General features: G+C 39.9%; 2 protein-coding genes and 2 pseudogenes across 4 annotated transcripts in view; 1 reads left to right on the forward strand and 3 right to left on the reverse strand.

Annotated features, from left to right (window-relative positions):
• Positions 1 to 1,557: 1,557 nt before the first annotated feature.
• On the reverse strand, positions 1,558 to 148,096 carry LOC118625191 (CD302 antigen). 3 transcript variants are annotated; one of them, XM_036253768.1, is made up of 39 exons: positions 147,956 to 148,096; positions 141,246 to 141,617; positions 135,459 to 135,629; positions 131,508 to 131,672; positions 122,016 to 122,126; positions 118,796 to 118,936; positions 116,353 to 116,544; positions 115,107 to 115,264; positions 113,139 to 113,249; positions 112,514 to 112,602; positions 112,198 to 112,367; positions 109,534 to 109,733; positions 107,992 to 108,134; positions 92,634 to 92,715; positions 91,632 to 91,700; positions 88,025 to 88,139; positions 84,341 to 84,376; positions 83,839 to 84,014; positions 83,012 to 83,082; positions 82,658 to 82,737; positions 81,655 to 81,794; positions 80,049 to 80,154; positions 79,404 to 79,564; positions 74,375 to 74,504; positions 72,912 to 73,138; positions 68,385 to 68,550; positions 66,106 to 66,273; positions 64,294 to 64,410; positions 62,351 to 62,545; positions 59,658 to 59,884; positions 58,264 to 58,432; positions 53,429 to 53,578; positions 53,018 to 53,140; positions 50,495 to 50,662; positions 20,365 to 20,475; positions 11,663 to 11,779; positions 10,846 to 11,019; positions 8,725 to 8,751; positions 1,558 to 1,966 (listed from the first exon to the last, which is right to left on the reverse strand). In XM_036253768.1, exons 1-39 carry the CDS (start codon positions 148,047 to 148,049, stop codon positions 1,764 to 1,766), a joined length of 5,625 nt encoding a protein of 1,874 aa, XP_036109661.1. In that variant the 5' UTR covers positions 148,050 to 148,096; the 3' UTR covers positions 1,558 to 1,763. The 3 variants fall into 3 exon arrangements, with proteins under 3 accessions (XP_036109661.1, XP_036109660.1, XP_036109659.1); XM_036253766.1 differs by lacking the exons at positions 1,558 to 1,966; positions 8,725 to 8,751; positions 10,846 to 11,019; positions 11,663 to 11,779; positions 20,365 to 20,475 and adding an exon at positions 47,548 to 48,460; XM_036253767.1 differs by lacking the exons at positions 50,495 to 50,662; positions 53,018 to 53,140; positions 53,429 to 53,578; ... (29 more) ...; positions 141,246 to 141,617; positions 147,956 to 148,096 and adding an exon at positions 38,048 to 38,137.
• LOC118625193 lies at positions 16,053 to 16,545 on the forward strand (annotated as a pseudogene).
• LOC118625506 lies at positions 38,936 to 39,398 on the reverse strand (annotated as a pseudogene).
• A 47,926-nt stretch (positions 148,097 to 196,022) lies between the features above and the next one.
• Positions 196,023 to 288,358, reverse strand: part of PLA2R1 (phospholipase A2 receptor 1) — a 113,511-nt gene continuing 21,175 nt past the window's right edge. Inside the window, exons 4-30 of the mRNA XM_036254539.1 lie at positions 279,576 to 279,749; positions 275,808 to 275,921; positions 275,165 to 275,308; positions 271,978 to 272,172; positions 270,033 to 270,190; positions 266,942 to 267,040; positions 263,468 to 263,580; positions 255,559 to 255,728; positions 244,357 to 244,559; positions 241,908 to 242,053; positions 237,855 to 237,939; positions 235,368 to 235,500; positions 234,500 to 234,535; positions 233,885 to 234,042; positions 227,778 to 227,842; positions 227,401 to 227,504; positions 225,462 to 225,601; positions 213,780 to 213,897; positions 212,994 to 213,124; positions 212,489 to 212,636; positions 208,668 to 208,906; positions 204,470 to 204,638; positions 202,586 to 202,726; positions 201,635 to 201,751; positions 200,140 to 200,316; positions 196,632 to 196,664; positions 196,023 to 196,512 (exon numbers count right to left, since the gene is read on the reverse strand). Of these exons, the coding sequence (XP_036110432.1) occupies positions 196,295 to 196,512; positions 196,632 to 196,664; positions 200,140 to 200,316; positions 201,635 to 201,751; positions 202,586 to 202,726; positions 204,470 to 204,638; positions 208,668 to 208,906; positions 212,489 to 212,636; positions 212,994 to 213,124; positions 213,780 to 213,897; positions 225,462 to 225,601; positions 227,401 to 227,504; positions 227,778 to 227,842; positions 233,885 to 234,042; positions 234,500 to 234,535; positions 235,368 to 235,500; positions 237,855 to 237,939; positions 241,908 to 242,053; positions 244,357 to 244,559; positions 255,559 to 255,728; positions 263,468 to 263,580; positions 266,942 to 267,040; positions 270,033 to 270,190; positions 271,978 to 272,172; positions 275,165 to 275,308; positions 275,808 to 275,921; positions 279,576 to 279,749 (3,728 nt within the window). The 3' untranslated portion in view covers positions 196,023 to 196,294. The remainder of the gene's footprint in view (positions 196,513 to 196,631; positions 196,665 to 200,139; positions 200,317 to 201,634; positions 201,752 to 202,585; positions 202,727 to 204,469; positions 204,639 to 208,667; positions 208,907 to 212,488; positions 212,637 to 212,993; positions 213,125 to 213,779; positions 213,898 to 225,461; positions 225,602 to 227,400; positions 227,505 to 227,777; positions 227,843 to 233,884; positions 234,043 to 234,499; positions 234,536 to 235,367; positions 235,501 to 237,854; positions 237,940 to 241,907; positions 242,054 to 244,356; positions 244,560 to 255,558; positions 255,729 to 263,467; positions 263,581 to 266,941; positions 267,041 to 270,032; positions 270,191 to 271,977; positions 272,173 to 275,164; positions 275,309 to 275,807; positions 275,922 to 279,575; positions 279,750 to 288,358) is intronic.

Genomic DNA, 288,358 nt, shown 5'->3' on the forward strand with positions numbered 1-288,358 from the left:
CAGCCATTTTGTAAGAGCTGCCATTAGGTAAAAGTTACCAAAATTAACAGAAGAAAAGTAGTATGTTGTATGGGAGTTCAGTGGAAGAGAAGATTCTAGAGCAGCACCCGCTGACCAGTGAAAATGGAAATATTGTATAATTTTCATTGCCTGGCATGGTAGCTAATACATGCATGTGATTTGAGCATTAGAAATGTGGTTAGTGCAATTGAAGAAGTGAACTTCATAAGTTATTTTTCATTTAAATACCCATACATGGCTACTGGCTTCTTATTTCTTAAAGGTCTGACAGAATTTGAATGGGAAAGCAAGAAGGAATTCATCCAGTCTAGTTCACCACTATTACCATTTAATTGCTTATCAATAATAGAGTTCTAAAACACTACATGAATCTTAAAAATTTAAAAGACCTTACAGAGCATAATTGCATAATGTATCTGTTGTAACATTTGCTCTTTAATAGCATATGCCACATCATCACTGTAGTTCTTCATGTCTCATTAACAATCGTGCCATTAATTGTGATGGATATTTGATTCATAGTGTGGCCAATGGAAAACATGGCACAAGCTGTGGACTGTGGGTTAGGGAGAGAGTATTTGAGTTTTCATGTTTCTAAATAGAGTAAAAATAATTTTATATGAACTCTATATATTCCTTATATTCTGTAACTTGTTTTAGCTTTTTTCTGGTGTCATTTTTTTACTCCCCAAATGATTACCTTCACCCTTAAATTGTACAATGCTTGTGCTAAAAACTTGAAGCATCATTGCTATAGTAGTACATAGTGTTTTCAGCATTTTTTGCTTAGTTGTTACTGAATGATAAAGTTCAATGCTGAGGGAGTATGAGATAACCTTATATATCAGTGGTTCTCAACCTTCCTAATGCCGTGACCCTTTAATACAGTTCCTCATGTTGTATGTAGGCAGACCTGCCTGGTGACAGAGGAGCGATGTCTCAGTTCCTAAGACCATTTGGAAATACGTGTTTTCCGATAATCTTAGGTGACCCCTGTGAAAGGGTCGTTCAACCTCCAGGTTGAGAATCACTGTTAAATAGGAACAGGTCTGATCACAGGAGAAAAACCCTTAAAGGGACATTATGAATCAAGTGCCCAGCTACCTACCACCTATCTGGTATGGATGGCTATAATACTTTTGTTTCAAAAAAATTTATTAAAATTCTAGCCATTTGTGATCAGTGCCAAACAACTGTTTGTTGTCCAAAAAGTAATGATTGTAAAACGATGTGACTTATGTGGAATACAGGTTGTTAAAATCATTAAAAGTTTCTACATTTAAATCCTAAAGGAAGATGAAAACATTAGAGGAATTATCTGCCATAGTAACTAGTATGCACTCATATATATAAATATATAGCATAAAGTCAGGTTTATTTCCTGTATCATGTTTATTAATAAAAGCAAGACGTGCTAAAACTATTGGTAGGTAGAATTTTTTTCCAACTATAAACTAAGGTGGTTCAATTAAATGGGAGGAGGGGACAGAAGATAGAGCAGATAAGTAGAGTAGGTTTTTAATTTTACTTGGGCTTCAAGCTTTCCTTCAAGTGAAAAGTAACATTTGGGGAGGTGGTTAAAACACTAACATCTAAGATCATTCCTTTTTCAAATAAGATGAGGTGTGTTCCTGAAATAAGGATATATACCATAAAAATGCATTGTCAAATTTTATGTTAAAAGTCTTGCATACGAATCATTGTCAGTGTATTCGACGTCTTAGTCTGAGATTTCCAAAATTTCAGTCAAACTGAACAGCATGCTCGTTTTCTTCTGCAACTACCAAAACACAGTCATCATTATAAGGTGATTGGGGTGCAGTTGAAAAAACTGTGGTGAAACCAGAATGCAAATTTCTTTTGTACAGGAACCAAACAATTGCTCCCAAAACTGTCAAAATTACTGTGCTAGCAATCACCAAAGCTGATATTAAAATGTGGTTATCTGAAAAGGAAAAAACAAAAGAACATATGGGAAATCAGGGTAAAGAAATTGCTAGTATTGTATTTTGGACACTAATACAGTTTCATCATGTAAATATTTGCCTATTTTGAGAATTTCACACACTGATGAGAAAATTATACATTTATTACTCAAGATTTACAGGTATTAGCTTGAACAACTCCTTTATTTAAAATTTTCAAGTAAAATTGCAATTCACTGAGATCCAAAAAAAAATCTCCCTTTTTGTCTTTTGAATTTATTCAAATAACTATATATTTTTTGTATTCCTGAAGTAATTACTTGGAATCTTTCTGTAAGAATTTAAAAACTCAAGCAAAATTACTGTTTTTGAGTAAGAAGGAGGACAACGCTTTGAGGAAGGTATTTGTATTTAGTAGTAAAAGTATATGAAAAGAAATCCCAGAATTGTTTCTCTTTACAGATGTAATTTTGCATTGATGTTTGAATATTTTCATAGTGCTCCTTTCAGCTGGTGCTTGTGAAAATGAGACTTGGAAATGTAAAACTTATCAAGGAAAATCTGGCCAAAAGTTATCTGCTACGGTGAGGGAAAGCCACTGATATTTTAAAAATAATGACAGGCTTCTTTTAAAAATGTTGGGTGAACTGAGGAAATGGCCACAGTTGAATTCAATTCTTTTCAGTCTTAAAATAGATAAGTTTTTGTAGTGATCACAATTTCTTAAGGTGCGTGGGTTGGTTATTATTAGAGCCATTTAAGTGAAAATATTTTGCAAGAATTCTGTAAACTGCAAATGGGATTCTTTCATAGTTAATTGTTTTCTCTGAATTTAACACAGCCCATTTGTGGTATAGCACTCTGACTTTACCAGTGTGAACATACTGATTTTATTTCAGTATATTAATGAATCTACATTATATTCATAATCAGTACTATGTACTTTAAATGGTGATTACATGACAATAGCTCAAAGAAAAAACAGTAAATTTTAGTCTTTGTAATTGAGACAAGGGCATTACAGACAATCATACCTTAACTAGTAAATTAAAATACCTAGTATCCTGAGAATTGAGCGGCATCCCACATTGGTGGGGTATAGTCAGTATATATGCTCCTTGTGTTTGTATATTCTGCAAGTGACTTGTGGCCAAGCTGCCTCTTTGGTTGGCTGGCTACATACTACCAAGATGTGAAAGAATGCAACTAATGAGTGGTGTGTTAAAACGATAAAGTTTCCCTGGCTGGTTTAGCTCAATTGGTTAGAGCGTTGGCCCACAGACCAGAGAGTCCCGGGTTCAGTTCCCACTAAGGGCATGTACCTCGGTTGTGGTTTATTTTTATCCTCACCCGAGGACATTTTTGTTGTTGTTCAGATAGAGTGGGAGGGGGGGAGAGAGAGACATGAAAGGGACACATCGTGTGGCTGCCACCACCCAAGTGACCAGGGCCGAGGACAAACTGCAACCGAGGTACGTGCCTGTAGCAGGAACCAAACCCAGGTCTCTGGACTGCAGGCCGATGCTTTAACCGCTGAGCCAAACTGGCCAGGGCTCGGTTGTGGTCTTGTGGGTGGCAGCCAGTCAATGTGTCTCTATCACATCAATGTTTCTCTCTCTTTCCCCCTTTTTCCCTCCCACTCTATTTGAAGATAAATGCAAAAAATGTCCTCTGGTGAAGATAAAAAAAATGAAACAACTGCAAAAGGTTTTCTGCCCAGCTGGTGTGGCTCAGTGGTTGAGCGTCGGTCCGTGCACCAAGAGGTCACTGGTTTGATTCCCAGTCAGGGCACATGCCCAGGTTGTGGACCAAATCCCCAGTGGGGGACATGTAGGAGGTGGCCAATTGATGTTCTCTCTCATTGATGTTTCTATCTCTAACCTTCCTTTCTCTCTAAAATCAATAAAGAAGAAAAAAACCAAACTATGTAAGGTTTTCCATCTGGAGTTAAAGATAGTTCTACATTAGAAATAACTATAAACAGCTTTTGGCTAGGAAGGTAAGTCTTGCGTAGCCTAATTAAAGGAAGTTTAGAAAGGCTCTAACAAACACTTATATTTAAACAAGCTATCACTCCACTCACATTTCTCAAACCCAAACAATCTGGCTTCTCAACCAAAGGTCACTAATGATCTCTTACTAAATGCAGAAACATGTATACTTTGTTCTTGTGTCTACTGCAACTGGACTGCTAGCCACTTAGACTTGACATACTCTCATTTGGCTTCCCTGACAAGTCCTCCATTTTTCAAACTGTTCCTATATAATCATCTTTGTGGACTCAAAATTCTGCTTAGTTGATCTGTCACTTGAGTCTTGTGTATATATTTATAGGTGAGTGTGTGTGTAGCAGATGCTTCTCCCCACTTTACTCCCAAATCCATACTAATAGAATTTTCTTTAATGATGACACCAGTACCACTGTTTAAACATCCAGTACAGGAATTACCCTCGACTTTACATTTACTAATTGGGTCCTTTTTCCAGTCTGACCATTCTTCTTCCTGTCACCATCGTACCCTAATTCTAACACTGATTGAGACCCAAACTACATAATCCACCTTTAAGAAATACATAATTATTGGACTTTATGATCATTACAGTGCTTGCTGTATACATACAATCCCCACATTTTTAACTCCTTTTTATACATGAAGAAACAGGCAAAGAAAGGGTTTAAATGACTTGCCTAAGCCCTTGTAAGTGGTAGAACAAAAATCAAACCATTCACCTTGGTTTATGCTGATCCATCTTGGATAACCTTTCCTCTCTTGCCTCATATTAAAATCTACATGTCCAAGATTTAACTCATGCATCATCTCCACTAAGTCATTGCTGAATCCAGCTTGAGCTAACTTCCCTTTTCCTGTGCGGCCACTTTCTCTTGGCAGCATTCCTCCCAAGAGGGTCTTGTTACCTACACCTGGTATGAAAGGCCACTCCACTTAACTGCCCAGCTTGTTTTAACTGGGTGGTACTATAATTACTCTGTAAAGTCACAGACTAAACAATCCCTTTATGATAGGCTTTCAAACATCCTTTCGTTTCCTTTAGGTATTCTGCACAAATAAGGCCTTCCTTGGCAGCCCTATTTTTAAAAAAACCTCCGTTTCTCTCTACTTTTCTATAGTATATGTCACCATATAATATGCCATATATTTGAATATATTTAACCTTTCCACTAAGATACAAGCTTGAGAGCAGAGGCTGTTTATGATCACTGCTCTGTCTTCAATGTCTGATTGAAGAAAGCCTCGTACATAGTGGTTACACATTTATGGGATGTATTTATAATGCATTCAAAGATTTTACTAACTACTAAAGACCAAATGTTGCCAGATCTTTGATCTATTCTGGAAACAGTTTTAAGACCCATCATAGACCTACCTGATATTTCTAATGTTTCAATTTGCATATCTTTCTTTCCCTAAGCATACATGTACCTAGCTTAAAAGTTCATGGTTCTGCAAGGTGTGCAATGAGAAATACTCTTGCCCCACTACTCCTCACCCCTAATTTCTGTTCCTCAAAGGTAACCACTCCTGTTAAACTGTTGTTACTTGCTTCTGTGCTTCTAAGTAACATGCTTACACTGCTTTTCTTCATTTAATTTTTAAATCATGGTAAAAGAGACAAAATGTACTATCTTAACCCAATTTTAAGTACAATTCAGTAGCATTAACTACATTCACATTGTAGTATTTTACTGCCATTCATCCATAGAACTCTTGTAAACCTGAAAGTGTACATATTAAACAATAACTCTCCATTAGCCCCTATCCCATGGCCCTAGCAACTACTATTCTTACCTTCTATCTCTGAGGTGTACTACTTCAGGTACCTCACATAATTGGAATCCTACAGTATTTATCCTTTTATGACTGGCTTATTTCACTTAGCTTAATGTCTTCCTGGTTCGTGCATGTTTATTTGGCATGTGCCAGAATTGCTTTTTTAAGGCTAAATCATGTTCCATAGTAGTGATATACACCATTTTGCATATCCATTCATCTGTCAATGGACACCTGGATTGGTTCCACCTTTTGGCTATTGTAAATGATGCTGCTATAAGCATGGGTGTACAAATATCTCTAATCCCTCACTTCTTTTGGTATATGCTCAGAATTACTGGATCATATGGTAATTTTTAATTTTTTGAGGAGCTACCGTATTGTTTTCCACAATGGTTGCACCATTTTACATTCCCACTAATAGTGCACAAGATTTTTGTTTTCTTCGCATCCTTGTCAAAACTTGTTCTTTTAAGATAGCGAACCTAATGGGTGTGAGGTATGCTCTGCTTGTTTTAGATGTTATATGTTGCTCCTATAGAAAAGAAATGCATACAAACTTAAACACTCCTCTTTCACCATAGTTACATTATCGTATGCCCCAAACAGAGAAGATATTCATGATACACATACCTGATAAAGCACCTTTATCCAGAATTTATATGAACAAACTACCAATCAGTAAGAAAGTGAATCCAACAAAATCGGGCAAAAGACTTGAACAGGCATTTCACAAAAGAGAGCCAAATGGCTGATAAACATGTAAAGGTGCTCAACATCATTATTCATCAGGGCTATGAAAATTTTACAATAATTACCCATCTGAATGGCAGAAATTAAACATTGACAAGACCATCTTGGGATGGATGAGCAAATGGAACTTGCATACACTGGCAGTAGGAATGTAATGTGGTTCAACCACTTCGAAAAATTACTCAGTGGTTTCTAATAAAGCTAAACATGTTAGCTAGCCTATGACCCTGAAATTCCACACTGGAATTTTTCTAAAACAGCAATTGGTATTTTGTGGGAAATTACTGCAATCCTTTGTTTAAAGAAATTGCACCTCAGTTACAACTCATGAAGCATCTGTCTTAAGGGTTTACTAAATGTATTTTTTAAAAGCTACAGATAATATATTTACATGGTCCACAAGCAAAACTATACAAGGCAAACACTGAAAAGTCTGTCTCGCATTTTGTTTTTATTCTACTCAATTCCACTCAAGGAAAATGAGAATATAGATCCAAGAAAACAGGAGAAACTTTATATCTTTCTCATATTAGTGCTAAACTAGAAATGATCCCCAAATACCCATAAAAAATAGAATAAAAAAACTGGTATATTTAGAAATACTATTCAATAACAGAAAAAGTACAATATATATGTACAACATGGATGAATAAAAATTCCTGAGTGAAAGAGACCACTGGAGTTACATTCAACTGTAATATGTGGTGAGAGAAAGCATAATGGTTACCTGTGCAGTGGATGCAGGCAGGGTAAACATTCATGAGAAGGGGCATGAGGGAACGTTTTGTGTGATTGAAAATGTTCTATATCTTCATTTGAGTGGTTTCACAAGTGTATATATAAGCAACCATCAAGCTGTACATTTAAGATTTGTGCTTTTTACCCTGTTTTTTATACCTCAAAATACAGAGATTAAAAGCAACTATCCAATTGGCAAAAATCTAAAAGTTTCATAACAGGCACTCATACATTGCTTCTGGAAAAGCAAAATGGTAAAATATCAATATCAATAGAAGTTATATGTTGACTTTCAGTTTAGGAATTACATTTCAGGTAAATCAGATCAACACATTTGTACATTTGTATTCATTGTTTATAATAGAATGTATGGAAATAACCCAGTAGTCTGGAGCTGGTTAAATATGTGTATCGATACAATGGAAGTGTATAGTTGTAAAAGAGAAGGCAGGCCCTGGCCAGTGTCGCTTAGTGGCTAGAGCCCTGGCCCAAGCACTGAGCGGTGGAGGTTTTGATTCTCAGTCAGGGCCCATACCTGGGTTGCAGGTTTGATCCCCAACCCCAGCTGGGGCATGTGCATGAGGCTACCCATTGATGTGTCTCTCACATTGATGGTTTTCTCCCCATCCCCTTTCCTCCCTACTCTCTAAAATATCAATGGAAAAAAATGTCCTTGGGTGAAGATTAACAAAAAAGATCAATCTATAGGTAATGATATGGAGAGCTCTGTAAAATATATTAGTGAATAAAGGGAAAAGTAAGTCAAATATCTCAATTTGCTTACTGGCAAAAGAAACACTAGGTGGTAGAAGAAACGGTGCCCAGTAAAGATAAATGTAGAATGGGGAAAAGATGGGAGGCACATTTTTCAGGGTTTGCCTTGTATAGTTTTGCTTTTGAACCATGTAAATATATTATCTGTAGCTTTAAAAAAAGCATTTAGTAAGCCCTTAAGACAGATGCTCTATGAATTGTAATTATAGCTGAGGTGAAATTTTTTGAACAAAAGATTGAGAGTGATTTCCCACAAAAACAGATACAGGAATTAAATTAGAAAATACAATTTGGTATTTTTAAAAATGCTCACTTAAGTCTGGCCGGTGTGGTTCAGTGGCTGAGCATCGACCCATGCACCAAGAGGTCGCGGGTTCGATTCCCGGTCAGGACACATGCCCAGGTTGTGGGCCCGATCCCCAGTGGAGGGCAGGCAGGAGGCTGCCAATCGATGTTCTCTCTCATCGATGTTTCTATTTCTCTCCCTCTCTCTCTAAAATCAATAAAGGAAAAAAAAATTTTTTTAAATGCTCAATACGCAACTTGCAGTTAATCATATTTAAAATGTCAAGTCTTATTACTAAGCTAAGAGACCTTTCAACATTCATATAAAAGTTGTTCTACTTTACATTATGTTAAATAATTTTTTAGAGGGGGTGGTCTTTAGTAGTATTTTAATATGCTGGAATCTGTAGGAAATTTTACAAAAGACCATTACTTACCTGATAAGTATTTCTTTTCATATGAGACTAAAACACAAAAGAAAAAGAAAAATTAAAATTTAAGTATGCTTTATACTAATATTGCCTTTAAATACTTCCAAAGCAGTTAAAGATGAACACTTTAATAGCTTAATAGTATCCATATGTCTATTGCTTGGTATTGCCTGAGTTATTTGTTTTGAACCTGTTTTTTTTTAAAAAAAGATGTAGAGATCTAACACAAATGCATTATTTTGGTTGGTGGAAAAAGAATAGGGGAAACTCAAGAAAAAGACAATAAGGAAGTGAGGGAAATAAAAGGATTTTGGTTGGACAGTCTGTAGAAAACAAACAGTAAAATTAAATACACAATTGTGACCTTACCATATTAGTATGGATTTACTCACAGTATCTGAAGTTTCAAAGTTATAGTTAAATTAAAAATTTGGTTTATATAATGTTTCCCTGCGGCACAGTAAATGAACCAGTTTTTTAAAAATCCAATAAATAATGGAAGTTGAATGCTACTAGCATAAAACTATGACAAGTTTTATATAATCACTATAAAACTGTAGTGAAGAACTCTGCTGAAGCAAGTAAAAAAAAATCTAATTTCAGATATAAAGAAAGAAAATAATCAGAGGCAGGTGTATACTTTTGGTTTACAGTTCAAGTAGAAGGGTCAATGCTAAAGATGCATAGTGAGGAAATGCTGTGTTAAACACTCCAAAATTGTATTTTGAAATTTTAAGTGTCTTTAATGAGAAAACAATTCTTTCTTTTTTTTTTTTTTTTAATCCTCACCCAAGGACATTTTTTCCATTTTTTTGTTCAGATAGAGTGGGAGGGAGAGAGAGGAAGGGAGAGAGAGAGAGAAACATCGACGTGAAGGGACACATCGAGTGGCTGCCACCCGCATGACCAACCAGGGCTGGGGACAAAATGCAACCGAAGTACGTGCCCTTAGTGGGAACCGAACCCCGGTCTCTCTGGACCGCAGGCCGACACTCTAACCGCTGAGCCAAACTGGCCAGGGCGAAAACAATTCTTTCTAAAACTTAGAACAAACTTAAGTAATGTTTAATAATATCAAAATGGCCCTGGCCAGTTTGGCTCAGCGGTTAGAGCCTTGGCCCATGGACCAGAGAGTCCCAGGTTCGGTTCCCACTAAGGGGGCATGTACCTCGGCTGAGCCCAGGTGGGTGGCAGCCACTGGATGTGCCTCTCTCACATTGATGTTTCTCCCCTCCCCTCTCCCTCCCACTCTATCTGAAGATAAATACAAAAAATGTCCTCAGGTGAGGATTTAAAAAATAATAATAAAAAGTTGTTTTTAAAAATTATTTTAAAAAATAATATCAAAATGTGGGTCAGGCCCTAGTCGGTGTGACTCCATTGGTTGAAGCTTTGTCCCCTGCATCAAAGGGTCACGGGTTCAATTCCCAGTCAGGGCACATACCCAGGTTGCGGTTCCATCCCCAATTGGGGTGTGTGCAGAAGGCAGCTGATCTATGTTTCTCTCTCATATTGATGTTTCTCTCCCTCTTCTTTCCTCTCTCAAACCAATAAAAAACATATCCTTGGGTAAGGATTAATAAAAATTTTTTAAATATTGTGTGTCAGGATAATTTTGTTCACTATAAAGTATTCTGATGAAAAGTCAGAAGAAAACTTTTAATCTAGAATAAATTATAAACTGCAAAACAATTTTTCTTTGCTGAAAGAAAAGACACTAGTTCTTTACAGAATCAAATTCTTTGTAAACTAACATTAAAATCCTGGAATCATTAGAATTCTGGACTCAGACATGATTCTTCACCACTTCCACTGTTCAATCAAGTCACATGCAAAGGGGCTATGATAATTCCTCTGTACAACAGAAGAAATTTTGACCTCTTGCAAACACTGAGAATAAGCAGACAGCATAAAGTATGTGTGGTACACCTGATCTGGCCCTAACTCTGAAATGTTGGAGAATAAATATTTGAAGTCCAAGAGGCTTGAGAACAACAAACCGTCCTAATATATTCTGAAGTCTCAATCCCCCTCTTGAGGCATACTTATCTCAAAGAAAATTATTTCAAAACCAGCCCTACTTTCCCACTGCTCTTAGATTGGAAAAATGTCTTCAATTATACTTACTTGCTGCTTTACAAAGGGTTCCTTGCACAGAAGAAACTTCACAATTTCCTTTTTTCCATTCACCGGTCATAGTGTGCAAAAAGGCACAGGTGTCAACTAGATCCTCCTCCTCATCTTGCTCTGTCCACTTATGAAATGTCATATTTGACTTATCAAACCACTTGAATCTCTGATCTGTCAGTTAAGAATATTTTCAACATTATCAGTGTATAAGCCAAAGGGTCTAGGATTAAAGGTGGGATGTTACTAAGGTATGTCTAGTCTAAACATTTGGTTGTAGAATTTAAATTAGAAGAGGCATATGTCCTTTGTACAGGTAAATCAAAGGTATTGGTTCCAGAAGGTTCTGAATATCTCATATTTATAAAGAAAATATATAACATTTTAATGGGAAATAGCCAAGAAAATAGTTAAATTATTAATAGTAACCTTAGTAATTTCATTTTGAAAAGAATTATATATGTATTTTTTATTTTCTACAGTCACAATAAATATTTACATGACATAACCTTGATAGCTGTCCATCTTTATCCTATTAATCACTAACACTAATACTGATTTTTATAACTCTACCAAAATTACAAAATTACCGAACCTAGAACCACATTTTAATCCAGACAGAACCTTGACTCTCACATGTGAAACACACTGAGCTGCTCAGGAAAAACCTGTGGTACAGTCATGGGTGCACACTGAAACTGCCGTGCCTGGACACCGGAGGGAATGTCAACTGGAACGAGAGAGCTGAGGACTCTAAAAGAAAGCAATCAGTTTTACTAATGTTAAGGAAAAAAAAAACCAGATAAATATCACTTACCATCTGTGTCAAAAAACATGCCTAGTAGGATATCATCTGGGCCTTTCCATTGTTTTTTCAAAGTATCCAGTATGAAAGAATTTTCTTCTTCATTGTGTATGCTTATCATGTCTGCTCCTTAAATTATTTTAGGAAGAAAAAAATCAGCATCATCCCAGAACCAGAATCGCATGGAGTATATAAAATTAATATATTATTAAAATCCATATATATTTTTACTTTTTTAAATTTAGCCTTAAAATCTGCACACCTGAAGAGGAAAGGAAAATAATGTGATATAAATTGAGCAGAATCATTTTATACTCTATTTCATTCACCTGGAGTTTGTAATCTCATGAATAGAAAAATAAACATCATGGGGAGGCATGAGCAGTAAAACACTATGCATCTCTCACCTTTTTCCCACTATCCACTTTCTCTAGCAGTCATGGGCCCTCCTGCCCTCATCTCACAAGTGGAGAGAGGAGTCGCTCTGACCACACTCAGGAGAGCTGCAAAGTAAGAGGGCAACTTGCCCGAACAGTCCCAAGACCAAGTCAAGTTCAAGTAACATGTAGTGTCTCTGACCTACCTCATTTAATTGGCCTCTATGCTCCTGCTGCCCAAAGCCTAGCCTGTTCCTTCCCATATTTCCCTCTGGTCATCTGTAGAACTAAGTCCTGGTTAATGACAAAAGAGGTCCTCATTCTCCCTGGGTAGTTAACTGATTTTTCCTGGGACTCCCATCTGGTTCAAGAATAAGGTGCAGCAACCACATACATATAATTTTGTTCCACATACATTAACTTTTTTATCCTTACAATCTGTAAGCTACATAGCACCCTATAAATATTAGCAGTAACTTCACTTTTCCAAGATACTTAACCTTGTTTCCTAACCCAAACTTTTCTTGCAAATGAAAAAATAATGCCACTGTCTAATACATATGAGAAAACACTAGTGGAATTAATTTCTCTTGTGATTGCATGTTTTTGCAAGATGAAATGGTGAATGATGACATCAAAGCCTGTAGCAATCAGAAATCTGGTGGGGAGAGTACATGAACCCCTCCCTGGTAAAGACAGAACTAACAAGTAACATCATTTCAGCTGTACTCGGCTAAATGAGAAATACAACAGAATGTTCCTAAGAAAAATGACTTAGGAAATTCTCACAACTGTCCTATTTTCCAAGGAGAAGTGGATCCTACACTTTTAAAAATTACCTTGGAGGCTTTGTGTACTACAACGAATTCAAGTACGTAAAGAGATGGGGAAGAAGTCTTTCCTACTATTGAGTTACATTCTTCAAAAATCATCCTGACAACAAAGGCTCCTGAAAACCTTAAAATACAGGCATACCATGGATATATTTTGTGTTAGGTTCCAGATCACCACAATAACGTGAGTATTGCAATATAGTGAGCCATGGAAGGTTTGCCTTCAATTTGTTAAAAACGTAACATCTGTGAAGTGCAGTGGAATGAGGTAAGCCGGCACTGTCTTAGATCAGTGGTTCTCCAACTTCAGTGTGCATCGTAATCACCTGGACACCTTGTTAAAACAGAGTGCTGGGCCCTACACCCAGAGTTTCTGATTCCGTGGGAGTCAGATAGGGCCTGAGAATTTACATTCCTAACAAGTTCCCAGGTGATGCTGCTGCTGCTACTGATACAAGAGGCCACACAGAGAATTATAGACTTAAATGATAGTTACTGTACTTTAAGACATCATTCTAAAATCAATGAAGAGTTCCTATTATGTCCTGAAATGGTAAGAAAACTCCATATTATGTTATTACTTCCACATCTGTTAACATAGGCTTAACCAAGAAATGTAACTACATGGGAAATAAAACTATAGGGCCAAAAATCCGCCCCAACGCATGCATCTATTAAAAAAGAAACAAACTGAGCAGATGAAAGCTCTATTATAAATCTAAAAAATCAAACACCTTAATAAAAGAAAAAGTTGATCTCAAACTGAAAAAGGCAATTCACCCTCACAAAAGGAAATATAACAAGAAATATGTGGAAAATGCAATCTTACTGGTGAAATAAAAATTAAAGTACGCAGACTTTCAGAATAAACAGTGTTGGCCTTCGGTGCAGAAAAATAGGAATTCCTAAGTGGTTGGAGTAAAAATTAGTACAACCTTTTTGGAGACAATTTGGCAAGATGTATGAAAAGCCCTTTAAAAAGTACACATTTTCCCTTTTAGGTATAGATATGTAGCTATTTAAGCAAACACTTATTAAAATATATTTCCTTAGGGGTGGGAGTCTAGAACGATCCCATTTCCTGAGGGTGGTGCGATTTAGGATGATTTTGTTCTATTTTTAAAATATTTGCATATGTGTTTCTCTAAGTTTTCTACAGTGACTGTGCATTAGTTGTGTAATTAAGAAAGAACTTTGAAGAGAAAAGACTGAACATTAAAATACTTAATAATATTTTAATTAATCCAAAGTCAAGATTCAGCAAGATTATCTCTCTGAGTCATATCTCCATTTCTAAAAACTCTATGATGGTTTTCTTATCAGTTCCAGCTGCTGTCACCTTCTGAATGTTAAATGTCATATAGATTTTTAATCTGTTTTACCCTAGTACTTACCTGTACTTTGAAATGTGACCAAAATGCCACACTAGAGAAATCCTCAAGGGAAATATTTACTACATTATACTTGAGGTTTAAGTGTTCGGAGATGAGTTTTTCATCCTTTTCTCTGACCTTGTAGCAACCATTGGAACTTTGATGATCTTTAACATTGTAATCTAATTAAACACTCTATACACTAACATTACTGTGTCAGGCAAATAAGATACACTTCCATTTTCTTTAACAAATGACAGCATAAGACCCTGAAGAATATATATGCACAAGCAATTTTTTTTCCCCACAATGTATTACCAGTGACACTACCTGCTGAGATGTGATTTGGGTCTTCAGTTCTTTTTATGGCTAGTGACATAGCTCATAGATCACAAAAAAGGAGAGATTGAAAATATTTATTTTTTTGCCTGGCTGGTGTGGCTCAGTGGTTGAGCATTGACCCATGTACCAAGAGGTCACTGGTATGACTCCTGCTCAGGGCACATGCCCAGGTTGTGCGCCCAATCACCAGTGAGGGGCATGCAGGAGATGGCCAATCGATATTCTCTCTTATCGATGTTTTTCTCTCTCTCTTTCTAAAAATCAATAAAGAAATTTTTTAAAGAAAATATTCATTTTTTTCTATTATAATAATATATAAATTTAGGGTAAATGTTGCAAAATAAGAAAAAATTTAGCTTCTCACAATTATTTTCCTAAATGAATAATAGTATCAAGAATAAGGAGAGGTAACATCAAGTAAATTAGAACAAAGCACAGGGAATATCTCTAAATATAGCTCTCTGCAGCCCAGAAGGTAACAAGTCCATTATTTTGTATACATACCCATAATGATAGCTTTAAGATATGATTTTGTATAGCTGTGAAGATTTAATAAATCCAAATGTAAATATTCTAGTATTCCTTGTGCTTTTCTTCTGCATACATAGCAAACACTGAATTAATGTCCCGCCTGTTCTAAACCAAAACACTATACTACCCAAAATTAAGCAACAGCATTATGAACTCATTTTTGTTAATTTCCTGACTCATTAATAAAATGGGTATTCCCAAAGTGGAAGCAAGTGAAAAGGATTATCAAATAAATGGTTATCAGAACTGTATGAGGAATTTTTAAAAATCAGTTAGACAAGCTTAATTTACACATTTTAACAGGGTGGGAAAAAAACTATTTTTCTTTTGACATTGGACAAACTGTACAAGCTAATTTACATACAAAAACTTAACATTCCTAAATGGTTACCCTGCTTGAACAAGTAAAGTTAATGGACTTTGAAACAAGCAATAAAAAATCAGGCCGCAAAGTTGCTGGGTATTGTCAATTTTGTTTTGCTTTGCTAAAGAAAATAGCAAATACAGCTGACTACAGTTGAGTCGTAGAGGAAGTCAGTCACAAGTATTAATTATGCCTCTGTATAGTAAGTAGTTGCTTAACTGCATAAGATAAGTATTAAAGCTGGACAATGAACTTCCACCTTGTGGTTCATACAAGCTAATAAGAGTGTACAAAGATGTCCTTTCTTGGATCTCAGCCTCCAATATAATTAATGCAATTGAAATCTGTGTTTATGTCTAAGTATACTAAATATAAATGGTTTTCTTAAAAAAAGATAGAAAATAGCCCTGGCCGGTTTGGCTCAGCAGCTGGAGCCTCAGCCTGCGGACCAGAGAGTCCCGGGTTCAGTTCCCACTAAGCCCTAGCGACTAGGGGCACATACCGCCTCCTCCCCCCCAAAAAAGATAGAAAATAGTTGAAGGGGAAATCCCATTTTTAAAGTCTTACAACTTTTTTAAGAAGATGGCGCCGAAGGCGAAGAAAGAAGCCCCTGCCCCTCCTAAAGCCAAAGCCAAAGCAAAGGCTTTGAAGGCAAAGAAAGCAGAGTTGAAAGGCGTCCAGAGCCACAAAAATAGAAGACCCACACGTCACCCACCTTCCGTTGGCCTAAGACACTGAGACTCCGAAGGCAGCCTAAATATCCCTGGAGGAGCACACCCAGGAGAAACAAGCTTGACCACTATGCCATCATCAAATTCTCCCTGACTACCGAGTCAGCTATGAAGAATATAGAAGACAATACACTTGTGTTCATTGTGGATGTCAAGGCCAACAAACACCAGATCAAACAGGCTGTGAAGAAACTCTATGACATTGATGTGGCCAAGGTCAACACCCTGATCAGGCCTGATGGCGAGAAGAAAGCATATGTTTGACTGGCTCCTGACTATGATGCTTTGGATGCTGCCAACAAAATTGGGATCATCTAAACTGAGTCCAGCTGGCTAATTCTAAATATAAAAATTTTACACTGAAAAAAAATAATAATCTTATAAGACCAGCAAAATTGCTATTATTCAATTTCCTTGAAATGAAACCAAATTGACATGTTGGACATTTTGTCTTATTTTCAAAAACACCATTTAGTAAGTCAGAGTTATTAAAAAAGAAACAAAAATTATGTTTTGAGTACTATGTGGCACTTACTGGAATTAAAAACTTCTAGGCTTACATTCTTTCTATGATAAATGAATATGATTTTAATTAAAGTATCCCTAATGCAATTTGATAGTCTTCTGAAACGTTATACTGGTTGGTTGTCAGAAATTGTTTTTTTTTTTTCAGTAAAGGGCATTTCTAAATGCTGGAGTGATGAACATACCAAAGTCAAAATGTAATGAAATTATCAACAGATCTTTAGATCTCAAACAATAAAAAGCACCTTTAAAAAATCGGTGACTCTCATCTCACCATCATAGATTTACCATTTGAAATAGATGCTAATTCACAACATTGTCGCTTTTTTAAATCATTTTTTTTTATTTTTCAATTACAATTGACATATAATATTATATTAGTTTCATGTGTATACCCTAGTGATTAGACATTTATGTAACTTACTAAGTGATTATCCCAATAAATCCTATACCCATTTGACACTATAATTATTAGAATATTATCAACTACATTTCTTATACTGTACTTTACATTCCTATGACTGCCTGTAACTATCAATTTGTACTTATTAATCCCTTCACCTTTTTCACCCATCCCTCCAACACTCCCTCCCATCTGGCAACTGTCAAAATGTTCTCTATATCTCCCTGGCTGGTTTGGTTCAGCGGTTAGAGCATTGGCCCTCAGACCAGAGAGTCCCAGGTTCGGTTTCCGCAAAGGGCACATACCTTGGTTGCAGTTTGTCCCTAGCCTCAGTTGGGGTCGTGTGGATGGCAGCCAGTCAATGTGCCTCACATCAATTTCTCTCTCTCTCTCTCTTTTCCCCCCTCTCTCCCTCCTGCTCTATCTGAAGATAAATGCAAAAAAATGTCCTCGGGTGAGGATAAAAAAAAGTGTTCTCTGTATCTATGACTTGTTTCTGTTCTGCTTGTTTGTTTTTTAGATTCAGCTGCTGATAGATATGTATTTATTTATTGCCATTTTGATCTTCTTAAAAAAGGCCCTTTAACATCTCATGTAATACTAGTTTGGTGGTGGTGAACTCCTTTAGCTTTTTCTTGTCTGGGAAGCTCTTTATATGTCCTTCGATTCTAAATGATAGCTTTGCTGGGTAAAATAATCTTAGTTGTAGGTCCTTGCTTTTCATTACTTTGACTATTTTGTGCCAGTCCCTTTTGGCCTGCAAAGTTTCTGTTGCAAAATCAGTTGACAGTCTTGTGGGAGCTTCCTTGTAGGTAAATAACTGCTTTTCTCTTGTTGCTTTTTAAGATTCTCTCTTTGTCTTTAACTTTTTGCATTTTAATTATGATGTGTCTTGGTGTGAGCCTCTTTGGGTCCATCTTGTTTGGGACTCTTTGCACTTCTTGGACTTGTATGTTTATTTCCTTCACCGGGTTAGGGAAGTTTTCTGACATTATTTTTTCAAATAGGGTTTTAATTTCTTGCTTTCTCTCTTCTCCTTCTGGCATTCCCATGGTGCAGGTGTTGGTAAGTTTGAAGTTGTCCCAGGGGCTCCTTACAGCATCTTATTTTTAGGTGGGGCAGGGTAGGGGGAAGGGAGGGATTCATTTTTCTCTTTGATGTTCTAATTGGGTGTTTTTGCTTCCTTATATTCCAAATTGCTGATCTGATTCTCAGCTTCACCTACTCTACTATTGATTCCCTGTAAATTAGTCTTCATTTCAGTTAGTGTATCCTTCATTTCTGACTGGTTATTTTTTTATGGTTTCCATGTGCTTTTTAATGCTGTTGATGTTCTCGCTAAGTTCATTGAGCATCCTCATAACGAGTGTTTTAAACTCTGCATCTGGTAGATTGCTTGTCTCCATTTCGTTTAGTTCTTTATCTGGAGTTTTGTTCATCTGGGACATGTTTCTTTGTATCCTCATTTTGGCAGTTTCCCTGTGTTTGTTTCTATGTTTTAGGTAGAGCTGTTAAGTCTCTCAGGCTAGGTATAATGACCTTATGTAGATGTTCTGCAGAGTCCAGTGGCACAGCCTCCCCAATCACTCAAGCTGGACACTCCAGGTGAGCCCCCCAGTGTGTGCTATGTACACCCTCCTGTTGTAGTTGAGCCTTGATTTCTGTTGACATGTCAGTGGGAGGGATTTGCCACCCAGGCTGATCATCTGGAAGGATTAACTGCAACAACTGACCACCAACCACCAAGGAGGATCAGCTCTGCGGAGCCCACCCCATGGAGCAGGACCCACTTTAGTGGGGCTCTAATGCCCATTGAGTCTGTCCCTTGAGTATGTCCATTGTGGAGGTGGCTGGGCGGTGCTTCAACATGGTCTAAAGCTGTCTACTGGGTGCACTGACTCTGGGGCCTCCTAGAAGATTCAGGCCAACATCAGCAACTGCCTGTGTTCTGCTCTCCGGTGCCTTTCAAGCTGCTACCCCAGCACTAAAGCTCAGAAGGAGTGAGTCTGAGTAAGTTCAAGCATGGGCCCTTTAAGAGGAACTGCCTGGGACTCTAGAAGCTCTCCATCTCACTCAGCCACAATCGCCACTGGTTTTTATAGGCAGAAGTTATGGGGACTTCTCTTCCTGGCAATAGAACCCTGGGCTTGGGGGCCTGGTTAGGGCTGGGACCCCTCACTTTTCAGGGGGGACCAGGGCAGTTAAGATATCCCTCCTAATTTTTAGCCACTACACGTGGGTGTGCAACCAGCCCCATTCTGCATCTCTGCCCCTTCCACCAGTCTGGATGTGGCCGGTTCTTTAATTCCCTAGTTGTAGAACTTCTGTTCAGCTAGATTTCAGGTAGTTCTGAATGATGGCTGTTTTGCAGCTTAGTTGTAATTTTGATGTGGTTGTGGGAGGATTCTAGTACTGCATTTACCTACCCTGCCATCTTGACCAGAAGCTCATATCATAGTTTAATTGTGAGCTGATGATGATCACAAGAACAGGCTAACAGCAAGATGCACTTTGGGTTGAACAGTCAAATATATAAAGAGCACCCAAGCACACATTTTTAAAATAACTTTTAAACTATTTCACAGTGTGAAGTTGGAAATGTATTTCCCAGAAATCATTGAGCATATCCTCTAGCAAATAGCCTTTTTCTCATTTTTTCTTTAATGTACACTTCTTTACCACAATCTTACTCCATGGTTCCATGTCACCTGACTTGTGCCCACACACGTGCCTGAAATAGCACTTTCAGGGCAGAATACAGGGGGATTAAGAATTTGGGTCCTCAAGTCAGACAGACCTCTGTGGTTTGAATCCTGGCTCTGCCAGTTAGGACCTGTGTGACCTTGACCGAATAACTGAACTAAATTTATTCTATCAAAAAGGAGGCTTGTTATAATCATTTAGGCCGACTAAAGTGTATGATGCGCTTCAGCACTGTGCCCGGCACAAAGCAGCACCTTAAAGAGACAGTGCTGTCTACCAACTACCTTCCACCCAATTCCTCTGCCTGTGGCTTGTGGACTGCAGAATAAAATTATTGTAAGGCCCCAGGTCAAAGTGACATACAACAAAACCATTGTTTTTAAAGAAATTTGTGGTGAACACTATTTTCTGATTTTAGAAAGAAAAAAAGAAAGAGAGAGAGGGAGAGAGAGGAAGGAAGGAAGGAAAGAAGGAAGGAAAGGAGGGAGGGAGGAAGTAAGGAAAAAGTAAAGGAAAAGAATAAACTCCTTACCATGGCCAGTACACTGATTTCTGACGTCCTCTATGCTTTCTACTTTGATGGTTTCTTGAAGAAAAATATAACAACTGTCTTGGAACTGAACCCAGGTGGATGAAGGACAGTCTATGTGGAAAAAGAGAAACACTATTAAATAACATGAAAATAAGAATTTCAAGAATTCCTAAAGATAAAGATATTAGATTTTCACGAAAAGAAAGAAAGAAAGAAAGAAAGAAAGAAAGAAAGGCAATTGCCCTTGTTAATTTAGCAACAAAACTTTCAATTTTGTTAAAATAAGAAATTGATGAGTGTGATAGTAATTTATTTTTCTCCACTGCATATGTGGGAAGAGAGCTGAGCAAATGATTATCCTCTGATTTTACAGAGCAAAGTTCCACGTCTTTGGGTTGCTTAGGAACTCAGATGTAAATTATAGCATTATTGCCAAGGCAACAAACTATCAAGGAAGACAATCAGAATTGCAAGCTCTTTATAAGGTTATCTTTGTGACGTGCAGTAACAATTCCAGAAGTCTTAGTTTTACAAGATCTTTTTGTTAAAATTATACTTCCATGAACAAAGAAGAAAACAAGTTGCTAGGTTATGAATATCCAGACAAGTTTTTATATTGCACCAAAAAAACAAAGTTGATGTTTTTCTGAATGTTCTTAATTTAGCACCTCATCAAAACAGATTCTTACAACTGATTCTAAGAAACAGAATCATATCTCTCCTCTACGACTATAAGGTAGAGGTGCATTTCCTTCGTTTCTATGTTGGTCTTTCTTGTTGTTCATTATAAAGGTGTACATTTGTAAGCCTTGACTCTGTAATTTCCTTATTAGCATTAGAAGCAAAAGTAGGCCTGTAAGAGCTTGATTTCACTGGCCAGAATGGATAAAAGATATGAGGAATTTACTGAATTCCAGTGAATAAAGGAGCATAAGGCATTAATCTTCCATATTCACTTGGGTCTCTATAGGGATAATCACAAAGATTTTACGTAGTTTTGTTTTTAAGTTCTGCATGTATTATAATTTTAACACAAACAAGTAGAAGAATGCCCTATTACAAAGATCATAACTTAACAATCAGCTAACATAAGTCTAAATTCAGCAACCTCGGCTTTATAGTACTAATACTGGAACATGGCAGGCACCGTGAGTTGTCCCCAGCACTAGACCTCAGCTTCTTAAATAGCAGAGTACATGACCACCAAGCTAGATTACTTCCCAGTCTTCCAGTAACTTCTGGATAATGAGGTGTGAGCAGAAGTGAAGTGTGTAAAATGTGCCTTTAACAGGAAGAAATGTGTTTGTTGGACCATATTTCCCTTTTCCCACTGGCTAGAATATAGTTGGCCACTTTTAATCCTGTAAACAATGGAAGCAGCCTGGGAATAACAGACCCACAAGATGAAAGGATCCTAGGTAGAGCCATCATATCACACTCAGGTTATAATGAGAAAGAAAATCAAGTTCTAGCTGGTTCAATCCACTGTTAATTCAGGTCACTGTTATAGGAGCTGGATCAATAACCTACTTAGTACAATGGGCTACTTAAAATTATCCTGATGCAGCCCTAGCTGGTGTTGCTCACTGGTTAGAGCATTGTCTTCTGCACCAAAGGGTCAGGGCATGTACCAGGTTGCAGGCTGGATCCCCAACCAGTTGGGGTGTGTGCAGGAGGCAAGCACTCAATGTCTCTCTCACATCGATATTTCTATTTCTTCCCCACCTCCTCCCTCCCTTCCACTCTCTCTAAAAACCAACGGAAAAAATACCCTCAGGTGAGGATTAACAAAAACAAAAAATTATCCTGATGTATGAGACCTGAGTTTTTCCCTGGCCTTGTGCTGCTTGCTTCATTTAGTAGTTAAACCATGCAAGACTCATTAGCATGAGGGTGGGTGTTCCAAGGTACAACTTATTCTATGCACAAGTTTTTTCTTTCCTGCCGTTTTATAAATACTTGCATTACACATGTGACCACCTTGGCTTGAACTCATGGGAATCTAGACCTTTCCCATTATGGTGGCTTAAAGGTAGTTGACTAGTTTTAGCAACAAACACTTTCTTTTAGGAAAATGCTCTTAATAAAATAGTAAGTAAAAAAACAAAAACAAAATAAAATTGTATGTGCACTATGATCCTAACATTTAAAAAGCAAGGCAGTCCAGAACGGTTCAGGAATTGGAGAGACCAGACACCTTTATAGGAGGAGGGTTCAGGGACGGCCTGAAAACAAGGCACTTGGGTGAAAGTCTGTATAAGGAGCTGCTAGACCCTTAGATCCCCTTCCGAGAAACGGTCCTCAGCCATCTCACTTTCATTACACATCTCTGCTGCCTTCTTTGAAAGTTTGGCCTTTACTCAGAACAAAAAACGTTCATTTCCCCAAGTCCACTTCCAAACCATCAAACATTATTCTCTGTCTGCCCATCCTTTGAGGTCCAGGCCATCCATGTACACCACCTCCTCCAAGACATCCCCACTCGAATTTATGTTGACTTCCACTTGCTATTTCATCACACAGTTCTTTCTCTTCTAAACCACCATCCACGGCTGGGTAAAGTACCAGAAGAAACATGGCTTTGAAGTCAGACAGACTAAGGTTTTTATCTTGGTGGTAAGACCCTGGACAACTTATTTCCTGTGTTTCATCCAGAAAAAACAAACAAACCCTCATTGGATTGTTGTTGTCAACTTACTTAGGTAGGAAGCTACAAAACTGCACAGCATAATGCCTAATTCAAGGAAGATGCTCAAAACATAGCTTTCATTGTTATGTCCAAGAACGGTACCCTTTCCCACTAGGCAATGACCTTTCTGACAATAGGGACTTACTAATCTTTAGATCTCCAACATCTCAAAAAGCTCTTGGAGTATAATAAGAATTTAAAATACTTGCTGAATGAATGAATCCTCTCCTTTTCATCCTTAAATAGCTTAATTTATCATCTCTTCAGAAGCTTCATACACTCTTTTTCCAGTGTGTTCATCTTTTCCTTCTAGAAGGCTGTAAGTTTCTTATAGCCTATAATATAACTGGATTGAACTTTTTATTGAAATACACCATACAGTGTGTAAGTCATAAATATATAGCTTGGTGAATTTTCATTAAGTGGACATGCCCATATAGTTATCACCGAAAGGTTGTGGGGTTGATTCCCGGTCAGGGCACATTTCCGGGTTTCAGGCTCAATCCCTGGTAGGGGGCGTGCAGGAGGCATCCAGTCAATGTACTGCTCTCACACTGATGTTTCTCCCTCTCTCCCCCTCATCCTTCTTCTCTTTCTAAATATCAATTAAGAAAGAAAGAAAGAAAGAAAGAAAGAAAGAAAGAAAGAAAGAAAGAAAGAAAGAAAGAAAGAAAGAAAGAAAGAAAGAGAAAGAGAAAGAAAGAGAGAGAAAGAAAGTGAGAGAGATAGAGAGAGAGAAAGAAAGAGAGAAAGAGAACATCAACCCCTTTTGGTCACCACTCCCCTCCAAAGGTAATCGCTATCCGAAGTTCTAACACCATAAATTAGTTTTGCCTGTTTTTGAACTTTATGGTGATGACATCGTGCAGTATGTACTCTTTTGTGTCTGGCTTCTTTGATAAACATGACTTTTACGAGATTCATTCATGTTGCAGTGTGTAGTCACAGGTGATTCTTTCCCATTGCTATATAGTACTGTATGAATTTATTCTTTCTTCTGTTGAATATTTGGTGGCCATTACAAGTAATCCTGCTATAAACATCCCATGCACGTCTTTTGGTGAACATATGAAAATGCTGTTTGTGGCTATATTTCTAAAAGTAGATGGCTAGGTCAGAGTGCATCCATGTGCACTTTGGCAGACACTGCCAAAAACTTTTCCTAAGTGGTTATAATTCTTATGAGCAGCAAATAGTTTTTTAAAAAATACAATTTGAGCCCTGGCCGGTTTGGCTCAGCGGTTAGAGCATCGGCCTGCGGTCCGGAGAGACCCGGGTTCGGTTCCCGCTAAGGGCGCGTACCTTGGTTGCAGTTTGCCCCTGGCCCTGGTTGGTCGTGCGGGTGGCAGCCACTCGATGTGTCCCTTTCACGTCGATGTTTCTCTCTCTCTCTCTCTCTCTCCCTCCCACTCTATCTGAACAAAATATCGAAAAATGTCCTCGGGTGAGGATTAAAAAAAAAAAAATACAATTTGATAATCTTTGTCTTTTAATTTGAATATTTCAATTATCAGTGGAGTTACTGATGTATGTGAGTTTATATCTACCATCTTATTTGTTTTCTATCTGTCCTACTTGTTTTATGTTCCTTTTTCCCCCTTTTGTCTTCTTTTGGACTACTAAACATTTTTTAATTCCACTTTTTCTTTTAGCTTATTAATCATATATTCTTTCAGGTTATTTCTGTAGTGGGTACCCTGAAAATTACAACCTGCCACCTTACCTAAAATTTATTAGTATCTAAAATAAATTAGTACTTTTACTGCTTCCGAGACAATGCTAGGATCTTATAATATTTTAATTTCATGGACCTCCCTTCCTTTGTGTTATTTTTTTTATGACTAGTTTGCATGATCAGTATTTCTTGAGATTTAAACATATTTATCTACTCTGTTGCTCTACATTCCTTCTTACATTTCTGTGTTACTAACTGGGATAATTTTCCGTTTGCCTGAAGAAACTCCTTTGGTGTTTCTGTAAGCGTAAGTCTATTACAAACGCCTTCACTTCTTGGTTTTCTGTGAATGTCCTCACACTACCTTCATGTTTGAAGGATATTTTTGAAAATACAGAATTTTAGAATGACAACTTACTTGTCATTTAAGATGTAATTTTATTGCTTTGGCTTTGATCATTCCTATTGAGAAATCCTGTCAGTCTAATTGTGGCTCTTTCTGGCTGCTTTCAAGATTTTCTTTGTCTTTGGTGTTCAGCAGTTTGACGGTGATATGACTAGTTTTGTTTTTTAATCCTGCTAATCAATGTACTTCTTGAATGTGTAGCTTATTTTCATTGGTCACTTTTGGAAAGTTCTTTGCTAATATCACTTCAAATAATACTTCTACTCCATTTTCTCCCTCCTCCCTTCCTGGGACTCACATTACATACATGTTACACTTTTCATCATGTCCCATGTGTTTGTTCTCTTTGCTCTTTTATATACTTTTGGCTCGCATGCTATAATCTTGTTCTTTCTGGTTTATTAATCTACTTTTCAGTTTTAACAAAAGGGCTGTGAAACCCATCCACTGAGTTCATAATGTCAGTGACTTTCCAGATACAGAATTTCAATCTGTGCATATTTTTATAGATTCTGGGTCTCTGGTGGAATTCTCAATCTATTATCTACATCCTTGAACTTATTACAGTTATTTTAAAGTCCTTATCGGATAACTCTAATTCTGAGTCATTTATTGGTCTCTTTTCATTTTTGTTTTTTCCCCCTTTTGGCCTGTGTCTTGTTATGTCTGGTAGTTTATTTTTTCAATTTAAAAAACTACATTGCTCTTTATTTTTTTATTAATTATTATTTTTTGTTATAGATGTTTCTCCTTTCTCCCCCCTACACACCCTCCTTCCGATCCCACCTATTTTATTTGTTTTAAATCAAATACCAGAAACTGTAAAAAAAAAAAAAAAAAAAAAAAATGAAGAGCTTCGGCCAGTTTGGCTCAGCAGTTGGAGCGTTGGCCTGCAGACCAGAGTCCAGGGTTCGATTCCCACTAGGGGCATGTACCAAAAAAAAAAAAAGAAAAGAAGAAGAAGAGACTCCTGATGATGTCATTCTTTTCTACAAAGGAGAATTGTAGGCAGCCAGAGTATTGAAGATTACCTTAATGCAATGAGGGACTGAGTTGACCTGAGGAGGTGGTTTAGCCTTTGTGAGACCCAATATCCATGAATCTCAATTGAAAGTCCTGGTCTTAACTAGAGCCTCTCCTCTTTGGCAAGATAAAACTCCAATTTTTGTCTCTTTAGACACCACGAGACTGCCAAAAACTCTGCTCTACTTTTAGCTGCTTTAAATTTTGGCAATTCTCTTAAAGGGAAGGCAACACACACTACTGGGCTCACCTCAACAAACTGCCTCAGCAGCTCTTTGAGCTGCAAATACAATTCCTATGGGATTTTAACTAGGGTTTCTAGTTGTCCTTAGTGGCAGCATTAGTCTCCCACTCCATTACAGTCAGGAGCAGAATTCCCACTTTCACACCTTGGAACAAGTTGTCAAAACTGTTTGTCCATCTAACCATCATCCATCCAACATATATTTGCTGAGTAGCTCCTACTGCGTCATCCAGAATGGATAGTTCTAAGGAGTAAGATGAAAGGGCTATAAGGAGGAAGGAGTCTGACGGGAGAGTCAGACACAGAAACACGACATATGTATGATAGGCAAAGTGCTATAAAACTACTGAAGAAAGAACAAATAACTTACAGAGTAATGGACATTTCAGAAAGGAGGCAATATTTGAGCTACAACTCACAGGATAAAGGAGGAAAAGACAAAAAAATTTTAGCAAATGACAGGCACCTGGTAAGGAATCCAATATCCGTTGAATGAGTAAACTAGACAGGTCTCTACCTCCTCCCGCTTCTCCCACCAGATAATGTTTTCTGTATTAAGACATAACAGAGAGCTGGTTTGGCTCAGCAGTTAGTGCGTCAGCCTACGGTCCAGAGAGACCCGGGTTCGGTTCCCACTAAGGGCACGTACCTCGGTTGCAGTTTGTCCCCGGCCGTGGTTGGTTGTGCGGGTGACAGCCACTCGATGTGTCTCTTTCACGTTGATGTTTCTCTCTCTCTCTCTCTCTCTTCTTCTCCCTCCCTCCCACTCTATCTGAACAAAAAATGGAAAAATGTCCTCGGGTGAGAATAAAAAAAAAAGACGTAACAGAGAAAACAGTCATTTCGAGAATAAAACTCAAACAGAAAGTTTCAGGGCAGATATTCTGAGTTGCAAACTTTGATTTTTTTCCTGGTTCCTTTTTTTTTTTTAATTTTTTTTTTGTTTCCTTTATTTATTTTAGAGAGAGAGGGAGAGAGAGATAAAAACATCGATGAGACAGAACATCGATTGGTCACCTCCTGCACGCCCCCCACTGGGGATCAGGCCCACAGTCTGAGCATGTGTCCTGACTGGGAATGGAACCAGCAATCTCTTGATACAAGGGTCGACACTCAACCACTGAGCCACACTGGCCGGACTTCCTGGTTCCTTTTGTTGTATTTTCTTGTTTTAAAGATTTTTTTCATTGATTTTTAAGAGAGAGAGGAAGAGACAGAAAGAAACAACGATGTGAGAGAGACAAATTGAATGACTGCCTCCCACACACGCCCAGGGATCAGGGACCGAACCTGTAACCAAAGTATGTGCCCTTGACAGGGAATCGAACCTGAGACCCTTTGGTCCGAGGGCTGCCAACCTTCTAACCGCTGAGGTAAACCAGCCATGGTTCTGCTCATTTTTTGATCTAATTGTTGTTATTGAGCTGTATAAGTTCTTTGCAGCATTATTTACAATAATCAAGATGTAGAAATAAGCTAAGTGTCCACTGATGAATGAATGAACAAAGAAGATGTGTTATATGTATACAAAGGAATACCACTCAGCCATAAAAAAGATAAAATATTGTCATTTGTGACAACATGGATGACTCTTGAGGGTATTATGCTAAATGAAATAAGTCAAATGGAAAAGGACAAAAACCATATAATTTCACTCATATTTGGAATATAAAACAAAAAAGTAACAAAACAAACTAACAGCCCTGGCTAGTTTGGCTCAGATGTTAGAGCACTGGCTCAAGAACCAAAGAGTCTTGGGTTCAATTCTGGTCAAGGTCACATACATCAGTTGCAGTTCAATCCCTGGCCCTGGAGGGGGTTGTATCTCTCTCACATCAATGTCACTCTCTCTCGCTCCCTTTCTCCCACTCTATCTGAAAGTCAGTGGAAAAATATCCTCGGGTGAAGATTAAAAAAAAACTAACTAACTAACAAGAACAACAACAAAACCGAACAAACACATAGACACAGACAACAGAATGGTGGCTACCAGAGGGGTAGGGGATGGGAGCAAGGCACATTGGGTAAATGGGGGCAAATATACAGTAATGAAAGGAAACTAGACCTTGGGAGGTGAGCATGCAATAGAGTATATAGACATCCTATCATAATGTTGTACACCTGAAATTTATATAATATTATTAGCCAATGTTAACTCAATTAATTTAATTTAAAAAAATTAGCCCTGGTGGATTTGGCTCAGCGGTTCCAGCATTGGTCTATGGGTTCCAAACAACAGCATATACCTGGGTTGCAGATTCGATCCCCAGCCCTGGTTAGGGTCAACCAGTTGGTTGTGGGAGGCAACCAATCGATGTGTTTCTCTCACATTGATGTCTCTCTCTCTCACTCTCTCTCTCTCCCTCTCTTCCACTCTAAAAAATCAGTGGAAAAATATCCTCTGGTGAAGATTAACAACAACAACAACAAAATACAAAGAGGGCTGCTTCCACAAATAACTAAAAAAAGAAAATTAGTAAGCTAGATTCTGCTCCACATAATAAGCACAGAATGAGGATTTACACATGCTTGCATTCACTCATCTTATGCCACCCATGGGAAATCTCCAACCCAGTAAACATATACCGATTATCTACTAAGTGTAGAATGCACCATTACAGAAGAACTTTTTAAAAGGAATACCATGGAACCTTAGGAATTTAAAGAATGTTTTGCTCATTGTAATTTTCAAGATAATAACTAAGAATAACATAAGATCACTTACAGAATAAACTCCAAAATACCAGAACAATAACAATGATTTCCATTTCAACATTAAATTTATACTTCATGCAGCAATACCATAGGAGCTTTCCTGTTAAGATCTGGCCATTCAGCTAAATCTGTGAAAACTCTGAAAACTCTTTCATGACTTAGTTTTAAGCTGATTATGATTCCTGATCTGGTCCGGATGGGAGACTTGGGAAGTATTATGATTAAAAACATTGAGATCCAAAATGGCGGCGGAGTGAACGGAAGATACACAGACCGTCTCCCAGGACCAAACTGGAATTACAACTATAACACAGACAAATCAACGGGAAAATGCAACAGAAAAGCAGCTTGCGAGGACCATATAACTAGGGACACTGACTTGATCCTGGTAGGATTGCGAAGGCACAAGACACGGGCTGGGAGCCCACGGTCGGCAGCTCGGCAGCGGCCTTAGCTGGGAGCAGCGCCCTCGGGTTACACTCCCAGGCGGCCCCACAGCGCAGCCGGGACAGAGGCTGAAACAGCCACAGCCACTCACCTTGGGCTCCGGCAGAGGGAGGGCGGACTAGACTGGAGCTGTGTGGGGACACTCGGGATTTGTAAGGCGCTCAGAGCTTTTGCTGAGTTGCTGTCACGCAGGACGGTGGCCACATTGCTCCTTCCCAGGGCTCTGAGGAGAGGCAGCAGCCCCTCCCTCGGAGATTCAACCCCACCCTGTGGCCATTGAAATGCTAATTGAGGCTCATTAACAACAAGCATCTGCCCCACCCTCCGGAAATCCCCTTATGCTGAGCACCCGAGGGAAACACAGACGTACAACCCAAAACTCTTCAAGTAACCTCGACTGCTAGCCTCCAGGAAAAAAGCTAGAGGATAATAGTGCCTTTCCTGGGCTAGCAACTTTAACCAGGAGAGTAAGACTTGTCAGTGGTGTTTAACGTGGGGCCTCCCTCACTCATCTAAACCCAGGAGAGAGAACCACAAACAGCAGAACACCAACACCCACAGGGAAAACTTGACAGGCTCCAAAGCCCACTGTGACAGCCAAAATGGTGAAATACAGAAACAGAAGCCAAATAAAAGAACAAGAGAACTCCACTGAAGATGAGATCAATGTGGAGCAGTTAGGCAAGTTAACAGAGCTAGAATTCAGAGCCATGATCTTGAGGAAGCTCAACAGCATGGGTAAGGACATGGAGATGCTGAAAATAAACCAATTGGAAATGAAAAACCACCAAGAAGAGATAAAAAATGACATACCAAAAATAAACACATTTGAAGGTCTAAAAAGCAGAATAGAGGAAACTGAGGACAGGATCAGTGAATTAGAAGACAGGGTAGAAAAAATCAACCAATCAGAAAACCGAAAGGAAAAAACAATTAAAAAACAGGAAGACAGCTTAAGAGAACTGTGGGACAACTGGAAACGTAATAATATTCACATCATACGAGACCCCGAAGAAGAAGAAAATGAGCAAGGGTTAAAGAATATATTCAAAGAAATAGTGAGAGAAAACTTCTCTAATTTGGTGAAGGAAGAAGGCATTCAAGTTCAAGAAGCACAGAGAGCCCCAAGTAAGAAGAACCCAAACAGGCCCACACCAAGACACATAGTAATTAAAATGCCACAAATTAAAGACAAAGAGAGAATCCTAAAAGCAGCAAGAGATAAGCAACAGGTTACCTACAAAAGAAACCCCATAAGGCTCTCAGCTGACTTCTCACAGGAAACACTACAGGCCAGAAGGGAATGGCATGAAGAAATCAAGGTCATGAAAAACAAGGATCTGAATCCAAGACTACTCTACCCAGCAAGGCTATCATTCAAAATAGAAGGTCAAATAAAGAGCTTCCCAGACAAAAAAAGGCTAAGGGAATACATTAGCACTAAACCAGCACTGCAAGAAATGTTAAAAGGACTACTGTAATTAGTAGAAGAAATAGGAAGAAAAATAGAACCACACTAAACAAAAATGGCAATAAACAAGTACATATCAATAATCACCTTAAATGTAAATGGGCTGAATGCTCTGATAAAAAGACAGAGTAGCTGATTGGATAAGAAAGCATGACTCATCTATATGTTGTTTACAAGAGACCCACCTCACAACAAAAGACTCACATAGGTTGAAACTGAAGGGATGGAAAAAAATTTTCCAAGCAAATGAAAAGCAAAAAAAACTGGGGTAGCAATACTCATATCTGATAAAATAGATTTCAAAATGAAGGCCATAACTAGAGACAAAGAAGGCCACTATATAATATTGAAAGGATCTATCCAACAGGAAGATATAACCTTGATAAACATATATGCACCCAATATAGGAGCACCTAAATATATTAAAAATCTTCTGGAGGACTTCCAAGGAGAAATCGACAGCAATACAATCATAGCAGGGGACTTCTGCTGACAGCACTGGATAGATCCTCTAGACAAAAAATTAGCAAGGAAACAGAGACTCTAAATGAAGCACTAGACCAAATGGATTTAATAGATATCTACAGAGAATTACACCCCAAAACTACAGAATTCACATTCTTCTCAAGTGTACATGGAACATTCTCAAAGACCACATGATAGGACACAAACTAAATCTCTACAAGTTCAAGAAGATTGAAATCATATCAAGCATCTTGTCAGATCACAATGGCATGAAACTAGAAATCAATTGCAACAAGAATATGCAAAGACATTTGAGCACATGGCGGCTAAATAGTATGTTATTAAACAATGAATGGGTTACCAAGGAAATCAAGGAGGAAATTAAAAACTTCCTGGAAACCAATGAAAATGAACACACAACAACACAAAATCTATGGGATGCAGCAAAAGCAGTTCTGAGAGGGAAGTTCATAGCACTACAGGCCTACCTCAAGAAACAAGAAAAATTTCTAATTGACTGTCTAACCTCACAACTTAAAGAATTAGAAAGCAAACAAAAAGAAATCCCCAGAGCAAGTAGAAGGAAGGAAATAGTAAGGATCAGAGCGAAAATAAGTGACATAGAGACCAAAAAAACAATTCAAAGGATCAATGAAACAAAGAGCTGGTTTTTCGAAAAGATAAACAAGATTGATGGACCCTTAGCTAGACTCTTCAAGAAACAAAGAGAGACAACCCAAATACACAAAATCATAAATGAAAGAGAAGTAACAACCGACACCACAGAAATACAAAAGATCGTTAACAACTACTATGAACAACTATATGGCAACAAATTTGACAATCTAAGCGAAATGGACAAATTTCTAGAAACACACAGTGTCCCAAAACTGGACTGGGAAGAGATAGAAAACTTGAACAGACCAATAACAACTAAGGAAATTGAAGAGGTAATCAAGACCCTCCCAGCAAACAAAAGCCCAGGCCCAGATGGCTTCACAGGGGAGTTTTACCGAACATTCAAAAAAGAACTAACACCCATTCTCCTCAAACTATTTCAAAAAATTCAAGAAGAAGGAAGACTTCCAAACTCGTTCTATAAGGCCAGCATAATTCTAATTCCAAAACTAGAAAAAGACCCTACAAAGAAAGAAAACTACAGGCCAATATCCCTGATGAACATAGACACCAAAATCCTAAACAAAATACTAGTAAACCGGATCCAGAAATACATCAAAAAAATTATTCACCATGATCAAGTGGAATTCTTTCCAGGGATGCAAGGCTGGTACAATATTTGCAAATCAATAAATGTGATACACCACATAAACAAAATGAAGAATAAAAACCACATGATAATATCAATAGACACTGAAAAAGCATTCGACAAAATCCAGCATCCATTTCTGATAAAAACACTCAGCAATGTGGGAATAGAGGGATCATATCTCAACATAATAAAGGCCATATATGAAAAACCTACAGCCAACATCATACTCAATGGGCAGAAAGTAAAAACATTTCCATTAAGAACAAGAACAAGATAGGGATGTCCACTTTCACCACTCTTATTTAACATAGTACTGGAAGTCTTAGCCACAGCAATCAGACATGAGAAAAAAAAAAGGGATCCAAATTGGAAAGGAGGAAGTAAAACTGTCATTATTTGCAGATGACATGATACTATACATAGAAAACCCTAAAGACTCCATCAAAAATCTACTAGACTTAATAAATGAAGCAGGATACAAAATTAATGTCAAGAAATCTATGGCATTCGTATACACCAATGATGAACTCACAGAAAGAGAAACTGAAAAAACAATCCCATTTACCATCGCGCCAAAAAAATTAAGATACCTAGGAATAAACTTAACCAAAGAACTAAAGGACCTATTTGCAGAAAACTACTGGACATTGAAAAAAGAAATAGAGGAAGATATAAAAAAGTGGAAGCACATATCTTGTTTATGGATTGGAAGAATTAACATCATTAAAATGTCCATACAACCCAAAGCAATCTGTAGATTCAATGCAATCCCCATCAAAATACCAATGACATATTTCACAGAACTAGAACAAATACTTCAAAAGTTCATATGGAACCAAAAAAGACCTCGAATAGCCACAGCAATTTTGAAAAAGAAGGACAATGTAGGTGGGATCACAATACCAGATATCAAGTTATACCACAAAGCGACTGTAATCTAAACAGCCTGGTAGTGGCACAAGAACAGGCATATAGACCAGTGGAAAAGAACAAAGAACCCAGAAATGGAACCAAGGCAATATGCTCAATTAATATTTGACAAAGGTGGCAAGAGCATACGGTGGAGTAAAGAGCCTCTTTAATAAATGGTGTTGGGAAAATTGGACATCTACATGCAAAAAAATGAAACTAGACCATCAACTTACACCATACACAAAAATAAACTCAAAATGGATAAAAGACTTAAATGTGACCCGTGAATCCATAAAAATTCTAGAAGAAAATGTAGGCATCATAATTTCAGACATCATACGCAGCAAAATTTTCACTGATACATCACCTAAGGCGACAGAAACAAAGGAAAAAATGAACACATGGGACTACATCAAACTATAAAGCTTCTGCACAACAAAAAAACAATCATCAAAATGGAAAGGAACCCACTGTATGGGAGAACATCATTGCCAATCATATATCAGATAAGGGGTTAATTTCCAATATATATAGAGTGCTCATACAACTTAACCAAAGGAAGACAAAGAACCCAATTTAAAAATGGGCAGAGGAGCTGAATAGACACCTCTCCAAACAGGACATACAAATGGCCAAGAGACATATGAAGAAATGCTCAACATCACTAATCATTAGAGAGATGCAAATTAAAACAACAATGAGATATCACCTCACACCTGTCAGAATGGCCACCATCAACAAATCATCAAACAACAAGTGTTGGCGAGGGTGTGGAGAAAAGAGGACTCTAGTACACTGCTGGTGGGAATGTAGACTGGTGCAGCCGCTATGGAAAACAATATGGTGCTACCTCAAAAAATTAAAAATTGAACTTCCATTTGACCCAGTGATCCCACTTCTAGGAATATACCCTAAGAAGCCTGAAACACCAATCAGAAAGAATATATGTACCCTCATGTTTGTAGCAGCACTATTTACAATAGCTAAGATCTGGAAACAGCCCAAGTGTCCATCAGTAGATGAATGGATAAAAAAGCAGTGGTACATATATACAATGGAGTACTATGCAGCTGTAAGAAAGAAAGATCTCTTATCCTTTGAGACGACATGGAGGGACCTGGAAAGTATTATCCTAAGTGAAATAAGCCAAGCAGAAAAAGACAAATACCACATGATCTCACTTATATACCGAATATAATGAACATAACAGTCTGAGGAATACGGTAGACCCAGAAACATGGAAGTAGGGCACAGACTGACATCCCTCAGAAGAGGGGTTGGGGAGGTGGGAAGAGATAAACCACAGAACTTATATGCATGTATGCATGACCAATGGACATGGACAACAGAGCCGGGGACCGGGGTGGGGGGGGGGATGGGGAGGAGGGTGTCAATGGGGTAAAAAAGGAGAAATATCCGTAACAAAAAAAAATTTAAAATTATTTAAAAAAAAAACAAAAAAATAAAACATTTATAGTTGTGTAGTCCTATATCATCAATATGTAAGAGAATGTGTTCAGAAACCATACACATCCAACATCCATCTACATAAAGTGGCACTCATGATGTTTTCTAGTTGCAATAATACCTTCATTTTGTATGAAGAGAACAAAGGGAACGAAACCAGGACGTCCCATGACTGTAATGGGTACTAGACACAGAGCTTTGACTTACTGCTCACAGTTAGCCTTGTAGGGTTTTATCTCCATTTTACTAAAGTGAAATGAATTGGGTAACTTGATCAAGGCCACACAGTTTGTACCTAACTCCAAAGCTCATGCTCTTTCTAAATCAATCCTTAAAGCCTCCTTACTGAGAGAAGTTGATTAATTAATAGCATTGATTTATTCAACATATACTTTTTGTTAAGCTCTCAAAAAGTCTATGTATTGACTTAGGGTGGTGAACACATAATATAATATACAGATGATGCATTATAGAAGTGTATACTTGAAATATATATATATACATATACATATATATATATATATATATATTTACTCCTCACCTGAGGATATTTTTCTATTTATCTTCAGATAGAGTAGGAGGGAGAGAAAGGGAGAGAGAAACATCGACGTGAGAACGCATCGGGTGGTTGCCTCCTGCATGACCCCAACCAGGGCTGGAGACAAACCACAACTGAGGTACAGTGATACCTCGGTTCTCGAACGCCTTGACTTTCGACCAAATCGGTATTCGACCAGGAGATTCGAGAAACTTTTGTCTTGGAATCCGAACAAATATTTGGAACTCGAACTTCCGAGATGAGCCGAGTTGAGCCGAATGGCGTTCATTCGGCCCAGCGCGCCTTGCTTGCGTCATCAGTGTGAGTGCAGAGAGAGAGTCACGCTTTGTGGAGAGAGTCACGCTTTGTGGAGAGAGTCACGCTTTGTGGAGAGAGTCCCGCTTTACACTGAATTTAACCCTTAGACATGGGTCCAAAGAAAGCCAGAAGTGGTAATGCAGACAAAGGTAAGCAGAAAGCTGTGAGAACAACTATTGAGCTGAAGAAAGAAATCATTGCCAAATATGAACAGGGCACACGTGTTTCGGATCTGTCTGCTGAGTATGGCGTGCCAAAATCAACCATCTCTACTTTCCTTAAGAATAAAGCTGTTTTTCTACATATTATATACAAATTAGGCCAGTAAATAGGCATTTTCTGGGGCTTGGAACGAATTAATCCAGTTTCCATTATTTCCTATTGGGTTTCATTGCTTCGGTTCTCGAACAATTTGGTTCTCGACCGTCCTCCTGGAACGAATTATGTTCGAGAACCGAGGTATCACGTGCTCTTGGCCAGAATCAAACCCGCAACTCATTGGTTCTTGGGCTGATGCTCTACCATTGAGCCAAACTGGTCAGGGCTAAACCTATATAATTTTATTAACCAATGTCATCCCAATAAATTCAATAAAGACTAAAAAAAGAAAAAGAAAAGCCTATTTAACCATAGTGGACTTATAAAAGGGAAAAATAACAAAACTGGCCTAAAATAGCTTGTCCTCTACTGCTGGTCAAAACAGCTTTTCTGAAGAGAGCGATCCAAATCTAGAAGTTGATTTTAAGATTGACAAGAAAAGCATTTTTTGACTAGCCTGAAGTGTGAAGGCATGCCCACCCAGAGGGTGGGTTAAATGGGCATTTAGGTTCCTGGCAAAGTTGAGGAGGGCATGCATAAAGAGGGCTCAAGACTGTCCAGTCTTTGCAGAATCGCCAGTCCAGCCTTGTCTTAGCCAAAACTAATGTGTCAGTCTGAACAGTGTGAAAATGGGCACATCTTGTTTCTGCTCCTCCACAGGCATCAGGTGGCATAACTGGTCACAAATGCTGTTGGACAAAAGGCTTCACGGAAGGAGCTTTGGGTCTGTGATCACATTCTGAGCTGCTTTCCCTACTGCTGCCTCCACCACTGAAATCCTTTAAAAACAGTCCTGCCTGTCAGCGGGCTTCCAGTAAGAACTTATAAAATGGCAGTGAAATCCGGGGAGGGCGGGGGTCAACCTCTTGCGTAATCATTTTATTCAAACCCACTTAGTTCTTGTTTATTTTGGTCTTTAATTCCTGGAATTGTTCATTCAGTAGTGCCTTGGGATGGAAGTGTTCCCCCAGAGTTGACCTCATCCGCATTTCTGACACACTTGTACAGGACATTTGTTAAAAACAAAACAAAAAACACATATTCAACAGAACTGTCTATTTTTCTCAGGAGTCATTTAGGAAGTAACTGACTAATCATGTGTGATTCTTCAGATGTCACTTGCACAACAGCAGACCAACTGCACGATTTTAAAATCACATGACAAGTGAAATCCAAGCTTGGCCTGTTCACATCCCACTTCCATCCCAGGGTTATTTGGCTGAATTGTCAACCGACTGGACAAACAACGCGGTGAGCAAAAGAGGGCCTGCTTCCCCCACCCCGCTCCATCCCCGCCGCGCTCAGCAGAGGAAATCTCCGCAGCCGACCTCCCCGCTTCTCAATGCAGCCCCAAGTGGCGCCGCAACTATTCTCGTCGTGCACCCTGCGTCCCTCTGCCCTCCTGTCAATTAGCCCTCGTTTTGGGGGGCCCCCACCTCTGAGTGGGGTCTGCGCTGAGGCTTGGACACCGTGGAGGGGAGAAGGTACTCTCAGAAGCTCGGCGACCCCCTCCCCGGGCGCTCTCCTGGAACCCCCTGAACCCGGAGCGGAGTGGGGGATCACCCGACACCGGGGCCCACGGGGGAGCTCGGGGTGAGCGCACAGGTGAGGTAGGGCGGCCCTCGGGCGGGTAGGGAGGGGGTGGGAAGGGTGGGGAGTCCCGCCAGGCCGGGGCGAAGGCGGGCTCTGGGGCCGAGGAGGGGGCGCGGCACGGGGGCAGCTCACCCGCGACGGCGGCGGCCGCGAGGCCCAGCAGCGGCAGCAGGACAGCGGGCAGCGTGGCCCCGGGCATGACTGCGGGTGCGGGCGCCGGGCGGCGCGTCTCGGAAATGCAGGGCGGCCCGACCCCTCCCACCGAGCCGCCCTCTGGAGGGCGGGGGCCGCGCCGCCCAACCGGCTGCGAGAGCCCCGCGGCTCGCTGCCCGCTGGACCGGTGCTCCGTCTACTCTGCAAGTTTTAAAACTTTTCATTGTTGCAAACATCGTACAAAGAATTTCTGTCACCCTCAGCCAACTTCTCCAAATGGTAACATCGTATATAATTCCAGTCCCCTGATCAAAATCATAACGCTGGTAGAATTTCGCCACTTGTCCCTCTAATATTCTTTTTCTGTTCTCAAATCCGATCCAGGATCAGACGTTGCCCTGAAATGTGATGTCTCCTTGGTCTCCTTTAACGTGAAGCAGTTCCTCTTTTTCTTTTTCTTTCCAGGTTTTAAAACTTTTTATTTGCATATTAAAAATATTGTGCATTCCATTAATCAAGCTCATTTTAACAGCAACAAAAGCACTTTGACTAAACTGCGTTTTACAGCCTGCAGGACAATGTGGACCAGCTTGGTTTTCACTGTAGATCTCACTGTCGTTCCACCCAGCTTCTTCCTTCACCAACATCACCCACATTGTAAGTTCTCTTCCTCCCCTGCCAGCCAGCCAGGCAGATGGGAGAGGCTGGTGCGGCCTTCCTGTCAGTTCTCTGATGTGAAAAGTGCAGCACAGGCATTTAAACGGACCCAGCCTCTGCATCGCACGAAGTTAAACAGCCAGAAGAAGTAAAATAAGAAGGCAGTGCTCGTGGAAGGAAGGCACCGTGCACACTGGCGGTGCGTGCCTATTACGATTCACCTGCTTGCTTCTCCTGTTCAGTCGTTTCTTTGGAAGACAGTGGATTTTTCTCTTGTGTGTCTGTCTTCTTTCATGTCGATTTTCGAATTTCTCAATTTCTGCCATATCAGGTTTGTCAGACTATGTTGCAGAGCGAGGTGCCTCCGCAAGAGAGTTCGAGCCGGTCAGTGACCACCACCGAGTCCTCCTCTGCTACTCTTTGTGTTTCACGATGTCAACAAGCTTGAAGAGTACTGGCCAGTTGTTTTGTAGACTGTCCTTCAGATGTTTGTCTGATGCTTCCTCTTGAGGGAGATTGGAAGAACAGGATTCAGATTGTTTTCTTTTCCGCAAAGGTACCACAGAGGGGGTGTGCCTTCCCCAGGAGGGGCGCTGCGTTAATGTATCACATAACTGCTGATGTTGACTTTGATCTCTTGGTTAACGTGGTGGTGTCTGCCAGGTTTCTCCATGGGATCTAATGGCCAGAAACCTTTTCAAAGGCTCCTCCCAGTGGACTATGCCCCTCAGATAACTTTTCTCTGTCATCAGAACATGGATTAAAGTTCTTTAAACTGTGTTTGCACAGCCTTTGGAAGAAACCAACTCGCCGATACCTCGATCCTGAACTTCTAGCATCCAGGACTGTGAGACAATACATTTCTGTTGTTTAAACCAAAACAAACAACAACAACAGCAAACTGTGCTTGCTATGATGCATGTATAAACCATGTAACTATAACTTGAATGGTGAGGGCCTCTGGAACTAGACAACACAATGCACAAACCAGGGCCGAGCTAGACTGCTTGTTTACATCCTGACAGTCTCCTATTATCAGCAAAAGAGTCCTCTAAACTGGAGTCTGAACTCAACAATGAAAACACAACTCAATTAAAAATGTACAAATGATATGAACAGACACTTCACCAAAGAAGTTATACAGATAACAAATAAGCATCTGGAAAGACATTCAACATCATATATTACCAGAGAATTCCAAGTTAAAACAAAAATGGGCTACCATTATATACCTATTACAATGACCAAGATCTGGAACACTGTCAACATGAAGTGATAGTGAGGATGTGGAACAAGAGGAACTCCCATTTATTGCTGGTGGGCATGCAAAATGGTCCAGCCACTTTGGAAGACAGTTTTGTAGCTTCTTACAAAACTAAATATACCCTTACTGTGGATCCAGCAATTGTGCTCCTTTGTATTTACACAAACAAATTGAAAACTTACACATAAACAAAAGCTACACACAGATGTTTACAGTAGCTTTATTCTTTATTGCCAAATGAGATGCCCTTCAATAAGTGAATGAATAAACAAACGGTAGTACATCCATACAATGTAATTTTATTCAGTTTAAAATAAATGAGCTATTAAGTCATGAAAAGACATGGAGGAAACTTGAATATGTATTGCTAAGTGAAAGAAGCCAATCTTAAAAAGCGATGTACTGTATGATTCCAATGATATGGTAGTTTGGAAAGAAGTAAAACTATGGTAGCAGTAAAAAGATCAGTGTTGCAGGGGTTGGTGGGCTTGGGGGATGGACTAGGTGGAGCACAGGATTTTTAGGGCAGTGAAACTATTCTCTGTGACACTGTAATGATAGATGCATATTATTATACATTTGTCAAGACCCATAGAATGTGCAACACAAAGATGAACTCTAATGTAAACCATAGACTTTAGTTAATACTGTATCAATATTGGTTCATCAGGGTTTTTTTGTTTTGTTTTTTATCCTCACCCAAGGACATTTTTTTTCCATTTTTTTGTTCAGATAGAGTGGGAGGGAGAGAGAGAGAGAAACATCAATGTGAAAAAGACACATCGAGTGGCTGCCACCCGCATGACCCAACCAGGGGGGCTGGGGACAAACTGCAACCGAGGTACGTGCCCTTAGCGGGAACCAAACCCGGGTCTCTCTGGACCGCAGGCCGACGCTCTAACCGCTGAGCCAAACTGGCCAGGGCGGTTCATCAGTTTGTTTGTTTTTTTAATTAAAAATTTTTTTTGTTACAGATGTTTCTCCTTTTTTACTCCATTGACACCCTCCTCCTCATCTCCCCCCCCCAGCCCCGTCCCCAGCTTTGTTGTCCATTGGTTATGCATACATGCATATAAGTCGGTTCATCAGTTTTAACAAATAGTAGTACACTAATCAAGACGCTAACAATAGTGGAAAGAGTGGGAGAGGTAAGGAAGTATATAGAAATTCTCTGTATTTCCTCATTTTTTTTTACCTTCACCCGAGGACATTTTTCGATATTTTGTTCAGACAGAGTGGGAGGGAGAGAGAGAGAGAGAGAGAGAGAGAAACATCGACGTGAAAGGGACACATCAAGTGGTTGCCATCCACACGACCAAACCAAGGCCAGGGACAAACTGCAACCGAGGTATGTGCCCTTAGCGGGAACTGAACCCGGGTCTCTCAGGACCACAGATCGACACTCTAACCACTGAGCCAACGGGCAGGGCTCTACTTATATTTTTTATAAACCTAACACTGATTTTTAAAAAATCCTCACCGGAGGACATTTTTGCATTTATCTTCAGATAGAGCTGGAGGGAGAGAGGGAGGAAGAGAGAGAGAGAAACATTGATATGAGAGAGACACATTGAGTGGTTGCCACCTACACGACCCCAACCAGGGCCGGGGACAAACTGCAACCAAGGTATGTGCCCTTAGCGGGAACTGAACCAGGACTCTCCGCAGGCCGACACTCTATCCGCTGAGCCAAACTGGCCAGGGCTGATTTTTTAAAAAGTTAAAGTATATTTTTTAAAAATCAAGTCTAGCCCAGCTGGTGTGGCTCAGTGGTTGAGCATCAACCCATGGACCAAGAGGTTGCTGTTTCGATTCTTGGTCGGGGCACATGCCCGGGTTATGGGCCAAATCCCCAGTGGAGGACATGCAGAAGGCAGCCAATCAATGTTCTCTCTCGTTGATGCTTCTATCTTTCTCTCCCTCTCCCTTCCTCTCTCTCTAAAACCAATAAAGAAAAAAAGAAATCAAGTCTAACTCATTCCCTTCCTTTCTAACCCTTTTCATGCCTGTGTAGCTCAGTCTGAAACGGAATGATTACACCAAGGAAATCTGACCAATGGGGTCAACAAGGAGAGTCATAGAGTGTTAGAAGTGATAGGGGCCATTTTCACTTACTGATAAGGAAACTGAGGTTAAAATAATGGGCATGACTACCCGTGGGCACACAATGAATGCTGAAAAGGAACTAGAGCCACATCTACTGAACTTGCCCATCCATTCCAGCCAGGTTCAGCCCCTTTGTCAAGGTGTAAGATCTTGCTCAATTTATTTATTTCCATTCTTCTTCTCAGGCTATCAACAAGGGGTTTATATGCTCAACACATATCCGAAGTGAATCCTTCCAAAGGTGCACTATGTTTATATATTCAAACATCCTAATTCTGGATTCTTCTGTTTTGCTAACTACAGAAGTAAAATGAACAGTTCTATGTGACTGTGCAATTGAAGAAGTTCTCTTCACCCCTCCACCCCCACCCAGCACCAAAGTATATTTTTATCTATGTGGATACTTTGCATTAAAATAGTTTTCAGCCCTGGCCGGTTTGGCTCAGCGGTTAAAGTGTCGGTCTGCAGTCCTGAGAGACCCGGGTTCAGTTCCCGCTAAGGGCACGTACCTCGGTTGCAGTTTGTCCCCGGCTCTGGTCAGTCGTGCGGGTGGCAGCCACTCGATGTGTTCCTTTCACGTCGATGTTTCTCTCTCTCTGTCCTCCTCTCTCTCCCTCCCACTCTACCTGAACAAAAAATGGAAAAATGTCCTCGGGTGAGGATAAAAAAAAACACAAAAAAACATATAAAATAGTTTTCAAATAATGGTTAGGTTTACAAAGAATTGACATGCTAATGAATCAACTTACTTTAAGCAAGTAACCCATTTCAATAGTGTTTTATTTCTAAGTCACTTTGAACTAAAAAAAGTATTTTCCCCCCACTGTTAACTCGGGTGCACACTTCATTTTTAATGCTAATATGACAAAACAGACAACTTCCTGCTTCTGCGTGGAATAATGTGGTCTTTTATTAAAACCTCTCACTGATGTCCTATTTTGCAACCACACCACATACCTTTTACTTTTCTGTCCCTTTCACTCCAGCTTAGCTCCTCTTTGACCTCCTTCCAGGTGCCATTCCCTTAACTTCATTTTCCCAGGGCTGTCATTTCTCCCTTCTCCACCGAGCCTGGATATCATGTTCCTCTGTTATATCTACCCGCCAACTCTTAACTGGAGGTCTCTTCTTTTTAAAAATAAAGTTGTTTTTCCAGCTTTACAGAGATGTAATCTACATACCATTGTGTAAGTTTAAGGTGTACAACATGTTGATTTGATACACTTACATATCATACAATGATTGCCACCATTAGCTAACACTTCTATCCCGTTACGTAGTTACCATTTCTTTTTTGTGGTGAAAATATTTAAGATTTACTCTATTAACAACTTTCAAGCACATAGTGAAGTATTGTTAACTATAATCACCAGGCTGTATGCTAAATCCCCAGAAGTTTGTATCCTTTGTCCAACATGTTTCCATTTTCCCACCCCTACAGCCACTGGTAGCCACTACTCTGCTCTCTGTTTCTGAGTTTGGTTCTTTTCGATTCCACATATACATGAGATCATACAGTATCTGTCTTTCTCTGTCTGAATTATTTCACTTAGCGTAATACCCTCAAGTTTTATCTGTGTTGTTGCAAATGGTAGAGTTTCCTACTTTCTCATGGCTGAATAATATTCAGTTGTATATATGTACATCTTTATCCATTTGTCCATTAATGAACTCTTGGGTTGTTTTCATATCTTGGCTATTGTAAGTAATGCTGCAATGAACTTGGGGGGTGCAGGTATCTCTTCAAGATCTTGTTTTCATTTCCTTTGGCTATACACCCAGAAGTAGGATTGCTGGATCATCTGGTAGTTCTATTTTTAATTTTTTAAGAATGAGGTCTCTTCTTCTTCATATCTCCTTTTCCTCAAGTTTACGGAACTAACTGAGGAAAGGTAGAGGAAATTTATCGATTCTGCCGATAATTGTCACCACAAATATATGGCTTTTAATTTCATCTGGGCCCTGTATGTCTTTTCCACAGTCCTATTTTGTCTTGGTCATTGTCCTCTCCCATCCCCCTTATTGGGTATTTCAATTTTTTATTACTCTCTTCAGGCTGAGACCCCATTTACTACTCATCTTTCTCATCAGGTGTAGACAAACTTTTAAAAATGCTTATCTGCCCTCCCCTTACTCTTCATGCAAGCCTTCCTCTTGTGGCCTCGAAGAGGAAGGCTTTCTTCCTCCCACCCCATCCAAACCTAGTCCTCTTCCTGTGGGCTCAGAACTGCCCCTCTCATCCCATCTTCTCCAAGATCTTCTTGCATGAATGACTCCTGTTCTCTCCCCTGCATCTTCTCTCTGTCCACCGTTCTTGTTTGTTTTGCTTTTCCCTTTCAGCTTCTAAACCAGCACATTTCTTTTCCCTCTTTTGGAAAAAACACTTCAACCCCCTTCTCCCTCTAGCGATGGTCCAGTCCCTCTCCTTCCCATCTCCATCACACTCCTCAAAATTCCATGTTCCCTATTTCCTAATTTCTAGTGTTAGCTCAGTCCCATCTGATTCTTGCTCCACCTCTCTGCTGCGTCTCCACTGGCTAAGATCACCAGTGTTTTCCTAATTCTTAGAGTCCGTTTCACCTGACTTTTCTTTTCTGTTGTTCAGCAATTGAAGCAACATTGACTTAATTCTATATTGTATTAAAAGGATATTTGGCCAAGGAACCAAAACCCTAGGACTTCTCAGGATGGATCATCAGCCCATGTGCGGTCACTGGGGTAGGTCCCTGGGCCGGGCATTGCTCAGCTCCCTTTTGGCTTGAGATAGTTAGGCCTACATACTTCGGAGCAAAAACAGAGGGTGAGTCCTCCTCTCTGTATTCTAGTTCCCCTGGGACCCGGGGTGCGGAAAATGGATGAAGAGGAAAGGTTAATGAGGAAAACCAGTAACAAAGCTGGTGCAACTAATCCAGGAAGAGAAAAAAGATACAGGCCTAAACCAAAACAATTAGTAATGGAGATAGCCACTCTGTGAGAAGTCTGCCGTAAAACTGACAGAATGTTGGATTAGGAAAATGAGGAGGACTTGAGGATGACCTCTGAGTTTCTAGCTTGGGAGACCAGGGGTATGGTGTCGTCGTATAACTGAAAGAGAATATAAGAAGAAATACTGGTTCGGGGGAGAGAAAAAGGTTCTAAAATTCTGCTTGTGATTAATTTAGCTTGGAAAAAAGAAATATATGTAAAGTAAATTTGTTAAACCAGATATTGGGAGAATGTTTTAGTTTAGCATATACAACGAATTAGAGATAACTTTGTACACATCATGAAGTCTCATAGAAAAAAATGTCTTTGAGATCTAGTTCAACTTTTTCTTCTTACGCATGATAAGATAGTTGTACTACTAATAATGAGAGTTGAACTAATAACTCTTTCTCCAAGAAGGTGTTAGGATTAAATGAATCTAAGATATAAGATAAAGGGATCTGAATCCCTGACTTTTCCTAGCATGAACTCAGTGGCAGGGTCAGGTCTAGGGGTTACAACACTACAGCCATCATTTTCAGGGGAGAGTTCCCAAATAGTTCAAGTAGCCCAGGCCCATTTGGCTCAGTGGTTGGAGCATTGGCCTGTGGACCAAAGAGTCGTGAGTTCGATTCCCATCAGGGGCATGTACCAAGGTACCAAATAGTTCAAGTATCTTGCCCTGGGACCAGGAGGGGAACATGCTATGTGTGGGGGGTTTGGGGGGAGAAGGTTGATCGCTGGTAAGACTTCTGAATTTGTCTCCTACACCTGATGGTTAGGTCTGTTTGCTTACATGTTAGATGCCTGGCTTTGAGAGATCAATTTTGTCAGGCCACGTATGGGGGCTGGGTTAGTTAGGGAAGGCTGGAGCAAGCTGTCTTTAGTTCTCCTGAGACATCTGAATGGGAGGAGATGGGATGGGGACACCATATGGGCAGTTCTGGTCATGTTGAGAAAGACTTGAGAGGGACTTGGAAATATGAACTTGGAACTAGATTTTTGCTCTTAGAAGTGGTTGATGAATGCCTTCGGGTGGGGGGGGGGTGGTTAGTGAACAGGATCTCCTAAGGGGAACACAAGAATGAGAAGTAAGTGGATCACAGGTAGAATTCTGCTAATCTGATAGTGAAAAGACATGCTGATTCAGACAAATCTGCAAAAGGGACTAAAATCCAAGATCAGAAATATAGGAACGATTGTATTTATCGTTTAAAAAACACACACAGACTCTAAAGGATGACTTGCTTTACAACAGCTGGTCACTTTATTTCCTGTCATACTGTGTACTTAACATAATAAAGTCCAATCTTTATTTTTTTAAACAAGGATCAACAGTTTTACCTAAAAGAAAAAGACAATTTTATTGCAGCATCACTACTATATATAGCTGTATTTTTCACATCAAATTGGTTTAGCTCTTTGAAGAAGGTCTTAATGACTAAAACTGTACAGATCATAGGACAAGAGAATGAGTCTAATAAATTTAATAAAAAATATTTCAGAACGACTATACTATAGTTTTAGACTATACTAAAACTGCCTTAGATAATTATTTACAACTTTGTCATAGTATAAACACTCTAAACTTTAAAATAAATCTATGGATTTTATACAAAAATATTCTTAAGTACAAATATAAGTTAAACACTGAATAAAACATTTATCTGGTCCAGTGGAAGCTGTTATTAAGAATATTTTCTAGGTGGTTAAATTTAAAGTGATAACCACAAAATAGTGTTTCCTTGATCATTCATAATTTTAAATATTTAGTAGTAATCACAAAGTTTAGGGTTTCACTGTATAATTTTCATTTTTACAAATACAAGATACACAATTTCCTTCACAGACCACTTCTCTTTAGCTCATGTAAAAAATCAACAAAATAATAAAAATTTGTTAGTCAAAAGTTGACATGCCATGTAAAGTATATAAACTGTAAAATTTTCAAAGACTCTTAAAAGGAAACAAGTATATGTTGCATATAAGAAAAGGCAAACCTACATTGCTACAGGATATCTAAGCAACATAGTAACAATGTTCTCACACTTTAGAAAAATAGTAAATCTAAATACTAAATCTTCTTTAAAAGCCACTGTTTTATGAATAGTTATGAACAGAACAAAACTTTTACATTTAAATAATTTTGTATAAAATATATTTGAAATAGTATAAGCTTCTTGCCAAAAGGTACCATTTTTCTATGTAAAAAATACACCTTGTGCTGGACGATTTGGCTAAGTGGTTAGAGCGTCAGCCTGCGGTCCAGAGAGACCCAGGTTCGCTAAGGGCACGGACCTCGGTTGCAGTTTGTCCTTGGTCCTGGTTGGGTCATGTGGGTGGCAACCACTCGATGTGTCCCTTTCACATCGATGTTTCTCCCTCTCTCTCTCTCCCTCCCACTCTATCTGAACAAAAAATAGAAAAAAGAAAATGTCCTCGGGTGAGGATAAAAAATATATATATATAAGCACACCTCATCCAGGTGGGTGTGGCTCAGTGGTTAGAATGTCAGCCACTCACTGAAGGGTTGCAGGTTCGATTTCCAATTAAGGAGTAGCACGTACCCCAGGTTTAATCCTCAGCCCTGGTCTGGACATGTGCAGGAGGCAACCAATTGATGTGTCTGTCTCACGTTGATGTTTCTCTTTCTCTCTCCCTCCTTCCCACTCTCTCTCAAGATTAATGGAAAAAATATCCTTGGGTGAGGATTAACAACAACAATAAAAAAGCATGCCTCTCATTTAATAATTTCCCTCAAATATTACAAATGACATTTTAAAACAACGTTGATATTACTCACAGTTCTGTTTTTACCGTGAGGTACTCATTTTGCATTTGGCCAGATGTTCATAAAAATTAAAAGGGAGGTGTGTGACTTATTGATATGCCAATATGACATTGTGTTAAAATGTCATTAAAACATACGTATTCTAGGTACCAACCATATTCTTACAGAGAAAATGCACATTAACTTTATTACTCTACAAACAATTTAGACTTTATTTTCAGCTTCAGTCCCTTTCCATTCTTTAAAGTGGAGTTATAGACAAGGCATTTTTGAATAATTAAATGTGGAGACCAGAATAGCAACTAAACAACTGAAAAAGTGCTTAAGACTTGTACTTGGGAACAGTAAATACTGACAGTGGGAACATTTTAAATGGCTCATTTTTTTTTTTTTTAATATGTTAGTGCAAATGAGCAAACATTTAGAAGCATTTAGTCCTGGAAAGAAGGAAGCATAATTTCATCTTCATTGACCCCTTGCTCATATCGAACGGAGGAGAAGCCAGTCCAGGGCAGACGGCTCCGCTGGAAGAGGAACCAGCCCAGCCCGCCCACGAGAGCTAAGACGCTCAGCACGGCGAATGTGATGGCTACTCCTCTGTAATCAGAGCCTAGGACAGGGGAAGTGTGACATGGGAGGAGAGAATACAAAAGTGATTATTATCGACTTTATACATTCAGCTATGTGTCGCATAAGTAAACCCTGTACAAATTAGACACACTAAGTACCTGACTCACAGCATGAACACAGAATTCAAAATCACCATCAAACACTTAAGTGCTCTTTTCCCCAAATGTAACTGTTTTCCTTTTCATTCAAGTCCTCTTCACTACTATAGCAATTTTCTTCCAAGGAAATTAAAGCGCTATCATTAGTCTCACTTTCTCTTCTCACTCTTTTGAGAACATCGCTCCCAGTACATTACCTTACTTTCATAGGAAACTGCTAAAAGCTATACATTTTTGTGTTCGACTTACCTAGAGACAAATAGAGTATTATTTGCTTTGAGATGATTGAAGCCTCTAGGATGGCCTCATCTAGTCCCCAGCGGTCCACATGCTATCCCTGGCCCGTCAGCGCATGACTGCTGAGACGGACAGGCTGTGTTCCATGATGCCACTACCACTTCTGTGCTGACCTCCCTTCTCTCTCACAAGTCCAACGACATACTGTACATTCCACGTGGATGGCGCATCTCCAGATGAATAGTTCCAGATGGCCAGGACAGAGCTCTTGCTTTATACCACCCTAACCCTGTGTCCCCTGCCCTCCCCAAACTTTCCAGTCATGTTCCGTTCACTCAGGTAGACCCACACTCCTGACCCTTGTTTCCAGAGCCCTAAGTTTCTGGTACCAGCCTACCTTCCAGCTCTTCCCTGAGCCTCATCAAGATTGTTCTGCCTTAGGCTCTTCGTGCTATCGGTAACTCTGCCTGGTGAGCCTTTTCCCCTGATCTTTGCTGGGCTGACCTTTCAGATTTTAGCTTCACAGCCTCCTGCTCTTAGACGTCATCCCTGAGAACCCAACCTAGAGTAGCTATCGCCCTGGTCGGCATCACATTGAATTCATAACTATTTGATATTGTCCTCTCTTTTAAATATGGACCCGCTTGGTGACGTATCATCTGTCTTCCTCTACCAGTTTGTGGAGGAAGAAAAGGTATTGCATTTGTCTTGTTCACAGGTGCACCCCAGCACACAGAACATGGCACAATGTAGATTCTCAAAATATCTGCTGAATCAGTGAATGATTATATAGATATGGGTGGACACTTTTAGGTTAGAGCTTTAAAAAGTTGCTGTGGCCCTGGCCGGTTTGGTTCAGAGGTTAGAGTATTGGCCCTCAGACCAAAACGTCCCCGGTTTGATTCCGGCCGAGGGCACGTGCCTCGGTTGTGGTTTGTCCCCGGCCCCAGGTGGGGTCGTGCGGGTAGCAACCAATCAATATGTCTCTCTCACATCGATGTTTCTCTCTCTCTCTTCTTCCCTCTCTCCCTCCTGCACTATCTGAAGATAAATGTTAAAATATCCTCGGGTGAGGATAAATAAATAAATAAATACATACATAAATTTAAAATTTTGCTGTGAAAAAATTTAGAGCTCTTTTGCTAGAAATGAAGTTAAGATTTTTATGGTTATTTTATATATCAACTCATAATGAAACATAAGTTCAAACTGTGAGTTCCTACAGATATCCAGGTAATTTTAATTAATTAAATCAAGTTGTGCAGTGTTGTTAATCGTGAGTTTTAAGGGAATGAGGAGAAAGAAAGCAAACTGTAGAATTAAATCTTTGAGCTATTACATATTTAAACTATAGACTAAAATATATCTTAAGAACATTTTCAAAGAAATGACCTGTCTAATATGCTGGTAGCTTCCATTTTTCTTAGGAAAGAATTGCACAAAATTTAGACATTTAGTCGCTTCCTCGGGAAGTCCTAGATATCTGGTGCATTTATTGCCTCTTGTAATCTATTTTTCCAAGGGAAAGAACCTCTATGACTTAAGATTTTTAAAAATATATATATTTTAGGACTAAATACTTCAGGACCAAGTATAAAACTTTGCATATTATTAAATTGTACATTTATTTCCTAGCCTGTTCTGCAAAAATGCTTCTTAAGGACAGTTTACATACTTACCCAAAGGAGCTTTGCAGACAACTCTCCCATAGCCCTGTGAACATTCAACTTTTATCCAAGTTTCATTTGAAGCTAACAAAATGCTACATTTTCCACCATCACTCTTACGTTTATTTGCCCACCTGGCAAATGTCACTTTTGGTCCATCTAACCAATACCAAGATTTATCTAAAAGAAAAAAAGAAATAAAACACAACTATGTTTCTTGCCACTAAATTACCAACGTAAAAAGGCTTGTGGCTCATACAATGTTGTGCCACTATTTAAAATAAAATTCATCAAAAGTGAAATAATTTAAAAAACCAGTCATCAGTTGCACTTGTCACATTTTAAGTGCATTTAAAAAACCAGTCATCAGTTGCACTTGTCACATTTTAAGTGCTCAGTAGCTCTATGTGACTAGTGACTACTTTATCGGACAGCGTGGAGGTAGGAAGTTCTGTTGACCACACTGATACAGAATGTAGTGTTTTGATGAAAGGGCAGAATTCTTGCACATTTTTTGCATGAGAGATAGATTTCTAAAGACCTGTATCTCCCTCCCTCTTCTGCCCCCAATTAAAAATCTCATATCGTCAAAGGTATGTTTGTAGGGAAGGCAGGTCCAGGAGGGTCTCCCCACCAAGATGCCATCTTTATTTTCCAGTTGAGGTAGCACCACCTTGTGGTCATAATGTAAACACAATTTACAATTCATTGATGGTCAATTTTTATTCCATTCTCTCTTTTTATTGAGTTTTTGTTTTTTAACTTTTATTATTTTCCTCCAAATCAATACATGACTTTTATTGCATCTTTAAAATATCGCAAATAAGTCTGATGAATCATTCAGCACCTTGCTGTTTCTATAGCTGGACAACTTAGATCTTATTCATCAGCCTGTTGAACTGTTCCTTTTTCAGAAATATAGACGCCATTCAAAATTTTCTGATATCTGTGTTTCTCACTATTATGGCTTTCTGAATCAAAGCAGCTGAATTTGATACAAATTCAATGTCATTTCCGTCAAGAATCAACTCATCTTTCTGGGCTTGAGAAACCGAACAAGCAATGCCTGACATCATCCGAACCCTGTGGATTATTTTTTGCCCATGAAATTTCTGATTTCAACAAGAGAGCCATACTCCTGCATACTGGTGTTGATGGGGAAGTGAGCGTACACAGACCTCATCCTGTAACAGCCCAGTGTAACTGACACCTTTGATCACGCTCTGCCGATAGTACCGATGGTGGCCAGTTCCTTTCTATGTCCCTACCATCTGCCGACCCAGAGCCTCTTCTTTTCCCTCCCAAGGAGACTGAGTTCTACATTGATACGATTGAAGTCCCTCCGCAGGGTGCCCCTGGGGCCCTCCGCGGTAACTGTGTGTCCCTTCAGAATGATGTTGACAGTCCGATTGCTGAGAATGGTTTTTATCCTCACAGTAGATATGGCAAAGAGCTTGAGTTTTTATTTTTGAATTAATTATTTTTAATTGGATTTTTGGGATGACATTGGTTCACAAAATCATACAGGTTTCAAGTATACAACTCAACAAAACATCAGCTGCACACTGCCCCACTGTCTCCTTTTGACGAGTACCTAACATTTTGGAATTCACATTTATTTCAAATATTTAGAATTAAACTGTGCATAAAATGTGAAACAGACTTCCTATCATTCTATTGACTTTGTACCCTGAATTCATTCTTTTTCCATTTGAGTTCACTCAACCCCTGTATCTGTTATTCTTTATTGAAATATTCTTCCACAGATCTTTTAGAAGCAATTCTTTGCAATTTTACTAAGCTAGTTTGAAAAAAAAAAAAATCAGTCCTGGCCGGTTTGGCTCAGCGGTTAGAGCGTCCGCCTGCGGTCCAGAGAGACGCTGGTTCGGTTCCCGCTAAGGGCATGTGCCTCGGTTGCAGTTTGTCCCCGGCCCTGCTTGGTCATGCGGGTGGCAGCCACTCGATGTGTCCCTTTCACATCGATGTTTCCCTCTCTCTCTCTTCCTCTCTCTCCCTCCCACGCTATTTGTACAAAAAATGGAAAAATGTCCTCGGGTGAGGATAAAAAAAAAAAGAAAAAAAAATCACTATGAAGATTTAATTTTGCTCTATGGTGAAAATGTTCCAAGAGGTAAGGGAACAACAAGAAAAGCACTTTCTGAAGAACAGAGTTGTAAGCTGGAAAAACTTGGGGAGACAGACATGAGAAGTGATAGGGTCATCGTGGGAGCACGGGGCACAAAGATACTGCTGTGGAAGAAAAATACATCCTATTGGTCCAGCTATCTTAAACTTCTAAAAATTCCAGTTGGTTTCCACTGATTTTCTATTTCATTAGTGTTTTCCATCATTACTAAGAAGTCATTCACTTATTCATTAGGAATTTTTAAGCCTTGAAAGCAGCCAGCAGACCTAGATTATTTAGCAATAAGAAGCATTTGAATTAGATACCATCTGACATTCTTTAGCAAGGCTGACTTGGTACTGAGGACAAGTTAGAACCCTGCATACTCCACACACAATGATGTCACTTACCAGCAGGATGTTGAGATAATCCAAGCCAGACTCTCATGGTGATATTATTATTTTCCCTCATCAGTCTGCTCACGAATTTATTCTCATCTTCATCCTTTATGGTAACAATAGTTGCAGAATGGCCTGTTGAAGGAAAACAAACCCTAAACCAGCGGTTCTCACTTTTATTTCCCATGTACTTATTCTTAGATTGATCATTTTTAATGGCTATTCCAATATCCCACTGAGGTCATATGTCATAAAATATGTAACCACTTCCCCACCACCGGGCAATTAGGTTATAATGCTATTATAAATAGTCAGTTCTTTAAAAATATTTAAAAATATATAATTATCATTTCAAACTATTTCTTTAAAAAACTCCAATGATTAAATTATTGGGTCAAAGAAAATCAATTAATTTTAACTCACCAAGTTCTGAACAAAACTGTCTGGCTTCCAAGAAACTGTACAATGCCTGGTCATGTGCATAGCAGTGGCCCTTGTACTGGACCCACGGGGGCCCGTTCCCGCCGTCTGCGGGACACCTCGATGAGCGCGTCGGAGAGACGGCCTCTTTAGCTACAAACACGTGAGACAGTTGTATAAATGCACAGCAAATAATGACGGACTTTTGAGTATATATTCTAATTAGCTTTTTGGAATACCATTTTTAAAACATAGAAGATAAAGAAAAGTACTTGCCCCGAAGATGGATTTAGACTAAATTAAAAACAGTTGGAAGGACAGAATAGGAGGAGAAGCAAAGACAGGATAGGCAGGCCTATAACTACTTGGAATAATAATTAAAATTCTTTCTTCGGATTCCTTTTTATTCTGATAATATAAACCTAGTTTTATCTTGCCATATACAGAACTACTTTTAAAAATCATGACCACAGCCTGGCTGGTGTGGCTCAGTGGGCTGAGCATTTTCCCATGGACTGAGAGGTCCCAGTTTTATTTCTGGTCAGGGCACATGCCCAGGTTATGGCCTTGATCCCCAGTAGGGGGCATGCAGGGGGCAGCTGATAGATGTTTCTCACATCGATGTTTCTATCTCTCTCTCCCTAAAAAATCAATGAAAACATCTCAAAAAATAAAAAAAAGTTACCACCACAAGTGAAAATTTGTTAATGTGTTTACAAAATGCAATATATCAGCAAAGAAAAAAATAGAGTAGGTGTAGCCCTCGTTGGTTTTTCTCAGTGGTTAGAACATTGGCCTGCAGACCAATGAGTCATGGGTTCGATTCCAGTCAAGGGCATGTACCTCGATTGTGGTTCATCCCTGGCTCTGGTGGGGTCATGCGGGAGGCAGCCAGTCGATGTGGCCCTATCACATCAATGTTTCTCTCTGTCTCTCTCTCGCCCTCCCTCCCACTCTTTCTGATAATAAGTAGAAATATATCCTCGGATGAGAAAAAAAAAAGAGTAGATGTAATTTCTTAGCTTTTAAAAACTCCCCTGGTTTCCATTTAAAATAATTAAATTTTAATTGCACTGTATAACACAAGAAGCTGGTGTAACAAAGCCTGTGCCTCTTAACATCTATTATTAATTTCCACAGAAGAGAGTATGAGAACTGGAAAGTACACTGTCAACATCCTACTTGTGAGGTACAGGTGACTGGAATCAAAGCTCTGACCTGGTGATGCGCACGCTCAACCCAAGCTATTCCTCTGTCTGTGTTCTGCATGGTCTGCACGTCCTTCAGTACCGGAAGGCTTTTCCTGCGTTCTCCTCCACATCTGTTTGGCAGAGTTCTTATTGTGGTCCCTGTGATTCCAGAAAAGGGCTGCTGCCATTTCCTTCTTCATCAAGAGACGTTCTGACTGCTCCAATTCCTTCTGCTTCTCTGTCTTCTGTTTTTCCAGATGGGCTTGATCTTCCTTGAACTTTATTTATTTGATTGGCTTTTGCCTCCATTCTTTTCATGAATGCCCTTGGTTTGAGGTCTAAGTCGTCCTTCAGTTTGACAGTGGATAATGCCTGGGTCAGTTTCCTAGTGACTGATGATCAAAGCTCATAGCCAAATCCATCTGTAGAGTCTATAAGACTGTGATGGTGCTACATTAATGCTGCTGATGGAGGAAGACGTTGCTAGTAAGTTCTTCCTTTAACCACCTTGTAAAAATAGTTGCTTTCTCAAAAATACACTGCTATGCCCTGGCCAGTTTGGCTCAGCCGTTAAAGCATCAGCCTGCAGACTAGAGAGTCCCGGGTTTGGTTCCCACTAAGGGCACGTACCTCAGTTGCAGTTTGTCCCCGGCCCCGGTTGGGGTTGTGTGGGTGGCGACCAGTTGATGTGTCTCTCTCAAGTCGCTGTTTCTCTCTCTCCTCCCCCTTTTCTCCCTCCTGCTCTATCTAAAGATAAATGCAAAAAATGTCCTTGGGTGAGGATTAAAAAAAAAAAGACACTGCTGACAACTCCATTGTTGCACAAGGCAATGGTGTGTGTTGCTTCATTAGATGCAACACACATTGAATACTGGCTAGGAGTGCATGGCTAAGCCTGGTGGACCTTTCTGAATAGCTTGGCTTAAAAAAAAAACAAAACACCCGACAAAACAAAACAAAACAACTCTTCTTATACTAGGAATATATGGAGATACTTTATCTTCAAAGTCTACTCATTTCTAGTCCAGTCTGCATCTGGGCTATCTTAGACTGCATACATTTTCTTTCTTTACTGCTAATTCATGGAGTTTTACTTCCAATACTTGCATTTTTTTTTTTCCTGCAAGGGCCAACATTGTGATGTTTGTTAAATTTCTGTTCAGGAATATTCAGTTGTTTTATTATGGTAAAATACACATAACATAAAATTTATCACTGCGACTATTTTTTTTTTAATCCTCACCCAAGGACATTTTTGCATTTATCTTCAGATAGAGGGAGAGAGGGAGGAAGAGAGAGAGAAACATCGACGTGAGAGAGACACATCGAGTGGTTGCCACCCACATGACCCCGTTGGGGCCGGGGACAAACTACATCCGAGGTACGTGCCCTTAGTGGGAACCGAACCCGGGACTCTCCGGTCCACAGGCCGTCGCTCTAACTGCTGAGCCAAACCGGCCAGGGCCATTGTGACTGTTTTTAAGTGCATAGTTCAGTAACATTGAGCACACTCACATTATTGTGCCACCATCCACCTGCAGAACTTCTTCATCTTCTCAGACTGAAAACTCATACTAATTAAATAACTCCCATTCCTTCCACCCCCTAGCAAACACCATTCTACTTCCTGTCTCTATGAATTTGACAGTTCTAGGTACCTCAAATAAGGGGTATCATACAGCATTTGTCCTTCAGTGATTGGCTTATGGTTCTTCAAGGTTCATTTACATTGTCAGATTTTCCTTCCTTTTTAAGGCTGAATAATACTTCATAATGTGTACATACCACATTTTGTCCACCCTTGGACACTTGGCTTGCTTCCACCTTTTGACTATTGAGAATAAGGCTTTTATAAACATGATTGCACAAATATCTGTTCAAATCCCTGCTTTCATGTCCTTGGGGTACGTACACAGAAGTGGAATTGCTGGAACATATGGTAATGTTATGTTAAATATTTTGAGGAAACACCATGCCATTTTCCACAGTGGCGACACCCCATTTCACATCCCCACAAACAACGTGCAAGGGTTCCAATTTCTCGACATCTTCACCAACACTTGTTACTTTCTTTTTCTTTCCGAAGATCCGGTGTTTGAGTTGCCTCAATAAATTAGCTGCCATAATAAATTAGCAAACTTGATGGCTTAAAACCACAGAAATGTATTCGCTTACGGGTCTGGGAGCTAGAAGACTGAACAGAGGGTCGCTCTTCCTGGAGGGTCTGAGGGAGAAGGTTTCATGCCTCCTCCTGTTTCTGCTGACTACCATCACTGCTTGGCTGGTGGCAGCATCACTGCGGTCTCTGCCATCAATGTCCTTCTTCCCTGTGTGTCCGTCTCTCCTCTAATAAGGACAAGATCACTGCATCCTAATCAAGATTGACCTTATTTTAATGAATTACATCTGCAAAGACTATTTCTAAATAAGGTCACACTCTGATGTTCCAAGAGGTCACAAACTTGGGGGGGACACCGATCCCCTCAGTATAGGACTGAATTTGTATTTGATGACGTTGACATTCCCCTTCAGCCTGTAAAGTGTGTTTCTCTCACACAGATGCCCTCTCCACGTCTGCATGCCTTATCATAGTTCTCATGTATTCTAATTGTGTTTTAAAAGATTGTATTTATTTTCTGTACCTAACAACTAAGATGTCAGTTCTTGAGGGTGCCTTGATTCCTTATTCCTTATATCATTCTCCCTTTCTTGTATCTGTTTGTTTCTCTAGATGAGGTTTTCACATTTTCCTCTGCCTGAATCCATTCAGTTCCAAAGGTTGCATCCTCTGTTGAAGATTCTCTGGAGCAGAAAACGTGGCCAGCGCTGAGGACCAGCGCTGAGGAGACCAACGCCGCACCGGGCCCTGCCTGCCCAGCCGCAGCTCCCGGGTAGTCTGGGGGCTCGAGCTCTTCCCCAAGGCTCACGCTGGCCCACCAGAAATGAACCCAGGTCCAGCCCTGATGGAACGGGCTCTTTCCTCAGATGTTAAGGATCACATGCATATGTTTGGAAAATGCTTAGTTACACAAAGTGCAACAGACTTCTTGACTATTGAAACTCTAAGCCGTCAATACAGTAGACCACCTGAGGCGTTTCCCATATTTACATGCTGTGGACGCCTCTTTTAAAAAAATTTTTTTTTTGTTTTTCTTTATTGATTTTAGAAAGAGAAGAAGGGAGAGGGAGAGAGACAGAAACATCAACGAGAGAGAAAATTGATTGGCCGCCTCCTGCATGCTCCCCACTGGGGATTGGGCCCACATCCCGGACATATGTTATAAGTGGGAATCAAACCGGTGACCTCTTGGTGCATGGGTTGATGCTCAACCACTGAGCCACACCAGCAGGACTGGATGCCTCTTTAAAAGAAGCCTCTCAGCCTTTGAAAATACTGCTAAGTAAAACTGAAATTCACCAATTCTAGAGTTAAAACTTACCTCGTGATAGAACTGAATATCTTTGAGAACAAATTCCCTGAACGGGTATGTTGTATTTATTTCTCTTCACAAAGTATTAAAATTATTTTTGGAGTTTGTGAATAAATAGTATTTACAATCTATAAGAATTCCTTTGAATACTTAATCAAATGCATAAAACAAATGCCGTGTTTTAGTAAATACATGGTTATTTGGAATCAAGTCTTACGTTTTGTAGGTTTATAGCAAATAGCGCCATCCTTGTAAGAGTCGCATTTTTCATGTTTCCAAATTCCTTTTGGGTCCAAGAGAACACAATTGCCAGCAGATTGTTTGTCTTTCCATGGGATGTAGTCAAGTGCACTGCCATCAGACCACTCAAAATCGGATTCCGTTCCCTGTTTCAAGAAGTACAGAGACAACCTGAGTCTAGATGCCTGACTTCAAAAGAGAGCATAAAGAAGAACATATATACTTTAAGAAATGTTGGAATGGAGCATTCATTATTTGCTCATAAATGCTGTAGGTCTGGACCTATTTGTAAAATCAGGGATTTACTTTTGATACCCTGATTTGAGACACTTTCCCCCAGCACAATTTTAATTACTACACTCTGTCTCTAGATTTTTTCTATTTAAGAACGAGTTTATGTTGCACTTGAAATTAAATGACGTGCAAATGGCTTCTATGTGTCACAATGATAGATTTACAATTCCAACATTGATATCATTCTAAATATTGTTTTTTATGTTATAGAGTTTTGTGGTTTATGTCTCTGGCTACATTTTTTCATATTACAGAAGCCAGCAATCAGCAAGGGGCTAGAAGAGAAAACTACTTCCCAAGGACCTCATACGTGAAGATTACTTTTGATTTTTCCTTGATTCTATAATCCAAATTTGCCATCCTTTACTTTATTTTCCCCACTTTGTTCTAAGATTATTTGAATTAGGCCTTCAATTCTTATCTCCACAGATGTCTTTTTTTTGTATACTAGACATTATTATAAGTACATGAATATACTCAAAAAGTGGCACCAAAGACGTGTTTACCAGCAGAAGATTACTCTGAAGTGGTGCTAATTTCAAGAGGGAAAGTGGGAAGAAAATATACATTTACTAGTCCTAAAGTGAAGAATTTTACTTGGAACCTTATAGCAATTTTTGTGTTAATCTTCACTATCATCCTAGATTAAGGAAAATATTATCCCTCCAGCATTTTACAGATGAGTTGTAAATGTCAACTTGCTCATGGTCACCCCAGTGCAAATGGAAGATCTGCCTCTGGTCTGGAAACTCAGTTTTTTCTGATGCTGAGCTAGTCCCTTTTCACCAGCTTTTCAACTGTTCTTCCCCAAACAGGTCCCAGAGGCAGGACTGAGGGACCCACCTGCTGGGCCCGGCAGTGTGTAGGGCCTCGGCAGCCCTGCCCGCGTGCCGTAGTGTCCTCTACAAACATAGTTTTCTATTTGTTCTATGTTGTGAAAAGTCAAGACAGCACTGTGCTCAGCAAATTGAGTCCCAGGACTTAATCTGCTGTTATACTTTGAACTGGTATTTTATGCTCCAAGTTCCAAACCTCTAACAGGTGTGGAAACTTTCTGGAAAACACAGCAATACTCACATCGTGACTCGAGAGCCCAACCCAGAGCGGAAATCCGTCCCGCTTCGCGACATCCTCCAGGAAGAGCTGGCCGTCCTGGTCGTGGACACTCGCCAGATGGCCTCCCCTCTGAGCACACGTGTTGACTGCTTCATACCACGTCACTGTTTTTTGAATAACGCTGTAAATACCATCTTTATATGGAATAAACTGTGGCAGAGTAGTATTATATTCTTCCTTGTAGTCAACTATAATATTGAAATGAAAAGTGTTAGTGGTTAAACGTAAATGATTTAAAATTCATATCTTGGGTAAGACTGGTCACAGAATCACTTCCAAAGTGAAACAAAGCTGGGTTTCTTATGCAGAAGGGAGGTCGAATGCACACTTCAGTGTTCTTATTGGCCCCTTGAAGGAGCTCATACATTATCTGTGGACAGAAAACAACGCCTGCTGTGAGGGCAAAACCCACTAGAATATGTGAAACCGACTAGAGAAGGAGCGAGTTCTCTCAATTAAGAGAGTCAGAAAGCTCACTTAAAAAATTAGGTCTCCAGAGGTTAGGGTAGGTGAAATTAGGACTAAAAAGAAATAATGTAAGAGAAAGTGAGCATAAAACAACCGCACAAATAGCAGCAACGAAACCACAATGATGAGGGTCTTGCAGAGGCGTGTAGACAGCAAGGGAAAGAGCTCCCAAAGGCCAGAGCTGGAACAGTGTCAGCAAATTTTAAATAATGTAGTATATTAGATTACATTCCCAGTATGCTATAACTAACCAGGAGCCCATACTAATATCAATAAATGACTGAATGTTTTTTTTTCAATTACTGTGTACATTCAATATTATTTTGTATTAGTTTCAGGTGTACAGAATAGTGGTTAGACAATCATAGTTTACACAGTGATCTTGCTGATATTTCCAGTACCCACCCGACACCATACATAGTTATTAAAATATTATTGACTATATTCCCGATGCTGTACTTTACCTCCCCATGACTAGTTTGAAACTACCAATCTGTACTTCTCAATCCCTTCATCTTTTTCACCCAGTTCCTTCAACCTTTCTGGCAACCATCAGTCTGTTCTCTGAGTCTATAAGTCTGTTTCTGTTTTGTTTGTTCATTTATATTGTTCTTTGGATTCTACATATAAGTGAAATCAAATGGTATTTTTCTTTCTCTGACTGACTTATGAAATGACTGAATAAATTTTAAAATGGGAAGGATAGATAAACTTGTGCAGTAGCATTCTGAATAAGGTGGAGAATACCTCTCCACTATGTGAGTGTGGACTGAGTCCAGTGACTTCCTTACCGAGAGTGTGGTATGGAAAGGGGGAAAGGAGTAACTCTGCAGTGGAAGAATCTGACAAACATTACCCAGAGTCAGGTGGTCCGGGTTAAAGTCAGTAGTGATAGTCATGTTGATAGCGTACTCTCCATACGCTGTGATGAGGACGACACCACTGCTGTGGCTTTTCCCTAAACTCCAAACCATAACCCAGTTTAATCACGAGAAAAGAATGCAGGACATGCTACAAAATGCATGACCAGCACGCCTCAAAACTGTCACCCAAAGCAAGAAAAGTCTGAGAAACTGTCGTGGCCAAGAGGAACCGAAGGAGACATGAGGATCAAATGCAACATGGTATCTTGAATGGAATCCGAACAGAAAGATGACACTAAGTAAAAACCAAGAAAACCTGAATAATGTATGGATTTAGTTCATAATAATTCATCAACATTGGTCTGTTAGTTGTGACAAATGTACTGTACGAATAAAAGACGTCAACACAAGGAGAAATTGGTTATGATAATACATGGGAACTCTTTGGATTATCTTTGCAACTTTTCTGCAAGTTTCAAACTTTTAAAATGAAAAGTTTGTTAAAGATATTAAAAAAAAACAGAAAGAAGGTGAAAGACTTCTTGGCAGGAAAATAACATAAATAAAGGTGCAAATGAGGATGGGCACACACTGTACATGGGACAATGAAGAGATCAGCCTGGAAGAAGAAATCTTTCCTGAGCCAAGAATGGGAGGAAAATGGGGGCTTGGAGAAAGCCTGGAATTTGAGAATAGACAGTGGTTTCTAAAAAGCCTCAAAAGCTTACATGGACTCAAAGGTAACGGAAAATTCCTGGAGAGTGTTGCCGGAAACGGTGCTCCGGGAAGGTGCGCGGCAGCTCCAGGAGGGAGGAGATAGACTGATGCTCCGTGTCAGCGGAGCGCTTACAGCGGGTGGCCATGGAAGAACGGTTTTTAAACTGTGGACATTTTAAAGCTGACGTGCATTTAAGGTTGAGAGACATTTGTTTTTAGCCTGGAATGTCAAAACTCTCCCTAAACACACTTTCTTATTTATACAAATTGTATCCATTCTTCAAAGTACAGCCAAGTTTTACCTGCTCTGTGCATCACTTGCTTTCACTGATCTACGTTGACTTCCCAATAAATGCAAACCTGTACCAAATAAGCTAAGACTAATCTACATAAAACAGTGATAAAGAATTGAATGCTGTCTCGCTGACTACCTTCTACGCCTTGAGATCAAGCCCAGAACACCAGGGACGGTGTCTCTTCCTGCCTCTCATAGGACTGAACCCAGGGGAGGCTCTCAGAAAACACAGCTGCAAGGTTCCTGCTAGTGGAGTTAACGGCTTTCTATTCTCTTTCCCTGGGGTGGAAACTCTACATCGGCATACTTACCCATTTCAATTTTACAAGCAAGAATGCTGTGCTGATGAAAGTGAAGTACTTCTTCAATGACATTAAAGGTTTTAATATCCCAGAAGCCATCAGTACTCAAGCCAACAAAAAAATGGCCATTTTTTAGAGCTGGTCTTCCTTCTCTCCAGTTCATATATGACAGCATCGTCTTATCAGACCACATAAGAGAATTATCTAGAGAAGAAACATTTTTTCTATGCTTAGAGATTAAATCAATACTTGAATTACAGTTATGACGTTAATATTTCAATCTCAACTTTTCTTTCTCCTGTCTCCATTTCTTAAAAGGTTGTATGAGTATGTGTATCCTTCTAAAACAAGTATAACAGTAAATCATGCTTATTTTCAATTTTGAAAGTATAAATTATAAACATGAAAGCAAAAATTTACTTATAATCCCACCATTCTGCAATAACTTTATATTTTGTTATCTTTCATTGAATAGTCATTTCTCCTATATGTGTGTTTGACTGCAATGACAATGAATGTAACTATTTTATTAAAAATAATATATTGCCCAGCTGGTGTGGCTCAGTGGTTAAGCGTTGACCCATGCACCAAGAGGTCACTGGTTCGATTCCTGGTTAGGGTACATGCCCAGGTCGTGGGCCAAATCCCCCGTAGTGGCATGTAGGAGGTAGCCAATCAGTGTTCTCTCTCATCGATGTTTCTATCTCTCCCTCTCCCTTCCTCTCTATCTCAAATAAATAAAGAGAAAAAATATTTAGGATGATTAAAAGAAAGTCTTGAGATCTGAAAATATTCTCTTTTTCATCTCGAATACTCAGAATATAGAGTACATTTTCAGTTATTTGTGATAATATAACTAACGAAGTGCATCAGAGGGTACAACTAAAATCTCTAAGTATGTTGTGGGTATGGTCTCCACTGCTCCAGATGGGACTGCTGTTTCCTCAGTCACTTTCAGGTACAGCCTGGGAAGTTTCTTCCTAGTTTCCTTTTTTTTTCCATTTCTAAATTTAAGGGTATTCAAATGTCACTGGAAAAACAAAAAACAAAAAAACAACTTGGGCAACTAAGTCCTACTATGATGAATTCACCTTCAACTGGCAACTATAGTCTTACCTATTGCTTGATAGCTTAATTTTCATTAACTCATTTACAATTCATAACATTTAAGAAAAGCCTTTGCAACTCTAAGAAAGACAAGTTAGATAGCAAAGAGAAGGATATTTTTAAATGGCCATATTTGAGTAATTTAGCTTAATTTCCTACCCCACCTCTGGCTATTACTGTCCTGTGCTCCTTATCAAGCCCTGTTTTTGGGGAAAATGTATATGTTTAATACTTAATGCCCACAGAGTGATTTTCTTTTTTCAAATTCCAAAACTCCTATGATTTTCCAGGACATCTCTAATTGAGTATCTTTCTAAATTGATTTTATTTCCCCTATTATTAGAATCTGTGTCTAAAAAATTTTTATAGCAATTATGTCTTGGATTTATGGTATTTGGTCCCAATGTCAAACATTCTATCCCACTATCTGACTGTGAGTCTGATTTCCCTAAGGTCTAACCCAGACGAGTGCCGTAAGGCCGAAGGTGCACATTAGAAGAGTAGTTCTGTTCTCACTTGCCCCACATACATAGTACAGATACAAAGTAAACACAGGAGATTTACATGGGAGTGTGATCGTGTTTAGTTAGTCTTGAACTGCTAGAAAGGAAGAGTAGAGAAAGAAAGTTATTTTCTACCATTTAACTCTAGGATTTGTGGTAAAGACATTTTAATAGCAGAGATACAAAAACTGTCTTTGTATTTATATGTTATACTAAGTGCATAATTGTAATTTTGTATATTGATAAGCATATACTTTGAAGAACCATACTTTTATAGCTTGATAAATAAGTCATTTCTAATGAAGTATGACTAAAGAGAAAATCAATAGATTTACAACTTACTTTCATAAATTATACCTAACACGACCCATGATGCCATATAATTAAAATGCAGAAGTTGCTCAAGAACAAAGATATTCTCTTTTTCATCTCGAATACTCAGAATATGTGATTTTGGATCTGTAAAATAAAAAACAGTCAATAATTTTAACAATTATTTATCTAGAACATTTTATTTTGTTTGATTTAGAAAATGGTATTTCCCAATTTAATATACTCCCAAATTTTAACAACAGCAGAAAATAAGAAAAATGTCAATTAAAATTGCTTGTTGTACTAAAATGAACAGGTTAAGAAATTTTAAAACATTTTGATGATAAATAAGGTGTTATAGAATAGTGACAAGCTAGTAGAGAAATTAAAAACGCATTCACTTCACTTTTCCCATTTAAAGCTTATTTGGAATTGGTACAAATCCACCTATATTAATGGTATATTGTCAAAGACTGTGATAAATAAAACATCCTGGTTAGACTCTAAGACAGATCTTCCTTTGTCTTAGTGATCACTCTTATATTGGTGTTAAAAAAGTTTGATATTTCCCATAGTGTGTTCCTCGGGGAATTAATGTGAGGTTCCTCAGAAAAGAGCAACATAGATAAAAACTTTGCAAAGACTGCTTAAACAAATCAACTAGTCCGTTTATGCAAGTATTTCTTACAGTATACGCAAATGCACATTTGATCATCTCTAACACGAAGCGATGGTGTGTAGTGTTTCTTAACCTGATAGTAGAAGTAAACTGCCATTTTAGAAAAAGCAAGTACCCAGGAGATAACCAAACCCTTTTGCTTCCTGCTTCTGTAAACTGCTTACCTCTCTCGCATCTAAAGAATATCCACCCAGGCTCTGGCCGGTTTGGCTCAGCGGTTAGAGCGTTGGCCTGCAGTCCAGAGAGACCTGGGTTCGGTTCCCACTAAGGGCACATACCTCGGTTGCAGTTTGTCCCCTGCCCTGGTTGGTTGTGTGGGTGGCAGCCACTCGATGTGCCCCTTTCACATCGATGTTTCTCTCTCTCTCTCCCTCCCACTCTATCTGAACAAAAAAATGTCCTCGGGTGAGGATTAAAAAAAAAAAAAAAGAATGTCCACCCAGCCCGCTATAAAGCTAGGCGTGCCCTGCAACTCGGGGCCCAGAATTTAGAGACTGCCTCCTCTGGGTCCGCATGTGTGAATAAAGGAGCCTCTTTGCTTCCTCCAGTGTTTTGAGTCTTTTCTGTAACAAACCTTGTTCTTTTTCTAAGAATCCCTTTTTGTAGAACATATCTCAGGACTAATGTTCTACAGAGCACACTTTGGGGGCAATGCCTTATTTGTCCACAGGAACTTTCCACAGAATTCATAGGTTCACTGTTCAGAAGTTCCAGATCCTCAGTGGAGCTTCTAGGAAATATCTGAAGAGTCTTCAAAATGTGAAATATGTAATTTTTCTGAAAAAGCAGAGCTGCTTCTTTGAGGCTTATTTAAGCGTTTGACCACTCAAATAAACTTATTTTCATTTTGCCCACCACCTGGCTTGATAGTGTCTGCTAGGAAATGTCATTTCTTTTCCTTGTTAAGTAGAACCCATTTTGTTTACACCTGTAAAGACAGACTAGCTCTCTGATGAGTGGGTGAAGAAAGAGGTAACTCCTATATCTTCCATTTCAACTAAACACAAACTTTAATACTATGTCACTGATAATGTCAAAATGAGAAGATGAATATTTTTGAGAACTTGGTTAGTAGTACCAATTAGATATATTTATCACACACTCAGGTGAGGTGTTTAAAAATGAGCATAATGCAATATATAGTGGCCAGGTAACAGACTCACTCAGTTTTTGGCATCTGGAATGAATATCGTCTTGGGTCACCGCCGTATATCTATTCTTTGCTATCATGAAATTGTAGCAATAGTTCTGAAATGGTATCCATGGAGTATTTAAAACAGGAGATGGACATCGAACACTGTTAACTGGGTTGACCTCTCTTTCAATCTCATCTAGAAAAAAAAAAAAAAAAAATGAAGGGTCTGAGTACTAATTTCAGATATAAATGTTAAATCCTGTTTGTAGTAATTAGACTTGATTAGTAGGAAATATTCAGGAAGCCAGGACATAATAGCCTGGCGCTGCTTGTTTTGTTTCTACCCAACATAATGCAACCTCTTCACTGGCTTTCTGCAGGAAAGAAATGGTCTAACACAGCAATTTTCTCTCCCCTGCTGTGGAGTGAGAGGAAGAACGTGAAAAATGAGGTGCTATTGAGTTAAATGTCATTTCTGTCTCCCGGCATCTCCAAACTTCAAATACAAGAGGCTGCCTCAGAGAAGCGACACAAACATAGGCACCTAACTGTAACTTTGAGAGTTTGTCTTCAAGTGTCTGATATCTTGTCTAATTTTAAAGGAGCATTTTAATGAAACATGCGATGTTCTAGATAAATTATTGCTTTAACCAAAGCAGACAGAAATAGTTTAAAATCTGACATCTAGAAAATCTGATTAGAGCTTTTTTTTTCTTTTCATTTTGTGAAAAGGCCAGACATGCAAAAAGATGCAAGTACAGACATGCACTACTCAGAGCCCGTCAAACGGCTTCAGCAGTTCAGCGTCGCTCCCAGCTCCCAGCCAGTCCCTTTGCCTGGGCAGCCATGTCTTCTCACCCCACACCCACACATGTAACCCCACTTGCCTCTGAGTGAGCTAGAGATTGCATACCTGTCAGCGGAGCCCTTCAGATTCTATGAAATTGAAAAGTGGGATTCAGAGAGAGTCACTTCACCTCCAGTGAGGTCACAGGGGAGCTGCAGAGCTGCCCGTTTTATCACGTGCAGAGAGGAGCAGGAAGTATGTAGAGAGGAGTGCAGATCCACAGAGCAAAGAAAGGGCACGCAGAAGACAGTTTGAGTTTCTGATCCCCCTTCCTCATGGGGTTTAGCTCTACCCCCATTTTTGAGGAACTAAAATTCTTTTTTGGTTTAAGCTAGCTTGAGCTGGGTGCTGTTACTTACTACCATGTGAATCTTAACAGTGAGTCATAGAAGAAATTTTAGTTAATGATAAGAATTACAAAAGAATTTCCCACAGCCTGGCCCATGTGGCTCAGTGGTTGAGCGTTGACCCTTGCACCAAGAGGTTGCCGGTTTGATTCCTGGTCAGGGCACATGCCCAGGTTGTGGGCCCGATCCCCAGTGGGGGGCATGCAGGAGGCGGCCAATCGATGTTCTCTCTCATCAATGTTTCCATCTCTCTTTCCCTCTCCCTTCCTCTCTCTTTAAAAATCAATAAAGAAAAAAAAAAGAATTCCCACAAATATAAGGTATTCTGTAAGAATATCGCCCTGGCCAGCGTGGCTCAGTAGTTAGAGTGTCAACCTGAGGACTGAAGGGTCACAGGCTGATCTCAGTCAAGGGTATGTATCTGAGTTGCAGGTTCAATCCCCAGCCCCAGTCAGGTACATGCAGGAGGCAACCAATCGATGTGTCTCTCTCACATCAATGTTTCTCTCTCCTTCCTCTTCTCTCTCTCTCTCTTCCCTTCCCCTCATTCCTTCCACTCCATAAAAATCAGTGGAAAAAATATCCTCGAGTGAGGAGTAACAAAACAAAACAAAAGAATATAAACAGAAAATATATCAAAATGAGGCTAACGGGGACTTAAAAGTTCAATAACCATTGTCAACTGATAAAAATAAAAAATGTCTAAAATAACAAATTAATGACAAAATATTTAATATATAACTTTTCAAAAGCATTCTTTTTCTTTTTTTTAATCCTCACACAAGGATATTTTTTTCATTTATTTTCAGACAGAGTGGAAGGGAGGGAGAGAGAGAGAGAAATATCGATGTGAGAGAGACACATTGATTGGTTGCCTCCTGCATGACCCTGACCAGGGCTGGGGGTCGAACTGAAACCGAAGTACATGCTCTTGACTGGAATCAAACCTGAGACTCTTTAATCTGTGGGCTGATGCTCTAACCACTGAGCAAACTGGCCAGGACAATTTCTTTAAGATTTTAAAACAAAATTTTACATAACCACTCCCCTCAAATTTCACTACACGTGAGACCGATAGTCACTTGAGAAATAAAATATTTGAATTTAACATACCTCCTGAATGGTAGCAAATAGCACCTGGTTGGTAAGCATCACAATCAGATGTTTTCCAGAACCCATCAGTGTCTAAAAACACACAGTCCTCCAGCTGCTCATTATTTTCAGTCCAGCGACTAAACTGAAGATGTTTCCCATCCGACCAAACAAAGTTGAGTTCATCCTGAAAGGAACAGAAATACGTTTCAAGTGGCAATGCTTCATGTTATCCCTTTGGTATTGTTTTGGTCCTCATGGTCAATCTAATGACTTTTAATTTTATCTAATATTTAACATACACATGGCACTTACTATGTGCCAGAGACTGTTCTAAGTGCTTTACAAATATTAACTTATTTAACCCTCATAACAACCATATGAGATAGGTACTATTACACCCATTTTGCAGATGAGGAAACTGAAGGCATGTAGCATGCGCCAAGTCACATGGAACATAAACAGCAGTGCTGGGATTGTAATCGAGGTCGTCGGGCCCTGGCGCCCTCGGTCTGAATTATTATACTATGAAGCCTCACACGTTATTGGCATGGTTGATTGTTGAATCAGAAAGTTTAGGTGGAGTGAGTACCTCTGTAAGCACTGATAAAGTTAGAGACAACATGTAGTCGTGGAGAGAACACAGGCTTTGGAGCTAAGCATACCTGGTTTTGAATTCTGGTTCAGTCACATTAGTTTTGATTGTGAGTTTACCTCACCAAGTCCATCCCCTCAGCTGTTATCAGTGGTTCTCAACCTTCCTAATGCCGCGACCCTTTAATACAGTTCCTCATGTTGTGGTGACCCCCAACCATAAAATTATTTTCGTTGCTACTTCATAACTGTAGTTTTGCTACTGTTATGAATTGCCATTGGAAATATGTGTTTCCTGATGGTCTTGGGTGACCCCTGTGAAAGGGTCGCCCAAAGGGGTCGCAACCCACAGGTTGAGAACCACTGTGTTACATGGATGTGACACCTAACCTAACGGCTGGAATTAACGGTATACCATGTGTAAAACATGTAACTCAGTGGCTAGCTAGTTCACACACAGAAAGTTACATAATCCCTCAGACCATGTGGATGTCACGCCAGTTTCCACACTTGTCTTTGGGGACATGCCTCCTTATCACTATGTTCTATTGTGTACCCACAGGCTATGAACATCTGTGGTTACATCCTGACAAGGGCTTGACCGCCTGCCTATCCTGAAGGAGGCTTCACAGAGTTGGTACAGAAGTCTAGGAGATGTGGGGTACAGTCTGAGCTTCTCCATGGTGCCAGAGCCCCAGGCCTTACGCAGCGACTCGTGGGGCTGAGACCTCCTGAGGCCCAAGGTAATTTGGTATCACCGGCTTCTTTGGAATACTGGGCAAAGGCCACACACCGTCTGGTTAGTGAACCATAAATAACAAACGTGGTCAAGCCTCAGCACCACCAATGGTTCATTCTGAGTTGTTCTCCACCAGAATGTAACTTGTCCCCAGTTAATTCCCAGGTCACGTGGCTTCCAGTGTGGCCCTTTGACCATGTGGTGTGGCCTGGACTCCGGATGGCCCTGTATCCGCCATGTTTTCTGTGCTCCCAACTGAGCCAGGCCCTTGGGCCTCTGGAACTGACATTGCTCATAGACTAATCATCCCACACCCTCCATCTCCTCAGTGAATATGAAACCTCTTTACATATCTGTTTACTAAATTCTTCATCTTAATTAAAACTGTCTTTTCCAAGAGAATAATTTCTTTTCAGCACACACAGGGAAGGCTGTATTTTTCATTCTCAAATCCCATAGGGCTGTGAGAATAGGGTTGTAGGTATTTTATCCCCTTCAGTCATTTCCTTTGAGGTTTATGCCCCTCTGGTCACTGCCCGCTCCCAGATTCCTGGCCTCTCTCCCACATCCACTGCGGATCTGGCCCTGGCTCTTCCCCGGCATCCACTAGGGAGATGCCTCATGTCTTGCTCCATCTCCTGGTCCGACCACTGATTTAGGGATATCTGTGCTCACGTGGGTGATTCATCCGGTTCCTAAGCTTTCTTGACATTCTCTACTTGTGTGCTTTCTTTCTAAGTACTCTGGTGACCTACCGCCACAGTCACACTCTGGACTTCATATATCCCAGACGGCGGCACTGCAGACCTTGTGAACGTGCCTTAGTCCAGGCTGACATCATGTTCTGCATGAATTTCTGCAAGAAACTCTAACTAGCCTCCTATCTCTAAATTACTCACTTCCTCTCCACGTTCTGCCCAGGATAATTTTTCTTAACTAAAAATCTGATAGTGTTGTTACCACATTTAAAATCTTTCAATACCGCCCTGGCCAGTTTGGCTCAGCGGTTAGAGCGTCCGCCTGCGGTCCGGAGAGACCCGGGTTCGGTTCCCGCTAAGGGCACGTACCTAGGTTGCAGTTTGTCCCCGGCCCTGGTTGGTCGTGCGGGTGGCAGCCACACGATGTGTCCCTTCACGTCGATGTTTCCCTCTCTCTCTCTTTCTCTCTCTCCCTCCCACTCTGTCTGTACAAAAAATGGAAAAAATGTCCTCGTGTGAGGATTAAAAAAAAAAAATCTTTCAATACCTTCACACTGCTTTCAATGTAAAGTTTTATTTACTTATACCCTGTCACGTCCCAAAGATTTAAGGCAGCTTCTGAAGATACATAATAAACAGCTGTATAGAATTTGTTAAAATAAAGAGAAACAAAAAAAAAAAAGAAACATAGATGAAGATTGAAAAATAAGATAAGAAAGAAGAACCAAAACATTACGTGGGGAAAAATGCTACAAAACAGTATGATCCCAATGACCTAAAATATAAATATGTGTGTACATGGAAAAACAACTGGAAGGCTATATACCCAAAGATGAAACCATATTTATCACAGGGTACTGTGATTACAGCCGATTTAAATATTTTCCTTTAATTTGCGATAACTTGACAAATTTTCTAGAGCGACAATATTGCTTTTGTTTCAGAAAGTTTAAGGTGACCGAAACTGGGAAATCTAATAGCTTATTACTTTCCTCACAAGGGACGCAGTGATGGTTCACATGATAACAAACACCACAGAGGAAGTGAGCTAAGGCGGTGCTATGAAGACCCATGATGTGAGGGGCAGCGATTCAAACCGACGATCTGGTTTGGCATGAGCCTACATTTTAAAATATCCAGTTGGAGAAACCATTCTTCAAGCAATTTCTAAATACTGTTTCTTTTAATTGAGTTTCTGTTCACGGCCGGTGGTGATGAATCCAAAGTTTGTCAAAGATAATGGTTACTTCTGAGCCTGTGCTCCAGCTCAGCTCTGGGTTTGTGCTGGGACAGAGTGGTCTTGGCTCACATTTTCTCCCTGCAGCCCTAAAGCTGTCTTGGCACACTGGGGGTCACCCTGAGGTACACGTAACTTAGGTTTGCTTCATGAGGCGGTGGACTCGTTCTCTCTCCTGCTCTGCCAGTCACCCTCTCGGAGAGCGAGTTAGGAGGACAGGTGTAGGTGACATTGGTCTAACCAGGGCTTCCACCAGGCATGCACTGTGCAGATGCAGGGGGCAAAGTTCACATCACAATGTGTAAATGGCACCCTCTATGTACTGCATAATGTATACAGCCTTATACTCTGGCCCGATATCTTACCCTTCAATACATCCCAGTGGGCAGGGTATCAGAGTATTGCAGAGAAGGCCCAGAAAAGAGGCAAAATGGCCTATAGTGCTGAGAGGAATACTCGTTTTATCTTTAAAATCCCTATTAATTATAACCAAAAGCTTCGGTAGCATCAATATTCCTATTGGTCTGTAGTTTAGTGTTGGGAATTACCAGGAGGCTCGCATTCCCTACGGGGCTATGACATGAGTGAGAAGTGCCCAAGAACATCTACCAGGAACAGGGCTTGCATTTGAATCCTTTCGTCAGGTGGCTTAACGTCACTCTGCTGATTCTGAAAGGGACAGAAAGGAGTCTCCATGCCATCCATGGTGCCTCTACACACTGACCCCACTGATTTTTAAAGTCTTCCCTTCCTCTCTTCGTTAGCTGAGGAGACAGGGCAGCTGCGGAGCCCAGCTCGGTCTTTGGTTGGAATAGATAAAAGAAGCAATCAGCCCTGGCCGGTTTGGTTAGCACCTCGGCCTGTGGACCAAAGAGTCGCGGGTTTGATTCTGGCCAAGGGCATGTATCTTGTCTGTGGTTCGTCCCCAGCCCTGGTTGGATCGTGGGGAAGGCAACCAGTCAATGTGTCTCTCTCGCATCGATGTTTCTTTCTCTCTCTCCCTCCCTCCCTCTCTATCTGGAGATAAATGGGAAAAATATCTTTGGGCAAGGATTTTATAGAAAAGAAGCAATCAGCTGCATATATCCACCATGACTTTTTCTTAGTCTAAACAATACAGCTCTTTCAACAGTGGAAAGACAACTGCCACTAAAAATTACATGCTTCCTGAAGTTCATTCCCTGGAGCGAGGTTGTATGAGTTCCGGTTTCCTTTAGTCGGGTAGGAGAGACCCTGTACACAACATCCCCCAATCCCGGCAGCCGGGGCTGAGAACTCACATCTTGACTGGAGAGGCCGATCCACAGCGAGGCGTTGTACAGGACCGCCTGCACGGTCAGGAACGCCTGCTGGTACGGGTCTGTGATGCTCACCAGCCGCATCTTCGCGTTCTGGCATTCCCTCAGCGCTTCTGACCAAGTCAGGCTCTTCCGGATTATTTTGTACAGATTATTTAGGTACTTGACCGTTTCGGAAGTATTCTGTGAGGTCTGTCTGTTTTCAACTTCTGTGAGTAAAACAGAAAGGAAACCAACACAAAAACTATTCACTCTGCAAGTCATAGGACATTAAAAACAAACAAACAAACAAAAAACTTTCCCCCATAATAGTGTATTTTAGATGTTACTTGTCTATTCACTTATGTTAGATTTTCGGTGGGAGAGCTAGGTATGTCTTCCTGTATACCTTAGGTAAAATGTATGAGCCCCAACATTTGTTTTATAAAATTAGAAGAAAATTCTGTTTTAGTTGATCTGATTTAGGAAGAAGGAAAGCTACAAATAAAAGTAGCCTTTGAGCCCTGACGGGTTTGGCTCAGTAGTTGGAGCGTCAGCCTGCGGACCAGAGAGTTTTGGGTTCGGTTCCCGCTAGGGGCACGTACCAAAAAAAAAAAAAGTAGACTTCAAAAAGATCTCCATTACAGGTTGGTGTCAAATACCTGCTTTGTCTGAACTGCTTCAACAAGAGGTGATCCATTGCCAAGTTTTCATCTGGGAGAGTTCCCATGAAGAAATGTACAAAATCACCCAATAAGGGAATATATTTAAATTATGGCTTTACAGTACTTTTCTAAATAAGACAGTTATCAGAAAGTCTGAGACAAATGAGCAAAGATTAATTTTGCAAAAAGTTCCTCAGAAGTACCTAGATAATCTACTTGAGATTTTCACTACATAAAAAAGTTTAAAAAAAAAATCATTTGTTAAAAACTTATTGTGATCAATGAAAACAATTTAATATTTCCTAAAACATCTTTTTGAAAATAGAGATGTTTCCTATTTTTTAAGTTTTATTTGGATTGTAGTAAGTCATTTTGGTTCATTTATAACGGCTTCACATCTAGTGCTAAATTTAACTTTGAATATTTATACTGAACTAAATTAAAAAATATTGTTTTTTTCCTCCCTTTCTCAGGATAGAAAGTAAAATCTGAAAAATGCCAGAGTAGAAAGGAGAATAAAATTCAACCATAACTGATTATCAATAGATAATTCCTATTAACAAATTCTCCCTGATACTTAATTTGGATATTTAATTAAGTATGGTAATAATACTTAGAAAAAGATCACATTCCATCTGAGATAACCTGACTCACTGAGCCCACATGAATTTAGTCACACTGAAATTTTAAGAAAGCTAAATGATTAAAATTAATATTGATTCACTTATAAAATCTTTGTGAAAAGTACTGTACATATGCAACATCATAAAGTACCACAGTTGTCTAGATAATGACCTATACCTGAGTATTTCTGGCAGAGAGACACAGTGTGTTGTTCACTGCAGGAGGTAAAATTCCATGTCCCAGTTAAAGGTGACTTTCGGTGGTTGAGCATTAGGGCACAGTGGTAGTGGGATTCTTCCTCAAACATCTAAACAAAAGGCAAATAGATACAAACAGTTATGAAACTAAGTCTGAAGATCCCAGCAAGAGAACTTTACATCCCAAATTGGATTTCTTCTCCTATAAAATATGTCATTAAAGAGCTGACCATGACGTCACCAAGAAAATCCTAATGACCTTCCAGAGCACAAGAAAAGGGCAATTAACTTCAGAAATTATAAAACAAAATAGTGGCAATATTAATAAATATGTCTTCAAGACAGATAAAGAAAAACTGTTAGAAATGAGACAAAAATACAAATATACTAATATTTAACACTCTGCTATCATTCTTGACATTTCAAGTAAGCAAAAAAGTAATGGTTATTAACTCAACCTATTAGATGTTTTAAATTTTTGACAGATTTTTGCTACACAATGGAGAACTCACCTTAAAGCTTTGATCCTATACTAGTCACTATAACAACTTCCATAAACAAAAGTATCTATGTAGATTTCATTTTCTGACCATACATCAATATTACTAGATGTGAAATTTTATTCAAGTATTTTGTCCCTATACTTTTCTGTATGTTTCAAACATAACACAATTGGAAAAATAAGAAAACCTTACCCCTGGATATACAGACTAAAAAACAACACAGCCCTGGCTGATTTGGCTCAATGGTTAGAGTCTCAGCCTATGGACCAAAGTTCCATAGGTTTGATTCCTCGTCAGAGGTGTGTACCTGGGTTGCAGGTTCAATCCCTGGCCCTGGTTGGGGCCCTCCAGGAGGCAACCAGTTGATGTTTCTCTCTCTCTCTTCCCCCACCCTCCCTTCCACTCTATCTAAAAATCAATGGAAAAATATCCTTGGGTGAGGATTAACAATAAAATAAAATAACATAAATAAAACAACAACAACGACACATATACCCATGCTACTCAATAAACATTAAACCAAAATTAAATAAAAAAATACAGGAGAGACTAATATTAGCAATATTATAAGGGTATGAGTAAAACTTTATGTGGAGGAGGCAAATGTGTATTATTATAAATGTATTCTATATTTTTTAAAAGGTAAAATTAGAAAATCAGCAAAACTATAACTCCATGAAAAAGAGGATAGGAAAATGTAGTAGCATTGGTAAAAATATCTCAAACAATAGGAGTAGAGGGTGGAGAAGAGAGAAGAGAAAACCAATAACATACATCAATTTTTGTAAAAACCTAAGAAAAACAATCAAAGTAAGATGTGAAGATTTAAAATATAATAACATACAGAACTTTAATACATTTGAAAATCTGAATGAAACAGACAATTTTCTTGAAAAATAAAAATTAGCACAATTGTTATAAGGAGATGTAGAAATACCAGTGTGTACTAGTAACTTTGGAGGAAATTAAAACTAAGTAATAAATAGCTCATTTTAAAAAGTGTGTGTCAGGTATTGTGCTAGAAGCTTTAAATGGATTGTCTTATGTAATCCTCACATGGTATGGCAGGTTCAACAGTATCAGATGAAAAAAAGTTAAGTGAACTTGCAAAGGCATACTAAATTGCTGAATGGAATGCAAACCCAGACAGTTTGACTCTGGAGTTTAGGCCGTCATCTACCGCACTAAATCCTTTTCTTATTAAACAGTGATCTCTGATAAGGGTTCTAAAATCACATGGTTTTTGCCCAGCCGGTGTGGCTCAGTGGTTGAGCATTGACCCATGTACCAGGAGGTTGCCGGTTCGATTCCTGATCAGGGCATATGTCCAGGTTGTGGGCCCAATCCCCAGTGCAGGGCATGCAGGAGGCGGCCAGTCAATGTTCTCTCTCATTGATGTTTCCATCTCTTTCTCCCTCTCCCTTTCTCCCTCTCTAAAATCAATAAAGAAAAAAATAAAAATAAAAATAATAAAATCACATGATTTTGCCAGTAGTTCTTCAAAGATAATTTCCCAGACTGAGGTCTAATTTCAAAACACAAAGGCAGAAAACTACCAAGTTCATCTTATGAAGCTCATGTGATGAGGAAAAAAAAAATCTGACAATATGGCATAAAAATTTTAACTCTATGAACAGAGGTGAAAACATTCCCAAATAAAATTCTAACAAATCTAATTCAGTAGAATAGTAAAATATAATCCACTCTGAGCAACTAGATTTTATTAGAAGATAAAGATGGTTTAATATAACATCTATTAATGTATTATACCACATGCCAATAGGCTGAATGGGAAAACCCATATGACAATTTCAATAGATGCTGGAAACAAGTTTTAGAAAATGCAGTACTTATTTCTGAATAAAAATTCTAAATAAGATAGCTATACAATGATACATCTTAAATGATACATGTATATGGCAACACCATATACGTAGTGTAACAACAGAACCCTGCAGACAGGCCCATCAAAGTGCAAATCAAGTCTGGGATGGTGTTTAGTACTCCTGGTATTTACCGTAGTTCTACCATGTGTAGTGAAGCATAAACTGTTATTTGAAAATTATAATTATCTCTTTAGGAAACATAAAAAAAAAAAACTGTGAAAATACTCTAAGAAGTAATAAGGGATTTTAATAAGATGGATGCCTATGAAATAAATATATAAAAATCCTGAAACAATAGCTTTCCTTCATATCAGTACAAAAATCAATAAAAAAGCTGCCATATCAATGACAGTAAGAAAGAGAAGTGCTATAAAAACGTCACTGAGAGCTAAAGGAAGACAGGAATAAATGGAGAGATATATTATACCATATTCTTGAATTACAAGAGTACTGAAAAGATGTGAATTTTCCCTAAAATGCTATCAGATCTTCATCAGAATTTTTTATTTAATTGTTTTGATTGGAAATTGACTAAATACTTCTAGTTTGTCTGGAAGAATGGACAAGAATAGCTAAAAATATCTTAATGGCATTTAATAAAATATAACTAGCTCTATTAGATTTTTAAAAATATGGTAAAATTACAGTATTTAGATCAGTGTGGTAGCTATATAAGAGTATATCTTATATATACACACTTCATATATGATAAAGGAGGCATCCTATATTGCTTTTAACACATGAAAATAAATGCAATAAACAATGCTAGATAATTAGCTAGAATTAAGAAAAAGGATTAGTCATGACAACATAGACCATATATCAATGTGTCATGCTGTGAGGGAAAAAAAGGCAATCTATAAAACAAAACAAAACAAAAATACAGGCAAACATTTAACCATCATTAATAAGATAGACTTTTAGACCTAAAAATAATGGAGGAAAAGGGAAATAAACAGATCTGAACACACACACACACAAACTCAAACTCATTTCTGTAATATTTTTGGTATTCAGACCTCACTAAAAAAACCTAGGGAAATATTTGCAATAAACGCAAGAAAAACAGGGACAGCATATTTAATATTTACATAGTCATAAAATCTGTGAGAAATACATGAAAGTTTTGATAGGTAAATTGGCAAAAAATAAGAACATTCACACTTGATGAAATTCAAATTATTATTGAATTTACACAGGCTTGTTTTCATTAAAAATCAGAGAACTATAAATGAAAATATGATATAATTTAAACTACCAAATTAACAAGAATGTTTAGAAGATAATGCTCCTTTGAGGCAATGTAGTAGAGATGTTAGGAATGCTGGCTCTGCAGGCTCCTGGACCTGGATTAAAACGCTAATTCCACACGTACAGGCTGTGTGATCACTGGTCAATTACATGAATGTGTGTCCCTGCATTTCTAAGACAGGAAAGGACTAACAGACCTTTGCACATCCATTGTGCTGATATAATGAAATAATGCATGTGATGCATTAGCAGAGTGCCTGATACATATGAGCTGCTCAACAAATGTTAGAAATTATTAATATGCAGGTATGGGAAAAAGGGCCATCATAATATTTTGCTGACAAAAATATAAACTCATAAATCTTTTTGGAAAAGAATTTGGTAACCCGAACTTTATAACTATTTCTTTTGATCTGACTATATAACTTCCAAAATCTATCTTAAGGAGATAACCTGAAACATAAGCAAAGTTCATGCACAAAGGTGTTTATTGCAACACCATTTCAGATTATGCACAACCGAGAAAAATCTAAATACCCACTAAATCCACTAAATGCCTGTCAAGTACATTTTTTTTTTTTTATCTTCACCCAAGGACACTTTTTTTTTTTTTGCATTTATCTTCAGACAGAGTGGGAGAGGAGGGGGAAGAGAGAGAGAGAGAGAAACATCGTTGACATGAGAGAGACACAACTGTTTGTCACCCACACGACCCCAGCATGGGTTGGGGACAGACTGCAACCAAGGTATATGCCCTTAGCGGGAACCGAACCCCAGTCTTTCCAGTCCACGGCCCGACGCTCTAACTGCTGAGCCAAACCAGTCAGGACTGTCAAGTACATCTTTTAACAGCATAAGAAACTACTTATGATATAATACTATGTGAGAAAAGTAGAAATCAATTATATATATAAATTATATATATATATATAAATATATATATATATATATACACACACACAACACACATATATATATGTACTATGACCAACTATGACCGTATCTATCTCAAGAAGACACTGTATGGAAAAACCCTAGAAGAAAATAATGCTGAAATATTCATTGTGAGTTCCTAGAGTGGGGAAATTTCTGTTGTTATTGTTCTTGTGACAGCCTTATTGAGATACAATTCACATACAATATAATTCACCCATTTAAAGCATAAATTCCATAGGTTTTAGTATATGTACAGATTTGTGTGACCATATTCTTAGATCAATTTTACATTTCACCTTCCTCAAAAGAAACCCCATACCCTTCTACCACCATCCCCAATCCTTCCATCCTCTTCAGCCTCTGGCACCAATAATTTATGGAAGACTCAAGAATTTCATAGAGCTACATAGATCATTAATGCCAAAAAACTTACATCTTTTGGTATTCTCAGCCTTCGACCAACCAAGAATGGGTGAAAGTTACTGTATGTCAACTCTCTGTTATCTATCCATTTATTTATCCTTTCATGGGCTGTCCAGCGCAAACCAATCCATAAGTCATCTTCCATATCCGGAAGCAAGGATGTAATAAAATCTGTCAGAAAGAGACCCCCACCATTATTTATTTACTTATTTACTTATTTTTTCATCTTTATTGTTGACTGTATTACAGATGTCCCTCCCTTTTCCGCCCCAATGACTCCCTCCTCCCCAATCCCGCCCCTCTCCTGCCTTCCCCACACTGTTGTCGGTGTCCATTGCTTATGCATATATGCATAGAAGTTCTTTGGTTTATCTCATCCCACCCTCCCTCCCCCAATTCCCTTTGAGGTTCATCAGTCTAACAACCAATTTGTACTTCTCAAAGAGATTTATTTTAAAAAGCATTTGAATTTTTCAAATTCAAGATATACTAAAAATGTCAACGAATCCTCTTGCTTATTTACGAAATAGTCTTTCACCTACTCTGTAAAAAAATAGTTTAATAAGACTTAAAAGATGTTGATTCCCCTCAGCCTCCCAAAATTAACGTGGCCCCCAGATCAGAATAAAACATGTTTCCAAAACAATTCTGCTACCTTGTTCTCTTTGGCTCAACACTGTAGGAAGGGTGCCACCGTAGGTGTGACAAGTGTCGCTTGCTCCAGAAAATGAGAGAGACTTGGGTTTAATCTTTAGAAAACACTGCAAACAAAGAACATATATGAAGCTTAAGATTCCAGATACAGGAAAGCTCACATAGGAAATAAGTGTACCATTTTTTCAGAGGGTTGCTCATTATTGGTCTGTGAGATATTTAAATTTATAACGTAGTACCATAACAATGCAGATCTACACTCTCAATTAAAACAACTAAAGAGCAGTCCTCAAACTATTTTTTTAAAAAATATCTCCCACTTACTACGTGGTTCCACTGTGTTAAACAGTTTGCATAGTATTGTCTGATTTAATTCTCACAACTGGAAAAACTTAGGCACTGGTAAGTTAAATAACTTTACCTGTAAGTGAAATAGCATAAAATGGTATGGTCAGCATTTAGACTCTGTTACATTTGATTTCAAAGTCTGTATTCTTAATCATTAACTCCTTATATTTAAAAAAAAACACCTCACATTTTCAAAAGAAACCATCCCCCTGTCCCTTGGCAGAATACTTAATTCAATTTACATCAACTGTATAATTTTAGTCCCAGTACACTGGAGGAAAAGACTGTTCTAATTTTAAAACAAAATCAAAATATACTCTTAATATTTTAGCCTGACTACAGGTGTTTTCAGCTGCCAGACACATCTCTTCTGTTTTCTTTTTGATGCCATGACCATGTTAGTGTGGAGTAGTATGCTTCAAATTGTGTTCCTTGAAACGGTCTACAAAATGTTGTCATTTTGGTTTCTATCCAGAATTAAGTGGCTGAGGAGGTATAAGTCACTGAGTAGCTTCTAGAAGACTGTAGAGAAAACACTCTGAGCTTGAGCTCAGAAGCTTTATGGTAAGGATGGCAGAGGAGAGAGACAAAAGGAGCCTGGTTTTGAAGAATTCACAGAGTTTATATACCAACCCCAGTCTGCTTACTTCAAACTTCTTTTATGTAATAAATAAATGTTTTAACATACTGTACCAAGCTCCTTTTTTAGCAGCCAAATACATTCCCTAAGAGATACTTATACAATATGGATTATGCATCTCAAAGAAGCAAGTATGGAAAATGCAGCATTTCCCAAATCTATTTAATCATAAACTCCACTCTGGAGGCAAGATCAGTGATTAACATTTGGTTAGCATATGTGTAGTTCCCAAAAAGCAGTTTGGGAAATGCTGCTCTAATTTGATTGGTAGTTGCTGGTTGGATGTTTTCCTTAAGGGGGAAAATTTATCAGCCAGAAATTGTTTTCTATATGCCAGAGAGATAGTCTTGACTTCAACGTATTACTCTCTGTTGACACATCAGCTTCTGCAATTTAAGTGTTTGCAGCAACAGAATAGGAACACACTATTTTGAAAGACCTGTAGGCATGGCTAACTTGAGAGTTAACTTGGTTTCTGACAATGTAGGATCAGGTAAGATACTAAAATATGCAGAGGCTGTCTTAGTGAAGTTATCTGATGGGTTGCCATTGTGTCACACGCCATACAACCATCATGAAAGCAATCATGGTTTGCACAATGTAGTGATTCTCTTTTTACCTTATTCTGAAAAGTAATCCAGCTCCCAGAGCATTGAATTTTAGCTGCAGAATCTGGACTATATTTCTCCAATGAAGATACATTATATTTTTCACAGATGAATGGCAACTTGGTATTACAGTCTGCTGGTTTATGTAAGTCTGAGAAATGAAAAGCAGGGTTACTGTGGTGAGATTTTTCTATTCAGTACACTTTATTTTATTTATGTATTTATTTATTTAATCCTCACCCGAGGATATTTTTACATTGGATCTTCAGACAGAGTGGGAAGGAGAAAGGGAGGGAGGGAGAGAGGGGGATAGAAGAGAAACATTGATGTGAGAGAGACACATTGATTGGCTGCCACCTGCTCGACCACAACAGGGACCAGGGATGAACCGCAACCAAGGTATGTGCCCTTGCCTAGAATCAAACCCAGGACCCTCTGGTCCGCAGGCCAATGCTCTAACCACTGAACCAAATGGGCCAGGGCCATTCAGTACACTTTCAAAAAAATCCAGTAATAAAGAAAGTCTCTTTAAATTAATTTCCAAATGGTTAAAATATATTTGTTTTCTTCTCTAGCCATTAATGTCTTCTAGGACTATTCATATCACTAGGTTGTAGTATACGAATATTGCCTATAAAAATGTGCACATGTGATGTAAAGAACAGAGTTACCAAGTTCCGGATGGCAGAAAATAGAGTTGAAGAAGGCTGATGAAGAGGAAAAAGACATAAACTATATTTTAGAGCTGCTGCCTATTTATCTTTGCAAATTGGTCTATAGGCTTATTATGTATGAAAGTGGTAAGTTTATTTCTAAGTAAAGGAAATAAAAATATTCACAATAAAAAGCACATTTATTTGCATTTGGAATTTGAACTATTGTCATTAGCAATAAATCAGAATAAGATAAAGTTATCAAACACATAATCAAAGGGACACAAAACTAGACTAGCAACTGAACCCAAATTTCACATATTACATAATTTGTAATTAGAGGGCTTGGAATTAGTTTTACCATGAAGCCAAGTCTTGGCAGATAAGTATAAACACTGCTCTCCAAATGTTACTGGAAAATGATGCCACGAATGTCGTGTGCTGGAAGAAAATGAGAGATTTGACAACTCAGAATGTAGTTACATATTCCATTCCCATGTTTACTATAAATAATTTTAATTCTAAAATTAATGTTAAACCATTTTTTTATACTTATATTTGATGGTAATATGCAAAAGGACTTGGTTTCTCTAGTCTATACAGTTTATGGATTAATGTTCAAAATTAATTATGAAAAGTAATCCATTTGGTAAAAGAACATTTGGAACTGCTTCTTTTAAATAACTTTATAAAGGTAGCATCAATGATTACATACTACATATAATGACGATCTATTATTGGCTGCTTAGGAGTTCTCACCCACCACTTCTGTTCATCACCAGATATCTGAAAAACAAATCAAACACCCATCCTTACATGTGCTAAGTTTTCTGGGAGAGTTTTGATTTAACCCTATTCCACCATAAACACAAAAAACGAAGATTTCAAAATATTCCATTACTTCGCTATCTAAATTACACAAATCAGATCCTTTCACCAACTGAGTCTTTTGAAAACTGCATACAGAAAATACGGTTGCTGTAACTATGGGCATACATTAATTGGACATATTGTATCTTATTGCAACTAATTATAAATTTAAAGATGTACAAATTAGTTTTCCTCCAAAAAGCTATTTTGTAATTCATTTTGTGTGTGTGTGTGTGTGTATGGGGGGGGGGGGTACATGCCCCTAGTGGGAACTGAACCCAGGACTCTCTGGTCTGCAGGCCAACGCTCAACTGCTGAGCCAAATTTGCCAGGGTTCAAAAAGCTATTTTGTAAAGTTAATTATTAGTAGAAACAGAAACTCAAGTTAACTGGAAAGTTAACTTTTAGTAAAAAAAGTGATATGGAATTAGAATACATTATCGATTGATGTTCATTTTATAAACTGATGTTTATAATTAATCTTGAATATTTTAAAATATCAAACAATTATACTTAACATTCCTAACAAGAAATGATGAATTTGAATATTAGGCAAATTTTACTTGAGAGGCACATTTAACTTCTGTAGATTTTGGTAAGATTTTGAAAATGTTTTCATGAGATAAATATAAAAATGAAAGATATACTTAAAAACACATCCTTTTGAATTACATTTGCTATTTTGTTTTTGATGGCTTTCAATCCTGCAAAAGATGTCAAAGTCGCCAGGGAGCTGTGATTGCTAGCACAGTACAGGACTGCTTCTTCATAGTTGAGGTAAGGATCAGCAACAAACCAATATTCACTCCCATCTACTACAACTGGAGGTCCATGAATTCCAGCTCGTTCTGAAGAGGAAGAATATCAGTTACGACTGTGTAAACCAAACTGCACCCTCTAAGTATAGACTGATGCTCAAAACTTTAATAAACTGTGATCCATTTAGATTACTGGCTCTCTCTGGCCAGGGCAGTGCTTCCTGAAAGGAACAAGGACTCCTGAGCTGAGTGACTCTGCCACCCAGAGTCACAGGGAAAGGCAATCAGCTTCCCTGCATACACATATTCCATCTCAGGTGAAGATGCTGGCACTTAGGCCTGGGTTTAAATAAACTAAATGCATTATTGAAAAAGTAAAGGCGGCTTTGGCTAAGTTTCAGTTTTCTTTAACTCACCTGGGTTGTACCAGTCCGGTGTTTTTGGAGTACGCCCTGTATAAGGAAGAAAGCAAGTGGTTTAAGTTTAGTGTTCAATTAGAGATCATCACGTACTGTAAGGGCCTTTCATCTACTTCAAGAGGACTTGCAGTATTGCTGAGGTTTGTCCATTTCTGGCTGAACCATTTCGTTCCATGATATGATCACTTAAATTTTGAATTCTGGGGCCCATGCTAAAGCTATTTTAGTGGCAATAAAAAAGCAGATCTATTAAATATTATTAAAGTAGCCTGGCCGGTGTGGCTCAGTGGTGAGTGTCGACCCATGCACCAAGAGGTCACCAATTCGATTCCTGGTCAGGGCACATGCCCAAGTTGTGGGCCAAATCCTCAGTGAGGGGCATGCAGAAGGCGGCCAATCCATGTTCTCTCTCATCAATGTTTCTATCTCTCTCAAATCAATAAAGAAAAAAGAAATATTAATAAAGTATTGCTAGCAGTTCTCTACCTTATACCACGGAAGTCACAAAGGAAGGCCAGATGGATAAACACAGGTGCATTCAGGAGTATTAGACAGAAGCACTAAGGAGTATGAACCGAGATGATCACCACTGTCGGGTGAGGTTATTCAGGAACCACTTCTTCGTCTAATGCAATTTGAGTAATTTTCTGTGAACCTGGGTGGGTAGAGTTTATTGTCTCCCAGGATATCCTTGGAAACAATCAATGTACAATGACCCAGTACTGAACCTTTTGAGAAGGTGAAAGACAAAACTGGGAGAAACATAATTAAAAATCACCCAGGCCTCCTGGATGGAAACAGGAAATATTAAAGTTGGATGGGCCAATTCCAAAGCCCTCAGACCCTTGGCGCTTTGGTACTGATCAGCTGTTCAACTCCGTGAGCCTCGCGCTCTAGTCTGTAGGAAGTGAGACTCTACCACCTAAATCACCAAGTCTGTGTGAAGATTCGGTGAGATCCCCCCTGTGGAAATGCCCCCAGTTCCAGGCAAGAGCAGTTTCTCCCAGGATGCTAGGTTTCTTTCTTCTCCCTTTTCATTCTGTTCATAGGTCACATTAGTTTCCAGTCAAAAACATAATTTTATGAATCTTAGAAATTACAGGATAAAATAACTGTTCCCAATTTTGTTGTTGTATCAGGGCCTAATACAAAAGACTGCCTATATATCCAGCATCTTTGCTTTCTCTCCCAGAGTCAGTTCTTTGGGTGTTGGATAATTTCTTCCTTTTTTTTTTTTTTTTAACAACAATGCTACCAACCAGTTTAAAATATACATAGTTTCTTGATTTAATCACGTGTTGGGGATTCTATGTCTAAACTTTAAATTTCTTTAAGTTAGTGAGAAAAGGACATACAGGAAGCAACTGATCGTCATTTCTCTCTCTCCCTCTTCCTTCCTCTCTCTCTCAAATCAATAAAAACATATCCTTGGGTGAAGATTTTTAAAAAGTACATCTGGTTATGGCTATTTAACATTTTTAGGTTGTCCACAGACAACAGTGTGGTGATTACTGGAGGGAAAGGGAGAAAGGGTGGTGGGGAGGAGGTATGGGGGGGGGGGTAAGTGGTCATAGGAGGAGACATGACTTGGGGTGGTGAACACAATACAATATACAGATGATATATTATAGAATTGTACCCCTGAAGCCTATATAATTTTATTAACCAATGTCACCCCAATGAATTCAATATAAATGAGAAAAAATTTTAGGTTGTCAAATATGTCTTTTAGAGAAGAGGAGGCTAATTAGAACCGGCCAAGTGTTATAAAAACGGCAAGAGCTAGAGAAAAGGTATGGTGATTTAGGCTTCTAAAGAGGTGAACTGCTTTGAGAAAACCAGAAAATACAGATTAATACAGAAGTATCAGGTTGAGCAAACTTTGGTTGCTCTAATAACCAACAAAATATCCAACCAGGTGAATGGGACACACTGTAACGTAGAAATTTAGAAACTGTCCAAGGGGAGTTACATTTAAACCTTGGATCAAGCAATCACTGATTGCTTCAGATAATTGGGAAAGGGCTGAGATAGGAAGTTCTTTAGTTTTTAATTTTGTTTTTGCATGGGAGAGCAGGGGTGAAGACTTTTTATTTGGTTAATTGATGTATGTTTGCTAAGTTAATTTTCTTCTCTTTTGTTTAAAATAAAAAATATATATAATAAAGGATAAAAACAAGAAAAAAAAACAACAAAAAAATGTGCTCTTTGTAATTTTTTCCTGTGGCTACTGGTTTGTCATTTCTAAGGTTGCCCCGGTGTAAACTCTTGGGTTTGAGCCATCACTCAAACAGGAGGCAGGGTTGCAGCTACCAGCGAGGGCACATGTTGGAGGGAGCAGTGATACTCTGTGGCATGCTAGCAAGCTACCAGAGCTCACCACCAATGCTTCAAACAAGAGACATTATCCAAATTAATTATACACATTACTTACTCTTCTGCTTCTTTAAAGAGTATCCAAACTGGTTTTTCTTTGTTCATCTTTCAGGTTTAATCAATAATCACGAAAAACTCAGGTATAATGTCTCCTTTGGACACCCCCCCCCCACACACACAGTTTTTCTTTTATTAATGGACTGACAGTTTGCCTTTGTGAGAGGGACTTGACCGTTACTGTATCAAAAGTCATGTCTGAGCTCTTTTAAAGGCAATATGTGCAGCATGGTGGCCTTTGTTAAAGGAAAAAGAACAATTTTCTTATAGACAGTCCCATGACAATCTTTGGATTCTTTGAGAACTTATAGAAGGATATACCTTTGGTTTCAATAATCTGTTTACATTCATTCAGAAATTCATTTTGGAACTTTCTGTACATTTACCACGAACAATTTCATATATTTAGTATTTGCTTAAAATAACTTGGGATTTAAAATCTTAAGATTTTACTTAAAAGTCCTTGACATTTTCCTAGTAAAAAGCTAAGTAAAAGGATAGCTATTTATTTTCCTTTCTCTCCCTTTTGTCACCAAACACTCTACTAATCAAGCTGTTTCTTGAATTTGAATTACATCAAGTATTAGCAGTTTTTGAGTTCACTGAAAATTGTTTCTAAATTTTCCAGGGAAGTGCTGAAATTTGATTTCCTGGTTCTTACTTCATTTTTCTTATGCTTATCTTCATTTTGCATCAAAATAAAAATGATTCCCTCTGCCACGTTGCTTCTTTTACTTAAAATTATCTTTCATTTCCAGGTCTAATCACCCTAAATTAGCCTTAAATTTTATCTTGTATACAAATTCTTTCATGATAAAAGAGGAAGACACCATTGATTGTTAATAATCTAGCCTTCTACAAGGGGTAGTAGTCAGGTGGGTGGAACTTATTGTATTAACTGCATCTTTGAAGGTTTTTTTTTTTTTTAAAGACAGTTTATTCCCTCTCTCAACATTAAAAAAAAAACAAAAACAAGACTTTATTAATTTTTACAGAGAAAGGAAGGGAGAGGGAGAGAGAAACATCGATGTGAGAGTGAAACATGAATTGGTTGCCTCCTGCACATCCCCTGACTGGGAACTGAACCAGCATCCTTCTAGTTCATGGGATGATGCCCAACCAACTAAGCCACACTGGCCAGGGCTTGAAAGGCTTTTTAAAATCATAATCATAGACCAAAATGCTCTCTTAGTTACATTTGGCTCTGGATTCATAATATTCACATGAAAGGAAATAAATATCACTCACCTTTTGGAATCTGACACACCCATTCAAGTTTTGTATCACAAGCAAAAGGCTTTAAATAAATATTTTCTCTGTCATAATGGTAATGCCAGCTTCTTCGCCAGTACCTCTGCATGACCTGAAAGAGGAAGAGGGTTGCAGCTTATTTTGAAGTTGACGCAACCTTTAGAAAATCCTAAACTGTTTTTAACTATTTTAGCTCTAGCACCTAAGGTATTTGTTTAATGAATGAACACATGCAGTGTTTAAACTGTAACAGCCTAAGCAAGAGGCTGACAAAGGTATCATACGATCATGTTTATGTCCAAACTGCAAATTATTATTATTTTCTGTTTTTGCTGATATGAAACTGTAGAATCTTGGACCATTACATTTGGGATCGATCAAGCTAGAAAAGAATATTTGGTTCAGTGGGTTCCAACCAGGCTGTATTAAAGCAGATCTGTGAAAAGTGATGTAAAAGTCTGACACCAGGGGCCCAGGCTCCTTCTTTGGTGTTGCTCCGAGTTCCTAGGATGTTGTCCTTCTCCGCACAGTTCAAGGTGGCACTCTACAAATTCCAGCCAGCAAGCAGGGGAGAAAGGAAAGGGGAGGGCATGGCCTGGGAGGAGCATCCATCACTTTTTGGACTGTTCTCTTAAGGCCAAGATTCTGATGGGTACAGTGGCAGGTGAGGTAAGATTCTCCTTCTAGAACACTGCCTGCATGGCTTTATTCCTGAAGCAAACAGCATCAGTGTTTAGCTTTTCTCACACATGGGGATTCCACCTACACAGAACATAGTTGCATCAGTGGAACTTCACAAGCTTCTCTGAGGTTTTCACCTTTCATGTATTAAATAGAGACTTCTATAAAAATGGCATGATACTATACAGTTTAGTACTAGAACAACTACTTTGAAAGTAGTGCTTTCCAATGGCCTTCTCGGTTCCTCGTCTCACCCTTCCTGTAACATTTCTTGTCAGTTGCCTTCTTGAATCTCTTTCTTGGGCTTACGTAGCAGAGGTATTATCTAGATATCTCTTTTCCCCTCATCTTCTTACGTTTAATGTGTTGGCGATTCCCCCAAATCGACTTCTTGGCCCTTTGAGCTTTTATTTTTGTATACATTTTCCCTCCAATTCCAGTCTCTTGAGTTCTACTTACTATAGGATATTTTTTACTGTTAACTTGGATTTGAAATATCTAAACTAAAATGCATTATTTTCTTCATAAATCAGTACCCCTTTTGAGTGTTTCTATAAATGCCTAGTCATAGTGTGTTAGGCTGTTAGACACCCATGAGCAGAGCAAGGACGATGGGCCAGGTACAGAAGGTCACCAGGGTGGAAAGCCCCGGGTGTCGGGTGGGGCCTCGCCCCCAGGGTGACCTTTCCTCCTCTAGCATGTTGATGGTCATGTGGTTTGGACCCCTGACCTTTCCTCCCTAGAGATGACATGTAGGTCTCAGTTGTATTTCAGCTCCAGGTCCAGAAAAGCAGCAGAACCAGACACGTGACCCCACGGCTGACCTCAGGACCAGCTGTATTGGATAATGATTCCCCTGCCCTGGTGCCAACCAATCAATCAGTGGAGACCCTGACCTTGAAAGGACACACCTGGAAAGCTGCTGACTAGTCTATTGAGATCTTCCCCTGGGACCTCCCCTAAAATCGCCACCCTTAAAACCCTTAGGACAGCCCTGGCCGGTTCGGCTCAGTGGTAGTGTTGGCCCGAGGACCAAAGAGTCACGGGTTTGATTCTGGTCAAGGGCATGTATCTTGGTTGTGGTTCGATCCCCGGCCCTGGTTGGGGTTGTGCAGGAGGCAACCAGTAGATGTGACTCTCACACATGGATGTTTCTCTCTCTCTCTTTCCTCCCTCCCACTCTATCTGAAAATCAATGGAAAAATATTCTCGGGTGAGGATAAAAACAAAAAACAAACCCTTAGGACAGAGGACCCAGCGCTCTCCCTCCTGGGAGCAATCCTCCCCAGCCTCCCCCCCTTCCCCTGCCGCTCCCCCAGGCACTTTCCCTTACGTCCTCGCTTCTGAGCTCCAAGGGCTTCCTTTACCTCTATAACTTGTGTCCTAATCCCGTTTCTTCTACAAATTACTTCTTCCACCTCTGTGATTTTATAAATAAACCGTCTCTTATAGTTTGAGTTTTGACTTTGAATTCTTTCCTAGCCAGAATTCAAGTGCTGAGGTTGCAGAACCCAGGTCTAGTCTGACCCCACCAGGCTGACTCCTGGTACCGTTCCTGCTGCCCCCAACAACAGGGGACATAGCATAGTGGACATGTGGGTTTAAATTTTAGTTCTGTAACCACATAAGTTACTCCGAGTTCAAAGTTCTTCCTTTTAAGATGAATAAAATAACAGTACCTACCTCACAAGGTTGCTTAAGTATTAAGTGAATAATATATGTGACATGCCTAATACCGTGTCTGGCTCAGGAGCCAACAGGTGTTAACAGCTGCATCATCATCACCATCTTTATTCTCCGATAAACCTTATACTTTGCCTGCTATAATTCTTGTAATTGCTTATTTACTTGTATTTATCTCAAACTAGGCTATTAGTTTTGTGGAGACAATGGCTGTTTCATACCTTGTCATAACTGTATCCCCAGAGCATTGCAGACTTCTTGGATACATTACTTATGGAATGAATAAATGAATCCATTCTGCAGAGAAAGATGCCTGACTGATTTTTTAATCTTTTGGTGCTATCTGTTGTATCCTGACATCTGTCTCAAGATGAATCTTCTCACAACCTCTTTAGTTCATATCAAAAACCTTGAAAAATACTGTTACCTATCAAAAAATGTGCAAACTCCTCAACCAGGCCGTAATCCTATTTCCCAACTTGGTTAAGTTGGGAACAACACCAGTTAAGACTTCTGGCGCTGAATTCTGTTCTTATCACTGCCTTAGCCTCTCCCTTTCACTCCCACTTTATTCTATGCACTTCCTCATACCCTTTTCCCATTAGAGAGCTTTACCTACCTACCGACCAACCCTAGCCCTCCTTAATGGCCCTATTCAAGTCCCACCTCTTTCTGGAAATAGGTCACAGGAATTGTTCCTTCTTTCTGAATTTCATCAGTCTCTTTAACTCATTTGGAGGTTATTACTGCATAGCAATAAGAGCTTTCTTTTTTTTTTTAAATCCTCACCCGAGGATATATTTCCATTTATTTTTAGATAGAGTGAAAGGGAAGAAAAGAGAGAGAGAGAGAGAGAGAGACAGACAGACATTGATGTGAGAGAGAGACATCGATTGGTTGCCTCCCACACAACCCCAACCAGGCTGGGGATCGAACCTGCAACTAAGGTACATGTCCTTGACCGGGAATTGAACCTGTGAGCCTTCAGTCTGTGGGCCAACACTCCAACCATTGAGCCAAACCAACCAGGGCAGAGCTATCTTTCCAGAATATGAATTTTACCTTCTCAAATTAAGAATAAGTTGGGTCTCTCAAAGGCTGGGCCTTGGGTAACTTCTCACCGCCCGTCACACCTAATCCCACGCGCCACATGCAGAAGGCACTCCCTGAATCTGCACCTGACTGCCACCGACGCCGGGTTTATTTTTAAAACATGCGGATTTTCTAGCACTGCACTGACCTTGATAGCCGCACAGTCTCTGACATCGTAATCCTGCTGGAACTCATTTTCCATCAGAAAGGTAGACACCTTAAAAGACAAGAGAGGGTTGAGAGTTTAAGACTGATGTATATATATTTGCAATTTAGATGTAATTTAGGCAGCTTTAATAACTCAAGTGTGTTCCTATACTGTGGAAGGAAAACGTTTCCATTTCCTTTTTTGTGTGAGGATGCTAAATCACGAGAGGACTTGGAAAATGTCATAATGTCATCAGTTTCCAAACAAAGGAGGATAGTTTTAGAATTGGAGCTTAATGATGTATTCAGTTCACAGTTGGAGTCACAGAATCAAGAGCTGGCAAAATACCTACTTTTTTTTTGCATATGTTGAAATGCTAGTTATTTGATGAACTATTCTCAGATATGCTCCAATTTGAAAATGAAAGCCAAGGAATTTTACATTTAAAAAGAATATATAATGAATGGACACAATGGTAATGTGGAGTGAATATTTAATATTTGAGAATTATTTGCTCCTATAAGTGTTACCTAAATGTCTCACTAGGATAATGTATACATTTGATATAATACTTAAGGACTTTTTAGGGTTCCTCCCCTAAAATTATTTCCCCCATAAAGGTGCTTTCTTTTTTACATAACTCTTAGAAATAAACATCAAGGCTTCCCATTATAAAAAGAGAAAAAAAGAAAAAACACAAAGAAAAAAAGAAAATCAGGTTTATTAACCAAAGTGATGACTATTACATCTACGTAGCTATATATATATATCTATATATATCTGTATATATTTTTATTATATAGAGAAAGCTTAAACATGTTTATTTTTTTAAGTTAGTAACTTGTTTTATCCATATGTCATATTTGTGAATATATTCTCATTTCAATAAAGACACATCTACAAAATTAATATAATGGTTGTATGGTATGTGAATGTATTATTTAATAATCAACTTACTTGTTATTGAAACAAATAATATTACCCCAAAAAGTTTAAACTTACTGGTGTTCGATCACTCCATTGCCACGATCCTTGTAAATCGGGGCTCCTTTTATTCAAACCTATCCACAGCCAACGCTCGCCGCTAAGTAAAAAGCAAGTGTTAAAAAAATTGAGCAAAGCCTTTGGCAAAAATATTTAGCATTCACATATCAAATGCTTAGGACATGTAAGTTTATTCAGAAGAACTATCACTCACTGAAAAGCACAGTTGTATAAAGGAGTCTTCGGAAATGACACCAAACCCTATGTATGGGGTAGACTTAGAAAAGTACCATAGATTTTAAAACTAAATTTTAAGTTATTTCTTTACATGAAAGGCAAAAAACTATTCTGCTTCGAACTTAAGAGGAAAAAAGTAAGTGATTATTCTAGAACTTTTGCTGCAGAGCTTCAGTATTGGACAATGGTGTCAGATACAGTTAAATGTGGCAATAGCATTTCTTTAAAGTATCTGTCAAATATTGTCTTTATTTTTAATTTTTTTATCCTCACGCGAAGACATTTTTGCATTTATTTTCAGATAGAACAGGAGGGAGAGAGGGAGAAAGAGAGAGAGAAACATTAACTGGTCGCCACCCACATGACCCCAACCCAGGCCAGGGTGAACTGCAACTGAGGTACGTGCCCTTTGCGGGAGCCGAACCCGGGACTCTCCAGTCTGTGGGCCGATGCTCTAACTGCTGAGCCATACCGGCCAGGACAAATATTGTCTCTTTAAAAGGCAGGACAGCCCTGCTGGTGTGGCTCAGTGGCTGAGTGTTGACCCATGCACCAAGAGGTCGCCAGTTCGATTCCCGGTCAGGGCACATGCCCAGCTTGTGGGCCCCATCCCCAATGGGGGGCATGCAGGAGGCCACCAATCGATGTTCTTCCTCATTGATGTTTCTATCTCTCGCTCCCTCTCCCTTCCTCTGTCTCTAAAATCAATAAAGAAAATAAATAAAAAGCAGAACAAACCATTTGGTTAAATTTTTATTAAACAAGATTTTAAAAAATTATTTAATTCCCACTGCCCATTAAATTGGATGTAAACAAGTATTTTCTAAATGCCAAATTCCACGGGCTACAGCAGAGCAATATAATTAAGTAACCACTGAAGTGATTACACTCAACTATTATACTCTATGTACAATGCACCGGGCTGGGTGCAAAGGGAGTACAGGGAAGTACAAGACCTAATATCTATTTTCAAAAGGCATATAGACTAGTCAGGGAGACAAGATGTTTATGTACAAAGAAAATATAGAACCATTATGAAAGACATCAAGGCATCAAATTTGCAAACATTTTAAATACTACAAAGGTTCAGGGAAAGGAGAGGTCATTGTCGACGGCAGGAAGTCAGAAAACAATTTGTGAGGTTGGTAGGACAAAAGACAGTCTTCAGAGGATGGCTAACATTTCTTTTGGGCCATAATTGGAGTGTTTACCATGTGCCAGTATTCAGATTGTCTGAGAAGAGAAAGGAAAAGTATTCCAAGGAAGACTACATACAATATCACATAGAGGCAGGGACATACATTATAAGTGACCTCTTTCTCTCAAAGTTATGCTTTAGCCAGAGAGATAGTGCCAATATAAATAGACGTGATACAGTCATAAAAAAATGTCTCCACCTCTAACCCAACTTGAAAATATTCTGTAAAATATACTACACGCTCTAAGCCTTAATAAGTAGGCCATTTTCTGTGTAATTTTTTTGTTTGTTTTGGTAATACTTGTTTCTTTCTATATAATTTAACCTTTTGATTGCATATGGTATGTATGATCAGTACATGAGTGTATATTACATTGCATAACTATATATGTATATATAAGTATTATATGTATATAAATATAACATAGAGAAGGAGTAGAATCAAAATCTAAATTTCTCACTCTCAAGCTCAGTAGAATATATAGAATATATGGAAGGTACAGCTACAAGACCACTGGAAATACAAGAAATCTGCATTTTAAAAATTTGCTAGTAAATCAAAGACAAAACTTAGTTTTAATTTAATTTCTTACTTTTAAATAAAATAATTGCTTTTCTTTATTCACTCAACATTTCCTCGTATTTCAATATAAATCGGCACCTTTTCAACTTCAAGCTTTTCAACTTCCTGCAGTGGTACCAGCCTGCCCCCTTTCAGTTTTGATTGTTATATTGTCTTGTTCCATAGGGAAAGATTACCAATTTGCAGACTTAAAAAAAAATCCCAGTGGAGACAATTAAGTCCAGTTTGAATTTAGCAGCTGTAAGAGGAATTTGCAGTTTGTATCTGTAACAAATCAGAGTTTTCTTACAGGTTTGAAAATGTATCATACTTTCTGATTGTTGGCTATGTAAACCATGGGGTAGAAATAATTGCCATATACCGTATAAGTAAAATTCAATGGCTAAAACAAAAAGAAGGTTAAGTTTTGGGGAATTTGTGCAGAATTTTATGTTGCCCTAAAATAATTGTTAGGTAGTTTATCTTCTTTACAGTCAACACCACCAGAAAGAGGATCCAAGGTCACCTGTCAAAGACTCTAGAGGTCTGTCTCCAACCTGTCCACCCAGTTTTCTCTTGGCTCCACCTTTTCACACTCAGAAATCTGCTTTCAGGTCCATTTCTGTCTCCTTTGCTGCATGTTGGGAAGTTTCCTAGAGAGCTGAGTTTGCCTGTTGTCCAAAATTTCTAATCTCACACTTTCTGAGATTGAACTTCGTTTCAACCCAGACATTTATAGTTTTCTGCTTCAGTTTCAAGAGATACATTCGTGTATAAGTTATAAATATAGAAAATAGTAGCTACTTGTGTGTGTTTTCTTTAAGAGAAGAGGTGGGAAATATTTCCTCAATTATAGCTAATTTCTGGTTTGACCTGGCTTATATATAGGCAGATAAAGAGAATTGGAAATCACATCAATCACTGCACACCTCTAATGTGGATTTTAGAAAAATTGAGGGGAAAAAAATGTATCATACTTAGGGAATCAAATCAACTGAAATTTTATCTCTTTATCAATTTCTTCTAATCTAAGCACTAAGCATACAATTTAAGGCTGTTAGTTTAAGAAGGCATTGCATAAAAGGTTAATGTGTGTATTTGTGTTAAAATTTCCACTCTCAGTCAAATTTCCTGCTGCATCTGGTTTCTAAGGAAACCAGCCATAACCTCCAATAAACACTATTTGATGAGGGTGCTTAGTTTGAAAATCTAGATTTATATCTAAATTCATTCACACCACATCACAGGAGGCAGTGCACGCAGCAGCAATGACATTGCAAACAAGGCTTTTCTTCTCTAATCCTGTAACTATTTTTGCTTTACAATGGCTTTCCCTGGTGGGCTGCCATTAAGAATTGCAAAGATCTTAGAGCTCTAATGACTTGGTATACCATGGATACTTTCCACTGAAATACAAATAGAGATGTAGAATGTAGATTGTTTAAGATATAGCAGTTATCTGACTGAACTCTTAGGCATTTAATACACAACTTGGGCAATGGGCATCTTGCTGAGAAAGGTCACTTCATGCAGTAAGAAGCTAAGTGTTCAAGGAGTAAGTTTTAGAATTGTTTTTTTTTTCCTGATATAAATAGGTTTGCTTTCTTCCTTTCCTTCAAGCCATGGTCACAATATTGCTTTTAGAATATGCTGTCTTTCTAAGCATAGAATGGGCAAACGACTTCTGTTAATGGAGTGCATAAGCAGACAACCCAGTCTAATTAATATGGCATTGTGTTAGCTGCTGGGATAAGAGTGTAATAAAATTTAGTCCCTAACAGTGAAAGGATTATGGTGATTTGTTTTTTTCTTGTGCTTTTCTGGTTTTCTAAATGTAATACCTTGTATGCATTACTTTTATGATCAGAAAAAATTAAACATCGTATTTTCTGTTACATGTTAACTATAACTTAGAGCTATGATGTAAGGTGATTTTTATTTTCATTATCATTTTTTATATTTCTCAAATTTTACGTAATGAAACTTACATTACTGTTTAAAGTGAAGTGGAGGAAACTTCAGCAAACGTGATGAGAAACTAATAAACAAATCAAGAAAGATTTCTTAATTACCTCTCAGACTTTAGTTTTGTTTTCTAATGTAATGCATTTTATAAATAGAAGCTCTCATTGATCATTTCTATTTTCCATCAATTGATTCCTACAAATATCTACTACCTCATTGCTTAGTACTTATCTATGGTTCCCTGTTTCAGTTAAAGGTTCCTAACCTCTTGCTTGTTTTTATTCAAATACCAGTGTATGCCCTGGCCAGTTTTGCTCAGTTGTTGGAGCATCGGCCCTCAGACTGAAGAGTGTTGGGTTCGTCCCTGCCCCTGGTCGGGGTTGTGCAGGAGGCAACTAATTGATGTGTCTCTCTCATGTCGGTCTCTCTCATGTCGGTCTCTCTCATGTCGATCTCTCTCATGTCGATCTCTCTCTCTCTCTCTCTCTCTCTCTCTTCCCCTCTCTCCCTCCCTCCTTCCCTCCCTTCCACTCTATCTAAAGAAAAATGGGGAAAAATCCAGTTTATGTCAGTATTTTACTTAAAATACTCTACCATAGACAGCATGACATGTGTGTGTCACGCTTGGGATCTGGGAGCCTGTAAGTTTCCTTGCTTGAAATTCTTACTCCAGGGAGGATCAGCAGGCTGTTAGAAAGGCCGTGTTCCAGGGGCAACCACCGCAAGGACATCTGCCATTCAAAGCCACACCTGAGGCTTTGGCAATTAGTAAAGTGAATGTCAGAAATGGGTTTACATCAGTGAATTCAGAAGCTTGTTAATCAACATATTAGAAACAGATGCTCATTAGTGAAACTGACGTTATTCGAGAGATGAGAAATGGCTAAAATACTTAGAGAAAGCGTATTAGAACCTGGCGAGGCCGGAGAAGGAAAAATGGCGGCGGAGTGAACGGAGCTACACAGACCGTCTCCCAGAACCAAACTGGAATTACAACTAAAACACAGACAAATTGACGGGAAAAAGCAACAGCAAAGCAGCTTGCGAGGACCATACAACGAGGGACACTGACTCCATCCCGGTAGGCTTGCGAAGGCGCTAGACGGGGCTGGGAGCCCACGGTCGGCAGCTCGGCAGCGGCCTCAGCTGGGAGCAGCGCCCTCGGGTCACACTCCCAGGCGGCCCCACAGCGCAGCCGGGACAGAGGCTGAAACAGCCACAGCCACTCACCTTGGGTTCCGGCAGAGTGAGGGCGGACTGGACTGGAACTGTGTGCGGACACTCGGGGTATGGAGGGCGCTCAGGGCTTTTGCTGAGTTGCAGCCACGCAGGACGGTGGGCATATTGCTCCTTCCCAGGGCTCTGAGAGAGGCAGCAGCCCCTCCCTCGGAGATCCAACCCCACCCTGTGGGCCATTGAAGTGCTAATTGAGGCTCACTAACAACCAGCATCTGCCCCACCCTGGGGAAATCCCCTTGTGCTAAGCAACTGAGGGAGTTTTCAATCAACTGACAACCCAAAACTTATCAAGTAACCTCCACTGCTAGCCTCCAGGCAAAAAGCTAGAGGATAACATTACCTTTCCTGGGCTGGCAACTTTAACCAGGAAAGTAAGACTTGACAGTGGTGTTCAACGTGGGTCCTCCCTCGCTCATCTAAACACAGGAGAGGGAGCCACAAACAGCAGAACACCAACACACACAGGGAAAACTTGACAGACTCCAAAGCCCACAGTGATAGCCAAAATGGTGAAACACAGAAACAGAAGCCAAATGAAAGAGCAAGAGACCTCCATCGAAGATGAGGTCAATGTGGAGCAATTAGGCATGTTAACAGAGCTAGAATTCAGAGCCATGATCTTGAGGAAGCTGAAGAGCATGAGTAAAGACATAGAGACACTGAAAATAAGCCAATTGGAAATTAAAAACCATCAAGAAGAGATAAAAAATGACATATCAGAAATGAAAAACACATTGGAAGGTTTAAAAAGCAGAGTAGAGGAAGCAGAGGACCGGATCAGTGAATTAGAAGACAGGGTAGAAGAAATCAACCAATCAGAAAAACAAAAGGAAAGAACTATTAAAAAACAGGAAGACAGCTTAAGAGAACTATGGGACAACTGGAAACGTAATAATATTTGCATCATAGGAGTCCCCGAAAAGAAGAAAATGAACAAGGGATAGAGAATATATTCAAAAAAATAGTGACAGAAAACTTCCCCAATTTGGTGAAGGAAGAAGGCATTCAAGTTCAAGAAACACAGAGAGTCCCAAGTAAGAAGAACCCAAACAGGCCCACACCAACACACATAGTAATTAAAATGCCACAAATTAAAGACAAAGAGAGAATCCTAAAAGCAGCATGAGATAAACAACAGGTTACCTACAAAGGGAACCCCATAAGGCTCTCAGCTGACTTCTCACAAGAAACACTACAGGCCAGAAGACAATGGCATGAAGTAGTCAAAGTCATGAAAAACAAGAATCTGAATCCAAGACTACTCTACCTAGCAAGGCTATCATTCAAAATAGAAGATCAAATAAAGAGCTTCCCAGACAAAAAAAAAAGGCTAAGGGAATACATTAGCACCAAACCAGCACTGCAAGAAATGTTAAAAGGACTGCTGTAATTAGCAGTAGAAATGGGAAGAAAAATAGAACCACACTAAACAAAAGTGGCAATAAATAAGTACATATCAATAATCACCTTAAACGTAAATGGATTGAATGCTGCCCTGGCCGGTTTGGCTCAGTGGTTAGAGCGTCGGCCTGCAGTCCTGAGAGACCCGGGTTCGGTTCCCGCTAAGGGCGCGTACCTCGGTTGCAGTTTGTCCCCGGCCCTGGTCGGTCATGCGGGTAGCAGCCACTCGATGTGTTCCTTTCACATCGATGTTTCTCTCTCTCTCGCTATTCCTCTCTCTCCCTCCCACTCTACCTGAACAAAAAATGGGAAAATGTCCTCGGGTGAGGATAAAAAAAAAAATTAAAATAAATAAATAAATAAATGGATTGAATGCTCCCATAAAAAGACACAGAGTAGCTTATTGGATAAGAAAGCATGACTCATCTATATGTTGTTTAAAAGAGACCCACCTCACAACAAAAGACTCACATAGGTTGAAAGTGAAGGGATGGAAAAAAATTTTCCAAGCAAATGGAAAGCGAAAAAAAAGCTGGGGTAGCAATTCTCATATCTGATAAAATAGATTTCAAAATGAAGACCATACCTAGAGACAAAGAAGGCCACTATATAATATTGAAAGGATCTATCCAACAGGAAGATATAACCTTGATAAACATATATGCACCCAATATAGGAGCACTAAAATATATTAAAAATCTTCTGGAGGACTTCCAAGGAGAAATCGACAATACAGTCATAGCAGGGGACTTCAACACCCCGTTGACAGCACTGGATAGATCCTCTAGGCAAAAAATTAGCAAGGAAACAGAGACTCTAAATGAAGCACTAGACCAAATGGATTTAATAGATATCTACAGAGAATTACACCCCAAAACTACAGAATACACATTCTTCTCAAGTGCACATGGGACATTCTCAAAGATAGACCACATGATAAGACACAAACTAAATCTCTACAAGTTCAAGAAGATTGAAATCATATCAAGCATCTTCTCAGATCACAATGGCATGAAACTAGAAATCAATTGGAACAAAAACATGCAAAGACATTTCAACACATGGAGGCTAAATAGCATGTTATTAAACAATGAATGGGTCACCGAGGAGATCAAGGAAGAAATTAAAAACTTCCTGGAAACCAATGAAAATGAACACACAACAACACAAAATCTATGGGATGCAGCGAAAGCAGTTCTGAGAGGGAAGTTCATAGCACTACAGGCCTACCTCAAGAAACAAGAAAAATTTCTAATTGACTGTCTAACCTCACAACGTAAAGAACTAGAAAGCAAGCCAAAAGAAAACCCCAGAGCAAGTAGAAGGAAGGAAATAGTAAAGATCAGAGCAGAAATAAATGACATAGAGACCAAAAAAAACCACAAAACAATTCAAAGGATCAATGAAACAAAGAGCTGGTTTTTCAAAAAGATAAACAAGATTGATGGATCCTTAGCTAGACTCACCAAGAAACAAAGAGAGAGAACTCAAATGCACAAAATCAGAAATAAAAGAGGAGAAGTAACAACTGACACCACAGAAATACAAAAGATCGTTAACAGCTACTATAAACAACTATATGGCAACAAATTCGACAATCTAAGCGAAATGTACAAATTTCTAGAAACACACAGTCTCCCAAAACTATTCCCGGAAGAGATAGAAAACTTGAACAGACCAATAACAACTAAGGAAATTGAAAAGGTAATCAAGACTCTCCCAGCAAACAAAAGCCCAGGCCCAGATGGCTTCACGGGGGAGTTTTACCGAACATTCAAAAAAGGACTAACACCCATTCTCCTGAAACGATTTTGAAAAATTCAAGAGGAAGGAAAACATCCAAACTCGTTTCATGAGGCCAGAATAATTCTAATTCCAAAACCAGAAAAAGACACTACAGAGAAAGAAAACTACAGGCCAATATCCCTGATGAACATAGACGCCAAAATCCTGAACAAAATATTAGCAAATCGGATCCAGAAATACATCAAAAAAATTATTCACCATGACCAAGTGGGATTCATTCCAGGGATGCAAGGCTGGTACAATATTCACAAATCGATAAACGTGATACGCCACATAAACAAAATGACGAATAAAAACCACATGATCATATCAATAGATGCTGAAAAAGCATTCGACAAAATCCAGCATCCATTTCTGATAAAAACGCTCAGCAATATAGGAATAGAGGGATCATATCTAGACACAATAAAGGCCATATATGAAAGACCTACAGCCAACATAATACTCAATGGACAGAAACTAAAAATATTTCCATTAAGAACAGGAACAAGACAGGGATGTCCATTTTCGCCACTCTTATTTAACATTGTACTGGAAGTCTTAGCCACAGCAATCAGACATGAAGAAAAAATAAAAGGTATCCAAATTGGAAAGGAGGAAGTGAAACTGTCATTATTTGCAGATGACATGATATTATACATAGAAAACCCTAAAGACTCCATCAAAAATTTATTAGACTTAATAAATGAATTTGGCAAAGTAGCAGGATACAAAATAAACGTCAAGAAATTGACGGCATTCTTGTACACCAATGATGAACTCACAGAAAGAGAAACTGAAAAAACAATCCCATTTACTATCACGCCAAAAAAATTAAGATACCTAGGAATAAACTTAACCAAAGAACTAAAGGACCTAGTTGCAGAAAACTACAGGTCATTGAAAAAAGAAATAGAGGAAGATATAAAAAAGTGGAAGCACATACCCTGTTCATGGATTGGAAGAATTAACATCATTAAAATGTCCATGCTACCCAAAGCAATCTATAGATTCAATGCAATCCCCATGAAAATAACAACAACATTTTTCATAGAACTAGAACAAATACTTCAAAAGTTCATATGGAACCAAAAAAGACCCCGAATAGCCACAGCAATCTTGAAAAAGAAGAACAAAGTAGGTGGGATCACAATACCAGATATCAGGTTATATACTACAAAGCGACTGTAACCAAAACAGCCTGGTACTGGCACAAGAACAGGCATATAGACCAGTGGAACAGAACTGAAAACCCAGAAATGGACCCAAGGCAATACGCTCAATTAATATTTGACAAAGGTGGCAAGAGCATACAGTGGAGTAAAGACAGCCTCTTTAATAAATGGTGTTGGGAAAATTGGACAGCTACATGCAAAAAAATGAAACTAGACCAGCAACTTACACCATACATAAAAATAAACTCAAAATGGATAAAAGACTTAAATGTGACCCGTGAATTCATAAAAATTCTAGAAGAAAATGTAGGCAACAAAATTTTGGACATCATATGGAGCAGAATTTTCACTGATACATCACCTAAGGCAACAGGAACAAAGGAAAAAATGAACACATGGGACTACATCAAACTAAAAAGCTTCTGCACAGCAAAAGAAACATCAAAATGGAAAGGCAACCCACTGTATGGGAGAACATCACTGCCAATGATGTATCAGATAAAGGGTTAATTTCCAATATATATAGAGTGGTCATACAACTCCACAAAAGGAAGACAAAGAACCCAATTAAAAAATGGGCAGAGGAGCTGAATAGACACCTCTCCAAACAGGACATACAAATGGCCAAAAGACATATGAAGAAATGCTCAACATCACTAATCATCAGAGAGATGCAAATTAAAACAACAATGAGGTATCACCTCACACCTGTCAGAATGGCCGCCATCAACAAATCATCAAACAACAAGTGTTGGCGAGGGTGTGGAGAAAAGGGGACTCTAATACACTGCTGGTGGGAATGCAGACTGGTGCAGCCGCCATGGAAAACAATATGGTGTTACCTCAAAAAATTAAAAATTGAACTTCCATTTGACCCAGTGATCCCACTGCTAGGTATATACCCTAAGAAGTCTGAAACACCAATCAGGAAGAATATATGTACCCCCATATTCATGGCAGCACTATTTACAATAGCTAAGATCTGGAAACAGTCCAAGTGTCCAGCAGTAGACGAATGGATATAAAAGCTGTGGTACATATACACAGTGGAGTACTATGCAGCGGTAAGAGAGAAAGATCTCTTATCCTTTGAGACGACATGGAGGGACCTGGAAAGTATTATCCTAAGTGAAAGAAGCCAAGCAGAAAAAGACAAATACCACATGATCTCACTTATATACGGAATATAATGAACATAACAGTCTGAGGAATACAGTAGACCCAGAAACATGGAAGTAGGGCCAGACTGACATCCCTCAGAAGAGGGGTTGGGGAGGTGGGAAGAGATAAACCACAGAACTTATATGCATGTATGCATGACCAATGGACATGGACAACTAAGCCGGGGATGGGGCGGAGGTGGGGTGGGGTGGGGGGTGCCAATGGGGTAAAAAAGGTAAAATATCTGTAACAAAAAAATAAATAAAAAATTTATATATATATAAAAAAGAATCTGGTGAGGCCAGTAGCCTACACCACTCGAAATGGACCTGGGGCTTGAGCTCCAAATGGTCCCCTGTTCTGTCACTGGGTCAGGTGGCTGGGACTGCATGATTCTGACAATAATGGGAACAGAGCCCTACATCTGGAACAGTGTCACATCTACCCCAAATAAACCTTCCACTCAACACGGTGGTTGGAACACCTAAAAGGACAGGCTGCTGGGATGTTGTCATGCTTATCAGACAGGTTGTATGAAACATTTTGTGCCTGCTTCAGTGAAGTTTTTTTTTTTTAATCCTCACCCAAGGACATTTTTCCATTTTTTGTTCAGATAGAGTGGGAGGGAGAGAGAGTAAGAGAGAGAGAGAGAGAAACATCGACGTGAAAGGGACACATCGAGTGGCTGCCACCCACAAGACCAACCAGGGCCGGGGACAAACTGCAACCCAGGTACATGCCTTTAGCAGGAACCAAACCCAGGTCTCTCTGGACCGCAGGCTGATGCTCCAACCACTGAGCCGAACTGGCCAGGGCCAGTGAATGTTTTTTAATAAGTGTCTGTATGTGTGGAAAGATTTGGTCTGAGTTTTGCATTCATTATAATCTACTCCTCAAGGTTGTGAGTAGTAGTTAAGAAACACTCACCTCAAAAATAATCCAAGACTTAGTATATCTAAATCAGCTTATTAGGCTGCTCTGCAATAAAATTTTGTATATTAATTTCTTATTTGTTAAATTTTTATTAAGTTACTATTTTTAAAAAACATATTTTTATTGATTTTTAGAGAGAGAGTAAGGGATAAGGATAAAGAGATAGAAACATTGATGTGAGAGAGAAACATTGACCAGCTGCCTCCTGCACATCCCCTTCTGGGGATTTGGCCCACAATCTGGGCATATGCCCTGACCAGAATCAAACCAGTGACCTCTTCATGCATGGGTCTACACTCAACCACTGAGCCACACTGGCTGGGATAAAATTTTTCTTTTTATTGATTTTAGAAAGAGAGAGGGAGAGAGATACATCAATTTGTTGATCCACTTATTTATGCATTCATTGGTTGAGTCTTGCATTGCCCTGACCAGGGACTGAACCTTCAACCTTGGTGTATCAAGATGACACTCCAACTAAGCTACCCAGCCAGGGCTATAGATTAATTTCTAATGCTAGAAAATAAACTCTAGAATACCCGAAATTCTATAATAGATGCTTAATAAATGAATACTTATGGAACACAGGTATTTTATTTTATATCAGGTTCTCAGCACACTGCAGTGAAATTTTACTTTCTTTAATGAGAAAAATACCATTGTGCATATGTTAATACACATCTAGGAAATGTGGAAAGTGTTCACACATTTCACACATTTAGAAAATCACTCAAAATCTTATCTCCCAGAGGAAATAATGATCTTTTTTGATGCATTTTTGCACTCTACTTTTTAATGTAAATAGTACTTTTTTTCACTTTTATAATTTGCTTTTTCAACCACTTAATATATTATAAATATTTAATGTTATAATATTATTTTTTAAAAATCTTAATGCACTAAAGGGAAGTAAAAGAAGGTAAAGGGGGGATAAATGGTGATGGAAGGAGACTTGACTTGGAGTGGTAAACACACAATACAATATACAGACGATGTATTATAGAATTGTATACCTGAAACCTATATAATTTTATTAAGCAATGTCACCCTAATAAATTCAATTAAAAAAGGAATATAAAAAATAAAATATAATTTTAATGCACAGGGAATAATTCCAAACAAATATCAAAGGTGATGATGATAGGTATCTTTACTTTTACCTTTTTTTGACTTTCACAGACATTTATTTAATGTTATTAAGTACAATATGGCTATTGGTTTAGCTATTCTTCTATTCTTTTTTTTTTAGAGAGAGAGAGAAAAACATCGATCAGTTGCCTCACGTATGCTCCCTGACCAGGGATCAAACCTGCAACCTAGGTATGTGCCCTGACTGGGAATCAAACTGAAACCTTTCAGTGCATGGTACAACACTCCAACCAACTGAGCCACACTGGCCAGGGCTCTTCTATTCGTAATCTAATTATCATGTATGTGTTAATTATATTAATTTAAAATGTTAAGTATATGCTATATTTATATATTATGCCAAGAAATAATAGTGAATTTTACCAGATGCATTTTGTAGAACCTATTAAGATGATCACATCATATTTTGCCTTGATATGTAGATCCAATATTATATTCTTGAAATAAATCCTACATTATCAAGGTGTGTTATTCTGAGGTATTATAATGTAGTAGGTTAAGAATGTGAGCTCTAATAGGTTCAACTATAAGATCCTTTCCTTACTAGCTATAAAACCTTGGGCAAGCTTTATTTCTCTGTGTTTCTGTCTTCTCATTTAGATATAATGGGCATAGTAACAGTATCTGTCTCATAGTTTGTTATAAGAATTAAATGAGCTAATAGACAGGAAACACTTAGGAGTTCAAGTGTTTGTTATTATATCAGCTGTTAGTATTTACTTTTATAAGTCTAGTCATGAGGTTGGTCTGTAATTCTTTCTGCAATTGTCGACTGGCTTTTTAAAAATAATTTTTGTGAGTTTATTTGAGTCAAAACTGTCGACAATTGCCAAATCTCAACAGGTTGAGGTACAGCTCGAGAATGGCAGTTATTTGCCTCATTTTATACATTACAATCAAAAGAGAAGATGAAAGCGAGTTACATGAATCCATTGGTGATAGATTAAGGAGGCGGAAGAAAGCAAAGTGGGGAAAACTCTGGGATTGGATAAAAAGTAAAATGATAGATACATACATTTTTTACATAGGTGGGTGCCGGATAGTTAATGGATAGCTAACAGTCAACAATTAATTTAACAAGAACTAGGGGATTTATAGTCTCTGCCCTGGTGCATTGGTTGTGCCCTGAGGGGTCTGGAACAAGGGGAGTTACCCTGACATTCCAAAAGTCTGTTATCATGATGCAAAAAGACAATAGGCTCAGAATTAAGGTGAAAGTTGACCTTTGTCAGGGAAGATGCCCTGCTAGGACATGACTACCTGCCTGCCATAAACTGCTTTTAGTTAAAGTTGTTTTTTTTTTGAGAAGTATTCTACTTTAATTTTTCTTTTCTTTTTTTAAAATCTTTATTGTTGAATATATTACAGATGTTCCTCATTTTCTCCCCATTAATCAGACTAGTTCATGAAAAAAAAAAAATGCTTGAATCAGTTTCTATCTAATGGAATACAAGCTCTTGCTTGTACTATTGAAATACATGGTAATGATCTCTTTTGTAAAATGTGAAGGAATTCACATATAGAACTATATAGTTCCCATTGCTTTATTGGAAAATATTCTTTATCAATGTTTTCTTTTTTATCCTCATTCGAGGATATTTTTCCATTGCTTTTTAGATAGAGTAGAAGAGTGAGGGAGGGGGGGTGAGAGAGAGAGAGAGAGAGAGAGAGAGAGAGAGAGAGAGAAAGAGAAAGAGAAAGAGAAAGAGAAAGAGAAACATCAATGTGAGAGAGACACATGGGGTGGTTGCCTCCCGTCTGACCCCCACTGGGGCCGGGGATCAGCCTGTAACCCAGGTATGTGCTCTTGACCAGGAATCGAACCTGCAACCCTTTGGTCTGAAGGCCAACACTCCAACGGCTGAGCCAAACCAGCCAGGGCTTGTCAACTTTTTCAGTTTCTTCCATGGCTATTGGATTATTTGGTTTCTACTTTTCAAATCAGTTGTATAATAATTTGTATTTCCCTAGAGATTGTTCATTTAATAATTCCACGTATAATAGCATAAAATAATGCATAGTAATCTCACCAATTAAATTTTTTTTTCATGAAATGGATTTTATAATCCCCTACTCAGGATTCATTTTAAGTATCTGTTTCCTTTTTTATTTTCATGGTTTAATCATCAATGGATTTTTTTTTTTTTGTATGTTCTGGTCTCTGTACCTTTGCTTACATTACATTCTGTTTTCCCTGCTCCTTCTCCTATTTTACCTTTCAAAATACTATCTTACTTTCCAAGAACATCCTTTTTCATAACATTTTTTCCAATTACAAAATCCTCCCAGAAATGCTTTCTCCCTCCTCTGAATTCCAATGGCCCCTTTTTACCTATGTGCTAGATTTTCCACTATAATTCTCTTATCCCCATGGTTGAACTTGATTACACTGTGCAAAGGGTGGGGCCTCTGTCTCCCTTATGTCTGAATCCCTCACAGTGTCTTACATACAAAAATACTTGATATTCAATGACTGCTAAGTACCGAATGGCCCTTTTAGATAATAAAACATGTCAATCTTAATACCCAGAAACATCTAATTTAGCATAGACAATCTCCTAAAAGAATTACCTGAAATGGTTCATTAAAAAGTGAAGAAATTCCTTTATTTCCTCCACATGAAGGAAGCTAGGAAGGTGTCCTCCAAGTGCTTGGCAGAATCTTTCAGCTTCTTCCCAGTTCCTCTTTCTTATAATTCTTTCTATGTGAAATAACTTAACAAAATAGAATGTTAATTTGTTTTCTGATATGAAAGATCCATAATTTAAAAATCAATTACAGTAAAATGTATGGGCCCCTGAAATGGATTTTTCAGGTGTAATGGGGATGTAGGTAAATGTGCATATACTGTGTCACAGACAGGTCCTACTGGAGTGTCACTGAAGGCCAGCACAGGTGCCAGCCACTGTTTTCAGAGCGATGACCTTCCTGTCAGGCTGGGGAACACCCCAATTAAATAGCATGTTCTCCTGCATTCCTAGGACCGGGAGAGGTCAAGTGAACCTCTTTAGATACGGCTTTAAAGGATACATATGAATGGTTTGGGAGGAGACTTCTGTAAAGAAGTGCTAACAATATAACTCAAAACATAATACACTGAGAGCTGCACAGTAAGTACAGAACTATTTTCTGATGAAGAAGAATCAAAGGGCAGACGGCACTGATGTGTGAACACTGACAGAAGGTGGCAACAAAACTTGCAACTTTAGACCATTTCTTTGACTTATGATGACTGATTTTATGCCAAAAGAACCACAGTCATTGTAAAAGAAGAGGAGAAGCAGATGACACAATGGTAGATTGAATTATTGGTCCTGGTTTCTCAGTTCTCTGTGATATAATTATGTATTCTTGCCATGGTCTCCAGGTGGGTGAAGTAAACTTCTGTGTACATTCACTTGGGGCTCTGCCACGTGACTTGCTGTGACCAATGGGATATCAGAGGCCTCAAATGTGTTCACACGGTTGGGCTTGCCTCTCAGGCTCCAATGATTGAGATGAACAAGCCCCTGACGGCTGCTGCTCGCTCAGCCTGAGACCCAAACTGAAGGACAGCAGATCTCAACTCAGAGCCTGCAGCCCCGCAGAGCTGACCCACAGTGAAAGCAGAGCTGACCATTCAAGCCCAAACTCTATCAATCAAACACTCTCTGTCCTGTTTGTTGTCATAGTCCTTGAATTTTGGGGTGATATGTAATGATTTCTTTGTGGAAACAGTTAACTGACAAAGACCCTAAAATAATATATGTATTTTTTACATTGTAAGAAGTGACAGTGGCTATGATAACAAGAACTCATTTGCTAACAAGAACCAGAGGGGTATGAGAATCATAAGCAAAGTTTCAGCATGGCGTGAAGCTCACCCAGCTTCCCGGAACAAAAGAACCACCGGGAAGAGCCAGTCTGCCTCTGCTTGCTCTCCGGGCAGGACGTGAGGTCATGTGGGAAGGGCCGTCGGATGCCGGAGACCCAGTGATGCTCTCCCTGACAAGGACGCTGTGCTCCCAAACACTTGGGTAGGTTACATATATACCTCATTGTTTGTACGAAGACACAGACTTGGATTGTAAAAGAATAGGTTCACTGAGGGACTGAGTGAGAATGTTACGTTACCTTATAACAAGAAAGCCCCGAGGGAAAATTCTCCCAGCCTTCGGGACAGGGGTCTTCAGGCTTGGGGGCGGCCTCCTCAGGCTCAGCAGGCCCACCGACCGTCTTGCAGATGGAAAGTGCTCTGAAGCTTCTGCAGTCTTTTACCTCCCACTTCCCAGGAGACTTTCCAGTAGTCATAGCCACGCACCCGCCCGGAGAAGCTGGGGATGAATGGGAAGGTGAATTAAAAATCACATTTTAAAATGGAAGTCCAAAAATTTTCTAGTGTCCTTACTCTTTATGTGAGCCAAGGCGGGGAGAGAGAACAGGAAAGAAATGTGTCATTCATAACAATTATGTTGACATGATGACAACAAGGGTAATATGGAGAAGTGTTTGCTACTTGCCAGGTACTATTCTAAGAGGATTAAATGAATCGAATCCTCACAAAACACCCTGTACAGTGCATTCTGTTGTCATACCGAGGTACAGTGAGGATTAGCTGTGTGTCCTCATGTTAGCAAGTGGTCGATCCCGGACTGGAATCCAGGTGGCCTGTGGGCAGAGCTGTACCCTAAAGCACTACACTGCTCAGCAGAGCGTAAGTGGTTCATATTAGCTTTGAACCATTTTGAACAGTTTTTAAGCAAGGACACCTCAGAACAAACCTCTTACAGACTCAGATCCAAAGGAAGGGCTGGTACAATAAAGGTAGAGGAGGTATATATATGTTTACTATTTATTTTGTGGCCGCCAGAATTTTATTTATTCATAAAACATTAAAAGATTATTTGTATTATCAGATCCATTTTCCAGATAAGAATAAGTGATCTGCCCACAATCATAGCCAGTGGGTGGCAGAGCGAGGACTGAAACCCAGGTTAGTCTGGCAAAGTGGCATGCTCCCTTTTCCATTGCATCACACTGCCTCAAGGGGGCGGAAGACTAGAGCACACACTGGAAGTAATGAAGACAACTGTATTCCATCAGCAGGAAAACCATTTGGTCTCATGTCTCATTCTTACACATGGACAGCAAGAGGAGCAAGGACCTGGGAAAAATAATGTGTGTTACCTGGAGGAAGGTGCTATTTTTCTCCAGTTCTGCTTCCTATCCTTGGCTTATGCATGATAGACCAAGCTGGTTGAAGTTGGGAGTAATAATGGTTAAAAAAAAAAAATAAAAAAAGCTTAATGTGCCTGGCAGCCTATCATGTTGATGCTTCTCTCTCTCTCTCACCGATGTTTCTATCTCTCTCTCCCTCTCCCTTACTCTCTCTCTAAAAAAAACCAATTAAAAAATGCATTAAAAAAAAAGCTCAATGTCAGGCTTTCTGGCCACAGGACTGAGAGAATAGACACTACAGTTACTTCCTGAGCACCTCTCCAACCACCAAGGCTTATCTCTGAAGAATGTGACATTGATTTTAAGATGTCTGAATATCTATAAAAGAAATCACATGTGTTTTACATATAAGAAAATTTTAATTCAAGATGAAATTTAATCAGGATTAACATCTGTCTCATTCATCTTATACAAGGAAAAAGATGACTTTGTTATCAATATCACTCATATTTATGATGATGACCATATGTTACAAATTTTGTGGGCATTCTTTGTTTCAAATGTTGTGTTTAATTATACACTCACAAGTTTTAATTTCTGTGTTATGAAAATTGGTCTCCATAACCACATTGTACAAACACAAGAAAATATAAATAATTCAAAGGGAAAACAGTTGAACCCTGTATAGCTGCTGTCTTATACAAAGTGAAAATCCTCTAAAAAGCACTGGATTAGAAATCTGGAGATCTAGATTTTAGCAATTCAATAACCAGGTCACCTTTGTCAACTAAATCACCTTTTAAAACCTGTGTTTTCTCAACTCTAAGAACATAAGGGGGACTTCTGAGGTCCTCTGGGCTCAAATGTTCTGATTCTAAGGCTAATTATGGTCAATGCTACTTAGAGGGGGATGAAAAACTTTCAGAATAAATAATACCTACAATATATGGCCTTCTTAATTCTCACCCACTGAGGATAATGGAAGCAAACACATTCAGTTTTGGAGAAAGAAGTTAAGAAGCAGAGAGCTGAAAATATAAAGTGCTTCGCAATGAAGCTTCCAGATTCTGCTTGGGATTTACATGAAAAAGATTTTAAAAAACTGACACTGAGGGTTCTAGCTCTATGTCATGAGATGGTGGTTTCTGAGAATTGAGTTTTCCAGCTTCTTTTATTGGGTTATTATTCCCAAGGATTTAATAGGGAAGATATACTCATTTATGGTCCCACAGATAGAGTCTAGTTTTAAAGGCTGTAGTTTCCCTCACATTTCAAAGGTAAGTAAAGAACGTATTTGGGAGGGATGCTGCATGGCACAGGTCACTGTATTCTATTCCTTTAAAGGCTGAGACACTCTGCCCTGGTCTTTTTGGCTCAGTGGTTAGAATGTCGGCTTATGGACCAATGAATCTCGGGTTCAATTTCGGTCAAGGGCACGTACCTCAGTTGCAGTTTGTCCTGGGCCCTGGTTGGGTCGTGTGGGAGGCAACTGGTCGATGTGTCTCTCTCACAAGGGTGTTTCTTCCTTGCTCCCTTCCTCTCTCCCTCCCACTCTATCTGAAGATAAATAGAAAAATATTCTCGGGTGAAGATTAAAATAATAAAGGCTGAGACACTCACCTGGCTCAAGAAAATTCCAGTTGGAAAAGGTTACAGACCGCTTTACTCCACCAACACTTGCCCAGCTGTACTCCCCATTTGAATCTACATCTCTCAGGCCAATCCAGAAGTACTTTTCTGTAGATTTAGTATACTTTTTAATCATATCATTCAGGAATTCTTGCTCAAATCTACAAAATAAAAGTCAAATTAGTAGGTATTTTTACAATAATCAAATTACTAGTAAAATAGAAGATCCACATTTTTCTTAGGAAGATTATTTAGCAAAGGAATCCAGAGTTAAAAGTTCACTAGTACATGTTTACTGATCGCACACCTGCTAGTTATAGTCAGATTGCAGTTGGTTCCAAAAGGGACCTCATCCTTGTAAATCTTGTAACAGGTTTCTCCGTGTCTCTTCCAGCCCTGAATAAGAGGAGAAATACTGACTGTCACACCGCCTTCCAGATTTGATGATGCCCCCGTGACAAGCAAGATTCTGCTAACATCTCACAACGTATGAAAACTAAGGACATGGGCAATGAATTCCTACGCATGATAAGGGTGGGTACAATTTCCTAGAGAACCTCCACAGGACTGTGAGCCTGCGTGATAGAAGGCGTTGTCTTGACCCTTAGCGCCTAGCTCGTCATAAGAGTAGAAAGTTGTGGGTGGAATTATTTTTGAACAGGAATACATAAGTAAGGGAAGTAAAGATATCAGCATTGAGGATAGTAACCATATACATTTTTATAGAAATATATAAATAGGCATCTCTTTTTTCTTCTGTAACAACACTGATATGTCATAATTTACTGCACTCTGGCTTGCTCTAACATAAATGAACAGAAGTTATTAATTCTTCCATGTTCCAAATCAGACTTGTTGAAGTCTCAATCACCATCCCTTACCAAGAAGGTGTAATTCTGCTTAGAAAAATGTATGCAGGAGTTTTTACATACCTCACCTGGAGGACACATCTTATCAGCACTTGCATCGCTCATTTTTTCTCCCTTTTTCTTACATACATATCTACGTTTCTCTTCACACGACTGGACTTTCCACTGACCTAGCTTTAAAAAAAAATAGAAAAAAATTTTCCCACAGAGATATTATTTGCCATATATTTAGAATTGAACTCTAACTTATTTTAAGTCAAGATAGCTTCTTCTCACAAAACTATGGGGGTGGGGAGCAGAGGAGGAGGGGTAGAAAGAGAGCGATAGGGAGAGAATAAATATAAATGAAGGATAAAATCTGAGAACATACTCCTAGAAAATGCTACCCAACCAGGCTACATTATTTCAGAATTACCTCAAGGTCACAAGGGGGATGCATTCTATTTTCTTATAAAAGCAAAACTGAAATCGTCATAGGATAGAAGTTGGAGAGAGAAGAACTCAGCTCACAAACAGTTGCCCATGTTCTAATATTCTTCCATAGGACATGGCCAGAGTTGGTCCACAGGCTAAAGACTTTGAGCATGTCAACTAACCTCCCTGCCGGTGTCCTCAGATGTAAGATGATTATGGTTAGAAGAGCTACTCTCCAGGAATTCTAGAATCAACAGTTCTTCCAACTCTACTTCAGCTTCGAATTCAAAGTTCTCTCTTTCAAATATACTACTTAATATTTCTTTTTGCTTAATTGATTAAAACCATCCTGCTTTCTTCAAATTAAATTTTAGTAAGTCAGTTTTGCTAAGGTTTCTGAGAACAGAGCTTTCTAGTTGGACACTGGAATGCTGCCGAGGTATGTTATCAGTTCACACTTGCCAGTGGGAAGTCATTTCTACCTTTGACACTTTCCTAAAGGCATCTTAGATATTCTTTTAAATAGAACATTAAATGTGACAACCTTCTAAATTCATCTTTGACAACTTTCTAAATGCATCTTTATCCTTGAAATACTTCTAAATACAGATACCACTAATAGCCTCTACTGAAGTCTTTCTAGGTTAGGCAACACAATCAGCTTCCTAAATAATTAGAAGTTTACAGGAAAGTGATACAAACAAAATAGAGAGGCATACAGTCCTTCCTGCTAAGATACAGCTTGTGTTGAACTCATAACTAAAGCATGTGCAATGAATGTTTAAGCATTCTGTAAGAATAAGATGCTCTCTGAACGAGTTAGACCTAAATTTTAATAAAAGTATTTTTATTAAAAGTATTTTTACTTCTTTTATGTATTGATTGATTTTAGAGAAAGGAAGGAAAGGGTGAGGAGAGAGGGAGGAAGGAGAGAGAGAGAGAGAAAGAGAGAAACATGCGAGAAACATCCATCAGTTGCGTCCCAAACATGCCCTGACTGGGGATCAAACCCGGCAACCTGGGCAAGTGCCCTTACTGGGAATGAGCCCACCACCTTTTGGTGTACAGGACGATGCATCTTAATTAGAACCACCTGGCACAAGAATCTGAGTTCTAAAGGGATCCTCATGCCCTGGCTGGTTTGGCTCAGCGGTTAGAGCATTGGCCTGCGGTCCAGAGAGACCCAGGTTTGGTTCCTTCTAAGGGCACATACCTCAGTTGCAGTTTGTCCCTGGCCCTGGTTGGTCGTGCGGGTGGCAGCCACTCGATGTGTCCCTTTCACATCGATGTTTCTCTCCTTCTCTCTCTTCCTCTCTCCCTCCCACTCTATCTGAACAAACAATAGAAAAAATGTCCTCGGGTGAGGATAAAAAAATAAAAAATAAAAAAATAAAGGGATCCTCATGGTCTGTTTCAGACCAGGGCAGATTCTCTCAGACAGAAAGTGAATTGCTTAGTCATTGTTTTATTTCCTTTTTATTTATTTATTTTTTTCAGTAGCTACCAGAAAGACCATCTACAAGGCTCTTGCCTTTTATTTTATTTTCCAGCTTAAACACAAACATCCCCACCAAAGATTATTATTTGAATATAAATAACCCCCAGGAGGTTTCCTACCTTTCCTAAATAGGAAACACAGTTGGGAGTCTTATTGTAGGGAATGCTGGGCTCATTCTCATCCCAATATGTTAGAGTAACTTCGGTACCATCTGACCACTGAAATAAAGCTGGTGTGTTTATGTTCTTAAGACCTGTCCATGTTTCTTCTTTGGCATCTAAAAGAAAAACGTTTTGCTTGTTTGGTTTTACTCAATTACATACTTCAATGTGTACATTGTTACTGATTTTTACATTCTGATATGGGGTTTTAAGAACCTTGTTGGTATTCTTTATTTTTTTCTTTTAAAGTTTTAATTCAGAAGATGGTATTCTTTTTTATTTATTTATTTTTAATTTAAGTATATTTGGTATAAAATCTTATATTGGTTATGTCAGTTTCAGGTGTACAATACAGTGATTTGACATTTATATACGTTACAATGTGATCTCCCCCACGAATTCCAGTAACCCTCCGTCACCATGTAAATTTATCACAATGTTATCGACTGTATTTCTCTTCCTCTTTTTAACCATCTCCCTACCTCCTCCCTCTTGTAACCATCCCTTCGGCACTCTTAATTAACCTGTTAAAATGTTGATAAGTTAGGCAGGCAGAGTGATGAGGGCTTCCCAGGTCACTCGGGCAGGTAGAGCGCACAGGGGGGACAGCTGTACTGTGACCTGTAGGCTGGCTGTTCCCGACATCTGGGTTGGGCAATTCTTGTTTACGGGGAATAATAAAATATACAGAGACACTGGTAGATGCTCCAATTAGAATAAGAACATTGTCCATCACTACCCTGGTAAAACAATCCACACCATGCTGACAACAGAATAGGTATCTACTATCAGCTGTTATTATTAGCGAATCCTAGGAGGAGGTTATAATACTAGCAGTGTAATACAATTTTGTTCTTCAGTCTTTAGCTTTCAAATAATTACAAAAGTGAAATAACCATCACTTCAACTAGCTACCAAGGTGTCTATTTAAATTTGCAAATTAATGAAAATGAAGTAAAAGTAAAAATTCAGTTCCTCGGTTGCCGCAGCTACGTTTCAAGTGCTCAAAAGCCACGAGAGGGGTGGCTACCACACTGACAGCACGGATCGCGGAAAGAACAGTTTCATCTTTGCAGAACATTCTATTGGACATTGCTGAGCTACAAGGATCAAACTGTGAGCTGTTCATTCCCAGTAAGAGTTTGAAAACAGGAATACTTTAAACTGTGTTAAATCTCTCAAAGAGGATATATTTAAAACTTACCCCCATTATGAAGTTTTGTCACAACCACTTCCACATCTGCTAAAGAATGAATGCTGATGAGGTCACTGCCGAAGGCTTTGCATTTTGCATGTGCCAGATCCCAGGAATCACTTTCATTTGCCAGCAGATAGCAAAACCCATTATTCGGCAACCAGTCTGCATCGCAGCGAGTATCTGAGTATGTCCACACATCTGGGAGAGAAGCAGCTATTTATATTCCAGTAAAGGTAGATCTATTTTGAATCCACATTACAAATTCCTCTTTCTTGACTCATAAAGCGTCTGAAAAGCTAGGGAATGTGATGTCAGACAGTATAGTGATATGAATTTATGGGGGCGCCCAATGTCTACATAGCATCATAGAGTGACTGCAGGGATTCAGATAATGATCTGACTTGGATGCGATGCAAATGTGCTTCGTGGATGGGTTCTGACTACTTGAAGCGAGACTGCCTGTAGTCCTAGCAGGCAGAAGGAAGGTGTGGGGTAAGCCAGTTGCGCTCAGATCTCTTCCTTGGCACGGGATTTGCTAGGTTCCCCTCCAGTCTCGGCCTCTGAGAGATGATGAGGTCGAGCCTCCTTTTCATGTATAGTCAGCTTAGCCGGGGATGTGCATTCATACTCACTATTCAAATGAATGCTTCTTTTGTTCATAATGATGGGCAGGGACTTAAGGAACAGAGTGTGGGTATACACTGCACACCCAGGGAGGGCAGCTGTTGGGGGAGGCCAGTGTAGGCCTTCTTCTCTCCTCCTCTGCTTGACCGCTAGCCCTCACAAATTAGTGATTCTTCGTTTTCACCATGAGGAAACTCAACCAAATAATGGTAAAAAAAGATTAGAGAAAAAGAGCGGTGCACAAGACCACTCAAAATACTCTACCCCTCGCAGCGGAACTAGAAAGTAGCTCGGTTATTCCGATTTCATGGATCGGAACCATTTGGAATGTTTCTTGTACGAAACACAGAATCTTAAAACTGTGGATAATTTGGCAAGCAACAAAAAGTTCTCTGTATCTGTGTGTCTGTTTCTGTTCTGCTTGCTCATTTTGATAATTTGTTTTTTACTAAAGGATAAAATTCAGGTTCAGCTAGCTCACACTTGTAAGATAACTCAACTGTAAAGTTCTGAAACAGCACTTATTATTATATTTTACAATTATGATAAAGACACTGAGGGGAAAACCACCCGTAATTGAACTTAAAACAATCATCTTCCTATTCCAGTCTTTGTCTCTATGAATTCATATTTTTACAAGATTAAAGTGATAAATAGGCATATAATTTTGTTTTGCTCTTTTTACTTTCCTGCTGGCAGAGTTATTTTAATAAATGTATATTATTCAGTCATGTGGAAACATCATGATTTAGTTAATAATTACTACTACAGAATACTTATGTGATCTATATTTAGCCACCTTGGATTACTCTCATTTGCACTGTCTTATCTATTACGCCCTTTGTTATATAAACTAAATTTGATATGAATCAACTTGGAAGATCATTTCCCCCTATTATGTAAAAACATCCCCCTATATTCTTGATTCTATATACTTACTTTTTAATCTTAAAAATATAGCTTTATGCGCCTATGTGGATAAGAAGATATATGCTTTATTCCTTTCCCCCAGCATCCCTTAAGGCGTAACATTTAAAATCTCCCCCTTTCCTCCCAGTTTGGAGTATTAGTTTTTCTCATTCAGGATTTAATCAAATACTAGGGACATGGTAGGCACTGTGCAGGACAGTCAGGGCACCTCAAACTCTCTGCTCCTCAAAAGTTCAGCTGCTCTGTGTCCCTCTTACCCCCAAACGCCCTACCCCCCCCCACCCCGCACACATTTTGTCCTTTCGCACCTCTCCTTCTCTACCCAATGTATCAGCATGAAGACCTAGAGAGCCAGGCTGGCGAGGACAGAAGAGAGGTGGGGATGTGGGGAGGTGGGAAAGCTGGGAATGTTCTCGTGTCCGTCATGCATGACTTCTTACAGAGGCAGGTCATACTACGGAAGACCCGAGTGTGCAGAGACATCACCAAGACGCTTTATAACATACAGATGGCTGGGCCCCACCCTGAGAGTTTCTGATTCCGGGAATGTGGCCCAGGTCCTGAGCATCTACATTCAACAAGTATAGGTTGTGCCGACACTCTCAGTGTGGGGACCACCCTTGGAGAACCACTGCTCCAGAGAAAACAGAGCCACCTGTGCACAGAAATGTATTTCTTATTTAGAATACCTCTGTCTTTTTCTGGGGATATACCAAAGCAAAGCTTTATTCATATAGAGTTGATAACATCTAACCACAGGGTCAAAGTTAATACTCTTCAGCATTGGCAGTACTAAATAAAAGAACGGTAGAAATATACATCCAAAATGCATTTACTTGACTTCACAAAACTGTAATTTTTAAGACCTATTTGTACAAGTGAGTAGGAAAGGTACCTGTTAACTCCACTGTGGTATTTAATGATTTCTCACAGACGTAGGGCAGTTGAGCCTCACAGGAACGCCTCTGCCACAGACCAGAGGTGGCGTCCATGATTGCACAGCTGGACCCGCCTATTCCAGATGCACTGGGCATATCTTAAATGATAAGATTTTCAAACAGTGAAAAGGGGAAGTTTAGAGCCAGAGTGATAGTTAGAAAAAAATTATTTGTGTTTTTAATTTTGTACTTTCACGGGAACTCATGAAATAGTTAAAACCTTCTACTAAGTTGAAATGCATAAGCCTCAATGGACAATCATGTGCTTAAATATGTCTTTCTTCTAAAATACAGGATACAGGGCGAAAGCCTCTGATGCACTGTAGTTAAATCTAAAAACCAAAACCAAAACCAAACCTTTGCCCCCAGTCAACTTGGATGTCATATTCTTTTTTTTTTTTTACTTTGCTATATTTACTTCTAGTATTTTCTTTTCTGTCTTTAAATTATTTATTTATTTTTTTTGTTACAGATGTTTCTCCTTTTTTACCCCATTGACACCCTCCTCATCACCTCACTCCCGCCCCGTCCCCAGCTTTGTTGTCCATGTCCATTGGTCATGCATACATGCACATAAGTTCTGTGGTTTATCTCTCCCCCCCACACACCCTCTTCTGACGGATGTCAGTCTGGCCCTACTTCCATGTTTCTGGGTCTACCGTATTCCTCAGATTGTTATGTTCATTATATTCCGTATATAAGTGAGATCATGTGGTATTTGTCTTTTTCTGCTTGGCTTATTTCACTTCGGATAATACTTTTCAGGTCCCTCCATGTCGTCTCAAAGGATAAGAGATCTTTCTTTCTTACTGCTGCATAGTACTCCACTGTGAATATGTACCACTGCTTTTTGATCCATTCGTCTACTGATGGACACTTGGGCTGTTTCCAGATCTTAGCTATTGTAAATAGTGCTGCTATGAACACGGGGGTACATATATTCTTCCTGATTGGTGTTTCAGACTTCTTAGGGTATATTCCTAGAGGTGGGATCATTGAGTCAAATGGAAGTTCAATTTTTAATTTTTTGAGGTAACACCATATTGTTTTCCATAGCAGCTGCACCAGTCTGCATTCCCACCAGCAGTGTATCAGAGTCCCCTTTTCTCCGCACCCTCGCCAACACTTGTAGTTTGATGATTTGTTGATGGTGGCCATTCTGACAGGTATGAGGTGATACCTCATTGTAGTTTTAATTTGCATCTCTCTAATGATTAGTGATGTTGAGCATTTCTTCATATGTCTCTTGGCCATTTGTGTGTCCTTTTTGGAGAGGTGTCTATTCAGCTCCTCTGCCCATTTTTTAACTGGGTTCTTAGTCTTCCTTTTGTTGAGTTGTATGAGCACTCTATATATATATTGAAAATTAACCCCTTATTTGATGTCATATTCTGTGGTTAGCAGCTCTTCCTCTGCTACTCTATACATATACTACTTGATGGTCTGTAATGCCTTTAAGGCCTTGAATTACTCATGATGAAATTTTATTAAAGTAAAATGACTATTGGTATTTTATTGTACTTAGTTCATTTTTCTTATATGTGTGCAGAATACTTTTGTGCTGAAGCTAAGGTTCTACATTTGCCAGAGGCCTAAGATTTTATTTCTTAAAAAGGTATCTAAACCTTCCTTTTGGGAAAAATACCTTTTGGCTAACTAGGGTTTTATTTACTACAAATCTTTCTTTAAGGTATTTATTTGTGTTATAAAATATAACCATTAAGTGAAAGATACAATCATCAAAACGGAAAGGCTACCCACTGTATGGGAGACCATAATTGCCAATGATATATCAGATAAGGGGTTAATTTTCAATATATATAGAGTGCTCATACAACTCCACAAAAGGAAGACAAAGAACCCAATTAAAAAATGGGCAGAGGAAATAAATAGACACCTCTCCAAACATGGCTAAGAGACATATGAAGAAATTCTCATCATCACTAATCATCAGAGAGATGCAAATTAAAACAACAATGAGGTATCACTTCACATCTGTCAGAATGGCTGCCGTCAACGAATCATCAAACAAGTGTTGGAAAGGGTGTGGAGAAAAGGGGACTCTAGTGCACTGCTGGTGGGAATGCAGACTGGTGCAGCCACTGTGGAAAACAATATGGTGTTACCTCAAAAAATTAAAAATTGAACTTCCATTTGACCCAGTGATCCCACTTCTAGGAATATACCCTAAGAAGCCTGAAACATCGATCAGAAAGAATATATGTACCCCTATGTTTGTAGCAGCACTATTTACAATAGCTAAGATCTGGAAACAGTGCAAGTGTCCTTCAGTAGACGAATGGATAAAAAAGCTGGGGTACATATTCACAATGGAGTACTATGCAGCTCTATGAAAGAAAGATCTCTTGTCCTTGAGACTACATGGAGGGACCTGGAAAGTATCATCCTGAGTGACGCAAGCCAAACAGAGAAGGACAAGTATCATATGATCTCACTTATTTGTGGAATATAATGAACATAACAGTCTGAGGAATGGGGTAGTCCCAGAGACGTGGAGGTGGGGTACAAACTGACAATCCCCAATAGAGGGGATGGTGGGGGAGAGATAAACCACAGAACTTATATGCATGTATGCATGAACAGTGGACATGGACAACAAACTGGGGACAGGGCGGGGAGGGAGAGGGAGGGAGGAATCAGTGGGGGAAAAAGGAGAAACATCTGTAACAAAAATTAATTTAAAAAAAATAAAATAAAATATAACCATTATGTTGTCAGTAATTGACTGCTACAGAGGAAGCCCCCAAGAGTTTTAAATGAGGGAACATTTCCATGTTAGAGTTAAGCTGCAGAAGAAACACATTAGTCATAGACATGTCAAGTCCCTAAGGGACACAGAATGGCTCCTGGGCCATGTGATGGGGCTTATTCTGTTCTTACTTAAAAAATATAAGGTTGCTTTACAGGTTAGACAAAAATGCAACACGGTGTGGTTCAACTTGGCTATAATGGTATCAACTTGACTATGACGGCATAATGGTTATAATGACTAAGCCTAAGAAGAACTTAGAAAAAAGTTCTTCTGAAAGTAACCATTATAAGAATTTTCAAGGTTTGAAATGTTTATAAGATTTCAGTGAGTGGGAAGCTTTTTTTTTTTTTTTTTTTTTTGAGGTTTTTGCTCTGTGAATAGTAGGTAGAGAAGAGAGCAGTTACCTGGGTCCCAGTTGAGGAAGTTTAATGGCTTGTGGTCTGACCATTCCCAGCCACTAGAAGAGTACAACTGATTTAAGCCAATCCAGAAAATTTTTGCAATGCCTTCTTTTTCTGTAACGACATAATTTTAACAAGTGACAACGTTACCTAAGTTATTATATCAGACAGACTGTCTAGGAGGCTATCTATCCCACAAACCCCAGTGATGCTGAGAGGCAACCAAGCCTCAGGCTGCTGAGAGACCCAAGGGCTGATCAGTTCATTCCACTTTCCCATCACCCAGTGCAGTTTGCATTCTCTTTCTTCTAAGGCAAAAACAGGCTCTTCTCGGAATAGCCGTTTCACTACTTTAAATCCTTCTGTCAGAAGGCAGTTGTTTCGTCAGGGATGTAAAGTACAACACAAGAAATATAGTCAATAATTTTGTAATAACTATGTATGGTTTCAGATGGCTACTAGACTTGTCTGGGTGATCACTTTATAATGTCTGATCCCTGTGCTGTACACCTGAAAGTAACATAATATTGTATGTCGACTGTAATTGAAAATGAAAGCAGCCTTGTCCAGTTTGGCTGAGAGGTTAGTGTTGGCCCTCAAAGCCAAGATCGTGGGTTTGACTCCCAGTCAAGGGCATGTACCTGGGTTGCAGGTTCGATCTCCATCCCCAGTTGGGGTCATGCAGGAGGCAAGCAATCAATATGTCTCTCTCACATTGATGTCTCTCTGTCTCCCTCTGTTCCTCCCTTTCACTCTCTCTAAAGAGCAATGGAAAAATATCCCCAGGTGAGAATTAACAACAACAACAACAAAAAAGCAGTTATATATATAAAAGTAGTTTCCATTGAAAACCTAAATTTAAAAAATACATAAGTTTTTATTTATTTCAGAAAGAAAGGAAGGGAGGAGAGAGAGAGAAATCCATGTGAAAGAGAAATATCAGTTAGCTGCCTCCTGCACATCACCTACTGGGTATCGGGTCCCCAATCTGGGCTTGTGCCCCGAATGGGAATCAAACTGTTGTTCTTTCAGTGCATGGGATGACGCTTAACCAACTGAGCCATGCGGGCCAGCGCTAGATTGTGAAGATCTGACTGTATTTCAGACTGACAGTTTAAACTCATAAGTACAGCCTGGCCATTGTGGCTCAGTGGTTGAGCATCAACCATGTACCAAAAGGTCACCGGTTCAATTCCCAGTCAGGGCACAGGCCCAGGTTGTGGGCCAAATCCCCAGTGGGGGGCATGCAGGAGGCAGCCCACTGATGTTCTTTCCCATCCATGTTTCCATCTCTCCCTACCTCTCCCTTCCTTTCTCTCTAAAATCAATAAAGAAAAAAATTAAAAAAAAAACTCATAAGTACATATCATTAGCCAGATACTAAAGATAAAAACCAAAACAACAGTCCTGCCCTCTGAGGATTTTAATCTAGTAGAAACAGATGTGAATGTCCCCGGATGGTAAAGTTTTACCACTACTGTTTCAGAAATACGTACAGGAGCTGTTTGGTAGAAATGTACATCTGTAGAGTCCAAAGGAGACATTTAAACTGGAGATACAGAATGATGGACGCACACATGCGCACACGTATACACACAGACATACACACCACTGTGGAGAGATGTCATTTTAATTTATTGTTTGACAATAAGATGCCATCAGCAAAAAAAAAAAAAAGAGGAAGATAAAGAATCAGAAACAACTTAAATAGTGAGGCTAATTGCAGAAAAGCCACCTAATATGCATATGCCCATAAGCAATGGATCTAATCATACTTATATGGGTCCATTCGGAAAACATGTAAAAAATTGTAATTATTATAAGGATTTTCACACCACTGTCAAGGGAGTCAACAGAATTATTCAAGAACCTGGTAAGACTTCATCAATATCATGAAGGAATAATCTGAAGATACTCAGGGCTAGGTAGAAGAGACAGAGCAACAGATGAAATGGTCTACAGAAGACAAGGATGATATTGACAAACAGGAGGAGCTCACAGGTTGGAATCTCTACAGATTTTAAAAAATATTCTCAGCAGTGCCCTGGCCAGTTTTAATCAGTGGTTAGAGCATCGGCCTGCGGTCCAGAGAGACCGGGGTTCAGTTCCTGCTAAGGGCGTGTACCTCGTTTGCAGTTTGTCCCTGACCCTGGTTGGTTGTGCGGGTGGCAGCCACTTGATATGTCCCTTTCACGTTGATGTCTCTCTCTCTCTCTCCCTCCCACTCTATCTGAACAAAAAAATGGAAAAATGTCCTCGGGTGAGGATAAAAAAATATATATATTCTCAGCAGTAAAACACTTAATAACAGTTTTTTAATTCCTCCCAGGGAATTATATATACTGTATTATTGTATTACATATAATCATCGATATATACATATAAAATATAGTTAAATTTTATAGAATTTATATGTACATTAAATTACACAAACATAAATGATTCTTAAAGTATGGATATGTTTTGTACCAGCAAATCACACAGATATACCTGATATATATATATAATTTTTTTCATTTTATATATATATATATCTCAGATATATCTGTGTGATTTGCATGAGGAAAACCATATCTATACTTTACGTTTATGTAGATACATATTTATGTGATTTGTACAAAGAAAACCATAACCACATTATCTATCCATTTATCTACCTGTGTGATTTGCATATATAAAACCATGTCTATATATTAAGGGCATTTTAAAAGAGGGTAATTTTGACCAGATACAATTTTTGTCTTATTTCAGACTTTAGAGCTCAATGTCTAGAACAGGACCCACGGGCCCTGACACCTCGGGAAAGGACGCGTTCCCCTGGGTGGAGCAGAAATAGCAACAGCAAAGACCAAAGGAGCCCAGAGCAGTAACATAAACACCAATGTTCAAGGGATGGACAGGGATCTGGAAGGAGGATGAGAGGGCCAAGGCCCAATCATGGCTCCACCAAGGAGCAAATGTGAGGTTAAGATGAGAGTAAACTGCAAAAATACACTGTGCTTTCTAGGAGCTTGGCTGCGAAAGAAAGATAGGGCTCCAGGAACTAGGGTGTGGGTGTGTGTGAGTTAACGGTAGAAGTTTAAACAAGTTTATAGCCTTTTGGGGAAGAATCTGAGACAGTTGATGGAAATATAAGAGACAGAAGAAGCAGCTGGTGTGACCACAAAGAGCTTTGGGGAAGGAGTTAACCGTGAACAAGCTGGAGGCTGACAGTGCAGCCACGGATAGATTTGTAAGTATGCAGATGAGGAGTAAGGCTTTGTCTCACTTTTCTCAAGGAAATAGCTGGTGAGGATACTCTGCTAAGGAGGGAGAAGGTGGGTATTTGAGGGAATTTGGGATCTATCCTTTTTCTTTCACCTGTTAGCAGAAGCAAGGCTGCCAACACTGGTATTCAAAAACCTCGAGGATTTAATAAAGTGTAAATTTCTTCCTATTAGTAAAAGCAATTAATTTTCTAGCATTCCTAAAGAAGTCCTAGAAACTACAACATATTTATGGTACTACAGACTCGACCATACTTTGACGTTCAGAATTCCTTTTATACTTTTTTGTTGTTGTTAATCCTCACCTAAGGATATTTTTCCATTGATTTTTTTTTTAGATAGAGTGGAAGGGAGGGAGGGAGAGAGGGAGGGAGACAGAGAGAGAGAGAGAGAGAGAGAGAGAGAGAGAGAGAGAGAGAGAGAAACATCAATGTGAGAGAGATACATTGATTGGTTGCCTCTCACATGACCCTGGTTGGGGCCAGGGATTAAATCTGCAACCCAGGTACATGTCCTTGACTGGAATAGAACCCAAGACCCTTTGGTCCACGGGCTGATGCATAAACCATTAAGCCAAACTGGCCAAGTCTCCTTTCAGTCATTTCTAACTGGGGATACCACGGAGGGTCAACCCTCCCATTCATCCCAGTTTCAATGCCTTCCCTTCCATAAAATCCTTTCAGACATCCCCCAGCAGGATAGCTAAATAATCCTATTCCTCCTTCTAAGTTATTAATGCTTATCTGCACATGGCAAGTCCATAGTTATAACAGAGGAAAATGACCTTTGGAAGCCGTCAGGCTCCTACGGTGCTTCATTACGGTGTCGTATTTATGATTTGTATTGATGACCTATTCTTCACTAGAATCATAGGGTTTCTAAGTTGTGACTGGGTTAGCAAACAGGAATGCTTTTTATGTGTCTTATGCCATCTGGATGTGAATGAGAAATGGTTAAATAATATATTTTTATTATTTTTTTTATCCTTACCCAAGGACATTTTTTCACTTTTGTTCAGACAGAGTGGGAGGGGGAGAGAGGAAGAGAGAGAGAGCGAAACATCGACATGAAAAGGGACACATCAAGTGGCTGCCTCCCACACGACCCCAACCAGGGCCAGGGATGAATCACAACCAAGGCACGTGCCCCTGACTGGAATCAAACCTGCAGCTCATTGGTCTGCAGGCCGACGCTCTAACCACTGAGCAAAACTGGCCAGAGCGAGAAATGGATAAATTATAAAGGGCAGGCATTTCTTATATGACCTGAACGATATGAAGCTGGACTTTTTTCGACATATAACCCAAGGAAGGAGTTGACCAATTTGAGATTCTACTTACCCCCATCTTTGCCATCAAAAAATAGATAATTATTAGTATAAATCTTCATGCCTAATCAAATAGGCAAATCCACTGAGGTAGATATTCCTTGACTGTCCCCGAGACCTCTGTTCAGAGCTGACCTATGTTTCTAATCCTCTTTCTACAATAAAAGACTGCAGGGCCTGATGATGGTGATGCATCTAGGATGAGCCAGATGAGAGCCTCTTTAATGCATCAAAAAAGTATAACAGTCAGCAGAGGTCCTAGCCTTGGGGCACCTTCAAAATGGCTCAAAGTGAAGAGCCCCATCAAGGTGGAGGCAAATTAGGGAAAATGAATATGTGCTATCCCTGCTCCAGGGATGCAGGGCCCTCTTTTGTAGCTCTGGAGTGAATCTATGCTTCAAAGTCCCCATGAGAAGGTCAGAGTCATGAGATATCTGTCTCCCAAACAAAATCTAGTGAATATAAAGAAACCAAGTCCCCCACCCCCAGGTTCCTGTATCAGTAAAACAAAATCAAAACAAACGTAACTAGGTGCAGGGCAGGTGGAAAGAAAGTGAAAGCTCTTTCAGACTGGATTAGACTTATCTTCTGTTTTTTTTCTTTTTCCTGGCAGCAGATTCCCTGGTCTCAGCCAATCACTAGCTAACAAGCCAGAGGTTGTTAGGAATGATATTCTCCAATATGCTCTGCATACGAACAACTCTTATTTCCCCAACCGTATGTATCAAGCACTTTGATCATAAATCTGTCTGATTAACTTTGCTTGGCCTCCCTGCTCCCTGCCCAGTGCTTACTCATGGTAGTTTTCAGTGAAGGGCAGCTTAATAGAAACTATAAGAAAATTTCAAGATTTGGATACTCTGAGTTTCAGATGTTAAAGTACAGCTTTCTTGGGTCTTGGGAAATCAGAAATTATAATCAGTCATATTGATGTGTGTAAACAGCATTTCATAGTAAAAGAGGAACTTGAAACATCAGAAAGGGATATACCTCTCAAATAATTGATATACATAAAATGTAGGGAGTGTCTGGCCAGGGATAGGGGCAACTGGGCCTTTTAACATACTATCTCATTTATATGAGTTATTAAAGAAAAGAAATCCTGCAACATTCATTCTTCCAAATGCATCATTAAATTGTTTGTTAAGGTGTTGGTGGTCACCCCTCGACACTTCTCCTTCATTATAATTGTCACTTTAAAAATAATGTTCCAGGAGGGTTAAATTGATTGGCACTTTTCACTCTCAACCTTTTTGGTAAGGTTTCCGTGAAAAATGGAATAGAATTGCATTGCCAAACACTAGCTCATTAGGCTTATTTGATGGATTTCCATTCTAGAGGTCTAATTATTCAAGTACTAAACAATACAGGAACAGGTTAAAGTTATTCAGGTTAAAGAGGTATTCAGAAGGCTTTAGCTGAAAAGGATGACAAAAGACCAAGCAGACTTTTAATGATGAAGAGAAAGATATGTAAGAGGAGTAAGTAGTATATACAAAGTAAGTCTCTGGAGTTATATATGTTGATGTTCAAATCCCAATTCTGGTACTTCTTGGCTATCTGGGTATATTATTTCTAAGCATCAGTTTCCTTATCTGTAAATGGGCATGAAATATTTGTCTATGAGGTTGTAATACTATTAAATCATTAATTTATCTGGAGATATTAGGGCTTTGTCACAGTTAGCATTGGTCAAATATTTCCGATTATTATAAAACAATGTGAAAGGATTTCTCTGAATTAGTCAATAGGTATTTAATACATAGCAATAATGCTTTGAGTTTTGTGCAAAAGGGAAAAAACAACCCACCAGGCCCATTTCTGCCTGTAAAGAACTTAAGAGTCATATAAAAGGTGAATGTAGGTACATGCCTGATGCAACTTGTTTTCAAGTCAGACTGTGTTTATATTTTGGCTCTGCTAATTACTTATGTGTGACCTTGAACAAGTTACATTTCCCCTCTGAGTCTCACATTTCTTATCTGAAAATGAACATAATAAAAATAACACCTACCTTGTAGGGTTGTTATATGGGATTAAGTAAGATAATGTATGAAACACATTTAGGACTCTCTCTAACACATCATCATCATCATATATTATAATTATTTTTTCGCCCATTGAAGAAATTATCAGGGACTCAGTACTTGATTTTCTTAATTTTTAAAAATAATGTAAAACCTTTCTGTTAATAAACTTTCTAGTAAAAGATGTGCAACACTCCTACAGAATTTTACTGAGCACATAAAAGAAGTCCTAAAAAGTAGAAAGGCATACTGTTTTCATGGATTAGAAGACTTAAAAGTGTAATGACAGCAGTACCTTCCTAATTAATCTATAACTCAATGCAATTCTAAAGTCCCAATAGGGTTTTTCATCGAGATTAACAAGGTGATCCTTAAATTCATATGAAAGAATGAATGGTTAAAAAAAAAAAAAAAAGCCTAGGTGATTCAAGAAAAAAATGAATAAGGAAGAATTTGCTCACTCAGAAAATAAGATTTACTTTGTGAGGCAGAACTAACTAAAACAGTGTAGAATTGATACAGAGAGAAAAATAGACCAAAGGAATAAATGGAGAGCCTAGAAACAACCCACATATGATGGTTTATATTTATTAGGGGTCGCATAAGAAATCAGAGGGGAAAGTGTAATATAAGTAGTGCTTAGTAAACTTGACTATCCATGTAGGGAAAGATAAATTAGATTCCTAGCTCTACAAACTACCTTACAGATGGACTAAGGATATAAATGTGAAAAGCAAAATAATAAACTTTTAGAAGAGAACATGAGAGGATATCTTTATCATTTTAGGACTAAGAAAGGATTTGCTAAATGATATAAATAAGCACAAAACATTATGGAAAAGATTGGTGAGTTTAACCAAATTAAAACTAGCATATTTTTATGATGTCAACAAAAATAAAGTGAAAAGACCAAAGACTAGCTCTGGCTGGTATGGCTTAGCAGTTAGAGGATCTGCCTGTGCACTGATGGGTCCCAGGTTCAATTCCCGGTCAAGGCTATGTACCTAGGTTGCAGGTTTGATCCCCAGCCCTGGTTGGGGCATGTATGGGAGGCAACCAGTCAATATGTCTTTCTCATATCGATATTTTTCTCCCTCTCTTTCTTTCTCTCTCCTCCTCTCTCCCTCCCCTCTACGCTCTCTAAAAATCAATAGAAAAAATATTGATTAAGAGTTGAGCATTAACAACAACAACAATAATAACAAAAAGACCAATGGTTAGAAAAATATATTTGTAATTCTACAACAAAAGATTAATATACAGAATATATAAAGAATTATAAGAAATCAATAATATTTTTAAAAAAGGGTCAACAAGTCAATAGAAAATAAGCAAAGGACAATAAACTGGCAAATTCCAAGGGGAAAACCTGAATGCTTAGTAAACACAAGATACAAAACCACATTACCAATCAGGGAAATGTAAACAAAAAATGAAATACCATTTCACATTCATCTCATTGCCCAATTAATAAGTCTGTTAACGTCGACTGCTAGTGGAGGTGCAAACTGATACAACCACTTTGGAAAGCAATTTGGAAATTTGATAAGAGGTTAAGAGATGTGCAACCCACGTGTCAGCAATTTCTACTCTAGAGAGACTCATGCACGTCTGCTTGATGGGGCACACATGAGGGTGTTCTTTGCAGAGCTATTTGTGATAGCAAAAACTGACTATTTCTCAGTAGGGGATAAATTGTGGTTTATTCTTTCAGTGTAATACTATACAGCAGCAGTTGACAACAAATAAACTTATATGTGGGTGAATAAGAAAGTGTTTGCATGATTTTAAAACATACAGCAATGGCATAATGAAAACATATATAGGATTTATACACATATATGTTATAAGAGCACTCAAGGGATGGCTATTTTGAGAGGAGGGTATGGGGCTTGAACTCTGCTAACATTCTTTCTTTAAAGGGAGGGAAGCAGGAAGAAGAGAGGGATAAAGAGGGAGAGATGAAAGGAATCGATCCATGTAAAGCAGTATGACAAAATGTTAATGTATATTTAGTTAGGGTGGTGGTGGTGGTTACACAGGCGTCTATTAAGTTATTTTCTATTCTTGTCCATGTGATATATTTTTTTTTTTTGTACAGACAGAGTGGGAGGGAGAGAGAGAAAGAGAGAGAGGGGAAAACATCGATGTGAAAGGGATACATCGAGTGGCTGCCACCCGCACGACCAACCAGGGCCGGGGACAAACTGCAACCGAGGTACATGCCCTTAGCGGGAACCGAACCCGGGTCTCTCCGGACCGCAGGCGGACGCTCTAACCGCTGAGCCAAACTGGCCAGGGCTCCATGTGATATTTTTAAATTATGTTTTCATAATTAAAAGTTTAAAAATTATGTTCACCATCTCAGAAACAAAATAAAACAAAATTCTATACACTCCATGTGTCCAAGTCATTAAATCCACTTTAAGATTTCTGAAAATTCTCCTTGCCCTGAGGACTGCACTTGTCTACTCACACGTGAGACTTTTGCCTGAGGCCATCTCTCTGGCATGACTTGGCCATCTTCTTTACTTTCCTTGAGTTCCCACTTTCAATGTTCGAGGAATTTAATGTTTACCTTTCTAGAAATCCGTTTACTTAGGCTTAGGGTGGCAGTTTAATCTTGCAACCTCACCCTGTTTTCTGAACATTAACCTCTTTTTAGTTTCCATTACAAGATGCCGTTTCAATGGATGGAACAGGATTATATTCGGTACGTTTTTGCTTTGTGGGTGTCAGTGTTGAAGTTTAAATTCCAAGAGAAGAGAGAAGAAGGTATACCCAAAACAACATACCTAGATATGAAAGTAGAGGAAGACAGACAGCATCTTTATAATTTTGGAGACTGGCTCTACCACATGCGGGTCAAACCTACCTTCAAGGTAAGTTAGTTCAGCACCACTGCTGATGCTCAGTAAGTCAGCCCCTTGATTCTGACAGGAAACATAAGCTTCTTTCCAAGTAAGAGCTGTCTGAGTATTAAATTGGTAGCAACTTCCGGTCTGCGCATTCTTTTCCCAATTACCTTCACAGCCATTTTCTGTTGATAAAAAGGTATGTTAGTGATCATAAAGTAAGGGAATAATGTTTTCTATTACTTACATGCTTAGAAATACTGCAATTCAATTTGCATACTCTTAGGATATGCTTAATTGGGGGCTTATTGCTTGACTAGACCACATTTTGGTCACACAAAGGCTTTGAAGTCATAGGAGACCCAATGACTCAGCCCGATTAATGCTTCTACTCTCCTTTTGTCCACCCTCCCTTTACCCCCTATCACGTACAACGTCCTATGTTAGCCCATGCCTGCCCTCTGCCTAAGGGTGGGAGACTGCAATGGAGCTCACACTGTGAAACCCCCAAGTTAATGGGGAACTGGCTCACGTGAAGATGGTGGCAGACTGGAGAGGGGTTTGCCCACAGCCTGCAGTGAGACCATTGTCTGTGGATGCCTGTGTGCAGACAGGCTCTTTAAATGCTCAAGGTTTAGAGCCCAGTGACTACATGATTTGGGAAATAGTCCAAGTTTCTCCTTAAGATTTTAATAGATAGCCCTGGCTGGTTTGACTCAGCGGCTAGAGCGTTGGCCTGCGGTCCAGAGAGACCCGGGTTCGGTTCCCACTAAGGGCACGTACCTCGGTTGCAGTTTGTCCCCAGCCCCATTTGGGGTTGTGTGGGAGGTGGCCACGTAATGTGTCCCTTTCATGTCAATGTTTCTCTCTCTCGCTCTCTTCCTCCCACTCTATCTGAACAAAAATGGAAAAATGTCCTCAGGTGAGGATAAAAAAAAAAGATTTTAATAGATAATTCAATGTATGATAGATAATTAATATTACATAAATATCATTATATATGTATATGTACATAATTATGTGTATATGTACACAACTGTTTGCTCATTGTATAATGTACATATTATTTTCCTGAACAAATATTTAAAAAGCATGTATCGCCCTGGCCAGTTTGGCTCAGCGGTTAGAGCGTCCGCCTGCGGTCCGGAGAGACCCGGGTTCGGTTCCCGCTAAGGGCATATACCTCGGTTGCAGTTTGTCCCCAGCCCTGGTTGGTTGTGCGGGTGGCAGCCACTCGATGTGTCCCTTTCACGTCGATGTTTCTCTCTCTCTCTCTTCCTCTCTCTCCCTCCTACTCTATCTGAACAAAAAATGGGAAAATGTCCTCGGGTGAGGATAAAAAATAAAAAAATAAAAAGCACGTATCATTTCAGGCAAAAAAAACCTTCAAGTTGTTTTCTGGACACGTCATATAGGTCTCGATACAACTGGTTTAAAAATATACTCAGAGACTCCCATGTGCTCTCTACAAGAGGGAGAACCCGATGTACACGACACCAAGTGCACCCCAGCTTCACTCGGGGTGGGGATTCCGAAGGGCCCTCTATAACCAGTAACATATCACATGGCCTTTCAAGTTGGAAGGGCGCTTCGGGATCATCTTGGCTAACTGTCCGCCTTTCACAGACAGGAGCAGGGGTCTAGAGGTGTTGGTGGCAGAGCCATGGGCAGAGCTCTGGTCTTCCATCTGGTCTACGGATCTTCTGAATGGCCAACACTGCTCTGTCAGCCACGTTCGAACGACCTAAATAGCAATGGAGGTTGCTGTGACATGAGCTGAAAACAAAATAGGTGGATTTGTAAGCATACTGCCTAAAGGTTCCTTATTACCAGAGGCCCTATGCTTAGACATCCAGAAGCTTCCAGTGGAATAGCAGTGTGTTTATTACTATAAAATAAAATCTCATGACTTAGCAGTTCTTGGTTCTTCCAGGAAAAAAAAAAACTCTGGGAGGCATGTGAACACATTAAAAATCCACCCCCCTGCCAAGGGGGCTAGAGCCACTGAGACACATGCCAGTGAAGGTGGCAAGGCAGAGTGGGATAAATGCACTGGGGAATAAGGGCAGGATCCTGGGATCTCCACCAGGCTCCACATGAACAGGGTTTGACCCTGACAGGTCACTTTATCAATCTGGGTTTGTTGTCTCTCACCTGAGAAGTGAGGGTTTGCACTGGATAACCTCTAAACTCCCATTCACATCTATAATTTCTGATCCAGACTATTGTGATACTGAAATGAACTCTGTGTCTGTTGGACCAAACTCTGCTTATCAATTACAGCTGAAGCAAATATTAGCTTTTTTCTTTTCAGTAGGTTCTAGGTGTTTAAAATCCTGTGCCTCTACCTAGACAAGTGGTTATTAAAGTGTGATCCCAGACAGCATCATGAGCATTATCTGGGAACTCATTAAACTGCAAATTCTTGGACCCTGCTCTAAATCAACAGTTATAAGTTTTGGAGGTGGGCCCTAGAAATCGATGTTCCAACAAACTCTCCACGTGATTCTGTTGCATCCCGGAGTTTGAGAACCACGGGCTCAGCACAACCTCAGGTTGTTTAGAACTATGCATTTTGAAGCTCAGCTTCCCTCAAGGAAGGAATCAGCATGACTAGATCACCAGGTCGGCTGCTGAATAAGGCAGGAGAGTGTAGCTGTTTGGGACAAGGACTTCTGCACCGATTTCCTGGCTTTAAATCTTAACTCTGAACTTGATCAGCTATGCAACTTTAGGAGAGTAATTTAACTCCCCTGTGCCTCCCTTTGCTCATCTGTAAAATGAGATTGTGTGAGGACTGCAGGAGCTAACACAGGTTGGGCGCTTAGACTAGCGCCTGACACTTGGCAGGGCCCTATAAGTATTAAGTATTATTACTTAGGTCTGGAACTGTTCCCTTTAACTTTACTATAGATTCTTCCAATCTACTGCCCATTAAAAACATTTCCTGAGTATCTACCATACATCAGGTACTCTGATCCCCTGTAACTCTCATCTGATTGGTAGGAAAATCTGTTTATCATATACCAGACTATGATGCCACTGCTACTTTGGTGTCTTTCTCTGTCTGTCTCTCTTTAAGGAATAGTCACTTCTTTAGTACATTCTGAATTGTTTGCTTCAAGTAAGAAGCAATTAGAAAAAATGCTTTGATCAATATATAGGAATAGCTGGGGGAACAATTCACCAATTTGGAGAGGGTCAGGGATATGTCTCTTTTGCTACCCTGCCCCCACTCTTTGCTTTAGATCATAAACATATTCAAGTGTCCACCATCCTAAAAGTTTTTTCAACCTATATCCCCTTCAGACCACTGCCTTCCCTCTCTCTTTTTGTTTTCCATAAAACTTAAAAGGCTTGCCTGGCCAGCGTGGCTCAGTGGTTGAGTGTCGATCCATGCAACAAGAGGTTGCCTGTTTGATTCCCGGTCAGGGCACATGCCCAGTTTGTGGGCCAAATCCCCAGTGCGGGGCATGCAGGAGGCGGCCAAATGATGTTCTCTCTCGTCGATGTTTCTTCCTCTCTCTCTCACTTCTCTAAATTCAATAAAGAAAAAAAAATGCAAAAAAGGTAAGGGGCTTACTCCTCTTCTGTTCATGCTTCAGACCACTATGACTCAGCTTCTATACCCATTAGCCTTTCAAATTGCCCTGTTAAAAGTCAGCAGCCCTTTCCTAACCACCCATGCCTCTTCCACTTCCTCTCCCAGCGGTGTCTGTGCGAGAGAACATTCCCTCATCGTGTGTCTTCTATGACGCCATCCTTCCTTTGTTCTTTCCTGGCCTGCTTCTGAAAGCAGGTTCATAGCTTCACATTTAGTTCTCCTTCTTTCCTCAAATATATACTCCTTATCTAGGATAATATCTGTTGTAGTCATTTTTTAATCATCTTGGACTATTCCTTCTCCCTTCTGGCTTTTGGAAATGGTATCCTTTTCTTCCCATATATAAAGTTTACTAGCCCATACATACCTGGGTTTAAGCAGATACCCCACTTTTGATCATATTCATAGTTTAAGGTGGTTGCACACCATGGCCCACTGTGATCTTCATCAAGGATGCACTCATGATGCCAGGTCCCAGCAACTAAGAATGGAAATTCACAAGGTTTCCCATAGGAGTTTCCGTCTCTGGTATATACCTCTGTGGGTTGGTGGTGGGGGCAGAGGGTAGAGGAAAGGAGAGTTAATAACTGGATAATCCGCTTCAGTTAACTTATTTCTAAAAGTGCTTTGAAAGAAAGATGGTTGTTTTCACGTATGAGAGTACAGTATTTGGGTAGACTGTATGGTGAAGAAATTCAGAGCACAGATGCTGACTGCTCAGGTCTGGACCTGAATGTTGGCTCCCCCACTGACCAATGGTGCGGCTGTGGACAAGCTCTCCAAACTCTATGAGCTTCAGCCTCTGCATTTGCAAATTCGGAATAACAGTACCTCACTCACAGGTTTGTTCATGAGGATTCCATGAGATAATCCATGTAAAACTTCACTTATTGTGTTATGATGAAGAGCTAAAAGACTGTGGCTTGATCAAGCGAGGACCAATTGACTACCATGGTTGGCAGAGGATTTCACCAGAAGGGGCGCCCTGCCTGAGATTAAACGTACACTCTATCTTCTTTTTCTTAGTAAGAGTGGGGCCAGTGAAATACCATGGAATCCCCAAAGGTGGGTGTGGACTTTGGAAGTCAATGTGGAGTTAGGGAGATGGACAAATAGCCCCGTTCTTCACAGACTGGTGGTAGAACTGAGATTGTGGGTTTTGAGGAAGTGGGAAGAAGAGTTGCTGGAACTCTGAGTGGGTTTTTGGAAAGGAGCAGAACATGGTAATTCAGGTTTTGAGCAGCGAGGGAGCAGAACTAGCTTTTTCATCTTAATAATTTTCCATGGAGAGGAACTGAAAAATGATTCTAACCTCGGATATGTGTGGAAATGCTAGAGGAAATGCTCAATACTTATGTTAGTAATAGATCTCTCAGAAAGGTGTTTTTATGGAACAGGTAACCCTGTAACTATTTCAGTCACCTTTTTCCACATCTGTAATTTGTTTAAAACTATGGTCATTACCAGATTAAATAATGGCCATTAGTAAAGCCCGCGGATCAGATCTTATCGCCCTTTACCAGGCTGGGAGGTCACTCAGAATGTCTCATATATTTGCATGAAAGTGTACTGAAGATAATATTTGATTCCACATCTTTCATTATTCTTAAATATTCATTTAATTAAAATGTGATGTGGTAGGAGAGTAAGCAGCTAGGAAAATTCCTTGACAAGGGAAACTGAGACAAAACAATTAAACAAGGCCAAACAATTTGAGCAATTTACAGCCAGATAATCAATCACAAGGTTTTATCTTCCCTAACCAAGGACACTTAGGAGCAAATGGTTTACACGTTCTGGACCATGCAGAGGCAGACAGGCCTTGGTCCTGGTCCCTCTTCAATAACGTTCTTTAAAAATAAAACTAACCGGGGGAGGGGGAGCAGGATCGGGAGGAGGGTGTCAATGGGGGAAAAAGAAGAAATATCTGTAACAAAAATGAATTAATAAAAATTGAAAAATGAAACTAACCAGGAACTAACCCCGACCTCTCTCTATACACTTTTTGATGAATCAACAGTTTGAAAGACACACCTGAAAAGCTAATGAATATTCTATTAGGACCTCCCCTAGGATTCGGGCTGGCCAAAGACGAGAACCCCCCAGACAAAGGACCCACAGCACTCTCTCGCTAGAGCATGCCCACACCTTGCATCTATGCTGTTTTTCTCCTGAACTCTAAGGGTCCCCATGAGACTTGCAACCCGGGAAGCAGGGAGCAGCAGTTCATTCTGGGCTTACTCCTTGAACCTGTCTCCAAGGCCCCCTTTTCTCTGACTTTCTCCTGTTGCTTCTTAAACTTTAAGTTCTTCCTTCATTTCACTGTCCCCAGCTTTAATAAACATACTCTCAAAATCACCTTGGACTCGTGTTATGAAACTTTTCCTGCATGAAGTCAAGAACCCACACAGTCAGCCCAAGGCAGACAGCTCTGGGCCCAGACCCTGTGCAGTAACAGTGGGACTTGATTTAACAGTTTAGAATGTATTAAGCAGCAATACAGCAATAGGTAAGAATAGTTTAGATGTTTTAATTTGCAAAATATCTTTTAGGGAACATGGTTTTATTTTCTTCTGACACATAAATGGTTCTGAACAGGGTATTTCTGTTAAAGAGTAATTTGTCCCTATATGTTATAAGGATCCTGCCTACTACCTAAATTTTGTTTTTAACCATACCCAAACTCCCAAGACCGCATGACCAATTTCTCTTCCCATATTACAACACTTAACAGGAGAGTCCCTGAGTACAACGACAATTAGTTACAGAAACATCAGCTTTCTTTTTCCCAAATTCTTGTTTCTCATACAAAGTGCTTTCATTTACATTTCTTTCACTTTTTCCTTACCATAGCCTTTGTTACAGTCAGTAGGAAAAGTGTTACACTTGCTTGTGAAGTCCCCATTTTGCAGGGCAGTTAGCGAAATCAGCCAGTCACTCAGTGGTCAGTGACAGGAACGAGCTCTTGGATCAGAGTCCCTGACATGTAAGGACAATCTACAGCAGCAACGGCTGCCTTCTCAGGTTCCAAGTTATGTTTCATCGCTTGAAGCGGAGCTTCATTAAAAAGCTCTCCTACTCACAACATGCTCTGCAGAGTGATAAGCATATAACAACCACTGTAGCTGGCAGCCACTAAATTATGCTAACTATGCACTAAGAGTTTTATTGTCATACATTTCTTTGCTGCTGCTGGACCTCTTAAATCCCGCGGGTTCCTCCAGAGAAACAGGCTTTCCTGCGAAGACTCTTCTCCTCCGAACGTGTGGGTGTATGGGGATAGCAGCCTTTAACAAGATGAGGCACTGACATGAAAAACGAATATAAAACTTTTTGGTACCATCAGACAAAATGTCTTCAGTGGTTAAAAGAAGTTGGCAGGTTTCTAAGAGCTGCTCAAAATTCAGAGAGCTCTACACCCACAGCTCCAGTAAAAGTCCATTTCCCTGGCACAGTCCACCAAATATTGGAAATTTGAAGAGTGCTAACAAGGCCAAGCTATCTTAATGATATAAACGCGTATCTGGATGCTGGTCAAAGCAGTTTATTCACACAATGTAAACAACTAAAGTTTTCTCTGATGAACATGACTCACACAGGATGGGGGTTGGCGAGAGAGGCAACCCAGGACACAATGACTAATAAATGTTCTTGTATTAGAAGTAAAATCATTTATACAGCACAAGCCAAGGGAGAAATAAAGTAGCCATATTTGCAGAACAGGATGCTGGTTCTGAGCTGCAGCATTGTTGTAACAAGCTTGGTAACTTTGGACTTCACTTTGTTGGGACAAAGGTATGTTATTTTTTCTTTCCTCTATATACTTAGATAAGAAGAGGGGCAGGGACCAATATGGGGAGTCTGAGAGAAAGTCCGAGAGAAAGTCCCTAACTTAAAAACAGCACTCTCTAGCCCTGGCCGGTTTGGCTCAGCATTTAGAGCATTGGCCTGCGGTCTGGAGAGACCCAGGTCATGTGGGTGGCAACCACTCGATGTGTCCCTGTCATGTCGATGTTTCTCTCTCTGTCTCTTCCTCTCTCTCTCTCCCACTCTATCTGAACAAAAAACGAAAAAAAAGTCCTCAGGTGAGGATAAAAAAACCCCAGCAGTTTCTAACCTAAGAATGAGAAGGGACTAAATATATTTAAAAGAGTAAAATTGCCTGGCGGGTGTGGCTCAGTGGTTGAGCACTGACCCATGCACCAAGAAGTCGCCAGTTCGATTCCCATGCACGGCACATGCCCAGTTTGTGGGCCCAGTCCCCAGTGGGGGGCGTGCAGGGGGCAGTAAATCAATGTTCTCTGTCATCAATGTTTCTATCTCTCTCCCTCTCCTTTCCTCTTTCTCTCTCTAAAATCAATAAAGAAAAAAAAAAAAAGAGTAAAATTGCCAGGAGTTAATATTTTATGAAATTTGAATGGTGGGAGAGGAAACCAGGACAACTCTAGGGTGACTTATAGGTTTCTGACATATGTGACTTGGAAGGTACCAGTCACCAGGAGAGGAGAGGAAAAGAGGAGGAAGATTGGGCCCTTACCTCTGGTGCAAATTAAAATCTGAGGTATGTGTTGACAAATCAGAACTACATATAGCTTCTCTTAGAAATTCTTAAATTTCTTATTTTAAAATTTATATTTGGTAAGGTCAACACTTTCTGCCTGTTTGACTCTCTCTGGGGTGGTGCCCTAGATGGATTCTTAACCTTTTTGGGACCACCCTCAAGTATTTGGTCAGAGGGCCTCCTTCTCAGAAGACTATTATAAACACATAAAATAAAACATATAGGATTAAAAAAAAAACAAAAACCCTATTATATTGACATGGAGACATTTTGGGGACTAAAGGAACTTATAATTACAACTATATCCCTCAAAAGAATTAGGGGTAAGAGACAGAAAGGGCCCTGCCGAGAAACTGATCCTTTCTGATCCTTGAACAAACGTAATGAAACAAGTCAAATTCAGTTCAAAAGGTATTTTGTTTGGTTCCGTGTTTTTTTGTAGTTGCCAGGTTAGAGAAAGGCCTTACAGCACAATATTTAAACTCTCATTAAGTGGAATCCAGAAACCAACTGCTTTTCGAGGTTAGGAGGAAGCCGGGTAGCAGAAACAGACCTATTCCACCACACAAGGGTTGAGCATTAAAGGGAAACCCCATCCCTAATCCTCTAACATTTCCCGGAAACAGTAGAACCTGATACCGCGGAGGAACACGCCATCTGCACTAGAACCTAGAAAGGGGGTCCCCCAGGATAAAAACTTGTGCCAATAAGGGCACAGATGGGAGGCCAAACTGTGCTTAAATGAACTTTAAGAGAAGAAAAGAATCCCTGTAAAGCTGTGTGAATTTACAAAGAAGAGCAAAAGTGAGATAATAGTTAAAACTTATAGGATAATTAAATATATATCTCAACATCTGATGTAATTTAGAGCAACATATTGAAAAAAAGATTTGCTTGAGTGATAGCTATTCACATTTAGAGATTTAAAAAATAAATCTCATTCTTTTTTAAACTTGGAAATTCCCTATGATTCAGTCCCTAGACTCAGAACAATGTTCACAATCAAGTCCCTAAAAATCAATAATAATGTACTCATTTTTTGGAAGCAATTGAAAAAAAGTCCACTAGCAAAGTGTAATAGCCATACCAAAAATAAAAATAAGCACAAAAACTCACACGAAGCTCTTAAATTTTTTCCATTACATCAAAATCTGCAGATAAGAAAAAATACATTTCCTTGTTTTTTCTTTTTCTTCTTTTTTTTGTAACTTAAAATAGGTTCGACTTTACTACATCATTTGACTTTTATCCTGTAAAAAGGATGTCCTGTTAGTCAACTTTTCCTTTGTTTTGGGGTTCAAGATGGAATCATAAAAAGCATGTAAACATATGCTCAGGCATCAGGGAGATTTTCAGTTCCAGGCTACCACAGGAGGGCTGTGTGACCTGTGACAAGGCATGTGCCTCTCCTAGCCTCGCCTGCCACGGAGCAAATGGCACCAACCCCACGGGCATGGTTCAAAGTTACTGCCCACTGCCTGGAACTGAAGGCCAGCTCCCTGCCCTCACCAGTACCACTTGTGGCCAGTTGTGCATGTTTAATGGCATATTTACCAAACACAACAGCAAACATGTCCAAGTCCCTCCACTCACCACGGTAAGGCTGGTCACAGAGGTTTCCCCCTGAGTCTCCTTTCTTCCAGACGTCAGAAGCATTTGTACTTGCTATGGCATGTCCACCACTCAGAGCCAACCTGGACTGGGCAGCTCCGTACAGAGAGTAGTGCTCACATTTCCACCACAGCATGGCACTGGAGTTACAGCTGAACATCCTTAAGGAGTCCACGGGTTTGGAAATATCTAGGCCAAGACACTGCTGGGTCTGCAAATGGAAGAGCCGATGCTGGGACACCCACTTCCACAACATGTCCTCGGTTTTGTCACAATCCGTTGCCACTATCCAGTCATTCAGTGGCTTGATGCACTTTCCCGTGTTTTCATGGACGATGGTGAATGGATCGTTACCTGAATCAAGTTGGACAGTCAAAGAAGACATTTCAGGATTCTGAGTTATGTGGTGAATGTGCCTTGGCCCCCAAGGGCTGATGAGAGTATGAACACCATAGGAATGTATCAATGGTAGTGTGCTACAAGATCAGAGGACAGCATGGCCAGAGAGGCAGGCAGTGTGGGGAAGAGGCTGGAGCCCATCTGCCTGGGTTCATAGTCTGCCTCTGCTACTTGCTAGCCATGATCAGGGCAATTTATTTAACTGCTGTACCTCAGCTTCTTCCTTTGTAAATAGTACTTTATGAGGTAGCGGTGAGGATAAAATGAGCTCATACATGCAAAGCACTTAGAATGGTATGTATATGTGTTATTACTATTCCATGAAATGCCCCCCTCTTTATTTAACAAGATAAAGAAATCCCTTAGTTTTCATTTCCTTAAGAGAGGACAGTTGATGAAAAATGTCCTGATTTTGTCTTGCGTACACTTACGACAGCAGGGTAAATTATCACATGGCATTAACGTGTCTCAGAGGAGATGGGGAGACTTCTGAGGGCTGAGAGGAAATGGAGGTCTGAGGGTTCGGGGAAACTGTGCCCGGCTCCAACAATTTGGTCAGTGTCTTTACAAATAAACTTTCTTTGATGTTAAAGCACATGTTGATGAGAGTAAAGCTGAAATATATTAGACGAACTTAAATAATCATGATCGGTGAACCAGTCTTCAGCAGAAAATCCTATAAAATTTTAGTTCCCAAAAGGCACTTTCACTATGATGTCAGTTTTACAATCATTGGTTTTGCTAACACTAAAAAACTTTGCTAATAATAATTCAAAGGCTCTCAGAGTTAAAAATTTGCATACCAAGGACTTGCAGGGAAATTTAACTATGTACATAATAATTATAAAATTAAGTCCAATTCTACTTTGAACTTTGGACAGAAGTTTCTGTTTTAAATATCGGCAGCAGTGACAAGAGAAACAAGAGAAACAACAAAGATCCTTTAAAATGTTGTTATTTCTGCTTTCAAATCTGTATTTTAAAGTATGGCGTAGGGTTGCAGCTAAGTATGTTTGCCATAGTAGCTTCCATCCCTCACTCTTCCCTTCTTGACACCACTCTGCCATTCTCTACTTTGTGGACACAGATCGGGAAGATAGTCAACAAAAAAATAAACACACTGTCTTAGAAAGTTATCACTCATACTTTCTCTAATGTCCTTCTCCCACACATCCAATAGCTGCTCAGCCCCGGGAGGTATCTCTTTCCAAAACCATTCCCTCTCACCTCTCCAAAATAAGCCTTGTGTTCCCAGGTACCAGGAATTACTGCAGGAAAAAAGAAGTCTGCTCCTACAGAAAAGTGGGTGGCTGCCACTCTTGCCGAAAACGTCCCCTCTCCTGTAGCCTTACTGCTCTCTTTCCTGGCACTCAGCTCTGTGCCCCTTTACCCCAAACAGGTGAACTGGGCAAGCAGCAGCTTTGCCTACCTTTGCAGTTTGGAGTTCTAGATTTCTCAGGGTGCCTTTGCAGAATCCAAAGGATTAGTATGGGTCTCAGTACAGTGGTAGTGGAATAAGGAGTTAGGAATCCCAGATTAAAGACCCATCTCCACTACCAGTTAGGCAGGTGACTTTGGGGAAGTCACTTAAGCTCCCCAGGGTCTTCAAATCTCCAAATGTAAGAGGAAAGTAGTAGAGCATAAGATATCTAAGCCACTTTCAATTCTAACATCATATACTTCTCAGTCCATGGGATGTCGCTCAATCCACTGAGCAACACTGGCTGGGCACATATTGTTCTTTTTTTTTTTATCTTCATCCAAGGACATTTTGCATTTATCTTCAGATAGAGCAGGAGGGAGAGAGGGAGGAAGAGAGAGAAACATCGACGTGAGAGAGACACATCGAGTGGTTGCCACCCACACGACCCCAACTGGGGCAGGGAACAAACTGCAACAGAGGTACATGCCCTTAGCAGAAACTGAACCCGGGACTCTCTGGTCAGTGGGCCGACACTCCAACCACTGAGCCAAACTGGCCAGGGCATATTGTTCTTTTTAAAAAATTTTTATTGGGGTGACATTGGTTAATAAAATTATATAGATCTCAAGTGTACAATTCTATAATACATCACCTTTGTATTATATTGTGTGTTCAACATCTGAAGTCAAGTCTTTCAGTCACCACTTATACCCTTTACCCTCTTCTACGTCCTCCCACCCCCTTCCCTTTTGTAATCAACATACTGTTGTCTACGTTTATCAAATTTCTTCTTTTTTTTCTTAATTTCTTCACCTTTTTCACTAATCCTCCCACTCCCTCCCCTCTGACAGCTGTCAGTCTGTTTTCTGTATCTATGAGTCTGTTTCTATTTTGTTTGTTTGTTTATTTTGTTCATTAGATTTCACATGTAAGTGAAATCATATGGTATTTGTCTTTCTCCAACTGGCTTATTTCACTTAGCATAATACTCTCCATGTCCATCCATGGTGTTGCCAAAGGTAAGATTTCCTTCTTTTTAACGGCCCAGTAGTACTCCATTATGTAAATATACCACCGCTCTTTTAATCCACTTATCTACTAATGGGCACATGGGCTGCTTCCAAATCTTGGCTATTGTAAATAATGCTGCAATGAACATAGGGTGCAAACTGCATATTGTTCTGGAACAGACGTCCACAACTTTATTATGTAATTCTAATGTTAGCAGCCTTTTAGACCATTCTAATCACATTTGTATTGAGCATGTGCACTTAGGTGACAATGCTGCTTTATTATTACTCTTTGGAAGAGAAAAAAAATATGTATCCTTTTCCATTTACTATATAGTTTACTTCTGGGACCCCTGGGGACTTGACAAGCTTGTAGGAACTCTGAAAGACCATAGGAGAAGTGTGTAGTAGCATGGAGAAGTTATGTTAAAGAGGAGTTGCCAAGCTCCTTACCTAATTGCAATACCTATGTTTCTAGCTACTTGCCTCATTCTAAACCTGTCCTTTACCCTAGTACGAACATCAGTGTTTGACATCTATCTATATTAGTCACTTAGCACAGGCATTCATTATTGATATGATTTAACAAAACTTGTTATTAGCCTGCATACATAATGTATGTATAAGCATTCGTACACAATATATAAGCCAGGGAGAGTCTTGTTTTCTCATGATGTTTCTCCATCTTTCCTTACCCTTAGCAGGAGCTGTTTGTTCTGCCTCAGCATATACATATATCATGTATGAAGGATGATAGGTTGAAGAGTGGGAAGAAGGACTGAGAAAGTGTGAAAATAATTTCTCATTTAGAAAATTTGTTAAATAAAAGTAAATAAAATAGTTCAAAATGCATTACACTTTGTAAAGGTAATTACAGAGCAATTTATAAAAAAGATCCTTTATTAATAGCTTTATATTGCATCTTGTTCACGTAACAATTTTTTACTGGTCCTAAATGGATTTTGTTGCTGTTATTTTTCTTTTTTTTATTATTGATTTTAGAGAGAGAGGAAGGGAGAGAGAGATAGAAACACTGATGACAGAGGACATCGATTGGCCGCCTCCTGCATGTTCCCCACTGGAGATTTGGCCCATAACCTGGGCATGTGCCCTGACTGGGAATCGAACCAGCAACCTCTTGGTGCATGGGTTAACACTCCACCTCTGAGCCACACTGGCCGGGCTGGTTGTTGTTATTGTTAATCCTCTTAAGGATATCTTTTCCATTGATTTTCTTTTTTGTTGTTTTTTAGACAGCGTGGAAGGGAGGGAGGAGGAGGAGAGAGAGAGAGAAACATCAATGTGAGAGAAACACATCGACTGATTGCCTGCTGAACAAGCCCCAACCAGGGCTGGGATTGGACTTGCAACCCAGGGATGTGCCTTTGACCAGGAATTGAACTCATGACCCTACAGTGCAACGGCTGACGCTTTATCCACTGAGCCATACCAACCAAGGCCTAAATGGAATTTTAGTGTTTATCTCCAAATATAATATTGGGACAAGTCTAAAAGGCAGAGGTTGATAAACAGAAGCCTCAAAACCCTAGTAGCACTTTTTGTATGCTTCATGTTATATAAACATTCTAGTAGTTTTTGAGAGGAAATAGCTAAGTAGCATTACCACAAATTGAAAATGAATTCTTAGTATTTCCACATCCATCAAGGAAAATTATCTCTTATTGTCTGATTATTAAGCAATTCCTATCTTACAAGCCCTAAACCAAAGAGCTTTGCACAGTCCAAAGAGAAACTGGACATCAACATTTTATAACCACAGACAAATGGAGAGGGAGATGCTTGGGGAGGCCAGAAGGATGAAGACAGCAGCATTTTTTTTTTTTCAGGGGGACCTCCACAATTCAGATCGAGTGGTGTGGGCTGGTAAGGGACTCAGAAGTTCCTGAAGGATTGGTTTACTTCAGGGTGTTAGCTCTCCAATGAGGCAAAAAAGTAAACTAAGCAACTGGCATTTCCCCAAGAACACAGAGGTCCTCTTCTGGCATCTGAGTAACTGAGACCACCTGCATAAACCTAGCCGTGCACCTGGGATGAGGTGCATGCCATTATCTGCTTCATGAAGCTGACAGACTGCCAGACAAGCTACCCAAATGGCTGGGGTTTCAAAATTCCAGGGCTTTCTTGCCGTGGCTGGTTTGGCTCAGCAGTTAGAGCATCAGCCTGTGGACCAAAGGGTCAAGGGTTCGATTCCTGGTCAGTGACATGCACCTGGGTTGCAGGTTTGATCCCTTCAAGTGGGAGGCAACCAATCAACGTGTCTCTCTCACATAGATGTTTTTCTCTCTCCCGCTCCCTCATTCCCTCTCTCCATTCCACTCTATCTAAAAACCATAAATAAATAAATAAATAAAATCCAGGCCTTTCTTTAATAGGACCACAAGTCTGGTCTGAGAGTGTGAGAAAGCCAACCAGAGCAGCTGCTAAGGGGGAGGAAGGATGCAGGAAAACAAATGAGAATCTAGTGCAGAGGGAATGGACTTAACCCCTTGCTCTTTGCTTTGGTTGATAAGAAAGTCCAGGGATTGTAGAGATAGCAAACATTCAGGAAATCTTGACTTCTTTGTGGGAGACAAAATAGATAAGGTTATAATAGATGTAGATGGAAACCAAGAGTTTAGTGTTTAGTAATGAAAGGTTAGTGTGTTAGACTGTAGGTTAGTTGCTGTAGTAAAAATGTTTTCCTGGGATTGTGGGGCAGGCAGAATAGAATTCTCACAGCATAAAGGACTTTTGGTAGTTTCCAACACAGAGGGTTGAAGAAGGATGGCGAACTGTGAATCAGAGGTCCTTGATGTAGATACTCTGAGAAACCTCTTCTCAACCCTCCAAAAAAAGTCTAACTCAGATAGTAGCTTAGTTTAGCTGCAAAGAAAACAGGAGCCACACGCAATGTGAAGTTTTAAAAAAAATCCCCTTGACCACGTTATACTTCCTCATACAGAAAAGGTAACAAAAGTGATGGGTGGGGACTGCCTACAGATTGCACGTTGCCCATTGTGCTGTTTACGAAACAAAGTCTCCAGCACAACTTTGCCAGGGCAAAAAGAGAAAGTAAAAGTAAACTCTGGTCGCTGCCAAGAGGGATAGTGAGGCTGGCACTACCTGTAGCATCAGCTAAGGGCGTCGGTTCTTGGTCTTGCTTGCGCACTGAGAGGCAGGAAATCAGCGCGGGCGACCTGCTCTCCACGGTGCGGGTCGTGGTGATTGGAGCGAAACACCAATTAGAAAGAAGGGCCGCTGCTCCAGGCACTGGGGGAGGTTATCATAACAGAGTCACCAGCATGACCACCTCAGGAGAGAGGGATTAACTTGACTCCTTTTGACGTGCATCCGTGGGCACAGCGAAGTCAGGGAGTCATTACTCATCCTTGGTGCTATCGGTGGAAAGCGCCTCTGGACACTAAGAGGCAAAAGTGACCAAGGGGCAAAGGAGGAACGAGACCGGCAGGATGGGACTCAAGGAGCCTTGACAAGCCCTATACTCCAGGGAAGCAAGTTAGAGAGAGGATGAGGAAGGTACGGGGTAGGGAGGACCCAGAAAAGACTCAGTGCGTCTCCCCGACCCTGGGCTCCTAGCCTTAGCCCTCTGTCCCAGAAAGGCCCTGCCTCCCACGCCCCACCCGCATCCTTTCTCCCCCGCCCCCCCGCCCCGTATCCCGCCCTCCCCGAGGGCAATGAAGCACCCTCTCCCCAGACCTCTCCTTCGGCTCCCTTTGCCGGCTTCAGACCCCAGGCGAAGACGTGACCTGGAGCTCAGCCCTAACCGGAACCGAGGGCAGTCTGCGGGCCCGGCAGCGGCGAGCCCCCAGCCGTCTGGGTGACGGACGCACCCGCGTTACCTGCGCGGCCAGAGGGCTCTGCCAGCTGGAAGCACTGAAGGAGTAGCGCGAGGAGCTCCGCCGCGTAGCGAGGGGTCGCCCAGCGCGTCCTCATCCTGAGCTGGCCCTACTGGCTCCTCGGGCGCAGGTGGCACCCAGCCCTCCCGGTGCACCCAGCCCGCACCACCAGCGCCTTTGCCCTTGGGCTCCCGGGGCGCTCCGGCCCCGCCCCCGTCGCCCTCAGCCAATCAGATCACCATGACTTGGGTCCCGGGCAGGCCGGGCGGGGCGGGGCGGGGCGGGGCGGGGCGGGGGATAGAAGGCGGGAAGGTGACGCATCGGAGCTCTGCGCACCTGTGACAGGCGGGACCCACGAGGAGGAGGGAAGTTAGCGTAAAGCAAGAGAGCTGAGCCCCGCGCGGGACTACCGGGCTTGGGGGTCCTGGGCCCCGTCTCTTATCAGTCAAGCCCACGAGATGTGGCACTTGCTGAGACTTGGCACCGCCCGAGTGGGTGGGTCCGGTCAGTTTAAGACCTTGTTCTCTGCCCAGCGCATCTCTGACAGGGATGGCTTCTTCGTTGCGCGGCTGGGTTGGAAAGGCACCCGCATCTTCTCGTTCCTCCACGGAGGAAATGTGCACCCGTCGTGGGGCAGCTGTGGTAAAGCCAAATAATGCAGTCGTTCATGTCTTGAATATTTTGGTAGAGCAAACAAAGGTGAGGTAATGCTCACTGCAGATGACCCGCAGTGGTTAAAGAATTAAAAGCAAGAGCTATTGGAGTGATCCTACAATACTTCCAAGGATGATGTAGGCTTTATAACCATTTGATCTTTGCAAGTAAGCTCTTTTAAAAAAATAATCTAACAATAATAATTTAAAAACTAATAAGTAGGAATAATCCATTAGAAGAGTGGAAGTCTGCGCCCCAAACAGGCAATTGTGAGAGTAGGAGTCACCCTCTCCCTGTGGAGTATCATTATAAATAGGGTGACCTAAGTTGCCTAGATATGAAAGTCATATATTTTTTTAATCCTCATCTGAGGATATTTTTCCATTTATTTTCAGACAGAGTAGGAGGGAGGGGGAGAGTGAGCGCGAGAGAGACACACAGAGAGAGAAAGAGATCGTTGTGAGAGACACATGGATTGGTTGCCTCCAGCACAACCCTGACCAGGGCCGGGTACCTAACAGCAACTGAGGTATATGCCCTTGACCAGAATCGAACTGGAAAGTCTTTGGTCCCCAGGCCGATGCTCTAACCGCTGAGCCAAACCGACCAGGGCGAAAGTCCTATATTTTTAAACCCGGCGTTTACTGGTCACCTGATGTGTACTCAGGATAACCTCCATCCTTGCCTGGCAAAAGTGAATGCTTCCACAAAGAGGTGAATGTTTAGGTTTTCTTTCCTGATTCCGGCTGCCAAGGCTTTGCTAATGACTCCACAACTAGCTCGGCTCTGTTCTCCCTCCAGGTTCCCACCTTTCAGTTAGGTAGAAACATTGAGCACCTGCCATCACAGAAACTGGATCACTCCCAGGATAAGATAAAAAGACATCTCTGCCCTCTCAAGCTTACTGAGTGCTGGGGAAGACTGAGGCTCACACACACTGACTCAGGGCAGAATGAATGGGGAGGCTGGACAAAGCCTCAAGGAAGGCAGCATCTCAGCTGGGTAACAGATAGGAGTTTTACCAGGCACAGCTGTTGAGAGAATGTAATGCAGTGTCAGAAGACAGTCAAGCATCCACAGTGGATGCCCTGAAGGGAGCATGTGGTGTGGGTGTTGAAAGTAGTTGTGGTGGGGGTCGAAGCAGAAATGACAGCAGAAAGGTAAGTTGTGACTATTGTTTTTTAAGTGCCTTAAATATGATGTAAAGACTTTGACTTGATTCTAGGGAATGGGCAGTGGAAAGCTCTGAGTAAGAGACCCTGCTTCTGCTCTGATTCCTCCACATCTATTGCTGCTTGCATTTCTGGTCCTGCCCAGCTTGGAGTTCCTTGAAGGCAACAGTCTCATCTTCTTTATTGTCATGTCCTGAACACTGAGCACCAGGCCTGGCCCACAGTAAGCTCTCAAGAAATATTACTTACTTAGTGAATTCTTAGAGCCCCTGCCTTTGTCTAGGACCATATGAGCTCCTGCTTACATTATATTACAGTACATTACAGTAATTTCTCAACTGACCTCACTGCGAACAGTTGTTATCCTCTCAGGCAAATGAACCCTTCTAAACACTGTTTGGAACATGGTACCTTTATTTTACTCAAATCCTTCAATGTTACTTCCTTATAGAAGGTATTCTTAATTAAGAGTCCAGGTGAATCTGAACCCCTAAAATTGTATGCAGCTTTGTGAATGCACTTTTTTTGTTTGATAATAACACTGCCTGTAATTATTATTGAAAATAAGAACAGCCCTGGCCGGTTTGGCTCAGCGGTTAGAGCATTGGCCTTTGGTCTGGAGAGATCCGGGTTCGGTTCCCGCTAAGGGCATGTACCTCTGTTGCAGTTTGTCCCCGGCCCTGGTTGGTCGTGCGGGTGGCAGCCACTCAATGTGTCCCTTTCACGTTGATGTTTCTCTCTCTCTCTCTTCCTCTCCCTCCCACTCTATCTGTACAAAAAATGGAAAAATGTCCTCGGGTGAGGATTAAAAAAAAAAGAAAATAAGAACAAACTTTTACCTATAGAAACTGGGCAGACTGCCTTTCTGATAAGTGTATTCTGGGAAAAGGCAGGAGGAGTGAGTGGGTGGGAGGAAGGCAAATATTTGGTTGTAGCAGTGATTCTGCATGTGGGTGGTGCAAGCATGGCAGAGGGGAGTCTGGGGCTTAGCAGACCTGCCAGCTGGGGTGGTGGCAGGTGACCTGGTGGAGTCTATGACTCATGCAGGGGTAGAGCAGAGCTCACCAGGGTAAAAAAAACTATGGTTTGAGCCTCAGATGGTGGTGGTGACAGAATCTTGACTCTTAGGACACAAGGGGGACATCCGGCTCCCTGTTCTCCAGCTGAGGCTGTGACTGTGTGGCTTGGGATGGTAGTGTCCCTGCATCAGGGTGGGTGCATCAGGGCAGACACAGAAGGCTCAGGGAAGGTGTTAGTCCTCCTCTTGACACTGTTGCACCAGAAGCAGAGACCCAGGCCTGGCCACTCCATTTCTATATATGGGTTTTAAAGCAGACTGCCTGCAATCTGGGCTCTGCCTCCTTCTCTTGGTGTCCAGGGTCTCCAACCAGTGTGGTCCCACAAACTTCCTTTTTTCCTTTCTTGCATTGACTGAGAACCCTCAGCATGGTCTCCTTGGCACAGGGGTCAGGGCACTCTTGGGTGGTTGGACACCTGTAGAAGCTCCCTCTGTGCCCAGAAGGAGTAATTTTCATGATCACCAGGCTCCAGATGCATTGAGAGTGGTGGGCATTCCAAAGCCTCTGCTTAATTATACTCTTCTGATTGCCAGAAAAATTCAGCCCCACGAGGGTCTGATAGGGTGGCTGGCTGGGTAAGTACCTTCAAGCTTCTGGAAACCCTCCAAAGTGTGGCATAGTCCCAGCCAGGTGGTATGGTGGGCAGGGGTTGGGTCTGGACCCAGGGCTTGGGGTGGGCCTAGGAGACTCAGCACTCTTCCTTGCCCTGCAGACAGTGGGTGGGCCTGAGCTGTGGCCGAAGCATGTTATTGGCTGTGCTTCAGTTCCTGTCAAGGTAGGTTGCCCATGATTGCAATGCTGCGGGGCTGGGGACATCCAGGGGCGACTGGGCTCCTAGCGGGTACTGCGGTTTAGAGATTTGAAGTGGGTAGGGCTGGACTCACTGTTGGCATCAGGGTGCAAAGACTGCACGTGGGGCTTTGGCATGTGGGGACCATCTGTGCAGGGGTTCTGAACGTGTCAGGCCAGCACCCCTGAAGACTGGGAACTCGGGGATCATCCCTGCTCTCTGAAGCCAGAGGAAACCTCCTGGTTCCCACTGCTCACTCCAGGTGCTTGGCTCTGGGCAGAGGGGCCTAGGAGCACCTTGACTTCCTCTAATTCTTCTCCTTCCTCCTCCTCTTTCTTCTTCTAATTTAAAAATTTTTTCAATTACAGTTGACATGCAATATTATGTTAGTTTCAGGTGTACATCCCAGTGATAGGACATTATATAACTTACTAAGTGATCATCCTGATAAATCTCATACCCATCTGACACCATACATAGTTATTAGAATATTATTGACTATATTCCCTATGCTGTAGTTTATATTCCCATGACTCTTCTGTAACTATCAGTTTGTACTTCCTATTCACCCATTCTCCAACCCTCCTGTCATCTGGCAACTGTCAAAATGTTCTCTGTATCTATAAGTCTGTTTCTGTCCTGCTTTGTTCACTTACTTTTTTTTTTTTTAAGGTTCAATTGTTGATTGATATGTAGTTATTGCTTTTATTGTTCACATGCTTCTTCTTCTTCTTCTTCTTCTTTTTCTTCTTCTTCTTCTTCTTCTTCTTCTTCTTCTTCTTCTTCTTCTTCTCCTCCTCCTCCTCCTCCTCCTCCTCCTCCTCCTCCTCCTCCTCCTCCTCCTCCTCCTCCTCCTGCTTGAAGGCTCTTTAACATTTTGTGCAATACTGGTTTCATGGTGATGAACTTCTTTGGCTATTGTTTGTTTGGGAAGTTCTTTATATATCCTTTGATTCTAAATGATAGCTTCACTGGGTAGAGTAATCTTAGTTGTAGGTCATTGTTTTTCATCACTTTGAATATTTCTTGCTACTCCCTCTAGTCTGCAAAGCTTCTGTTGAGAAATCAGCTGACAGTTGTAGGGTAGCTCCCTTGTAGGTAACTAACTGCTTTTTTCTTGCTGCTTTTAAGATTCTCTCTTTGTCTTTAACCTTTTACATTTTAATTATGATGTGTCTTGGTGTTGGCCTTTTGGGTTCATTTTGTTTGGGGCTCTCTGTGCTTCCTGGACTTGTATGTCTGTTTCCTTCACCAGGTTAGGAAAGTTTTCTGTCATTATGTTTTCAAATAGGTTTTAAATTTCTTGCTCATTCTCTCTTCTCCTTCTGGTACCCCCATGATGTGAATGTTGGCGTGCTTGAAATTGTTCTTCATTTTTTGGATGTTTTTCTTTTTGCTGTTCTGATGGGTGTTTTTTTGCTTCCTTATGTTACAAATTGTTGATTTGATTTTCAACTTCATATACTCTACTGTTGGTTCCCTGTAAGTTATTTGTCATTCAGTTGGTGTTTTTTAAAAATTATGACTGGTTCTTTTTTATGGTTTTCATGTTCTTTTTTTTATCCTCACCCAAGGACATTTTTCCATTTTTTGTTCAGATAGAGTGGGAGGGAGAGAGAGAGAGAAACATTGACATGAAGGGGACACAATGAGTGGCTGCCACCCACATGACCAACCAGGGCTGGGGACAAACTGCAATGGAGGTACATGCCCTTAGCGGGAACTGAACCCGAGTCTCTCCAGACCGCAGGCCAACACTCTAACCGCTGAGCCAAACCGGCCAGGGCTCATGTTCTTTTTTTATGTTTTTGAAATTCTCACCAAGTTCATCTACTCTTCCTATACATTGAGCATCCCTATAACCAGTGTTTTGAACTCTGCCCCTATATATTGCTTGTCTACATTTTGTTTGGTTCTTTATCTGGAGTTTTGTTGTATTCTTTCATTTGGGACACGTTTCTTTGTCTCTTCATTTTGGTAGCCTCCCTGTGTTTGTTTTTATGTATTAAGCAGAGCTGCTACATCTCCCAGGTTTGGTAAAGTGCTCTAATGTAGTAGGTGTCCTGTAGAGTCCAGTAGCACAGCCTCTCTGTTCAACTGAACTGGGCACTCTAAGTGCACCCCCATGTGGGTTGTGTACACCCTCCTGTTATAGTTGAGCCTCTATTGCTGTTGGCATTTCAATGGGAGCGACTTACCCCCAGGCTAATTGGCTTCAAGGACTGGCTGTGACCTCTGACTGCCTTGGAGGATCAGCTGTGCAGGAACCCACCGCTTCTCTCGTTGGTGAACATTTGTATAGGTTCCAGCCAGGTAGCTTTCTGTCTTTAGCAATGCCTCTGTGACCATTTTTGTTCATGTCCCCTCGTGCACATTGCTAGATGTTCCTGAGAGTATCTTCTTAGATACGGAATTTCTGGAGCATAAGGTATGTTTAGCATCAACATTATTACACAATGCCAATGTGCACTCCCAATGGTGTAGACATGCATTCGCACTGCTGAACATTTTCATCAACAGTTGGCATTTCAAAATTTTGGTGCCAGGTAAAATGATATCTCATTTTGGTTTAAAATTGTTTTCCCTTGATCACTAATGAGGTTGAACCTAATTTTCCATGTTTATTGATTACTTGTATTTCCTTTTCCAATTCCTGTGCAGGTTATTTGCCTGTTTTCTCTTAGATCCATTCCCTTCCCTTCCTTGCTTTGAATCCCAAGGGCCTACTCTGCATTTCTCAGGCTCCCTCACCTACTGCCTTCTGTATGGTTCAGCCAATGAAAATCCCTGATAGGAGATGAAAGTTTGGGAAGGAGAGAACCCAAAGTGTTTCTCTTTTCTTGGCTTTGGTAGTATGTCAAGCAGTGGCTGTGTCTCGTCTGTGGTTCCAGCTTTTGCCTGGAAGCTTCACCCTTTGTGGTTTAGTTCCCACCAGGCAACTCCTGCTGCATTTCCAGATTCTTTTGAATAGTTCCTTTTCCAAGGTTCTAGCTTCCACAGGGCAGCCCTGGCTGCTATTCACATCATACCATCTCTTCTCTGTCCCTGGGCAGTAGTAGCTTCTTGTAGTTGTTACATTCTGTGTAGCCTCATTAGCACTTACTTTTAGCTCTTACAACTCCTCTGTAACTAGTTATTTCCCAATTTAACTTTCTTCTATTGAACTATCTAGCATGGGTTTTGTTCTCTTTATTGGACCTTGATGACACTGATTCAACATACACAAAAAACGGTACCTGAGCCAGCATTCAAAATTGAGTAAGCTATGAACAAGGAAACTATAAATAGAATTATAGTCAACTGCATGGGGAGTTGTGGTATAAGAAGAGCCAGTGTGAGATGCATTTAAATTGCAGTTTTGATGATGCCCACAGATGGTCCCAGTTGTAGTAAGAAGTGCCCAGGAGGCCCAGGCAAGGACTTGGTCTAAGAATAAATTTTAAACAATTCCCACTACACTATGATAATAAAGATCTGAATTTATTCCTGGTCGTAACTAAACTCATGAAGATTATAGTCATAGATATAGACACCCAAAGGCAAATATAAGGTTGTAATTCATCCACTTAAATAACAAAAACAAAACAACAACAACAAAATTAGACAGCTTATCTTGTTAAACTGAATTTTCTCCAAATACTTTAAAGTGTAGATTCTCAGATGAGGGAATGGTCCACTAGGATATCTGCAAAACATTTACATAAAAGACTGGACAAGGAGCCAGTATGATCGATTTACTCACTCAGCTTAATTTCACGTACAGATGCCAAGGGACTGTGAATTCACAGAGCTCAGAGAAATGGACTCTAACTGGAGTCCATTATCTGCTTTCTCACTTTGTAGACAAGGAAACTGAGGCTCAGAGGGTTCAGTGGCCATTGTGGTTATGACAAAAATTAAAAAGGTTAAATACAGACCCTTGACATTCATGGGAAGAGTCCAAAAACATCAATGAGAGCACCTTAGGGTTAGTTACCTGCTTCTGACAGGGAGCAGAGGTGAAATTTGGATGTGGGGTGAAGAGGATGCTGGTGTTGGTAAGAGCTGCGTAGTTGGTTGGAGTGCGTTGCAAAGGTCAGTAATGTGTTTTCAGTAGGAGTGCAATTTCTCAAGCGTGGCGGGAATTCTCTAGGAAACATTTTCATCAAAAGTGCACATTTGTCCTGGCCAGAGTGAATTGGTTGAGCATCATCCTGTGCACCAAAAGGCTGACTGTTTGATTCTTGGTTAGGGCATACCCAGGTGCAGGTTCTACCCCTGGTTGGGGCACATATGGAAGATAACCAATCAATGTTTCTCTCTCTCCCCCTGCCCTTTCTCTCTCTAAGCATGGCCTTGGGTGAGGATAAAAATAAATAAATAAATAAATAAAAAGTGCATATTTGGAGAATAACAAAATAATGTTAATGATGAAGGTGATTTTCTGGATGGAAGAAATGGAATGATAAAGGGGTTAGTATCGACTTGGGCAGAGACACACGTTTCCCATGTTTTGGCAAGATGCAGGACCTGGGATGATGTGTTTGCTTTGGACTCATGTAGTTGGAGGCTCTTTTTTCCATTGACAAAATCTGTTCCGAGAAAACAGTTCGAATGATAAATAACCAAAGCCTAGGAGTACTTGCTCCCCAGGGAAACTAATCAGGTTTACACTTTAGAACAATTATTTTCCCGACTTTAGCAGAAGTTTTCTAGCTTTGGACATTAGAGTAATGTGACTACATATCAAAGCTGACTTGCAACCTAGAGGCAAAGTTCAGGACCATCTAACCTGTTAGTTAAGAATAAAGTTAAGAATGTTGGCTTACTGACTTTTAGAAACATTTATGAAGTTTAATAGTGAGAATCCTATGAATAAATTTTATTACTGAGAGGTATGCCACCATGATATACTGTACTTACCAGTTTCACTAATTGCCTTTTGTCAACTCCCTAGGAGTATCTCCATGGTCCAAACCTTTTCCTCTTCAAGTCCCAGTTCCATCAACCCAGGGGCTTCCTCCGGGGAGAAGAATGTGCCTCTTCCTTTGCTGATAGGCTAGAGGCCCATCGACGTGAGTTCACATGTCTCTATTTTTCTCTCAGTAAACTTACCTTTTTCTCAGTCCGGGAGGAAAAACAGGCCCCCTTTTCTTAACATAACTGCTGTCATCCATATTCCTTCCTCTCCAGTATTTTTCATCTCTCCCTCTCCATGAATCACAGGAAGAGAGATTCTCAGCATGTTTTACACATTTTGTTTTTATTTTTAACTTTTTACTGTAGAATGTTAAAACGACACTCAAGGCAGAGACAATAGTGTAGTGACCTTGCTGTTCCCATCAGTCTCCTTCACCAGTTATCAACACGTGGCCAGTCTTGTTCCACCTTTACTCCGACCCACTCTCTTTTTTTTTTTATCCTCACCCGAGGACATTTTTCCATTTTTTATTTAGATAGAACGGGAAGGAGAGAGAGGAAGTGAGAGTGGGAGAAACATCGATGAGAAAGGGATACATCCAGTGGCTGCCACCCGCACGGCCCAACTAGGGCCGGGGACAAACTACAACCAAAGTACATGCCCTCAGCGGGAACCGAACCTGGGTTTCTGTGGACAGTAGGCCGATGCTCTAACCACTGAGCCAAACTGGCCAGGGCCCCACTCTCATTTTTTTTTTTTATCCTCACCGGAGGACATTTTCCCATTTTTTTGTTCAGGTAGAGTGGGAGAGAGAGAGAGGAACAGAGAGAGAGAGAGAGAAACATCGATGTGAAAGGAACACATCGAGTGGCTGCCACCCGCACGACCGACCAGGGCCGGGGACAAACTGCAACCGAGGTACATGCCCTTAGCAGGAACCGAACCCGGGGCTCTCAGGACCGCAGGCCGACGCTCCAACCGCTGAGCCAAACCGGCCAGGGCCCCACTCTCATTTTAATGCAAATCCAAGACGTCAAATATTTTACCTGTAAGTATGTCAGTACGCATCTCTAAAACATAAGATCTCATGAAAGATTAACCAAATATGGGTTGGGCAAAAGTAGGTTTACAGCTGTGCATATGCAAAGCACAGAGTTAATTCTTATATTACTAGTTTTTAATTATTGTATTATTTTCCATATGAACAACTGTAAACCTTCTTTTGCCCACTCCTGTACATGATCCCACCTAAAAATATTTACAGTAATTCCTTAATACTGCTAAATATCTAATTGGTAGGCACATTTCCCCAATTATCTTAGAAATGTTTTTGTTTTGTTTTTACAGTGTGTTTGAATCAGAATCCAAATAAGGTTTTTACATTGACACTGGTTGACATTTTCCTTAAGTATCTTTTAATCTCCGGGCGCCCTGTCTTTGCTTCATTTTCCCTTGTAATTGTTTAAGACTTTGTAGAACTTCTCAGTCTGGATTTTGCATCACTGTTGTGTAACAAGTTCCATTATCCCTTTTGTTTCTTATAAAGGAGTACAGGCTTTATGAGACCCAGATTCAGTTTGTTCTGAACAGAACTATTTCATACATGTTGTGCTTTTCTGTCAGGAGGCACATAAGTCATTATTTTTCTTATTGTTTGGTGATATTACCAGTCATTGATGATCATTACATGGATCCGTTAGTCATTAAAAATGAGAAAATAAAGATACTCTAATTCTACCATTTTTTTCTTCCTTTATTAGCTGGATGCTTTTATGGAGAGAAACTTTGCCTTTGTTAAATGTTTGACTACTGATCATTTAGAAAAGACAGGAAAACACTTGATTCTTTTCCTTTATTTATCAGGTTCCTTAGCCTCCTCCAAAGATGATCAATGAGATTTTTGTTTTTTATTATCATTTAAAAATATTTGATGTATTTCAATCCCTTGAAGTTATTATATTTACTGCTGTTTCACGTTTGCCAGGGGAGACATGGCCACAGGGGTCTGTCATTGTTTCCTCGTGATCTGGAATGACTCCATGTTTCAGCCTCAACCTGTGTGTTTCCTGTCCCAGACCTGGAATCAACCATTTCTCTAAAGATCTGTGCTTCCTTTTAGCAGGAAATGGTATTTGGAGACCAAAACTGGGTACCAGCAGTACTCATTTCTCATAGGTCGACCGTTATTTCTATCATGGGTTTTGAAATCAGTCATGTGTGTCTGAGCCTTCACCCCACCACTTGCAAATTGTGTTCTTAGGTGAGACTCTTAATTTGAGCCTCAGTGTCCTCATTTGGATAACAGCACTTAGTCATTAGATTATTGTAAGCCTTCAATGCCTAGCACAGAATAAGCAACCAATAAAGATAGCTATTATTATTTAATGTCTTTCATCAACGCATGTGTGCATGTTATCAAATGGAGTGGGCTCAGTATTCTGATCCAGTGTTACCTATGCAACCTTAATCATTCTTCACTATTTTGTACCAACCCCTGGAGATTTGAATGTGCAAGTTTTGTTCATGTGGTTCCTCCAACCTGGACTGTCCTTTCTCTTCTGGCAAATTTCAACTCTTCAAAGCCTATCCTCTTTTAACTTTTATAACAGTTTCTCTTATCTTTGCTATTTGGTTATATTTTATATTATTTCAATAATTTCCCACATATATATGTCTTCTCCCCAGGAATACTGTCATATCATTGATAGCAAAGATGTATTATTTTTTATTTTGAAATATAACATATATAAAAAACGTGTAGAATATAAATGGGTAGTATGATTAAATTACAAAGTGAACTTCCATGTAACCACCACCCAGGCAAAAACTATGTATTATTTCCAGTGCTCCCGAAGCCCTCTCTCTCTTTTTTTAAATTTTGAATCACTCACCCCTCCCGCCTTTCCAGAGGTAGTCACAATTTGCATTTTTATGGTAACAATGTCCTTGCTTTACTTTATAGTCGGATCGCTTACAAATAGATCCCTTAGTCTTGCGTGTTTTTGAACTATATATACATAGATTCATTATCTTTGTATCCTTCAGTTTCTGATTTATTTTAACACTATATTTGTAAGATTCTTCACATTGTGTGTAGCGGTGCTTGTTTTCATTTTCACTGTGGATATAGCCCAGTGTATGAATATACCACAATCTGTTTATCCATTTGATATGCTTCCAGTTTTTGACAAATATGAATAAGGCATTTTGAGCATTTTGTACAAATATTCTGACACACAAGTACATGTTTTTTGTTTTTTTTTAGTATGTTCCAAGAAGTGAAATTTTCTGGTCACAGGGTATGCTTATATCAAACTTTAGCAGATAATGTCATGCTGTTTTCCAAAGTTGTTTTGCCAATGTACTCTCCCACCAGCAATGTAGAAGAGTTTAGTAGCTCTTCATTCTCACCAACACTTACATTTTCTGACTTTTTAAGTTTTGCTGATTTGGTATGTGTGTGGTGGTATCTTACTGTGATTTTAATTTGCTTTTTTGTGATGACTAATGAAATTGTTCACCCCTCTATAAGTTTATTGCCTGATTGAATATCCACTTTTGTGAAATATCTATTCAAATATTTTTCTTATTACAAAATTTTAGTTATCTATCCTTTTCTTACTGATTTGTAGAAGTTCTTTGTATATTTTGAAATGAGTTATTTCTCAATTATAAATATTGCAAATATCTTATATTTTGTGGTTTATCCTTTTTAAGCTTTAAAAATTTAAATTATGTATTGTGTGTGTGTGTCTCTCTATATATTATGTGTGCATATTTCCATCTTTCTACTGACTTTTTCTTATTGTTTCTTAGAAGTTCTTCACATATTCTGAACACAAAACCTTTGTCAGTTGTATGTATTACAAATACATTTTCTAAATTTGAGGTGCATCTTTTTCTTTAAGGCATCTTACAGACTTGTATTAAGTCAAATGTATACATCTTTTTCTTGATAAATAGTTTCATTCTTGTTTAATGTGCGCATTTTCTTGCACACATTAAATTTTGTTCCTTGACACATTTAGATCTTTAATTTACCTAGGGTGCATTTACGTGAACAGGAATCACTTTTTTTCTATATTTAATTATTATCCCATGTCCTTTCTCATCGATTCATTGTGCCACATCAGCCATACATACACACTTCCATAAATTCATGGAACAATATCTGGGCTCTGAATATAGATTCATGCAAGAAAATTTTCCTCATCTTTGAGGAAAAGATAGTAGCACATCACTTTTATATATTATACCCTTAAATAAGTCTCACTTTCCGGTAGGGGAGACATTCCACTTGTTTTTCCTCTTCAAAATTATTTTAGTCGTTCTTGCCCTTTTGCTCTTCCATATGAACTTAGAATGAGCTTGTCAAGTTTGATGAAAAACTTGATTTGACTTTTTATGAAACTGCATTTAACTTAAGGACTAATTTGGAGAGAGAGAACATTCTTATGATGCTGGTCTTCCTACTTTGTGAACACGGCATTGCCTTTTCTTTAGTTTGGTCTTCAGCTGTGTCCGTCTGAATGCTAAACAAAGAGATATGTACCTGATTTGGCAGTGTCTTGGGTTCCACTTGAATGTAAAGGCTGACATGCCAGAGCCTTGTTTTGATGATATATTAGTCTAGAAGAGGTAACCATTTGATTGGAGACTGAAGAAATTGATAGAAAAATGGATCAGGACTTTTGCAAAGGTGGAACAATAATGGACACCTGAATTTAGTGGTAGATGTGGTAATGGAGAGAAGTGTGAAAAACTTTTCAGAAACAAATAATTACTCCTTTCTGTAAGACAAAGACCAATTGGGCTTCTTGATTCTCTTTTTAAAAAAATTTTATTTCTGTTATTTATTTTTGTTATAGATGTCCCACCACCATCACCCCCATTGACACTCTCCTCCAGCAGCACTATGTACAATCGCTAAGATCTGGAAACAGCCTAATTGTCTATCAGTAGATGAATGGATACAAAAGCTGTGGTACATATACACAATGGAATACTATGCAGCTGTAAGAAAGAGAGATCTCTTATCTTTTGAGACAACATGGAGGGACCTTGAGAGTATTATGCTAAGTGAAATAGGCCAGTCAGTGAAAGACAAATATCACATGATCTCACTTTTTAAAATTTTATTTATTTTTGTTACTGATGTTTCTCCTTTTTTACCCCATTGACACCTTCCTCCCCATCCCCCTGCCCCGTCCCCCGCTTTGTTGTCCATGCCCGTTGGTTATACATACATGCATATAAGTTCTATGGTTTATCTCTTCCCACTCCTCAATACCCCCTCTTCTGAGGGTTGTCAGTCTGTACCCTACTTCCATGTTTCTGGGTCTACCGTATTCCTCAGATAGTTATATTCATTATATTCCATATATAAGTGAGATCATGTGGTATTTGTCTTTTTCTGCTTGGCTTGTTTCACTTAGGATAATACTTTCCAGGTCCCTCCATGTCGTCTCAAAGGATAAGAGATCTTTCTTTCTTACAGCTGCATATACTCCATCGTGTATATGTACCACTGCTTTTTGATCCATTCGTCTACAGATGGACACTAGGGCTGTTTCCAGATCTTAGCTCTTGTAAATAGTGCTGCTATGAACATGGGGGTGCATATATTCTTTCTGATTGGTGTTTTGGGCTTCTTAGGGTATAGTCCTAGAAGTGGGATGACTGGGTCAAACGGAAGTTCAATTTTTAAATTTTTGAGGTCACACCATATTGTTTTCCATAGTGGCTACACCAGTCTACATTCCCACCAGCAGTGCACTAGAGTCCCCTTTTCTCCACACCCTCACCAACACTTGTTTGATGATTTGTTGATGGCGTCCATTCTGACAGGTGTGAGGTGATACATCATTGTTGTTTTAATTTGCATCTCTCTGATGATTAGTGATGTTGAGCATTTCTCCATATGTCTCTTAGCCATTTGTATGTCCTGTTTAGAGAGGTGTCTATTCAGCTCCTCTGCCCATCTTTTAATTGGTTTCTTTGTCTTCCTTTTGTTGAGTTGTATGAGTACTCTATATATTTTGGAAATGAACCCCTTATCTGATGTATCATTGGCAATGATGTTCTCCCATGCATTGGGTTGCCTTTCCATTTTGATGATTGTCTCTTTTGCTGTGCAGAAGCTTTTGAGTTTGATGTAGTCCCATGTGATCATTTTTTCCTTTGTTTCTGTTGCCTTAGGTGATGTATCAGTGAAAATTCTGCTGCGTATGATGTCCAAAATTTTGTTGCCTACATTTTCTTCTAGAATTTTTATGAATTCACAGGTGACATTTAAGTCTTTTATCCATTTTGAGTTTATTTTTGTGTATGGTGTAAGTTGATGGTCTAGTTTCATTTTTTTTGCATGTAGCTGTCCAATTTTCCCAACACCATTTATTAAAGAGGCTGTCTTTACTCCACTGTATGCTCTTGCCACCTTTGTCAAATATTAATTGAGCATATTGCCTTGGTTCCATTTCTGGGTTCTCTGTTCTGTTCCATTGATCTATATGCCTGTTCTTGTTGCCAGTACCAGGCTGTTTTGATTACAGTCGCTTTGTAGTATAACCTTATTTTTCAAAATTGCTGTGGCTATTCGGGGTCATTTTTGGTTCCATATGAACTTTTGAAGTATTTCTTCTAGTTCTGTGAAATATATCATTGGTATTTTGATGGGGATTGCATTGAATCTATAGATTGCTTTGGGTAGTATGGACATTTTAATGATGTTAATTCTTCCAATCCATGATCGAGGTATGTGCTTCCACTTTTTTATATCTTCCTCCATTTCTTTTTAAAATGACCTGTAGTTTTCTGCAAATAGGTCCTTTAGTTCTTTGGTTAAGGTTATTCCTAGGTATCTTAATTTTTTGCTGTGATGGTAAATGGGATTGTTTTTTCAGTTTCTCTTTCTGTGAGTTCATCATTGGTGTACAAGAATGCCGTCGATTTCTTGGCGTTTATTTTGTATCCTACTACTTTGCTAAATTCATTTATTAAGTCTAGTTGATTTTTGATGGAGTCTTTAGGGTTTTCTATGTACAATATCATGTCATCTGCAAATAATGACAGTTTCACTTCCTCCTTTCCTATTTGGATGCCTTTTATTTTTTCTTCATGTCTGATTGCTATGGCTAAGATTTCCAGTACAATGTTAAATAAGAATGGCAAAAGTGGACATCCCTGTCTTGTTCCTGTTCTTAGGGAAATGTTTTTAGTTTCTGCTCATTGAGTATGATGTTGGCTGTAGGTCTTTCATATATGGCCTTTATTATGTCGAGATATGATCCCTCTATTCCCACATTGCTGAGCATTTTTATCAGAAATGGATGTTGGATTTTGTCAAATGCTTTTTCAGCGTCTATTGATAAGATCATGTGGTTTTTATTCTTCATTTTGTTTATGTGGTGTATCACATTTATTGATTTGCGAATATTGTACCAGCCTTGCATCCCTGGGATGAATCCCACTTGGTCATGGTGAATAATTTTTTTTGATATATTGCTGGATCCGGTTTGCTAGTATTTTGTTCAGGATTTTGGCGTCTATGTTCATCAGAGATATTGGCCTGTTGTTTTCTTTCTTTGTAGTGTCTTTTTCTGGTTTTGGAATTAGAATTATTCTGGCCTCATATAACGAGTTTGGAAGTTTTCCTTCTTCTTGAATTTTTTGAAATAGTTTCCGGAGAATGGGTGTTAGTCCTTTTTTGAATGTTCGGTAAAACGCCCCCATGAAGTCATCTGGGCCTGGGCTTTTGTTTGCTGGGAGAGTCTTGATTAGCTTTTCAATTTCCTTAGTTGTTATTGGTCTGTTCAAGTTTTCTATCTCTTCCCGTTCCAGTTTTGGGAGACTGTGTGTTTCTAGAAATTTGTCCATTTCGCTTAGATTGTCAAATTTGTTGCCATATAGTTGTTTATAATAGCTGTTAACATTCTTTTGTATTTCTGCAGTGTCAGTTGTTACTTCTCCTCTTTCATTTCTGATTTTGTGCATTTGGGTTCTCTCTCTTTGTTTCTTGGTGAGTCTAGCTAAGGATCCATCAATTTTGTTTATCTTTTCGAAAAACCAGCTCTTTGTTTCATTGATCCTTTGAATTGTTTTTTTGGACTGTATGTCATTTATTTCTGCTCTGATCTTTACTATTTCCTTCCTTCTACTTGCTCTGGGGTTTTCTTTTTGTTTGCTTTCTAGTTCTTTAAGTTGTGAGGTTAGACAGTCAATTAGAAATTTTTCTTGTTTCTTGAGGTAGTCCTGTAGTGCTATGAACTTCCCTCTCAGAACTGCTTTCGATGCATCCATAGATTTTGTGTTGTTGTGTATTCATTTTCATTGGTTTCCAGGAAGTTTTTAATTTCTTCCTTGATCTCCCCAGTAACCCATTCATTGTTTAATAACATGCTATTTAGCCTCCATGTGTTCAAATGTCTTTGCATGTTTTTTTGCAATTGATTTCTAGTTTCATGCCATTGTGATCTGAGAAGATGCTTGATATGATTTCAATCTTCTTGAACTTGTAGAGACTTAGTTTGTGCCATAATATGTGGTCTATCTTTGAGAATGTGCACTTGAGAAGAATGTGAATTCTGTAGTTTTGGGGTATAATTCTCTGTAGATATTTTTAAATCCATTTCGTCTAGTGTTTCATTTAGAGTCTCTGTTTCCTTGCTACTTTTTTGTCTAGAGGATCTATCCAGTGATGTCAGCAGAGTGTTGAAGTCCCCTGCTATGATTGTATTGTTGTCGATTTCTCCTTTGACGTCCTCCAGAAGATTTTTAATATATTTTGGTGCTTCTATATTGGGTGCATATATGTTTATCAAGGTTATATCTTCCTATTGATAGATCCTTTCAATATTATGTAGTGGCCTTCTTTGTCTCTAGTTATGGTCTTCATTTTGAAATCTATTTTATCAGATATGAGAATTGCTACCCCAGCTTTTTTTTGGTTTCCATTTGCTTGGAAAATTTTTTTCCATCCCTTTGCTTTCAACTTATGTGAGTCTTTTGTTGTTAGGTGGGTCTCTTGTAAACAACATATAGATGATTCATGCTTTCTTATCCAATCAGCTACTCTTTGTCTTTTTATCAGAGCATTCAGTCCATTTGCATTTAAGGTGATTATTGATGTATACTTATTTATTGCCATTTTTGTTTAGTGTGGTTATATTTTTCTCCTATTTTTTCTACTAATTATAGCAGTCCTTTTAACATTTCTTGCAGTGCTGGTTTGGTGCTAATGTATTCTCCTAGCCTTTTTTTTTTTTTTTTTGTCTGGAAAGCTCTTTATTTGATCTTCTATTTTGAATGACAGCCTTGCTGGGTAGAGTAGTCTTGGATTCAGATCCTTGTTTTTCATCACCTTGATTACTTCATGCCATTCCCTTCTGGCCTTCTGGTAGTGTTTCTTGTGAGAAGTCAGCTGAGAGCCTTATGGGTTTTCCCTTGTAGGTAACCTGTTGCTTATCTCTTGCTGCTTTTAGGATTCTCTCTTTGTCTTTAATTTTTGGCATTTTAATTACTATGTGTCTTGGTGTGGGCCTGTTTGGGTTCTTCTTACTTGGGGCTTTCTGTGCTTCTTGAACTTGAATGCCTTCTTCCTTCACCAAATTAGAAAAGTTTTCTGTCACTATTTCTTCAAATATATTCTCTAATCCTTGCTCATTTTCTTCTTCTTCGGGGACTCCTATGATGCGAATATTATTACGTTTCCAGTTGTCCCACAGTTCTCTTAAGCTGTCTTACTGTTTTTTAATCATTTTTTCCTTTTGGTTTTCTGATTGGTTGATTTTTTCTAACCTGTCTTCTAATTCATTGATCTGGTCCTCAGCTTCCTCTACTCTGTTCTTTAGACTTTCCAATGTGTTCTTTATTTCTGATATGTCACTCTTGATCTCTTCTTGGTGGTTTTCAATTTCCAATTGGTTTATTTTCAGTATCTCTATGTCCTTACTCATGCTGTTTATCTTCCTCAAGATCATGGCTTTGAATTCTAGCTCTGTTAACTTACCTAATTGCTCCACATTGATATCATCTTTGGTGGAGGTCTCTTGCTCTTTCATTTGGCTTTTGTTTCTGTGTTTCACCATTTTGGCTATCACAGTGGGCTTTGGAGCCTGTCAAGTTTTCCCTGTGGGTCTTGGTGTTCTGCTGTTTGTGGTTCCCTCTCCTGGGTTTAGATGAGCAAGGGAGGACCCACATTAAACCCCACTGTCAAGTCTTACTTTTCTGGTTAGAGTTGCTAGCCCAGGAATGGTACTGTTATCCTCTAGCTTTTTGCCTGGAGGCTAGCAGTGGAGTTTACTTGAAGAGTTTTGGGTTGTTAGTTGATTGAAAAACTCCCTCTGGTGCTCTGTGTAAGGGGATTTCCCAAAGGTGGGGCAGATGCTGGTTGTTAGTGAGCCTCAATTTGTATTTTAATGGCCCACAGAGTGGGGTTGAATCTTTGAGGGAGGGGCTGCTGCCTCTGTCCAGGGCCCTGGGAAGGAGCAATATGGCCACCATCCTGCGCGGCTGCCACTCAGCAAAAGCTCTGAGCACCCTCCCAATCCCGAGTGTCCCCACACAGTTCCAGTCCAGTCTGCCCTCCCTCTGCCGGAGCCCAAGTTGAGTGGCTGTGGCTATTTTAGCCTCTGTCCTGGCTCTGTGCTGTGGAGCCCCTTGGGACTTTAACCCAAGGGTGCTGCTCACAGCTAAGGCTGCTGCTGAGCTGCCGACTGTGGGCTCCCATCCCCATCTCGCACCTTCAGAATCCTACCCGGATCGAGTCAGTGTCCCTGGTTATACGGTCCTCACACGCTGCTTCTCTGTTGCTTTTTTCCCTCACTTAATATGTGTGTGTGTGTTAAAAATCTTTATTGCTGAATGTAAAATGTATTACAGATATTCCACATTTTTCCCCCATAGACCCCCCTCCTTCCCACTTATGCCCTCCTCCAGCCTTTTCCCACACTATTGTCTGTGCCCATTGGTTATGCATATAAGTTCTTTGGTTTATTTCTTCCCACCTCCCCCAACCCCTTTCCCATTGAGGTTTGTTAGTCTAGCAATGAATTTGTACTTCTTAATCTCTTCACCTTTTTCACCCATTCCCCCAACCCTCCTCCCAACTGGCAACCAACAAAATGTTCTCTGTATCTATGAGAATGTTTATTTTCTACCTGTTCATTTTGTTTGTAGATTCCATTGTTGATAGATATGTATTCATTGCCACTTTGTTTGTTCATATATTTTATCTTTATCTTCAAAAAGACCCTTCATCATTTCATATAATAATGGTTTGGTGGTAATGAACTCCTTCAACTTTTTCTTGTCTGGGAAAGTCTTTATATGGCCATCGATTCTAAATGACAGCTTTGCAGGATAGAGTAATATTGGTTGTAGGTTCTTGCTTTTCATCACTCTGAATATTTCTTGCCACTCCCTTCTGGCCTGCAAAGTTTCTTTTGAGAAATCAGCTGACAGCATAATGGGGAACTCCCTTGTAGGTAACTAGCTGCCTTTCTCTTGCTGCTTTTAAGATTCTCTCTTTGTCTTGAACCTTTTGCATTTTGATGATGTTGTGTCTTGGTGTGGGCCTCTTGGGGTTCATCTTGTTTGGGACTCTCTGTGCTTCCTGGACTTTATGTCTGTTTCCTTCACCAAGTTAGGAAAGTTTTCTGCCATTATTGTTTCAAACAGGTTTTCGATTTCTTGTTCTTGGTCTACTCCTTCTGGCACCCCCAAGATGCGAATGTTGGCATGCTTGAAGTTTTCCCAGAGGCTCCTTACACTATCCTCATTTACTTGGATTCTTTTTTCTTTTTGCTGTTCTGATTGGGCGTATTTTGCTTCCTTATATTCCAAATCAATGGTTTGCTCCTTGGATTTAAGTACTTTACAATTGAATCTGTGTAAATTTTTCTTTATTTCAGTTAATGCCTCCTTCAATTCTGACTGTGCATTCATAATTTCTGACTGGTCTTTTTTTATGCTCTTGAGGCCCTTCACTGAGTTCATTGAGCATCCTTATAAGCAGTATTTTGAACTCAGCATCTGTTGGGTTGCTTATCTCCATTTTGCTTCTTTTCTTGGGGTTTTGTTCTGTTCTTTTATTTGGGACCTGTTTCTTTGTCTCCTCATTTTGGCTGCCTCCCTGTGTTTGTTTCTGTGTATTACTTAATGAGAGATATGGGGCTAGCTGAGACCAGATGCTGCTCGTTTGAAAGAATTTAGGAAAAACCTGAAGCAGGATCCAAGACAGGCCAATCCTATGGTTAAACAAGTGGCATCAGCTTGGGTGGGCCCGAAAGTTGGGTGGGGCGGGTCCTCAGGGAGCCACCATGGCGGGGCTACCAGTGTGAGCCAGGTTGCTGGAGTCCTAGATATGGCGACTGTCTGCTGCCCCAGGGAAGGGCTCACCAAAGGAACAAAGGCCTCTGACAGCACGTTTGTCCCGGAGAAAGCCCCCTCTCCAGCCCTCGCTCCAGTGCCAAACAGCTCAGTTCTTCCCTGTATGTCTCTGGCACCCCTCGAGCTGCCTCCCCTCCAAGCTTAGAGGGAGAGAGTCTGATAAGTTTGTGCGCGGGCCCTTTAAGGAGCTGCCTGGGGTTCCAGCCGCTTCAGCTTCCCTGAGTCTCAGTTTCCGCTGGTTTTTCCAGCCAGAAGTGATGGGGATTCTCTTCCTGGCACTGGAACCCTGAGCGGGGCACCTGGTGTGGGACGGGGACCCCCTCAGTCCTCAGGAAGGACCTTCCCTGCCGAGGTGTCCTCCTGATTTTTATCCGCCACACGTGGGTGTGGGACCAGCCCATAGCTCCTCCACCCCTCCTACCAGTCTGGATGTGGCTGCTGCTTTAATTCCATAGTTGTAGGACTTCCATTCAGCTCGATTTCAGGTGGTTTTGAATGATGGTTGTTCTGTAGTTTAGTTGTGACTTTGATGTGGTTGTGGGAGGACGCGATACCGCCTTTACCTACGCCGCCATCTTGACCGGAAGTTTATCTGTGTTATGGTTGTAATTCCAGTTTGGTCCTGGGAGACGGTCTGTTTAGCTTCTGTTCACTCCACAGCCATTTTGGATCTCCACATGATCTCACTTATTTGTGGAATATAATGAACAAAATAAGCTGATGAACAAAATAGACCCAGAGACTTGAAAGTAGGGAACTAAAAAATCCTGTTTCTTTTCTTAAAGATAGATGAATGAGAATCTCCGAAAGAGAAATAAGCTAAGACTTACAGAGGTTACTTTAACCACGTGATAGCGAAAAACAGTAATCATAGAAAAGCAGCTTCCTGCTCTCTGCCTCTTTCTTTGGAAATCATATTATTTTCTGAAGTCTAGTTTAAATAGACCTCTTCCTTGAAGCTGACCCTGACTCCATCAGCTAGAATGGGATGCTTGGCAGGTTCTTCTTCATATTATAATTATGTGCATGCTCAGCATCCCCTCTGGAGCAGGTAGCAAGTCTTAATGCCTCTATTTTCTTCTTTCTAGCACAATTCCTTTTCCTGCAAAGAAAAGAACAATGGATGGTAATTCAATAATAAAAATTTAAGTTTGCACTTGTTGCATAAAGGACACTGTTTTTTCTCCCCTCTCTTTTGTTGGTAGAGTTTGGGTCACTGGGCTGTGGGAAGTAACAACAAACAAATTTGGGTAGAATATTTATGAACCTTTCTCTTCTTAGTTCCTTCAAAGGTGCCTTGTATGTTTTGATTTTATTCAATGTGTGTGTACATGTTTTCGTATAGTGTTACTATTATATTGTGACATCTGTGTGTGAGTTAAGGTAAGTAGTTATTGAGTTTAAAGGATTTTTTAGTGTTTTATTATTCTTCCAGTAAAATATTTTAATCTGTAAGTCACTTACCAGGTCACTGTATGCAATTTAGAGAGTGAAAGATGATACCTAACAATTTAAAAATTAAAAACAGAATGAAACCATAAATAAAAATGTACCCTTGCTATCTTGCAAATAGTTGTAATCTTTCTGCCGCATGGGTGGTCAGACTTCCCCTGTGATTGAGTTAATGGAAAACCTAAGGAGATACTTTTAGGGTTCTTAAATGTGGTTCAACCTCACATCGCTCTTAGTGGGAAGGTTTGATTTCTGGAGTCTTTGTGTGTGTGTATGTATGTGTAGGTGTGTTTTCCCTATTGATACTGTATTCTCAGGTTTTTTTCTTACATCTTTGTCTTCCATGTTTTAAGGTACTGCTTTAATGACTGCAAATGACATATTTTAATTTTCTCACAGGGTACACAGAACACTTTAGTTTCTTCAATGTAACACACATAGTTTGCAGTTGTTGCCTTCATTTGTTATCACCTTGCCATATTTATGCCCAGCATGTATAGTCTTAGGAGAGATCTCTGGCTCTGGGTTTCTGCTTCTCACACTCAGAGAGGCTACCTTGGCTCATGGCTGAAGCCCCTAATAAAGGGTATGCACAGAGTATGATGCTCGGGTCCATATACCCTGCAACCCCCATCACATCTGATTCGATCAAACATGGGCTCCTGTCCCACAGACGGCCAATCTCTATGCGGCTCAGCAGAACAGGAAATGACCTTTTCTGAGACGGCTCCCCAGAACCAGGCCCTAGATGGTTTGTGTGAACGTGCCCTGGTGAGAACAATGCGCAAGTGCAATATAGTCTGTCTGGTTGGCACAGGAATTTTGAGATAGGAAGTATTTCTAGCAAAAACCCAGAGTAGTGGGGACATGGGACAGGAAAAGAAAGTAAGACAAACAAGGTTGGGATGCCAGACAAAGCACTGCAGAGGTAACTTGTCTCAACTCCGTGGAGAGGTTTGGAGACAAATCGGTCGCATCACAGACAACCCCATCAGGGGTGAGGAGGCTGGGGTATTTACACTCCCATATTTGTCAATCATTGGCTAAGACCTGACCTGGGGAAATATAAATTCCCAGGCAATGTCTGCTCTCTGTACACGCAGAAAAAGCTGGCCTTCTGCAGCCTGAGCGCAGCCTTCCACCCAGAGGCACAGGAGCTGGCTGTTGGGAGAGCAAGCCCTCGGGCCCGAAGTCCACTAATGTACACAGCTATCAGCACTGTCACGGACTCTACAGTGATTCATGGACCCATCAGAGCTGCTCTCTCAGGGACCTGGGTCTGACATACACAGAGAGTTAGCAAGAATTCAAGAGGCCACAGGATCCAGGAGCAAGAGACACTGAGAGGATGGAAAGGAACAGAAGCAAAGGTGCATAGAATGATATCGTCTGTGTGCGGGCAAGTGCCCTGGTCTCACTTCACTGTACTCTCTCATCCCCTGTAAAGTGGCCTTTCACTTTTCCATTACTGCTTTTGTAATGACAGAATACCATAAATACAGAGTAAGGATAGTAGGCATGACCTCCCCCTCCCCAAGAACCAGATGTTCAAATCCTTGTGTCCCACTACTTTATTATTCTGCTTCCTTCTGTTTTCTTTTTACCTCACCCATCTGTGTCCGGTGAGGAGTGGATTAAACTCGGGAGGCTGAGTATATTATTACTGAACTCATCCTTCTGTGATTTTCAATATGAGCTGTGGGTGTCTCTAATGAATTAGACTAGAAACTGAAGGTGTTTTTTGTTACTCTTCTCTTCCTCCCTAGCAGGGCCAATTTCACAGTGGGCAGTAGGTAGTTGCTACAAACTGTGTAATTTGACACCAATCCTTGGGCCACACATACCCAAGCCTCTGGTCTTCCACCCAGCCCCCAAGTCCACAATTTATTTTACATTTGAGCCCAGCATATCAGAGTTATTAAAATGAAAATGTTTTCTGGAAATAATCCATATCACTTAACAATCTATCTAAGTTTATGTGTTCATGTGCAGTGATGTAGCTAAAGAATTACAAAACTATAGTTCCACAGAACAACTATTTCTTACAATCTAGGATAACTCTAGAATCTGTCTTGGTCGTGAGACTTGCTAGAGACAGGACTTAAGCCAGATAAACATTAAATTAGCACAAGAACTGCCCACTGAACATTTTTTTCTTTCCAGTCTTGGCAACCTTATCTCTGTAGCTGACATTTTAAAGAAATATACAAGTAATACTAGTACCAACCGTTCATGTAGATAATGGTTAGGTATAAATGAGATCAGGGAAGGAGGAAATGATTTACAAAGCCAGGATAGCATGCAATAACATGCATAAACGCAAAACAAAGCAATTAATCTTGAAACCCAGTGTAGGTGGAGTTGAATTCAGAATGGCTGATAGTCTAGGTCTTCCTAAACCAAATGCACAGTAGCTGTACTTACGCCATCGCATATACAGCTGACCTGCACCAAGGCCTCGCTTTCCAGTTAAAATGGTATTTAGGAGGCCTTAGGAGTAATTATGATATGACTATATTAAAATTTTTAAAAAGCAACAATATTCATTAACTAACATTTATCGAGCACCTACTTAGTGCCTTACTTTTCTTATCTATGAAATGGGGCTAATAATAGTACCCACTTCATAAAGGTATTGTAAGAATTAAGTGAGGGAAGCAGTTAGATTAGCACCTGAACACATTTAGCTTAGTTCTAGTGTATAAGAACTGGTATTTATTATTATTATTGTTAGGAACTAAAGTCAATATTGGGGATATAAAAATATGGACAAGATATGGTCCTTCTCTTCACGCAGCAATGAGCTTAATGGAAAATGAGGCAAGTGAAGAAGCACTTATGATTTGGTAGGATCCAGTGCAACAATAGAGACATATTGATGTCAGGGTCTTGGCTTAAAAGAGGGAGTGTTAATTTTGTTTAGCCAAGGAGTAGATTTTCCAGAGTAGGAGGCCACTGGGTAACAGTCCAATCTGGGGGCTGAGAGAGGGCTATATGGGAATGAGGTGAAGGGCCTTCTAGTAGTGGGACTTGGATAAGTGGAGTCATAAAGACTTGGCACAGTGCAGCGCATCTGGATACCTAGGAGTGCACCAAGGTCTGGCTGTGCAGAAGTGGCCAAAGGTAATGCCAGATGGTAAGATGGAGCCATGTCAAAAAAGGTTCTGTGTGCAACATTCAGGAACTTGGACTTTATCCTCTGTGCACTGCAGGCCACTGAAAGAGTTTGACCAGAAACAACAACAAAAAAGATATGATCAGATTTATTTAAAAAGATGACAAGATGACTCTGGCAGTTATGAATAAATTTAAAGTTGTTACACTGGAAGAACTGTTAGGAAAGTCCAGATAAGAGTTAAGAGAGTGTTAACTGGTGCTGGCCGGTTTGGCTCAGAGGTTAGAGCACTGGCCCCGAGGACCAGAGAGTCCTGGGCTTGGTTCACCCTGAGGGCAAGTACCTCGGTTGCAGTTCCTCCGGGGCCCGTTGGCGTGATGTGGGTGGCAACTAGTTGATGTGTGTCTCTCTCTCTTCCTCCCTCTCTTCCTCCTGCTCTATCTGAAGGTAAATGCAAAAAATGTCCTTGGGTGAGGGTAAAAAAAACAGGAGCGTGTTAACTAGGAGAGTAACAATGGGAATAGAAAGTAGATAAGAAATAAGGGGAAATAAGGGAGATTGTGTAGGTGTATAAAGCTGCAATTAAAAGAATTAGAGATATAATTGTTATTTATAATATAATTAGGCCTTCCCAATTATTCTAAAGAAACCTCTCATTTGAATAACTTTCAATCCATGTACTATTGAGATTCTTTGCATTTCTTTTTTTTGTTTGTTTTAAATTTAATTTTATTATTTTTGAGGGAGAGGAAAGGAGAGGAAGAGAGAGAACATTGATGTGAGAGGACAACATCGATCAGCTGCCTCCTGCACGTCCCCTCCCGGGGGAGTGAGCCTGAAACCCCGGGCATATGTCCTGACCCAGAATTCAACTGGCAGCCTTTCAGTGCACAGGATGATGCCAATCAACTGACCCACACCGGCCAGGGCTGTATTTCTTTTCAAATTGTATACCGTGGTCTTGGGTTTTGCACTTTTCAACCAAACTTGTCTCCATTTCAATTGCAGATGTTTGAACAGAAGAGCAGATCCAGCAGTGAAGCTGCAATGGTCATTGTAGCTTAACTTGTCTTTGCCGCAGTCCTCCGTCCCTGAGAGGTGTCAGAATGGAGAGTTTAGGAATAGAGTCAAAATAAAAATGGGACATTCTGGAGGTAAAAAGAAAAAAACGGAATGGTAATGGTAATATATAAAGATTATACTGATAGATGTTAGTGAGCTGCTCTGTTTAGAATCGCAGTGCTGTTTGCAAAGCTGTCAACGCCATTTCACATTTAAACTATTAAGTGCATATTTAAGCTGCACAAATCACTTGCAGTCATTTCATGGCCAATCAATCCAGTCTGAGATTGTTTGCCAAACAGTAATGGAATTTTCTCTAACAGCCAGATACTTAAGTCACTAGACACCAAATTAGGGGATAAAGAAATTGATTCAGCATCCCAGGTAATTATCAGCTTAAGACAATATTGTGTTGAGTCCTGGCATATACTCTCTAACAGCAGATGTCTGTGTTTTGGACCATTTTGATGATCTCAGTAACTCTAGCATGATAAACTAATGATGCAAATTATTTTTCATTTTAATTTCACATTGTAGATGGAGCTCTTGGCCTTTAATGTAACACATTATCTGTTGCAGCCTGGGCCTAAATTAGAACAGTAGCAGTGGAGAAGAGAGCAGGTGACATATTCTGAAGCTATTTGGAAAGTATGATATCTGCAAGTGGAAATGAGAGTTGGAAGAATAAATTCCAGGCTTCTGAAGTGGGCTACAGCGAAATGATAGTACCATTTGTTGTGATAAGGGAGAGAGGAGGAGGGGGAAGAATTAAGGAGAAGACAAAACCTTATATATTTGATGAATTTGAAGTATCTGTGGTGTGAATGTGGAGAAATTCACTAATCCATTAAGTCAGGGATTCAGGAGGGATTCATGTTGGAGATAGAGATTTGAGAGTCCTCAGTGTACAGGGAGTAGATGAAGTTATAGGAGTATCTAAACAATGAAGAAGTCTAGGAAATACTAACATGGGGGAAAAAAAGGAGAGAGGAGGCATAAAAAGTCAAGAAGAAAATGCAGAGGAGGAAAACCATGAGAGGCCGTTACTCATAGGCAAATGGTTTAAATCAGTGGTCCCAAACCTTTTAAATTGTATATCCAAGCAATAATTTTTTTGAACAATCCCATATATGTATACGTATTATGAATTATGTACATATAATATTTTAATCCACATAGTAACTATAATAAACTTAATTTATTAAAGTTTTAGATATAAAGTAAATATATTTTACTTAGCATAAGATGCATATTTTCCCCAGTTTAATGTCTATCCATCATCAGGGAGCTGAAATGATGTCAATATACACACATATGTGAACTAAGTCACAACAAATCATGCTGTCTAGGGAGCCAGGTAGTTTGCCTATGGACAAGAGCAGACAGAAAGGTAAATGGCCAAGTGAGGGGTTAAAGAAGGGCTGTTTGTTTGTTTTTAAAAGATGAGTAAGAACTGAGTGCTTTTATTTGGTGAAGGAAATGAGGCAGGAAAGAGAGAATTTGAGGCAATTAAGCAAGAGAGATGATGACTGCTTACGAAATCCCTAAAAGTCTAGAGCATAAGAGGGAAGTTCAGCCTTGAGAGGAGGAAGTTGCCTCCTCCACTAAGGGGAAGACAGTGGTAAGATCTAGAAACAGATAGTGAGAAGCATAGAGGTTTCCTATAGGGAGAAGGAGGAGAAGACACGGGAACTTCTAAGTTCATGTTATTTCTTTTCTCCATGGAGTAGGAGACAAGGCCATTGCTTACAATGTGTGTGGAGTGAGGAGGAAATGCGTGGTCATCAAACTTGATAGTATTATTGAGCTTTAACCAGTAGCTGTGGGGAATGAAAGCTGTAGCTCACTTGGCACCTGCTGGAGGCTATAAACTACTAGTGACACCCATCTACACGGGTAGGATTTTTTTCCCCAGTGAGGTCTGCCATCTTGGACCTAAGAACTAGACATTTGGATTGCACAATGAGGTGGGATTTTGCACTTTATAGAGAGGCAATGGGTGGATGACAAGGCGGCAAGGGAATCAAAGATAATGAGAAAGGCGAAGGTATCATGGCGTTGGAAGTCTTAGTGAGGTCACCTGTTTGGCAGATGCAGGGGGAGTAGGAGAGTGAGGAAGCTGAAGGAGAGAAGAGAGTAAGACCCAGGCATTGGGGCCTTCGAGTGGGGACACTTATCTTCCACCCTCACAATGACCATCCTTCTAAATGCTCTCCTTATTGGCAGGACTGGAAATTTGAAAATTACATTTCTCAGACGCTCTTGCCAGTGGAGTTTCAGTTTAGACCCCTCCAGCTGTAGCCATGGGCCAAGTGTACGAGCATCGGCAGATGGCTGGCATCCGGGCAGACATGGCAAGACTTCCAGATGTCCTCCTGAGAATCGCCCACTGTGGAGCTGCAGAGGGCAGAAATCCTCAACGGTGAATTGTGATCTGTACCATCGACCTCATTCCAACAGTGGCTTCACTGACCTTTGCTCCCCAAGATTTTCCAGAGACTGTGTAATCCTCTAATTTTCTGTATTAAATCCATTTACTTGACTTGCTTAGAGAGCTTTCTGGCATACATAACCTTGGCTACTTACCCCCCCCCCCCATTAATCATTTATGCTGAATTATGAACTTTTCCATGGTCACAGTATTGGTCAGGATCATCATATCTGTTGGTCAGGATTCTTAGTTGCAAGCAACATAAAGAAAATATAGGTAAGTTAAAAAGAAAAGACATTTATTGAAAGGATTTTGGATAGCCTATGGAGTTGCTGGGAGGGCTGGCAAACCCAGCTCTGAGAATGAACCCAATACCATAGATGGGACACTGATAAAATCATGGGACAGAACCAGCACAAGGATTGCCACTGCTGAACTCCAAGGCGGTGTGCCTAACTGATGGGTCTAAGCCACGCCCCTCTGCCCTGCAGCAGGGAAGGGAGGTCCCACCTCTCAGCTTTTAGAGGAGAGCTCTGCCTCCGAAGAGGGAGGAGCCTCCAAGAAATTCAGATGCTGGGAAGGCTCCTAATTGATAACGTATACTCTGACATTGTGTGTGTGTGTGCACTATAGTGTATACCATTTGTTTTCTCTGGCAAACCCTCCACATGCTCATTGTCTCCACTATGTGTATTTATCCTTTAATATCCAACTTCATTCTTGAAATCTTCCCAGCTTCGAAGTGACTGCTGAACTCCTATCTCAATTTGTATCTTATTTGGCCTTATTCTAACTTATTTTTATAAATATTTGCAGTTAAAAATATTAAAGTGATAGCATATTTTTTTTAAAAAAATTCTTCTGTATTGGTTTTAGAGAGGGAGGGAGGGAGGGAGAGGAAGAGAGAGAGAGAAACATCGATGAGAGAAAACATCAACTGGCTGCCTCCTGCATGCCCCCCACTGGGGGTTGGGCCCACAACCTGGCATGTGCCCTGACCAGGAATTGAACTGGCGACCTCTGAGCCACACCAGCTGGGCAAAGTGATAGCATATTTAATGTTAAATGAACATAAGAGGTCCTTCAATGTGACTGGCTCTTCAGCTTCTGAGGACATGGCTTTCCTTACAGGTATTTGTACATCCAACAGTTCCCAGCATAGTACTTGCTTAGGGTAGACGGCAAAGGTATTAGTTATATTGAATTCAAGTTCCCCACCAAGATTTGCTTGTCCCCATTTCCATTTCCTCCCCCTCCCCCAGGCGTCTTCCTGTACCACCACCTTCTCGCCTTTGATCCCAACCCCTCCCACTTGCTCTAGGACCTTATTTCACTCCTGTCTTTTTCTGAAAGTTCAATCATCCTCTTTCCAGATTCCTGCCCAGTGGCCTGACATAGGCTCAGATATCACCTGCTCTAAAATTCCCTTCCTGTCTCTCCTTCTGTCTCCACACTTTCAGAGAAGAATAGTTTGCAGTCTCTACATTGTCACCTCGCTCTGCCTCTCTCTCTCTTTTTCTTGAAGCTCCATCCAGGAACTGTTTGCCCACATCCTCTATGGCCTCCCTGTTGTTTGCACTGGTGACTCTGTGACCAAGGATCCATCTTCCCCCCACCTCTCTGATGAAACTGTATCCTGATTCCTCTGCTGCTTTTCCTTCCTTGTTGCTTTAGTGAACTTGTGTCAGTTTTTGTCTGCTTCACATCAGATCTCTGTCTGTTAGGGAAAATCACCAGGCCAGGTGGGGAGGCAAGCAGAACCCACCAGTGGGGGGAAGGCTGTACCTCTCCTCTTTCTCCCCTCCTCCCCTCTGGTTGCCAGCCTGCTGACGCGTGGCCTGCGCCGTGCCAAGCAGAGGCTCTGCCCTGCAGACGGAACTGCGGTGGCGGCGTCCTCATCAAACTTCTGTGGCCTGCATGAGCTTATCCTGGCTCACAGCTGCGGGCCTCATTTGGTTCCTTCTTTAAAAAAAAAAAAAAAAAAAATATATATATATATATATATATATTTCTTTATTGATTTTTAGAGAGAGATAGAAACATTAATGAAAGAGAACATTGATTGGCTGCCTCCTGCATGCCCCCCACTAGGGATTTGGCCCACAACCTGGGCATGTGCCCTTACCGGGAATCAAACCAGTGATCTCTTGGTGCATGGGTCAGTGCTCAACCTCCGAGCCACACTGGCCAGGCTCTTTGGGTCCTTCTTGTTTTCTGAGCCTGGATGTCCCCTTCTCACTCACTGTGAGAGAGCCCATATCCTACCAGTAAATTCTTGCTTCGTGAGCCAGAGGTGGGTTCTGCAGTTTGCTCCGAAGATCCCTGGCTGTTATGTTTCTTTTCTTCCCCTTCCATCCCCTAAGTGAAGTTATTCCTCACAGCTCCTTCCTTGCCTGTCTTTTTTCACCATCCACACTTTTTCCGCGGGTAAGCTCGTCTGTTTCCCAGGTATCCGTTATTACCTTAATGCTAAGTTCTCCCAGAGCTTTTGCCAGGTTTCATCTCTCTCTGAGGTCTAATCTAACCTCCTGTTTCCATATGCACACCCCTGCATCTCCTTCTGATGCATCAAAATCAGTAATACTAAAGCTCAGACTCAGCAACTTTTCATCTCCAGTTTCTTTCTTGCTGAACATCCAGACTTTGGATTTTTCTGTCTATGCCATCTCTCAAATCCCCAAACAGTACCAAGTTCTTTTTTATTTTATCGTACCTCTCACGTCCTTCCTTTTCCTCGTACTGTCATGACTTTGTTGCCTAAATGATCGTCATAGGTGCCTTACTGAGCTCTTACCTCCAGTTGTCCCTGAATCAACACACACAGGTGGTCAGATTAAATTTCCTAAAACACAGTTCTGGTCATATTACTCTCTCCCCTGCCCCTTTAAAAACCTTCCATTTCTCCTGGCTACCATGAAAAGTCTAGAGCTTAACCCTCTACCATCCACAACCTGATCCTAACCTACTTCCCCTTATTTATTCTATAAGTGGGATAACTTTTCTTAATACTTCATGACGTGATCATGTTCCATACTGTCCCACCCTCGTGCCTTTACTTAAGGGGTTTTTAGGGTGTGTCTTTGTAGCTTAACCCAAATGCCAAATCATATACCATCTCCTCTAGGAGGTCCTCCTCCTGCTCCCCTCTTAAAGTGCTTCTCAACTTTTAATATGCATATGAATCACCTGGGCATCTTGTTAGCATGCAAATTCTGGTTCCATAGGTCTCATTTAAGGCCTGGGATTCTACATTTCTAACACAATCTTTGTTGATGCTGAAGGTCCCTAGGCCACACTTGGAGTAGCAAGGTCTTGGCGAGAAGCATGTTCTTTCACTAAACCATATGGCAAAATTCCAAGGCAGAAATTGTATATTATTCATTTACAATATTCTACAATCTTTAAAGTACCCATTTTGTCTCCTCAAAAATAGAATTGGGCCCTGGCTGGTTTGACTCAGTGGTTAGAGAGCTGGCCTGTGGACTGACGGGTCGTGGGTTTGATTTCCAGTCAAGGGTATGTACCTGGGTTGCAGGTTCGATCCCTGGCCCTGGTTGGGGTGCAGGTCGGGGTGAGGGTCAGGCACATGTGGGAGGCACCCAATTGATTTGTCTCTCTTACATTGATGTTTCTCTCTTCTCACCCCCCCTCCTTCCCTTCCACTCTATCTAAATATCAATAGAAAAAATATCCTCAGGGGAGGATTAGCACACACACACACAAAAGAAAGAAAACCATTTTTTTTTTTTCTTGAGAGGGTGAGGTAGGGTGTCAAAAACAAAGTATCAGGTATGGCTTTGAGACTGTGTTCCTTTTTTAAAAAGAGCATATGTATGTATTTCAGGAAAGTCTCCCTTGCCCTCCAGCCTCTGCAGTGGGTGTGGAATCATCTGCAAGGGGACCTCTCTTTGGCTCTAAGAAGCTCATTTCTTACCCACCCCCCCTTTTTTCAGAGACTTTGGGAAAAACTTACACAACCAATCTATGCCCTGTCTTCACAGAATATTTTAAAGCAACTGGCTTTCCTGTTTCTGTAGCCAAACTCAATTAGCAAGGCCTCTTCCTCTTCCTGTGTTCCTCTTTTGATCATTGGAAAAATTTGTCCCAGGACCCTAATATGGACATTTTGATTTGAGCCTGTATTTCATTTAGAATGACTTTTGGTTATAACGTCATGGTAAATTCCATCTCCTCTGTGGCCTGCTGTATGTTACTCCTGTGGTGCCTTAGCATCGCCCAGCACATTATGGCAATGAGATGTGGACCACTTCTGTTTCTTCACCTCCCTGGTACATGATTTTCAAACAAACCAAAGGTCCTCCTGTACCTCCCCCCTTTTCCTTAATGCATATGTGTGCCTCCATGTCAACAATGAATTTTCCCAGTCCCTCTCATGTGTAATACCTGTTAGAAATAATGGTGTTAACTCTTATTTTCCTAATCCGTTTGTCAAAACAAATCAAAGTGTCTGTTAAGATCTGCCACGTCTTATGAGTGTTATAGTGATGGTAGGCATCTCACAGGTTGCACAGTGTCCAAATTGCTGTGGCAGGAACAATAATTCTACATTTCAGGGAGAACCATGCAAAGGTATCGAGACTAGCCTTTATAGCAATAACATGGATGCCAGTGGAAATGCATCTTGAGCTCTTTTGTGTAAATCACCTTCTGAGAACATTGTTTTTATTGCTGACACTTTGCTGCATGTGTAGAAGACACACTTAAAATTCAGTTTGCTCCCTTGAGTGTTTGTGTGTGTGTGAATCTGGCAGCGTAATAAAACTTTTCTTTTAGAAGGCCCAGAATCTAAGTGATGAAAAAAAACATTGTGGATAAAAATTATTTTCTCTTTAACCTTGGAAGCTTCCTATTTCTCTGTTGATATATCTATATATATAGATATATATAATTTTTTTTTTCAGGAGGAGACTGTAGTATTATGATCTAATGGACAATGATCCCAGCTTCCCCAAACACTGGCTGAAAAGTTGGGGGCAAATTCCTGACCTTTTCTGATACTTCATTTCTCATTATGGGATGAGAATAATAACCACGTCACCTTCTTACTTCCCAGCACCGGTTACTTCTCTTTTCCTAGATATGATTGGCATTTTAAATATATATATATTTTAGTGCTTGTCTTCCCCTTGGGTTATAGAGCGGTTTTGTGTGTGTCAAATGTTCACGAAATGTCCATCTCTTTTGTCCCCAAAACTCCTGATTTGATGTGACCTTTTGTGGGTGGCGGGAGGATGAAGGAGAATTGTGAGGTTTTTGGAAGCTTCAGTCTATGAATTAATACTTCTGCTTCAGCATAATGTTGGTATTTGATCAAACATAAAAAGCTTCAAGCTTTTAATGTCCTGCTGACACCAGTATCAACAAAGCATCGAAGCGAAACTTACTGGCGGCTGATTAGAGGGTGGTTTCATTTCCCTGGCTCTAAGGCTAAGTATACCTTTTAGTCGATCTTTCTCAAGGATAAGCTGCATCATACATTATAAATCAAATTCAAGAGCTTTAATAAAGGACCCTTGATAATCTGGTAATATATTATCACTATGTTTTGGAAAGGCAATGAGTGACTGCATTTTATAGTCTAATTTAAAATAATAATATGGATTACAGTTGTGTTCAGTCATGAAAGTATAATTTAACAGTTTGGGTTTATAATAACCTTTTCTCCCTTGACAGTGTCCACTCTTATTTTAGCCCAAGAAAGGCTTACTTGGGAAACGTTTACTATGCTTGCGTTTGGAGTCTAGTGGGGCTGAACACGTGTTTAATTGGAATTTTAAGTTGCTGTTTCATACAAAACAGAAACTGAAAGCTGGAGAACACGGACTGCTGAAGAGCGAGCCACTCGGCTATAAAAAGCAGGGCCCTGCGTGCCAGCCTCCAGGAAATGGGCGCGGGCAGCGGTCACTGCAGGGAGTTTAACGGGACACTGTGTATAGGGCGTGGGAATGTTCGGGCGGGGCAGCCGCCGGAGCTCGCGCCGGGCAGCCCGCAGCCCCCAGGCTGAGAGCCCCGCAGGTCTGCGGCTCTGCATCTGGAAACACCCAGCGTGCGGGCGAGAGGGGCAGGGACAGGGGCTGTGGCTCAGTGGGAGAAAGTGAGCAACAAGGCTAAAATCCCCAATCTTTCTTTTGTTCTCACTTATTGAATCTCCTTTCAGTCTCCCCTTGGGCTGGACCCGGACGAGCGGGAGAGCGAGGAGGTCCAAGCGCCAGTGCGCGCGAGCGCAGGGCGGGGAGGGGCGCGGCGTGGATTTGGAGGGATAGCCAGCACACACCGACTGGGGGTGAGGAACGACAGACAGAACACGTACAACCTGACATACATGTGACCAATTTGAACCTAAACTCAGTGATTTTCTAGTTCCCATTTTCTGCTCTCCAGCCGTTACTAATAAAAAAGGCTCTTTTAAGGCTCTTTTAAGGCCCCCCGCCCCCACCCCACCCCGGGTTATGTGATTTTTCAGAGCTGTTTGTTTTATATCTTTTATCAGGTTGGAATGCAACTCACTAGCTTTAATAAGAATGCATTGGTCTCTAGGAGCACAGAACAGAAACCACCCAATTCTTGCTACTGTCCAGGAGTGCAGGAGGAAATCTTGCCATTCACATGCTCCAGCAAGAAAAGCCAATAGTTGACCAGCCGGTGTGGCTCAGTGGATTGAGTGTTGTCCCCTGGACCGAGAGGTCCCGGTTAGATTCCTGGTCAGGACACATGCCCGGGTTGCGGGCTCGATTCCTAGTAGGGGGTGTGCAGGAGGCAGCCGATCAATGTATCTCTTTCACATTGATGTTTCTCTCTCTCTCTCCCTTCTCTCTCTAAAAAATGAATCAAGACATATTTAAAAAAACAACAACAAACAAACCCATAGGTAACTTGCCTTTTGTTAGGTATTTTGTATAGCTTGCCTGGGGTTCCAGCTCCCCCTTCTACATTTCCTTCCTTCAGCTCCCCACTTTCTCCTTGGGGCTCCTTTCCTGCTCCCCAGACCTGTTTGGATTCCAAAAACAGAATTGCAGCTATGTCTCACCTTCCCCGGTGTTGAGTTAGCTGAGAAGCCTATTTGCCCTCCTCTGACGGGATGTTCTCTTGCGTTGTCCCTGGCTGACCGCTCCACCCCTCTGGGCCTCCACCTTTCTTGCAGTTCTCGGGGGTCAGTTGCACCACAGACTACTGACAAGAGCTGGGACCTGGGCATTATAAATTAGGTTCTGAATTCACCTTTACCACAAATTAGCCATGTGTCATTCATCAAATCAAATAATATTTCCTAGACTAGCTTTTGTCATCTGGAAAACAGGGTGCGTGAAATTGATCTGTGATCCCTCAAACACTGCCTTGAAATAAACAAAATAAGAATCCTAGAAGAGGTCTCCTTGTCTTCACAGGAAATGGAGGATAAGTGGATGTGGGCTGGACCTTGATGATCACAGTGGGGTCCCAGGACCTGGTTCTTGGTTTTAAGCCACAGAAACTCTCGTTTGGGACCAGGGGGATGCCATACCTTGACTCACCTTAGCCAAACACCTGCCAAAGCTGAGGTAGAGACTGGAATGCCCGTTATTGTTGTCTGCTATCTAAGTAAACACTGCACTTATTCTTCAGTCGCTGCACCAGGCTCCTGAGTCTAGAGCCCTTTCCGATGAGATTACTCTTACCTGTGCACCTCCTACACAATGTTCTGGAGTCCCTAGTGCCCCACCCAAACCACTCAGGAGACTGACGTGGCAGTCACAATGCTGATGTATTAACTTACAGTTAGAAATGTAAGAGCACTTACACAATCAGCACCTTCTCTCAAGCCGCATGGGGATTTGAACTGCAATCACAAGCCAGTTCCTTTATGGATGCAATCCTCTCCTAGGGCCTAATGGACTCAGGCCAGGGCATCAGACATTCTTGACACCGAGCAGACCTACACTGAAAAACCGAATCCTAACTAGAGATTTTTGGTGAGCATAGAAAGGGAACAAAGGAAGTGCTGCTTAATAACACAAGATGGTCTATTAATGCATCCATCCCACCCAGGGATGTCCTTGGAACTCGAAAATCTTTTGGTCATACTTCTGGAAGCTTTGCCATTGGAAGTGGAAATATCTTCTGCCCAATATCCAAGCTGCTGAGGATGTCTGTCTCTGAGCCTGCTTCTACTGGGGATGGATTCCCACTCGCTGCCTCAGCACGTTCCAGCTTCCTTTCCTCAGACATGTCTAATCAAGCTAGTGTCCTGGGAGCTATTTTCTCTGTTGTAGATGACTTGCTTATTTATGCTCAGACCCAATCTGTGTGGATGTTAGAGTTAAGTTCTGAGGGAGATTCTCACTGCATATTTGGAGTAAGCTGTTCACACTAACAGCTGAAGAAGCTTAAGATTCCGCTGCCCTGCTGATCAGCCAGGCCCTCTGCTGCTCCTTCACTTCCCTCGCTGCACGCGAGTGGACTGTGTTGGTCCCCAAATCCATTTATGTCCATTGTACGAGGTATTGTGATGTTATTGTTTAAATTACATTAAAATATGAGTATGAAAGGATAATTCTTTATGAAAACTAAAGAATTTTACAGGTTTTGCAAAGAATTGATAAAGGCGAATAGCTAAAAATTCTATGGTTGAACAAGACAATTATAAATACTAAGGGAAATTACAACAATTTAGGGCTTGGAAGTCAGATTGGTTCACAGCTACCTTTAAATTTTCATTCCTCTAAAGATACTGAAACTGGAGATTGTGAACAAAACCTTATAGGCATGCTTTTTGCATAAAACCAACAGAAAGCAATATTAAATGAATGACACTGTCCCTACAGCAGAAAGTTTGTGGATCAATGTATATTTATGTGTTCTAATAGAAAATAAGATGTTTCAGCTAAGTATGCATTTATCAATTTTTATCATTCCTCGCTTTAAGTGATAATTTTGATTCCCCGACTAGAGGTTCCGACTGAATAAGTAAGATAAGTGTGCTTCAAATACAGTATGAATAAGGATAATAACAAAATACAATATGATAATGGCTACCATCCATGGAACTACATTTTTAAAACAAAAACAGTTTATTATTAAGTAATATTAAATTTACTTATTAATATGCAATTACAGATTATCTACTAAAGCAGTACATAAACAAGGAGGCCTTATTGCTATATACATCTTTTCTCACTAATCTTCTCTTGGGATGTGTAAGCTGCATGTTGACTACAGGGGGTTTCTATAGTGAGTGCCGGCATCACCAAGCTCTCGGATCCTTCCTGGTCCCCAGGAGGCGCTGCTCCCTTCAGATGCGCCCCCTGCTGGGCAGTGTGCAGAGAGACTGGTTTTCTTTAGCACCTTGAGGTGTCGTCTGGAGTAAATGGGAGTAAAACAATGTCTTGTCTGACCAGAGAAGCCCTTGCTTGAGGACTACACGTGCCGATGGCCTGGGTAAACACTGCATTTATTCAGGCATGTTCAGTCTTGAGCAGGTTTCTCCTTAAGTTTCCACAGAACCACATTTTGAATCAGGAACTCCACAGTCGCGGTGACACTGTGTCGTCAGTAACACTTTCTGTTAAGTACCCAACTCTCCCTATTCCTTTCAGGGTTTTCCCTGGTTCTGCCTTGTGGCTCTGGGTCTCCCTCTCTCCCCAGAGTCTATAGGGACAAGAGATCTCTGATTCCTTCATCTTTGAGTTGGGTTTTCAGCTCCTACCAAGTTCTACTGTCTAAGAAGGTAGAGAGTAGAGTTTAAATTACCTCCAGGGACATGACCTCCTAAGTGGAGGCTGAAGAAGCTCAAGTCAGTTCACAAGCCACCATGTGGAAACAATAACAAACTCATAATTTCAGAGTAGGGGGAGGGAAAAGAGAAAGTATCAATAGAATCCTTTAGTAATCTGCCATATTAAATTCAAAATATATTTATTTGAAAAATACCCAGGAAAACGTGCAGTGCCTGAATTTAATGTAAGAGAGACTTAATGGGAGAAACAAAAAGGGCATTTTATATTAGTTTTAAAAATCAATTTCCATTATTAAATAGAAGCACAGGAAACGAATTGAAAATAGCATAGATCAGGATGTGTGTGTGTGTATTTTTTTTTTTTTTTTTGCAAAAAAAAAAAAATGGTATTGCTATTCATAATTACAAGAAATGGATGACAATATTTTAAATGAGTTAACTTTGGCCCATCATGCTCACTTCATGGTGTGAAGAAAACAGCACTTGAATAATTTTTCCCTTAATTTGTTCTAAATTGCAGCAAAGTGCTCTGCAAGAAGCAAGTGCTTCTGTTAATTAACTCTGAGTGAAGAAGGTCACTGGTATACATAGAACTCATTTTGTGGTTTTAGTTATAGATTTTTTTTCCCCTGAAGTTTCACTTTTTTATCTAGCATTTCCGATTTAGGCACATTTGTTGCTTTTTGTCTAAAAAATTTTAAATGTAACAATAATAATATAATTGACTTAAGAAATGTAACATGTTTCACATTTTGTAAGTGTACTTAAAGTCCTGACCTTTTATCTAAGCCTGAATATTATAGCTGAATTTTTGAAACCATATACACTCTTACACTTCAAATTTTATAACAAAGAATTAACAGATCTTAGTTTTCAGTCATTTCATATCAAATTATAAACACTGGAGATAAAATTCTAAATGCTATAAATTTTTCTAAATAGTCCGAGATACCAAAAATTTCACCAGCCTCTTAAGAACCATAAGCAGCTGAGTCATTATATCTAAACTGAATATAACATTAAAATTTTTATATCTAATGTTCACTTATAAAATCTTTAGTTTCTTTGAGGGTAAGCCTAAGAATTATAAGAGAGCCAATGTGTATATTAATTATCTTGCTCATGTAACATATGCTACAATACAGACTTTAGGCGGAAATTGTTGACAGAAGTTAATGTTCGAATGCCATGGCTATGACCACAGTGCATTACTCAGCTTTCCGCTCCACTCACAGTGGTAACTAGGAATCACTATAAACAAGTTACATGGCTTTAGCCACAGTCTTAAGGTATTAATGTGTGCCATTCTTGTGATCATCTTTTGTTCTGAGGATACAAAAGTTAGCTATACATACATTTATTCCGTCTTTTCTTTGTTGTTGGCCCAAAACAAAAAACTCTCCTTCTAACTCAAGAAGATATCCAAGAAAGCTGTTTATCTGAAATTTCCCACTGTGTAACAGGCTCTCCCTGGTAAGCTTCTTTTTCTACCTGACAGAATTAATCAGTACCCTTTTGTTCTGATTCTGTTCCTTCTGTTGTGATTTGTATCACATTGTATTGCACCTGTTATTTACATATTTCTGCCCCCTTGAGACCCCAGCAGCACAGAGAGAGTCTTCTTTATATTTCCAGCCCCTTTCTGGGCCATAGTAGGCTCTCAATAAATGCTTTCTGATCAGAATTGCTTATCAATATAGTGTAAGTGCTGCCCATGTATATATGTAGTGCTTGTTGTGACAGGTCAGAGTTTGTTAGACTTCCCAGTTAGGTTTTTATTCTCTAAATCAGAGGTTGGCAAACTTTTCCTATGAAGGGCCAGATGGAGATACCCTAGGCTTTGTGGGCCTTCAGCCTGTGTCCCAGCCACGCAGTTCTGCCCCTGCAGCCTGGAAGTGGAAATACACAGTGAGGAAATGAATGAGAATGGCCGTGTTCCAATAACCTGGCCTACAGAAACAGGCAGCAGGCTGCATTCATCCCTGCCAATTCCTGCTCTAATTCATTGTTTTGAAGTGTGGAGGAAGAGGGCATAGAGATTCCAGCCATGAATTATAATAATCACTATAGTCAAAGTTTCTTAATGTTGGCAAGGGAATTAGGATGGCCATAACACTTTTGAAATATCTCCCAATGCTTGTTCCCTAAGAACAGAGAGGAAGCTGAGCCCCCCACCCCTTCTCTACCCTGTCTGCCATGAAGACGAAGCCATGGGACTGTCGTGGATAAGCAGAAGTAAGAGAATTAGAAGTGCTGACAAGGCAGAGAGGTGAAATGAAAGAAGCGTGAGAAGGAAAGGGAGCAGAGTTAGAGTCAATGTGGCCGACGGCAGGATGTTTGCTGGTCCGAATCCTTCGCTGGTTGGGCTGTTCGGCAGAGTGAAGGAAAGCTGGATTGTGCTTACTTCTCATTCAGGACAAGAGAGAAAGAATGTCTTAGAGCAGTGGTCCTCAAACATTTTGGCTTGCACACTTCCTAAAAGAATTTTGAAAAACTGTATATCTCTTCACACTGTTTTTAAACTGATATCTGGAATATGCTATAATTAAGATGCAATTTTCAGCATGTTATAAATAATGACATTTTAAAATAAAAGTGTCATGTCTCTCTTTTAATACAGCCAATGGAATATATTACATAGCAGATTTTAAACTTTTTAATTTTGAAATGATTTTAGGTTTACAGAAAAGTTACCGATGTTGCACAGAGAATTCTTATATACCATTCACCCAGCTTCCTCTAATGGTACATGTCACATAACCATAGAACGATCATCTAAACGAAGAAATTAATACTGTATAATACTACTAACTAAACTATAAACTTTATTCTAATTCCAAATTTTCTATAATATCCATTCTTTGTCTCAAGATCCAATCCAGGCATCCACCTTGCATTTTCTTGTCATGTCTCCTTATTCCCCCCCAATCTGTGACATTTCCTCGATCTGTCCTTATCTTTCATGATCTGGACACGGAAGTGGTCCATTGTTTTGTAGACTGTTCCTCGGTTTGGATCGGTCTGATGTTTTTATTATTGAATCGAGGTTGTGCAGTATCAGGGAGGGTACCAAAGAGTCACGTGCTCGTCTCGGGGCATCCTACCAGGGCTCATGATGCTGATGCGGCTGATTATGGCTTATGTTAACCTTGATCACTCGAATAAAGAGGTTCTTCACCTTAAAGTTTGTACTTTTGCATTGTAATTCGTGACTCTCTTGAGGGAGATACTTTAAGGCTATCTAATTTTCTGCTTCTCAAACATTCACCCACTACTTTTAGCACCTGTTGGTGGGTCTTGACTGCAACAGTGATTACTGTCGTGTATGCCTAATGGTGATTTTTCCTTCTCTCATTCCTTCTACAGTATTACTTGGAATTATTCTGTAAAGGAAAACTGTTGCTTCTCCCAATTTAATTACTTATTTTTATCCAGATGGACCTATAGATTGTATTATAATCCAATGCAATCACTATTTTGTTGCTCAAATTGTTCTAACTTTGCCCATTGGGAGCTCCCTCAGTTTGATTCCTGTGTCTTTTGGACATGGCTTCATCCTTTTGTGAGCACTTTCTTATTTCCTGACACCACAAGATATTCCATTTTTATCTTTTTTTTTCTGCCCAAAACTCTCCAAGGAGACACCAAAACAATCTGAATTTTATCTTAATTTATTTAAAAATAGAAGAAAACCACACACAAAACTGTTTGGTATTCAGATATTTTTCTTTCTTTTTCTCCTTAGTCTTTTATTTCTATTCCAATCTCCCCACAGAATTTTATCCTAATGTAATACATTTTTACCCTTGATAATATTTTTATCATCTTGTCATATTTGCCTGCAGTAAAAAATATGTAAATAAATTTAAATTATTTAAAAAAATTTCCCTGTGAACATAGGCTGTGTTATACATTTTTTCCATATTATGTTTATATTTCAATTATTATTAGCACACAATTGATCAGAACAACATAGATATCTTACAACAGTTAGTAAATAGTATATATCAAACTAAAATGTTGTAGGCAATCTATGTTTTAATGAAATGAATGTATCATAGATAAATTAATATCAATTTTAAATTGTTAGAATAAGTCAGGATTTTGTATGGTTTATTTATTTATTTATTTTTTGGTAGTTATATGTGCTGAGAAACTCAGGTTGAAATTGCTGTTGATTACTGTAGGAAGTTTTCTTCTCCTTCCCAAGTACAGTAGGGGACCTTCTGGACTTTCTTAGTTGGGTTGGACCACGTGACTAGTTCTGGCCAATGGTATGTGAGTGGAAGTGCCATGTATTGCTTCAGGACCCAGGGACTTAGGAGTTCTCTACTCCTTTTTCCTCCAACAGCATCACTGGATAACATGCAACCTAGATCTGTGAGTTATTCCTTGTAAGTGAGCTGCCCAGGAGAGCCAATGGAACCATAGCAGGCTTTGCATGGCCAAGAAAGTAACTTCTGGGTTTTGGACCACTGACATTAGAGGGTTTGTTTGCTTCCACAGCATACCCTAACCTATCCTGACTAATATAGAAACTCCATTGATGTAAATAAGTAGATGGGAATGAAAGGAGGTTTGTTATAGCTATATAACTCCATAATTTGAATTATTTTCTTATATGTGCTCCAAATTACAGTGATTATACATTAAATATTATTTTCATCATCTATCAACTGACAATTTGATTATGTTCTCCTTGAGTTTTGCTTAAAGTAAAGAACTGGAAACACTCAATTTGCTAAATAATTTGCTACCCAGTCAATAGAATAATGTACTTTGTCAATTTCCTACAAGAAGAATTAAAAGGCTTTACTAAGACTATTTAAATAATTAAATGACTATTAATTATGCCTGCTACTCTTTTATTTATAGACACTGTATTTCACCTGATATACAAGGTAAGGTTGGGAAAAATGCAATATTGTTCATTTTATTATACTTCTGTCAATACTACTATTTTTCTATTAAAATGTCTTTATCTTAAGTGCTTTAATCAAAACACTAGAGTTACAAATTTAGTTTATGTAATTAATGAAAAATATTCATCATAAAACTTAATTGGTAAGGCCAATCCTCATTGTCAAACCCATGAGCCAAATAAGACAATGTTCAGAAAAAGTCTGATTTTATTTTTTAATTCAACAAGTATGCTAATATGCACCCTCACTTAGGAATCTAAGATAGATAAATCTAAAAGCTTTGCCATGAGCTTTTGACCAGAATAAAGTTAAGACATCAGGTTCTTACAAATATCTACATTCTCCTTGCTTTTACCAGATTTTCTCTTTGGGGGCTGGATGAAGTAAAGTCTTAAAACAAAGTGGTTATCAGACTTGCTGTTCCACTATACAATGCATAATTATTTAGAATATCCCAGCATGAAATTTCTAACTCATCACTTCACCCTTAACAGGAAGATGTATGAACGCAGAAAAAGACATGAGGCTGTGCACTGTGTTTGTAATTCCTTTATTAAAAGAAGCTTCATTTAAAATATGTTTTTATTGATTTTAGAGAGAAAGGAAGAAGGAGAGAGAGAGGAACATTGATTGGCACTGTCCTGCATGCCCCCTATTGGAGATTGAGACTGTTACCTGGGCATGTGCCCTGACTGGGAATCAAACCGGTGACCCTTTGGTGCATGGGATGACACCCAATGAATTGAGCCACACCAGCCAGGGCAGTTTTAACATTTTAAAATATTTTTTTATTGATTTTAGAGAGAGAGGAAGGGAGAAGGAGAGAGAGAGAGAGAGACATGAATGTGAGAGAGAAACATTGATCAGTTGCTTCCTTTCAGTGCACAGGATGATGCTCAACCAACCAAACCACACAAGCCAGAGCTAAGCATTTCAAAGTATACAGTTCAGTGGCATTTCATGTATGCCACTACCACCATCCAGTCCCAGAACAATTTCATACCTTAGTAAGAAACCTCATTCACATTCTCCACCAAAAAAAAAAGAAAAAAAGAAAAGAAACCCCATACCCATTAGCAGTCACTCCCTGTTCCGTCCTCCTCCAGCCCCTGGCAACCACTAATCCATTTTCTGTCTCTGGATTTGCCTATTCTAGACATTTCATGTAAATGGAATTCTACAGTATGCTACCTATGTGTCTTGCTTCCTTCACTCAGCATTATGTTCTCCAGGTTCATCCCTGTTGTAATGTGTGTCAGTGCTTCATTCCTTTTTCATGGCTGAATAAAATTCCATCGTATGGGGAAAAAAAAGTAGCTTCACTGACAACTTACTTTGATTTTTTTTTCTTTGTTTGGTGCCATGGGAGCTTTTCCTCAGGTAAGGGATCACGGTAAAATCTCGAGTGAAAGCCATGTCATTTTTTTAAGGTAGAGACAAGCATTTGTGCAAAGAGGTAGGAAATAAGAACCAGAATGACACCATGATCTCAGGAGTGTTCTCACGCAAATCAGTCCTGAGAAAGACTGTATATGAAGCTTAAAGATTCTGGAAACTGAGCTCCTTAAAAATACCCTGTCCCTGTGTCCCTTGGAAATCTTTATGCAACTTCAGGGTATGTATCCTCAGCTTGAAGACTTAACTTAGAGAGTATTTCAGTAGCCCACAGAAGCGACATAATTGATCAAACATGGATCTCAAGTGAACTTCTTCAGAGCAAGGAGAGCCTCTGGAGGACTCCAAGGCGTTAGGAGATGGAGGCTTGATGATAGGGGAGAACCTGGACCAACAGATGACTGGCTAGAACCAACTCCTCCTACAAGCCCTTGTCGGTGTGGATGAGAAATGAACTTTTGCTGTGTTTAATCACCAAGATTTTGGGATTGTTTACTACGGCAGGTAACCTCCCCTGACCAACAGAGTAGAGGATGGTGCTGGATAGGGTCTCACTACTTGCAGGGGTGAAGTAGCCTTGTAGCCAAGAACTGCAATGTCCAGGTAGGGAACTGAATGGGAGTCACAGCCAGTTCTCCAGGGATTCGGTGGTTCCAGGGAGAGGAAGGATGGATGGCGGCCTAGCCAAAGAGAGTAGACTACAGGTCGCACCAGCTACAGACTTCGTAGCAGATAACAGCAGGATTCCCAGGAGTGGGGCCAGACAACTACCCTCAGTGGACACCAGCGGACACACATTCAGTCAGTTACCGTCTTCTCCACCCCCCGCCCCCACAAGGGCATAACAAGTTCTCATATATTCTACCAGCATTTTGAGGAGGGAAGGGAAACTACAGAAGACTGAATGCTTATCTAAAGAGTTCACCTAATCCACCCTTAATAGGGAGTGGACTTTTCAACAGAAGAAACATTTAAACTGCAGGAAGACTGTTGGAACTGGAAGAGCCATTGGATTTAATGGAAAAGCCAAGATTTTCCATTACCCAGAGTCATAGAAAATAATTGATTTTTTTTTTTTTTTTGGAAGGAGACACATTAGTTATGCATGAGTTTGTGAGCCTCTACTTTTTTCCTTTTCATGCTGTAGCTATGAACTCAAGTTCAGAATAAAAATAGATATGGAAAAAAGTTTTTAAAAGTGCACATATATAAATAAAACAGACTATTTCAGTACTTTCTATTTCTGAACTTTCAATAATGTGAAGGAGTGTATGATCTATTCGTGGGGACAGAGTCTCTGGATATGTGGTTCAATACTAAACACCCAAGTACAGAGCATTGACAAGCAGTGGTTTCTTTCTGCACAATCACTTTATGAATGACATGCTTTGTCAAATTGTTATGAAAATGACTGTTCCACTTCAACATACCTTGGCTGGAAGGATAATTGGTGAGCAATTTTTTTTTTTTTTTACCAAGTCCACTGAAAAGAATAGAACTTTAATTTCACTTGACAGATTGTGAAATTGGGCTTTTATACCATCTGGTTAGTTCAAGCCAATCATTCTTTTGAGTCATAAATATACAACTGTCACATAATAAAATATCTTTTAAAAAATAAAGTCCCCAAACTTAAAACAAATTAGGAAGCCAACTGTTCCCGTGTGTAAACTACACCCACAGCTGTAGCAAAGAGCTGCATTAACTGTTTCCGGCTGTGGGGACTTCCTTCTGGGCCATGCTCTTCACATGGTGTTTTCTACTTAGAAATGTGTTCAGCCCTTCCCTGGAGTCCCCCTTGGGACTAGCGGCCACTGGTTTTGAGGCAGCTGGTTGTAACAACTAAAATTCACGCTCCGGGGAGGTCCGGCACTGCCTCCAGTTTTCTCTATCACAGGATCTCACTTAACTTTCATAACCACCTGACATTTTCTGCCCCTGCATTCGTTTGCTGGTTTACTGTCAGTTTTCCTTCATTAGAAGTGCCCTGAAAACAAAGATCTCATTGACTTGCTCACCTCAGCACCTTCGGTTTCTAGAATGGCACTCAATAAACATTTATGTAATGAGTAAACCTTTAAATATCGACGATGAGGTCATTTTTCTTTATGAGAAATTAATGAAGGAAGATAAAATCTGTGACTTTAAATTTATGGACAGTATCATGCTTGTAATCATATACCAATTGCACTTTCTAGTCCAGCCCAAATGGAGATGGTGCCCCAGAACCGTAGTTGACGAAACAGAACACTCCAAACAAACTCATTTATATAGCAAGGTGTCTAGATCACTACTGAAGAGTAATTTATTTAGTACTTCTCAACATATTCTCGAGTCTGGTTCTAATGGGACTGTCATTCAGATCTTCAATTTTTCCCCCTTAAATTCAAGTTACATTTTATATTTTTTGTTTGTTAGGAGTGTTATATATTATTTTATACCTTTAGTTTTTAATAAAACCCATGAGTTTTAGCAGTATTAAGATTTCAGTAAATTCCTTTAAGCTTATCTCTAAGATATTTTTAACTATCTCACTTAGTCATTACTTAGGAATTGAATGTCCGGGCCACTCAGTGTGGTGCTTGTGAAAGCATGCTGCTAACCAAGATGTTACTGTTTAAAGAAAACCGCTTTTTCTTCTCCTTTAGTTTGAGAAGTCAGAACTAATAAACATAAGTCACCCTAAATATTATTTTACAGCCTAGAACTGGTGACCTTTAAGCTCAGAAAACAGTGTTTTCCAAACCCAGCTGTTAGAACTGATTGAATTTAAAAGATTGCATTAAAAACAAGCAAGAAACTGCTCAGCATCTTTTTCCTTTTCCTGTCATATTTAAGTGTAGGGTTTTAACATTTTTTGTATTTCCTCTCATTTAATAGAATGAGTGTCGATTATGTCTAAATAGTTTAGATTTAAAATCCCTCCCCCCATATTTTTGGTAGAAACATAGCCATGCACAAACGATTATTCACATTGGTTTAAGAGTTTTCAATAGGGAGTTTCTTTTAATAGTTCTTGTTTTCAGCATTACGTAATTTCCCCTTTTTAAGAATAGATCACAGTTGGGGAAATGAATAAATCAACACCCATCTAACTTAGTTACAATTCAAAACCATGGATCACTTCAGGATTGAAGTAGGGACACAGTTCACATTATAATGGCATCTGGTCTGTAAAGGAAACCACAGAGGAGGCTTCCCTTGAAGTCTTCTTTACGGGTCCTCATGGCTGCGCCGTTCTCTGACTTCATTACTGTTGGTCAATCTTCTCAAGATCGGAAATGAGAATATTTTCTTCCAAATGTACCGTGCTGAAGTTGGCTGTAGGGTAGTAAGGGTTCCCAAACTGGACAAGCCTCCTGACGACACGCGCCCTGTGCTTGTGTATGCAGCAGGAAAGCGCGGACAGGGCCAGAGCGGCTGTCAGTGTCAGCACCACTGCGAGTGGGACGGCGCCGTGACTTGGTCCTGGAAGGAGGAAGGGGAAAGTCTCAGCCAGAGAAGGGCCATCGGCACCGTCGCGGAGTGACTTTCTGTCTGGTCCTTTCTAAGAAACATCAAAATGTTCTCTACTGTTCCACACATACCTTTTCCTAGATGTTCTTTCACCACGTGAATATCTAAAGTCAAATAAAAAGAAAAAAAATGAGATGGAGTTTTTCTTTTACTTCAGCAAAATGACGTTATTACTTATAGCAGGGCTTGGCCGACTGTGGTCCACGGGTTAAATGTGGGCTTCTGCTTTATAAATAATGTCTCATTGGGACTCAGCCACGCTTGTTCATTTCTGCTCTGTGTTTGGCTGCTTTCATGCTACAGCGGCGGTATGACAGGGAGCACATGGACCCCAGAGCCTAAAATAGTTCTCTCTGGCCCTTGACAGGACAAGTTTGCTGACCCCTGGGTTGCAGTAATTATTATTAGTGCTTGCAAACACATACACGGTCTTTTGTAACCAAAGAATTCCCATCTGGTCTCAGTACTGTGCTGCAATAAAAACGTGAGTGAAATATAGTCCGTGCCTGCAGGGAACTCAGTTTTGTTGCGATCTGCTACAGAGTTTGTCCAGGGATGAAAACCTCCGTGCCTTTATGCAAGGCTTTAAAAACCAACATCTCGCCCTGGCTGGTTTGGCTCAGCGATTAGAGCGTTGGCCTACAGACCAATGAGTCTCGGGTTCGATTCCGGTCAAGGGCATGTACCTCGGTTGTGGGTCATCCCTGGCCCTGGTCGTGTGGGTAGCAGCCACTCGATGTGTCCCTTTCATGTCGATGTTTCTCTCTCTCTCGCTCCCTCAACATCTTGTATTTGTGATTTCAGGATCTTGAGAAATGAGTAATAGCACCTCCATTCAAAAAGTTAAAGGGCTCCTGTTTGAGGGTTTTCTACTGTGAAAATGTATCTCTTTCAAGTAGACTCTGTCTCAGAGTTTGAACTCTGCTATTTTTGAAATCTAGAGAAAGAGGTCGAGAATGATCCAGAAAAAGATTAGTAAAGGATTTGTGAGTGGAGGAAGTGCCTTGGTACACTACTTATGCCTTTTCACTCTTACAGACTTAAAAGAAACATCAATGTTATTACCAATAGCAAAATCACATTTACAAAAAACCTTGTTTTTGCGCCCAGCTGGTGTGGCTCAGTGGTTGAGCATCAACCCCTGCACCAAGAGGTCGCTGGTTCAATTCTTGGTCAGGGCACATGCCCAGATTGTGGGCCAAATACCCAGTGACGGGCATGCAGGAGGCGGCCAGTCGATGTTCTTTCTCATTGATGTTTCTATCTCTCTCCCTTCTTCTCTCTCTAAAATCAATAAAGATAAAAAAAAAAAAAACAAGAAAAAACAAACAAACCTTGTTTTTGCAATTTATTTTATTTTTATTATTATTATTTTTTTTATCCTCACCAGAGGACATTTTTCCATTTTTTGCTCAGGTAGAGTGGGAGAGAGAGAGAGGAACAGAGAGAGAGAGAGAGAGAGAAACATCGATGTGAAAGGGACACATCGAGTGGCTGCCACCCACACAACCGACCAGGGACGGGGACAAACTGGAACCAGTGATACCTCGGTTCTCGAACATAATTCGTTCCAGGAGGACGGTCGAGAACCGAATTGTTCGAGAACCGAAGCAATGAAACCAATAGGAAAGCGTGACTCCACAAAGCGTGACTCTCTCTCTGCACTCACACTGATGACGCAAGCAAGGCGCGCTGGGCCGAATGAACGCCATTCGGCTCATCTCGGAAGTTCGAGTTCCAAATATTTGTTCGGATTCCGATACAAAAGTTTCTCGAATCTCCATTTGGTCGAAAACCGAGGCGTTCGAGAACCGAGGTATCACTGTACATGCCCTTAGCGGGAACCGAACCCGGGTCTCTCAGGACCGCAGGCTGACGCTGTAACCGCTGAACCAAACCGGCCAGGGCTTGTTTTTGCAATTTAAAAATAACATTGCATAATACAGTTGAAATAAGTGTGTGTGTGTGAAAATACTTTGAGAAAGGCTGTTAAAAGAAAGAGTATTTTCAGGATGGAGGCAGTGAGGAGGTGTAGGAGTGTGTGGTCAGAAAATTTGGAGTATAATCCTTGATGTAGCTTTGGTTTGGACAAGCACTTTTTTCATCTGTAAAATGGGAATATTCTTGCCCTGGCCGGTTTTGCTCAGCGGTTGGAGCGTTGGCCTGCGGTCTAGAGAGACTCGGGTTCGGTTCCCGCTAAGGGCACGTACTGCGGTTGCAGTTTGTCCCCGGCCCTGGTTGGTTGTGTGGGTGGCAGCCACTCGATGTGTCCCTTTCATGTCAATGTTTCTCTCTCTCCCTCTCACTCAACCTGAACAAAAAATGAAAAATGTCCTCAGGTGAGGATTAAAAAAAATGGGAATATTCAATCTACTCCTCTGCCTGGGAAAGTTGCTGTGAAGGACGAAAGAGGCATGCTATGAATTGTAGGAAGTTTTAAAGTCCTGTACAGACAGGAAGTGTTTCTGATTTGTTCTTGATATGTAAATGCTACGGATAACTTGGACGTGTTATTTATCACACGAAGTTGATACACTATTTGGGTTTCAAACATCAGTGCCCATGCCTACCAGTTTTCCCTTGCACACATGCCCAGTATGCCACCGGTCACCAAGGCCTCTGATCATCCCTACCACCACCCTTTTTTTGTCCCTAGTTCCATCCCTCAAATTGCAGCGGCCTCTCTTTACATCTGGATGAATGTGGCTCCACTGCAGGTGTCCTCAGAGCACAAGGGGGTCCCTGTCTCCTTCACCACAAAGTTCAGCTCTTCTTGGATCTTACATTCCTGCCAAGTTTTATTCCCATCTCTACTAACGTGGGCCCTTCACTCCCATCTAAGCTCATTCTCCATAGCTGCCTTTAGTCATTTGTCCAAATATGTCTTCCCTCCTCTATTCTCTTCTTTTGGGATTCTAAGGCCTCATCTCTGTGAAGTCCTCTCCCGCTGCCCAGGCCACAATGACTCCTCCATGTTTGTAATACTGGCACCTAGAAACTGTCGTGGTTATTATACACACCTTCCCGCTGTTAATGATCCTTATTAATGCCCCATCTTTGAAATCTCTACTACCGTTGGCAACAAACTAGAACTTTCTGGCTTAGATTTCTAAGATTATTTTTATCACTACAAACTAAATATGCAGGTCAACATAAAGTTAAAATCACATGTACTTACCCATAAGGGCACCTAAAGCCTAGGTTATATTTCTTGGGCCCAAAGATGAACTTTAAACTTCAGAGTTGCAGTTGCCAGAATGAGGGTTGTCACTGGACATTTCTAGCTTTCTTTGCTCGAGGTAAACTGTTTTTTTTTTTTTTACCCATTAGGTTTACAGTGAGGGTGACACAAGAAAGTCATAGTCTTTGAGTTGATTTTTCATGATTTTCCCCTCAAATCAGAAAAAGAAGGAGCTGAAACGTTCTATGACTTGTCTGAGGTAGAACGAGGTGAGAAAGTTAACTGACTCTGAGTACTCCCTGAATACTTGGATTTTAAAAGCTTTCAATGCTAAAGAAGTGGGTCAGTGTTAGTCAGAATGGAATCAAAATAAAGGATCACCCTCTGAAATGACCCACCTGCCTCCATTTTACATATAAATCCTTTTTTTTCTTGACACGGAGATAACTGCCACACTCCTTCAGGGATCCTCAGAGCGACACACGGAGGGGGTTGGATGTGATCCATTTCTGGCTTCCGAATGCCCCAGTTGGACTGGTCTGTGGGAGTCCCATCAAACCACTTCATGGTTTTATCTGCAGAAAAATTGCCGACTTATAAGTTATGTGCATGGTTATCAAACATACTAAGACTGGAATGAACCATAAAGAGCAGCCCCTAAATTTAATGAGACTCTGTCCTTATCTGATGCTTTTAACTCAATAAGCACAGTTATGAACTCAACATCACAAGGTAGGTATTAGTAAAGTTGCCTTGTGAACAACTCTATTTTAATTTAGTTCACTTAAGATATCATGTTTGTTAATGTAAGTTTTAATTTTGAAATATTTCTTATCATTATAGGCAATTTAAAGAAATCATTTAGTACGGTTCAGACTGACAAACTTTAGAAGAGGGGGCAGGCGTTGGGATGAGATAAACCACAGAACTTATATGCATGTATGTGCAACCAATGGGCATAGACAGCAATGCTTGGGGGGATAGGGCGGATGGGGCCTGGGGGAGAGGGAAACATCTGTAACAAAAATAAATAAATTTTTAAAAAAGAAATCATTTAATAAACTAAACTCATCAACACAGAAAAAAAAATCCTTTGAGGTCCTAACATCTATATCATTACAAAATGGCTCACTTTCTAAAGGAATTTTACAGTGTGTTCCTTTAAATAGCAAGCCAGTGGTGTCCCAAAGGGTGGGGGCCGTGGGAGAGGCCATCCATGTGTAAGCAATAAAGGGGTGCATGGTCTGAAAAGGACTTAAAACCAACAATAAAACTAACTAAAAGTCAGTCGGCTTTTTATCACCATGCGCTAGAAATTCTGAACAACATCAGTGATTGAAACAGTCCTCCTCCAGGGTAGACCCACGCTCTGCGTCGGCACACCACTGTGACACGATGTCCATACCAATTTAAGTAATTTTCTTCACAAGCATTTTCAATAACCAACATTTAAACAAAGGATAGAATACCATGCTCTCATTGGAATACAAACTCTGGTCTTTATGAGTAGCAAATAATTCTAATAGCATAATTCGTTCCTGAAACATTTCCATAACTCTGTTGTGCCTTTTAACATTTAGGAACCTGGAGTATTTTCAAGTGGATATGGTTTTAATGTCTATGACTAAGTCTGTGAACATAGAGTTCCAGTCAAATATCTTCACATGGATACCCTTGTTTGCTTGTTTTCATTTTGGGTATTCTGGGATTATTTCACAGGAAAGGAGGGTATAGAAAAAAGGGTTAGCAAATAAATGGCTTTACGACTTGTGCTATTTTTTTACAGCAGGTGTCTCCAAGGAGAGTTTTCTGGTTTGTGGAGACCATTTTCCCCAACCCCGACCACCGTGTGTTTATTTATGGCCTCTCCTCTTTTCTCCACACGTCACTTACTGTCACCATCAAACTGAGCATTCAACCAAAGCATCTGGACAGAAGAAGCAAAACCAAAAAGCTCTTCTAGGAGAAATAAATTTTCAGCCTCATCTTTGATTGTTAAAAGATTAGATCCTATAAAAGAGACAAACAGCAAATGAACATATAAATACAATTTGAAAAATGTCTCCCATGCCATAATTTGTAAAGCTTTGAAAAGTGAAAATTTCCATTGTATGTCATTTTTTATTAAAAATGTTAAAGCAGCCTGGCCAGTGTGGCTCAGTGGTTGAGCACTGACCCATGCACCAAGAGGTCGCTGGTTCGATTCCCGGTCAGGGCACATGCCCAGGTTGTGGGCCCGGTCCCCAGTGGAGGGCTTGCAGGAGGCGGCCAATTGATGTTCTCTCTCTCTGATGTTTCTATCTCTCTCTCCTTCTCTCTTCCTCTCTCTCCAAAATCAATAAAGAAAAAAAAATGTTAAAGCAAAACCACATTTATTGAGATATAAGCTTGTATCTCAGAAAGCATAGAATACTACTTTTAGGAAACCTTAGAAATTTAGAATTCAAATGCATTCAAAGGAACATATTTTTGGGAAACGTACAGTATTCTGAGACATCATCTTAAGTTTAAAATTTTATATTGGGCATTTAGTTTCATATATTAGCCATCCCCCAAATATGCAAATTCAATAGTGTTTATCTTTTCACTTTTTAAAATTGCTGCTTAAATCACTCAATAATCAGATAAAAAATTAGATTGTTTACTGAAATATCAAGAAGGAGCACACTGACATTGCCCATGGACACAGAAAACATTGTGGTGAAGACCTGGGGTGGGGCGGGAGCTGGGTGGAGAGGGACAAAGGAGGGAAATGAGGGACATCTGTGATACTCTCAACAATAAAAATAAATTTAAAAAAAGAAGGACCACATTGAAAGCATTTTACCATCCCAAAAGAATTACCTTTCTCTTTGCAAAATTCATGAGCAGCCTCAAAACTCACACTGTCTAAGACTGTAGAAAAACTGTAGCAATTACTTTTGAATTTTCTCCAGGGAATAGATGTTTCAGAGCACAGCTCTGGGTGTCCAAATGGTCTTGTTTCTATAAACAAAAATCAGTTATGATTTCAGTGTGGTGACTGAGTTGAGATGAACATTGCATTACATTCTATGAAAGATCAAGATAAATATACGTAATGAGATTTTCATGGCAATACTCTGAAGAGTGAGCTTAATATAAATTATTACAAAACTAGGACTGGTTTATAGCATTTCTGGCAGAAATAATCTTTACCTACACATAACAGGATATATTAATGCATAGCTTCGTAAGCTTAGTTTGGTTGCTGCCTGGGTGAGGTGGCTGACTCTTGTGTTTACAATTAGTATCATATTGAAGGATAAGATTCATAGAAATACTGGCTGCTGGATGAAGCTGGCAAAGGGTGATTCCAAATGTACAAAATGTGTTACATGCAGTGCTGAATTTTACAGATTTAGCAAATCCTCACCTGCTAATCAACATATTAAAGAAAATAATGTATTCAATATCATATCATATAACATAATGTTAACATAACATAACATAACACAACATAACACAACGTAACACAACACAGGGAGATTTGGGGTGGACTTTGTTTCAGATGGCAAGCATGAGAATCAGACACATCTGGGCTGAAACCCTAGTTGTGTGGCTGTGGGCATGATACCTAACCTTATACTTTGGTTTCTTTATCTACACAAGAGAGCTAACAATAGCATCTTTCTTACAACCAGAAAAGTTGAAGTGAGCTAGTGCCTGATGCTCCCTAAGCACTCAATAAACTCAGTGTTATTGAAGGAGAAGGCGAACTTGGATGGTGTTTTAGACGCAGAATTGGCTTTTCCAATATATATGGCTATTATTTACATTTTTATCCTGAATTATTTTGATCTGCAGTTACATAATGTGCAGGCAATTTGACTTAGAGTATCCAGAATGTAAAGAACAAATGCACTTTTACTAAATGAGATTCAAAAAGAGACCAACTAGTGTTAAGGCACTCGATGTACACCGCGGTGATGAAGGAATGGGGCAAACATCAGAAAGCAGGGAGAATTGGCTTCTGCTCCTGGGGCTGTGGATGGACACCTATGAGATCTTCAAGAAGCTATTTAATGCTCTGAATTTATTTCAATCTTCAAAATAAAGTTCACCTGGCCTAACTAGGTGAATTTTAAGTGTAATGAGATGTTATCATCATTTTAACATTTAAATGTTAAATATTATAGGTATAAATATTATTACCAGTATTGTTATTATGATTCTAGTATCCTATCTGTCCTTGACTTAAATGTAGATCCTCAGTCTGACATTCAAGGTTGTCCATGTTCCTAACCCACATTTCTAGCCGAATTTCCTACCTCTCCCTTAACCATACCTGCAACGCAGGAAAATCTCATCACCAGCTTTGCATTACACGGGCCCAGCCTTTCTTCCTTCCATATCTTTGCCCAACTTCCGCTCAGAATGCCTGTCTGTATCCCATTATTGCCCCGTTCACATCCCACTCATTCTTCAAGGACAATCTCCACAGTGAAGTCCTTCAAGAAGTCTCTCTATATTTTCCAAGTGAATATGATATGTTCTTTTCCTTGCTAACACCCACAACGCTTGCTACCTTTCATATTATTTGATAGCCCTGCCTTGTATAATAGTTATTTGTCTGTACGTCACCTACCAGACCAGAGGCTTCTTGAGGGCGGATACTCCTTACTACTCTTCCTAATAGCTCCTGCTTAGCACAGTGCCTTGCATACAGTAGGTGCACAGGATATATTTTTTGAGTTGAATAGAACCTACCGGTAGCTACATGACAAATGGCTCCTTGCAGATATGTCTCGCAGGCTGTGCTACTCCAGCGCCCGTTGGTGTCAGCAAAAACACAGTCACCCAGCAAAGATGGTTCATCATCTTTCCAGAAAGTGAAGGAGGATTTGGTGTCATCTGACCAATCAAAATTGAGACCATTCTGTGGAGGGAAACAGAGCCATCATTTCCTCGCCAAGACTGCTGGTGGCATCCCCAGTGCTGTCTGAGCATCCCTCACGCCACACGCAGAGCTGTATTCCCACATCTTAGATTTCTGTTTCAGGGTTCTAGGACAGCTTGTGAATCCGGCCTGACGAAACATCTGCCACAAGAGATTTCTTGTTTTGGTTGGGGGAGTCCTTGGCTCCTTGCCACCAAGCAAGCAATCAGAGTGAAGTTGGATCCATACCTTATTCTTTACACCAAAATAAATTTCAGATTGATCAAAGATTCAAACATAAAATTGAACATATCAAAGTGCTATAGAAAACTTGGCTAAATATTTTATACTCTTAGTGTGGGGAAGATCTTTCCACGTTTGACAAAACTTCAGAGACCATAAAGCAAAAATCGACTACATAAGTTAAAACATTCTGTAGTACAATAAACACAATAAACAACCACAAAATACTATCCTTGCTCCTATCAGACCAGCAAGGATTAAAATTTTGACATACCCAGTGCTGGCAAGGATGTGGGAAAACTAGATGTTATCACACACTGTTGTTGGCATGTGGACTGGTGCAAACTTTTGGAGGATAATATGGAACTACTTGTTAAAATGTAAAATGTACTTAGCAACTTCACTTCCGGGAACTCTTCCTACTTGCACAAAGGTACTAGTGCATTGTTTATAAATGTGAAAACTGGGAAGAACTCAAATGTCCATTCAGAAGATAATTGTTTAACAAATCGTGGTATATCCTTGCATGTTAGATTTTTAGGTGTGACATTGAAAGCCACACAAGGTATATTAAATAAAAAAAACAAGTTTAAAGACAGCATATCTAGTAAGTTCTCATTTGTATTTAAAAAAACCATACACATATTCATCCATTACATTTATATATCTGTGTCTATATATAACATTTCTAAATGACACACAAAAAACCATTAACAGTGATTAACATTGGGGAGCAGCACTAGAGGTCAGTGTAGAATAGATTTACTTTTCACTAACTTGAGTATAAAATATTTTTATTAAAGAGAGAAAGAAAACTACAGAAAAAAAAAATCTCACTCTCCAAACAACATCCCAACATGTAAATGTCAAGGGGTACTGACATAATTAATAAGCAAATTTCTAGGCAGGAAGCATGATTCATTTTTCTTGGGGATTTTTTAAAAGCCACAAATTACTGAAATGCGGGTGCTTGAGTTTAGCATGTGTTCCAGTACATACATGAGGAAGCATTCTGAAATTTCTCAGAAATTTTCATAAAACCTTTGAAGGACATTTATTTTCAGAAATTAAGCAGGTGGGTCTTTACTCTAAAAAGGTGTACACCCACTTTGTGGTCATATGCTGCTCATAAGGTTGGTCAGTAGTTATTGTATAAACCGATTATTTAAATGCTACATTTACTTCTTAACAAAATCTTAGCAAATCGAATCCAGCAATATATTAAAAAATTATACACCACAATCAAGTGGGATTTATTCTAGGAATGCAAGACTGGTACAATATTTGTAAATCGATAAGTGTGATACACCACATAAAAAAAATAAAAGATAAATATCATATGATCATATCAACAGATGCAGAAAAAGCATTCGACAAAATCCAGCATCCATTTTTGATAAAAACTCTCAGCAAAGTGGAAATAGAAGGCCCATATCTCAACATAATAATGGCCATTTATGACAAATCTACAGCCAATATCATACTCACTGGGCAAAAACTAAAAGCATTTCCCTTGAAACCAGGAGCAAGACAGGGATGTCCATTTCACACTCTTATTTAACATAGTACTGGAAGTCTTAGCCACAGCAATTAGACAAGAAGAAAAAATTAAAAGGGATCCAAATTGGAAAGGAGGAAGTGAAACTGTCATTATTCACAGATGACAAGATATTGTACATAGAAAACCCTAAAGACTCCATCCCAAACTGCTACATTTAATAAATAAATTTGGCAAAGTAGCAGGATACAAAACCAACGTGCAGAAATTATTGGCATTTTTATATACTAAAAATGAACACAGGGAGAAACTAAATAAAACAACCCCATTTACCATTGCAACAAAAAAAATTAAGATACCTGGGAATAAACTTAACCAAAGAAATAAAGGACCTGTTTGCAGAAAACTATAGGTCATTGAAAAAAGAAATAGAGGAAGATATAAAAAAGTGGAAGCATATACCTTGTTGATAGATTGGAAGAATAACATCATTAAAATGTCCATACTACCCAAAGCAATCTATAGATTCAATGCAATCACCATCAAAATACCAAAGACATATTTCGCAGAAGTACAGCAAATACTCCAAAGGTTTATATGGAACCAAAAAAGACCACAAATAGCCACAGCAATTTTGAAAAAGAAAGACAAAGTAGGTGGGATCACAATACCAGATATCAGGTTATACTACAAAGCCACTGTCATCAAAACAGCCTGGTACTGGCACAAGAACAGGCATATAGATCAATGGAACAGAACAGAGAACTCAGAGATTGACCCAAGACATTATGCTCAATTAATATTTGACAAAGGTGGCAAGAGCATACAGTAGAATAAAGACAGCCTCTTTAATAAATGGTGTTGGGAAAATTGGACAGCTACATGCAAAAAATAAATAAATAAATAAATAAATAAATAAATAAATAAATAAACTAGACCACCAATTTACACCATACACAAGAATAAATTCAAAATGAATAAAAGACTTAAATGTGACTCGTGAATCCATACAAATCCTAGAAGAAAATGTAGGCAACAAAATTTCAGACATCACACGCAGCAGAATATTCACTGATACATCACCTAAGGCAACAGAAACAAAGGAAAAAATTAATACGTGGGACTACGTCAAACTCAAAAGCTTCTGCACAGCAAAAGAAACAAGCATCAAAATGGGGAACCCACTCTCTGGGAGAACATATTTGCTAATGATACATCAGATAAGAGGTTAATTTTCAAAATATATGGAGTACTCATACAACTCAACAAAAGGAAGACAAAAAACCCAATTAAAAAATGGGCAGAGGACCTGAATAGAAAACTCTCCAAACAGGACATACAAATGGCTAAGAGACATATGAACAAATGCTCAATATCACTACTCATCAGAGAGATGCAAATTAAAACAACAATGAGGTATCACCTCACACCTGTCAGAATGGCTGCCATCAACAAATCATCAAACGACAAGTGCTGGCGAGGGTGTGGAGAAAAGGGGACTCTAATACACTGCTGGTGGGAATGCAGACTGGTGCAGCCACTATGGAAAACAATATGGTGTTTCCTCAAAAAATTAAAAATTGATCTGCCATTTGATCCAGTGATCCCACTTCTAGGAATATACCCTAAGAAGCCTAAAACACCAATCAGAAAGAATATATGTACCCCTATGTTCATAGCAGCGCTACTTATAATTGCTAAGATCTGGAAACAGTCCACGTGTCCATCAATAGATAAATGGATAAAAAAGCTGCGGTACCTATACACAGTGGAATACTATGCAGCTGTAATAAAGAAAGATCTCTTATCCTTTGAGATGACATGGAGGGACCTGGAGAGTATTATGCTAAGCAAAATAAGCCACTCAGAGAAAGACAAATATCACATGATCTCACTTATTTGTGGAATATGATGAACAAAATAGACCCAGAGACATAGAAGTAGGGTTCAGACTGATAACTTTCAGAGGAGGAGGTGGAGGGGAGGGAAGAGATAAACCAAAGAACTTATGCATATAAGCATAACCAATGGACACAGAGAGCAATGCTGGGGAGCGAGGGCGGGAACAGGAGGAGGGTATCTGGAGGAAAAGGAGAAACATCTGTAACAAAAATAGATTAATTAAATAAAAAATATATAAAAAGAAAGCATGACAAAAATATAAATGCTACTTTTACTATAATTTCTGGGGAAATTTTTTCTGCGCTAATTTCAGTGGTTCTATTACTGAGAAGTAGATGTGAAACTTAATGAGGTGAGGATTGCCCAGGGGATCTTAAGACACCTACATCTGCAGAGAACAGCCCAATCCAGTGGGCATGTCCTAGCCGGTTGAGGATAACAGTGAGGAAGGACTGATGATACTGATCTGCAATGCTGACCAGCTCTGCTCCATGCATCAGGCAGCTTTTTAGTGCTGTATACCAAGTCACGTTTGCACTAATGATTTTGTAAGTTCTGTTTCCATAGTGTAAGGTATTGGGGAGTGGATACATATCAGATATATTTACACCATGTCCAGAAGTATCTAGAACAAGAACACAACAAAAGTCATTTGTAGCATCTGGATGAGAACGGGGGAGGCAAAGCTTAGTATGGGAACCTGTCCCAGCCATCCACGCTGTTGTTAACATCCGCCCTTTTCTTCCCAGGACTGACTACTTCGAATGGAGGGTGCTACCTGAAAGTGTAGGGTGCTAAAGAATAAAAACACTTAGGACACTTAACGGATGAGTTTCTTAAAAAAACAAAAACCAAAAAAACCCCACAGATTAAACATTTCCAGAAGGTTTCTCATCTTGACCATCCTTTGTCAAATGGACCACTCTCGTGGAATGCATGCGGTCCCCTCAGGTAGGTTTCATTCTGTTGGCTTCCTCGGCCTAACCCACGCTGCTCTGGCAGAACTTAACATTGGTAAGAGAATATTGACATTTGTCATGTAGTCAGATACTGCACTGCAAACATATTTACAAGTGTGCATTCTCAAATATAATACTTTATTAAACTTTTGAGACTGTATGGTAGTTATCGTGTTTAATGTTTACATGTTTACAGTCTATGAAGAAGTTTAAAAATTAGTGAACACTTAGAAATACATACAGTTCTTATAAACAGTTACAGTTAAGGTCACCTGTCAGAGTCAAGGTTCATGAATCCCACCTGTGATTCTTGGCGCTTTCTGGTGCATGAGCAGCTGTGATCACAGAGAGACCAACCCTGTGTTTTACATCCAGATGTTTCCCTTTTAATATGTGCGCTTGCCTTTTTGTTCTGTATTGTATTATGTATTTGCATACATTTTGAGAACTTATAATACAAAAAGAAGGTAAGGGTTTCTTAAGTGTCTGATCCAAAGCACCTAGAATTTCTTTCTGTATACTGGTTTATTACATTTGGGCTTGAAAAGGAGCATGGTGAGGTGTGAAGAGGTCAGAAAAACTGTGACTCAACTATAGTCCTGACCCTAAATGGCTAAGAAAGCTTGGGAAATTAGTTAATATCTCCAAACCTCCCATGTATGGTCTACAGGATTAGTAAGGCCTTCCTTAGAGCAATGTGGGTAGAATTCAATGTGATCTCTACAAAGGGCACTGGGCATAGTAGGTACTCAGTAAATGTTGCTTCTTGCCCCCATCGCCGCCTCTTGCCACACTCTCCCAAATAAAAATGACAAAGTGGGAACTCAACTTTTACCTGCAAGTGTTGCCTCAATACATGTTGTAAAAGCAAAGTGAAATTAATCTGTTTACCAAGCCAATTGTGATGGCCGCACTTTTTATTTTTTAATTATAAAAATTTTTTTCTTTATTGATTTTAGAGATAGAGGGAGAGAGAGATAGAAACATTGATGAGAGAGAACATCAATTGGCTGCCTTCTGCATGCCCCCCACTGGAGATCAGGCTTACAACCTGGGCACGTTCCCTGACCGGAACGTTCCCTGACCTCTTGGTGCATGGATCAACGCTCAACCACTGAGCCACATTGGCCGAGCGTGATGGCCACACGTTCATCATCTGTTTATTTTTTGTTAGAAGTCTGTTTGCCAGCCTATGTACAAAGTGTAAGGTTGTTTATACAAAACCGATATAATACCAAATAGCCATTTAAAAATGTTTACAGTTAGACAAATTAAAGTAATTAACATTTTTTGTATATGTGACCCAAATACCAATTTAACTGTTTGCCCCCACTAAGTTATAAATCTGTATTTTCACATTATGAATGACTCCTTATTAAGTTGATTTCATCAAGTTTCAAAACATAGGTGACTTTGAGCAACATGATTTTCCCACTTGTTTCTGTGGAAAAGAAAGAGCCATTGGAAACCAATATCCAAATTGGGGGTGTTGACTTTGCCCTTGTCTCTCTTTTTATTCAGACATTTTATTCTTTCACACAGATTAGAGACTTCTGGCTATAAGCCCAATATAAATGCATTAATATGGCACATAAAGAGAAAGAGCAAAATTTGAGTGATCATTGTGGACTATAAGAATTTGTGTAGTTGGCCTGGCTGGTTTAGCTCAGAGGTTAGAGCACCGGCCTGCAGACCGGAGAGTCCCAGCCTGGGTCCCAATAGGGGCATGTACCTCCGTTGCGGTTTGTCCCTGGCCCCGGCTGGGGTCATGTGGGTGGTGGCCAGTCAATGTGTCTCTCTCACATTGATGTCTCTCTCTCTCTCTTCCCTCCTCTCTTCCTCCTGCTCTATCTTAAGATAGATGCAAAAGTGTCCTTGGGTGAGGATAAAAAAAAAAAGAATTTGTGTAGTTGAAAAATACAAATTATCATTTGTTAAGCATATGCTGGGAACTTGCTAAGGACTGTATATACAGAGAGTCTGTGAGATAGTTATTATTCCATTTTATAGATACAGAAATCAACGTTAGAAAGATAGGAAACTTGACAGTTTATTTACAGAGGTGGGCTAGGAGCTCGGGAGTGGCAAGGACTCCAGCGCCCGTGCCCCAACCACCACTACTCTGTACTAGCTCCAAAAGAACACGGACCTTGTTAGTCCCCAAAATATAAACGAGAGAAAGTAGTCAGGAGTATATTTCAAATAAGAGAGCAACATCCAGATTGTACAATAAAATTATTGTGTTTAACTTGAATGCATTACTTATTTGTTCTAATCCTCAAGTTCCTCATTTGTAAAATGGGGAGATTTTACACGAGGATTTTATGGTGTAAGGCCAGGCACAGTGCCAGGTACATCATAAGTATGCAAAGACATGGCATATTGATATTATTTTTTTTCCCTAAGGAACTCTGATTTTCTCATACTACTCCTGCTATAACTGATCTGGTATTTTCTTTCAGTTCCCACCCACTATTATGATATCTGTGAACTAGGTAACAGGCCTTCCCAGAACTACTTTTCTGAGGATGGGTTGCTACTGAGCATAATCAAAGGGTTCAACAGTAGGAGCTATAATTCATATCACAAGTAAGTGTCTATACTAGGTGGCCCAAGGTTCCACACAGCTCCAGACACAAACCATGGCCTCCTAAGAGTACCATGGCACAGGGAAGCCTGGCATTCAGCAAAAGCATGATATATGAGCTATTGTTATTTTTATTTTTATTACTCAAGGTCCTTTATGGGCATTCACACTATTCATCCACCCCTTGGCTACTTGTAGTAGCATGGCCTTGGGACGTCACGCTGGAAGTCATCGGTGTTCTCACCATCAGACCTGGAAAGCAGCCGCACGCCACGTGTAGCCAGAGACCATTTTTAGCGTCCTAAGAAAGGAGTAAGTACTGAGTTGGTTTATTTTCTTGACTCTTTTCCAGCATTTCGCAATGTCTTTTTTTTATTGCCTGAACAGACACATAACCCCAGAACAAAGCAATAAAACCTTTTAATATGACTAAATGGATACATAAACTTGGCCATCACTCATGTGGTCTCTGCAGTCCTTAAAACCCCACTGGAGGGCATACTCCTGGGGTTGCGGAAATTAAATGACCATATGTATGGAAAGCTCAAATAGTCAGTGCCCTGTTCGCTATGAAATTGGCAGTTATACAGCATGTAAAACAAAATGGAAGAGAAGAGTGGGCCATGGAAATGAAAGTAATAAAAAAGCAAATATTTCTTACCTTGTATTTTCTCACAAACAAACCCATAACCTTCTTTTCCACAGTCTTCAAAAAACCATTTTCCAGTGAAATAAAAATTAGGATTACTTGACAGCAAAGCACAGAGAGGAATGTGTTTTTGAACTTCAGTGGTGTTATGACTTGGAATCTTTAAAACAATACATTATTTTTTAAAAGGTAAGCATATAACATTATTATAATATTGACATTTTTATTAAGGACATAATTTAAAAAATTCAAACACCATTATTCTTTTTTTGCCTTTAATAAACCTGTTCACAAATCACTTCACAACCTAAAACATAAATAATTCTTGTGATGCATAATTACGTTTATGGAACATATGACAATTATATAAAATTACATTATTAAAAATTAATATATTAATAACCGACTAGTAAAAATTTATATCTATAAAATATAGGAAGCTTAAAAAATTTTAGTAAACAAGTCTTGAATAGAATCTCTTGCCAATTTCTAAAAAAAAATAAATCTTAAAACTTACGTTTATTATATCAAATGGAGACCAGTTAGAATATACCACAGGCTTTCCATTTAGCCATTTTTCATAATCAGCATTTTGTAACCCTATCCACACATCAGTGGTCTGGCCAAAAAGATTCATAGTAATAAAAGCTGAAAAATAATACATTATAAAATTCAATACTATATAAACCATTTGGGCCATCAACCAATTCTGTTTATAGTTACACTATTATTTAAATGACAGCAAAACTTAATTACCAATCAATTGTCAGAATTTGTTACTTTGTCCTTATTAAAGTAATACAGTCTCTTTCACTTTTGTTTCAGTTTAAATTGACAGAAATAACCTGGTTAAGCCTGGGATTTCATCATATCATTAACAAAACCATTTTTAGTGTTGATTCATTGCCTTTCTTAACAAAAGAGGATCTATTTGCTATATTTAAACTAAGGTATACAATTGCTTAATATCTAACACAAGTATATAAGTAAATCTAAAGGTATCTAAAAATTATGCCAAGCAATTGTAATAGATGTTACCTCAGATTATTTTAGCCATTTTGAAATACAGATCACAAATACATCTCTATTCTTTCCACTACTACTGGTAAGACAAAAGGCTGCAAAAATCAACAGTTTGTAAGCCACCCTGTGTACTAACTTTTACAGATGTCATGACATAAACCTTGTAGGTAAAACTGAAAATTCATGAAAATATTGATTTAGAAATGTTAGTATTTTAGGGGAATAGTTTAATAAATACTTGAATAAAAATGGTTATTTTTGCCTGATGAACATTGACTACCTTGCTCTATCTCGTTTTCAATGCTGACCAGTGTCCCCCCTTCTTCAACACAGAAATCTCGAGCAGACGTCCAGTTCCTCCAGCCACTTGGGTCTTTGGGGATTTTCACCAAAAAACACTGTAAAAACAATGTCAAAAAATCCCATTCATTTTTGTATTTTTATAATGAATTAAAAATTTCTTAAAGACACTGAGGATCAACCTTGAAAATTCTTGACAATTGTTTTTTTTTTTTTGCTCAGAAATGACCCCCCCCCCCCCCCCCCATCGAGCTGCTCCAAGGTGTGAAATAAAACAAAGGACCAGCTTTCAGGGGGAGTATACGCCCAGCTTGCATTTGCATTGGGCAGGAACAAAAGCAAGGATGTTTTGCCATACAGGATATCAGAACAATGTCTTCCACTCAATGAAAAATAGTATTCCTTCTAAAAAGAAATCAGCCTACTTACAAAGCTCATAGTGGCAGATTTGATCTGATTAATAATAACTTGGTTCAGTTTCAATTGCCAATACACTTCCTCACTTGAAGTGGGAGAGAAATACTAGGGAGTCAAAACTGTATCAGTATTTAAATTCACTAAGAACTTGGGATCAGCCATGTGGTCAGCAAGTGCATGAGGAAAAGCCAGAATGGAAACCATGAGCCCAGTGGGAAGAGAAACTAGGGCAGGGCCCAGAAAACCTAGGAAGAAGACACCAGGGGAGGGTGGTCAACATTGCCAAATGCAAAACAGAGGGAAAGCTGTGGGATTTGGCCGTGAGAGTTGATTGTTACTCATGAGAGAATCATATCTGGCATAGCAGAAGTCACTTATGGGAAGAGGAAGAGAAATGGAACAGTAATTGCCAGGCAAGATGGGCAAAGTTGAAGAAAAGCCCCCCACTCCTAAAGCTCAGTAAAATTTTAAGCATGTTAGTAGGGCCAAATGGGAGAGTGGGAAGAGAGAGAGAGAGAGAGAGAGAGACTATAACTGATCAGGCTAAGTTCTAGAGAACCCAGGGAAAGGACACTCCATAGGAATATTCTCTCATCAATGAACGTAAACAACCCTGGTCATTAATAGGTCAAATCTCAAAATCTTGCCATTGAGAAAATCCCAGCTGCAAGATAATTCTAGGGTAGTGTGGAAGCCTACCCTTTAGAGAGATTCCTTCTCCATCCTCCTCTGGAATACCATCTTTGCCCATCCTTCCTTAGTTTCTAAATTTGTCTGCCCTCCATTCCTCCCTCCTCTTCATCATAAGTTCTTTAGAAAACATATAGACTAAGTGTTGTCCCTCCTCTTTGAACACCACAACAAAGAAGGTCACCAATACATATGTATAGAGTAAAATAAAACCCAATAGACTTTGAAATGGTTATCAAATGACATTGTCAGATATTCTAGATTTAGTTCAGTGGTTCTCAAATGGGGCCATTTTGCCCCTCGGGGGATATTTTGATAATGTCTAGAGATATTTTTGGTGTCACATCTCGAGGTGGGGGGATTGCTATTGGCATCTAGTGAGTGGATACCAGGGAGGCTGCTGGACATTCTATAATGCACAGGTCAGTCTCCCAGAACAAAGAACTTTCCAGCCCCAAATGTCAACAGTGCCTAGGTAATTCTTTTCAGAACTCAGTTCTGATCACGTCACTCTTTAGTTTAAACCCTTCAGTGATTTTCCACTGTTCTTAGTATAAAAACCAGAAACCCTGATCTAACCTGAAGCTGAGTTAGCAACTAAGAAAGGAAGTACATTTTCAATTCTGGTTCCCTTTACCTTGTTTGCTTCACAAAGAAACAGAATTGGTTGTAAAAGATTTTAATTTTACAACAACGGCCCTTTTATCTATTTCTTTCATTTTTTCTCTTTCCTCTAATTACAAATTCTAAAGAGTGGCACATACTAATTATTAGGAGGTCTTATCATTTAATGTGAATTCACCTTGTGTTCAGATAGTCACACTAATGAACCATTCATAAATACCAATGAACCTCATTGGGTAAGTTAGCTCAATAAATCTCTCCAGAACACACACACACACACACACACACACACACACACACACACACACTCCCCTCTTCTCCGATCCCTCCACCCAACATTTGCTTCAGTCAAGATTTACTAGCATGACTGTGGCAGTGTAGCCTCCCATTACCAGGACTTCATTGTTTCTAAAAATATAACATATTTACTAACACACTTCAAAGTGGTGTTATTAATAATTAAAGTAGAGCAGAGAGATGAAGTACATCATCCTTAATTTTAAATTGTTTGTTTACTTACTAATTTATAAAATGTGATCAAGTTTAATGCATCTCTGATTAAGACTGTGAATTAAGGATATCCTCCTGTATTCCAAACAAGTTTTTTTTTAATATATTTTTTTAATCCTCATCCGAGGACATTTTTCCATTTTTTGTTCAGATAGAGTAGGAGGGAGAGAGAGGAAGAGAGAGAGAGAGAGAGAGAGAGAGAGAGAGAGAGAGAGAAAGAGAGAGAGAGAGAAACATCTACATGACAGGGACACATCGAGTGGCTGCCACCCACACAACCCAACCAGGACCAGGGACAAACTGCAACCATGGTACATGCCCTTAGCGGGAACTGAACCTGGGTCTCTATGGACCACAGGCTGATGCTCTAACCGCTGAGCCAAACTGGCCAGGGCCCAAACAAGTTTTGAATGTAAATTTTAAAATTTTATTTCAAAGTCATTTCCAGCTTAAAATTTGAAAATAGAATTCATGATCTATCCCCCAAACGTGGTCCTTTCCCAGTGTTCTTACTGACATTGATTGGCATATCAGTGCTGCATTTATATAAGCTGAAACCTGGGAGTCTTCCTCACTCTCCCACTCCATCACCCCTTTAATCCTACCATTTGGAAATTTTATTTCTCAGAGTCCCCCACCATTCCCACTGCCCCACATTCTCTGTCACCATCCTCTTAGCTCAAGCTACCGATGATTTCTTGCCTGGGCCCCTGCAATGGCTTCCTAAGTGCTCTTACCACCCACTCCTGGCCTCTCTCACTCTGTATTGGCCCTGCAGCTTGCGTGATTCTTCTCAAAGCAGTCCCTCATTTGTTAAAACCCTTCAAGGCTTTCCCATTGCTTTTAGATAAAAACCAGAAACTCTAAGACGATATAACCCTTGCCTACTTCTTTCATCTCACCACGCATGTTCGAGTTCTCTGCTTTTTTTGGTTTCTTAATTATGTCACATTCCCTCCCACCAGGGGACCTGAGCACATGCGGTCACCCCTACTTTTAATGCTCCCTGTCATTCTGACCACCCCAGTCAGCTCCTCCTCTTATACACTTTAACACTTCTTCATCATATGTGTCACAACTTTATAGTATTTTCCGATTAGGAGAATGTGGCAGTGAAGTGAATAGAAGCTACACAGAATGTCTTCCAGGACCAAAGTGGTATTACAACTAAAACAATGACAAGTCATCTGGAGAAATCAACTGAATATCAGCTGGACAGAATCCTTACAACTAGGAACATAAGAGGACCCCAAACTGAGACTGGTAGGAGCTGCAGAAGCATGAGAGGGCTGCCTATGGGCAGCAGCTGAGGGCTGGCTTAGCTGTGAGCAGTTCCCTCTGAGAAGTGAGGGATTAAAACTCCAAGCTGGATCCCCAGCACAGCATGGCAGAACAATAAATAGGTTACCAAGGAGATCAAGGTAGAAATTAAAAACATCCTGGAAATCAATGATAATGAATACAGAACAACACAAAAATCTATTGGATGTAGCAAAAGCAGTCCTGAGAGGCAAGTTCACGGCACTACAGGCCTACCTAAAGAAACAAGAAAAATTTCCAATAGACTATCTAACCCTACAACTTACAGAACTAGAAAGTAAACAAAAAGAAAAACCCAGAGCAAGTAGAAGGAAAGAAATAGTAAAGGTCAGAGTGGAATTAAATGACATGGAGACTAGAAAAAAAAACAATTCAAAAGATCAATCAAACAATGAGCTTGTTTTTTGAAAAGAAAAACAAGATTGATGAACCTTTAGCCACACTCACCAAGAAACAAAGAGAGATGACTCAAATAAACAAAATCAGAAACAAAAGTGGAGAAGTCACAACTGATACACAGAAATACAAAGCATTGTTAAAAATACTATGAACAATTATACGCCAACAAACTGGACAACTAGGTGAAATGGATAAATTTCTAGAATCACACAGTCTCCAAAAACTGAACTGGGAAGAGATAGAGAACTTGAACAAACCAATAACAATTAAGGAAATTGAAACTGTAATCAATAAACTCTCAGCAAACAAAAGCCTGGGTCTGGACAGCATCATGGAAGTTTTACTGAACATTCAAAGAACTAACATCCATTTTTCTCAAATTATTCCAAAAAATTCAAGAAGAAGGAAGAATCCCAAGCCCTTTTTATGAAGTCAGCATAATCTTAATTCCAAAACCAGATAAAGACACTACAAAGAAAAAAACTACAGGTCAATATCCCTGATGAATATAGATGCCAAAATCCTCAACAAAATATTAGCAAATCAGATCCAGTAATACATTAAAAAAATTATTCACCATGACCAAGTAAGATTCATGCCAGGGATGCAAGGCTGGTACAATATTTGCAAATCAATATATGTGATACACCACATAAACAAAGTGAAAGATAAAAACCATATGATCTCCCTGGCCAGTTTGGCTCAGTGGTTAGAGCATCGGCCTGTGGTCCAGAGAGTCCCGGGTTCGGTTCCCGCTAAGGGCACGTACCTTGGTTGCAGTTTGTCCCTGGCCCTGGTTGGTCGTGCAGGTGGCAGCCACTCAATGTGTCCCTTTCATGTCTATGTTTCTCTCTCTCTCTCTGTTCCTCTCTCTCCCTCCCATTCTACCTGAACAAAAAATGGAAAAATGTCCTTGAGTGAGGATAAAAGAAAAAACCATATGATCATATCAATAGATGCTGAAAAAGCATTTGACAAAAATCTAGCACCCATTTCTGATAAAAACTCTGAACAAAGTGGGAATAGAGGGATCATATCTCAACATAATAAAGGCCATATATGAAAAACCTACAGCCAGAATCATACTCAATGGGCAAAAACTAAAAGCATTTCCCTTGAAACCAGAAACAAGACAAGGATGCCCACTTTTACCACACTTATTTAACATAGTACTGGAAGTCTTAGCCACAGCAATTAGACAAGAAGAAAAAATTAAAAGGGATTCAAATTGGAAAGAAAGAAGTGAAACTGTCATTATTCACAGATGACATGATATTGTACACAGAAAAACCTAAAGACTTCATAAAAAATCTACTAGATTTAATAAATGAATTTGGCAAAGTAGCAGGATACAAAATTAACATCCAGATACTATGGCATTCTTATACACCAATAATGAACACTCAGAAAGGGAAACTAAAAAAACAATCCCATTTACAATTGCAACAACAACAACAACAACAACAACAACTACAAAATACCTAGGAATAAACTTAACTAAGGAGGTAAAAAGACCTGTTCTTAGAATACTACAAACACTGAAAAAAGAAATAGAGGAAGATATAAAAAAGTGGAAACATATACCATATTCATGAGTTGACAAAATCAACATCATTAAAATGTCCATACTACCCAAAGCAATCTACAGATTCAATGCAATTCCTATTAAAATACCAATGGCATATTTCACAGATCTAGAACAAATACTTCAAAAGTTTATATGGAACCAAAAATGACCCTGAATAGCCACAGCAATCTTGAAAAAGAAGAACAAAGTAGGAGGGATCACAATACCAGGCATCAAGTTATACTACAAAGCCACTGTAATCAAAACAGCCTGGTACTGGCACGAGAACAAGCATATAGATCAATGGAACAGAACAGAGAACCCAGAAATGGACCCAAGACAGTATGCACAATTAACATTCAACAATGGAGGCAAGAGCATACAATGGAGAAAAGACAGTCTGCAATAAATGGTGCTGGGAAAATTGGACAGCTACATGCAGAAAAATGAAACTAGACCATCAACTTACACATACACAAGAATAAACTCAACATGGATAAAAGACTTAAATGTAACCTGTGAAACCATAAAAATCCTAGAAGAAAATGTAGGCAGAAAAATCTCAGACATTATATGTAGTGGAATTTTCACTGATACATCACCTAGGGCAAGAGAAACAAAGAAAAAATTAATAACTGGGACTATATCAAATAGCTTTTGTACAGTAAGAGAAACCAGCATCAAAATGAAAAGGAAACTCACTCTCTGGGAGAACATATTTGCCAATAATACATCGTATAAGGGGTTAAAATCCAAAATATATAGAGTGTTCATACAACTCAACAAAAGGAAGACAAAATCCAATTAAAAAATGGGCAGAGGACCGACAAATGAGGACTTCCGGTCAAGATGGCGGCGTAGGTAAACGCGGTTTTGCATCCTCCCACAACCACATCAAAGTTACAACTAAACTACAGAACAAACATCATTCAAAACCGCCTGAAATCAAGCTGAATGGAAGTCTTACAACTACGGAATGAAAGCAGCAGCCACATCCAGACTGGTAGGAGGGGCGGAGGTGGATGGGCTGGTCCCACACCCACGTGTGGCGGATAAAAATCAGGAGGTTCCGCGGCTGGGAAGGTCCTTCCTGAGGACTGAGGGGTCCCCATCCCACACCAGGTGCCCCGCTCAGGGTTCCAGTGCCAGGAAGAGAAGTCCCCATAACTTCTGGCTGGAAAAACCAGCGGAAACTGAGGCTCAGGGAAGCTGACGCGGCGGGAGCCCCAGGCAGCTCCCTAAAGGGCCCGCGCATGGACTTATCGGACTCTCTCCCACTAAGCTCGGAGGGGAGGCAGCTCGAGGGGCACCAGAGACATACAGGGAAGAACTGAGCTGTTTGGCACTGGAGCGAGGGCTGGAGGGGGGCTTTCTCGGGGACAAACGTGCTGTAAGAGGCCTTTGTTCCTTTGGTGAGCCCTTCCCCGGGGGCGGCAGACAGCAGCCATATCTGGGACTCCAGCAACCTGGCTCACACTGGTAGCCCCGCCCTGGTGGCTCCCTGAGGCCCCGCCCCACCCCACCCAACTTTCAGGCCCACCCAAGCTGTTGCCACTTGCTTAACCATAGGATTGACCTGTCTTGGATCCTGCTTCAGGTTTTTCCTAAATTCTTTCAAACGAGCAGCATTGGGTCTCAGCGAGCACCATACCTCTCATTAAGTAATACACTGAAACAAACACAGGGAGGCAGCCAAAATGAGGAGACAAAGAAACAGGTCCCAAATGAAAGAACAGAACAAAACCCCAATAAAAGAACTAAGTGAAAGGGAGATAAGCAACCTAACAGATACTGAGTTCAAAATACTGCTTATAAGGATGCTCAATGAACTTAGTGAGAACCTCAGTGAACTTAGGGAGGGCCTCAAGAGCATAAAAAAGGACCAGTTAGAAATCATGGATACACAGTTAGAATTGAAGGAGGCATTAACTGAAATAAAGAATAATTTACACAGCTGCAATAATAGAGTACGTAAATCCAAGGAGCAAACCATCGATTTGGAATATAAGGAAGCAAAAAATCCCCAATCAGAACAGCAAAAAGAAAAAAGAATCCAAAAAAATGAGGATAGTGTAAGGAGCCTCTGGGACAACTTCAAGCGTGCCAACATTCACATCTTGGGGGTGCCGGAAGGAGAAGAGAGAGAACAAGAAATCGAAAACCTGTTTGAAACAATAGTGGCAGAAAACTTCCCTAACTTGGTGAAGGAAACAGACATACAAGTCCAGGAAGCACAGAGAGTCCCAAACAAGATGAACCCCAAGACACATCATCATCAAAATGCAAAAGGTTCAAGACAAAGAGAGAATCTTAAAAGCAGCAAGAGAAAGGCAGCTAGTTACCTACAAGGGAGTTCCCATTAGGCTGTCAGCTGATTTCTCAAAAGAAACTTTGCAGGCCAGAAGGGAGTGGCAAGAAATATTCAGAGTGATGAAAACCAAGAACCTACAACCAAAATTACTCTATCCTGCAAAGCTGTCATTTAGAATCGATGGACATACAAAAACTTTCCCAGACAAGAAAAAGTTAAAGGAGTTCATCACTACCAAACCGTTATTATATGAAATGATGAAGGGTCTTTTTGAAGAAAAAGATAAAATGTATGAACAAACAAAATGGCAATGAATACATATCTATCATCAATGGAATCTACAAACAAAATGAACAGGTAGAACAGAAACAATCTCATAGATACAAAGAACATTTTGTTGGTTGCCAGTTGGGAAGGGGCTTGGGGGAATGGGTGAAAAAGGTGAAGGGATTAAGAAGCACAAATTCATTGCTAGTCTGACAAACCTCAAAGGGAAAGGGGTTGGGGGGGTGGGAAGAAATAAACCAAAAAACTTATATGCATAACCAATGGACACAGACAATAGTGTGGGAAAAGGTGGGAGGGGGGCGGGAGTGGGGAGGAGGGGGTCAGTGGGGGAAAAAATGTGGAACATCTGTAATACATTTTACATCCAACAATAAAGATTTGGGAAAAAAACAAAAAAAATGGGCAGAGGACCTGAATAGACACCTCTCCAAACAGGACATACAAATGGCCAAGAGTCATATGAAAAAAATGCTCAACATCTCTAATCATCAGAGAGATTCAAATTAAAATGATTATGAGATATCACCTCACACCTGCCAGAATGACTACCATCAACAAATCCTCAAACAAGTGTTGGTGAGGGTGTGGAGAAAAGGGGACTCTAGCACACTGCTGGTGGGAATCCAGAATGGTGTAGCCACTATAAAAAACAATATGATGTTTCCTCAAAAAATTAAAAATGGAACTGCCATTTGACTCAGTGATCCCACTTCCTGGAATATATCCTTAGAAGCCTGAAACACCAAGCAGGAAGAATATATGTACCCCATGTTCATAGCAGCACTATTTATAATAGCTAAGATCTGGAAACAGCCCAAGTGGCTGTCAGTAGATTAGTAGTACATTTACCCAGTGAAGTACTGTGCAGCTGTAAGAAAGAAAGAAAGATCTCTTACCCTTTGAGATGACATGAAGGGACTTGGAGAATATTATGCTGAGTGAAATAAGCCAATCAGAGAAAGGCAAGTATCACATGATCTCACCTATTTATGAAACATAATGAACAAAATAAACTATCAACCAAGAGATCCAGAGTCATGTAAGTAGGGAACAGACTAACAAATCTCAGAGGGATAGGGTGTGGGAGAGGAGGAAAGAGATAAACCAAAGAATTTATATACATTTATGCACAACCAATGGACACAGACATTAGGTTGGAGAGAGCAGGAGGGTGCTGGGAGTGGGAAAAAGGGGGTCAATGGGGAAAAAAGAAGGACATCTATAATATCTTCAACAGTTAAAAAAAATATATGTATAGTATTTTCCTGATTGATTCACTAATGTTTGTTGTCCCTCAAATCTATAAGTTCCAAAAGAGAAGGAATTGTGTACATTTTTCCTCACCATTGACTCACCAATATCCAACATAGTTAAATAAATGAATGAATAAAATGCTGCTGATTTGATTACATTTTTTAAAAAAGAGGAGAGAGTGTTTTTTAAGACAATGTTGTGCACAAAATAAAATACTGGCTAATCCCAAACTAGATAGCACAAAATAGCTATTAGCACTCAGTTCAGGTTCTTGAATAAAAATAATAAGTAGAAGCACAAAAGTTAATCTAACACACACACACACACACACACACACACACACACACACACACACTCAGAATGTCTTGCTCCTGCAGCTTTGCTGTGACAAGTCTCAGATGACTCATCTTCCCAGGGTAATCCCCAGTCAAGCCTATTTTATATCATCAAACATTGATAAACATTATAAAAGGTGCTTAACTTCTGGCATCTTAGTTTTAAAACTCTAAGAGGTGAATAATTAGTCAACCAAGTAAGTCTTTTTTTAAATTTCTTATCCTCACCTGAGAATATGTTTCCATTGGTTTTTCACATAGAGTGTGAGAGAGGGAGAGAAAGAAAGAGAGGAAAACATCGATGAGAGAGAGAGAGAGAGAGAGAGAGAGAGAAGGAGAAACATCATTATGAGAGAGTCACATTGTTTGGTTGCTTCCTGCACGACCCTGACCAGGGCCAGGTATTGAACTTGAAACTGAGATATGTGGCCTTGACTGGAACTCAAACCCTCGAGTCTTTGGTCCACGGGCTGACGCTCTAAATGTTGAGCCAAACTGACCAGGGATAAGTCTTTTTTTTTTTTTGCTCTTAGAAATAACCAATAAAAATTAATCCTAGGAAGATGACAAATAAGAAATAAAGTTTGATGGGACATAATCTACTGGAACTCATTCAGAACTGTGAAGTGAGTAATGTCTGTCACTGCTGTCTCCCAATTTTCCTTCTGTAGCTTTTTAAAAAATTAATCAGGTGGACCATGCTCACTGGGCTCGCCACTCCTCTCAGCTATCAATCAACCCTTTCAATAATTTGATAAACTCACTTATTCCAAGTGCAGATGGCAGATGAGTCAATCCCAGAAATATTTCTCTTAAACATATACTGTATGACTCCACTTACACGCAGTTTTTTAAGTAGTCAAATAGACATAGAAAGTAGTTGGTGGTTGCCAGGGACTGGGTGGAGGGAGGATGAGGGGTTGTTGTTTGATGTGTTTAGTTTAGTTTTACAAGATGAAAATTGTCTGCAGACTTACTGTACAACAATGTGAATATACTTGACACCACTGGACTATGTACTTGAACATGGTGAAGACGGGGAGTTCTATACTACATGAATTTTACCTCGATTAAAAAAATCAGCACCAAATCTGCAGTGGGTGCTCAATAAATGTGTCTAAAATCCCAAAGGCCCCATTTCACACATTAACAATGAGAGGAAAATCACAAAAGAGAGCATGCCCTGTCAACACAACTGGACAGACAGATTAACAATGGGCTGTCGACGAGCAAAGAGCAAACATTTATAATTTGGGATGCATTTTAATTACTTTCACCTAAGGCCTATAACATTATTTTATTATAAAACATAAGGAGTGGAGAGGAAGTCTCAGCCTTAATTGGAGGCCATATCAGAAATAATAAATCTGGTTTACAATATTCCCATTAGCAATGAAAAAATTTCAATTCTGCACGGAAGCACCCGCTGTATGAGGCTCCAGACACATTGACTGAGCTATGTGATTAGTAGTCAATTCACAAGGCGGGCAGAGCTCAATGCAGGGACATGTCCAGGCAGGAAAGACACAAGAAGGACATGATAGAGTCTGGGCCCTCTGGAGCTGACAACTCATTTGGGAGCAGGACCTAGATCCTAGATACACATACACACACACACACACACACACACACACACACACACACACACACACACAGGCATCAGGCATCAGGCATCACTCAGGAGTAGGCACAATGAATGACTGGATATACAAAACTGAATATACAGCTGAAGAGTGGTGTCAAAGCTGTTTCTCACAGATACTTCTTATTCCAAGGGGGTTGTCCCTAAATCGAAAACTTCTCAACTCTCTTAAAAGTTGTGACACAAAAATCCCAGGTCTAGTGGAAAAATCATGGTTTTCCAAAGCCAAACCTACTTTTTGATCACTTTCTAGAATTGACATCAGCAAAAGAGAAACAAAGGCAACTCTTTGAAAACAAGATTACCTTATAGTTAAAATAGAGCCATCCTTTGGGACACGTGCCATGTCGTTTTGGTGTATCTTTCTCTTTCTCAACGGGCCAGAACTTCTTTCGCTTACAGATGCTAGGCATGGAAACTGAACACTCTTCACTAGCCCAGCGTCCTGGAGGGGAAAGGGTTAGACACGACTAGAAACAATGGTGACTTTTTGTAGGCATTCTCTATGGAGCACTACTTTTATGAAGGTCACAGTTTATCTTTTTTTTTTTTAAATCTAGAAATTGAACTAAATTTAACTACAAATGATTGAGTTCTCTAGTGACAAAAGCTATCTGGGCAAGGTGCAAAATCAGAAATTCTAATTCAGTAATGCAAATGCAAAAAAAAAAAAATTTGAACAAATACTGCATTGAAATAAAAGAACTGATTAAAGTTCTAAGAATATTTGACTTGGTTAAGGAAAATAATATTTTGTAATGTTTTTGTTTTATTTTATTATTAAAACATTTTTTTCTTTATTAATTTTAGAGAGAGAGAAAGAGAGAGGGAGAGAGATAGGGACATTGATGAGACAGGACATCAACTGGCCGCCTCCTGCATGCCCCCCACTTGGGGATTTGGCCCATAACCTGGGCATGTGCCCTGACCGACTGGTGACCTCTCGGTGCATGGGTCAACGCTCAACTACTGAGCAACACTGACCGGGCAATGTTTTTGTTTAAAAATATTCAACTTCACTGTAAAGAAAGAAAAAGGATTCTAAAATAATAGATGATTGTTTCTATTTTATAATTCCTTTGAAAATATAGTAATTTAGAAAAATTAACATACAAACTTCTAAGAAAGGAGCACTTCTTAATGCTGACCCTTAAACAAACAGACACACGTATAGACATGCCTTCAGGAAATATATCCCAAAGTCCTAGCCTTCTGGAAAACATCTTTGAATTTAGAAGAGCTATATTTTCAGAGATGATAGAATGCATTTCATTAGCATTCAAGTTATAATTTCAGCACAGGGCAAGGATGCATGTAAATGGCAAGGGCAGATTCAGTTTTCTAGAATGAGGGATATGAGCCAAAAACGTGTTGGCATTTTGAAGGAGGGGCTGGAATGCTATTTTTAATGCAGATTAGCTGGTATTCCTCCAGAATCACAAACCAGCCTTTCTGTAGGCTGTTGTGACACCTGCTGGCAAAAGGGAGCTGATTAACCACATAGGTTTTCTCTTCCTGACTTTCTCTGTAGATGCCCTTGCATCAAGGATGCTCTCCATGTTCACCCTGCTCCTGACCTGGGGCACAGGTTTGTTATGAATCTGTTGGAGTAGGGAACGTCATTACCTTTCATTGGAAAGAAAGAGTGGGTGGATATGAATAGACAATCAACCCTCCAAAAAGCACTTGTACGGATGAGTAGAATTAAAAAAATCCGTGTTCAATATACATGTACTTGTAACTCCCAGTTACAAACAGTTGGTGTTCTAAGTCAAGCAGCAACCAATAGTAGGTATTTAAAAAAAAGAAAAAAGAATACTGAATTCAATGAAATTTTTTTCTTAAATGGGAAATTGGAAGTAAATTTCCCAGAGGTTAAATATCTGGCCAATTATAAATTGGATACTAGGAAGAGATGTAAAAAATGGGCTCATATTGAAATTTTATAGTGAATGGTATTTGGCAGATATATTTTTGACCAGTTTCAAAGGACCTTTTTTTGATGCTGTTTTAGTTCTTGAGGAAGGACTTATCTGGATGTAAATTAATTTCAAGAACATGAATTCATGGGATAAACAGAGGAATGGCCATTCTTAAACCTTAAGATGATGAAATTGAACACATTCAATTCAAAAGCAAAATAACCAAAGAAAACGTTCTCGCTGAGCTAATGCAATGAAAAGGAGATTTCAAGCCTCCTGAAAATGATCAGTTTGAATTTTCCAAAATAGATGAATAGAAAACCTGTTATGGAGGAAATGAAGCCACATCTCTGGCTCTGATTATTCATAGCTCCTTCTCTTCCTTTGTCCCAGTTCTGGTATATTACTGGTGCCCCATCTCTCCAGCTGCAGGAAAATAAAAAATGTTAAGGTCTTCTCTCATTCTGCATGTTCAATCTTCAACAGCATTCTTGGTGTATTGGGGTATGGATTGAAGGTATAATATTTTATTAAATAAAAAAAAAAATACTCATGTCTTGGGTCAGGGAAATGAAAATTGATAAGCTAAAGATAATGTTTGAAGGCTACTCAACAAATTGATCACTGAGATCTAGTCCAATCACTCTGATAATAAAACCTGTCAAATAAAATTAAATGCCAGTTAATCTAGGTCCATACCGAAATTCACCATTAGCTCTTTCTTCTTGAAGTCCAATCCACCAATTTACACCAAACTTTGATAGCTATTTAAAAAGAAAAAAAAAGTCAGCATTTATTCTTTTTGTTTTCCCTTTTCATTATTAAGATTAATGGGGTTGCTGTTAATAGCTTTCTATTCTTCAGTATTTTACCCAATTATTAAAGTAGACTACACTAAGGCCCAGAATCTTGAGAAAACCTGAAACTTCATTATTCTAAAATATTCTCTCCTCATTATGAAGGAAAATTAGAATAAATATTGAAAATAATTTTAATTTCACACAATATGCAATATCTTTCTTATAACTTTCCCTATGTATTTAAAAGTAAATTTTCTCTTATAATAGGGTTTTTAAAAGTAATATTGTAAAGTAAAACACAGTGTGGATTTCTTTTTTACTAAGAATGCTCAGTGATTTATAGTAGCTCATTGTACATGTTACTGTATTTGGAAAACAATTCACAGCAGAAAGACATCTTTCACAGTAGAAAGATTTGAGTTTTAGAGATTGGTCTGGTAAGCTGAGTAGTAGCACCTTCTCCTCTCTAATCGAATAGTCAACACAATATCAGACAAAAGAATACTACAGAATTCCTGTGTTTGACAACTAAAACGTCAGCGTTTATGTGTTTTATTAATTTTACACTATTATTTATCACACAGATCTCAGTACAATAAGGTATAAAATCCAAACCCACACGTGCACGCACACATATGCACACAAACACATTAGAACAGACGTAGCACTGGACCTATGAAATTCCCTCCTCAACTATAAAAGTGGAAGAGGCAGTAAGGATTTCCCTAAAATGCCTGAATCAATATACTTTATTGTTTGTGTGCTGTGTGAGTAAAATGCAACTCAACTTTTTATGCTAAAAACTTATTTTGAAGGCATTATATATTTAAACTCGCACTTCCATTTTTTTGGTAAAGACTTGAGAATACATGTCAAGACATAAATATATATTTCCATATGAATTTCAGAAGGTCATGAAACAAAACCCTGTAGCTCTCTAACATTCTAACTGATGAACAGGTATTTTTACTCCTTAAACAGGGTGGCTGTCTGCCATATCAGCGATTTGAGAACAATGGGAGATGGAGCAACTATAATTTTGTATCCCCAAGGTGTTGTTTCATGAACGTGTGCTTACACACTGAATTTAGATTCCCATCGTCAGACCTTGGAATGGGCCCACTGAGACTGGCTATGAACTTGGTGGGAGAAGCACAGCGATTTCATTCAATCGAAAGAGGTCTTACGCGCAGCAATAGTGGAAATCATGGCCTGATTGTTCGCTGTGCCTATTAAGGACCTTTAAGGAGAAATGATAACTACTGCATCTTAAGTGGCATATTTAGTACCACCTCTATAATAGCATGGTGATCCCCACATGGCACATCATAACCTGTTGTGATATGAAACAGAACTTCACAGGACACACTAGAAGATACCCAGAGTGAAAAATCCAATATAAAAGATGGTTGTTCTTTATATGCATGTATGCATGAACAATGAACATGGACAACAAAGCTGGGGACATGGCAGGGAGAGAGGGGGAGGGAGGAATCAGTGGGGGAAAAAGGAGAAACATCTGTAACAAAAATTAATTAATAAAAAAAAAAGAAAAAGATGGTTCTAAATTTTAGCATAGGTATAAAAACCACAACAATAGAAGACATGAATATTCTTTGTGTAGAAGAATATTAAAAATGTGATATGCCCATGGATTTTATAATACCAATTATGTTTTATTACAGACAACAGCCATTCTAGATAGCATCATATGGGAAGAACACTTACCAAAAATAAAGAAAACACATTAATCACTAAATGACATAAGGAAGAACGACCCATCATCTCTTAAACTGTCTCCCTAAAAATAGCAAAACCAAGTAATTTAAGGGTTTAAAGCACATGCTTTTAGAAAATGACTAATAACTTTGATATATTTTTTGTTAGAAATATTTAGAAATAAAATTTTAAAAATAAGAGTAAAACAAAATTTCAAAATGCAAATATTGTCCAGCGCAACATAAAAATGTTAGTCTGAAGAACACATTGGCTAGTAGTTCATGTCAAAGAACTCCTAAAGAGCTTGTAGCTTTTTACTTTTTGGGGGCATTGATCTGACAAACAAGATGGTTCAAAAAACAGGTACTCAAAAATTCACTCTCATTACACCTTGTGGTCTTCTGTTATTCAAAGAGAAAATACTGACTCATCGGTTTTCCAAGATGGACATACTTCGTTAAAAAAAATTCTGCTTCAGATTTTTAAAATTGTGTCCAACTTTCTTTTTCAATAGTTAGTTCTTCTTCCCAACTAAAAGTTATTTTTGTTTTTCACATTTCTAAGTTACTAACTCTTCATAGCGGACCTATACAATGCATATGCAATTAAAAAGAACATTTAATGACTTGTTCTGATTCTTCCTATATTTATAGGTTAGTTGTGCCACCAAAGTGGGTAGTATGACCTCTACATGTTTAGTTCTTCATCCTGGAATAAAATAACTTCTGGACTGATTCATTCCAGTAAGATGTTTTTAGATATGGAATTTCTTACTTATGAAATGGAAATGGTCAGCATAAATATCACCACTACCACCACCAAAAAGTGCCTAACACGGCCACAGATTACACAGAAATAAAAATTGCTTTAGAAATCTACAGCTTGGTTTTTTCTAAATTGATGCCCTTCCCACTTGGCCCACTTGCCCCTGTCTTAGTCTCCACATCCTAGAGCATCACAAGAACTTTACTTTGTAGCACAATGCCACATTAGATCAGTCAGCTGCTCGCCCATAATACTGACAAGGCAACTTTAAAAAAAAATTTAATCCTCACCCAAGGATATTTTTCCATTTATCTTCAGATAGAGTAGGAGGGAGAGAGGGAAAGGAAGAGAGAGAGAGAGAGAGAGAAAGAGAGACAGAGACAGAGAAGAGAAAGACACATCAATGTGAGAGAGACATCGATTGGCTGCCTCCCACACAAACCCCAAATGAACCCGAGATTCTGGTCTGTGGACCAATGCTCTAACCGCTAAGCCAAACCGGCCGGGGCTGAAAGGGCATTCATTCTGTATTAACATCATCACAAGTTGGGTAACAATTTTGCCATATAAGAGACACCACAGGATTGTTTGGTTTGTAATCATGACAAGATCTAGTCTTCAGTAAGATCATGGAATTGACTTTGACTTCTGAAACTGCTAAACCTATGGGTTTACTATTCCCTGTATGGAAGGTATTAACTTCGCCATCCCTACTGCTTCCCAGCCACAGAAGACTGGGAGAGAGAAATAAGGGAAGGTTGAAGAGAGAAGACCTGCAGATGTTCCCAGGAGAGCTAAACCGTTGGAATGATCAGAGAAGCCCTTCATTGTTCACGTCTGAGAGAGAGCGGGTGCCACCTTCTGGGGGAGGGTTTTAGAACTAGCATGTTAATATAAAGGAGACACTGTGCTCTCATATATCCCTGATGCTTCTATTTTGCTGCCAGCAAAGGGTTTTTGTTTGTTTATTTTTAAAGATATTGTAGGTCAGATGGCCTGGGTTCACTTCCAAATTCCACCACTTAACGGCTGTGTTACCACGTTGCTTCACCTCCGTGGAGTCTTAGCTTCCTCATCCGTACAATGTACTAATAACACTTCCCACAGAGAGTTCTTCAAAGATAAAATGCCATTAAGCGTTAGTACTCAGCACAATGCCCGCCACTGTTACAATCAGTATTGGCCAAATACAAGCTCCGTATGGTCTGTGCACTCTGCTATGTTGATAGATTGGTTTTCAGCCATTCATCTGATGTTTTGTTATTGCCACCTGGGTGAAGAGTCTGCTGTCTAGCTAAAGAAAAACATATTTTCTGACATCACAATATGTAATCTATTGATATTAACGTTACGGTTTGGCTTGAGTGTTCTCTTTGCAGTAGCGGAGGGGATAAAATGCGTTGACTGCCACCCAGCCTCCATGGGACCGTGGGGCTGTCACTTAACCCCACGTCTCAGTTTTCCATGGGAATTCAGTAGTAGTCCTGACCTGCCTGAACCTCACAGGCGATGTTGGCATCACACAGGGTGACAGAAGTGGGAAAGCCCCATGAGCCGAGAGGGGGCCATTTCTCTTACAAGTAAGAACACTTCAATACAGAGCTTCATTTAAAAAGTCAATCGACAAACATAAAAACATGATGGAATGATAAAGGTTTCCTGGAGATCATGAAATAATGTTAAATTATAAAAAGAAAAAAAGAGGCTTTGTCTTACTTTCAAGGATTTCCTAGGGAACACTGGGAGTGAGGTTTTCCGCCCTTTGAAACCCTGGTGATTTGTACATACTACTCCTGTCTACTTACTACATCGTGTGAGTTCCAGCTTTAAAAAAAAAAAAAAAAAAGCCCTGGCCGATTTGGCTCAGCAGTTAGAGCGTCGGCCTGTGGTCCAGAGAGACCCGGATTCGGTTCCCGCTAAGGGCGCGTACCTCGGTTGCAGTTTGTCCCCGGCCCTGGTTGGTTGTGCGGGTGCCAGCCACTCGATGTGTCCCTTCACGTCGATGTTTCTTTCCCTCTCTCTCCCTCCCACTCTATCTGAACAAAAAATGAAAAAATGTCCTCGGGTGAGGATAAAAAAAAAAAAATTTGTGTCCTTCACATTGTCTTTTTTTTTATCCTCATCCGAGGACATTTTTTCCATTTTTGTTCAGATAGAGTGGGAGGGAGAGAGAGGAAGAGAGAGAGAAACATCGAGGTGAAAGGGACACATCGGGTGGCTGCTTCCCTCATGACCCAACCAGGGCCGGGGACAAACTGCAACCGAGGTACATGCCCTTAACAGAAACCGAACCCGGGTCTCTCTGGACTGCAGGCTGATGCTCTAACCGCTGAGCCAAACTGGCCAGGGCAGTGTCCTTCACATTTTTGTGTCTTTGACAAATATCACAATGCGTGACACATACCCATTGCTCCATAAATACTTGTTAAAGAAATACAGTGAAAATGTACTTTAATCCCTGGTGGTCTATTTCATTATTTAACAGGTTCCACATGCTTATTTCTCACTAGCCTAGCTCCTCAAAAGAGTAAGTCTAGTCTTTTTCTATCTTTAGTTGAAATGGAAAACCACTACTGCTCAGCCGGTGTGGTTCAGTGGATTGAGCGTTGTCCCATGGACTGAGAGATCTCGGTTTGATTCCCAGGTTGTGGGCTCAGTGGATCCCAGTGGGGAGGGAGGGTGTAGGAGGCAACCAATTAATGTTTCTCTCTCACATTGATGTTTCTATCTCTCTCCCTTCCTCTCTCTCTCTAAAAAAATCAATAAAAACATATTTTAAAAAAAAGCGGAAAACCACTCCTTAGCCATTTTCTGTATATTGAGTCTTTACAAACTTAAAAATATTGTAATCTTGTAAGTAAAAATATTATATTCTTGTAATGGTAAAACAGCCAGGCATCCCCCAGATACCCCTTGTCCCTTGTTTGTGCTTTATTTTTCTCCATGCCATTTATCCACTCATTTTTTTTCTAAAATACTGTGTAATTCTATTTACTTGTAGTATTGATTATGATCTTTCTTCCCAGACTAGACTGTAATCTCTAAGAGGACAGGAGTTTTGGTCTGTTTTAATCACTGATAGAGCCTGAATTCCTAGAAGAGTAGACTCAATAAATATGTGTGGAATGTTTGAATGAACTTCATAAAAGCAACACAACTCTACTTACTCATTATTGTTACTAGTGAAGAACGAAAGAAGTGAAATGACAGATCAACACAGTAAACCTATGTTTCCATCCCCCCGCCGCTTTTTTTTTTTTGGTACATGCCCCTAGCCACTAGGTCTAGTGGGAACTGAACCCGGGACTCTGTGGTCTGCAGGCCGAGCTCCAACTGCTGAGCCAAACTGGCCAGGGCTCCATTTCCTTCTCTTAATCTCTATAACAGAAAAAACCAATTCTCAAAAATCTATGGCTTTTAATGAAACTTAAATGTCTGAAGTAAGATTAAAAAAAAAAAAAAATCCCCCAAGGACAGAAGGAGCTAGTTCTAAATTTCTCATGGTTAGTTGCATTCAAGTACCATTCTTATTTTGCTGTGGATGAATTCTTGCTCATGTGCAGAATTAATTGTGAGAAGATCACTGTGCAGCCAGCCACAGACAAACTCGAAGGTGGACCATTCTGAGGCATAAGTATGAAAAAGGTACTCTGCATCCTGATAAAAGAGCCAGGGTGCATCTGAAAAGCAAATAAACAATGCAAATAATGCAAAAAAGTATTGAGCAATATAGTGCAGACTTAAATAGCATAGGCTATGGTGGACCCCAAATTTGAAATTTGGTCAGTTAGCATTGAAAAAAAAAAAAATGTGTGTGTAAGTATATTTATACACATAAATAAATATATAACTTGCTCATTTTCCTTGGTCTGTCTCACATGAGAAACCTTCATTTGTATCCAAAGTTCTGAGACAGACACAGATTTCAAAATCATGTGTCACGGAAATGGAGTTAAGCTATGATATTGGTCTTTTAATCATATTTAATGACATTAATCAATTTTCTTATTATTAGTTATTTGTTAATTTGAACAAATTTGTTCTAGATTGACATAAGAAAAGAGGCTTGATTGGAGAACTGTGATGGTATATAATAGCACATAATTAGAAGTTCAAGAACTGCTGGATAGTTCTTACCGTATTGGTACCAGGGTGGAATCTTGGGTCTCACATCTGCAAAGTGAAAGCAAACCACCTTGAGCAACCTTTCTTCACAGATGTGCTCTCTCTGAATTACTTCAGCTCTAAACACAATATTTTGTACTTCGCCTTTTAAAAGATCATTTAAAAACCAAGTACTTCATGCTGTTTGAAATATGGTTAGTTCTCATACTTAAGGAGGAGGCTCTGATTAAAGGAAGGACGTGAACACTTGTTGAGGGCCTACTGTGTGTCACACACTGCTAGGTGCTTACTCATTTGACAAGTAATTTTGCTTGCTTGTAATGTCACCATGACATTTCTTCCAGGCTGTACTCACACAATACAGTACGATGTAGTCAGTTATCCTCATTTCCCACAAACTGACTTAGTGTTCTGCGCTAGGGCCATCTTTTATTAATTTTTTTATTTTTATTTTTAGCCTCACCTGAGGACATTTTTTTTCGTTTTTTGTTCAGATAGAGTGGGAGGGAGAGAGAGAAAGAGAGAGAAAAACATCGACGTGAAAGGGACACATGGAGTGGCTGCCACCCGCACAACCCAACCAGGGCCGGGGACAAACTGCAACTGAGGTACATGCCCTTAGCGGGAACCGAACCCGGGTCTCTCTGGACCGCAGGCCAACGCTCTAACCGCTGAGCCAAACCGGCCAGGGCTAGGGTCATCTTTATTCATTCTCCTGCGATACGTTCTCTGCTAAAATAGTGCAGTTTGGTTCATCATGAAGGTTGTTGGTTGTGATCCAAGATGCTTGCATTTTAGATCCCTGTAACTCTTCACTTGGAAAAATGCTTTCAAGTATTAGAAAGAAAACATATAGTAAAGAGCTTATTAATATTTTTACCTCTTGGAATTTTGCATATCCATTCACGTTTGGAACCACAGTGCGAGGGCAGCAATGTTTTGTTTGCTTTATAAACAGCACAATTTCGTGTGTCATCTCCAAAGTAAGTATTGTCTAAAAATGAAGAGACAACCTGCAACAGATGAAGTTCATTATTCCTTAACGACAATTCCCTCGCAAAAAGTTTCCAAAGATCATACAAGGCACCCTTGTAAATAAACTGTGATAGACTTCCGGAGGAAGCTTCAGAAATCTCTGGATGTGATTCCAGTTAAAGGCAGTTCCCCATTTGTGAAGAACAAGCTAATCCAATTTCAGCATTTTTCCTTAAAGACACTTTTTGTCTTAAAAAGAGTCACGCTACTCCTTTCTCCAGAGAAACAAGGGGACGGATGCTTCCTTCTGAACCCACCCTGCTCCCGCACTCGCAGGACGGGCCGCCCTGGGATCCTCAGCAAACTTCTTAGGGGCTCAGGGACTTGTCAGACTGGGGTCTCACTTTTGATATAGATTCTTTTGTATAGACACTAAGCTTTTAGCTTCTACTTGCTAAATCCTAAGTCACCACTAGCTTTAATCAGAACATTATCTGGCATGCTCCATGAATTATCACACAACAGGGGTATTCAATTAGCATTCAACTTGCTCAATAATTTAATGACTATGTAACAGAAGAGTGGATGGACCGCAAGTAAAATTAGGGTAAAAATTTGGGAAAAAGAGCATGGTTTGAAATTATTTGTATCCCTCTTCAAACATGTCAGGCAACAACTCATCTAACTTCCACATATGCAAGCTCCAACTCAGAGAATAGCAAGTTGGAATACTTATTTTATCTAGTGGATGAGGAACTCAGTGCCCTGCTTCCTGGCTTTAACTCCTTTGTACTGAACCAAATGATCTATCCCTCTTCTATTACTAATGAGTTTGTTTTACTAAAACGAAATGGAACGTTCTCAATCCCTACGTACCACACGTCATCAAGTGCTATATTGACGCTAACCACCCAACTCTGCCATGTGCTGGCAGGTCAACCCTGTTATGCTCCTGCCTTCTGGGCCTCTGTTCTTCATCAGAAAACTAGAGGAGTGGGGCTGGGTGATCTTTTTTTAAAAAATATGTTTTTATTGATTTTTTTCTTTTTAAGAGAGAGAGGAAGGGAAAGAGAGATAGAAACATCAACGTGAGAGAGAAGCTTCGATCGGCTGCCTCCTGCATGCTCCCTACTGCGGATCAAGCCTACAACCCGGGCATGTGCCCTGACCGGAAACGGAACAGGGACCTCTCAGTTCGTGGGAGGACACTCCATCCACTGAGCCACACCGGCGGCGCAGGGCTGGGTGATCTTTAAGATCTCTCCCCGCTCTCCGGTCCTGAGGCCCTTTCAGAGAAAGAGTACATGGGTAGGAGCTTAATTTTTTTTACTTGCATGCCCTTATTATTTTCTTCTCACCATTAGCATATAGCTTTTCCACAAATCTCTTCCTTGACACAAATCTGAACGCTATTTTTGTTGCGGGCCTAGAGTTCCCGTTTCTCTATTGATCTTTGCTATTACGAAGTTTAGCTACTGCCAGCTAGGAGACATTGTAACATTGTGGCGTTGGAGGCAGGCATCCTGTGCACCCGCCCTGGCTCTCCTATGTATTATTTGAGGCACACTGTTTAATCATATCAGTACTCACTGCATTGAATTATGTTAAGGATGGAACGGGACCATGCAGGAGTGCACTCAGCTCAGAACCGAGACAGACTTAGCGTCAACAAACAGGAGCCGCAGCAAGTGCTCACTGCGGCTGCGCCTGGCCGCCCCGTCCCCCGGGTGCAGCTGGAGGGCTCGATGCCGCCTGTACCTCGCAAGGACCCCATTTCAATCTGGGACATTGCTTCTGTCTTCTTCCCTATCCTCTCAAGAAAAATGTGAGAATTCCTCATTGCACCTGAAAAAAATATGTAGGGGTGTGTTCCCTCTTTTCTTCGCACAGGTTTTTTCAAGTATGAGGCTGACTGAAAATCGAGTCTTTCTTTTTCCTTCCAAACAACTTGCTCTGGCTGAGAAGGAGGTGCTATTTTTAAGACTGGCATTTCCCTTCTTTTAGAGTGAGATAAACCAAAAATCACTCTTTTCGTTGTGACACGGACGAGGGTCCCACAGTCACAGGAGAGGAAGCCTGGTATTATTTTAAAGAGCAGTGGCTTCTTTGTGGAGATTGTTCCCAGGTAGATGGTTTGAGGACCTTTCTGGAGACTTGGATTCCTTTTCAGGATGAGCTCCTACAGCCGGCCTCAGAGCTATTGGGCTAGCAAAGTTTCCCAGTTACTGCTGGTATGACTCTGCTGGCACCAAGGTCTCGTGTAGCTTCTGATTTGGGCCTGAGTCATGGGAAATAGGGTCATTATTTTCAGGGTCATTTGGTTGGTTTACCAAGTGGTTCCAGGGCCCCCCGTTTCGAATTTATTTCCTTCTCCTGGTTTGGAAAGACTTACAGGTGTTCCATCAGACCACTCCCAAGAGTCAGCATTCAGGGGGTTTCTTTTATTAAATCCAATCCAGAACTGCCTTTCCTCTGTCCTGTGAAGAGAAGAAGCAAAAACGTGGCCTTCCCCACTGAATTCACAATATTATGAAAAAGGCTCAAGTCAGTTTTTAAAGGTGCAGGAAATAGCTGACGCGACTGGCGGGGTTGGTCAAGTCAAACAAACGTGTATTGAGCATCCCCACGTGCAAAACCTGAGGTCTGAAATGAGCTGAGCGGAGATTTAACCCTGTTTCCGATTTTCTTTGGTTGACATTTTGCTACTTGACTATTTATACTACTTCACAATGCTTTGATGTGGGGCTGTTTTGTCACATGCTCATGTATTCTCTGAAGGTTAAGCACCACCACCCATGTTTATTAAAAGGCACACGGCAGGTTTGAGGTTTTTGTTTGGATCCCAATATAAATGTTTCCACAGCGAATCAGCCTGGGGCACAGTGGGTTAGCTTCGGCTGTCCCACCAGGTTAGACTTGGCAAGAAGCCCCAAGTCACCCCACGGAGGACTCAACAGATCAAACAAGAACACCTATTTGTACACTGAGCCATCTCACTAAGACTGTTTTCTGGGATTAATCTTGAAAATCTAAAGGTTTATAAATTCAGAGGTTGTGACAGGTGTTTCTTTTCCTTATGCAGAGACTCCAACCTATTCTGGAGGACACCTTTCTCAGATGTTTGAGCTCCTCTGCCTGACGATACAAAAGGAAGTGAAATGTGACTTAGAAAACCTGAGAGATCACGGGGCGCGGCTGGTCACTGCCTTGCGTTCAAGGCGTGGAAGGCGAGAGTGCTGCCTCCCGGTTCCGCGGCCGCCTCAGTCTCCACGTGCAGGCTGGAGATCACCCTCTGGGATGGAGGACTTTACTCCTCTCCTCACTACATTCAGCAATCTACAGTTTTCCTGCTATATTCTGGCTCCTAGAGAAACTGGTCTTTATTGTCTCTCCATCAATTTCCTACAATCGTAAAATTTCTAATAATGTCATAATATAGAAATAAAATAGAAATAGAAAAACAGTGCCACGGGAAGGCGAGGTATGTATGCTAACTTTGAGAACTGGTTTATTTGCTGTAACGAAGCATCAGATTTCGCTGAACTCCTTGGCAGGCAGGGCAAAAGGAAAACATACATTATAAAGCTTTTGTGATTAGGTAATGAAAATCAATAACTTGCTAGATGCTTCACACTGAATTAGCTAGAAATTCCAAGCATGAGAACTTAGGTAAATAGAAATGACCTTTGATCTTACAGCAAACGTGGGAACAATTTGCATGTGGTTGTTTCCTACAGCAAAGCCCACTGTATATAAACATGCAAGTGAATTTTGCAAGTGGCTCAAGTCATGAAGCGCGGTTACAACTTAGAACAACAGAGATGATCACATATCCCTTGGATCTGTGGCCCCGACCCTGGCTAACAGCTCAGTTAACCAGGAAGCTTCTTGAACTTTTCTTCAGTCTCAGAGAATCTGAGACCGGAAGGCTCTGTGTGAAAAGGTATCCTGAGAGCGTGATCATCAGCAGGTTTGGGATCCTAGGCTCAGGTCAGTGTTTCCTGCAGAGACTAGGGATTCTATGGGATGTTGATAAGTGTTCTAAAAAAAAAGAGTTTTGTGGTCAGAGGAAGTGCTTCCGTCTAGAAGTCTTTATAATATTAAAGTATGTGGCACATTTCCAAGATTGTACATTGCTTTGCAAACATATTTGACCACAGGATCTGCCTACTTCCCCCACAGAGTATTTTATAAGACACACATTGAGGAGATAGTACCAGACTCCCCTTTTAAGGTCATTTTTGTAGATTTTGGAGATGGATAATTTGATAGATGTTACATATTAACTTTCCTTCGGCAGCAATTTTCAAACTTTTTCAGCTCACAGCACACATAAACGAATGACTAAAATTTTGCGGCTCACCAAAAAATATATTTTTTTGCAGATGTGACCCAAAAAAAGGTATAATTTTCTTTAAAAAATTGTTTTTTCTTCATTGATTTTAGAAAGAGAGAGGAAGGGTGAGGGAGAGAGAGATAGAAACATCGATGTGAGAGAACATTGATTGGCTGCCTCCTGCATGTCCCCCACTGGGGATCAGGCCCACAACCTGGGCATGTGCCCCGACTGGGAATCAAACCGGCGACCGCTCAGTGCATAGGTCGATGCTCAACCACTGAGCCACACCGACTGGATAAAAAAAAGGTATAATTTTCATTCATTCACACTGGATGGCTATTGTGTTGGCTGTCGTTATTTTTAAATTTCACAATCTGAGGGAAAAGAGGTCAGTGCCCCTGACTGAACAGTCAGGTAATGCATGTTTTAACAATTCTTGTGGCTCACCAGTGTGCCACAGTTGAAAACTGCTGTCTTACAGGATTGTCCCAAAGGAAACTTACAAGGAAGGTTAGGATTTTCCTCAAAAAACAGTTCTGGATTTACTCTGAGATTCAGGCAAGTGTTTCATAGAACCTCCAGATTCCAGAACTTGTAGCAGAGTAGCTGGTCTTACATTTGTTTTCATTAAATAAATGTACGAAGCTATGGAGGGGTGACCTCTAGTTTACAACATCCTCGGGCAGGATTCTGTCTGTCACACCCATTGGAATTGTTTGTCTGCTGTGCATAGAACAGTGCCTCTTTCGTAAAAAATATGCCCGAAAGGGATGCTGACTGACAAGAACATTCTAGAGAGAGGCCAAGAGCTGGGAAGACTTACTCTCAGAGGACATGGTGACTGTCTTCAAATATTTGAAAATAGATTAGACTTGACCTATATTGCTCTGGCTTACTAGAAAGTTCTTTTTTTTTTTTTATCCTCACCTGAGGACATTTTTTAATTTTTTGTTCAGATAGAGTGGAGGGAAAGGGAAGAGGAGAGAGAAACATCGACATGAAAGGGACACATTGAGTGGCTGCCACCTGCACGACCCATCCAGGGCCGGGGACAAACTGCAACAGAGGTACGTGCCCTTAGTGGGAACCGAACCGGGGTCTCTCTGGACCTCAGGCTGACTCTCTAACCGCTGAGCCAAACTGGCCAGGGCGAAAGTTGTTCTTTGAAACCAGCCTTTGCGGTGGGATAAATGGTGCGGGAAGGAGACTTGACTTGGGGTGGTAAACACACAGTACCACAGATGATGCATTGTAGAATTGCATACCTGAAACCTATATAATTTTATTAACCAGTCACCCCAATAAATTCAGTTTGAAAACAAGAACAAACCCAGCCTTTAAACATGAAATGGCTTCTTTCTGCCAAGTAAGGCGCACTCTGCAGCAGAGGGGAGGCACGCAGGCAGTGGATGACCCGGGATGGAGTAGAAGGACTTCCCGCAGGTGGGTGGGAGATATCTCAAGATCACATGCTTTTTCCTATTTAAACTTAACTGACTTTCTAACTCTACGGAATTCAAGATTCTGTAAATTTGCAAGATGGATGCAGATAAGTGAACATGTTTCCTCAAATGTAAAAAAAAAGGGAGATTTGGACTAGAATTTTTAAACCAGTGGGACTTTGATTATTTTTCAAACAAATCTTACATGCACTTAATTATATACAAAGTAACTAGAAATTGAGCTGGTTGGAGCTGCTCTGCTGAGTCAGTGACAAGGAACCAGGAGTTCTGCCTGCTTGGCCCCTTCCTGCTCCTGGGATTCCAGGACCCTCGGGGCCTCAGTCAGCACTTGGAAAACCACTGGACTGGAAAACTTCTGAGTTTGGCAGAAAAGCACTGAAATTCTGATTTTAGGCACACAAAAATATGTAAAATATCTAAACAATGTCACTTCTTTCTTTGTTTTATGGTATGAGAAGTTGGTGTAATATAAGTATAAAATTATAGGTATATATTTTTCTTTTATAACCAGCGGCTAGTGCGTTTTAGGCTTAAAACAAATACTCGAGATTTTAAACAAATATTAGGGATACTCATTCCTAAGTAGCCATTACTGGGAGACAAAATATTTTACTGTAATTTTCCAAAATTAACGAGTATTTACCGATTAAATTTTGAATGTAAAAGCTTATTCACAAAATTCTCTTCCTCGATATGGGCAAAGCTTGCAAGATGAGCTCCAAATTCTTCACAAAAAGCTTCAGCTTCTCTCCATGTTCTTTTCATCAGTACTTTTTCACTATGAAATACCTGCATAGTAAAAGAAAAAAGGGTTGACACCGTCACAGATGAGGCAAGGCTATTTGATTCTGGACAAGAAAATGATAGTAATATAATTGTTGTCATTAGTCTTTATTCAAAGCTTGACCCAGTAGGGAGAAATAACACTTTTTGAACTAGCATGTGTCTATCGTAAAACTAGTATCTCATTTTATCCTCACAACAACTTTATGAGAATACAATAAACTTTTATCAATGAGCTCCTTGAGAATTCTTTTTTTTCTCCTAAAGTTCTTGTGACTTGTTCCTTAATAAATGTTTGTCAAGAAATGAGGAGAGTCAGGGTAAGACAGGTTACAAATGTCAGGCCACACAGCTATAAAGGGGCAGAGCTAGGATTAGACTCAACACTCCTTGCTTCCAGAGCCCAGAATTTCTGTCCCGTCAGATTGCCTCTGACAAATTAGAATTGGCTGAAAGATCATGAACCTGGCTGACCTATGGCAAGAAATGAGAAATGAGACCTGGGACCTAGGGCAAGTATATTTCTAGGGTCTCTGGTCTTGGCTGTGCCTAAATTCTCTTCTGTTTCTCGGCTGTCCTGTTTTTCAGCAGTCCTCACAGTAGCAGGAAGAAGTCTGTCAAATGGAGGGTCTGCTTTGGATTTTATTTAAGATCAAGGAGGAGGCACTGAAGACCCAGAGCTCTGGATCCCCTGCCTCTGCAACTGTCCAACACTAAGCCTGAGCCCCTGGTGCCAGCTGACCAGGCTCTGATTTGCTGAGACCAGAATGAATAGGTTTCCCAGTCCTGTGGACCATAGCACAGCCTTTCCATCTTTTAAATTATATGTTAAAACTTGCCTCCTTTGGGAACCTTTTCTCAAATCATTTTATTATTAAAAAAAATTTTTTTTCCTTTATCGATCTTTAGAGAGAGAAGAAGGGAGAGGGAGAGAGAGACAGAAACATCGATGAGAGAGAACATCAATTGGCTGCCTCCAGCATGCCCCTTGACTGGGGATTTGGCCCACAACCTGGGCATGTGCCCTGACCGGGAATCAAACCGGCAACCTCTTGGTGCACGGGCTGGTACTCAACCACTGAGCCACACCGGCCGGGCTCTCAAATCACTTTAAATTACTAAATCCTATGACCATGCCCATCAAACACATCATAAGTTTGTTGATATTAGGACGATATATAGTAGAAAAAGTGCTGGACTAGGGGTTCCAAGATCAGGGATTTATTCCAACTCCATCAATAAATAGTTGTGATCGTGGGTAAATCACTTTGTAGCCTCAGCTTACCCATTTCTAAGGTTTAATTTATTGCTCCATGAGGTCACTTCTGGGCCTATTATTCCATGAACTGGATGTAGGGTTATACACATGGATATTTAAATTGAGCGCATCCACAGGTGTTTCATGCCATCTATAAATATGCACTGTCTCTAGAGACAGAGGCCATCTTCATTGTGCACTGCCTATGCCCATACACCAGAGAACTTTCTCCCTTGATTTTGGAAATCTCTATTTATAAAATGAACCAAAGATAAAACCATCAAACAAAAATATCATATTTCAAAAATATGTGTTTCTGACAAGGAGATTGTAAGTACTGATTTAAATCTAAGATCTAAAGCTGCTTTGCAAGACATTTCTTCACACATTTACTTACACATACACATACATGTCAGCCATATGTATTAATTTGTTTGATCTCCAGGTGTCTGGCAAGCTGCAAATGCTTATCAGCAGAATGGTAGTATAATATTTCATAATGAGGACTTTATTAATTTGCACATGATATGGAATTACACTACTTTCATACCCAGAACAATATTGACTGGGGTCCTGATATCAATCCTCATGAGGAGGACTTCAGTGTCACCAGGGGTATGTCATTCTTTTGACTTAAAAATTATTCTGGAGTATAACTGAAATGATAGAGACAGTTAACAAATATTAATTAAGCACCTCTGTGTGCCAGACACTGTTCTGGAATAAAGAACTGGGGATAGCCCTGGCCAGTTTTGCTCAGTGGTTAGAGCGTTGGCCTGCGGTCCGGAGAGACCCGGGTTCGGTTCCCGCTAAGGGCACATACCTCGGTTGCAGTTTGTCCCCGGCCCTCATTGGGTCATGTGGGTGGCAGCCACTCGATGTGTCCCTTTCACGTCGATGTTTCTCTCTCTCTCTCCCTCCCACTCTATCTGTACAAAAAATGGAAAAATGTCCTCGGGTGAGGATAAAAAAAAAAAAAGAACTGGGGATACATGGACAACACTGGAAGATGTTGGTGCAATTGAGAATGCCCATGTAACCTCGATGTCACCTTGAAGCAGCTGGCCAGGCCTGGCTCTGACTCCCAGTCCAAATAGCAGGGGTGGAAGGGCCATCTCTCTTCATGTTCAGTTTTCTCCCAGGCTCCCACTGCTTGCTTGCACAGGGACATTGCTTTAAAGTGTGTACAGTTCTTCACCTCCCAGCGGCCAGGTGGACTCCTTCCCCGCATGACGACACAGCCACCACTGTAGCCTGACAGCAGAAAACAACACTGTTAATACCAACTGACTAGAACATTCTGTGCTCAGAAGACCTCTTTAGAGTGCTGAATAATTGACATCTTAAAATGAAGTACCCAGACCAGAACAGTAAAGGTGAAAAAGGATGCTCTATTGGCATAATTATCTCATTTCTCATCCACTCTGGAGAAAAGAATAGAAGATGGAAAAGTGAGAGAAGAGAGTCTGTGAAGCTTGAAATATGGACATTTTGAGCTCAGATGGCAAATGGTAGAAAACTAGGAGCTGTTCCAACTTGAAACTGAAATATCTTCCATATCTCATCAAATACCAACATCCCTCGACTTTGAATTATTGAGCTTTTTAACTGTACAGAACAAAGTTTAACTCACCATTTCTTGAGTGTGTATGCATGTTATGCTTTGACATTCCACTGTGAAAAATCAATGATGAAAAACACAAAGTATGTATCCTCTGAGAAGTAGATTGAGCAGGAATAAATACGTGCGGGATGGATATTTGCAAGGGACACAACAGAAAACCAAACTGTCAACCATGGTAGAGTGAAGAGAATGACATAGATTCTATAACGGGATGAAATGCTGGGGCAGGAGTAGGACAGACTTCAGGAAAAGGGGGTAGACTTTCTAGCTATGGACAAAACTCCATTTTATTCTTTTCTATTTGTTTGAATATATTAAAAAATAAAACATTTTTTTTCATAGAAACAACTAAGTTAAGATCCTCAAATTTGTCATCAAATCTATACAACTCATAAGACAGTGTAAAAGTACACTTCACATCTCACTGCATAGTAGAAAATAATCCCATTCCAAAAATAGAATAAAAACTGAAAAAGAATGAGCTGTTTTCTTGAATCTAGAGTAAGCACCTAATTAATTAAATCAACATTCAACAACAACAGGAAAATGGTACCTCTACATGTATATACCAGGCTGGGCTGTGCATAAGCTGTTATGGTCAGAAGGACAACACAAAACAAAACCAAGAAAACCCACCTCTCAAATGAGTGCAAGGCACAGATGCATAAACGCGTAATTGCAGTCAACGTAATGTATGCAATGCATTATGTGTTTGTGTTCAGCTTTCTGTGAGAGACTTCCAAAGGATGACAGAGTCTGCCTCAGGATATCAGTAATGGATTGGCAGGAAGTAACATCTGAGCTGAGCTTTGAAGGATGAGAAAGAGAAAAGAGTTTTCAAGGGGTGCTTATAAAAAAGCAAGTGATTATAGATGAAGCATCCAAAGACTTGTGATGATTCTGGACCTAAAGGCACTTTAAAAATGTAGTCACTCAGTACTAGATATTTGTCTTGCTTAATTTCCCTTTGGAAGTAATGGTTTTAATTTTTTTTAGATACAGGGCAACTGGCATTATATTTGTCAGCTATGGTTTGGTTGTTTCATGCTGACAGAAAGACTAAAGAGATGGAAAATGAAGAGTGAGAGAGGAAAAAAAGATAGACAAGATGTACAAAGAACGTCTCTGAAAGGAATGGAAGAATGTAAAATAGAGAAAGAATAAGGAGCTGAAAAATGACTATTTGTGTCTTCAACAATCCTGGGTGCACACTGGGTAGCACAGTGACAAGATAGTCCCACCCAAAAGAAGCTCACAGTCCTGTGTGTGTGTGCGCGCACGGATGCATCAAAGAGACTCACAAAGGTGAAAATGACTCGTCGTGAACAAGGACACATAATTAGTATGACTTACATAGAAGAAAAGCAAGTCAAGAGAGGGTTGATCCATAGAAAGTCCATTAGTCAGTTCTGTTGACCAGAACAGCTAGTTAGTGTTAAAGAAAGAGGGTTGGGGGCCAGAAAAGGGGGAGAGATCATAGCATGCAACCAGAACCCCCATGTATGGAGCTTTGCAGTCTTGTCGATTGTAATTTCAAAATGCAGCTCATAGTCTTGCAGGATCATGAACAACAAAGGAGATGCACCATGCTCTCTGTGATGAAATGCTAATGAAACTGAACTGTGGAAATCCATGTGGATGCTCAAAGTAATATCCTAATAAGGCACTTTCACTTGGTTCCTCCATCCTTCCTTTCCCAGCAGCCTCTGACTTGGAGCCAGAGGTCTGGGGTACTAGTGCCAGCACAAATATTTAGTAACTCAAAGCTTGAACAGGCTATATTAATCACAAAAAGCTTATCTAAAATATGGGGATAATAATCCCTTTTCTCCTCATGGGTTTGAATGAAAATCAAATGAAATGATGTATTAAAAGGCACCCTGGGAGATATACAGGGCTACAACCACCCCTAAAGGGTTGCTTCTATTCTTATTTTGGCTGTTTTCATGATAGAAGCCGGGGTTTTTGTGGCACGAGTTCTGCCTGCAGGTTCAAAGAATTTTTATAAAGTTTGAATCAGCAAGTTTAAAATCTAATGTACTTCTTTTGTTGGTCTTGCATTTTGTCTTACTTTCCCACAGCAGACAATGATGAAATAGCTTTGGTTTTGGATCCTATAGATATTCCACTCATCTTCATTAGCGGGGAAGGAGACGTTTGTGAGCGGCGGTGAAGGTGAGAAGTGCTGCAGGAGGGATATTGCTAGTCTACAGTGGCTAACTGAAGGGAACATTTGACCCGAGCTGTAGAATCTCAGCCCCAAAGAAGCAGTAAAGTGGTGTAATAAAGGGAGGCTGGGCTAAGGGAGATATAAACCGAATTTATAATCATATATCGTGGGGATGCTTGCGAAGCCAAATAATAAGGTAGGGTGTGGGAAGAGCAGAGGTGGTTTGTCTCAGAGAAATTATGCTCAAATTCGATAACTCATTTTCTTCTCCCCTTGGAGAAGAAAAATTGTCATCCTATTCCGCAGCAGTGAAGCTCATATTTAAAGGAATTCTCCTTACCTGTGTTACTCGACCTCTCCCTGCCCTCCGCCCCCCACCCCCACTGTCTCCTCAAACACGAGTGGAAAAACTTTCAGTCAACTAAGAAATTCCAGTTCACTACTGTATCTCTTCCACTTGGCAACGCTATCTGTCCAACCACATAGGATGAACTGAGCTGGGAAAGCCTTCCTCCTCTTGGGTCAAATACCTAAAAACAAACACGATCTACTTGTGGCCCAGGGCCAGGGGGAGCTGGAGGGGGGCCTTCTCCATGGAGAGAAGTGAAGCTATGGAGGCAGGGAAGGGGAGCTTCCCCGAGAGCTGTCGGCCTGCCGTCCGGTACGCCGCTCGGCATGTGGCCCGTTCCCTGTAGAGCTTCAAAACTATTTCAGGCAGATATTAGCATTTGCAGTTTGCAAATGGAAAACAGAGGCACAGAGGCTTAGTAACTTGCCCAAGTCCACACAGTCAGTGAAGGTTTGATCTAAAATTTGAAAGCAGATTCATTTGATTCGACGATGAGACAGTGTTAAGGTACAGAGTAGGCAGGCGTTCGATAAGCAGTTGTTGAATGAGTGACTGAATCTTCCCCTCCAGTAATTTGCCTCCATTTCCACGGAGCTCCCTTTCCTCAACCTGGTCATGTTCTCTCCTTGGTGTGGCGACAGCATCTTTACCTTGTATGACAGTTACTCATAGGATTACGTAAAGCACCAAAGGGTGCTCAGATTGAGTCTGTGCTCATTTATGTGGTGGTCATTTCAGAGCGCTGATGAGCCTTACAGTGGCTCAGCTCGTCTATCCACTGGCTGGACAGGTTTCTTACTACTCCTGCCCCTGCGCAGGACACTTCCAAGAAAACAGATCGGACTTGCTTTCCTGGGATCCCCTTTTCCTTTTTGCTGGCAGATTTCCACTGACTTGGGACAACTGGGGTTACGTGCCCTGCAGTTATCCCACGTGAGTGAAATAGGCCTTTTCTGCGGTGGTATTTAGATCTAGAAACATAAAATTTTTGTCACAGAGCCCGGGTTTTAGATGGATGCAAAGTAGTGATTTTAAAGTGTTTCTTGAGAACCCACTCTATGGGAGAGCATAATTGCCAACGATACATCAGATAAGGGGTTAATTTCCAAAATATATAGAGTGCTCATACAACTCAACAAAAGGAAGACAAAGAACCCAATTAAAAAATGGGCAGAGGACCTAAAGAGACACCTCTCCAAACAGGACACACAAATGACCAAGACACATATGAAGAAATGCTCAACATCACTAATCATCAGAGAGATGCAAATTAAAACAACAATGAGGTATCACCTCACACCTGTCAGAATGGCCGCCATCAACAAATCATGAAACTACAAGTGTTGGCGAGGGTGTGGAGAAAAGGGGACTCTAGTACACTGCTGGTGAGAATGCAGACTGGTGCAGTCACTATGGAAAACAATATGGTGTTTCTTCAAAAAATTAAAAATTGAACTGCCATCTGACCCAGTGACCCCACTTTTAGGAATATACCCTAAGAAGCCTGAAACACCAATCAGAAAGAATATATGTACCCCCATGTTCATAGCAGTACTATTTACAGTCGCTAAGATCTGGAAACAGCCCAGCTGGTGTGGCTCAGTAGCTGAGCCTCGACCCATGCACCAGAAGGTCACCGGTTCAATTCCTGGTCAGGGCACATGCCCAGGTTGTGGGCCAAATCCCCAATGGGGAGCATGCAGGAGATGGCCAATTGATGGTTTCTCTCATCGATGTTTCTATCTCTTTCTCCATCTCCCTTTCTCTCTCTAGAATCAATAAAGAAAAAAAGTTAAAAATATATTAAAAAAAAAAAAAAGATCTGGAAACAGCCCAAGTGTCCATCAATAGATGAGTGAATAAAAAAGCTGTGGTACATATACACAATGGAGTACTATGCAGCTGTAAGATAGAAAGATCTCTTATCCTTTGAGACAACATGGAAGGACCTGGAAAGTATTATGCTAAGCAAAATAAGGCAATCAGAGAAAAACAAATATCACATGATCTCACTTATTTGTGGAATATAATGAACAAAACGTGCTGATAAACAAAATAGACCCAGAGACATAGAAGTAGGGAACAGACTGACAAACCTCAGAAGAGGGGGATGGGACAGGGAGGGAAGAAATAAACCGCAGAACTTACATGCATGTATGTGTAACCAAGGACATAGACAACAATGCTGGGGCTGGGGATGGGGGATCGGGAAGAGGGTGGCAATGGGGGGAAAAGGAGAAACATCTGTAACAAAAACAAATTAATAAAAAAAATTAAACATTAAAAAAAATAAAGTGTTTCTTTTTCACACTACAGACATCTGTGAAACTCTAATATAACTTGGAAAATCTTTTTAAATGTCCTAATATGGACTCATCTGCTTTCTTTTTTTTTTAATTCTCACCTGAGGACATTTTTCCATTTTTTGTTCAGATAGAATGGGAGGGAGAGAGAGGAAGAGAGAGAGAGAGAAACATCGATGTGAAAGGGACACATCGAGTGGCTGCCACCCACTTGATGGCACGACCCAACCAGGGCCGGGGACAAACTGCAACCGAGGTACTCGCCCTTAGCGGAAACCGAACCCGGGTCTCTCTGGACCGCAGGCCGACGCTCTAACCGCTGAGCCAAACTGGCCAGGGCTCATCTGCTTTCTTTAACCACTGAGCAGCTTCCATTTATATTTAATCTTTCATCTAAGTGCAAAGTACATTTTTGTTTCTATGCTTTAGCATCCCCTCAAATGACCAAGGCCTTACTTATCATTTTCTCTTTAATCTGTGGCACTAGTTAATAAGGATCAAAATTGTTTCTCCTGAATACCAAGTTCTCTCAAAATACTAAGTCCCATAGAGTTTTGTTGTTGTTTGTGTTAATAAAAACACAATTTCCTAGTGTTTTGAGAACAGGGAATTTTGGCACGAAAAAAGCATAAAACAGGTTAAGCAAAAACCTTGTAGTCCTGAATTAAAATTAAAAGCATCAGTTTGAACTCAAGAAGTATTGTACCTTACACACACACACACACACACACACACACGCCCGCACACGCACTTTCTACCTCTGTTCACTGAAATGGCCTAGAAACAATACAAACCAACAAGCAATGAGCACTCCTACTGTGATATTGAAATAATACCATTTTCCATTAAGGGCTCCTTGATGAAATGGATGCTTCTAGGTCTAGAGCAGAAATGTACATCTTGTTATACTAGATATCGAGGAAGCTACCCAAGGCAACTAGTGTTATAGTAAAAGGACTCAGGAGGTAGTGCTTCAGATTTTCATTTTCATTAAAAAACATAATAATTGCAGTGGATGAAAACATATTAAATATGTTTAAAACCCTCACTTCATGGTCACTGTTGCAGGATGCTTATGAATAAATAATCATTTAAAAAACTAACAAATGGAAAGAATTTAGCATTTATTCTGTCTTTCCTATGAAAACTCTTAAAAAGTAACAAAAAATTGATTGAAAGAAATTACACCTTTAGAAAAATATACACCCCACACCATCCCCTCCAGCTATCAGTGAAAAAACCCTTCATGGATCAATGGATCTAGGCATTGATTATTAATGGCTGCTAATACCACAAAAAGTAAGAAAATTGGACATCATGTGCCTCAAGAGAGAACACACAATCACCTATGAAATGGTCTTTCCGAAAACGGTAAGAAGATCTGAATTGGATTAGGCCTCTGATTTTAACATTTTAAAAATAAAAGTTCCAATTTTATAAAAAATGAAGAGGTAGAGTAGCACATTAAACAACATATGGCGATATAATAAAAAAGTCCAGGCTGTAGAAAACTCTACAGGACAAACAACACTTTTGCATCAACAAATGAAAAAGGAAGAGGCGGGGCCGAGTGATACTTATCAACCAATTGCAATGCATGAAACTTTTTGGGATCCCAATTCCAACAAATTGTAAAGTACATTATATTTATTTATGAGTCATTTAGAAATTTGAGCACTAACAGAAGATTTGTTATGAATTGTAGTTAATTACTTTTAGAAATGCTAATTGTATTATATTCATGCTTTAAAAAAAAGAAGTCTTTATCTTTAAGAGATAATACCAAAATATCTATGGAGGAAACAATAAAATGTCTGAGATTTGCTATGAATCATTATGGGAAGTGAGGGGAGTGGGTGGGGGTATAGATGAAACAAGGTGGACCATGAGTTGATAATTGATGGCAGTGGGTGATGGGTGTATGGTGGTTCATTATACTCTTTGGAGAACATAACACAACATTGAAAAAAATGGTAGAACTATGATTCCGTTACCGATGGACTGTTTTGATAATCTGACATAGGAGAGAGTCTTGGCTCAGTATATAAAAAAGCTGCAGACTTTCTGATCAGGGCTCAATTTATATAGTCAGTCAGGGCTGCATTGAGATTTGACATGGGGACTAAGCTAAGGAATTTGTGTGTGTGTGTGACAGGCAGGAAAATAAAATGATTTAGGATAGTGTTTCTGTGAGCTGCAATTCAAAAGAAAAAAGGAAACACAGGGGCTCTCATATTGCTATTTTCTTCCAAAAAGGATTTACATTTTCATCTTATTCAGAGACAATTTACTCAATGTCAATCAGTGTAAGCCGCCAAACCGAGCATCACGGTATTATTTTTGCTTCAGGGAAAAGAGAAAAAGTAGTGTCACTCAAATTACAGCAGAAACTTATGAATGACAAGGAGCTCTGCTTCAATCCCAGTTTTCAGACATCCAAATATACCCCAAGAAAGGTAACATTAAAAACCAAGAATTGTGTCTACTCAAAATGTATTAATTTATTTTGACATGTATAGACATTCTTAAATTTCAAAGTGTATTAGAAATGATATCTGAACTTTCTTTTTTCAGTAAAAGTGTGACAAGGAACTTTAGTATTCTCTGCATTTTAATAATGTTCAGAGATCTGTAGAATGAGAAGATTGTTTATTAGGTGAACTGGGATGTTTCTTGTTTAGAGCTATGGAAAATCACCAGTTACTGTACACATTTTCTAAAGTGATGTTTATACACACTTTAACTTCATCTGGCATATACATCTTTAAAAAGTACAGTTTTATAAAACAATAATAAATGATATATTTTAGAGCATTTTAGGTTCACAGGAAAATTGAGTAGAAAGTACAGACTTTACTTATACCCTTTGCCGCCACATACACAAAACCTCCCCCACTATTGATATCCCATACCATAATGGTACATCTGTTAAAATCTATAAACCTGTACTGACACACAAATATCACCCAAAGCCCACGGTTTAAATTAGGGTTCACTCTTGGTGTTGAACATTCTACATGTTTGGACAAATGTATAAGGATATATATCCACCATTGCAGTATCATATAGAATAATTTCACTGCCTGAAGAATCCTCTCTGCTCTGCCTATTCATCTGTCCCTCCCCACTAACCCCTGACAACCACTCATCGTTTTACTGTCCCCATAGTTTTGCCTTTTCCAGAATGTCATACGTTTGAAATCATACAGTATGTAGCCTTTTCAGATTGGCTTCTTTTACTTAGTAATATGCATTTAAATTTCTTTCATGTTTTTTCATGGCTTGGTAGCTCATTTCTTTTTAATGGCTGAATAACATTCCATTGTCTGGATGTACCACAGTTTATCCACTCACCTACTGAAGGACATCTTGATTGCTTACCAGTTTTGGCAATTATGAGTAAAACTTTTATAAAAATCCCTGTACAGGTTTTGTGTGAACATATTTCCAATTCATCTGGGTAAATACCAAAGAGTGTGATTGCTGGATTATATAGTAAGAGTTTGTTTAGTTCTGGAAGAAACTGACAAACTGTCTTCAAAAGTGGCTGTACCCTTCTGTATCCCCACCAGCAATGTGTAGGTGTTCCTGTTGCTCCATATCCCCATCAGCATTTGGTGGTGTCCCTGTTTTGGACTTGGTCATTCTAATAGGTGTATAGTGATATCTTGTTGTTTTGATTTGCAATTTCCTAATGACATATGATATGAACCATATTTTTATATACTTACTTGCTATCTATATATCTTCTTTGTTTTAGGCCTTCTGTCCATTTTTAAATTGGGTTCTTAATTTCTTGCTGAGTTTTAAGAGTTTTTTTGTATATTTTGGATAACAGTCTTTTAGTAGATGTGGTTTTGACAAATATTTTCTCCCAGTCTGTGGCTTGTCTTCTCACTCTCTTGATATTGTTTTTCTCAGAGCAGAAGTTTTTAGTTTTAATAAAGTCCAGCTCATCAATTATTTATTTCATGGATTGTGACTTTGGTATTGTATCAAAAAAGTCCTTTCCATCCCAAGGTCATCTAGGTCTTTGATTATGCTTTCTTCTGAGAGTGTTATAGCTTTGCATTTTATATTTAGGTCTGTGATCCATTCTGAGTTAATTTTTGTGAAGGGTATAAGGTCTGAGTTGTATGTAATATTTCTTTATTATCTTTTTAATGCCCATGGACTCTGTAGTGATGTTTCCTCTTACATTTATAATATTTGTATCTTTTTTCTTTTTATGTAGTGAGCCTGAATACAGGCTTATCAATTTCATTAGTATACTCAAAAGATCAGTTTTTGGGTTTATTGATTTTCTGGTTTCAATTTCATTAATTTAAGCTCTAACTTTTACTATTTCTGTTTTTCTCTGGTGACTTTGCATTTCATTTGCTCTTCTTTTTCTAGTTTCCTAAAGTTTAGATGACTGCTTTTAGAGATTCCTTTTCTAATATATGCATTTGATGCTAAAAACTTCCCTCTAAACACTGCTTTCTCGGCATATCACAAATCTTGATAAATTTTATTTTCTTTTTCACTTAGTTTAAAATATTGTAAATTTTTCTTATGAGATTTCTTTTCTGACCTATGTGCTATTTAGAATTGTGTTGTTTAATCTCCAAGTATTGTAGGATTTTCCAGCTATCTCTCTGTTATTGATTTCTAGTTTAATTCCACTGTGGTTTGAGAGCAGAAAGTATATGACTTCTATTCTTTTAAATTTGGTAAGGTGTGTTTTATGGCCCAGAGTGTGGTCTTGGAGAATGTTCCATGTGAGCTTGAGGAGAATGTGTAACCTGCTGTTGTTGGATAAAATAATCTAAAGATGTCAATTATATCTAATTGATTGATGGTGCGATTGAGTTCAACTTTGTCCTTACTGATTTTCTGCCTGCCGGATCTGTCCATTTCTCGTAGACGAGTGTTAAAGTCTCCGACTATAATAGTAGATTTATCTATTTCTCCTGCAGTTCTATCAGTTTTCCCTCACGCATTTTGTCACTCTGTGGTTAGGTGGAGACACGTTAGGGATTGCTACGTCTTAGAGGACTGACTTTCATCGTCATGTAATGTCCCTTTTATCGCTGCAAACTTGCCTCATCTGAAGTCCGTTCTGTCTGAAATTAATGCTTCTGAATCATGTTAGCATTTCTTCATCCTTTTACTTTTAATCTATATGTGTCTTTATATTTAAGCTTAATACAATGGCTCAAGGCTTGTTCCACAGGGGCTGGTTGGAGTGTAGGTTGTGGCTAAAACCTGGAACCGGCTAAGCTGGCACAGTTCCTGCTTTGGGCTCCAGAGATGGGCACACAAGGGGGAACTGGTAGAGCTGTGACTCTGGAATCCTGCTAAGACACCTCAGAAATCCACTGGGAGACGGACTAACAAGAATGTTACCTAAATAATGGGCCGGCATTCCTTAGCAAGTCACATGGCGGAGACCGAACTGATTAAATGTACCCACATGTGCCCCTTTACTGTGCCCATTCGCTGTGAAGTATCAGGAACTAGTCTTGACTAAGTCCCTGGGATTCTTGGAAAGAATTTAAGAGGGAGAAATTGGACTTCTGGTAATAAAGGCATGTGTGGCCTTGAGCAATGAATTACACATTGAACACTTCAATGACTCATATGGATTATACTTTTAAAAATGGCCAGCCATATGTCACCGCTGAGAACCTGTGGTAATCGTTTTAGTTGATTTACGCATTAAGAGAACATTAAGGAAAAATCAAAGAAGGAGGATCAAGGGGTAGAAACAGTTTGGAGCAAAGGAAACAGGAGGGAAGGGTGGTGTCACAGTCCCCTCTACTCACGGGGCTGATGTGCGTTCCAGTGTGTGTACCGCACCGGCTCAGACGTCTGCCCCACCGTCTTCCAAGTATATTCTCCGGTGTCATTCTGGTCTTGGAGAGCTATCCAAAAATAATTGTCCTTCATTTTTACCACACTACTGATCAAACTGGTAATAAAAGCCTGTTCAAACCTTAAAAAGGGGAAAAGGAAATGGTTACAGTAAGTTTCCAAGCAATAAAAAATGTCATTAAAACATAATAAGGTGCACAGAATGGCACCAGAATAAACATTTCTCATGAATTCTTTAGAACAGGGGGCAGAAAAATACCCAAGGACCCTGAACATTATTAATAAATGCAAAATGTCATTGCAATTTCCAGAAATCCGTGACTGAAGAGAATTTGACTCTTACAGACAAGGCTTAATTCTTTCAAGGAACAGAGTTTAGCTCCTGTTTCAAAGTGTAGGTGGTGAAGTCCACAAAGCCAGCAATAATACATTTTTTTGAACACCACAGTCCCAATTTTGCAATCAGGCCACACAGCACACGCCATCCCATAATGTGCATGCGTCGACGTGTCGGTAGAGGGGGGAAGGAAGGATATTATGATCTGCTGAATGAGTGAGTGTCTGCCAGTGGGGGTCACATGGACCACCCTCCATACTTGCCTGGTGAGAACCAAACTGAGATTGGAGGTTCTCACATCAGTGTGTTCACAGGCACATGAAGTGTCTGACTTATTCAAATTTGTTCAGATGTGCAAATTCCCCGATGATAAATTTAAAACCCTAGGAACAAATCCAAGGAAGTACAGCCAGTAATATTTTCTCCCAACAGCTGGATGAGTTTGTGTTCACTGATTGGGGGAAATGCTCCCTTTCCAACACAAACGCATCAGAAGCAGAACATAGAAAACGTGTATGTTTGCTTTCACATGACTACCTATGAGAAAAATGTATTAAAATTTAACTAGCAGTGAAATTTTAGCTAAGCTGGAAACGACCTTGTAAAATTTATTTTCAGTACATATAAAATTTCGAAGAAACCTTTCATACGGTGGTGATTTGGAGCCAGACTTGCGGAGTCAGTGGGAAAAGGAAGGCACCAATGAAATGATCCAGGAAACCTCACAAGAAAGCAAACGAGACTTTTTCTTCCAGTTTGGGATTTTTTCACTACCACACATCCTTAACTTGCAAAGGGAAGCAAAAGCAATGGGGTCATTCAAGATAAGGGGAGTCTCAAAGGAAACAGGGGAGAGAAAGAGAAACGAACACAAAGTAAAATTTTAAACCGCCTTATGATTGTCACTAGCAACAGTCAGAGGTCTCAGGTGTCCGTGACCCTCACTTTGGCAGAGCGTATAGACTGTTATCATGCTTTATTGAGTATCTTCTGCAGGTACCTGTTAATATCTGACTAGCACACTTTTAAAATGTGAAAAGTTCTTTTTTAACCAGATTGCAGCAGCAGAACCTTATGTAAAGGTGCTTCAAAAGGAGAGTAGATAAAGCTAAATATAGTCTAGGTGCTGTTGTCATTTTCCGTATACTGCCATGGTTTCTTGCTCTCACAACCTTCTCCCCTCCGAGGCAGAGTTGTATCGTTAACATGCCCAGTGCCTGAAACTGCTGTGCTAAGAGGCCAGCAAAGCACCGCACCAGGGAGGCTATGCCAGGACCACCACCACCGTGCTGCTTCTAGAAACCCAAGGGCACTGCTGCTTCTTCCATTACCTTGTACTATGGCATAGATCAGATAATGGAGAGAAATAACGTTGTCTGTGAACTTGGACTCTAGTATCATTATTCAAGACAACATTTTGCTTTTGTCCCTTGTTGGTTTTAGATTTATTTAGTCCACTCTGATTTGCTCTTTTATCTCCATTTCTCATTGCTTAAAACAACAGAAACCTTCCGCTTTTTAATTGGCAAGTATCTATTTTTAAGCAGTTGCATATAATACTCACACATTAAATTCTAAAACCTTCAAATCAAAACAGGACTCTAGTTTTCTCAGTCCAGTTTAGAAGGTGGCATTGTTAATAAAGAGATTCAGCACATATATCTTTTTTTGAAACCATATATTCTAAGAAATGAACTCTGGATACCAGCATGCAGTCTCTTGAGGGTCTGTTTTCCAACTGATCAAGAAACAAGGGAAGATTATATCTTCTTTATCACTCTATTTGGTTTCTAATACTAAAAGGGTCAAAAGCCTTTGGCTTTACAGTCATAGAGCAGGTGACTGTCAAAGGCTTTTCTGGCCTTGTGTTGGGGAATTCTTCGTTTGCGAATGCTCACCACTTTCTCGTATCTGGCCTTTCTGCTCGTTTTCACTGAGGTTGTTTAATTCAAAGGTTATGATTTAAGGAACAAAGAATAATCATATATACATGGTTTTGTATTATTATTTGAATTAGAATAAAGTTAATCTGTAAGGAATTCAGTAAACATTTTTTTATTATTCTTAAAAAAAAAAAACCCCAAATGATAAAATATTTAACTTATGTGTGCCTACTTATAAAATCAAATTTTGTAGGGAAATAATTCTTAGAATCAGAAAGAAATTAATTTTTCCAGTCAGATCCTTTAAAAGATTAAGAAATCGAATGTGCGCTTTTAGTGTAAGCAAGAAAACTGTATCTTGAACTTCCATGTTTGACAGGCAATTGTTGCTTATGGTGCTAAACATTAAATTTTTATTTAAAAATGCAATTAGAAGATAGGAATACATATTTTTAGCATACATTGAAAGAAATATATATATATATATATTTATTTATTTTAATCCTCACCTGAGGACATTTTTGCATTTATCTTCAGATAGAGAGGGAGGGAGAGAGAGAGAGAAACATGGACGTGAGAGAGACACATTGAGTGGTTGCCACCCACACAACCCCAACCAGAGGCTAACTGCAACCTAGGCACATGCCCTTAGCAGGAACTGAACCCGGACTCTCTGGCCCGCAGGGCAACATTCTAATTGCTGAGCCAAACCAGCCAGGGTGAAAAATATTCTTATTTCAAAATAAACATTTTGTATTTCAAAAGTACATATTTCAAAAGGAGGTATTTCATATTTAAGTCTCTAATTGAACATTCTATTTTTTTCATCAGTTTAAGCCAGTGATACATGTTAGGTAAAAAAATGGTGTTTCTTATCTGTGAACAACACAATACTTAGCAGACAGCAATGCTATAATGATTGTGTTTGTATTACCTGAAAAAAGAGATTGAAAAAGTAATACATTGGAAACAGCTTCACTAGAGAGCTATTTCAATTTAAAAAAAACCCCACAGTGGTAGTCTTTATATATAATGATCTGGTTAGAAGGGACTCAGTTTTGAACTGAATAATTGCAATGGGATTTCTCCCAATAACACAATTGTTAACATTTTTAATGCCACTTTCAAATAAATGACCCTATTGCTGTACTAATACAAAATGATAAATTTCTTTCTCATTCTTTTAAATACAGAGTAGAAGTAGAATATCAGTAATTTTAAAATGGGAGGCACATAACGATTGTTACTGCAAGAAGTTTCTGGTGGCATTCCTCAAGAACTAGAAATGTTAAGTTTTTGAACATTGTTTCTTGCAAAAAGCTGGAAGAGAAATATAACTTAGATGAGGAATTACTATCCAGGATACTTAAAAAATTCTACAACTTAGTAACAGAGAACAAACCCTCCAATTAAAAAATGTGCAAAGGACTTGAATAGACATTTCTCAAAAGAAGATATACAGATGCCAATAAGTACATGAAAGATTCTCAATATCACTAGTTATTAATAAGGTGAAAATCAAAATCACAATGAAATACCACTTCACACCCATTAAGATGTCTATTATAAAACAAAACAAAACACACACACACACACACACACACACACAAACCAGAAAAGAACAAGTGTGGCCAGGATGGGAAGGAATTGGAACCGTGTGCACGGCTGTTGGGAATGTAAAATAGTGCAGCTAAAAAAGAGTATACTGGATCCCTCAAAAAATTAAGAATAGATTTATCACATGACCCCAAATTCAATTTCTGGGTATATTACCCAAAATAATTGAAAGCAGGGATTCAAAAGATATTTATACATTCATATTCATAGCAACATTATTCATAATAGACAGAGGTGGAAGCATTGTATGTCTATTGATGGATGAATAGATAAACAAAATGTGGTGCATACATACTATAGAATACTATTCAGCCCTAAAAAGGAAGGACAAACTGACACATGCTACAAGATGAATTAACCTGCAGTTTATTAGGTGAAGTGCAATAAGCCAGGCACAAAATGACAACTACGGTGGGATTCTGCTGATGAGGTAACTAGGGTAGTCAACCTCATAGAGACAGAAAGGTGGCTGGCGGTAGCCAGAGACTGGAGGCGAGTGGAAATGGAGAATTATTGTTTAATGGGTACAGAATTTCAATTTGGGAAGATTAAAATGTTTTGGAAATAGAGGGTGGTGACAGTTCCATTGTAATGCAGACATAGTTAGTGCCACTGGGCTGTACACTTAAAAACTGTTAAAATTATAAATTCTATGTTATGTGTATTTTACCACAATAAAAAATAGTTCATGCAGATATGTTTGGGAGATATGGTGGTTGCAGAAAAATAACAGAGCTTTAAACATGCTTGAAAATAATGCACATTTAAACCTAGGAGAAAATGAGATATTGCAGGATTTCTCACTTTTGGGAAAATTCACAAAACTGAATGGCATTTGGATTATTTTGTACCAAATGTTCCATGACCAATTGATTCAAGATTTAGACATATATGCATTTAGTCAATTATCCATGGTAACTTTGGAACTCAAACACTGCATTCAGTCTCTGTCTGGAAGCAAAGTGGCCAGGCTTAGAAAGAAGTGGTAACAGCAAGCAAATAAAATTCTGTTATTCAGCAGTAAGGATCTGATTTTTTCTTTCCCTCTTGTTTCACGAAGTGTTAAAAGTTCTACACCAGGAGCAGTTACTGGATAGCAACAGAAATAAATAATTTGTAGCAGGTGGCTCTAATTGTGCCCATCAAACCTGTCGCTCAATTGTGCAGAAGAGTGGAAAATCAATTAGCAACTACAAGCTTGGGTGCTGGTGAGCGACAGGAGCGCCTTCGCTCAAAGGGAAACCAGTAATGGAAGAAGATGATTACCAGGGCGGCTAGTGGGCACTCCGGGGTCTGGGGGGCTTTCCGTCCACTGCCCAACCTTCTCAGACAAAAGATGCTGTTGAAAATATTCGAATGTGTATTGTCAAAGAGTAGTACATTGTAGGTCTTTATTTCTTCCCTGTTTGGAGTCTGAATGAATAAAAATCAGGAGTATGGGGCCCTTCCTTCCCTCACCTTGCATATCTCATGTTGGAGTCACTGCTTTGGATGTAGACATGTTTGCAGAGCGGTGCACATGTATGTTACCTGCCCAGGGCAATGCCTCGCTGGGGCTCGGCTGGTGACTGACTGAGCAGCATGCCAGCACAAGGTCACCTGGGTGGGCCCGGGAGGCTGAGGCTGGGGCAAAAGCAACCTTACTTGTGTTACAGTATTAGCTACTGAATACAGTTAGTCAAAGATGACATTTTAAATATTCACAGCATACTTTTATATCCAGTACTGGGGGAAATAAAAACAGTTACTTCTAAATACCTTCTATCATTTTCATAGTTCCCCAAAGATGTTTAGAAAATGAAGCATTTGGACTAATACATTTCTGCCTTTCGCTGGGTCCCTTTGGCACTATGGGTTATCTGTAACGGCACTTTGAGTGTATCTGTGGATTGTGCTACTCTGCCTTCTTCGCTTGTTTCACGTGTCTGTTTCGATGCCTTTAGTGCCGTGAGTCGCACCTGGCAACCACGTCAGGCCTTGGTTTACTTTGTACAGCACACCAGTATGGCGCCTCGCCCCAAACAGAGAACCAGTAAATAATTTTTTAATAAACTCTTGAGTACTGAATTGTTACAAAGTCAGGTAATATATGAAAAGTAACACGGGGCTAGGTGTGTGACAGGCACTCAATGAACATTACAAACACACACACACACACACACACACACACAGAGAAAGAGAAAGAATAAGACATTAAACAAAGGTGAAACTATTAGACTTATTTTCTTCCATGGAAACATAATTAATTAAAAAATACCTAACAAAAGAGCACAGTTTCATTGGTCAGGCCCTGAAAAGAGCCCTATGTTGACTCAGCAGGCAGACACCCCACCGCTGGAATACTTCCAGCCGGAGTCTTGAAACCTTTTGGGTGGACTAGAAGTTGAGGACAGCCGGGGGATTGAGCATTATCCCATGGGCTGGGAGGTCCTGGGTCGATTCTCCATCAGGGCGCATGCCCGGGTTGTGGGCTCGATCTCCGGGTGGGGGGGTGTGCAGGAGGCAGCCGATCGATGTTTCTCTCTCACATGGATGTTTCTATCTCTCTCTCCCCCCAAAAAACAAAAAAAAATCAATAAAAACATATTTTTTAAAAATTGAGGGTAAAGACTTTTTCCCCTGCCCGGTAGCTGTTCTAGGAAGGCGAAAGTAGAACTAAAAACAACACTAGCTACATAAAGGGTAGAGCTATACTCTGAAGGAAGGGTTTCCCTGAGCACAAAATGTTTCACCGGACAATTTATTTTGCCAAATGCTGTCCATCTATCTCTGGGGGCATGTGTGCATGCATGTACATGGAACCACGGAAGAGTTCTGCCTGGCTTGGCGGACAGACTGGGAAAGAAGGTAAGAAATCGAGAAGGCGAAGCGGAAGGACATGTGGGTGGCTGTGAACATTGACTCCCCATGTGTGGGGGAGGGGCAGAGGAAGCATACAGGACTCCCTCCTGCAGGTTAGACTACATGTGACGGGTCACATGAAACCATAGCACCAGTTGTCCTGTTTCCTGGGATTAGTGGCTCTTTTTAAAGGCAGTGGCCTCAGTAAATAAACAAGTGACTTGCTTTGCAGGTAGAGCTTCCCGTGGAACCACGGAAGAGTCCTGCCTTGCTTCTGTGCTCAGCAGGGGGGAGTCCGTCCCACAGGCCTCACTGTCCCCCTGATATGATAGTGACACTGAGGTCATGTCTGCCTTTGGTGCCTTTATTCTCTGCTACACATCAGTGACATGCTGTGAATTGTACGGAGTGTCAAAAGGGCACAATTTCTCTCTTAGCGCTGAGAAGCAACCTGTGCACTGAGAAATCTAATTCTAAACAAACATAGACCCAAGAAGCAATGGGCAAACATGTGAATATTTGACACCTCCAGTTTAGTTATACTTACTTTTGTTCTAAAAAAAAAAGGGGGGGGAGAGAACACAACCTGATTCATACACGTTAAGTTTTATTTAAAAAAATTTTTTTCTTTATTGAGTTTGGAGAGAGAGGAAGAGAGAGGGAGAGAGATAAAAACATCAATGAGAGAACACATCGATTGGCCGCATCCTACATGCCCCCCCACTGGGGATCGGGCGCACAACATGGGCATGTGCCCTGACCGGGAATCGAACCAGCGATCTCTTAGTGCATGTGTTGATGCTCAACCACTCAGTCACACCGGCCAGGCTACACACATTAAATTTTAAAAATGTAATGCTAAATAGTATATTTCTTTTCTAATACAAACACATAGAAGATAAAATCTAAATGCAACTGAATATATTAGCAAAGCTAGATAATAAATACATCTTTATGAAAAGTAAAAGTCACCTTAAATTTTACTATTTGTTGCTCAAAAATCAATTGAGGAATAACATCATATGATCTAAATTCATTTCAGTCAATAATTTAAATACCAATACCCTAACGTGCAGTATGCTTTGGATTTCGATGGGTTATTGATTCTGGCTAGATTTAATCATTCCAACAGCCCTCATGTCAAAGCACAGCCACGTTTCTGGTGGAAAGTTTCTCTTTTACCTGTTTGTGATGGTTACCAGCGCAGGAGGACAGTAATAACCACTGGAGGCGTGGTCAAAGTTTCGAAGGACTGTGTCAATTTTGTAACAGAACCCACCATGTCTCTCCCATCCCTTAAAAGAGAAAAAGGAAAATTAAGGACATAATCTAATTTAGTTAAATTTTTTTATAAAAGATCTTTTTTGTTATATTCTCATTTATTACTTACCTTACTTTCTTCTTTGACCCACCCAAAATTCAAAACTTGAATTTTGTCTTGATAGCTTTGTATTTATTCCATCTGGTAATGCTAGTAGCTATGGTCACTTCTAGATTTAATTCTTAAAACCTAAACATTTCTATTAACCCAAAACCTAAAATCTTAAAAGCAAATGGAAATAAAGTGACACTTTGTCAAGAACTCTCTCTCTTTCTCTTACACACACACACACACGGTTAAAACATATAGAATTTCATACAAATGGCTCCTACAAGCTGGTAGAAATTAAGAGTGTTGCCTCTGAAGACAGAATGCATGGCTTTGAATCCTGGTTCCACCCCCATGTGACCTTATTTAATCTCTCCATGTCTTAGTTTTCTCCTTTGTAAAACTATCACAGTATCCATGGGGCATTGTGAGAATCAAAGGAGACAATGCAGGCAGACTCCTCAGAATAGAGACAGAGACTCAGTATAAGCAAAGAGGACATATGTATCTAGATCACAGTGTATATTTTTCCAGCTTCCTTTCATACTGCTATTTCATGTTATCCCACTGAGATTCGCTGAGGTTAGGGACTTGGGTAAAGTCACAGACTCGTGCGTAAGCTGACCTGGAACCCAATTTTGATGCAATCCAGGATGGTCTTGGCTGAATCATAACACGTCCAAATAGAGATTGGCCAGAATATATATATTTTTGGTAAAGATGATTCCTAAATCACTTGGTTAGCCTTCTAAAGAGAAAGCAAGCAAGTTTTGACACTCAGACCAAAATGACAGCCGTGGTCCGTGGCTCAGCCCTGTGAGCAAGGAAGGCTGCTCTGTTCTTTAAAATCATATGGTATAGGGGACGGACGTTCATTAGTCTTCCATATTTCAACTGAGTTATTTTAGTTCTTCTTCCTTTAACACTATAAAATCACATCACTTATATCATTTTCACGTATTCACCAGTTTTAAAATATACTTCACTTTGTGTCGTGCCCATGCTTGCTGGAATTTGATCGGCTGTCAAATGATTTCTGCTATATTCTCAGTCTTGCAGTAAAGTGAAATAAAATCTTAGTTTAGAAATTAGCTAGTTTAGTTCAAAACATGTTGGTCAACGAGGTGTGGATGACAGGAGTTCCGCAGCCAGCCAGTGGCAAGTGCTCTGAAGTCCCTCCCTTCCCGTTGACCCCCAGCCTCTTCCCAGTGAGTCACCCACAGCTCCAGCCAGAACCCCTGGTGGATCACGCCCAGCAGGGCAGCCAGGTTTTGTATTTGGAAGGCCGGGTGGAGAAAGCCTGGCAATTTGATTTTTCTGACCAAATATTCTTTCTTAATTAGTAGTTTTTAGATCACAGGCTGCTTAGCAAAACAAAAAAATCCAAGACTAAACAGGCTCGAAAAATGTGGCACAGTAATAACCAGAAAAACAAAGACTCTTCACTATAAGCCTTCGAGCACATAATGAAAGTGGAAGAATGATTGTATCCATGAATATCCTCTGCACATGAGGCACCATTTCATTTTAAATGAAATGATGATGATAATACTGAAATGATTGCTCATATTGTGAAATCCCAACAAAAGTGACTCAGAGGGGAGAGTAAATATTATTTTTTCTTTGAAATTATCAAGATTTATTTCATAAATTAATTTTGTGTGTGCAGACTGTTTAGAGAATTACATTGAAGCAATTGTGTAAAAGAAAGGAACCTTTTGAAACCATACTCGTAGACTGATGATGCATAAAAGCAATTAATGGGAATTTTGCCATAAAGTTAAGAGAACTGGGTCTGCACTCATAAGCTTTAAATACTGGCAGTTCTGGCCAGAACAGGGAAGCGGCGTACAAAGTTGGAATAGAACATCAGTGCTATTCCTGCTGTGTAAGAAGTTAATTGTCCTTTCAACATGAAACATGTTGAATTGCTTGAAAGACACTGTGAGACACATTTTTTCTTAATATTTCTGTTTAGATAGAGAGTAGATTAGTGATCAGTCATAACTAATTCAGGAATTATAATCATTAGCTATAATGTTCAGCACATGTCACCTATAGCATGTGTCCCGTTCAGTTAGAGCATGAAGATTCTTATGTGTACACATTGATTAATAAATAAAGTGCAGTTTCCGGAGAGAAGAATTATTGTTCAATTGGCACAGAAATAATTGGATTAGGAGAAGATAATTCAAAGTTTGCTTAAAAATCCAGTTTGGGGAAATTTTGACATTCATACAATCTAAAAATCTCCAGTATTTAAATCCAAATTCGTGTGTGTGTGTGTGTGTGTGTGTGTGTGTGAGAGAGAGAGAGAGAGAGAGAGAAAGAGAGAGAGAATGTGTTGAGGACACCGATAAGTAGATTTTTTTTTGGTAACTTTCCTGCCAAAGGATATTAAATGTATTTTAAGAAATCTAAAACATAATTTTCTATCTTGTAAATTTAAACCTAAAGTATTACGTTTTTTATTTGAAAAAAATTTTTTTCTTTATTGATGTTAGAGAGAGAGAGGAAGGGAGAGGAAGAGAGAGATAGAAACATTGATGAGAGGGAACATCACTTGGCCACCTCCTACATCCCCACCCTGGGGCTCGGGCCCACAACATGGGCATGTACCCTGACCGGGAATCAAACCAGCGACCTTTAGAGCATGGGTCGACGCTCAACCACTGAGCCACACTGGCAGGGTGTATTAAGTGTTTTTTAAATTAAAGTACTGAAAATGCTTTATTACTTAAAATACTAAAGTATTTGTATTATCCCTTTCCCAAATAATGAATATATTGTGAACATACACTTCTCTCCCTTGTAATCCAGTCCAATGTTGAAGAAAAGTGAACAGGAAAGCAAGCGTTGGAATGAGGACGTTCACCTTCCTGCTTGGAGGAAGGCACTGGCTTTCACTCTGACTTCCCTTGGGAAGCCTGTGAACCCCCGTGAGAGGGAGCACCCCCTGCCAGTGACTGTTTCTACAGATGGTAGAGAGTGTCATTTACATTTCTTATCTCAAAAGAAAAGTCATCTTAGGTTGGAGAGGATGGCGAGAAGATCCTTGCAGAGCTGTAAGTCCTTCCTGTGACTCTGGCTGATAATTGTTGGGTCTGTTCAAAGTAGCCCACATTTAGATAAAAGGAGGAGAGATGGGGGGGAGGGAGAGAAAGAGGGAGAAGAGGAAACAAAGGCCGGAGAGAGAGAGGGAGATAGCTGCACTTTAAGTTGATGGTGAACACATTTTTTAAGTTACGAAGTCCCTGCACCTAAATCACAAGGTTAATGGCACTTACCTCTTGACAGCCTGATTCAGAGTCCGGAAGGACCCGGCCGGCTTTCTTACAAATGTAGGGAAGGGTTTCTTCACAACTTTTAACTTTCCAGTGTCCCTCCTGAGGGGAAGAATATTACAAGATGAATGAACACATCCTGTTACTCATGCTGACAGGCAACACCAATTATTTGGAACAAATATATGACTAACAATAAGTGTTTCAGGATGGAGTCCTGTGTTAGGACCTTGTGTTGTCATTAGAAAGGGTTGGGTGTCTCTCTCCACTTGAGCGGGAGGCCCTGCTCTCACTCCAGCATGGGACCCGGCAAGGCATGCCGTCCGGACGCGGGGCAGGAGCAAGCAGCAATAAATGCTTCTGGACGTGCGCAGGCTTCATGTTGGGTGAGTTTCATACATGATCTCAGTGTTCCTGTGAGGTCTGCATTATTACCCCCGTTTGAAAGGTTAGGTTTAATGCTTTGCGTACGGACCTGTAGTCAGTAAAACCTGGAGCTAGGATTTAGTGCCAGGCTCAGCTGGCTTTACGTTAAGCTGCCCTCGGTTTTTCTTTGTAAACGATGGGTTCCAGCAGTAATTCTCAATTTTCAGTCTGCACCAGAGTTACCTGGAGCGGTTACCAAAACAAAGATGACTGGGTCCCGTGATCGGTGTCTCATTCAGTAAGTCCCAGGGGGGACCTGAGAATTCACATTTCTAACAAATTTCCGGGTGACGGTGATGCTGTTGGTCTGGGGGCCGACCACTCAGATGAGGCCATTCTGCTGCCCTGGTAAGAATGCTGCTTCCTCTCTTTATCCGCTTCTAAGTGGGAAGTACGGCTGCTAACAGAGTAAGATTTTATCCTCCTTTTCAAACTTTTTTTATTTTAATACAAATCAGACCGATAGGCTAAAACCACATAATTCAAATTTTAGGTGGCATTTCAGGCAGGCCGAGTTTTAGGGGAGTATGGAGCCCTTCTAGGACGCTAAGAAGCATCCTAGCTGGAGGCTGACCCGGTTGCCTGTGAGGGTAGCTGTGCCCCCCCGCCCCCGAGTCTGCAGTTACAGGAGCGTGTAAGGCACACTGTAGCTGCTTAATAACCACTGGGTAGATGGATGAATGAATACATAGTTTCCTGGGTTCTCATATTCAAATTTGGGGTTCAACCATGCTTAGGTAACTTTTTAATTATAATAATTATATTCATATTGAGTTCTACTTCAAGGGAATAAATGTTACTTTTTATTTATTATTATTATTATTTTTTATCCTCACCTGAGGACATTTTTTTTGCATTTATCTTTCAGATAGAGTGGGAGGGAGAGAGGGAGGAAGAGAGAGAGAGAAACATCAACATGTGAGAGACACATAGAGTGGCTGCCCCCCACACGACCCCATTCGGGGCTGGGGACAAACTGCAACCGAGGTACATGCATTTAGCAGAAACCAAACCCGGGACTCTCTGCCCTGCGGGCCGATGCTCTAACCACTGAGCCAAACCGGCCAGGGCATAAATGTTACTTTTTATATATCAACTGTGTTAAGGAGCTACTGAGCCAACAAAAATCAGGCCACAAAGCACCACACTGACAGCAGCGCTGTCCCGCCACACCCAGCGATGTTCACACCTGTCCTTGCTCTCTGAAAACAAATGTCTCTGTCCAAATGGTGGCTCCTGTTCTGTGAACATGCTGAGGGCAATGCCCATGTTTGTCACAAATAAAACAGGAGAATGGCTGTAGGAAATGAAGGTCATCTTTGTTATAGCAGAACTAATGAACCAACAAAGCATCAAATACTGTAGATTGAATCATGGTGGCTTTCAGCAGTGAGACCCAAGACAACCATTTAGAGAGGTCATTGTTTGTCCCTCCTCCCACATGACTCTGAGATAGCACCTTAGCACAAGTGCGGAGACATTCTGCATGTTCAGCAGGCACAAGCTATTTAAGGAACATGAATAAACTGCTTTTTGGAGGAACTTGATACAGTGTTTCCTGGTTCGAAGGAGTGAGGATGCCTACCACAGTGCAATAACCTCAGACTCGGCCAGTAAGTTCAGCAGCTATCTGATCAAAGACAGTAAGTCTATTCTAAACACATAACAAACCCTTCAAATGGCTTGGCATTAAACTAATTCTGTATACTCAGATGTTTTAGATAAACGAGAGACCAGAGGACAGGGGTAGTGTGATGGTAAGGCCACTGGGACCATTACCTTCACGTGGAGAAAAGAGCAAGATTTTCCACTGATTCACAATTTTCAGAGGTTGCTCCCTCTGTTGAAAGCCTTTTATGTTAAGGAGATAATGAAGCTTAAAAGCCATCACTCTCCAGAGTAATCTCTCAACACCTAAGTCCTCCCCTCATCTTCATCACTGCAGACAATGGCACCACCCTCCACCAAGATCGTATTTGCTCAGACGAAAAACCCACCTGTCTTTCACCCCCACATCTCATTTAGCAATACTTCCTGTCTGCCAGAGGATTGCTGAATCTGTCTGCTTGTCTCCACGTTCACTACACTAATTCAACCACCGGAGTAGCCTCCAGACTGGTGTCTCTCCAATCTGTTCTCTGTGCCCAGCCAGTCACCTCAGTTCCTTGAAGCTTGATAGTGTTTCCTACACGGGACCCAAAAGCCTCACAGTTTTGAATTTCTCCTGTCCCATCTGCTGCCACCCCCTCCCCATCCACACCTGTCGCCACACTGGTCGTCTTTTTGATGATCAAACACGGCCGGCCTTGGCCCGCCTTTGGGCTTCTGCACCAAGTGCGCCCTGCCTGGAATGTCACTCTCCCTGCTCTTCAAGAGGGTTTTATTGTTGTTCTTTAAGTCCCAGCTTAACTGTCACCTCTTCAGAGACCCTTCCCGGACAGTTCTACCTGAAGCAGCTGCCCCGACCATCATGTTGCCCATTTCCTCAAAGCTATCATGGCAACTATAATGCCCCTGTCTTTCCCTACGGGTACATACTTACTGCCTTGCAGGAAGCCCCAGGAGGAGCAGGGACCGTGCCTGTCTTGGTCCCCGCACAGCCCAAGTCCTGTGCAGGTGGCCCTCAATACCAGTCCAGCAAAGAGCATTGAACAAAAGCTAAACTTACCAGTTTCTCTGCTGAGACACATAACTGGCTTCTATTTGGAAGAATTTGGGGCTCAAGTGTGTGCCAATTAGTAAAGGTGACTGAGGAGCCAGTAGACCATTCAAAGCGAACTGGAGTTTTATTGCTGCTCAAACCAATCCATGTTTCTGATGCGTTTTCTGTAAGAGATAAAGATAATTTACTTACAAGAATCCTATTATAGCCAAAGGAGATATCACACTGGGGCAATTACCAAAATATAGCACTTTGCAAGTGATTTCTTCATGTGATGGAACCTGTTTAACTCTCGGTAAAAATACCTGCTTAAAGCCTTGGCCAGTTTGGCTCAGCAGTTAGAGCGTCGGCCCGTGGAACAGAGAGACCCAGGTTCAGTTCCCGCTAAGGGCATGTACCTGGGTTGCAGTTTGTCCCCGGCCCCGGTTGGGGTCTTGTGGGGGCAACCAGTTGGTGTGTCTCTCACATGTCGATGTTTCTCTCTCTCTCTCTTCCTCCCTCTCTCCTTCCCACTCTATCTGAAGATAAATGCAAAGAGAATATCCTTGGGTTACGATAAAGGAAAAAAAACACACAAAAAACCTGCTTAAACCCGTTCCTCGTATACCATACTATCAGTGTGCAGGATACAGGCCTGGTAAGGGAGGCAGAGTGGGAGCCGAAGCCAAAGCCAGGGCAAATGCTTAAAAGCAAGTCAAGTGGTCGGGACTCTAGTTCCTGCTACTGTATGAAAAGTAGACCTAAAAAGTCTGTTTTTTTTTTTTTTTTTTTTCTGCCTAGAGAAAGAAAAATTAGGGAGGTGTGCTGGGTTAGGTAAAGGGCACACACACAAAATAACTTTTAATGGTAGTCTAGCTTTATGAAACATTCCTTCTTTTCTCTCTCTGCCATGGGAAAAGGGACCAGAAACTGTTAAAAGCATGGAAATGGGAGCAATGGGTTGCCTGAAATAGAAATAAAGTTAGACAGCCCAGGTGGGGTGAAAGGACCCTACGGGCTGAGAGAGGTCCAGGCGCCCCCACTGAGAGAGAGACAGCCACCGGACGCTTTTCTTCGCAAATGGGAAGGGTGAGGAGAAATGACAGAGACAGATTGTTTTCCTCCTAAACTGAAACCTAACTTGAAGAGATCATCGGAACAGGGTGTGGAGATTTTTTTTTTTTTAATTTCATTTAAAAAATGTACTCTAAGTCAGTGATTTCACTATTTCCTGGCAGAATTTTCCATTAAATACATGCTCTGATGTGCTAAAGCTGGTGGCCTGGAAACTTGGAACTCTTGAACATGTCACAAAGCTTGAGAGCCACCGCACTAAATAAATGATATATTTTCACTGGCTAACATTACTTAAATCCAATTATTTGTCTAAGCAATTCCCCTTTAGTGCTTAGATTACATGACTGCAGCACATCACTGCTATCTAGTGTCCATATAACTAAATTACAGGTTTAGGTTTTTTTTTATTTCAAGTTTCAGGAAATGACATTTGCCCCTTTAAAAAACATAAAAAACATCTAATATATCTGGTATATGTGAGCTTTTAAAAAATTTCTAAGCATGTGTTTTGTAAAAATCCAATGAATTTGCACTCCTGGGTTTTATTTAGAAACTTCAGATATATGTGCCATGAATAACCTCTTTAAAAAAAAAAATGTTTTTATTTATTTCAGAGAGAGGAAGTGAGAGGGAGAGAGAGATGGAAACATTGATGAGAGAGAAATATTGATCGGCTGCCTCCTGCACACCCACTACTGAGGATCAAGCCTGCAACCCAGGCATGTGTCCTGACCAGGAATCAAACGGGTGACCTCTTGGTGCACAGGACAATGCTCAACCATCTGAGCCAGGCAATAATCACTTTTAAATTGCTTAATTTTTTTCTACTCTGCTAATAAAGACTGTTACTACATTTTATTTCATACTTTTTAAATCAAAGATGTTTGGCACTCACCATCTCCAAGGAGGGTCATAAGAAACTCCACTTCTGCTAAGGAGGCTATATCTATCAGTGCACTGTTATCAGACTGGCAAGAATGCAGAGCCTCATTCCAGGTCTTTCCTTCTTTCTGAAGTTTGTAGCAATTATAACTGTGGGGATTCCAGCCAGGCTCACAGTGGGTAGCATAATATTTCCAAGCATCTTTTTCTTTTTAAACCAACAACAAAAACAATGTCATTTTCCACATCACTCATGACTCTTCATATACATATTATTCTTAATATAAAAATGTAAATAGCAACATCAGAATATGATCACTTTAAAATGTTGAAAAACAGAACACATATGAAACATTAACATAAATGATAGGATTCTAGACCTTCAGAGTTGAGAAGGAGCCAATCTCTGATCCAGATCTAGATCTAGGATCTAATCATTAGATTCTGATGGATCTCAGTGCTTCGTGTTCCAAATGAGATAGCGAAGGCACAAGGAAGGAAGGAGACTTGGTAAAGGTCACGCAGTCAAAGCCGAGAGTCAGGGCTAGATATAAAATTTACCGGATTTTAAAAGAGTTCTCCATTTCAAAAAATTTTACACACTGAAAAAGGAGTGTTATAAACCACAATTTAAATGGTATTTTATGTAGAGGATGCAGGTGGGGACAGATATGAGCTGAAATTCTGGCCACTTCCTCTACAGTAGAGACGACAAATCGCCTTCATCCTCAGGGTCAGTCTGAGTGCCTGTGGTGCCGTCTGGATTCACAGGAGCTCTGGGTGAGATGGGAGGGACAGGGCTGCCGTGATGTTTTGACTGGAGGGGAGACAGTGGTGTGCGTGGCAAGGCCGGCTCTCTTCTTCCCGGACCTTGTCCCCAACCTGGTGGTAGCATTTTTATTTTATTTATTAACCACAACTGAGTGCCTCCCTTAAGCACTCATTTAATTAGTTACAATTCCACTGCTATTTGGGAAACAAGATGTTCTTTTTTTTTTAATTTAATTATTTATTTATTAATTTGTTTTTGTTACAGACATTTCTCATTTTTCCCCCATTGATACCTTTCTCCCCTTTCTCCCAACCCCATCCCCAGCTTTGTTATCTATGTTTATTGGTCATGCATACATGCATGTAAGTTCTGTGGTTTATCCCCCCCCCCAACTCCCCCTCTTCTGAGGCTTGTATCCCACCCCTATGTCTCCGGGTTAATTTTGTTCATCAGTTTGTTCAGTTCATTATAACGTTCTTTTAAAATTCCTTCTAGGACTCTGACCGCAATTAGCACCACGGCGGAAGAATGTAGAACATTTAGATATCATTTACTCAAGTGGTTTTCAACCTACAAAGAGAGTCACAGGACCCCTTTTAAAAAGGGGAGGTTACACTTCACTCTACAGGTAAGAGAAAAGGAGAAAATAGGAGCTTCTCTGAGTGAAGCAAAGGTGGAGCCCAGCAAAGAACCCGGGGATCTGGGAATGCAGTTCGGAAATCTGGCCTGGGTCATCAAAAGGATACGCTGAAATTGAAGCAACAGCAACTACTCCAAACAGACTCAGCTGAGTTACTCTCATTTCTGGTCTCTGGCCTCAGTGAGTAGATCAGGGGAGTAAATAAAACAGAAGAGAAAAAAAAGTACAGGAGAGAGTGCAAGAAGGCATAAGAAAGAACAAAGAAAGAAGAAATTGAGAAAGGAAAATGATAGGAAGAGAGGGATTTCAGCTCATTATTGAAATAACAAAAAAAATTTCTACATTAAAAACTGTCACAGTGCTTCTAACCTGCCCTCATATTCTACAATACCCTTAGGCTTAGCTGCTTAAAGAAAAAAAAAGTTAAAGCCTAGTTGTAAGGAATAATATTTTTACATGATAATGCAGCTTATTATCTTAAATCTAAAGTTGTTTTTTATTTTTTTATTTAATTAATTTATTTTTGTTACAGATGTTTCTCCTTTTCCCCCACCCATTCCCCCCTCCCCCTCCCTCCCCATCCTGTCCCCAGCTTTGTCGTTCATGTCCATTGTTCATGCATAAATGCATATAAGTTCTGTGGTTTATCTTCCCCCCCAACCCCCCCTTCTGGGGATTATCAGTCGGTATGTACCCCACTTCCACATCTCTGGGACCACCCCATTCCTCAGACTGTTATGTTCATTATATTCTACAAATAAGTGAGATCATATGATACTTGTCTTTCTCTGTTTGTCTTGTTTCGCTTAGGATGATACTCTCCAGGTCCCTCCATGTTGTCTCAAAGGATAAGAGATCTTTCTTTCTTACAGCTGCATAGTACTCCATTGTGTATATGTACCACTGCTTTGTTATTCATTTGTCTACTGATGGACATTTGGGCTGTTTCCAGATCTTAGCTATTGTAAATAGTGCTGCTACAAACATGGGGGAACATATATTCATTCTGATGGGTGTTTCAGACTTCTTAGGGTATATTCCTAGAAGTGGGATCACTGGGTCAAATGGAAGTTCAATTTTTAATTTTTTGAGATAACGCCACATTGTTTTCCACTGTGGCTGCACCAGTCTACATTCCCACCAGCAGTGTACTAGCAAGGGTTAGAGTTGTTTTTGATTATGCTGGTTAAGCATCGTTGTGATTCTTTTAATGATGGTTATGTTTTATTTCTACTTTTTAGTTAAGATATTAATTCCCACAGAAACCGAAAAGAGGTATTAGTCCTTAAAAACAGAAATAGTTGGGCTTCCAGGTACTAGATTGTAATTAAGTAGTATTTACATTACACCTAAAAGTTTTGTATATTATTTCAGGAGGAGGATGTGTTCTTATTAAGACATAGAGTGTGATAGGAAATCGATGGAGTAAATAATTTTATAAAACTGTTTCCTAATTTATATTTAATTTTCTAGGGCAACTATCAATAAAACTCAAAACTACAATTGAAAAGAAAGCATATTTTGTTTTTATAATGCAGAATGACTAAGAACGCAAATTTTTGAAAAACAAAAATATTTTCATATGCTTAGGTACTTTGCTTTAGTTTTTAGTAAAAACCTAAACGCATTTGTTAAATTCATGTGTTGTTACACATTTTTATTCCTACAAACACAAAAGTAGCTTTGCTAAGTTTAAAGTATGAATTATTATAAAAACTGGAGGACTTTGAATATATTGAAAGGACAAGTAAGCAACTCGTAAGGACAACTTAAAATGAAAACACTTACCAACTACTTCGTGATCAGTGTGGTTTAGGTATTTTTTACATACGTAAGGTAAGGTGGTCTCACAGTCCCGACTCCTCCAGGCATTTGACATAAATGAATTAAATGTTCCACAGTGATATTCAACAAATGGCCCAAAACTTATTTCTGAAAATACAGTGTGAGTATTTAATATTAGAAGCAAAAGCAGTTAATTTCACATATATTGAAATATAGTTTTAGCATCAAGGAGACAACTCTTCTCTCTGGCATATAGGGTAAATCCCTTAAGACATTAAATTATTATATTTATGACTTTGCAGTTGGAAGTCCAGGCATGACAATGAAATAATTTCCCAAAGTCGGCAACAGCTGATTTTATTCTTTTAAAATAGAGAACCATGCTTGCTATTTGTGGCTATTTTTAAAACAGTTGACTAGAATCTTGGCTCTGACCCAATTCCTCCTGCAACCTTGGCTAAATACACAGCTTACCTTCTTGGCCTCCATTTCCTTATCTGGAAAAGCCTTACAGGAATTAAGTCAGGCTTAACATTTCTTGTAAACCACTTTCAAAATACCAGGCCTTGTAAATACGAGGAAGCGCTGCTGTTTCAGGCTGTGGGATGACGCCACCTGTTGAAGGTAAATAAAACGCGGCAGGTACCTGGGCTCCAGTTCAGATAGTTGAGCGGTGTTCTATCAGACCACTGCCAGCCAGCGTGTTCATCCAGCTGGTTCAGACCCATCCACACTTCCACTGTTTCACTCCCTAGGTGCTCTGAGATGAAGAGAAATTAGAGTTTAAAAAATAATAATAATAATAATGTTACACTTGTTTCTTGTTTTTCTGTTCCTGGAGCACGGAGTCAGAAATTAACTCCAGCCTGTGGCAGAAATGGGTTTAAGTGCTAATCTCACCCTGGTGCTGCAGAGCAAAACGCCAGCCTGTCCTGGTCCCGAGAAGCATGGCAGTCTCCTGAAGGCGCACCAGCGCAGCTGTGATGTGTTTTAGCACCTAGAAATGCTGCTTCTCAGTGTTTCTCGGTCCATCCAAGAGTGCATGGTTACGAATTTGAGGCCATCTCATTTGTGTGCACTTAGGGGTTCTAGAGGGTGGAGGAGGAAGTGTTCAGGGCCACTCCCAGAAAGTCTTTCTTTTCTCGCCACATGTGACTGGTGGCTTCAGCTTGGAGACTCAGGACTCCAGCTGAGGCGTCTGGATCCAAGTGACCAGGGCACCCAGAGGGATCCATAGCAGGTTGGAACCTAAGCGCCATGCATGATGCAAATGATTCTTCAACTCAGACTGAGAAGTCTCCCTGGCAGGCTGGCCCTGAGGCTCCTCCTAACCACTGTGCCGCGGCTCCTCATGTTTGCATTCAGTGCCATTTTGGGTGTAAGTGCTACGTATAAACACGTGCCTTGACATGCTTGTGCAGAAAAATAGGGATATCAAAATTGCAGAATTAAGGGAAATCTTTCTTATTTTTTTTCTTTTTGTGCTCCTGAATTTAAAAAAAATTATTCTAGAATAAACATGTACGACATGTAATATAAAATTTGGGGGGAAAAGTGTCAGAAACTTTTAGTGAAAGTGGCTAATTTTTTAACACTTTCAAATATTGCCATTTAATCTTATTTATTCATTTATTTAGGGAACATTGGTGAACACACTATATAAGTTTTAGATGTACAACATTATAATTTGATATCTATGTTATTGCATGCTCATCACCAAAAGTCTAGTTTCCACCCGCCATCGTATATTTGACATTCTTTACCCATTTAATCTTTTCATCTGTGAAGGAGAGCCTTGTTCTCTCATGGTTCATTTGCTTCGGAACCCAATTTATTTGGCACCAGATGCAGTAGCCTTGCCTGAGACTGAGACCCTGGCAGATAAGAATTATAAAAAGGGTGACTCTATGTTCCAATTTGCCTGGAAAACTCATGTTTTATGTTATGTTAGTAGTTCCAGAATAATGACAGCTGGTTTTACTCTCAAAAGAGCCTCAGTTTGGATGATCCATTATAGGGGTCAGTGTATTCACTTAACAAGTCTGCATCATCCTCTGTGACTGGACATTTCAATACAACAGTGAACAACTGGAAGAACCTAACACAATAAGGAAAGAGAAAAGGGTGCTTTATAGTTTTGAGAGCCCAGACATCACTAAACAGAAACAGCATAACATTCATGGGCCCTGCCTTTCCAAATTCCTGTAGCATTAACATGGAGTCTCTGCCTAACGTTGATTATGTTAGGTCTTTCAATGGCATCGCCTGATTAAATCATCCTGATAGCAGGAGGCAGAATGCAAGATGGATCGACAAAACAGAGACATTTTCACATCTCAAATGGGGTAAGTGCCAAGTGACATTTTCAAATAATCTACTTAAAATATTTAATTGTTAGTTAACTCTTACCTATTTTACATTAAAACTAAATTGGCTCAAATTTTATAGTAACAAACTCAAACCTAAATTCCTTTGGATATTTCCTTATTTCCTTATTTATTTATTTATTTTTATTAATTTATTTTTGTTACAGATGTTTCTCCTTTTTTCCCCCATTGACTCCCTCCTCCTTATCCTCTCCCACCCCACCCCCAGCTTTGTTGTCCCTGTCCATCGGTTATGCATACATGCATATAAGTTCTGTGGTTTATCGCTTCCCTCCTTGGCATTTGTGAAAGCTTAGATAATTCCTTATACCATAGTTAATGTTCAGTGATATCAAAAAGCACTAGCCTATTCTCATTATTAAAAAATACCTTGATCAGAACAGGCTTCTCTATTTATGAACAGATTTTTCTGTTTTCCTAAACAGTCCCCAGTCTAATTATAGAATTGTGATATTTAAATAAAAATCTCTCACATATCTTATTTTTAATTGTTATTTAAGTTTGATGAGTAAGTCCAAACCCTCTTATTAGAAATATTGACAGTCAAGATAGAGAACAATGGTAATTCATAAGTGGTATGTAGAATTATCTATAAAAAACATTAAGGGCTAACAATGACTTTGGAAATGGGTGTTTTCTGATATATGACCCACTCAAATTGGTTTTCGTGGTAATTTTCCACTTTTGCATGTCTGTGGGGAAAGGAGCAGGAATGCACTGTTCATACCTTTGTTACAATCTTTCTGGAAGATATTAAGAACTTTCAAAAATCTTAAAATATGCTTCTACTTCCACCCAGTGAATCTATTTCTACAAACTGGTAGAGAAGTCATTGGAGATATGTGCACAAAGATTTGTGCGGGGATGGTTTATAACAGCAACAAATAAATAAAACAAAATAAATAACTGTATCTATCTATTCCTAGCTATGTATATCTATATTTATTTTATTGACATGGACAGACATTCATCATATGAAGATAAATGAGTATATTACCACACTGTGTGCATGGCTGTCATATAGTTAACACATGGACTGTTTGTCGTGTGTACCGGGCACTTTTCTAAGACTTCACATGCCTTATAACATGTAATCCACACTGCCAAGAGGTAGGCATTATTATTACTTCTATTTGATAGAGAGAGGAAGTTGATGCACAGAGAGGTTAAGTCACTTGCTTGGGTAGCCTTGCTAGTAAGTGGTAGAGGCGGGATTCAAACCCAGGCAGGCGGCTCTCTGGTCCATGCTCCTAACCACAGTGAAACAGCTGCCTCCTATGTTTATTCAATAACATTTTTCAGAGATACTATGTACATATGCATGCATTTGTGTTTTAGTTGAAAAATATGGTTCTATGTGGTTTGTAGAATTATGGGAGACTTGCTTTTCTTTCTGTATACATGAAATTTTAAAATTATTCTAGAATAAATATGTACTACATATGCAATATAATTTTAAAACTGTGTCAGAAATTTTAATGAAAGTGACTAATTTTGTGACAGTTTCAGATGTTTCCAAATTTTTCAAAAAGTTTTACATACACATATACAAACACATCTAACCTTTAAAGGAGAAATAAGAGGAGAGTTTATGTGAAACACAAGTCCCAGCCCATTATCACAACTCTTTTGACATCGTACATTATTCTCTTATATTGTTAGTTACCATGAGTGTGCTTTTGCTTTCTCCACTAAATTTTAAGTTATTTGAAATCCCGTGGAAGGCCTACTACATATCTGCACACAGTGAGTAATAGGAAAGATTTTACTTAATGAATGACTTGATTATTTATTAATGGGAACTAAATGGCTAAGAACTCAGAAATTTGTACTTAAGTTTCAGAGTCTCCCAGATCCACTTACTTGAGAGGTTCAGGTCAAAATTCTGGGTGGTGAGTTTGGGCCATATTAATAAAATAAAATTATTTTCCAAGGAACATTTTTTCCCCAGAATATATCTTTGCATATTTGGACGTAATGGTTAACAGTCATTTTAAGTGTATCAATATCAATGTCCCCCTACTTACTCCTTATGAAACTTTCTTCACTCTCATCTGCGATGCTTAGTAGAGCACCTCCTTGCATCTGGCAGGATGAATGTGCCTCACTCCAGGAGAGGGAAGAAAGCAGGTTGAACTGGTAGCAAATGTGGGAATTGAGATTCTTCTCCCAGACAGCATCACAACCCACCTCTGCAGATGCTGGAAACAAAAGCCATCAAAACATTAACTGTAATCTTATTTTATCTCTATGGCAATATACTTCTAGGAGGAATTTGAATGGAATGATTCCAAATTGCAGCCTCTCAACCTTCAGTGCCTTACTGATTGTTGATTAGGTTTCTAGGATGAAATCTGCATTGTTATCCCATGTGTACTTTATGGTTGAACTCTTTCAAGATTTAAAAGAAATTCTAGAAATGATCAATAAAGAGCTGCAATAATCCTTTCTGGGAAAATAATAGAAGCCATTTTTAAGAGAAGAAAATAGAAGTGAAGGATTTGTGAAAAATAACATCTGAATTCTTTAAAAAGCAGTCATTTAGAACTTTATACAGAAAGCTGTGTAAATTTAAAGGTTTATCTGAGGTAACCGCAACTGTTGTTTCAAAAGGCTTTCCCTGCCGAAACCAAAATGTTAGGGAAAATTAAAGGGGTACTGTTGAAATATGCGTTTATAGAGAACAGTTTTCAAATAAACATTGAGAACAGGAAAACTGATATTTAGTTTTAAAACTTTCTTTCAGCCAAAAAGAAGAGAAGCAAAATCTACTTGTAAAACACTGACCAACGATTGCATAGTATGTTTAAAAGTAAATTTAATAAAGTATAAAATGTGGATCTGAAATCTAAAATTTATTGAAAATGAAGACCTAATTTGGATGCTTTTGCTAAAAGTTTAAACCAAAACCTAAGGTGAACTAAGCAGCTACAATAATTACCTGAAATCAAACTCAGCCAAAGAATTTCACAATGTAGAAAATGTGAACTATGCTACAGCTTGAGTGTAAGTGATGGTCGGCAATCTGCTAAAATCTAGAACAGCCTTTCCCCAGTGTGATCCACACGATGATACGACTTCAAGAGCTCCCCAGGAAAATTCAGGACATAATGCCTATGTAGTTTCTTCTGAGAAATTCATAATGTACATTAGCATCTTAAAGGCTCTGAGCAGTTCTGCAGTAGACAAACAGCTTAACTTTAATTCGGTATACTTTATACTTATTTGATAATGAATTCTTTTTTGTTTTCTTTTTCCCATAACACTTAGATACCCTTATGAAAGTGCAAAGTTTGTTTTCATGTCTGCTTGTAACATGCTTTCCCCAGAACTGCATTAGTTAACCAAAAGTTATTAAACCACATATAAATCCAAGGTTGTCTGTAGAATTTCCTGACTGATATATGTATTTATCGAAAGAGGCGTGATTGTAGGGGGGTAGAAAACAAGGTTATCACCAAGTAAAACTGAAGTAAAGGAAGAGAAAGGAAGGACATTTTCAGGCACCAGCTTGCCCTGGGTGGCTGAAATTTCCCCACTGAGACTGAATCCTGAGAGATTGTCTTCAGTTAAAATGCGAGGTCATCCCTGAGATGGACAGCACACTCAGCATTTTTAGACATGAGTTCATCCTGTGTGACGCTGAGGCCATGAGGAAGGAATAGGGGATGTTTACAATTAAAGTGTGCATAACAATCATTTAGCCAGCTTGTAAAATAATAGCAGATTCCTTGTTTTCAGTCTCGGAGATTCTGAATCAGGAGGTCTGGAGTGGAATTCGGGAACTTGCATTCAACACATTCCTGATTTTCAGGAGGATGGTCCAGGAAGCAAACATTGGGAAACACCAGCTTAAAAGAAAAAATTCATAGCATTTCCCAGGAAGGCAGGTCTGAGTAGCCTTCCACACTAGAAGGTTAATAAGATGTGAGAGGGGAGTTGTAGGGAGAGGGTGTCAGAAGGGGTGATCGGGGAATGGGACTGAGGTAGGAATGCCTGCCTGTCATGTCCTGCCCTGGGGGAAGATTTGACAATAAGTCCTAATTATGGGCCTCCAGGTCTGGAGGACACTTCAATTGATCTCATTTCCATTTTTGTCAAGAGTTGATCTTGTCCTTTCAATAGGGCATGGGGCTATGTAGACACAGCCTTTTGCAGTAACCTGATTAATTCTATTCTTTAAACAGTTAAGTGAGAGGCGTGCTGGTGATCCTGTCTGTATTGCAAATTACATAGCCCAATTTTCTTCGATTTCCCTTGGTTTTGGATAATCGGTGGCAATTGTCAAGGTTAATCAAAAGGAAACTTTCAGTCAAGTGTTTGCAAAAGGTGCCCATACTCTCCTAACAAGTTCATTTGTCACTGAAATGTAGGTTTAACTAAAATATGAGAATCTGTACTTCTGTGCAGACAGACACAAGTCCCCTTTCTGCTTCTCTAGGTAGGCTGGCTGCAGGCCAGCCACTCCAGGGATCTTACTGGAAGGTGGTACAGTAACAAATGGAATGAAAATGCCACCCTGGACCAGGGTGCTATCATGTACTGTCTTGACCTCTCTTCAGGACTGAAGGCCTTATTGTCCCAGCTGCCAGGAGATACCTCTCAACATTAAGCCTTCTTCAAGGATGGCCTTGACTGAAGAGTCTCTTTGCCCAATGTCAATGTCCTTTGTCAAAGGCAGCCGGCAAACCGTGATTGATCAGTACAGAGCTAGAAGGCCCCCATTTTCCCCCAACAAGGGACAAATCCAGCTTGAGACACCTCAGGGGGTCAGTGAGGCTTGCATTCCAGTCCTGCCAATTTTGCTGTCTTCCTTCCTTTCCACATGTATTGATCCTGCGAGTGTCTCCCCTTCACCCCCAAGAAACCTCCTGGAGCTCAACCTCTGCCTCAGAGACTGCTCCCTGGGAATCCACTTGCCACAGGCTTCCATCTCGGCCTGGATTTATTTACTTATTAGTTCTTTTGCTTCTTCATATATAATTTCTTTCCAAGCCACCGAAAATGCAAGATTAAAGGCTGGCATCTCACATACATTTAATTATCTTGAAAATTTCTAATATAAGGGCTAGAATAATGTTGTCATATTTCCTTTTAAAAATATTTCTTATTGACTTTTTAGAGAGAGAGATAGAAACATTGATATGAAAGAGAAACGTCGATCGTTGATCGGTGCCTCCTGCATCCCCCCTACTGGGGATGGAGCCTGAAACCTGTGCATGTGCCCTGAGCGGGAATCAAAGCGGGACCTCTCAGTCCATGGGACAGTGCTCAGTCCACTGAGCTACACCGGCTGGGCAAATGTTGTTATATTTCTTTGCACCTTTGGTTGTGTTTATATGATCCTTTCTGTCACTAAATTATGAAATCCTTGAGGGAAGCAACTGTGTTGTATATATCTTTGAATCTTCTATTATTTGGTGAAAAACTACCCACCTTTTTTGCACGATGTTATAAATAGGTGATTCTCCCCCTCCCCAAATATACCTCTTGTAATGGACTGAGGCATATTTCTGTCAGCACTGATGTCATCATGGATTGTGACGGAGAAGCAGTCATTCCTCCTTGTCTATTAATGTGTCTTATTTTTCTTCCCTAAGGACACAGCTTTGCCATTATCTCAGGTGCATTGTCTTGTTCCTGATCCTAGGGAGAAAGCGCTCAGTCTTTTATCATTAAGTATGTTGGCTGTGGGGTTTTGTTCGTTTGTTTTTGTTTTTAATCGAGTCTCTTGATCAGTCGAGGCCATTCCCTTCGGTTCCTAGTTTTGTTTTTGTTTTTGCTTTGAGTTATTTGTTTTTCATGAAGGAGCGTGAAATTTTGCCAAATGTTTTCTGAATTGGTAGATGATCATGTGGTTTTGGTCCTTTAGCCTATTGATACGGGTATTCCGTTAAGTGATTTCAGATTTTAAACCAATCTTGCATTCTTGGGATAAAATCCACTTGGTCATGGTGTACAATTCCTTTTATATGTTGTTGGGTTCAGTTCGTTAGTATTTTTTTGAGGATTTTTGCATCTATATTCATAAGAAATCCTGGTCTGTAGCTTTATCTGGTTTTGGTATCAGGGTAACAGTGGCCTCATAGAATAAATTGGGGAGCGTTCCCTCCTTTTCTATTTTTTGATTGAGTCTTTAATCCACTCATTCTTTTAGCTAGAGGATATCTCCTCAAGGCCATCAGTGACTCCCAAACCCAGCAAACAGTTTCAGACCTTGTCGGATCAAGCCCCTTAGCAGCATCTGGCAGGTGGAGCACCCTCCTCTCCTTCCAACATACTCTCTTCTGACTTCACATGTCTGGCCAGCCTTCCACCTCGATGCCCACCCCTTCTTTTTTTGCTGGTTCTACTCAAACTAAATATTGGGGTCTTAAGACTTGGCCCTGAGTCCCCTTCCATTTTATTTTATACGTGCTAGAGACTATTTAACTCATTCTCATAAATTCTTTCCCTCTAACTTTCAAGTACATAAAAACTTTCCATCTAAGTACACATTTGCACATGCTTGATTCACATATAACATGTCCCAACCGAAATGCTTGGTTTTCTCTTCCAAATCTGTATCTGAAATGAACTTATCTATGGATAGCAGAAAGCTGGGGTCCTAATTAACACCCCACTTTCTCCTTTATTCCTCAAGTCTGTCCTTACCAGTGAGGAGTCCAACTCGTGGTTTAAAACCTATATGTAATTTCTTTTTTTAGAGAGAGAGGAAGGGAGAGAGAGAGAGACATCTATGGGAGAGAGAAATATCCATCAGTTGCCTCCCGCACACACCAACCAGGGATTGAAGTCACGACTAGGGTAAGTGCCCTGACTGGGAATCAGACCTGCCACCTTTTGACATATGGGATGATGCTCCAACCAGCTGAGCCACACTGGCCAGGGCTATATAATTTTTTAAGCCTGACCATAAGCATTACAAAGGCTTCACCTGGTAGGCCTCATGGAGTAACGCTGCCCTCCCAACACTGGACTTTGTAAGTATCCAAGTGTATGAAGGGCAGTCAGGTAATTCAAGAGGTAAAAATATCTCAAACTAACTGTGCGAGACTCTCCAGCTGTGTATGACATGCAACCAAAAGAGACCTAGCGTGGCCCTAAATTGCCTTGAAAGAAAGCTAGAGAGCCCTGGCCGGTTTGGCTCAGCGGTTAGAGCGTCGGCCTGCGGTCCTGAGAGACCCGGGTTTGGTTCCCACTAAGGGCGCGTACCTCGGTTGCAGTTTGTCCCTGGCCCTGGTTGGTCGTGCGGGTGGCAGCCACTCGATGTGTCCCTTTCACATCGATGTTTCTCTCTCTCTCTGTTCCTCTCTCTCTCTCCCACTCTACCTGAACAAAAAATGAAAAAATGTCCTCGGGTGAGGATAAAAAAAAAAAAAAAAAAAGAAAGCCAGAGAGATTCCTTTACAGGGGTGTGCAAAAAAATAGTTGTTTGTATGGAAAACAATACAATAATTAATAAAGAATAATATAAGAATAAACTGTTTTTCGTACTCACAACTGTAAACCTATGTTTGCCCACCCCTACATGCCATCCTTGATCCTGATCTGTAGTGACAGATGTTTCATCTCATCTGTCACTACTAGTGTGTTTGTGTATAAGTTTATTTATGCTAAATTGAAAGTTTGCTCACTTACAATCAGCTTTTAAAAAAAGGCAGCATCATTTTACATTGCAATACCTGAAAAACAAATCCATGTGAGAAAGATGAGACACAGGAGTACACATCTTTATTCTAGTCACTCCTCTCTGTCTTACTCAGTTGTTGACCCCATGGAAAAAGCTATCAGCTCCCTCCAATTTCAGCCTTTGACACATCATTTTGAGTTATGTTGGCCAGAAATACTATGTCGAACACTAGACTCTGCACAGGAACCGAAAGGAACAAGAAAGGGAAAAACAAAGACCGGCGCTGTCACCTCGCATGTGCAGACAGACATGCTCTCTGCTGACTGTGGGAAAGCCCAGGCGGCTGCATCATGCAGGCTGCAAGGCAGGCGCAGCCTCTGAGCTGCAGGAGGGAACGGATAGATGGATGGTCTTGAGAGCGAGAAGCTCAGAGCACCACTAAACGCGGGCTTCCAGCTGGGAAACCACAATGGGCTAAAGTGATAAAGGATGGTGACGGTGTTCTTGGAAGAACCTGAAGGAGAATATTATAGTTAAAAAAGAAAGGTCTGGCCCTGGCCGGTTGCTCAGTGGTTAGAGCGTTGGCCCGCAGACCAAAGAGACCCGGGTTTGGTTCCCGCTAAGGGCACGTACTTCAGTTGCAGTTTGTTCCCGGCCCTGGTTGGGGTTGTGCGGGTGGCAGCCACTCGATGTGTCTCTCTCACATGGATGTTTCTCTCTCTCTCTTCCTAACTCTCTCCCTCCCACTCTTTCTCAAGATAAATGAAAAAATGTCTTTGGGTGAGGATAAAAAAAAATGTAGCCTCTCACATTGATGTTTCTATCTCTCTCCCTCTCCCTTCCTCTCTCTAAAAAAATCAATAAAAACATATTTAAAAAATGTCCCTAGTATTAGGGTCACGTGAAATACAAGTTAATTTTGTTGGTATTGGTTTAATATTTTCATCTTTTTAAAAATATGTATTGATTTTTTTTTAGAGAGAGAGACAAAGTCAGGGAGACAGAGGTAGAAACATCCATGAGAGGGAAACATCACTCAGCTGCCCAAGCACATCCCCTACCGGGAATGAAGCCTGCAACCTGGGCATGTGCCTTGACCAGGAATCAAACCGGTGACCTCTGGTCCATGGAGCAATGCTCAACCGACTGAGCCACACCAGCTGGGTGGTTTATTTACTTTTAATAAAGACATTTATTAGAGGTAGAAATAGAAAGAGAAGATGATGCAAATAATATAACATCTAATGCAAGAATCCAAGGAGTGTAGAGATTACATGCACATATGCCTACATACATGCATTCAGATACAGATAGAAAAGGCTGAGGATCTGACAGTATTTTCACTAAAAAATACTTTCATTCTGGTTGGTGAGCTACTGTCCTGAGCTCCTCCAGTGTCCTTTGTTGCCCTAGCCTCCCTTGTACTTCCCCCTCCACCTCCCCTCCTCATAACCCGGCAGCTAATGGGTTAATACCAGCAGCAAGAGTCTGGGACACCTAACTCCCAAATTAAGATCACTGCTTGGATTGGTCAATAGCTCACACCCTACTGGTCGTTTAATGTCTTAATACCACCCCTGTATATTGATGGATGTTGCATAGAATTACCTCCACAGTGTTAATTGTCTGATGAAGGATTATCTGCAACAAGATCACCCTGGGCACTTGTCAAAAATGCAGATGCCTGGGTCCCACACACTGACTCCATTGTGTCTCTGGGAGGGGGTTAGGATGTGCATTTTTAACTCTTCCCCAGGTGGTTCTAAAGCATCATATCAAATACAGCCTGCGTTTCCTGGCACAGAGCAAGTCTGTCTGTCCTGTATTTCATCTAGGTGCCAAGTTCTTTGAAGGGAAGGTCTTAAGTTCTAACACTTTTGGCTTTCACCACTGTGCCTACCTAGCTTAGTGCCATTGACAGACAATAACGAGGGAGGGCCATTGATTCAGAAGTGTGTGCTGAAAGAGTAAGTTAGGTTTGATGATGATGATGATGATGATGATGATGATGATGATGATGTACTTCTCATGTGCTGGGCACTATGGTAAGTGCCTTAGATGCATCATCTTATTGGTTCCTCTCAATAACCCTAATAGTACTGCTAGTCTCTCCATTTTATGGCAGGAAACCGAGACGTAAGATCTTATCATCGCGAGGAAGGACTCCAGTAGTAGCCTGTCTGATTTCAAAGCCGATACTCTTTCTTATTCACTAAGCCATACTGGCTCCTAGATTAGAAAACAATTCTACAGATAACTTATCAGTCAGATGATTTGGAGTTAGTCTCTTCGATTTGCTTTTGTTTCAGATGTATTTTGCTGTATTTTATTATACATGTGGAGGGGAAAGTAGGAATAGAAGATGAGGCGAAAGTAATAGCTATACTCTCTGACTTGCAGGAATCGAGATGAAGGAAACTGAATATCAAAAATAGAAGGTATATATAAATATTTCCCAATACTTAGGCACCACTGTAAATATTTTATATAACTAAAGTAGTCAAGTACTAACTGAAAAAACATTAGACTCTTGGCAGCTGTCACTGGGCCCTGAAAGTCAGGTTAAGAAGATGAAAAGATTGCCCTGGCCGGTTTGGCTCAGCGGTTGGAGCGTTGGCCTGCGGACCAGAGAGTCCCGGGTTCGGTTCCTGCTAGTGGCATGTACAAAAAAAAAAAAAAGAAAAGAAGATGAAAAGATTTTGCAGTTACACCTGGAAATCGAGTAATAAGAAAAGGGAATCGAGATTGAGAATCCATTGCCGAGAAATAATGAGGAAATGCCATTTTAGAAAGATCGTCAAGGGCCCATCTGATGCCTGGACTTGAAATGACATGACAAGCATCTGGACTTGGCAAAATCCAGGCAATTAGTGAGAGAAAGTGGATTGTAAGGGTGAGCTTTACATGCAATTGGGTTTGTTTCTAAGTATTTTGCTGGATGCTGACATTAATGAGATCACAGAGTATTATAATTTGATTCCGGTTAAAGCATCCTATACACTAAGCTTAATGAAGACTGACTAATTAACATCTTTTGAATGCGAGGAAAAAAAGAAATATACATCAGGATTGTCCTTTCAAGGCACAAACAAACACAAAATCAAGTCTGGGTAAATGGAATCAGAGTGCTTATTCAGACTTCACTATATCAATCCCAGCACTTTTCATTACATCCAG

Source organism: Molossus molossus, unplaced genomic scaffold (assembly GCF_014108415.1).
Source record: "Molossus molossus isolate mMolMol1 unplaced genomic scaffold, mMolMol1.p scaffold_m16_p_11, whole genome shotgun sequence".
NCBI classification, from domain to species: domain Eukaryota; kingdom Metazoa; phylum Chordata; class Mammalia; order Chiroptera; family Molossidae; genus Molossus; species Molossus molossus.

Bases quoted from the DNA above. Each gene is read 5' to 3' on its own strand.
- LOC118625191 (XM_036253768.1), bottom strand. From the start codon at position 148,049: ATGAGGACGCGCTGGGCGACCCCTCGCTACGCGGCGGAGCTCCTCGCG. The intron at 109,734-112,197 runs GTGAGTGTCTCA...ATTCATCCCCAG, and splicing joins CTGGAATTTTCTTGAGCCAG to CTTCTCCGGGCGGGTGCGTG. The intron at 11,020-11,662 runs GTAAGTGATATT...CTTAACTGACAG, and splicing joins CATGTTTTTTGACACAGATG to ATCAGAGATTCAAGTGGTTT.